The following is a 258,485-nucleotide window of genomic DNA, read 5'->3' as shown; positions in this document are numbered from 1 at the left end:
TCATCTTCAGCATAATTGAACATAATTTGCTTGGATAAGTGTGTCAGTGTGATCCATTTATCTTATTGTTGCTGAAATGGTTTATGCCACTTTAAGTATTCAATAAATAGCAACACTTTTTCAGCTTCATGAGCTCCCAAAGTTTTGTGCAGCATCATTAATTTTAACTATCAGAATGACTTTTGTAAAGGATGTAACAGTGAGCAAAGTACCTGATCTATGATGGCTCAAAACACTCTAAATAAACATCGGGAATGAGGCTCCATCCGGAGACTAATGAGTTGCTGGAAATGTGATGACATACTGTTATTCAAAAGCACTTGCATATCTTGAAACTAAAACATAGAAAGAAACACAATATTGCTATAATATTCCTACTTGTACTTCTGTAAAAACACTTCTGAGGTTTATTGAGATGTGTTGGTTGCAACTAATAAAATGCTTATGATCTTATATAACCTATTAGGCACAGGAAATTATTTAAATTCACAGTTTTTGTACATGGAGGAAGAGTATGTGGCGGAACATTTGCTTGCTCTTTTTAAAAAAAGCTTCAAATATGTGAAATATATGATATTTTTTCCCATTTCCTGCTTTGTTTTTAACTGCAAATGACCTCTGCTGCATTTTATGTGCTGAAGTGCTAATGATGTTCAACTGCCAGGTACCTTGCTACCCCAGGAGAACAAACCAGATTATTTTGAAAATTTTGTGGGTCATTGCGATGAGTAGAGTTTGGGCAAGGATGGGAATCTCAGCACTAACTGTTTTGATAAATAAGCAAACAGCAATACTCCTGAAATGTATATTTGATTTTTTTTTTGTTGGAAGCGGAGTGCAAATGAGTGAGTTCTGTGTCAAGGATAAAAACATATTTCTTCCAAGTAGCAAGCAGCCTAACCAGCTGTCCTTTAAGACTTTTTTTTGGAGGGACCAAGAAAAATATGGCTCCTGAATAAAAAAAATTAGTGTTACACTTAGAATGATTTTCAACTTCCTCATCCACTATGCACAGCCTGTCAGATCGGGTGATGCCCTGCTCCCCTGGGTTGGGGTCTGCAGCAGGAGCCCACAGCTGACCATTGACTTCTTACCTTGGCCTGGGTCTCCAAATGCTTCTGGCATCTTGTGCAACTTCACAGCTGTTTTAGGTGGGAATCCATGATGCCCTCTGTTCTGGTACTTAATCCTTTCTTTTTACAGTGGTTATTTCAACACATGAGAAGTTCCAAATTTAGAATGGTATTCTTTGTTTGATTCATTTCAACCATTGGCCTGGTAACAGATGATACCCCTCTATCTAAAAACTACAGGAATGCTTTGTATAGCTATAGTGCTTAAAACAAAATGTGGTTGAACAAATTATTATAGTTTACTGATTAATTACACCCAGACTATTGTATTTCTTTAAAGCCCGCACTTAAATGTTGATTGTATACTAAAAACCAATACTTACACTGTAAAACTGAGAAATCTCTTGCAAAGCAATTAATGTCATAAAAATGAATTAACAAAAATTTACACAACCCCTGATTTCATAAAATGAAATAACATTAGTCTATAAAAGAGCCTATTATTATACAATGACTTATTATATTTGATTAATTGTAATATGTTACTACTTCAGCCCATCCCGCTTCAGTTTTTTCCTGTATCTTCAGTCTTCACTGGGAATGGATGATTACTTAAATTCACATGGATTTTTTGTCTCAAATAGAACATGGAGTATGTCTGATTTTCAGAAACGGAACATGACCAGATTTATAGACAGAAGATACTTTTGAGACAGAACATAGAACATTACAGCACAGTACAGGCCCTTCAGCCCACAATGTTGTGCCGACATTTTATCCTGCTCTAAGATCTATCTGACCCTTCCTTCCCACATGGCCCCCCCATTTTTCTATCATTCACGTGTCAAGCTTGCAACATTGCACAAAATTCAATTTTTTGAGTGTTACACACTAGGTTGCTATTGGTGAATGTCCCTTTAAGATAGAGCATAGTGATTGTGTGTGTGTGTGTGTGTGTGTGTGTGTGTGTGTGTGTGTGTGTGTGTGTGTGGCGTGGTTACGACGACAGAAGATAAAGGATGTAATGACGTTTTTGAAGCAGACAGTCGAGTCAGTGAGAAGAGAGAGAGAGACAGACACCAGACTGCTAGTTCCTCTATCGATGGATGAGAAACAATAACTGTGTCTCACTACAAGCTACGTATGGATATTTGGAGTAATCTGGTGGAGTCCACTTTGTCGTTAACCTGTAGAAGGAAACAGGTATTTGTGTGGACAGCCATAATTTGAGTGCCTTTCGGGGTGGCAGATGCTTTGGAACAAAGGAATGGAGCATCAGTGATTAAGGTGTCGTAGGAGTTCCATTGTGGAACATTTGGATTTCGTAATTACTCTCTATTTTTTCTCTCCACATTTTCTCTTCAGTCAACGGTGGTTGTTGAAGAAGCCTTTGCTCACATTTCACCTTACGGCTTGCTGAACTGAACTTTGAGAACTGTTCCTGGACTTGGAGTTTGAGAGTTTGCCCCACACACACTACAAGTTTAGTTTTTGGGCTTAATGTTTCAGATTTAACATTTTTATTTCTAACATTCTAACATTTTTACTTTTATTTTTCTTATCATAAGTAGTTATTAATAAAGTAGTTTTTAACACTTATGCATGACTCGGTATGTTTCTTTTGTTGCTGGTTTGTAACAAAATTGGGGGCTCACCCGGAATCTGTCTATCTCTCTTCTCACTGACTCTGACTGTCTGCTTTAAAAACGTCATTATGTCCTTTATCTTCTGTTGTCGTAACCACACCACACACACCAATATGCTCTATCTTAAAGGGACATTCACCAATAGTAACCTAGTCCATAACATGAGCAATAACCACTTTGTACAAATAAGAAAATCCAGATGCCGTGAATCTGAAACAAAAACAAAGGATGTTAGAGATACTCAGGAGAGTTTATTTTTTTCATATTTGATTACTTATATTTGAGTAATTATGTTATCTGATTAATCCAGCCCATTCCCACTTCTCAGCTTTTGCCTGCCTTCCTCAGCATCCATTGAGATTTTCGGGAAGGCCTTTCCCTGAAGAAGTCCTGCGCCTCCCTCTGATGATATTTCAGTCTGCCTCCTTTACCTTGTTCACCCTCGATAGTTACTGTTTCCCTTATTTTTGAAAAGGTGTTGACCCAAGCTTGTCTTTAAAGTGATATCTCTTGCCTGCCTGAATTTTTTTTTTGCTCAGTTTGATCAATTATTTATTCTTCAATGTGAGAACTGAAATATGCACTGGCTTTGAGTAACTGTTATAAAATAGTGAATTCAAGAAATAATCCTCATCAGTGATGGAAACTAACACTATCACATTTACCTTCCCATCCTTACTAAATACCCACTAATCAAAAACATCAGTGTTACACTGCCAAAAAATTAATTTGCTTCTTTGCCCACAATATTGTGAACTTCCTTTTATGAACAGAATAACAGATAAGTTCTCAGCATGTAGCAATAAAGCTTGGTGTTATAACATTAACATTTATAACCATTAACGTCTGTTTTACCATAGAGTCATAGAATCATGTAGCACAGAAATGGATCCCTCATTACCCTTTTCATAATATTTGGCCTTTAACTAGGATAACCCCATATCAGTATCAATTTGTAAGGTGCTAAAGGATAGACAGTAAGTTAAACTAGCAAAGTGTTTTATTAAACAAAGGAACTTGGAGACAATGCACACTTTTTCTGGTGTGTGCTTAACTCCCATACAGGCAACCAGTTCCACTCTGTTCAATACTCTCAATTTTACAGTATATACATGGTGAACAGATGGTCACATGTTACAACTCTTAAAGAGGTGCATATGGAATATTACATGACCATGAGTCGTTCTTGTTACTTTTGTTTAAACAATGAAAAGTGAGAAAAATAAAGTTTAGATGAGTGAGAGGGGACTTGGTTGAAACATTAGATCTTGAGGGATCTTGACAGGGTGGATGTAAAGAGGATGCTTCCTCTTGGGACAATATAGAAGCAGGGGTTTAAAAATGAGAGGTCCCTAATGGTCATTAGTCTTTGCAACTCTCTTGCTCTACAGGCAGTGGAAGAAATTTTTTTTAGGGCAAGGGTAGATAGATGATTGATAAACAAGATGGTCAAAAGTTACCCCAGGTAGATAGATGTCGATTGAGGTTACCATCAGATCAACCATTATTATTAAATGGGTGAGTATGCTTGAGGGGCTAAGGGGTCTACCTCTGCTCCTAATTTGCATGCATCATCCAAAATGACTGTTCAGGCTCTGTGTGGCTTATTTTCACACCAAGTTCTTTGGGTACTTCAGTCAATGTTTCTTCCAGATTTGACCTTGCACCCACTCCTCTGACCTGAGATGCCTTCTTCCATCATAAACTTGTACAATCTGAGGTGTGATATGTGTTGGGTCACCACTACCTCCTTCCCACCTACATACCCTCAGGTGGTAATTAATGCCAATGGGACAGGATGTATCTAGGAATTGTGATGGAGTCTGGTACTTGGACTGAAAGTTATGATTCTATGAGCACAACTATGCTAGGCTGTTGCTTGACTCTGTGGGACAACGCTCCCAATTTGGACATTAGTCCCCAGATGTTTGTGAGGAGTTTGCAAGGTTGACTGGCTGGGAATGATTTTGCTGTATTCGAGCTCATTGGTTAGGTAGATACCAGGTAGTCCATCTGGTTTGATTATTTTGTTGAATTAATATTGTGGTCATAGTGAGTAGGTTACTGGATTGTTTCAGACAGCATTTGAGTTATACATATAGACCAGACCAGGAAGGATGCCAGCTTTCCTCTCCTATGACCAACATGGGTTTAATGACAATCCAGTAGTTTTATGGAACTTATTCTTGCTGACTGTTGTCTTCATTTTAAAATACCAGATTTTTTTTTACTGAATATAAATTTCACAGCTGCCATGATGGGATCTGAACTCACATATTGCAATATCAGTCGGGGTCTCTGGGTTGGTAGTCCAGCAATAACTGCCGCACCTCTACCATACCCCTGCTCATTTCAATCTTGCCTAGCCATATATAATGTATGTGGTGTAATATACAATGCAAATGCTACCTTCTGCCTTCATTCTTTCAAGATGTTACTTGCCTGGATATTCATTGGCTCCAGTGTCTATTTGTTCACAAGCTTTGTATTCTTTTATCACTTCACAATAAATTATGTTACATTAATGCAAATAAATTCTTATTCAGTTATAATTTTTAAAAAAATATTAAGCATCTTAAGACCACAGGCATATCAGAAACTAACAGGCTTAAGATATGACATTGCTGATATAAGTATTTTATTATTACTTGAATGGTGGACTAATCAACACAAGATTGTGTAGCCATCACTTGATTAAATTGTCATTTGTTTTAGTTCAAAAGCAGTAAATTTCAGCAACTCTGCTAAAGTTGTTTTAAAATATCTTTACTGCTCATAATTGCATTTTCTGCCAGATGGTTAGAAGTTGTGGAATTACTAACAATAGATGTTCTATTCCCTTTAAGTGTTTTCTCCAAAACTGATTTAATGATGTTTTCTTTTAATTTGATTGGTTTCTTGAGCCATTATATCTCCAAGGACTGAAAGAAATTGATGTCTCAGGGAAGCAGTCCAATGAGTTTCCATGTGAAGAGGAAACTTGTGCTCAGAAGATTAGATCAGAACTATAATCTGATCTGTCTGAACTACAAAAGTGTATTATAGTTCATAAATAATTATGAAATATGTGGAATATCTTCAGCTAATTATCTTTTAATGTTTTATTTTCATTTCTAAAATATGACCTTATTTCTCCTTGGGTCTATTGGTTGTATAAACTAGGCTACTGCTCCAGTCTCCTCCCATGAGCCTTTAGACATTAAATGTCCACAATACTCAACCACCTTTGTGATTTATTTCCTACAGCACGTTGGCCCAAATCTAAAAGACCATAAGACATAGGAGCAGAATTAGGCCATTTGGCCCAGCGTCTGCCATTCAATCGTGGCTGATTTATTTTTCCCTCTCAACCCCATTCTCCTGCCTTCTTCCCGTGACCTTTGATGCCCTTACTAATCAAGAACCAGGCAACAAATTTTATTTCACCAATAAATTAAGTAACATGCACATTTGAAAAAGTAGAAATTGTGGATTTGAATCATGTTAAATTAAGAAGACTATGTTAGTCTTAAAGGTTTCATTTGGTTTGGCTAAAGTCCAGGAAAATCAATATATAGCTCAGTAATGTTTTCATGATGATGTCATGGTGGTTATAGTGTTTAACTTGCAAACTGCATACTACTTTCTCAATGATAGTTATATCACATCAGCTTATAAAATACATTGTCATTTGGAGTTTGAAATTTAAATACACCCCATTCATTGAAGTTACTCTTTGGAACAATAGTTTGTTTTGCCACCATGTCTAATTTAGTTAAGGCCTTTGATTACACTGACACAATCAATGATTCAATCATTTCTAAAATAGGACTAATAGCACAAGATGACTTTTGGACCTTAGGGACAAAAGGGAGAATTGGGGCCCAAGAGACTGTTTGCTGAGACTGTTTTTCAGCAACAATGAAAAAATTCAGCACACAAGTGACCACAAGGATTTAAACAACACAATACAAAGAAAGTGCACATGTAACAGTAGATCCTAGTCTAATATAATTTAACCAACAATTGGTTATCACTGCTATAATGAAATGGCTTTGTACCTCTCATTCAGATTAAAAAACTGTAGTATCAGAATGCACAGGGGAGCAATACAATGTGGTGATAAAGAAAGTCTGTTGCTTGTTGATTTGAATACAAAGGGAAAAAATCTGCAAAAAATTTAATCATGGTAGCTGATTCAGATGATACATTAACTAATTCTAATAAATGAGACAGGCATATCCTGGGGATGTAACAAAGCAGTGAAGAGGGAAGAAGTAGTGTTGTCCAGATGCCAACATTACTGCCCAATGAAATTTTACATCCTATGCTATCCTTAAGCATGGTCTTTAACTGAACTTCACTTCATACCAGCAAGCTGATGTGATACAACTCAACATCATAAACTGCCAGGTGATTCCCAGCCACCACCTTCAGTCTGCCCGAGGCTCTTTTGATGTGTCTAATCTTGTTTGGTGTGTACAGATAATCTGGGACAGAAGGTCACTGTGGCACTAATGCAGAAGGCATTGTTCCATTGTATCTGGGTCTTGGCATTATTCATGGATTTTCCATTGAATTCACTAGCAGGCAGGGCAGGTTGCATGACTGGGTGAAAGAAATACAAATTTTAACATTGGGATTGGTAATCTGTCAATACAAGGGTGAAGGGTTTAGTGTGTTAGGATGGAGACAGCAGACTTTTTGATGTAGAATGGAATCTAGGAAATTGACCAGTTGTGAATTGAATTAAAGAAGTCTAGAGGTAACAGAAGTATGGTTGCAGATTTCAGCAGCAGAAGAGGAGGAGGCAGGAACAAAGGGCAGCATTATGGAGGTGGTCTTTGAGATATAGTTCATATAGTGTCAGACAGCAAAGTTGTAAACCAAGGTTAGGAACGTAGAAGATAGATGCTTGCTCTGCCATTCGATATAATCCTGACTGATCATCCAAATATAGCATCCTATTCCTGCTTTCTCTCCACACCCCTTGATCTCTTTATCTAACTTCTTTGAATATACATAACAATTTGGTCTCAGCAGCTAGAGAATTTCACAGGCTCACCATTCTTTGGGTAGAGAAATTTCTCCTCATCTCCATCCTAAGTAATTTACAGCAAATCTTTAAGTGGTGAAGCCCAGTTCTGAAGTCCCCCTCCTCACCTCATTGGGAATATCTTTCCTGCATTCGGTCTGCCCAAACCCATCAGGATTTTGTAAGTTTCAGTGATGTTCCCTCTCACTCTCCTCGACTCCAGCAAATATAAACCAATCTAAACCCTGGTGAATATAAACACAGAGTTTGAGAAATTTAATTTAAACTAAAGGAGACATGGAAATTTATAAGGAAATTAAAAGTCTGAAGTTCCCAGTTGACATTATAAATCATAAATCGCACAAACAGGTTTAAAATACTGAATCAGAAAGCAAATTAAAATGGAACTTGCTTTGACCCCAATGGGCAACTGAATCAGATTTTGACAGACAAGCTAATCCTCATCGGGACTGTAATGCAGCTGGGTTAAATTAAGTCTGCATTAAGGAAACATGATTCCATTCTAATCAACTTGTTTTGCGAGTAGGTGTGTATCTTATATTCTAAGGCAAGGTGGGTGAATATGCCACGCTGGATCTAGTTGTACAGAATTACAAAATCATTTCTATTAATTCCAATAGTTGAAAAAGTAATTCCAAATATTTTTGGTGAATTAGCTATATACGTATTTGTTAGAACAACCAATGCTGGATTCCATTTTGAAGCTGGTCACAATTGAGTATTTGGGAATGAGACATTACATCTGAAGGTTTTTGAACTTTTTTTTTGCCTTTTTAACAACATGACTTCACCCTTGACAAGATACTAACAAATCCATGGATACGTCCTTACATAAGGAAGGAACAGATTCAGCCTTTCAACAATATCCAGTGAGTAATCTCTTACACTTCTTCAGAATTGCAGTCAAATGTGTCCTTACAGCTGAGGAAAAATGAATCTACAACAAAATAAATAAAAAGACACTTTCACCTTCCACTGCAGCTGTGGACACAGCTGCATATCATCTACATGACATGTTTTCAACTAACAACAGGATATGGAAAATGGGCTTGTGCCTATGTGTACTGGACAAGACATCATTATACACATTTGCAGCATGATCAGCAATTGATGGGGTGACGGTTTATCCACTTGCACTAAAACTGAAAGTAAAATATTGCTGATGCTGGAAGTCTGAAATAAATCAGAATGCTGGAAGTATCAACCTGAAATGCTAACCCTCTCCACTGATGCTACCTGATGAGTATTTTCAGCATTTTTTTTGTTTTTAATCTGAGTTGATGTTTTAAACTGGATAGTCCATTCATAACCTTAATGTTATCTGATGCTCATTCTATCGGCCTTCCTATCATAAACATAAATGAATTAGAAAACAACAGCATTGGCATTGTCTCACTAGCAATAAGGGTTGTTCACAGTTAGGTATTTAAATCTGATACAAACAATAACATATATTTAAATATATGACAAAAGCAACTAGTTGTTCAGACATTTCCTACACTACAGACCTTCTGCTTTCCAATCAGCTTAGACAAATGGGTTTTTCTTCCAGCTTTAAGAGTTCCTCGTGATTTTTTAAAAATTAATTTCAAATGGGTACCAATGCCCACAAGTTCACTCCATAAATTATCTCTTACCTGACACTGATGGACTGCCTATAGCCATTTTTAAATTGTTGCTGCTATAATATAATTTCCAAGAGATCAATATCCTGGACTTGATGATCTGACTTTGTATTATTAAATCATGTCTCCTAACTCAGTGATCCACATAATACTTTTTGCAGACAACAATCTTGCTACTGCAATAAAGCAGCTGGTTTTAATAGTGTGAACCCGGGAGCTGGCAGTTCTCTAATGCAGAGCAGTGTGAAAAGACCACATTCAGCCCATGCCATATTCAATTAGCTTCACATTTGATTGCAGCTCCAATCCTGTGTACAATGGAGACATTCCCAAGTGGTTCAAATTCCATGGCTCATGAGGATTAGAAAAACTGTTTCCCAATTAGTGCACTTTGGCCAATCCCAAAACAGCATTTTTGCACCAATCAGAAGACTGTTTCTTGCAGCCAGAAATTGGGGAAGCTGTAAGAGTCCAACAGTTGAATTGAAAGTAAATTTAGTATTCTTTGTGATGCCAATAACATAATGTACACAGGAACTGAAACTGTGATGAGTGCAGAAATAACGAAAGTCACTGTAGCAGAAACAACTTAAAGTCACAGGGAGTATCTTCAGTAGACAGGACTTGGCTGCAGGAGGAATCAGGCCAGATGGGCCAAATAGTGCTTTAAGTGTAAGTGATGCTTTTGGGGTTGATACATTAGATCTTTTCTAACTTAGTCACACAGACCCCATGCATTCCTGTAAGTGATCCGTGTTCTTTATGATGAGCAACTTTTTCTGCCCTAATTTAGAAAAACTTTAACAATACCCAGAATTAGTCCCTATTCCGTATGGAAACTCTCAGGACATTTCACATGCTACAACATGATTCTCCCACCAAGAGCAGTCTGCATTATACATTCTACTGAGTTTTTTCAACTAACTTTTGATGCTATTGATATAACACAAATAGTGAGCAAAATGGACATTAAACATTGGAATACAGTAAAATAAATTCTTGCACCCTTGTCACATAAAATAAGTGAGCTACTCACTTTCTCTGCAAGCTTAAATGCATTTATTGTAGAAATGCTTTGTCATCTTCAAGCTTTACTGCTAAAGTTCCCTTTGAATGACAGTGCAACACAGGTGATGATGAATCATCATATCATTTTACATGCCATTGAAGTCAATATAAATACAAATCTGGCAGCATGTTAAAAAAAGGCTTCTCTGGCTCATTTCTGTTCTTAGGCTGGGTCTTATAATCTCCCATTCCAAGGTCCTGCTTTGAATTTTCTGGTGTCCTTGAAGACCAGATGTCCTTCCCATTTATGGCATCCTCAAATAATGCTCAGATTGGGCTGGGTGTTCACTGTCAAGGCAGATAGATAGACAAAATTTACTTACCAATGTACTTTAGCAACACAGTTCTGAAACTCTGAATACATAATACAATTTTATTGTTGCTATGAATTTGAATCCATTTCAGGAGTGCTTAAATTGTAGAGCAATTACACTTGGACCCTCTGTAACCTGTTTTTTTTTTCTTGTTCTGTGAAATAACCATGCTATAAAATGTCACTTACACTTAAAAAGTGCTATTTGACTAATGTAAGTATCACATGATCCACTAATGGTTTCTTGTTCTGAAGTCTGTTAAGATCACATTGCTTTAAATTGAGTGGAAGGATTTTTTTTTATGCATCTTGACCTGGATATTGTTAAGGCTAAATTAAATAAAGGAAGTCCATATCTTCATCCCTCACATCCTGTACCTCAATGGGAGAAACATAAACACACATTCACAAATTCCATCCAAAACAAATTATTTGAAGAAGGTGGAGCAACTCATCATTCTTTGAGAACTAAGTTTTATCTCACAAATTTCACTGATGATGTTGTCCTGTAATTATACTTATTATTGGTCTTGGAGCTTTAATTTACCTGGTTCTTGCATTAATCATTAAATGTTCTCATTACACTCAACAGCAATTAACTTTTATGAATGCTTTTTAATGTGGGACTTTAAAGCCGAAAATTTCAGTCTAAAGTACAGGTAGACAGGAAGGTCAGGAATATAATGAAGACCAATATGAAATACTTTAACTAAATTAAAGCATTTACTTTAATATTTTTGCAATTAAGATCTATTGGCAAGAATGTGTAACTCAGCCTGGATTTTGCTGATGAATTTACTATCTGTGTTTACTCAAACTAAGCTAGACTTTTGCATATTTAAAAAAGTTACAGTAATAACAGGAAAAGGCTTAAATGGGCATCTATATTCTTATTCCTTTCTCAGTAAATGCTTAACTTTAAAAGAAAATAAAACCCTGATGAGTGTTATTCCTTTCTTACATTATTGAACTTCTCATCTTAATCAGTTTATTCTTATTTATCTGGTCAAAACATTCAGTGCTGGCTTTGTTGAATTACCTCTCTTGGCTGAACGTCCTTTTCTCAAGAATAATCACATATCCTTGTTTGTAAAAAGTCACATCCATATAGCCATCATTTAGGTGAAAATTACATTAAAACACAGGAAATGAGATTTAAGCAGGGAATTGTGGGTACAGAATGACAAGGTCTGTCTATAACCTTCAGTGGTGAAAGAAATGTGATAGCAGCTTGAAGAATAACTCTGACTAGGGAAATGAGAGAGAGGTGATTTAGAGTGATTAGATGCAGAGTGCTGCATCGATGTCTCAGTAAACTATTTTTGATATAGACTGATGTTGATCACTAACTTTCTCAGGTTAAAACCTTTAGGAGTGCTCGGCTTCATTATTCAGGTATATTTCCAATTTAACATTTATTATAATAATTTATTAAAAAAAGAACAAATCGTGCTGGAAATCACTTCTCAGCTGTTGGAGCAGAAATTTTAAAAGGTTTCACCCTGTAGACTAGAGATTGGGAAAACCAAACATAATACACATTTGGCTGCGTTCATCCCCCTCCCCCTCCCCCCACACACACACGTGTGGATATTCATAAAATAACTGGTATGATATTAACTAACAGAATTTCTTTTGAAAATAGTTGTAATCCTGACATTTTCAGGATTCATTTAAATAATTGGGTCCTATAGTCAATTATAGCAACTTTCACAAATCAACATGAAACTTCATACAGCACTATTACAATGTACAGACTGTGATTTGAGCTGACATTTCATTTGCATGCCTTTTGTTTAATCTGCTTTAACCTAGTGACATACGATGTATTTGATTCCTGCTAGTGACAAAATGGGACAAAACACTTACAGAAAAACAATTACAGAGTTTCACCAAAGTCAGGGACTAAAATAATTTGAGGTCAAGTGTGCAGATTTCCTTTCTCACCATGTGTTCAAATGTCACCAAGCTTATTCCTTTCAATTTAATCTAAATGAAAAAGGAGGCAATTAGCCCCCAGAAATGAGCATTGGCCCATGCCCATGCAATCTGCAGCAGACCATATATTGAATTGAGCTGCCTGCTTATTATAACAATTTTAGCATCTGACGGGTGCTATGATGCTGTTGCAGTTTATTGCCACAGGAAGGGATCAAATTTCAGGAGAGGTTGACATCATCTGAAGCTGATTGAACTGCATAAATCGAACCAGTGCCTTGAAGGTGGCGGTCTCTTATGGCTGCGTAAGGATGAGGGAAGTAATTGGGGCAGATCTTCTGTTGACCAAGAGGTCTTTGCTGCCTGCCCTAAGCCATGTTCTAGGTTCCAGTGTGGCCCTCATTTCAGTCTTCTGCTGGGAGTTCAGTGTAGCATAAGGCTGTCTTAGCACAGGGAGTCAGTTCGATGAACATTCATATGCTCTACTTGGCATCATTACTGTACACGACAGTAAGACTCAAAATTGAGTTCAACAACTCTTTATGTTTTACCCACTTCTTCCAAGGTCACCTTTGGTTCCTTATAATTCAGCCCTTTCTTATCAGTTCTTGAGATAAATCTTCCTTGCATTTGAGTTTCTTTCTTCCCCATCCACCCTTTCTTTGGCAGATGAATACATTTTTTTCCATCTCTTGAGCTTTTTCAGTTCTGGTGAAAAGTCAACAGCTTGAATTATTAACTCAGTTTCTCTCAGCACGAGCTGCTGAGTATTTCCAGCATCTTCAGATTTAATTTGAGAACTAGTCTGATGGGTATCCAAAATAAAATGCCCGGTGCATTAACAGGGCTGCTGGAAAGCCCGTGAATAAACTCAAGAAAAATAGGGTAGTCTAGCATCAACATTGCATGTGTGCTTTGCATAGGGCTTGGAGACAATTCTTCCCAGCTAGATCCCTCAGGCTTTTGCATGTTCTATTCAAGTCACCTTTCACTCCTTCAGATACAAGTCTAGCCTTTCCAGCCTTTACTTAGATAACACCGGTCCATTACAGGTAACAGTCAAGAAAACTCTGAAGGTTTACATCTTTCTTTCAAGAGGCGTTTCTTCCTTGTGATGGATGCAGCCTCCTGATGTGAAATCATTCATCTCTCTCATTTGTTCTTCCAGCAGTTTTCCCAGTTCTGTCTGCTCTCTGCTCATTCTCCCTGTTATTGCCAGTCTCCATGGCCCACGTATATTAATGCAGTCATATCTGAGCACTGGCAGTAGAGCAAAAACTTTGGAAGTCAAAGGAAACCCCTCTGCTCCCAGAACTCCCTTTAGTCTATGAAACATCTAATGATGCTAAGAAATCTCTGTTCAACTGAAGCAGCAAACTGGTTGTGGTGTAGGGGTAGGGGCTAGGGGTGCAGGATCTTTCTGCTGCCAAATGTATGTTCAGTTGAGATAGAATTTTGAAGAGTGGCATGGCATTGACATTACATGCTAACTGACATTATGATCAGGATATGTATTGTATCTTTCCAGTCGGTGTTGGCATTGCACATTTCCCCATGGCACTGATGATGCTATCAATGTGCACATGTGCAGAGGTTGACATATGGAACCTATTATGCACAAACACCTGTCATTGTAGAGCTGAATATTACTTCAGGAGGATTTCAGCAAAATATTAGATCTAATTAATCCCCATGTTGACAATTACAGAATAAGCAAACCAAGAGTTAGCTCTGTTTTAGGTTTATAACTCCCATTAAATAGGACAAGTTTTAGCAGTTATATTATTTCATTATCAACAATTATTTCATACTGTCTAATAGATCAAATATATAGTAGGAATTTAGCTGAGACATAAGATGTGTGCTTTCCTGCATTAGTCATATGCCAAAAACACAGATATTTTGACAGATGCATTGAGTACTTCGAGTAATTCATTGCCTTTTAATATAAATGAGTATATTGAAAAGATCCTGGGTAGATGTGAAGTATATAAGGGCTTTTAACATTCATTAAAGCTAGACTATATAGGAGTGAATTTTGTTTGTACAAAAGGCAAAAGAAATTTGGAACTCTCCCCACATCCTGTTATTATTTTTACCCTGTACTACTTCAATGCACTGTGTAATGAATTAATCTGTATGAATGGTATGCAAGACAAGTTTTTCACTGTACCTCGGAACAAGTGACAATAATAAACCAATACTAATACCAATTCATTAGGCTGTCATTGAAAGGGTAAATAGAGCTTCTACAAACAAGGCAGATTTTTGTTAAAATAAAGGCATCTGGACATGTGGAGCAAAGGTGGGGAAATGGAACTGAGGTACAGATCAGGCATGATCTTGTAGAATGATAGAAAAGGCCTGAGGAGTTGGTGGGTCTGTTCTTGTCCTTAGCATTCCAGCACAGTCATTTCATTTACAGCTGCAACTTGAAAATCCCCTGCATTTAGAATATTAATACCATTTTATCAATCTGCACATTTGCTGACACTCTGCATGCTGTCAACAAAATTGTTTGTGCAGGTAACCTATTTTGGTCCAAAGCAAAGTAATTGACAGCTTCACTACTTCTGGCAAAAAACACTTTATTGAACTTGATAGCAGTACTGCAAATTCCATTATATCTAAACAGTACTTAAGTGCTATGTATGGTTTGGGATTTGTTAGGCTTAAATCCTTTATGGGCTGTGTTCTAAGTTCTTCAATCACTATTACTTAAGTGGTGGTGTTCTTTATACTGCTGGCTTCCAATAGGTTATCTTCATGGTAATCAGCTTTTCTAAAAGAATCTTCATCCATACTGACTGCATTCTTGCATACCACATATCCATGATTGAATAATTGTGTAAAACCCATCATTATTCTTTTTCCTTTTCTCAAGTTTAAAAGGTGACCTGATCAAATGATTCATTGAATTGAATGTAAACTGGAGGTTAGTCAGATATGTAAAGGTTCTAGCCACAGATCTGCTTCCTATAATATACAAATAGGTTACTCCAGTATCTTTTACTTATGGTTAACTTAAATGACTCCAGACCCACCCAATGTAGTTGACAACATGCTCTCTAACATGGTCTAGCAATCCAATCAGTTGCCAGCACTTCCTCAAGCAACAACTAAGGACAGGCAATAAACACTGGCCTTGCCTGTCATGGATGGATGGAAGAAAGGAAAGAAAGGAAGGATTTTCTTTGCAAGTGACTGAGTAGGCTGATGTAACGTTCATTCATTCCTAACTTAACTGATGGTTAGCAGTGGGAAATGTGAATCAATTACAGAAGCATTTAGGGAACAAAGGCAGACAGTTTAATCTGGAGTCAGAAGTGAAGCAGACACAAGGAGGAGTAAATCATAGCAATATACAGCACCAACTCGGCCCATTGTGTCAACTAATGCAATCAAAAAAAGCCACAGATAGTCTTTAACAATAGAAGAAATTCAATTATAACAAGAACTAGTCATTAGGGTTTTCACTTTAAAAGAGCCATGTCGAATGTCTTGTTAAAAGTTGTTCCATCTATTTACATTGACAATGCAAGTTGGCTGCAAAGTACTCTGGGATGTTTTGAGGTCCTGATAAATGCTCTGAAGATGCAAGTCTTTCTTTCTTACCTCCACTTAAAACATTGTATGAACATGTATCCCTTTAAATATTACAGTGAGTAGCTTACCCTGTCTTGTCCAGTGGGGGGATTTCATGAACGAGGAGTAGCAGCACAGTTGGAGACAAAAAAAAATGCTTTTATGGTCTTAAATGCAATACTTGACACATATTTTCATTTATTTATGAGTGCTGCACCTGTTTTTGACAGGAACTTTGATTTCCTAAATCCAGGTTTGGCTAAAATCACAATGGATGATAACCAGTAGGACACTTCTGTGACATTTTGCCTTCTGATTTTGGACTTGCTCTTATGCCATTTTGAAATCTAAATAAAACAGTAGCAATTCAAACATCACCCCCTCCATCCAGTAATTGTGCCTATTCACTGTTTTTCTTGCTCCATCCACCATCTTTTGATCAGGTACGGAAAATAAAATCTTCATAGCAAAAAAGGTGCTGATAGCAGCAAGATCAGATTAATTCTGATTTATGGATTTATGGATTTGTCTTTATCAAAGGAGAAACTGCCTAGAATTTTAAGTGCAAAATGATATTTTTGTGCGCAATGCAATGGAATTTTATTAAAAGTTATACTTGGTGCCTGGACATTGCATTTCCAGGTTTTTTGGTCCTCCATGAGAAGGGCGTGGATACCCATAAAGGTTGGTGGTCTTTGCAGTGGTATCAACTGCCATTCAACACTTGTAGTGGTGTCCTTTTCATGAAAGTGTACTAACCACATGAAACCTGTCACAATGTCATGAAACATTCCTTTCACAATTAAACTGGCAAATCCACTTTTCTGTAAATATACCAGATTATACAAAATTATATTATGGGCCAATAATTAAGCTTGTGGCATCATGTACAATTAAAGTATAAATAATTAATAATATACGTCTATAGTATGTTTCAAACATGGATGGAATAACCTATCATAAAAATCAACTTCGTCCTCCCCATCTCTGCCCTCACCCTTTCATATCATATCCTCATCCTCTCCCTAATTTATCCTCCTTGTCCTACCTTCCAAGCCCCCACCATTGCTTTGAACCTCCTGTGCTCCAGGGTTTCCATCCTACCCAATTTGCAGAATTGGCAACTTTCTTCATAATACATTTATCACACCATGGTATCCCGGCTGTGTCAATGATGTCAGAGCCAAGGCATGAAAATGGGTGGAGGGAGATAAAATCTCATGGCTCAGTTCAGGCCCCAAACAGCCATTTCTTGGCCCAAGGTAAAAGTAGCCATCTGGTTTCACTTTACTTTTCAGTATTACAGCAACATCATGACTAACGTTATTTAAAACCTCCCTGCTTTGTAATGATTACTGATGTAATCAAAACCAATCATATACCTCAAATTTAACGTCAGCAAATACAAAAATGCAAGGATATATGTCTGTAATTCACAGTCTGCTTGCTTGTTGAAACTTGTTCTCATGACAGGTTCATGCTAAATTGCAAACAATCCCTTTTTGGTAATAGTAAATATAACCTTATACAATTCTTTAATGATTTGCTTTTTCTTGTTTATATAATTTTACAGCAATTTTCAGATGAATGTACATTTTAGTGTTAAATTAAGTCTGATTTTCTACTGTAGGAATTTAAAAAAATGCTGGCGGCACGGTAGCATAGTGGTTAGCGCGACACTATTACAGCGCCAGCAAACGACGTTCAATTTCCGTCGCTGTCTGTAAGGAGTTTGTACGTTCTCCCGTGTCTGCGTGGGTTTCCTCCAGGTGCGCCAGTTTCCTCCCACATTGCAAAAAGACGTACGGGTAGGTTAATTTGGGTTTAAAATGGGTGGCGCAGACTCGTTGGGCCGGAAGGGCCTGTTACCACACTGTAAATAAAATTTTAGATTTTATATTTCTTTATTTTGCTCTTGTTCAAAATGTGTACAAGTTAATGTCATTACAACCAACTGCACTTCAAAAAAACTTCATTGGTTTTTAAGTGCTTTGGGATTTTAAAAATTATCCTATATAAATGTAATTCATACATTCATCATAAAAGGACTTTGGCACAGATGAAATGACTATTTTTTTCTTTACATATGAAAAATAATATATCCAAATGGTGTGTTTTATTTTGCAATCTGTGAACAATAACCTACCTAAGCCAGGGTAACTCATGTTAGAGATTACTTGCCAAACCTAAAACTTGCCTTGGAAATTCCAGTGGAAATCCACATTAACATCCATGATGTTTCCCCAGCATTAGATGAATACCTAATGATGTCAGCCATTATTGCAATGTTTGCTTCTAGTCTGACATAAATTATAGCTCCAAGGTGTAGAATGCTACTGTCTTTTGGTAGTGACAATAAAAAGGAGCAAAACTTGCTGTAATCAACATTCAGACACCATTGAAAGGCCCCACAGTGGAGCAGCGATGTGTTGCACCATTAAAAGGCCCCCCTTGCTGACATCAGGGACTTTACCAGGCAACACCAAAACTTTCTGGAGACTCCTCACACACCTGCCAAAGAGCTCTTTGTACTTAGATAGCTATTTGGAGAATATAGCTACTGATAAAACTATTTCATGGATAACACAGTGGTCTTCTGCTTGCTAAGTTGAAGCTTAAACTAAGCCTAGCAAGGAGGTCTGTGTACAGGAAGGACAGATCCAAAGACTCCAGCCACAGAGAATTTTCAGAGACACAAGATCCAACCTTGATCTCTCCATTGGAGCAACATCTATGCAGGCTTGGATTTTCAAATGCTGCCAGTGCTGAGATATGTATCATTCTGTAGGACAACCCTTAGCCATGCATTCAGATTGGACAACTCTCATTGTATACTTCGAGGTCACGGCCACTCCCAGTTTCCTAGCTTCATTCCAGGCATCCATCCAGACCCATGTCAAATATCACAGTTTGATGTCCACCACAGTGTTGGTGAGGTCACTCAAGCTCTTTGTTCAGGGAGGAGAAACTTTGATTTTAGTGCAGAGTTGTTAGCAGGGATTTACTAACTTTGTGCCCATAAAAGTTACCCTTGCCTCACCCTGCCCCTCATTTCAGCCTTCATAAATAGGAAGGGCTTCTACACACTCAACATCCTATTTATTGTTGAACATAATGAGGAGTTACTCCATGATCAATGCTATGTTTTCTAGAAGCTCACGTGACTCCTTTATTCTTAGAGAATCTAATTTTCCAGACCAAATAGCACTGTACTGAGGGTTGGACCTTGGAAGGCAAGTATAATGGCTTCTGTAGCTATGTGCATTCTGAAGACTTCTTTTGAGTGCTGGTACATTGAGAGCCACGGTGTTAGCAGGACAGAAATAGAAAATACCATAGGTCATTTTGTGAAGAGATTTTACTGTCTTCTGTCAGTCCAGGGGCACACTCCAATCTACACCCAAAAGATGTGGAGACATGCAAGTATTTCCTGCACATTCCAGTATATCACAAACAGGAAGACACAATCCGTGCCTGAGGAAGACCAACCAGGAGATGAGGGGCCAGAGGGCTATGGGTTCCAAGAGCAAGGGTGGCAGGAGTACAGAGACAAGGGAAAGGGAATGCCACAAGGCGAGGTGCCTTGGCAATATCAAATAGTGGACCACATTCTTCAGCACAGGAGGGAGGCAACACTTAATCCCACAGTTCACAGATTTCCTGATCAAGAAACAATTCTTATGAAAGCATAACGATCATTGACTGTCCCCTCACAGGATGTGGTTCCCTTCCACACTTCTTGTCTATTCAACAACAGAGTACAGCAGAAAACACTGGCGTAATCCAGGAAGGGGCATCCTCTTCCATCATGCAGGTCTCAAGAAACTATCAATCAAATGCCTTATGACCAATATTTCACTTGATTTGAAAGAATAGCATATCATATTCTAACTTCCTGAGGATATCTACCCTACTGTTGTTACCACTGGTTAAACACATTACCATCATATCTCATTGACCTACATTGATGACTGACAATTACCACAGGAAACAAAGAAGCTGAGAGTAATGAAAATTACAATACAACCTGCAAAATGGCAGGTAAAGATTTGGGGAGCTGCACTTAAAGGGTTAAGATTGCAAGCCAATGAATTCCCTTCTTAATTACCAATGAAAGAATTCTTGTTGAACTCACTTTGAGTAATGAGTTGCAATTGAAGTCATTGAACTATTGGTCAGTGCAAGAAACCTAATGAGCATCTAATGATAGAGGGCCTTGTCTAGCTTTATCACATTGCACTCCATTCAGGCTAATCAAAAGTGAATGATCACCTGCTGCACTTCTGTTCAAGGAATCAGAATTAACTGAAGCAACTGACTTGGCTATGCAGCTATTACAAGATCACAGAAGTGCAGTGTTCTGGAGGATTAGCAGCATTGAGTTAATGAGACATCTGACTTTGGTATGTTGTTCATATTATGTAGCCTGTCATTGGAGTCCCTCTTTGAGAGAGTGTTATTCAAATCTTTGTGGAGTGTATCAAGCAGTGCAGGAGAGATAAATCAACAGAATTTCTGAGGCCATTACTCATTCATCAGTAGAATTAAATGGCAGGTATGGGAACAGTCTAAGTCATCTCATGCTCACATGCAACAAAGCAGTGAGGCAATCCTTCTTAACTGGGAAGCATCCTTCAGCAACTCTACTCAATCTACTATCATCTAACCACCATTTAACTGAAATCTGCATTACTAGTGGTAGATGAGCTCCAAGAACACATTGACTTAGTTAAACTGCACTGTTATATGAAGCTGATAAGAAAATAAATCTTTCATGTGCTCTAAATATTATTTATTATGCAGAACATTAACAGAAACATTGGATTTTTTTTACTTTCTGCCCTTATGGGGGGGGGGGGGGGGGGTTCTCTGTGTCCTGAACTCACACAACAGTTGACTTCTTAGAGTTGGGTTGATAATAGGGTTTTGGTATAGCATAACCCAGAATACACAGCCATCGTTTTGTCAGCCAGGCCCAAAACTAAGAGTGGCTGACAAAACCCAACTCGTAATGTCTGTTCTGTCCTCTTCTTGGAAACAACTCTGCACAATCAGAGCAGGACTCTGCTCAGAACAGAGAGTCTGGAAGTGGGGCACATTTCTTTGTGTGTATTTTCATTTGCTGAAGCACTAGACCCAAGTAGTCCCTCCCTAGACCTTTCTACCTTCCTCCATTCACTTTCTCCCTCCTTTCTCCTTCAAGACTTCTTAAAAATACACCAAATATTTGAACTCCTCATATTTCTTAATATTGTCTATATCAAACTCATTGGTAATGTCTATGGTTTATTTTATTCTTTTAAAGGTGTGGAATAAATGCAAGCTGTTCTGATTTTAACTGCAGGGTGACTTTTGACAGGTTACTCGGGCACTGTTTGAGAAATAACCCATCTAAGTTCTACTGGGTACAGAAGTATAAAGATTATAGTATTGGGGTTTAGTCAATAAGTCTGGACAAGTGATCCTGAGACGTTCAATTTCCACTAAAGAAGCTGAAAAATTTTATGTAGTTAACTAAATCTGAAATTTAAGTAAAAATTATCAGGAGTGTGCACCATGAATTTGTTCCATCTGGTTCACTTATGAAGTACAGGGAAGGAAGTTGCCATCTTTAATTGGTGAGGCCACTACGTGATTTTAGACTTGCAACAATGTAGCTGAATCTTAATATTGCAACCAAGTGGCTGAAAAAGACATTCATTTGTATCAGAGATGAGGCAAGACTGCCTGCCCTTGATGTTAACCTGCAAGTGTGGCATCAAGGCACTCTGATAAGTCTGAAATCAATAGACATTAAGGCAAATAGATGACAGTGATTAGAGTAGTACTTTGCACAAAGTAAGATGGTTGAGTTTATCAGAGATCCCTCATCCCAGCCCCAGGACATTAATGCAAGATTTTCTCAGGGTAGTGTCCTAGGTCCAAACACCTTCAGCTGACTTTCCTTCCATCACAAGTTCAGAAGTGAGGACGTTTGCTGATTATTACAAACTACTCAATTGAACTTGCAGCTCTTCAGAAAAATGAAGAAAAGCATGATGAAGGCAACATTCAGGCATGGGTTGAAAAATGACAAGAAACATTTGTTCCCAAAAAGTTCTACGTGATGAGCATCTCCAACAGGAGAGAGCTAACCACTTATACTTGACATTCAATGGCATTATCATTGCTAAGTCCCTAACCACTGACTTCCTGGGGCCTACCATTGACCAGAAGCACTTGAATTGCCGAGGCAAAGAAAGCATTACAGCTGGAAAATGAGATGTATATAGATGGTACTTGATGGTTGGCATGGGTGTGCCTCTGAGAAGCACAACTGAAAAAGTTGCATAAATACTGAGACTATAGGAGCAGGTTGGAGCTGGGTGACTCTCCTCCTGATACTCTAAGCCTTTTCATAATTTACAAGGCACAATCAAGAAGGAGCATGATGGAATACTGTCCATTTGTCCACATAACTGCAACTCCAGCACTCGAGAAGCTCAACACCATCCAGGATAAAGCAGCTCACTTAATTGTCACTACCCTAAACATTAATTCCCTCTACCTCCACACAGTGGCTGCACTCAGCCAACCCGGCAGCTCCTTCCCAACCTGCAACCTCGACCATCGAGTAGAACTAAACCAGCAAGTCGGTATACAGATCACCACTTGTATATTCCTTTCAAGGTCGCATATAATCCTGATCTGGAAATATCAGCATTCTGTCTATATCCTCAAACTCCCAACACAACAGTATTATGGTGGTTCAAGAAAGTGGCTCACCACTACTTTCTTGAGTAATTAGTGACATGTAATAAATGCTGCTTTGAACAGGATGCCCAGATCCCAATAAAAGATCAAATAACGATGAGAAACAAAAGTAAGGAAAAAGATGAATGGATCAAAACAAAAATTTCAACCTTCTCAAGTCATCCAAGCTCATGTCTGTGGACTTGAGCCAAAGCTGGAAGAACTGTCAAAGGTAACTGGAAATGTAAGGGTTAATGGCTGGAAATGTAAGGGTTAATGGCATGACTATGGTCCCACCATGGCATGATATTGCCTCAACCATGGTATGACTATAGGTATGACTGTAAAATGTACAGGTGCTGGTGAGAAACAAAAAGGTGCTTAAGACATCTTGTTTTGCTAAAAGCTTGTTGTAAGCAACTACCCTGGCATGTGCAACTTCCCATGGAGGCTTCCCACTGTATAAGTATAAAAGGAGGGACACTAACCTGTAAATCTCTGAGTGGGGATCAGTACAGAGCTCGGGTTACACTGTTTACTCATTCTCTGTATCCCTCACTCCTGCTAGTGTTAAGATAATAAAGCATTAATTATACACTCCTTGGTTCTGCTGTTGTCTGCTTTATTACAGCACGGGTCGACTTTCACAGAACAGTTCCAAAGACTGATCAAGCACTAGCCTGATAATGTTCTACACATAGAAATTCAACCAACATTCCAGACTTTTCACTGCTCTGGATGGAATGGACCTGGGAGTTCTCAGCTATGATTATGAACCACATAGTTGCGAGTTATCAGGTCAAACATAAACAAGGAAACCTCCTGCCTTAAACCCCTGATTAAAATCAGCATTTCTCCATGTTGAATATCACTTGGCTGAACCACTGAGTGTGTCAATGGCACAGAATGTACACGAGATGGGATCAGCAAGATCCATCAACAAGAGTAACTCAGTAGGGCCACTGCTGACCAAACTGACCATCAGCAGCTGGTGGTGAGAGAACAAGGACCGGCGAGAAACCTATTCTCATCAATCTATTGCCAGACAGACACCTGCTCTTGACAGCATCGATACAAGTGACAATAAAAGCAGAAAATGCTGGAAATACACAGGAGGTCAAGCAACATTTCACGTCAACTTAAAGCTAACTTGTTTTCTCTCTTTCCAAGTTCTGGTGAAGAGTCCTTGACCTGAAATAAAAACTCTGTTTCTCTTTCCACTGATGTTGCCTGGCCTGTTGAATGTCTTGAATACTTTCTATTTTTATTTCAGATTTCCAGCACCTGCAGTTTTTTTTTGATTTACATTTACTTAGAGTCATAGAGCAATACAGCATGGATACAGGCCCTTTGGCCCAACTAGTTGGTGCTGACCATAGTGCCCACCCATCCTGCATTCGGCACATATCCCTCTCAGCCCTGCCCCTCCATTGTACCTATCCAAGTGCTTCTTAAAATGATACTATTGTACCTGCCTCAACCACTTCCTCTTGCAGCTCATTCCATGTACTCACCGCCGTCTGGATGAAGAAGTTTCTCCTCGGGTCCCTTTTAAATCTTTCCCCTCTCACCCTAAGCCTATGCCCCCTAGTTTCAGACTCCCCTTCCCTGGGGGAAAGACTGTTACTGTCTACCTTATCTATGCCTCTCATAATTTTAAATATTTCTATGAGTTCACTCCTCATTCTGTGACATTCCAAGGAATAAAGACTTAGCCTGGCCAACCTCTCCCTATAACTCAGGCCCTCTAGTCCTGGCAACATCCTCACAAATCTTTTCTGCACTCTTTCCAGATTAACCATATCTTTCCTACAACAGGGTGACCAAAACTATACATAATGCTCCAAGTGCAGCCTCACCAACAACTTGTACAACTGCAATGTAATGTCCCAACTATACTCAATGCCCTGACTGATGAAAGTCAGTGTAATAAAAGCCTCTTTCACTACCCTGTTTACCTGTGACAGGGCTTTAAGAATGACCAGCACACAATCCTTTGTAGGGTCAAAACCCTGTCATCACACTGATAGTACACTCCATTGTGTTGTGGGCCAGTATTGTTGTATTCAGTACAATAGATTGAAATGAAATCTAGCAACTTCAACAGGGCTACCATGAGACACTGTGGGTTATCTGCAGAATCAGAGAATCAGATTGCACCACAACCTGTCACCTCTTGACCTGGTAGAACCCTCACGATACCATTATCATTGACCTAGGGAATTAAACCTGGTTGAATGGGGAGTGTAGGTGTGGATAATTCTGGCCACATTGCTCAAAGATTTCTGCTGCCACCTTAAAAGGTAGATATTTGTAGCATTGCAGGAGAAAAACAGGTAGGGAACAGGTCCACTCACCATTCATCAAGAGCTTATTGCAGATACCTCAGGGGTGATACGCTAATGCTGATGGGGGAAATGACAGCTGTGGGAAGGAGAGATGTTGAGTGGGAAACCAGCCCGTTCTCTCCCTGAGCCAGGATGACTATGTAACAAGCTAGGTGAGGAACTGCTGGCAGGCACTCCCGCAGGATAGAAGAGTGAGTAGGAGCGGGCTGAGATGCTACTCAGATGCAGCAGTTGCCCAAAGCACCAGATTTTACCACCCCTTTAATTTTCAGTGAAAATCTAACTCATTTATGCTATTTCTGTATAAATATACCCTCAGAAATGATTTGTGACTCTATTGGTCCTTCTCTGTACCTAGAGTAAATAAAAGTTCAATAAACCTTTTTGCAATGAAGCCAATAGTTTAACATGATGCACTTGCAATTTATGTCACGTTGTCTAATTGAACTAATCCCCCTAAGCAGCAACACCTGGCATTGTTGCCTTTTCTGGCTGCTTCACATTGCTGATCTCTAAAGCTAGCAAAGGCTGCATTTGACAGCTTGGCTATTGAATAACTATGGGTATCAAAGGTGATAATGTTCTGTTAACTTATTCTGATTTTGAAAAACTGCATCTTTTTCTGTGCCTGTGAAATGTATTTGTTGCAGTGAGTGACTGAAATAGGAGTTCCTGTCTGAAGACATTTGCAACTTACCCGAGCACCACAACTTCCTGATGAACTGAATTATAATTCGAGGTAAAGCTATGCAGAGACAATGAGGAAAGCAAGTAAGTCAGCTCCTTACTGGGTTTTGTTTTTAAGTTTTAATCTGAGTGGTGCTGATTAACAACATGTTTGACGGTTCATCTTGTTTGTTAAGGGTATGTTTTTGATGGTTTTGAAAAGATAGAAGTTTTGGTTAACAAGAGGAAATGGGGGGAGGGTGGAAGATAAATTGTGCAGTCTAAAGCGCATGGCAGATGTTAGAAACTGATTTCTCTCCGGTCAATGAGACGCAGATGTCAAATGTTATGCAGTAATGTTTGAAGATGTTGAGAATATTGTCCATTTTGTATTAGCTATTTACTTGGTTTTGATTTTTGTAGTTTATAACTGCTGAGTCTTGAGTATATTGCAAAGCTGCAAAATAATCCTAAAAATGCAATAACAGACTGCAGCAGCAAATTCTCTCGTGGTTTATAACATCACTTGATCTCTGACCTGGGATTTTAAGTTTCCTATCTTGTAGCTCTGACTTTATATGTGATAGTTTTCTCTGAGCACTTGCGTGTGAAGTATAATGAAAATAGCACAGCACAGGAACAGGCCCCTCAGCCCATGGTGTTGTGCTGAACTAAATAAGCTAATGATGCCTAATTAAACTAACCCCTTCTTCCTGCATGTGATCCATATCCCTCCATTCTCTGTATATTCAGGTGCCTACTTAAGAGCCTCTTAAATGTCTCTATCATAGCTGTCTCCACCACCACCACCACCCCTGGCAGCTCATTCCAGGCACCCACCATACTCTGTATAATTAAAAACAAACTTCCCCCGTGCAACTCCTTTGAACTTTCTTCCTCTCACCTTAAATGTATGCTCTCCGGTATTAGACATTTCAACCCTGGGAAAAAGATACTGTCTGTCTACCCTATCTATGCCTCTCATAACTTTATAAATTTTTATCACTGGTTTTTACAATATCTGTCATAAGCAATCTTTTTGTTTAATCATCCTCTCTTTTTTTGCCATCAGGGGAGTTCTGGATTTGTTTGTTCTTTCTTTACCCATCATGGAACATGCCTCAACTATACCTGAGCCACCTCATAAAGAAAGCCCATTCAATTTTCCTGTGCCAGATCCACTCCCATACCATTGAAAATGGCTTTCTCTCAACTAATTACTTTTACTTTGGATTGTTCCTTTTTCTACAACTAACCTAAATCTTATGACATCATGATCACTATTTCCTAAATGTTCCCCTACCAAAATTATGTGCACTTAACCCATCTTATTCCTCAGAAAAGATCCAGCAATGGCTCCTTCCTTATTGGCCGGAAATGTAGAAAATTATCATGGACACATTTCTGAAACTTTTACCCCTCTCTACTCTTAAAACTATTACTATTCCAGTTTAGATTGTAATTACTCTATCATTTTTGTACTTCTTTCTAATTTCTTTGTATATTTGCTTCTCTCTATCTCTCTCACTCATTAGTGGTTTATATCTATCTTTAAACAACCTACTTTGCTATCATAACGGCACCAATTTTTATGTCATCTCCAAACTTATTAATCATAACCCCTGCATTCACATCCAAGTCATTTAAATATGATACAAACAAAAGAGGTCCCAACACTGATACCTGTGGTATGCCTCTCTTTATAGCTTTCCAGTCAGATAAACACCAATTCATCATGACCCTCTGCCTCCTATCACCCAGCCAGTTTTGGATCCAGTTCACCAACACACCTTGGATCCCTTGTGCCTTAACCTTCTGGATCGGCCTACCACGTGGTACCTTGTCAAAAGTCTTACTAAAGTCCACACAGACAACCCTAACCCTAACCCTAACCCTAACCCTAACCATGCCTTAGGGTTATTCTCTTTGTCACCTCCTCAGAAAAAACTTAATCAGATTTGTGAGATGTGATCTCATCTCATTAAAACCATGCTGACTCCTCCTAATCAGTCCCTGCCTTTCCAAGTGAACATAACTCCTGTCCGTCAGGATCTTCTCCAACAACTTCCCTACCACTGATGTAAGGCTCACAGGCCTGTTGTTTCCAGGTTTTTTGAACATGGGGACTACGTTTAAATATCCTCCAGTCTTCGGGAGTACTTCACTCTTGGCTAACGAGATGGTGACTCCATTCCTGTTGAGCTGCAACCCGTCTGGTTTGCAGAGGTCCCATCTCCTTCCCTCCAGAAATAGTCCCAATTCCTCAGGAATTTAAAATCTTGCTTTCTGCACCATCTCTCCAGTAACACATTTCATTTGCTTTATGTATCTCTCTCTGTACTCTTTAACACAGGTAATAATCAATGTTTGTTCTGAAATGAAGCAAAGCTGAGAATGAAAGAAATTGATACAAATTAAGAAAATAAACTATTTTAAATGGCTGCAAAACAACAATTCAAACTAACAAGTAAAACCAAAACAAAAACTAATCTCAGACTGAAAATTTTAAACTCTCCATCTTGTGTGGGCATGGTGAAGGGGTTACAACACTTTGAAGGACAATCACAGGATTGATGATGTTTGTATTGTAATCACATTAAACATAATCTGCAACTAGTTACAAGACAAACTTGTTACAGTTTCTATTTACACTCTTTGTAACTTTTTTTCAATCTTTGCTGCTCTGAACTCACAAACACACTATTGAAAAACTTAAAGCATAATGATTATCCCACCTTCTGAAGCATCGATTAGGTTTCATTTGTATTCCATGGGAGGCTTGAAGTTTTGGGAGGTGCTACAAAGTGAAGTGCCCTTCTCATTCAAACCTACCTTGTCAATCTTCACAATTTTCAAGGAATCTGAAAGGGAGAGAAATTTTTTGCTGCTTACCTCCATCAATTTCTGCCTACAAAAGATAGGAGAGAGGGAAAATTAAATTTAATATCACTTTAAAGCTACTATCGGGTAAGTGAGGAATTAAACATGCAAGGGTGATGAGGGAAGCCTGGCCTCAAGCCTGCTCAGAATTTGCCATTTCCATTGAATCAGTGTGCTTTTCTGTGAAGTTGTACTGTTTGCCAACAATTTGTGTTACGTGTTAAATATCAAAAGCTGTGAGATTTATTGCAATTTCATGATATTGTAAAATGGCGAATGATTTGGTCTGGGTATGCAAACTTTTAATAGAATTTGTTAGATTTTTTTTTCTTTGACTTATTCTGGTGTGACTGAGTTTTATAGTCAGTATTTAGTGGACGTAGTCAACGTTTTGTGGAAACAGTAACAAGTTGTTACAATGTACTGTCTGGACCTTTGTTTTACTTTGTTTAACAGCTGATAAAAGACAATAAAGTCAAATTTTCTCATTTGGCACCTATTCTGTAATTTGGCAATATTTTTATGGAATAGTCGGTTGCTATGTTTACCATGATGCTATCTGGATTAGAAGGCATGTTCTACCAAAAGAAGTTGGATAAACTTGTGTTATTTTCTCTGGAGCAGCGGAGGCTGAGGGGAGACCTGTTAGAGGCTTATAAGATTACAAGAGGCATAGATAGAGTAGACAGCCGGTATCTTTTTCCCCAGAGTGGAAATGTCTATTACTAGGGGCACGCATTAAGCTGAGAGGGGGTAAGTTCAAAGGGGATGTGCAGGGCAAGTTCCTTTTTTTTACACAGTGGTGGGTGCCTGGAATGTGCTGCTGGGGTATTGGTTTATTATTGTCACTTGTACCGAGGTACAGTGAAAATCTTGTCTTGCATACCGATCATACTGGTCAATTCATTCAAATGCACACAGTGCAGTTACATTGAGTTAGTACAGAGTGCATTGATGTAGTACAGGTAAAAACAATAACAGTACAGAGTAAAGTGTCACAGCTACAGAGAAAGAGCAGTGCAATAAGGTGCAAGGTCACAACAAGGTAGATCCTGAGGTCAGAGTCCATCTCTTTGTATCATTCAATAGTCTTATCACAGTGGGGTAGAAGCTGTCCTTAAGTCTGGTGGTACGTGCCCTCAGGCTCCTGTATCTCTTACCTGATGGAAGAGAAGTGAAGAGAGGATGACCCAGGTGGGTGGGGTCTTTGATTATGCTGACTGCTTCACCAAGACAGCGAGAGATAAAGATGGAGTCCAAGGAGGGGAGGCTGGTGTCCAGCAAACACGGCAGAAACATTTAAGAGGCTCTTAGAGAGGCACGTGAATGTGCAGAGAATGGAGGGTTATGGACATTGTGTAGGCAGAAGGAATTAGTTTAGTTAGGCATTTAATTAGTAGTTTAATTAGTTTGACAAAACATTGTGGGCTGAAGGGCCTGTTCCTGTGCTGTACTGTTCTTTGTTCTAGGCAGCACTTGTCAGTATTTGTGGATGATTTATGGTAAAATTACAAAGGAACATGACTGCCAATTTTTATTAAATGTCTCTTAAGTTGAATTTCCAGTAAAAGTAAAAGTCTTGAATATAACACTTCAATGATTTTCCATTGGTAACTACAATACTGTCAATCAATTCCAAAATTTGCTTTAAACAAAAACTATAAGCTTATTGAAGGTTAGGTGGAGTAAAAATCAAGGGAGCACTAATGGCGTTGAAATGATATAGAGGGAGGTGAAGTAACATTGAAAGCATGATCTGCAGGAGGTGAAATTGTGCTGTTGGATGAGTGAAATTGAGGAACATGTATTGATACTGGAGCAAGGTGGAATTGAGTATTGTAGAAATTGCAAAATTGCAGCACAAGTGCTGATGTAGCACTAAGTGGGAGGAAAAGAGATGATATGGTGCCTGATGTTTCTAAATTGATAGCACTTGGACCTCTAATTCAGATGTTTCCCACTTAAAATGGATGATTACAAAAATAGTTGGCTGAATCTCCAGTGTAGCAGTGTCATGGTGCTATCTTATGAATGTTTTGTTTAAACAAAGTCTTGTCTGCTCAAGTTGGATGAATGTAGAAGATCCAATTTGAAGAGGAATGCATTGGTCTCTGTTGTTCTAGTCAACATGTATCTTTCAGTCAAAATCATCCAAAAAAAAATGGTTTACTGTGATCGTAGAAACTTGCTGTCCATATATCAGCTGTTGTGTTTCTTGTATTACAACAGTGACTGTCCTTTAAAACCTGTTTCATTAGTCATTAGTGCTGGAGGCATGCAACGCTATTTCTTGCTGAGTGGCAAAGACTCAGCGGCATGACTTGGGCATTTAGTGTTTGAGGTTTCCAACTGAGCCACATTCACCAGGGCAGACACATCAAAGAGTTAGTTATTTGTAAGCTTGGAATGCAACCCCTTACATATACTGAGGTTAAACCAAATAAACAGCAAAATTAGATTTCTTAAAATGTTACAACAGTGGGAAGAAAAAATGTTGTTCAGTGTTAGAATGTGGCATGATGTGTGATATTAAAAGTAAGTATTTTATTGTTTAAATATCATGTCTAATTTCCTACAACTGCAAGACTTTAGACGGGGAGAGAGAGGGACAACACGGTTATCAAGATGTGCTGTATCTGGATGCTGATACTACACTGTTCCAGATCATTCAATGACATTGCTCACACTGGCCTGCTTGACGTTGTGCTGTAGGTGTTTATTGTCAGATAGTGTTCACAGAAACTTGTTTAAAAATAATGACATTCGTCTCAACTCTGCAAAAGCTGGAGTACATAACTATTTCAGAGTTGCTAAAATATGTTTACTCAGAATCAGTCAATTCTATAATTCTGCATATAGCCCTTTTCTTAAAGTGGGTTGTAAACTCAGGGAATTGAAACGAATTTGTGGATGTGGTATTCAGGATACAAATCCGGGAAAGCCTCATTCCAATGTGTTTTCCCCTCATTCATCTAAAAGAGCATTCCATATTTGAGTTATGTATAATTGGATCACTCTGGCTTGGAATATCAATGGTGGGTAATGAGATGAAAGAGTATGGAGAGGTGAATACTCTGTGATATCATCGATTCTTCAATTTGGTGTGAGATTATGATGCGAATGCAAAAAGTACATGTAGGTGCTGGTTGGAAGAAATTGGAACTGATTTAAGAACAGTTTTGAACAATTTTGTCTTCTGGTTGTCCAAAAAGATTATGCCATTTGTCCAGTGAGTGCTAACAAATGCATTAGTCACCCTATATGACAGATCCATTGATTACTTGCTTTGGTCACCTGTACCAGTGAACACATTGACCACCAATACTGATGAGTACAATGATGGTCAACACTAGTGATACTTATATTGCCAGGTAGAGCACATTGGGCATTTGCACTGCAGGCATAGAAGCATGTGTGATCTTGAGGCCTCAAGAAAGCTACAGGTGCTAGATTTTCCAAGAATGTTCACAAGCCCTTGAGGGCTGGCTAAGTCTTTTCAGTCAACTGTACTACTATGGATCTGGGGTCACACATAGACTATCTTTGGCAGGAGCTGTTATGACAATCTTATAGTTTTGTGGTCACCCTTACTAATATTCTTCTAGATTTATTTAATGAACTGAATCCAATTTTTGTAACTGCTCTGATGGAACTTAAACTCAAAATTAGTTCCAGCCTCTGAATTGCATAACCAGAAAGATAACCATAATACCACCATATCCTGTGAAGATTTTATGTCCTATAGTATTAAAGTAAACTACAACTACAAACTGAGAAAGCAATCACAAAAAGTTGTTATTAAAATGTGTAGCACTTGAGTAGAATTTTGTAAGCTGCTAAAAGGGATGGCAAATAAATAAATTGGTTTAAGTATTGTTACACATACCAAGGTATAGTGAAAAACTTGTCTTGCATACTATCCATACAGATTAATTCACTACACAGTGCATTGAGGTAGTACAAGGTAAAACAATAACAAAGTGCAGAATAAACTGTTACAGTTACAGAGAAAGTGCAGTGCAGGTAGACAATAAGGTGCAAGGCCATAACAATGTAAATTGTGAAGGTGAGAGGCTGTCTTATCATACTAGGGGACCATTCAATAGTTTTATAACAGTAGGATAGAAGCTGTCCTTGAGCCTGGTGGTCTGTGCTTTCAGGTTTTTGTATCTTCTGCCTGATGGGAGAGGGAAGAAGAGGGAATGTCCCGGGTGGGTGGGGTCTTTGATTATGCTGGCTGATTTGCTGAGGCAGCAAGAAGTATAGACGAGTCCATGGAGGGGAGGCTGGTTTCTGTGATGTGCTGAGCTGGTCCACAACTTTCTGCAGTTTCTTGCGGTCCCAGGCAGAGCAATTGCCATACCAAGCCATGATGGATTGGATAGGATGCTTTCTATGGTTCATCAGTAAAAATTGGTGAGGGTCAAAGGGGATACACCAAATTTCTTTAGCCTCCTGAGGAAGCAGAGGCTCTGGTGAACTTTCTTGGCTGTGTGGTTGGACCATGACAGGCTATTGATGATGTTCACTCCAAGGAACTTGAAGCTCTCAATCCTCTCGACCTCAGCGCCATTGATGTAGACAAGAGCATGTGCACCATCCCCCTTCCTGAAGTCAATGACCAGCTCTTTTGTTTTGCTGACATTGAGGGAAAGGTTGTTGTCATGACACCATGTCACCAGACTCTCTATCTCCTTCCTGTACTCCAACGTTGTTATTTGAGATAATGCCAACTACAGTGGTATCATCTGCAAACTTGTAGGTGACATTAGAGTAGAATCTGGCCACGCAGTCGTGAGTGTATAGGGAGTAGAGTAGGGGGCTGAGGGCACAGCCTTGTGGGGTACCAGTGTTGAGAATAATCGTGATGGAGGTGTTGCTGCCTATCCTCACTGATTGTGGCCTGTTGGATAGGAAGGCAAGGATCCAGCTGCAAAGGGTAGTGTGGATTCCTAGGTCTTGGAGTTTGGAGATGAGTTTGCTTGGAATTATAGCATTGCAGACGGAGCTGTAGTCAATAAACAATCTAATGTAGGTGTCTTTACCGTCCAGTGTAGGGCCAGGGAGATGGTGACCGTAGACTTGTTTTGGTGGTAGGTGAATTGCAGTGGGTTAAGGTTGTCTGGGAGGCTAATGTGTGCCATGACCAGCCTCTTGAAGCACTTTATAATGATGTATTACATTTATAATTTTAATATATTATCATGAAATAGCTGAGACACTTTTTTGCATTCTTGATCCCTACATTTTGGTGTTGAGGGTATCAAAGGATGGGGAGTTAATGCAGGAAAGAGGTACTGAGGTAAAAGATCAGCCTTGAATTATTGAATGGTGGAGCACAAGGGTCTGAATTAGGTACTCCTAATTTTTTTTTATTTAAGTTTTTCTGGTACATGGCGAGATGGTATTAGAAGGCTATCTTGATGGCCATTTACTGACATAGATATAACTACTATTCTAAATTATTTTCTTTTCCTCTGCTTAGTAATATGCTTAAATTCAGCGGGTTGTCATGTCTGATCCAAGGTAGTACTCCTTAACAATTTCATGCCCTCTTGCACTTTGAATAGAAGTTTATAAAATTTGAGAGGCATAGATAGAGTAGACAGCCAGAATCTTTTTCCCTGGGTCAAAATGTGTAATGCTAGAGGGCATGCATTTGAGGTGAGAGGGAGTAAGTTCAAAGGAGATGTGTGGGGCAAGCTTTTTTACACAGCATGGTGGGTGACTGGAATGAGCTGCCAGGGTGGTGGTGGAGGTAGATACGATAGAGACGTTTAAGAGGCTCTTAGATAGGTACATGAATATGCAGAGAATGGAGGGATATTAACCATGTGCAGGCAGAAGGGATCAGTTTAATTAGGTATCATTAGTTTAATTAATGTGGCATAACATCGTGGGCTGAGGGGTCTTTTCTGTTCTGTACTGTTCTATGTTTTACATTACTACTCAGCATATTCCTGCATTCTCCTTTTTTTATTGTATTGTGCCCTGTGGCAGTTTGCTTTGCAAATTCCCTTGTCTTCATTTGGCTGACTGCTTCCAGCACCAGACGTCACATCCAAAACAGTGAAGGACTTCCATAATTGTTACTTGGCTCTACTTCTGAAGGTATTCTGATGTGTGGGATTACTGCTTAGATCAGAGTACTGCACAAGACAGCATTACATAAACCGTTTGGGTATAAACATTTGTAGCTAGAGAAAAAGCATTCAATAAAATAGTAAAATGCAGATAATCTGCTGTCCTATTGTTCAGAAATCCTGATGGTTTGGTGTTTTGCTTCCCACCTCTGTTTAAACTCACTGAGACCCTGCCCTCTACACTTTTAAACTCTTTTGAGATCCTATTTCCTACACTGCTTTTAAACTCCCTGAGACCCCATTTCTCATGTTCTTTTTAAACTCACTGGGGCCTTATTTCTTGCAATTTGCGTAAGAATCATTCGGGCCCTGTTTCCTATGTTCCCTTTAAATCTGTCCGGATCTTGTTTACAGTGCCCCCTTTAAACTTGGGTGGTTCATTGGAAAATTTGTTGCACAGCAGCACAATATCTTTTTTTTAAAAAGTGAATAAGAAATCTGTTGGTGTACTGAACGGAATAACAAGTAATTGTCCAGAAAATCTGCCAATCTAGCATGAAAGTCCTGAGGGTGTCAGATTATTGGAGTTTTATTGAATATACATCTTCACCCTTCCCTGCGTAAGCACTGTGCTTGGAGACTTGTGGCTGTCTGTGATCTTGATGTTCTTCACTTCTTAGACTGGGTTCACAGATCATTTAAACTGGAGTGGCTAATGTATTTAGCCCAAGTGATCTCGACTCCTAAAGTTTTTCAGGAGTGTTTATTTGAAAACAAGGAGTATTTGGTACTCAAACTAATATTTTGTCTTCCACAAGTCAGGACATACTGTTGCAAATTATGCATTCTAACTTTGTCCCAGGTAAATCATTGCAGACCAGGACTCAAAAATTTACTGTATGGATTATAACCACATGATATACCATGTTTTCCAGGTTCTAGTATTCTTGCATGAATATTTTACAATTGAAAAGTAATGACTTTTAATGGAATAGCTTTGTATATTACATCTGAATTTATTTCCACGGCATGTTACCAATGCTTTTAATTTAAGTAGCTCAGTTGGGCAGCACATATAAAATTTTAGCTTGCAGCTAAAAATGTATCCTAATTGGTAACTTTAGAGACGATGTAGAATTGATCACACATCATCCTCTTTTACTGAAATTTGGGATATTTGTTTAAATGGAACTGAATTATGGAAGTTGAGTACAGCACACAGTTGGTATTGCATTATGCCTTAAGCACTGCTCAGCCAAGACAAACTTCCAGCCTTTTTCTTTCAAAGATATCTAAATAATTCAGTCTTCCTTACCAGGAACAGCAAAGCATGCACGTTGGCTATAGTGTGAATACTGTTGAAAGTGTGACATCAGTTTGGCTGAGTGCTGGCTCTTCTGAGTTAGTTTCCAGCTCCATTCAACACAGCCATACAATCTAGGCACAGTACTGTTAAAATGTTGCTTCATTGGATGTGTTGTTCTGTGAATAAAATATTAAATTGGAGATTTTCCGTGATTCCCAGATGCACATAAGGTATTCCACAACTCTAGAAATCTTACTGTTTGGCTGTGGCTTATACATTTTCGTTTAAGGCAGAATGCCTTGGAAGTCTTTTGTTTTCGAGAAATTATACTAATTTCACAGAGAAATTTTCAAGTTTGATTTAATATTGTTGGCTGATGCAAGCTACAAGTTCCTATAAATTCCTTGGTGCTGGAAAGTTGTGTGGTTCAATAGAGGATTTTCCTTCAAGGGGCTAAGCTTACAAAGTTCTATTGTGCATTCAGCCCAAAGGATCCTGCACAATCTACAAGGGCTTTCACTGTAACACACACTTAAAGATCTTCTCCCTGTTTGCTTTGCCATTGAGCAGCAAGTGCAAGAAAACAGACTGATTGGGGGTGCCATTGTTGTGCCTGGGAGGTGGGACCATGTCCTCGAGGGTAAGGTTAAGGCTTTGGGCTAGGTCCCCGATTGGATTGTGTGGTTGGATGGGGGCCGGTCTGTGAGAGCTCTACTTGTAGATTGTTGTTCATATGGGCCTACCTGAAGTTGGTTTCTGCACTATGTGGGCTGCAACCTGATCTGGGAGATTGCCTTATGATGGAGCAGACTAAATATACTGCATGAGCGGCCTGAATTGCTTGTGAATCATTCATGACTGAATGGTTGTACAAGACATTGGTGAGGTTACATTTGGAATATTGTGTTCAGTTTTGGACATCCTGCTATAAGAAAAATGCCATTAAGCTGGAAAGAGTGCAGAGGAGATTTACGAGGATGTTACTGGTACTCGAGAGACTGAGTTATGGAAAGAGGTTGAGCAGGTTGGGACTTAATTCATTGGACTGTAAGAGAATGAGGGGTGATCTTATAGGGGTGTATAAAATCATGAGGGACATAGATGGGGTCAATGCACACTGTCTTTTTACCAGGGTTGGGGAATCAAGAACAAGAGGGTATAGGTTTAAGGTGAGAGAGGAAAGATTTAATAGGAATCTGAGAGGCAACTTTATCACCCAGAGGGTGGTCAATATAGGGAATAAGCTGCCAGAGGAATTAGTTGAAGCAGGTAAATTAACAATATTTAAAAGATACTTGGTCAGGTACCTGGAGAGGAAAGGTTTAAAAGGATATGGGGCAAACGTGAGCAAGTGGTACTAGCTTAGATGGGAATCTTGGTCAACATGGACCTGTTGGGCCAAAGAGCTATTTCGGTGCTGTATATCATTGGATGCCACTGTGTTTAATCTGGATACCTCCATGCATTTGTATTTCTAATGTACAGAGAACCTGGGAAGTAAATGGGCTTGACAATCCATGAACCAAAACAGCAACTTAAATTAATGAAAAGTTTTTCTTAGAAATTCTGTTAGGTAGCACATATAAACTTTGTGCTACAGCATAGGATTCCTATATCAGTGTTTTGAAACCTATTGAAATACTGTTTCAAGAGCTTTCAGCTTGTAGCATTTATAATTATTTCAGTGAGAAATTATTCACTGTAGAATGCCTATTAGTAATCTAGTTTTTAACCTTTAAAAATGACTCACTTACATAACTGAGAATAGATAAATACTCTGCTCTGGGGATTAAAACAATGCCCTTGGTAAAATGCATCTAAGTAAAACATAATGCTTTGATTCTCTTCAATGCAAGAGGGGAAATAACTTGTCATTAACTTGGGCATCATAATAGATTCATTTTAATGTATGTAATGCATTTATTGAAGGCTAATGTTCTGGCAAAGGACTATTCCTGAGCATCAAGTAGATCACAATAAAGCTGATGAACCAGGTTAGGCTGTATCTGTAAAGAGGTGATCGTAATATTAGAGAATCCAGATGCTGGAATCTAGATGAAAGCCACTATGATGCTGGAGGAACTCAGCAGGCCAGGCAGCATCTGTGGAGAAAAGCAGGCAGTCAACGTTTCAGGTCAGGACCCTTCTTCAGGACTGAAGATAGGAGAAGGAGAAGCCCAGTAGATAGGAGGGAAAAGCAGAGCAGTGATAGGTGGATGAAAGAGGGGAGGTGACATGGGCACAAGGTGGTGATAGGTAGATGCAAGTAAGAGATAGTGATAGACGAGCGCCGGGGGGGGGGGGTGGGGGGGTGGGGAGGAGAGAACAGATCCAATGGGGGATGGGTCAAAGGTAAGGAGGAATAAAGGGAGACTAGAAGAAGGAGAGAGAGGCTAGGAAAGGGAAGAAAAGAAGAAGCATGGTGAGTGTGGGGATTATTTAAAGTGGGAGAATTCAATGTTCATGCCGTTAGGCTGCGAGGTTCCAGGACAGAAAATGAGGTGCTGTTCTTCCAATTTGCGCTTGGAATTCTCCTGGCATTGGTGGAGGCTGAGGACTGACATATCTGTGATGGAGGGGGAATTGAAGTGACTGGCAATGGGGAGATGCAGACTGCGGTTACAGAGTGCAGGTGTTCTGCAAAATGGTCAACTAGTCTACATTTGGTCTTGCCAATATAGAGGCCATCGTAATATTAATATTTTTGTGTTTAGGACTTTGGCAGACCCCAGAAAAAAAGTGTACAACTTCATTAAAGTAGAAAATGCTCTGCAGGTCAGGTAGCATCTGTGGAAAGAAAAACGTTTCAGATCAAAGAACCTTCTTCAGAATTGGAGAAGTGAGAAAACAAGTTAGTTCTGCAGAGACGGTGTATGAGATATGGATAGGACAAAGGGAAAATCTCTGGTAGAGTGAGAATAGTGTTGCCATGGTGCAAAGATGAGGAAGAAGCCATCTGGTTAAGAGGTTAATGAGGATGGTTGGAGAGAGTAAAAACAAAGGGGCATGTAAAAGCTATGAAAAGTAGCGCTGTAGGAAATGTCCAGTAGGTCAGGCTATGCCTGTGGAGAGAGGAAAGACCGTCAATATTACAGATGGAGCTTTCTTATGGTGGGAATTCCTGAAAGAGAGCCTTTTATAACTTAAATCACAGAGCAAAGGAAACTCTTGCAGTTGCAGGAAATCTGATGTAAATGCTGCCAGTTGCTGCTGATTTTAACAGGGGAGGTGATATTTGTAGAGAGAGGAAGGTAGTGTTAACATGTTTGTAAATATATGTTGTTTGTATACAGACGATGTATGGACTGTTATAGTGCAGAGGTCATTTGCTCCATTTTGTCTGTGCCAGCATTTGTAAAGGACTAAAAAACTGTCCATACTCTTCCTTTCCTTATGGCTCTGGATTTTTTTCTTGCCTAGTATATATCCAATACCCTTTTTACAAGATAGTATGGTATTGAATCCTACCACACTTTGAGCAGTGGTCAGAACTCTCAGCACGAAAGCATTTTTCCTTATCTGCCCCTTTATAATTTGTACTCAAACCCCACGAGTTATCTTTATTTTGTTTTCATGTTGGAACTGTGAATAAAAAAAATGCAGTATTGCATATGCATAAAAGACATAAGGGTAGATGGTTGGCCTCTGTTGCATTAAATATGCAATGTGTTATCATTTGTACCTTGAGCTCCTCTTCAGAAATTTGGTTCCTTTAACCTCAATGGAACTGAATCCTGGAATCTCATTTCAACATGCATATGTTGTTACATCTCACATTCAGCATGTATAAAAGAGAATTAACTGTGACTCATTTATTTTGTGACATTTACAAAAAGAACAGTTTGAAAAACAATGAAGCTTAACCATTAGACCAAGCTAAGATACTTGCAAAGAAGATTCTGTTAAATCTCTAATATTGCAAAATAATAAATACAACTTCAGTCTGTAGATAAAACATCAGAGGTGGAGTAAGACTATTAATGTAAAAAAGCAGAACCTCGTTTTCCTTGTATCACATATGGGGTGCATTTCCTGTCGTGGTGTCAGAATGCAGAAGTGACACTGTATGAACTGAGCAACAGGCAAAACTTCTATCACAGGAAGAGCCTTGAGTGAAGGAAGTAGTTAATGATAAAGGTCAAAGGTGCTACATTCCATCTGTAACTGTGCTTCACTTGAGCGAACAGCATGATTTTACAACTGGAAAACAGAACTGGAACAGACCTCCTTAGTTTCATCTCACAGCAGCTGAGAGTGACACCTCATTTTTCACATAGGGTATAAAGATGTCCTACATACCTAGTCTTGCTGGAGTTTGGGCAGAAAAAGAATATAATCCACCTTTGCCAGGGAATTGGTGTTGTTTTTGAGTGGGAAATGTATATAATCCTTGTTATGAAAACACAAACTTGCAGCTTCTTTTATAGTTTAAGATGAGTGAAATATTATTTTTCCCTTTTGGAGGACTGATGCTGTTGTGGAAAAATTTTACCATTTTTTGTGTGTGTGAGAGAAGACCACGTGGAATAATACATTTGAGCTTGGCCTAAATATTCAGCAGCCTCTGAAGGGAAGGACCAATCCTGACTGGTTTGCATGTCCTCAATCCTCACTGAAGCATTTAGCTCCAAGTATTAATTGTTGTTGTGGCAGCCTCCTCTTTGATGTTTATTTTAAAGGCAGCGTTTTCCTTCATTTTGTGAGATTTTCATTCCTGAAATTTAAGTTGCACTACATTTTGAACCGTTCCAAACCCACATGATTCTGATCAGGAAGAATAATTGATTGGGTTGGCAGCAAATTCACTGTGACATTGGTCTTGTCCTGTTTCTGACTTGTTCAGGCCATGGATGGATAGAAACAGGCCCTTCGGCCCAACTTGTCCATGCCGACGAAGTTGCCTGATTTGAATTAGTTCCATTTGGCCCTTATCCTTCTAAACCTTTCCTATCCATGTACCTGTCTGGCAGCTCGTTCCATACATCCGCCATCCTCTGTGGGGAAAAAGTTATCCCTCAGGTCCCTTTTAAATCTTACCTTTCTCACTTTAACCTATGCTCTCTAGTTTTGGACTCCCCTACCCTGGGGGAAGAAGCTACGGCTATTCGCCTTATCAATGCCTTTCATGATGTTATAAACCTCTATGAGGTCATCCCTCAGCCTTCTACGCTGCAGCGAAAAATGTCCCAGCCTATTCTCCTCTCCCCATAGCTGAAACCCTTCAGTCCCAGTAATGACCCTATAAATGTTTTTTGCACCCTTTCCAGTTTAATGACATCCTTCCTATAGCAAGGTGACCAGAACTGTACGCAGCCCTCCAAGTGTGGTCTCACCAACATCTCTTATACTGCTGTAACGTGACTCTTTGTACTCCGAATCCTGACACCTCCATATTTATCTTAACTTGTCAGCAAAGGCTTTTCTTCACTGTTTCATTTGACCAACTGAGATGATCTGTGAACATCATTTAAAATGCATGCAGTTCATTCAATAGAAGTGAAGGTGACTAGTCTGAAAGAGTCTCTGGGTGGCAAAGTTCCCTTCACTGCAAGGAATCATTTATTGAATTCATGATGTCCATAAATAACATGCAATCACAGTCAAAAATATCACTCTGCACATCAATGTCCATTGTGGAAGCAAGCACTCATCTTTGGGCAGAACTCCAAGGTACTTGCATTATTAATGGGGAAAGAAACAGTAGATCAATATCCTTGGAAGAAGAGGGATTTGCATTTGCTCAATGCCCTGGTGTGTTTCCTATCTGCAGAGGAGTAACTTGCACAGAATTCCTTGACCCCTATTTGCTGTTCATTCATCCGCAATAGGAAAAAAAAGTCGTTCAAACCTGTCACAATGAAAGTGTGCACAAAAGATTACATAAAATATTTTGAATGATACCTCACTCTGTATGAGGGGTTTCCAATTGTGCCAAATTTAATGAAGTGTATGCAAAAAATGTGGTGAACACTTTTTGTCTGTAGATTTTGTCTTCAGTTATAACCAAGTAGGATGAAGCTGGATGATGCTACTCACTTACCAATCTCTCTCCATGCAGCTTTTTTTACAGGCTACCTCTCCCATTCAGGGTTGTTCATCTTTAGTGCACTGTAGGATCTCCTACTCTGATCAGTGAGCAGAAATGAAAGAGCAAAATTGCATTTATGTTGTAGTTTTCACATTCAGTATACATTCCAAACCACTTTATGGTAAATAATTACTCTCTGAAGTGCCTTTATGAAGGTAACAGAATTGCTGGTTTGCATATCACAAGGTCCCACTCAGAGAATTGTTACAAATAGTTAATTAGCTTTCCGTGGAGAAATGTTGGCCAGGATGACAGGTCTCCTTTTCTTTGAGTGGTGCGGAGAAATTTTTGTGTCTACCTAAAAGGCAGCAGGGTTGTGGCTTAATGTCTGATGCCAAAGATGGCACCTCTGCTAATAGAGTTCTCCCACAATGAAGTGTTAATGAAATTGGTCATTTTCATTTGTGTTTACTTAATCAGACACGGTTGCAGTGTGAGCTGCTTTGGTTTCTACGCCAGACTTCATTCTCCTCATTCTTTCCTGAAGGCATTGGTCCCTCACTGGAGCAGGGTTTCTGGATCCATTCACCCCATCCGATTATCTATTTGTATAGGGGAAGGGGAAGATTTTTAAAATTTTTAACTCTTTAAATTTTTAAAAATTTTATTTACAACGTGGTAACAGGCCCTTCCGGCCCAATGAGTCCACGCCGCCCATTTTAAACCCCCAAATTAACCTACCTGTACGTCTTTAGAATGTGGGAAGAAAGTGGAGCACCCGGAGGAAACCCACATAGACACGGGAGAACGCACAAACTCCTTACAGACAGCGTTGGGAATCAAACCCCGATCGCTGGCGCTGTAATAGCGTTGCTTTGAGTACATGCACTAAAAATTGTGGGAAGATGGGCTGCAGAAGCATTACAGTCTCACTACTCTTAAGTGGAATTTCCTTTACTTGCATGCCAAGTTGTGTAGAAGTGAGATGACGATCCCTGGAAGGAGGTAATTATTTCTGGCTGTTTCTTCTCTGTTCTTTAGGACTCTGGTTAGGATGTTGGCAATAGACCCCAAATATAACAGTTCAGAGATGACCCCATGGAGGAAGAGGGCCCTGTAGTGATCTCCTTCCGTTTCCAGTAGGCCACAAACCTTGCCTGAAATCATCACTCGGTCACCTCTTGTAATCTTTGAGGTATTTCTGCCCTTTAAGGAGGATTGCTGAATGTTCAGGAATCCTTGCATGAATGGAACCTTTTGGCCTACATTGGCAAGGCGATTTCCCCTTTTAATGGCAGAAATCTGACTGAGAACCCAGCGTGTTCTCCTCCTTGACCTAGGGTCCTGAGGTTTATTGTTGCTCTGCAGAGATCTGCCTATTGGAGCCCAGTGGAGATGGAACAAAGGAGCTTTCTCTCATGAATAAATCTCCTGACTTCGTGGGGTATCTGCTCCGCTATATCATTCACAATAAGAATTGATTTTGGTGCTAGCAGAGAACTAGGGGCTCAAAGTTATTAAAGGAAGCAGCTGTTGGGTTTTAAGCCAGTTCTTTAAGCATTTGTTTACACTGAAGAAACTGTACATAAGGTCATAAGAAAACCCTGCACTTTGAGCAATAGTTTCTGCTGAAGGAAAGGAGCAGCTGAAGGTCTTCTTTTGCAGTTTCCACACTGACACTGAGGAGCAAATGGTTGTAATTCTATATTGTGAAATGATGAGATAGACGCAAGTAGGTCATCTGTTTAGATTCTGCTTGTGTAATTTACTGGCTGTGAATCATTTAGTAAATGCACTTTGGTGTCCTCAATTCAACATTCAATGATAGTAGGTTGAAAACTAGATCTAAACTTACAAAAACATTGCAATTGGCACTTTAGGCCTTCGCCAAAAAATACAAGTCCAGGGCAAGCATTCTGATTGCCTTGCTTTATCTTATTGATTTTAGGGAAATTAGTTTCAAACAATCTTTCATGCATATTAAGAATTGCAGCAAGCATTAGATTTTAACTGTGGGGGCTTTTAGATGCTGTGCTTTTTCATAAATAGAATATATTCTAAAAGTAAAGATCGTAAAAAAAATAATTAAAAATAAAACATTGGTGAAGTTTGGTGGTGATCTGTTGAGCAATAAAATTATGCCTTTGTTTTAGCCAGTCTTCTGAATTTTGGGTTGGCTGGAGATGTCCCCAGAATTTTTGAGTAGGGAAATGACATTGAAAACTACTGTGTGCAGCCCAGGCTATATTACAATGTTTAGGCTTTTAGTGAAAATAACTATGGAACACTGTGAATGGAAGGGTGAATCTGCAGATAGTGAAGATCCAAATTAAAGTCAGCATAGATCATGGATGCAGATTTCCTTCTTATAACTTGGCACCAGTACCGAATTGAGTCTACTGTTATGTTGGCTGCATTAAATTAGCTTAGTAAGAGAACATTGACTAATGATAAACCTTCTAAACTCAATGCTTAAACCCTCAACTATCCTTGCCTAACTGCACTGACCTTTGTCCAAGGGAAGTCAAAGACAGCATAAAAGCAAAAGAGGGCAGACAAAATTGCAAAAATAATCAGGAAGCTGTTAAAAAAAAACAATAGAAGGCAACTAAAATAGCAATAAGGGGAGAAAGGATGAAATATGAAGTTAAGCTAGCCAATAATATAAAAGGCATACCAAAAATTTTTTCAGATATATATAAAGAGTAAAAGATAGGCAAAAGTGGACATTGGACCATTGGAAAATGACGCTGGAGAAGTAGTAATGGGGAACGAAGAAGTGGAGGACGAACTGAATAAGCATTTTGCATCAGTCTTCGTTGTGGAAGATACCAGCAATGTGCCAGAAATTCGAGAGAGTCAGGGCAGAAGTGAGTGTAGTCGCTATTGCTAAGGAGAAGGTGCTTGGGAAGCTGAAAGGTCTGAAGGTGGATAAGTCACCTGGACTGGATGGACTACACCTCAGGGTTCTGAAAGAGGTAGCTGAAGAGATTGTGGAGGCATTAGTTGTGATCTTTCAAGAATCACTAGAGTCAGGAATTCTTCCAGAGGACTGGAAAATCGCAAATATCTTTCCTTTCTTTAGGGGGGGAGGGAGGCAAAAGACAAGAAATTATAGGCTTGTCAGCCTGAATTCAGTGGTTGGTAAGACGTTAGAGTCTGTTATTAAGGATGAGGTTTCAGGGTACTTGGAAAAACATGATAAAATAAGTTAGCGTGGTTTCCTTAAGGGGAAATCTTGCCTGACAAATCTGTTGGAATTCTTTGAAGAAGTAACAAGCAGGATGGATAAAGGAGTATCAGTGGATGTTGCTTACTTGGATTTTCAGAAGGCCTTTGACAAGGTGCTGCCCATGGGGCTGCTGAACAAGATAAGAGCCCATGGAATTGTGGGAAAGGTACTAGCATGGATAGAAGATTGGCTGACTGGCAAAAGGCAAAGAGTGGGAATAAAGGGGACCTTTTCTGTTTGGCTGCTGGTGACTAGTGGTGTTCCTTAGGTCTTTGTTGGGTCTGCTACTTTTCACATTGTACATTGATGATCTGGATGATGGAATTGCTGGCTTTGTGGCCAAGTTTGCAGATGATAGAAAGGTAGGTGGAGGGACAGGTAGTGTTGAGGAAGCAGGGAGAATACAGAAGGACTTGGACAGGTCAGGAGAATGGACAAAGTGGCAGATGGAATACAGCGTAGGGTCATGCACTTTGGTAGAAGGAATAAAGGCGTAGACTATTTTCTAAATGAGGAGAGAATTTCAAAACCAGGAGTGCAAAGGGACTTGGCAGTCCTAGTGCAGGATTCCCCAAAGGTTAACTTGCAGGTTGAGTCGGTAATAAGGAAGGCAAATGCAATGTTAGCATTCATTTTGAGAGGACTGGAATATAAAAGCAAATACGTAATGCTGAGGCTTTATAAGGCATTGGTCAGACCACATTTGGAATATTGTGAGCAGTTTTGGGCCCCATATCTAAGGAAGGATGTGCTGGCATCGGAGATGGTCCAGAGGAGGTTTATGAAAATGATCCTGGGGATGAAAAGGTTAACGTATGAGGAATGTTTGGCTCAGGCCTGTACTTACTGGAATTTAGAAGGATAAGGGGGAATCTTATTGAAAGGCCTGGATAGAGTGAATGTGGAGAGGATGTTTCCAGTAGCGGGAGAGTCTAGCACCAGAGGGCACAGCCTCAGAATAGAAAGACATCCCTTTAGAACAGAGGAGGAGAAATTTCTTTGGCCAGAGGGTGGTGAATCTGTGGAATACGTTGCCACAGACGGCTGTGGAGGCCAAGTCATTGGGTATATTTAAAGTGGAGGTTGATAGGTTCTAGATTAGTAAGGGCGTCAAAGGTTATGGGGAGAAGGCCGAAGAATGGAGTTGAGAGGGAAAAATAAATCAGCCATGATTGAGTGGTGGAGCAGACTTGATGGGCTGAATGGCCTAATTCTGTTCCTATGTCTTATGGTCAAATTCAATAAAATCCAAGCTTATTTTGAGGAAAATGATTTCTGACTAACCTAATGATTTCTGTAACAAATCAGGATCTCATCTGGCTTTGAGTTCCTCAAAGTAGCTATTATTTGAATCATTTTGTGTTTGTGTCAGTCAGAAACTATTTCAGCGCTTGCTTGAAGTCCCAAATGTAGCCTTTCAATATCTTGTATAAATGTGTCAATACTTCCTTGCATTAATGTACCATTCTGAGGTTTATGTAGTTTTATTTGCCCACAATTGTACTTCAATAAAGAAAAATACTAAAGAAAAAATCAATGCTAGAAATACTTTTCAGTATGTTTCCGGTGATCTGTGTTCCTGTACTAAAACTTCACTGCTGAGCAAATGTCTCCAAATCCTCTCTTTCTCTATAAAAACTGTTGTTTCACACTAATTAATATTGAACCAAATGAAAATCAAAATATAAAGCTGCAGATGCTGGAAATCTAAAACAAAAACAGAAAATACTCAGTGGGTCAGGCTGCATCTATGGGAAGAGAAACAGAGTTAACATTTCAGGTCAGAGACTTTTCATCAGAACTGAAAAGGAGACACAAGAAGCCTGTAAGGTTGCAGGGAGAATGGGAGAGGGCGATGTCTCTGATAGAGTAAAACCAGGGTGACCATGGGGATAAGCTGCAAACAAAGTATTGAACTATGTTGTTTGACCACTGATTGATTGTCCTCTGAAATCTCATGTATTCTTCTTCATAGTGCCAGCCAAATTGGTATAGAACAGTACAGCACAGGAACAGGCCCTTTTGGCTCATGATGTTGCACTGAACTAATTAATCTGCTGACAAAAATCTATCTAAATTAATCCCTTCTGCTACACAATGCCCATATCCCTCCATACACTGCACATTCATGTGCCAATCTAAGAGCATCTATCGTCCTGCCTCCATTACCACCCTGGCAGTGCATTCTGGCACCCACCTCTTTTTTTAAAAAAAAATAAACTTGCCCAGCACATCTGCTTTTGAACTTGCTCCCTCTCACCTTAAGTGCATGCTGTCTAGTATTGGACATTTTGACCCTGGGAAAAAGATACTGGCTGTCTACACTAACTATGCTTCTCATAGAAAATAGAACTTGGTACAGCACTGGTAGTGTCCAGAAAAGTTGGTATGAACCCCTGCTGGTATCTATATAACTTCTGTGTATGGAGGTATAGATGTTCCAACATAAGCCCTGGGAACATCATCAATTACAATTCATAACTCCTGCTGCTTTCAATGTTGTATGTTTTAACTGTTCCTCCCTTTGCACCAGTAGACCACCAGATTATCTTTAAAACCTGCAGGTAGAACTCTGTCCTTCATCATTTGTGTTTATTATGCAATATAATCATGGCTGTGCATTTTATTCTGCTCCTGAAATACAGTTCTAAACTGAATTTTAGAAATGCAATACGATGAACAGCTGCTGTTACATTGCACCTTTAATGAAGATGACTGAGGATAAAATTCTACCCACTTGTCTTAAACTGCACGACGTGTTTCTTGCATGTCACTTATCAAACACTTCTTAAAGACTAAATATGCCACTTTTATTGCAATCCTTATTACATGTATGTGACTGGCAATCTACTAGAATAACTCAATTAGAGAAGACCTTTACAAGTCACTATCCCTCATTAGCCCATACCCTTCTTCATTAATCAGTTTCTTTGATTCATCAATTTGACACTAATGGATTTATAATTAGATGGGTAAACCATTACCCCTATTTTTTTTCAGTCCTTTGACATAATTTCCTTTACTGAAAAATGTTGCCTTTTCTTCAATCTCATTACTACTTTTTCATTCGGAAATCTAAGAGCATTCTCAGCAAAATTGTGCATTTATTTAACTCCTTCTCCTACCTCGCAATGCCAGAATGTTTGCAAGCAGGGAATTGCTATGTAAGAATGACATTCTGGTACTACACAAATACATGTAACTACCTAATAGCGACTAGATAATCTAGTGATGTTATTTGAGGAATAACCTGTCCATGGCTCTGGGATAACTTTCCTCCTTTTCAAAAATTGTGCTTTGAGATCTTTTCCATCCAACTGGCAGAATCTACAGAGTTTAATAATCCATCTGATGGACAAAGTCCTTGAAAGTCAAACATTCCTTCAGATCTGTTCTGGAGTTTCAACCGAAAATTTTATTTTCAAATTTCTGGAGTGGGACTTGAACTCGCAACTCTATACTTGGATGTAAACATTCTACCAATTGTGTCATAGCTGGTCTATCAGTATCCTCTTCTTGATTTGTGTTGTTTTGTCTTTTATTAAGTTCTCCAAATGAATTTGAGAGCATATCTAATGTTACTTGTACATTTTGTAAGGTCCTTTTGGGAGAGGTGCATCTAGGTCTCTTGGCTTCTCTGTGTTCACACTCAATCATTTTGGGTCAGCATCTCAAAGCAACTTATTCATTCCTGATCAGTTTGTCTTGGGACAAGTGAGACCCTGCATATTGGTGTTCAATTCACTGCTTTTCCTGCTCAGTGGATGGACTGCTGTTCAGAAAGTTAAGTTTAGCATGAGTATTTCTAGAATTGGTTCCAGGGAAGAGGATATGAGCTTTAAGGAGAGGTTTGAACAAATGGGTTGTATTCTCTGGAGCATCGGAGATTGAGGGGAGACCTGATAAAAGTTTATAAAATCATTAGAGGCACAGATTGGGTAAACAGTCAGAATCTTTTTCCCAGGGTAGCGATGTCAAGTACCAGAGGATGTGCATTTAAGGTGGGAGGGGGAAGTTTAAAGGACACGTGTAGGGCAATTTTTTTTTATCTTCAGAGTGATAGGTGGCTGGAATGGGCTACTAGGGGGAGTAATGGAAGCAGATATGATAGTGGTATTTAAGAGGCTGATAGAGACATGAATATGCAGGGAATGGAGGGATATGGATTATGTACAGGCTGGAAAGATTTAGTTTAATTCAGCATTGTGTTTGGCGTAGATATAGTGGGCTGAAGGCTTGTTCCTGTGTCTGTTTTATGTTCAGGGTACTTATTTCTTCAGTTCTGGGGATAATTTATGACTGATGTATGTTTTGCATATACTTAACGTAAACTTGGGCCACTTTTTCCAGATACCTCCCAGGTCTTTTTAACTGCCCCCAATGACCAACCTCCATTACCTTCTCCAACTCTGCAAACCTCTGAGAATTCTGATCTCCCCTACTTCTCTTCTGGACCATTTTTTTTCTTGTTATTTTCACTCCCCATTGCTGACTGTGTCTTACTTTTCTTGCTGAATAAGAGGACCTGAGCTCTGGAATTCCTTCCCTAAGCCTTGCTTTCTCTTCACTTTCCTACCATAATTTTTATAGGTCTCTTTGGCTGTGCTCTTAAAGTTCTTATCATCTTCCTTAATATATTCTTTCATGACAAATTTTGTATGAAAATACCCCCACAAAGTGCCTTCTGATGTCAAAGCTGCTATAGAAATACAAGTTGTATTTGTTCTGGAGAACTTGACCTTGAGGAAAGGATTATACATACCTACTTGTATTAGAAGTTTCCTGCATTCTGGTGGGCAATCCCAGCCACCAATGAGCCTGGTTCTCTGTCTCCTGTACTGCTATCCAGAATTGTTGAATGTGAGAGGTTATGTTTCATATTTAATTATTTGTTACTGGTTGTCTGCTGTTTTACCTGCTAGGTTTTCCAGTTACTTTTCATTCCTCTAATGTTTTAGTAGCACACTTCACTTCTCTTTATCTTATTCAAGCAATTAACCTAATTACAGGCCTTCATCCCAGATAAAGGGAAATAAATCGATGGCAAAAGAAAACTAAAATGAAATGTGGTATAGAATTCTCTTGCCTCAAGCTTGCTTCAGTAACAATTATTAACGGAGGATATGATCCAAGAGCACTATAGGCAAAACTGAATAAAATTAATAAATAATGGATCATGTGAAAACCACCAACTGATAGGCAAATTAAAAAGTTAATTTCAAAATGTCCAAAGCAAATTGTTATATGTGCATTTTTTTAAAGTAATTTGAAAAATAAACTGCAATACTATACCCAAAACCCAATACTCTGACTATTGGAAATATAATGCTATATTTCTTTACAAAAAATTTGGTCAGTTCTGCAGCAGATAAAATGGAGCATTCATCTGAGTAATTCACATAAACTGGAGCCATATGGCAAATTATAATAGTTCTAAGGGAGCTTGGTAATGTGTGCACTTTCCACTGGAGCTCAGGGTGATATCAACTGACTGAGGAAAAATTAACATGATGTATTGTGGAGCAGATGCATGACAACAAGCACTGCCTAGGGGTGGACCTTAGGACACAGAGGAACGTAATGAAGAAACAATCCCCACTAGAAGCCACGTACTGCATTTAATCAACTGCATTTAAATACTAGCAGTGCAACAAGGCCTAGACTGTAAAACTGGAAACCATGTGGGGGGGTGGGGGAGAGAGAGAAACACTTCTATATCTTTTTCCCCTCTCTGTGCTCTTGGCAGCCTGTGAAGGTTTACGGGCTAAGCTAATAAGTGGCAGACCAGAGATTTGTGGGAGGAGATTCAGCTCTATTGAATTTGTCAGTGAGCACAGTGCAGCTCAGAGTGAGATCACATCCTCGCAGTACAGGCTGTCTATATCAGTGTATCGCAGCAGCTCGGGGGCTGCATGATATCCTCGGGATTACAGCAGCAGGAAACCAAAAAAAATCGTTTTACTTCACCCTCAGGATCGCGTCTGTGGTCAGCTCAACAAAATGGGCCTCAAGTAGGATACTTTTCTAAAGAAGTATTAAGGAACTGGATCTGGTACTTTTATGGTCAATTCTGGATTACTTTTGGTCTCATACTTAACACTTCGCTATGTGGGGCAGAGTAATTTCAGACCACAAGAATGGTTTTATGATCTGCAGCAGACAAACAGGTAAAAAAGCATGCAGAAAGAGATCCCGATTCAGTAAACGGATTTATTTTTTTGCTGAATAAGAAAGGAGCAGCTGGAGTAGGATGTCCCTACCAGCAGCATGGCTAATCGATGTATGATTCAAGATTAGCTATAGTGCTCAAAGTAGTGAGAGACGTTTAAGCTTTTGGAGTGTTTGAATTGACAAGAAAGAGAAAACCAAAACTGGTGACACATTCTGAGCTCGTCAGAAGTGGTGGAAAAAAAACTGTGCTTGATGAGGCTGATTAGTAAATAGATGTTCTGTTCCAGAAGGTGCAGATGTGCATTTGTTATATTGAATTTCAGCATATTTTAATGAAATCTAAGATGTACTCTTGTTCTTCACTTTTAATGATTTTAGCAGAGGTTCAGTTATGGTGTTTTTGCAAATTTTCATGAGAGACAATGACTATTAATGCTTTTACTTTGCAAAAAGCTGATATTAGTTTAAAGAGATTTTACCATGTACCTTTTAAATCTAATTTAAACCTGCTTTTGAGAAAGTTTATATGTTGAAAAACTGAGTTAAAATTTATGTAGTTTACTGAGTAACTGCAAAATTGTTAATATGTCCAAATAGAGCAGTTATAAATTCACAGGTTAACAGTGGTCAAGAGAGCTTGCTGAACATGTCAGTTTGCTGAACATGTTGGCCTAGAAATTTGTGGCCCATTTGTAATGCTTAATGAGCTATTTGGTTGTAAAGTCAATGGAAGTGAATGTTGTACTTGGAGTACAACATACATTGCTGCTACTGACTGTGGATAAACTTCCACATGAATGTGTTCAGTCTTAATTTCTTTTTGTATAAGACCCACTCCAATTTGACTGTGAATAGTAAGTTAGAATACAGCTCCAGGTAGTGGTGTACCAACTGGTGTTTCAAAGCAATGGTAGAAATGGTAAAACAGTGGTAGAAAGCTGCTTTAAGAAAATGTTTTGGTCAATTGACCAAAGCAAAACCATATAGCCTAAGATAGTCCATGTACTATGTAAAAATCACTGGATTGTGTAAATAGCTTAGTACTACATACTGTATATCTTTCACTCCATCTCTCCCAGGTTTCTTTGCTACTTTCATATAGAAGCTAGTTAAGGCTGGGAAGAAAAGGCTGCTCTTTATCTATGAAGTTAGATGCCTACTGTCAACAAGGTAGACACTGCTGATCCTGATACTGTTCTCATCTGCTGCCCACATTTTCTGGGAGGGGAGAATCAATAGGAGTTGACTGCAAGGTGCCTTGGCTATTTTTATCCACAACCTACACAGGATATTGAAACTGATTAGTGCTATTATCATCAGCTTGGATTATCTCAGTAAATTCAATACAGACTAAGGATTATACATCACACGCTCAGGAATGCTATTCGGCAAAACTATTCCTTTGGCATAAAGTCCTGATACTGAGGTTTCAAAGCGAAACAAATTTATTGACTAACTACTGCAGGTAGATTCTGATAAAGTCTTCCATAAGTCAACACAAGTTGGCAGACTTGAGGCTGGTTGATGCACAAGGAAGTTGTAAAGTTCACACGTAATATAAATGAGGATTTTTTTCCGAGGAAAGAGAGCAAATATATTTTTGCTGAACCCCTCAATAGATATAGCACCTGATGGACATGTTGGCAAACCCTGTATTCTAGCCATGCATTGTATTCATTAAAGGAAGAGTGGCAGTTCCTGGCCACGGAAGAGTGGCAGTTCCTGGCCACGGAAGAGAGACTTCCCCAATTTCTGCTCTTAAATGGTATCCAGTGACCTTTCATTGACATAAGACACTGAACAGTGATGGCCACTGTCATTAAAAAGTTGAGTTAATGAGGAGTAGTGTCACAATTGAACCATTTCCCAAAATGAATGACAGTCTTCACCAGTGAGAGGAGTTCATTGTCAGTATTTTGTAGATAGAACTATAATCTGCTCCTAGCTGCCCAGCAATTGAATCAAAAGTAGTGATGTTGAAAGTGGTGTGAAAAGTGAAAGTTACTGTTACCTCAAACAATCATGCACCTCATTGGGATTAGTATTCCAGAGACATTCCCCTTGTTTCTTTCCTCTTCTTTGCAGTTTAAAGCACACTTTTTTCCCCTCACTTTTCCAGTTCTAATGAAGAGTCAATGACCTGAAGCAATAACACTTTTTTTTCTTTTGCTACATTCACAGCCTGATGTGTTGAGTGTTTGAGTTTTTTTTTGCTTTTTATTTTAAATTGGACATATAGACAATAATCCAGAGACACAAGTTTAAATTCCACCATGACAGCTGTGGATTTTAAATCCAGTAAATCAGAATTGATATTAATAATGACCAAACAACTGATTGTTGTTTTATTTTTAAAAAAGCAACCTCTGGTTCACTAATATTCTTCAGGGGAGAAATTTGCCCACCTTGCTCAATCTGGATTATATGTGATTCCAGAGCCCCCAAAATGGTTGACTATTAAATGTCTTCTGAGACTGCCTCACAAGCCAGTTAGTTATATCATAAATGCTGAATTGGAATCGAAGCCTCATTGTTGATTCCTGACCCCTTGAGGTCTCATAGCATCAGGCCAAACTTGCGTAAGGAGACCTCCTAATTACAGTGCTATTGAACAATGCTTTGAAGAAGCACTAAAAGTAGCGGGATCATGGAAAGTTCTCTGGTTGGGAGATTTTAATGTCTATCATTGAGAGTGGCACGATAGCGCTGTCATTGATCGAATCCTGAAGGACATAGCTGCCAGATTGGGTCTGCAGCATGTAGTGAGCAAACCAGTTTGCGGGATGAATCTACTTGACTTCATCCTCGGCAATCTACCTGTGGCAGGAGCATCTGGCTATGATGGTGTAGGCAGTACTGACCATCACAGTGCTTGTGGAGACAAAGTTCTTTCTTCACATCGATGAGTCCCTTCTTTTGTATTGTGTGTGCTAAGTGGGATAAACTTGGAAATGATCTGGCAGCTAAGTGGGCATCACTAGGCACTGTGGACCATGAACAACAGCAGTAATGTAAACCACCACAATCTGTAACCTCATGGCCCAGCACACCCGTCGTTTCATTATCAGACCTGTGGGTCAATGAGCAGTGCAGAAGGGCATGCTGGGAGCAGCACCAGGCAAATTTTAAAATGAACTGACGAAATTGCAACACAGGGCTACAAGGGAGCCAAACAGTATGCAATAAACAGAAATAACTGATTTTGCAACCAACAGATCAGATCACTCTGCAGTCCTATCACATCCAGTCAATTATGCCAGTGGAAAATTTAAAAAGTCAATGAAAGGAGATGACTCCAAGAACACCTCAATCCTCAACAATGATAGATCACAGAGGAAAGGCTGAAGCATTCACAACCACATTCAGCCAGAAGTACCAAGTGGATGATCAATCTCGGCTTTCTTCTGAGATCCCACTAGCATGGAAGCCAGTTTTCAATCAATTTAATGTACTCCACATGATATCAAGAAATACCTGAGAGAACTGAATACAACAAAGGCCGAGCAACATCCCTGTTGCAGAACTGAAGACTTGTGCTCCAGAACCACCTGCATCTCTAGCCAAGATGTCCCTGTACAACATTGGTATCTACCTGTCAATGCTGAATGTATATTAACAAAAAGCAGAGCAAATTCAATCTAATTACCACCCAACCAGTCTCCTCACAAACACTGGGAAATTGATGGAAGGTGTCAAGCGGACTTACTGAACAATAATCTGGTCACTAATGCCCAGTTTTGGTTTGAACAGGACCACTCATCTCCATACCTCATCACAGTCTTGGTCTAAATATGTCCCAAAGAAGTGAATTCCAGAGATGAAGTGAGAATAACTGAACTTGACATCAAACAGCATTTGTGTATATTGCATGCTGTTTACTATGCTTATAACCCTGTGCGCCCTGGTAAAATTGGAATTGATGGGTATCAAAGGGGAAAAGACTCGAGTGGAAATCATACCTCACACAAAGACTGGTGGTAATGGTTGCTGGAGTTCAATCGCTTTAGCCTCAGGCCATTGCTACAAGAGTTCCTCAAGGCAATGTCCTAGACCCAACAATGTTCAGCTGCTTCACCAATGACCTTCTGTCTATTACTAGATTAGAAGTGGGGAAGTTTGCTACTGTTTGCACAATGTTCAGTTCCTTTCGCAATTACCCAGCAAAATAAAGCAGCATGCATGACTGTGTAGCAAGACCTGGACAAAAAAGCATTGGCTGATGGGTGGCAAGTAACATCTACCCCACACAAATGCCAATCAATGACCATCCCCAACAAGAGACAGTAAACTACTTACCATTAGCGACAATCGTGCCAATGAATGTCAAGACCCCATTTTCAATATCCTCGGGAGCCAGAGCCGGACCATCTAAGAGCAGGTCAGAGGGTAGGGAATTATGTGGTGAGTGACTCACCTGGCATCCAAAAGTCATTCCACCGTCACCAAGGTGTATGTCAGGAATGTGATGGAATCCCTTCCTCTTGGCTGGATGAATGCAGTTCCAATATCACTCAAGAAACTAGATGTAATCTAAGGCAATGCAGCCAGCCTGAATAACACCCCATTGATCACTCTAAAATTCATCCTCTCCATCAACCGTTCATAGTGGCTTCAATTGTACCATCAACAAAATCCACTGCCATTGCTCTCCTTGGTGGTTCCAACAAAATCTCCCAAACCTGCAACATTGTGCTTCCAAGTAGGAGCAGGATAACAAGCTGGTACAAACACCACCACCTACAGGTTTCCCTCCATGTCAAACATCATTCTGCCTTGGAAAAGGATAACTCTTCCTTCATTTCCACTGGATCTAAATCCTGAACCACCATCCCTGACATCATAAGGACCGCAGATGGTGGCTGACCACTACCTTCTTGGGCAGCATTGGTAAGATGCTGTAAAATGAATTTTTAAATAAAATCTAGTACTATGAAGGTATTTAGAAACTTAATGGCAATATAATTGCAGGCAAGGTATGACTGTGAATACACTTGCTTGGATGAATCCAACTCCAACAACACGAGAAGCCTTTCGGAATTGAGGAGTAAGCAGTCGGTGTAGAAAAGTGGACTTGAAGCAAATGATAAGCCATGATCTTGTTCCTTGTGTTCATTTTTTGGCACACAGATGCAATATTGGGACTAGAGCCAGTGTAGGTTTAATTTCAGGTAGTTTTCTCCCTCATGAGGAGCATTTGGATAGAGTTGTCACTGCTGGAGACGGTTAGTGTGTAACTGCTTTGTACCCATTGCACTTTTCTCCAGTTTCTATTCCAAAACGTGACATGCCATAATTGTATTACCACTCTTATGCTCTTGGGTACAGCATTGGTTTCACTCTTGTGTATAGTTTGACAATGTTTTGAGTGTGTCTGTACTTCCAATATCTCTTTTCTATGGTAAAGAATTCCAAGGATATTACAATGGTCTACAGCACTGTATGATGTCAGATGTTGTGGGCAAGCATTTCTTTTTCATGAATCAGCCTTCCAGGTACAAATTACATTCAAGATTGCACAAAATTATCAAAACAATATTTTTCCTTTTGACTCTTGCATCTGTTTAAACTTGTTTGTAAATTGCTGAATGTAAAATTTGCCAAAAGCTAGTACAATTAGGCAATGTTTGTGAAACTCTCTTAATTCTTGTGTTTGGGGAAAATTATTGAAGAGTTTTAATGTGCTCAGATGTAGTCAGCTTCATCACTAAAAAAGCACCTTTGGTCACAATGCCTGGTCTATCACTAGTAACTCCATTTCAGATAATTGACAATGACTAACAGAAGCAAAACTGTACACAACCATTTACTAGTTTCTTTAGTGTAAGCATTTCTCCAATAAATGAAAATAAGCCTTTTAAGGCATGCCAATAGGACTGTTGTGGCTTTTTTTAAAATCTAATTTTATGAGCCATTTCCAAGGCTGACAGATCAGAGCCATATTCACAAATTTGCACTTGAGTATGGCTAGTTTTGTAGTTGGGATCCACTTCCAGTGTAATTTCTTTTAAACTAGGGAAAAATATTGCCGAACTTCTATTTTTGCTGGATTCAAAATGTTCAGTCTTTTGGTTTGGCTAATGCCAACATAATCTGCTGGAAATTCCAGGCCTGCACTGTATAAATTTTTTCTGGGTTCCCTATGCTAAATGCATAATATAGTACCAAGTATCAATTAGTCTTGGCATCCAAAGCTTTTGGGCACTGGGTTCCCTGAAAGAAATCTGGTTGTACCAAGTGGTATGCCAATCTAATAAGTGAAACCCATAGCCACCTGCCCCCACTGCCCCTCATTTCCCCAAACAAAGTGGAATGGGATAATCAGTTTAGTTAATACACCAACTGGAAAAATTTCAAGGACACTGCCCCTCCCTTATCAAAGGCAAATTAAAGAGAAAATGGACAATTAGATTTTTGAATAGAGGTGGCACTGAAAGCAAAAATGTAAACAACAGACTTTTAGTTAGTAGCTTGAAAGAAAGGCATTGCAAAAAACTTGGAAATGGGGAACCTTGAAAGGCACGTGTGGTTTATTATTTCTTTACTAACATTCGACAAGAGAAGTGATGTATGCAGTCTCAGAGCTCAATGTCACCTGCCTTCAGCAGTGAGACTTTATGATCAAGAAGTGAACACCCACATAGCCTTTATTATTTGCATGTTTCGTGCTACTCACTGAGGCTGACTTTCCACTCCTGCCTTTTACACCCATGTGTAGCTTCAGCTATTTAGAATGCGCTTAGGGAAAACAAACATGATAGGATGAGGTCAAGAACTTATCATTAAACTAGTTTATTCCGCAAATGGTAGATGATCATTCAGTGTAATAATCAAAGTAAATTCCACATCCTTACAGAGAATCTACAGCACAGAAGCAGGCCATTCATCTCCCACTGGTTTAAGATGCTATTTATATTCCTCCCACTCTAATTACTACTTCCCACTCTGCCTTTAATTCCTTCTTCCTGGTGAATACAATCTTATTGGTCTATTTCCCAAGGAATGGGAACTAAAAACTAAATGGCATAGGTTTAAGGTGAGAGGTGAAAGATTTAAAAGGGACTTGAAAGGAAACTACTTCTTGCAGAGGGTGGTGCATTATATGGAATGACCTGCCAGAGAAAGTGGTTGAGTCAGGTACAATAACAGCATTCAAAAGACATTTAGATAAGTACATGGGTAGGAGGGGTTTAGAAGGATGTGGGCTAAATGCAGGCAAATGGGACTAGGACTAGCTTGGTGGGCACCATGATCGGCATGGATAAGTTGGGCCGAAGGGCCTATTTCTATGCTGTATTATTCTATGACTTTAAATGAAGTGACACCAAGCAATGGAGTTGTGAATTTCACTTCCCTCATTTAAAAACATGGAAAGAAATGATACAAGTGCCAAATATTGTGGATGATGGAAATGCTCACCAGGTTAGGAAGCATCAGGAGAGAGAGAGAGATGCTGAGATAATGTTTCAGGGTGATGACCTTCAGTAACAGTAAACCGTGAGCCATTTCACATTTGTGGATTACACTTGTTTTTGGTGCGACTGCTGAGAAATTCTAGTGCACCTTAAAAGGTGTACTGGATGGGCACAAGAGCAATGACTACTTGGTGCTCGGCCTTTGGTTGATAACTACAGTCTTGCTCAAGGCTACTGGCCAGGACTTGTATGTTTATTGCTACTCTTTCGAGGCCAAGTTCAGGATGATGATAGGAGTGGGGTGAGGTGCTGGGGTTAGGGGTGGTGCATTACAATCCTACAGTTTAATGGAAGTGGTGGGGAAAAGACAATAATGCTATAACCATTGACAAGTGGATTGGGACCAGATAACCATTGCTACAAGAGCAGTGAATTCGGATTACAATTAGTACGTTTGCTAATTTATGGTTATTTGAATGGTGGTTATTTGGATGGAAATTATTACAAAAACCATCAATACTAATTATTGTTAGCTAAAGGTGAAACAACCAGGTTATCATTACAATGGCCATTTATTCAAATTACAGTTATTCCATTAGGAGCCAATCCAGACTAGGGTTAGTACAATGGTCATCAATCCAGATTGCAGTTATTAAGAGATGAATTGGGTTGCAATTGCTATAGTAGCTGTCAAACCAGATTATGCTATCTTTAATGGCCATCAAACCAAATTGCTGTAAACATAATGACCGCCAATGCACGTAATCCTACATTGGTTGCTGATAAAGATTGATGTAATGTCATTGGTCACTGATCTTGATAGCTGTTTCTTCAGCAACCATTGACCAGGTTGCTGTTACCTAGCAGCCACTAATAGGTCCTCCCCAGGTTACCACTGCCCAAATTTGTAACAGCTTTTATATATGAACAAGCGTTTAGGAGACCAGTGGGATGGATTTGCTGGGTGCTGTAGGGCTGCAAGCATCCCCTGCTGAGTGGAGATGGAATGGGGCATTCCCAGGTGCTGCCGCCTTCCCCCACCACTGCCCCACCACTCCCCCCCACCACCTGAGCTGCAACATTCAATGGCTGGGTCAAGCCGAGCAGAGCTGGGAGCACTGAGCAGACGCTCTCACCCACGGAGTCCGTGAGACAGGCTGATGGCTGGATGGCTGCTCTTCCCATGCCTGCTCACTCTCTTGTCACAGCTACTTCTGTGATCCTCTCCTGTTTTCATTCATTTCTGACTTGCAAACTGGGTTATGAACAATTCTCGGGAATGGAACCCTGTCATAACCTGGAGAGGACTTGTATCTAGATTCTTTTCAGGCAATGGATCTGAAATTTCTTCTTATTGTCTCTCTTATTTTTTCTTTTAAAATAGTAATTCATCCTGGTACTAAAGGAACACAATTATCAAACACAAGTGGGGCAGGAAATAATTAAATAGCCCCTTCAGTAAAATGGGAGAAGTGGAGTGCATTAATTTTTGTATTTTGCAGCTTCAGAATTAAAACAGTGGTATCGTGCCTTTTCATTTATGCCTGAAATAAATACTCTTTCACACAAGATGATGACTACAGTTATTTTAATTTTATCAGATGTGAGAGTTACTGGGAAACTGTACAGAATTTATTTCCTTGTGCCACATTCATGTTTTTGTGGTGTGTGTATGCCTTTAATAACTAGTCCAATATGGTACGACTTTGGATACATAAAGCTATAAATGTTGCTGTTAGTTAGGCTTTGTTAGACATCTGTAAAGTTGCTTGGTTACTTGCCTTGCTAACCAGCAACGTAGGGAAAATTTATGGATGCTGCATTAGTGATAAGTTTCGGATGTTGCTGCTGAGGAAGTGACAAGACCATTAGTGAAAGAGAGAAAAACATGGCTTTTCTTGATAGAGCTGTAGTGACGACAGGTGGTTTGGGTATTAATGAGCTGATAAAGTATGAGGGGTTTCTGTCCTTTGCTTTGTATATGGAATGCATGGAGGTATTCCCAAGACCAAGTATGTGCTTGAGGACAGAGAAGAGAGCAACGTGACTACAGCTGAAAAATAAAAAGATAATGCCACAACTATTGATGTGATTGGACGTACAAAACATGAGTAAGTTTATTAGAACTGGACTAGGATATCTTAATTGTGATCAGGTAGAGCAAATTGCATGGGTATTAAGGTCCCTCAAGAAGGTGCTTGCCAGTAAAGATACTGGTCCTTGCCAGCCTTGAGTGCAAGGGAGAAAAGTTGTATAACGGTCCTGATGGAAAATCAACCACGTGCTAGAATCAGAGAGCAAAGAAGTCAAGTTGGGTGTGTTAAATGGAATTTACTGTACACCTGCAATACTGAACAATGCATCAATTGAAAACATCACAATCAGCATGTGCTTTGACGATGCTGCAAACCAATCAGTTATTGGACAAAATATGCACTGTGAATAAGTGAATGCCAAGTAAACTGGTGTTAAGCACCTTTTCAGGAGGGACTCTGTAGAACTTAGTGAAGATGAAACCATGTACCTACATCTATGGGCATCAATTGGATCAAGATGCGAGTAATGCAGAAGTGAAAATAAGTGTATGCCTAGCTAAATTTTATAATTGTTGGCTGTTACGTACTTTGTTTATATTTATTTGTATAATATTGGTAATTGGTGCATGTTAATAGGCAATTAAAATTTTACATATATAGATATGTATTGTTGTCATGGGTGTGTTACTTCTTGGGGCAGGCACTGCAGTGTATAAAGAATGTGTATCTTTTAAGACTGATATGTGGTATGACTACGGATATATTGTTGTTTCAATCATTTGCTGTTGAGTACTTTTGTCCATTATTAAATGATGTTTGGCTCGAAGCTCTGTCCTGTGACCTACTAAAGAGCAATGTAGAGAAGGATCTACAGATGTTACAACCAGCAAAATATTTTTATTAAGTAATGTGCTGTTTTGAAAGTCGTTTGTTTATTCATCATAAGATCATTTTTTTCCTAAAACCTTGTTTCATGTATGCTGCAAAGTATTTTGAAATGATACACCAGAGTGCAAAATAAATCAGTACTCTAATGCACAGTTGGGCTAATGAAGATGTGGGAGATTTCCATCATGTGATGACTCATTCTCTGCTGATCCCTTCGCACTGTCAGTTCCAGTCATGGAGTTCTGTGAAGATTGCTGAGCTGTGCTATATAGATCAACTGGGAAAGTGCACAAGGGAATGGCAGATGGAATTTATCTTGGAAGGGGATGTAGTGATGATTTTTTGGAAGTTAAACCAAGGCGCTGGGAGCATTGTTGAACAATGAAACCTTGGGATATAAGTACATAATTCCTTGAAAATGGGAACACAGGGTGGTGAGGAGGGCATATAGCCAGCTTGCCTTCATCAGACAAGTCATTGAATACAAGTTGCGAAGTCATGTTACAGTTGTACAAAACATTGGTTAGGTCACAGTTGGAATATTGCATGCAGTTCTTGTCACCACACTATAGGGAGGGCATGATTAAACTAGAGAGGATGTAAAAAAAAGATTCACAATGATATTATCTGGATTGGAGGGCTTGAGTCATCAGGAGAGACTGGATGGGCTGGGACAGTTTTCCCTGGAGTGAAAGAGGCTGAGAGGTGACATGATAGAGGTATATAAAATTTATGAGAGGCATAAGGTTGATAACCAGTGTCTGTTTCCCATGTAGGGGTGTCTAAAATTTGAGGGCGTTAGTTTAAGATGGGAGGGAAGAGATTTAAAGGAGATCTGAGAAGTTTATTTTTCACTCAAATAGTAGTTGGTATCTGGAATGTGCTGCCAGAGATTATGGAGGCAGGAACAGTAACAACATTTAAGCATCTGGGTAGGTACTTGAATGAGCAGGGCATTGAGGAATATGGAATTAATGTAGGCAAGTGTGTTATAAATAGGCATGATGGTTGGCATAGATGCGGTGAGCTGAAGGGCCTGTTTCTCTGCTGTACAGCGCAATAACTCTATAACAACAGAGCTCGCAAACAGACCTCATGGCTCCATTTTTCCCATTTGTTGTAGCAAAGCGTTCAACAGCTTCTCTCCTTACACCAACATTAATTATGCAACTTCTAACTTTTGCTCATATATGGCACAATTCCTTGCTCTATTATTCAGCTCTTTCGCTGAGGCAAATGTAGGTCAAATATTTTGGGTTTTAAGTACATCTCTGAAGGAAATAATAAATATTTGAAGTAAAAGGGGAGGAAGATGGAGGTTTCCATTTGAATCTACTCCATTTTTTTGATGAAGAACTTCATTCATGTTATTTACTGGACTGTTGACAATGGAGTATCTCTTATCAGGATACTCACTTCTCTGGGCTACAGGTGAGTGGCCATCAAACAGCCTGAGCCCCTGAAGATCCACCCAAAATACATCTATGTTTTAATCTATGTATTAATTAATATTCTTCAAAGCTTATGCTGTGAACTGCCCCAGTTTCTCCTGTATTTAATGAATTAAAAGCCAACCTTAGAATTTGACCTTCAGTCAAAGGAACAATTAAAATTTACCTTGTGCAAGCAAACCATTCAACACATATCAGGATAGTGTGTTTCAGTTTCCTAATTTTTTCTTGTCCTATATCACTCTTCACTTCAGATATTCATGGATATTTTCCTTTGAAAACTTTCATTTGAACTTTGTTGCACCTGTTGGTTTCTCATCTGGAGTAGATAATGGTCTGGAAAAAATCTCTAGAACAATTGAATCCTTTTCTGTTGCCAGTGGTATCTTGTTCTAAGTCTTCAAAGTGCAATCTCCTTTGATTTAGAAATTCATACTTGATTCAGTGCAGATGGCTCCATTAACTTCCAGGATAAGAGGAAGAAACAAAGGACTGCAGATGCTGGAATCCAGATGAAAAACATGATGATGCTGGAGGAACTCAGCAGGCCAGGCAGCATCCGTGGAGAAAAGCAGGTGTTCGATGTTTCGGGCCAGGACCCTTCTTCAGGAAGTTGACCGCCTGCTTTTCTCCACGGATGCTGTCTGGCCTGCTGAGTTCCTCCAGCATCGTGTTTTTCAAATTCCAGGATAACTTTGGCATTCTGTCCTTGTCTTTCATTGTAGCAGGATGTCATCGATATCACAGGATGTACATAGGATTATAGCATTGTAGCCAGTACGGAAACATTAAGGGAAGGGCAGGACTGATAACTTCACTTTCCAGGGTATAGATGTTTTGGACATGACAGAGTAGGATTCAAAAGAGGTGGAGGAGTTGCACTATTGATAAGAGAGAATGTCATGGCTGTGCTAAGAGAGAACATTTTAGAGAGCTCATCCAACAAGGCCATATGGGTGGAGCTCAGGAAGAAAAAGGGTGCAATCAATTTGATAACATTGTACTACAGGCTTCCCTATAGCCAGCAGGAGTTAGAGGAACAGGTATGCTGGCAGGCCGTGGAAAGATGTAAAAACAACGGGGCTATTTGTAGCAGGCAATTTTAACTTCCACCCCAATAGTGCCAGGGGCTTAGATGTGGCAAAATTTGTTAGGTGCATGCAGGAGGGTTTCTTCAAACAATATGTAGATTGTCCAACTTGGGATGGGTAATACTAAATGTTATATTGGAGAATGAACCTGGCTAGGTGATCAAATTTTCAGTGGGGAACAGTTACTGTAATTTCATAAGTTTTAAGATGGCTAAGGATAAGACTAGTTTTTGGGTGAAAGTACTGAATTGGGGGAAAGCTAATTACACCAGTATTAGACGGTAACTGGAAAAAGTAGATTGGGAGTGGCTCTGAGGCTAAAACTACATCTGTCATGTGGAAGTCTTTTAAAGCTAGTTGATTGGAGTTCAGGACCAGCATGTTCCTGTGAGGATGAAAGACTAGGATGGCAAGGTTTGGGAACCTTGAATGGCGAGAGCTATTGTAAGTTTAGTCAAAAAAAGAGAAAGGAAGCATATGCAAGGTTTAGGAAGCTGAAATTGGACAAGGACCTTGAGGAATATAAAAGAAGCAGGAAAGAACATGTACAAGAAATTAGAAGGACTGAAAGGGGCCATAAAATGTCCCTGGTAAGTACGATTAAGGAGAATCCCAAGAAATTTTAAACATGTATTAGGAGCAAGAGGGTAGTAAGGTAAAGGGTAGGTCCACTTCAGGACAAAGGAGGCAATTTATGTGTAAGCCAGAGGAAGTGGGTGAGGTCCTTAATGAATACTTTGCACCTGCATTCACTCAGGAGAAGGACATGATGTTAAGATTAGGGAGGGGTATGTTGTACTTTTAACCCTGAAACTATTTCACTTCTGGAGATGACCATTGCCTGATACTTCTGTGCCTTGAATATTACTTACCACTTAGCAGCCCCCATCTGAATATTGTCTAGCTCCTGCTGCATAGAAAGGTGGACTGCTTCATTTTCTGAGAGCTGCAAATGGGTTTGAACAATGTGCCATCATCAGTGAGTATACTCACTTCTGATCTATTGAGTGGAAAGTCATTGATGAAGCAGCTGAAGATGGTTGGGCCAAGATATTGCTCTGAGAAACTCCTGCAATGATGTCCTGCTGCTTGGATGGTTGACTTCCAACAGCCATAACCATCTTCCTTTCACGTATTATAATACAAGTTTTTGCCCTTGATGTCCACTGACTAGTTTTACCAAGGCTCATTGATACTACACTTGGTCAAATGCTGCCTTGATATCGAGGGCAGTCACTCCCAGCTCACCTCTAGAATTCAGCTCTTGGATCCTTGTTAGTTTAAGGCTGCAATAAGGTCAGCAGCTGAATGGATATCGTTGAGTAGATTATAAATGAGTAAATATTGTTTGATTACACTGTTGATGACACCTACAGCTGATGTATGATAATTAGCCAGACTGGATTTGTCCTGCTTTTCGCAAACAGAGCAATTTTCTACACTGTTGGTTAGATGCTACTGTTGTAGTTATACAGGAACAGCTTGGCTAGAGGCACAGATAGAATTGTAGAGTGTAAGTCTTCAGTACTACCTCTGAGATATTGTCTGGTGTCATGGTCTTTGCTGCATCCAGTGCTCTCAGCAGTTTTTTGATATCACATAGAGAGAATTGAGCTTGTTGAAGACTGGCTTCTATGATGGTGGGGATCTCAGGAGGAAGCTGAGATGAATCATCCATTTTGTAGTTCTGATTAAACGTACTTTGACCTTGTCTTTGGCACTCACATGCTGGGCCAGCCTGTACCCTATCTTTTGGCTGTTTAACTGTCTACCTCCATTAATGACAAGATATAGGAGAACTCAAAACTTTGACCTGATTAATGGCTGTGGGATATTATAGATATTATATTGCATTCTGTTTTTGACAGTGTGCATTCCCTTGTTACAGATTCACCAGAATCTATGCTTGGGTTCCCCCACCTCTCCCACCTCCCTCTGCATTGAACCAGAGTTGGTACCTTGCCTTACAATGGCGGAGTAAGAGATTTGTTGGGCCGTAAGTCTGGTTGTGGTGGACATCTGAGAGGTCCACAGCACCTCACAGATGTCCAGATTTGATTTGCTGAATCTCTTCTGAGTTTGTCTCATTTAGAATGACTTCCTGTGGGGCTGGAACTGTGCAGTGGTTACTTCTATCCATGTTATCATGGACAGGTGCATCTTCTACAAGTAGCTTGGTGGGGACAAGGTTTAAACCTCTTGTTGGATTGATCATTACTTAACACACTTCCAATCTGCTAACTATGTCCTTTAGGACACAAACAACTGGATCAGTGGTGTTGCTACCAAGCCACACTTGGTGATGGACATTTTGAAATTTTCTACACATAGTATGTTTGTGGTCTTGCTATTCTTGGTGTTTCCTCCCAGTGCTGTTCAACATGAGCATTGAGGGAGGACAGTAGGTAGTAAGCTGGAGGGGTTTTCTTGATCACATTTGACCTGATACCATAAGACTTTATGGAGTCTGAGTTAATGATGAGCACTTCCAGGGCCACACACTCCCATCTGGTTGCCACTGTATGACCACCTCTGGTAAAATCTATCCTTCCAGAGGAACAAGAATGGTTTTGTGAAACTGGCTATGACTTGTGTTGGCTCTTTTAATTTAGAAATAAAATCAGAAAATGCCGAAGATACTCAGCAGGTCAGGCAGTATTGATAGAGGGAGAAACAGAAGTAATGTTTCGGGTTGATGACATTTCATAAGAATGGGAAACGTGAATAAATAAGCATGTTTTCAGCTGCAGACAGAGTGGGGGGAGTGGAGAAGACAAAGGGTATGTTTGTGATAGGGTGGAGACAAATACTATTGATGTTGCCCAAGAGAATGATAAATGCTTGTTAATCATAGCTGATCTGTTTTCTATTTTCTGCACTTATTTCAGTTATCCAGAAACTGCTTCTCTCAATTCCAGTGTTCTTTTCGTCTACTCTACCCTCATTCGTCTCCCTCTGTTTAAACTTTTCCATACAGATCTGCTATAATCAATGAATATTCATCACCCTGTCTTAGCTTCAGCTCTTTCTCTCTGTAGCTTTAAATACACTTGTTTCCCTTACTTATTTTAGTTTTCATCGACTGTCTCTGTGTCTCTGTAAATACTGCCTGACCTGTTGAGAACCTTCAGCATTTTCTGTTTTTGTTATTTTGGGTTTTCACCATCTGCAGATTTTTTAGATGCTATCTAAGGTAGACTGGGAGTGACATTGCTGCCTACACATGCACTAAATAGCAAAAACAACAGACAGAACTGCCCAATCTCTCAACCTTTGGATTGGATCAAAGCTCAGCAGTCCTGTTACATCTGAATAGTGGTGGACAGTTAAACAGCAAATTGGAGGAGGTGGCTGCAAGAATACAGCAATTCTGCCAGTGTAAAGGAGTGGTTATTTTTGGTTCTGGGCATACTTCCTATGTTAAAATTTTGACAATGAAGTACATTGTCTATGGCTGTAAAACAGTGAGGCAGGTCTGCCTTCTGACCACGTGCTTCACAAATGTATTTGAAACTGAAGCAAAGTCATGGAGTGAGTTGCGTGAAATTAAATACAAACTTTCAAAACAGAGAATTGCAGGGTTGCCTTCAGGTTTTTGTTTTCTCTTGTAATATTCTTGTAGTATTAACCCTGTTTACAGACAAAAATCTATCAGTTTTTCTAATCCATGCTTCAATCTATCATTGCCCAGGTCCTGATGTTCCACATACAGGATGGGTTCCAGGTTATGAGGCAGTGTGGCCAGCCCCCACACTTTTGACCAGTGGTCGGAACAACACCAGCAGAAGATTCAGCGCTACCTCCGATAGTGGAGACACTGGAATAGGCACTTCAAGTTCAGATAGCATTGAAGGTTGGTGAGATTTTGAACTAGCTGTGTGTGTAAAAAAAAATATTTACTTTAAGGTATGAGAGTGTTTATAGTTATGGGTGAAAGTAGATCTCTTGTGTTAGAAGCAGCTGATGCTTAAAGCAATAACCATGGGTGTAGTAATCTGCTAAACATGAACATGCTTCATTTTAAAATGTTGAGAGTTTTATTTGTAGTAATGGATATGGCTAGGTCATCAAAAGTGTTTAGTGTTTTTGTTTCAAATTCAAGCAATGTTGTTAAGTTTGATTATAATTATCTGGTTGTAATTATCTAGTTTAGTTACATCACTCTAAAGAGACTCTCAAGAAACAAGTAACAAAAATGTGGTAAAATAGTTCATTTGAACAATGCATAAAACTAAATCCAAAGAGAAACTCTGGGTCAACATTTGCTCTGTTCTGAAGTGTCTCTGCCATCCAATTGCAACTAGAAATGAAGGTGTTGAATTTTCTGTGGGTATGCAGTGATGAATAGGTGATCAACTATGCGCAGTGGTAGTACTTCTGCTTGTGTTCATCTTCTATTGGACCACATGATAATCTAGAAACTTTTTTTGGACATAAAATCTGGTACACATATCATCTCTGTTTCAATTGTGTATCATATAATAGTTGTACACCATTTGAGGATACAGCTAATTGAGGCTGATTTGGCAAGTGGAACATCTAATATAATGTATTGAGGCTCTCTAATATTAACAGATTATCCTTTCTTATATTATTTCTCTATTATGATGGGCATAAATAACCAGTTTCAAGGACACATACAAGGGCTGACACTGAAACATAGAGAAGCTATGTGATAATATGCAGGAAAAAAAAAGATTGTCTTTATATTACATCTCATCAAATCTCTGGAATGTCTCAATATTTCACACATAATGGATTTTCTTGAAAGATTATTGTTATTATGTAGGCAGACATGGCAGTAGCAGTTTTGCAATAATAAAAATAAATTAGTTTTTTGTACGATCAACAATACTGTATTTGGTGTAGATGGCTCTAATTATTAAGTATCTATCTTAACACATCTGTATTTATTACATGGATATAAATATTTTTAATATTCTTAAACTACAGTATTCTTGCCTATAAATAATGGATTAGTTGTTTACAGTATTACGGACAATTTAGAACCTAAACCAAGTAGCTGACATGATCATCTTTATGCACTCTTCCTCCATGTTTTACTTGGCTATTATTTTAGATTTAACTACTTCCCTGTGATAATTGGAGAAGAATATGGCACAGAAATTGCTGTGTAAATTCAGATCAGATGAAAAGTAACTCATTGAATTTGAACTGACTCAATTTTGAATTAAATAAAGACCTTGGGTAATTTCTGTCTGGTGTGGCAAGGGATTAACTGTACTATGGAGATGTATGTGATTCTGCAGATGCTGGAATCTGGACCAGCACACACAAAACACTGGAGGAACTCAGCAGGTCAGGCAGCATCTATGGCGGAAAATAAAGAGTCAACATTTTGGGTTGAGACCCTTCATCAGGACTGGAAAAGAAGAGGGTAGAAGTCAGAATAAGGTCAGGGGATGGGGAGGTGCACAGGACTAACTGCACTATTAACTGTATAACAGTCTCATATGACCCTAAAGTTCAATCAGACCGGAGAACAATCCATTGAATGTGTCTTATTGCTATGGCACTGTAGAGATCCTTTGTGCATTACAAAGGACCTAGTCAGCACAGCAGACCATTGTAATCGAACAAGTATTGTAATATTTCTTAATTTTCTTTAAACTATCTTTTCTTTTGCCTCTTTTCACTTGCACACTCTCCCTCTTTATTTCTCTCCCCCCTCCCCCTCTCACCTCTCCCTCCCCCACCATTATAATCGAACAAGTATTGTAATATGTCTTCATTTTCTTTAAACTATCTTTCTTTGCCTCTTTTACTTGCACACTCTCTCCCCCTCCCCCTCCCCTCCCCCTCCCCCCTCCCCCACCATTATAATCGAACAAGTATTGTAATATGTCTTCATTTTCTTTAAACTATCTTTCTTTTGCCTCTTTTTACTTGCACACTCTCTCCCCCTCCCCCTCCCCCCTCCCCCTCCCCCCTCCCCCCTCCCCCCCTCTCGCCCCCATTATAATTGAACGTATTGTAATATTTCTTAATTTTCTTTAAACTATCTTTCTTTTGCTTTTTTTACTTGCACACTCTCCCTTTCTCTCCGCCTCTCCCCCTCCCCCCTCCCCCCCACCATTATAATCGAACAAGTATTGTAATAGTTCTTAATTTTCTTTAAACTATCTTTCTTTTGCCTCTTTTACTTGCACACTCTCCCCCTTTCTCTCCCCCCCCTTCTCTCCCCCCTTCTCTCCCCCCCCTTCTCTCCCCCCCTTCTCTCCCCCCCTTCTCTCCCCCCCTTCTCTCCCCCCTTCTCTCCCCCCCTTCTCTCCCCCCCTTCTCTCCCCCCCTTCTCTCCCCCCCTTCTCTCCCCCCCTTCTCTCCCCCCCTTCTCTCCCCCCCTTCTCTCCCCCCTTCTCTCCCCCTTCTCTCCCCCCTTCTCTCCCCCCCTTCTCTCCCCCCCTTCTCTCCCCCCTTCTCTCCCCCCCCTTCTCTCCCCCCCCTTCTCTCCCCCCCCTTCTCTCCCCCCCCTTTCTCTCCCCCCCCTTTCTCTCCCCCCCCTTTCTCTCCCCCCCCTTTCTCTCCCCCCCCTTTCTCTCCCCCCCTTTCTCTCCCCCCCTTTCTCTCCCCCCCCTTTCTCTCCCCCCCCTTTCTCTCCCCCCCCTTTCTCTCCCCCCCCTTTCTCTCCCCCCCCTTTCTCTCCCCCCCCTTTCTCTCCCCCCCCTTTCTCTCCCCCCCCCCTTTCTCTCCCCCCCCCTTTCTCTCCCCCCCCTTTCTCTCCCCCCCTTTCTCTCCCCCCCTTTCTCTCCCCCCCCTTTCTCTCCCCCCCCTTTCTCTCCCCCCCCTTTCTCTCACCCCCCCTTTCTCTCCCCCCCTTTCTCTCCCCCCCCTTTCTCTCCCCCCCCCTTTTCTCTCCCCCCCCTTTTCTCTCCCCCCCTTTTCTCTCCCCCCCCTTTTCTCTCCCCCCCCTTTTCTCTCCCCCCCCTTTTCTCTCCCCCCCCTTTTCTCTCCCCCCCCTTTTCTCTCCCCCCTTTTCTCTCCCCCCCTTTTCTCTCCCCCCCCCTTTTCCTCTCCCCCCCCTTTTCTCTCCCCCCCCTTTTCTCTCCCCCCCCTTTTCTCTCCCCCCCCCTTTTCTCTCCCCCCCCCTTTCTCTCCCCCCCCCCTTTCTCTCCCCCCCCCTTTTCTCTCCCCCCCCCTTTTCTCTCCCCCCCCCTTTTCTCTCCCCCCCCCCTTTTCTCTCCCCCCCCCTTTTCTCTCCCCCCCCCTTTTCTCTCCCCCCCCCCTTTCTCTCCCCCCCCCCTTTCTCTCCCCCCCCTTTCTCTCACCCCCCCTTTCTCTCCCCCCCCCCTTTTCTCTCCCCCCCCCCTTTTCTCTCCCCCCCCCCTTTTCTCTCCCCCCCCCCTTTTCTCTCCCCCCCCCCCTTTTCTCTCCCCCCCCCCTTTTCTCTCCCCTTTTCTCTCCCCCCCCCCTTTCTCTCCCCCCCCCTTTTCTCTCCCCCCCCCTTTTCTCCTCCCCCCCCCCTTTTCTCCTCCCCCCCCCCTTTTCTCTCCCCCCCCCTTTTCTCTCCCCCCCCCCTTTTCTCTCCCCCCCCCCCTTTCTGCATTCATTCCATCTGTATCGCTCTTTGTACCTAATGTGGGGTTGAATTCACCTATTCTAATTCCTAGTTTTCAGCAAGGTCCCAACTGTCCTCTTATCCTTAACAGATTATTATCAGCATCTTCAAGGTACACTTTCACTTTGGTATCAGAAAGGTCATAAACTCAAGTTTAATACAGGATTAAGCAGGAATCTAGTTTGGCTGTTCACTGATGGAATCCTTGCGTATCCACTGCCTTCCAATTGAGCCATTAACTGAAACATTTTTGAACTTTAAAAGAGCACGAGAGTCCAACCAAAAGAGCATGGCACAAAATGCTCCTTTCCAGCAGTGGCCATGGGTCATGAACTGCACATTTTCTTGACAAGGCAGAAATTGCAGCTCTATAACTGTGGTTACTGGTGCTCAACAAAACCAGGAACACGTTAGTCAGGGTTTGGGAATGAATCAGCATCTAAAGGGTCAGCATAGTCACATTAATATCTCACTCACTATCTCCCAGCCTCACTTTTCAACAGTGAGCATAATGTTAAGTAATTCATTGGGGCTCCCTTCACTGATTATAAAAGCAAAATTGTTTCTGTCATATGATCTGTCTGCAGTGATCAGCCCACACCTCACAGTGGCTTGGGGCCTCTCATGGCATGGGAGGCAATCAAGCCTGCTCCTCAGGTGGGTGGTGCCAGCCATAGCAAAGCATGCATTGTCCTCTCTCCTCTGCCTTCCATCACCTCATTGACAATGTTTTTCTGCTGCCATACTGTGAGAGTTTTTCAGTACTTGGTGCTCAGCATGGCAGCTGCCAGCTCTGCATTGGGATCTGCACAGGAAAAGCAGAGATCCCATTTTAGCGCACTAATTCATGTGCTACTTCTCATCTATTTTGCAATTCACTATTTTTCTGATTTTTTTCAGGAAATGGGATGGGTGTTCGCATTATAGGCAGCACATGTTTAATGTACCAAAAGAAAGTGAACTCCAATTTCTTGACAACTCTGCCTATTTATGAGCATCAGTTTAGGCTTTCATTTTCTGGTATGACCTAATATGTATTCAGTATCCCTGAGAAGTAGATTTTAAAACATCTTTTTTAAAAGAATCTTTTTTTTCTTTGCAGCCCCAGTCAGTTGTGTGGTACAGTTGTATCAGAGAGACACTGATCAAATGGAAAAATGGTACAGGCAGACAAATGGAGATGTGAGAGATAGTCCCTTATTGGCATAATAGATCCATCTTAATGTTGTTTGTGCATTTTTATTTTTTTATTCTTGAAAGGCAAATACAATGAAGTTTTTATAAGAAGTCCAAAGAAGACAGAATTGATGAGTTCCGATTGATTTTGTACTTTGCGTTAGTTTGTATTACCTTATGTGCTTGCACTATTCGGGGTAGGGACTGCAAAGGTTTTAGCTGTAAGGCTGCAGAGCCAAGGTTATTCAGAGGATGCAAACACAAGATAATATTTCACTAAAAGGTTACATGCTAACTTGAGTAGTGTAGTCAACATGATGGCACCAGGGCTGCTAAAGTAAGACACAGGTTTACTTTAGGTTCAACATTCTTCAGGTATTATTACCTTTTAGGATGGCAAGAAAAAGAATCACAAAGACAGTGTTTCAGGAATGGATAATCTCAGCTACCTCTTATCCTTGCTGTCTTAAGAGAATTTTTTCAGTTACCTAATTGCAAGATAATTAAGCTTAACTAGGAATCTGATGGCATTGTGAGCTTTTGAAGAAGTAACATTTCTGTAGTATGTAATATCAGTTGGAAGCTATCGTAGCTATGTTAAGGCTATACCACTTTAAGAATAATGTGACTAACTGATTGGCTGTTGCAATGTTGTTTTGTGTGTGAAGTTGCTGAGACTATTTCTGCCTGTGGTGGAGAAAGCCATTGAAAGAATACTTCCTAACATTTTTTATTTTAGTTACTAATTTTCTCAGTATTTTGAGAGAGATGATGGTACTAAAGACTTAATTATGCTTCCTCAATTATGAATCCGCTGTTGGTTAGCTATGGTGTGCTAAGTTATCAATTGAACTTGAGGACACAAAACAAAACACAATACTTTGTCCTTATAAACCTGCCAAGAACCCTTGTCCGACTCAGCAGCTTTCAATCAGTCTCTGAGGTGGTATTATGGTCCTTTTTGGTCCTTTCTGCAGGTGTGTTGTAAGTGGTTCTGCTTGCTGCATTGGTCTGTAGGTAAGGCATATTTCACTTGAAGCAGTCCGTACTGGCTGATGTCTTGGTTCATTCTTGGCCAGTACATCACTTCACATGCTCTACGTTTACATTTTTCCTCCCCAAGATGCCCTTCGTGTATCTTCTGGAGCATCTCCTTGCGTAGTGACACTGGAATCAGAAACCTGTTCCCTTTGAAAACCATATCTTTCACTACTGACAGTTCAGCTCTGCATGCCCAATAATCCCGAATACACATTGGACAGTATTTGCTGCTGGCCATCCTTTCCGTATTGTATCCTTGAGTACTTTCATTGTTTCATCTGCCTCTGCTGCTTTCCTAATCTGCTCTGTTCTACCGGAGATACTGGAAGAGAGGTGACAATCACGTCAACATGGGCCTGTATATCTGCATTAACCTGTTGGTCTCTCTTTTCTGTCTTGTCGACTGCTTGAGACAGAGCATCAGCAGCAAACATATATTTTCCCGGTGTGTAGATCATCTTCACATCATATTTCTGCAGCCTTAGCAACATGCGCTGTATCCTCATGGGACAGTCATTCAGTGGTTTGGACGTAATTGAGACCAATGGTTTATGGTCTGTCTCCACTTCAATAGCTTGCCCATAGATGTACTGATGGAACCTTTCACATGCATATGTAGTGGCGAGAAGCTCTTTCTCTATTTGTGCATAATTGGCTTACACACTTGATAAAGCCCTTGATGCATAGGCCACAGGTTGCCATTTGCCAACATGCTGCTGCAGTAGTACTGATCCAAGGTCGTGCTGGGACGCATCAGCTGATATCCTGATACACCTTTCCGGATCATAAAAACTTCAGCACGGGCTCTTCAGTTAGGACCCTTTTCAATGTCTGGAAACACTCTTCTTGCTCATGGGACCAAATCCATTCATATTTGTTGCTCAAGGAGTGACCTAAGTGGTGCTGACACTGTTGACAGTCGTGGGATGAACTTAGCCAGGTAAGTCACCATCCCTAAGAAATGTCTCACCTCCTCTGTTTTGAGGCCTCTCCATGTTTTTAATGGCTGACATCTTCTTGGTCAGGCTTCACTCCCTCTTAAGATATGACCTCTCCTATGAAGATCAGTGTCTTAACACCAAACTCACATTTCCTCTTTATTTAATTTCAATTGACATTCCTTGTCACGTCAAGCACTTGTCTCAGTCGAGTATCGTGTTCCTCCTTGGTGGACCCCCAGACAATGATGTCATCCATCATAGTCTCAACACCAGGTATGCCCTCAAATCATGTAGATGGTTTTATGGTAGACTTCTGGTGCGGACAGGATCCCATATGGCAGCCGAAGATAGCGATATCTTCCCCGTGGTGTGTTAACAGTGCACAGTCTCGAACTTGCCTCATCAAGCTTCATCTGCCAAAACCCAGACGGTGCGTCGAGCTTGCTAAACCATTTGGCACCTGAAAACCGGGACATGATCTCCTCCTGTGTTGGCAATTTAAAATGCTCTCTCTTGATGGCTTTATTGAGATCTCTTGGGTCTAGACATATCCGCAATGCTCCATTTTTTCTTTTGCACAATGACGAGTGAACTCACCCCATCTGTTGGTTCTTCAATTTTCTGTATGACATCCATCTGTTCCATGCGTGCTAGTTCTTGTTTAAGTTTATCTCTAAGTTGAAACGGAACTTTTCTGCATGCATGGACAACAGGAGCCACTGCCTCATCTATGTGAATTTTGTGTACACCAGGTAAGCATCCAAACTCCTCAAAGACATCTGCACACTCTTCCATGAGTGTTGTGTGGTCATCTTTGGTATGTGAAGCTACTATGAAAACTCTTTTCACGAGGTTGAGCTTTTCACATGCACTCAGATCTAATACTGGCTGTACTCTCTTTTCTACAATCAGTAGCTGTGATTTTAAGTGCTGCCCCTTGTGCTTAAAGGTTACCATACAGCCCCCTTTTACTGGAATTTTCTCTCCAGTGTAGCCTGTCACTTTTAACTTCACAGGGTAAATCTTACTCTTTACTGTGAGAGTCTTATAATCATTCATGGATAACAGATTCCCCTGAGCTCCGGTGTCAAGCTTGAATGGAATTACTGTCATATTCACAGTTACTGGAACAATCCATTCTGTTTTACCAGCAGCCAAAGTCTGTACAGAATCCACAAAGAATTCCTCCATTTTCTCATCAACTGTGTGCACCTTTCTCTTGTTAGCCCCAGCTTTGCAGCACCTTGCAAAGTGATTCTTCTTCCCACAGCTATTGCAGGACTTCCCATAAGCAGGGCACATCTTTGGTATGTATCTACCTCCACATCTGCTGCATTTGCTGTTTGAGCCTTCCTCTTTGATTTGCTGTTGCTTTCAGAAATGCCTTGGGAGCTGCTTCTCTGTTTTCACAGCATGCACTGTTGTGTCTGCTCTGTACAGCTCCTTAGCTTGTGCTCATGTGGTTTCTGCTGACCTAAACATATTCACCACCTTTTCCAGGGTCACATCTTTTTCACGCAACAGTCTTTCTCTGAGTCCATTATCTGGAATTCGACAAACTATTCTGTCTTTAACTAGTGAATTTCTCAAATCTCCAAATTCACAAGACTTACTCAGTGTGTGAAGCTCAGCTAAGTATTGGTCGAAGCTAACACCTTGTTTCTGGTCACAGGAAAAAAAATTTATATCTCTCAAATGTGATGTTTTTACTTGGGATAAAATACTCCTCAAATTTTTCCATCAAGGTGCCCAACTCAAAAGCTGTCTCATCAATTTGAAAGCTGTTACAGATGTCCAAAGCATCTTCGCCAATCACGTGCAGAAAAATAGATGCTTTCAATTTTTCATCATTCCTTCCCACTCCACTGGCATCTAAATATATGTTGAATCGCTGTTTGAAGCGGTTCCAATTATCGGCTAAATTGCCAGTAAACGGCATAGGCTTGGGAGGACTTAGCTTATCCATAACGGGAACTCTTGGCCTCTCACCTGACTCTCTCTCGGCAAATCCAGTGACTGCTGAACTTCAGGAACAATGTGTTCCTTCGCCACGCCAGCCGGCTTTTTCTCCATCTTTTTACAGCTTTTCTTTCGTACTCACTGATTGTCTTTCTCAATTGCACACAGTATTCATTTACTTTTTGTTCAGACCTCACACCAACTTCTGACACCATGTTATGTTCGTTCTTCATCAGGAGACATACTTGGCGTGGGTTTAACATCTGAACATTTATTAAAACAACAACAGGCTGCAGCAGATAGGCTGGCTGTTTTTCCCGCTCCTTCCAGCCACTTCCTCTTCCCCCATGTGACCCCTTGCATTGCCTGCTGGGAACTGTAGTTCTTTATTATAACTACATAACAACATACACCCACCTCCCCTCTTTTGTCTACCTGTCACGAGTCTGCTTTTCCCTCCTATATATTGGGTTTCCCCTTTTCCTATCTTAGTCCTGAAGAAGGGTCCTGACCTGAAACGTTGACTGCCTGCTTTTCTCCACAGATGCTGCCTGGCCTGCTGAGTTCCTCCAGTATCTTCATGTTTTTCATCAAGAGAAGGTAGCACTTGGATTCCTTACCTTAGATGCAGAAGCTTATTTTATGATGATAATCGATGTCACCAAGAGCAAACAGATAGGCTAGGAGGTCAATCCAGGGAAAGAATATTGGGAAAATGTGCATGTGATTGGTGAACAATTTCCTGGATGTTTTGTGGATTTCATTACTTTGATGATGATGGGAAGGTGCAAGGACAGGATCCTGAAGCTGAATAAGGGATGGGTACAGAGAAGAGGATCTTATGATTTAAAAATGTCGAATCTCCAAATCAATATTAATGTTACCATTTAAATTGTGACCAATTTCCAGTGAGGTTAGTGAATGTTTGCCCAGTTGCCAGTGATTCAGCCTGCTTATTTAAAAAAAAAATTACAGCAACATTGACTAAATATCGAACAGGATAGCAGAAGTGGGTAATAGAACATATCAGGCTGGTCTGAGGCACATTGACATGGTTGAATATTATACACCATCCTTTGCCAAGAGTGAAATGTGCCTACACTTTGATAGAGGCATCACTTGTAGAGAACACACACAGGAAATGTGTTGGGCAGCCTGGCTTATTAATATTGAATGCTGGAGAAATGCAAATCTGCTTGTCTTATTTAAAACAGACTGCTGGAAATACTTAGCATCTGTGGAGAAAAAAAAGAGTCAATGTTTCAGTTGTTGCCCTTCCATCAGAACTGTCTGATTTAGTTGGTTACCTGGTGTTCGGCCATCTTCTCTGCACATTGTCCTGGAACCTCGTTGGTCACAACTTCCCCTTCACAAAGGCAGATATTAACCATGTTGTAGGCAGTGATTAAGTGGTTTAGCTTTATCTCTTGTTAGGTTTCACCAGGATTCTCATGAGAAGAATGTTGAACATGAATGAGTGGGTCAGTAAAATCCTTTTGACCACAGCATCAGTGTCTATTCCACCTCTAGGGTTTAAAAATAATGCAATGAGGCACTGAGTACCAAACAGCTTGTTGCCACACAGCATGATGTGAGGTAGAAAACCCTCTAAATGCTTAATAGATACCTTCATATCAGATCAAAAAAGAAAGTTAACATTAACTAGGGACAGCTAATAGAGCTGCTGCTTCACAGTTCCAGAAACACAGAATTCTTGTGCTGTTTGTGTGGAGTTTGCACATTCTCTCTGTGACTGCAAGGGTTTCCTCTGGGCGCTCCGATTTCCTCCCACATCCCAAATACATGCAGGTTGGTAGGTTGATTGGCCACTGCAAAATGGCCCCTAGTGTGTAGGTGAGTGGTAGAATCTGAGGGGATTTCAAGGGGATTGGGGGAGAATAAAATGAGATTAGTGTTGGATTTGTGTTAAATTCATGCTTGATTTGCATGGATTCAGTTGGCAATAGAGGCTATTTCTGGGCTGTATGACTCCCACCTATTTGAAATATCTCCTGATATAATCCGATGTCTACATTATTTTGTTGCTGAAGTTTGCAGCCACAAGAAGCTGTAACCCTGAGTCCTTGAAACGGATGTGATCATGTGCAGCATATTAACGGGTCTGTGAAAAGGAAGCCACTACTTTCAATGAAAACAGTGTAGAGCGAATATCAAAGCTCTGATTGTAGTGTGGTAACAGAAAGTGAAATGTTCACAGGGCTTGTAACATTAATAGCTACAATGTTTTTCAAAAAGAATCGATCAGATACACTGGGCTATGTATTAATACATTTTCTGGATGATTACAACTTGGCCTAATAGCAGATGACAGTATTATAAGTGAGACAATGTTTTGCAATGCTACATTTTTGATCCAGCTCAAATTTTGGGAGTAATTATAGTGACATAAATAGAGTTACTTCAATGATTCCTCTGGTGCAGAGCAGATTTACTAGAATGGATCCACAGATGTGGAATTTCAGCTAAAGGGTTAGACTGGAGAAGCTAGGTTATTCTTTTTGGAATCAGTGAGTCGAGATTTGATTATGCTGTCCAAGATTGTGGTTGATTTTAAAAAAGGATAAAGAGGGAAGTTATTTCTATCAACTGGTGGTTCAAGGACCAGGATGTACAGATCTCAGATCTTGGGCAGAAGATAAAGGTGGATGTGAGTAAAAATATTTTTTTTAATTTACTGTCTGTAAGGGTAATTGTGGGGCACTTAAAAGAGAATTACTTTGCAGGGCTATGTGAGGGGGAAAAAAAGATGAGGGAATTCGGCTGGCATGGGCTCTTTGGGCCAAATGGCCTGATTCCATGCTGTAATAATTCAAAGACAGAATAGCAGGAAAGAACTGCACATAAATCAACACTGTAACCACAATCGCAGTGAGTTTCAGATCTTATTATGTTAGCTGCATACTGGAAAGTAATGGAGGGAAACACTTGGCAAGGTTGTTTAAACTCTCTGTTGCTCAAAGATCTGCTTCCGGTCACTAAATGAGTCCTAGTTTCACCGAGCAGTCAATTGGTTTACTCAGAGGGAACAGAGTCTAGGTTATTTCACCTACTGAAGATAAATACAACCAAAGTGGAAAATCAGGGCAGAACATGTTAGCCATAAACACAAAGTATCCATGGGCTACGAAATTACAGTTTATTTCAACTATATGCAAGTAGTTTTCACCTGATTGGTGGCTATAGGAGATGAGAACATTTGCAGCCTTTATCATTGAGTCATTGGGTCTTATCATGTTAGACTGGGCCTGCCCTCTAGAATCTCCACTGAGGCCCTGCACACCCTTGCTTCCCTGGGTTGGATGTGGAAGGCCCATCTCACCAATGCAGACTGGCCATGACCAGCTTTGACAGAAGGCAAAGCTGAGGTCAGAGATGTGCCTTCCGTCAAAGCTGTTATATAATTTTTTTTAATATCTTTGTTCAGAAATATTTGTAAAACTATTCTGTTGATGTAAATATTAACAAAATAAAAACTAATGCATTTTTAAAAAAGTAAAGGGAATCAAGAGTACATAGAATATGTAGAAATGATTGCAAACATTTAACTGAAGCAAAATAATCTCAAAATTACATGCTTTGCCTTGCCTGTGCTTCCTAACTTGCAGCTCTAAGATCTCCATTGAAATCAATGGTTTCAGATCTTGGAGCAGTTCTGACCATGCAGGATCTAAGAGAGGAAAGTCTAGCAGCTGAGTGTAGCAACAACTCAGGGCCCCTTCATCCCCTCCCCCCACCCCACTGCCTGAATCTGTCAGTAAGTCCTGGGCTCACAGTGCATGCATTCAAGTCCAATTTGGATTGAATGGTTGAATTCTGGCAAATTGTTTTATTATTATCACATGTACCAAGGTACAGTGAAAAACTTTGTTTTCTATGCCATCCATACAGCTCATTGCATTACAACGGTGCATTGAGGTAGTGCAAGGGAAAACAATAACAGAATGCAGAACAACAATGTTACAGTTACAGAGAGATCAGAACTGTTGGCCACAGGCCTGATATTTGGTCCAATAATGTGGTGATGTTTTAGTCACATGTCTGCATACACAGCTATGTGGACAAGGATGAGGATGCTCAATCTGCTTCTGATGCAAATAAACTCCCTTACATCCACATAACACCTTAAAGCACTCGCAAAATGGATTCTGTTGCTCTAATTTTTACTGCAGCAATCACTAAAACCTGAATGGTCACAAAAGTCAAATCATTGGAAATCCAGGTGTCACAGAAGCATAGTTAAAGACCATCTTTGGGTATAATCTAATCAAAAGCTTCGACCAGTCTGCAACCGGTCAATTGCTATGATGCCTATTGACTATTTGAACAGGTGGTCTGGAAGTGCAATACTTTACCTTTGCTTAACTTGGGGGATTGAACTTGTCCTTATGTATTCCTTTTACATTGATTCCAATGTTGAAACTAAACTCGCAGTTTCCAATACATTGCTACTTCTGTCCACATCATAAGAGAAATCAATAGCATGGCGGACCACAAAATCTACCCACCCTAGCAGCGCGGGGTAAATAATAAGCTGCACTAGTGTTATATGGTGGAAACAACACAGAATATTTTCATATAAAGAATGAAATGACTTCAACTCTTGTACCAAAATGTAAAATCTAATTGTCCTATCAGGTAGAAAGTAGCATAAATTCTGAACACAAAATACTTCTCATCATAAACACAATAGTTATCCTTGAGAAAGGGATGTTGCCATTTCACTGGGATATTTCCAGTCATGTCAATTCCTGGAACAATCTGTTCTAAAAATTCCATTGCCGTCATGAAGTCCCCTAGGGGTAGTTATAGCAGATGCTAAAACCACTGCACCATGCATTTTACATCCTCCTTTTAACTGTGCACTTGCTGTTGTGAGAACCTGCAGCCCCTTTTGTTTTCATCCATGCAATTCCATCTTTTCCTTGCAATGCATCTCTAAATCCTCAAGTCTTTTTTGGTCTTGTGGAGCAGTGCACAGACAAAATCAACTGGATGCTTTCTGCTTGTTTCCTCCTTAGAGTAATGGTACTGTGCTTGGGTATTTCATTGCTACTGTACTCAATACAATTTATTCAAACGGTTGGAAAGCAATTTTTGCAAATTTGAGCCAGTGTTTTGCATATTTGTCAACTGAATATGTCCATTCTAATTCTACACACAAATGAATTAACCTTGATTGCAAATCATTTTTTAGTATTGAGTTGCAGGAAGAATTAAGTGGAGTTATAGAGCACAGAAATGGGCCCTTCGGCCCAACTGGTCCTTGCTGACCAAGATTGCCATCTAAGCTACTTCCATTTGTCCATGTTTGGCCCATATCCCTCTAAACCTTTCCCATCCATTAGAACCAATTTCTGACCTTTATTTTTCTGAAAGGACTGAAGTCCACAACAAGTGCATTCAAATGAAATTTGGAATCTGCCCTGAACTAAAAATAGAGAGAAGAACATTTTAAAGAGAGATTAGAATTACCCATTGAAAATGCAAGAAATTCCTTGATCATGGCTGAAGGATGTTGATTGTGAGGGTAATGAATATACTGTAATAGATAATGGATCTATTACTCCACTAATTTTTCTACTTTAATTGGCTTTGAATAGAAGAAGTCTGTGATATCAGAATAATCACCAATAGTAACAAAGAAAGTTTTTGCCTTATTAGTCACTCACTTGGATCAATTACATCTACAATCCACGTGGCATTTGCTTTTGCTAACTATTTAGTGTTGATGTAAAGGCATCAGGAATACATGCAACATATTTCCAATTACATGTGCAAATAAAAGAGAAAGAGCCTGATTGTTTAATCATGGGGTGCTTCGAGAGGCTGGTCATGGCATGCATTAACTCCAGCCTCCCAGAAAACCTCAACCCACTGCAATTTGCCTACCTTCAAAACAGGTCTATGGTGGATGCCATCTCCCTGGCCCTACAGTTATTTCTGTGCCATCTAGACAGTAAAGACACCTATGTTAGACTTATGTTTATTGACTACAGCTCTGCCTACAATACTATAATTCTAAGCAAACTCATCACCAAACTCTGAGACCTGGTAGGCTATATCTCAAATAACAATGAGTCAGAGTACAGGAAAGAGATAGAGCTTAGTGACATGGTGTCATGACAACAACCTTTCCCTCAATGTCATCAGAACAAAACAGCTGGTCATTGACTTCAGGAAGGGGGGGGCATGATGCACATGTACCTGTCTACACCAATGATGCTGAGGTCGGGAGGGCTGAGAATTTCAAGTTCATTGGAGTGAACATCACCAATAGACTGTCCTGGTCCAACCACGTAGACCCCAAGAAAGCTCACCAGCATCTCTACTTCCTCAGGAGGCTAAAGAAATTTGGCATGTCCCCTTTGACACTTATCAACTTTTATCAATGCACCATAGAAAGCATTCTATCTGGATGCATCACAGCTTGGTATGGCATCTGTTCTGCCCGGGACTGCAAGAAACTGCAGAGAGTTGTGGACACAGCTCAGCACATCATGGAAACCAGCCTCCCCTCCATGGATTCTGTCTATACTTCTCGCTGCCTCAGTAAAGCAACCAGCATAATCAAAGACCCCACCCACCTGGGACATTCTCTCTCCTCCCTCTCCATCAAGCAGATGATACAAAAGCCTGAAACCACACACCACCAGGCTCAAGGACAGCTTCTATCCTGCTGTCATAAGACTATTCAACAGTTCCCTAGTACAATAAGATGGACTCTTGACTTCACAATCTACCTCATTATGACCTTGCACCTTATTGTCCTCCTGCACTGAACTTTCTCTGTGACACTTTACTCTGCATTCTGTCTTGTTTTTACCTTGTACTACCTCAATGCACTGTGTAATAAATTGATCTGTATGAATGATATGCAAGACAAGTTTTCACTGTACCTCAGTACAAGTGACAATAATAAACCAATTCCAATGTCCATGTACCGTATATATTTTTGAGAGGCAGGTGCATACAATTGTAGGTTATCTGGCTTACTTTTGTGCTCAAGTCTCATTAGTATCATTTTTTTTCCAGTGTATTATTGCTTGAAGATTTAACTATGAAATATTCTAAAAATATTCTGAAAGTTTCATCAGTCACCTTGCACAGTTCTACTGTAACTCTATGAAGCACATAGAAGACTGGAACCTGACACAGCAAGTATACCAGACTGCCAAAAAGTGGTTTTGGAGTCATAATCCAGAACTGGGCCCCCAAATATTCTGCACTATTATTCTCCCTTTTTGAGAGTACTGTTCCATATACCACAGAAGTTTTGTGCAGGCCTGCTTTGGAGGAGATTATTCCTTCTAGAACTGAATAGTTTTATTGCATGATACAGCAAGTTCTCCTGCCACAGTTATTTGGGTATATTTCCCTGACTTCACACTATTTCAGGAAGGTCAGATTGGACACATTCCTAAACTCATTTTTTGAATGTGGCTGGTGTAGGTCTTTTGCTCTTCCTGCAATCAAAGACGTTGAATACTATTTTTATGCTGCATATTAGAAGTGTGAACAAATCTCTTAATACACAATGCTATAATTTTAAGGATAAAATTTTGCCAAGAAATGTTTGCTGAACTGAGCACTGTAGAACAGAGAATATGTACAGTAAACTGCTGTAGCAAAAATGATCTAAAAATGGAGCTTTGGCGTTATTAGCACACCTTTTTCAACTTAGCTTGTATGAAGAAGAATATCTTGTGGCTTATTCCTGACAAATGTATCTGAGATTAATGATTGTGCTTTGTTCAATTCATTTACGTGCTGAAATAACTTGCAAGGGATGTCATCCTCCTAATGTTTTTATGAAAAATATTAACCATTTTGGAAATTAATTTTATATTTAAGTCATTAAGGGTTGTGATTTTGATCGTTGAACTAATCCATGTCTGCAGCAAGACCTAGATAACATTCAGGTATGGGCTGATAAGTGGCAAATAACATTTGTTCTATAAATATGCCAAACAATTGCCCTTTCCAAAAAGGGAGAGCCTAAACACGTATCCTTTATATTCAATGACAGTACTATTGCTAAGTTGTTCAAAATCTATATCCTGGGGAATCACAGATGATAGAAAATCATCTGGACCAGCCAGATAGCTACAGTGATTATGAGCAGATTAGGGTCTGGGTTTTATGCAGCAAGTGACTCGCCTCTTACCGGCCCAAGTTCTTCTGCCATCTACAAGGCATGTCAGTTGTGTGATGGAATATTCTTAATTGTCTGGAATAGTGCAGCTCTAACACTATCTAGGACAAAGCAGCCTGATTGATTAGAACCTCATCCACCTTCCTGAACAGTCATTCTCCCCAATCGCTCTCCCCAATCGCCAGTACACCTAGGCAGCAGTATGTACCATCTCAACATAATTTGAAATTTGTCCAGGCTACCGTCTGCAGGCTATTCTGTCAGTATCTCCCAAACCCCAACTTCTATCGCTAAGAAGGGCCAAGGGCAGCAGGCATATGGAAATGCCACCACCTGCAGTTTCCCCTCTAAGACTCCCGCTCTGACTTGGAAATATAATGCTATTCATTCATGCATCATTGCTGGATCTGGATCTTGAAATATCCTGACTAACAGTACTGCAGGGATACTTTCACCAAAAGCACTGCGGCAATCTAAGAAGGTAGTTCACCACCGACTTTTCAAGGGCTATTAGTGATGCCTTGCCAGTGACGCAGTGAATGTTTTTTTTGAAAGACTGGGAATTGTTTGAATGCTAATTTGACACAATTGCTGATTTAGTCCGGTCTCTATTGTTACTGTGCCACAGCATTCCACTGTAAATGTCATATTTTGAATTAAACAGAAGCAAAACAATATTTGAATTATTCTGCCATTTTGTCCCCTCTAATTTCTCTCAGGCAATCATATTACACTATATACATTGATATAGATGAAGTTTCATAGTACTGAGGTAGACCACAGCATTGATTTACATCCTGAATGAGAATGCAGTAATAAAAATTTCAGTGTACTGGGGAAATCCACATCCGACATTCGTCTTCCATTTCAGAATTATTGAATGGTTAAGTGCATGTTCTCTGAACATTGAGTTTGCTTTTGGGATTTGCTGCAGCTATTGAGTTTCAAAAGCAATCAGCTTGCAGCCAAGCTGGTGCAATTTTGACCTCTGCAAGAACAGTGTGTTGATTCCATATTTCATAGTGAAGGAATATTGCCTTTTGCAGTATCACCTTGCTCTTATTAAAATCTCCCTAATTCCTGGGGTAAACATCCTGAACCATTTATAATGAAAGGTATCTCAGGAGCCTGCTTGGTGTTCTGCTGTGCTACTTTCTGGTGCTTTGCAGATTTGTTGGATTATTGAAATTTCTGTTAACAATTAAAGAGCATTTATCAGAGGGGTGTTTGGATTGTTGATGACACGAGGGAAGATAAATAGGCTCTGTGATTAGAACTCTGTAATTATTCCACATTTTCCCTCCTTTATTTTCCAACAACTTTTTTTTTCTTAACAGCCAACACGACTCTCAACAATGCTTATGTTTATACCACCATCAAAATAGGAAAATTTCCCAGGATTCTATTGAGAAGAGCTGATGCCCAATGAAATATTTAGGCAGGTGACCAAAAGCCTGGTCAAAAAGATCCATTTCAAGAGAATTAAACATGAAAAAAGAGGGAGATGAACAAGTAAAGTAAATGCATTATTTGTCCATTTGACAACATATCTGGCTTGGTGTTGATGTTATTTGCAAAGTCCTCTTTTATTTGCCTGTTCTATGCTTACATATGCTTTAAAAACTTATGACAATTATCTTCACCCCAGGATATTGTTTTACATATTCCTTAGGACTCTGTCCTAGGGCCAAACATGTTGAGCTTCTTGGGGTCATAATAGCAGAAGTGTGGATATTTGTTGATGAACTTACAACATTCAAATCCATTCCCAACTCCTCAGCAAATGAAGCAGTCTGTGTCTGCATGCTAAAAGCCAAGGGCAACAAGGCAAGGACTAATTAAGGGTGCATCAGCATGGCTTTTGTGTATGGGAAATCGTGTCTCACAGATCTGAGTTTTTTGAAGTGGCGACCAAGAGGATTGATGAGGGCAGGATGGTAGACATTGTCTACATGGACTTTAGCGAAGCTTTTGACAAGGTCTGTATGGTAGGTTAGCCTGGAAGATTAGATCACATGGGATCCAAGGTGAGCAAGCCAGTTGGATACAAAATTGGTTTGGTGGAAATGGATAGAGGGTAGTACTGAAGAGTTGTTTTTCCAGATTGGAGGCCTGTGACCAGTGTACTGGATAGGCTGGGATCAGTGCTGGGACCTCCATTGTTTGTCATACATATTAATGATTTGGATGAGATTGGAGGTGGCATGATTAGTAAGTTTGCAGATGGCACCAAAATTGGTGGTATGGTGGACAATGAAGAAGGTTGTCTAAGGTTACAACAGGAAAGTGGGAACAGGAATGGCAGATGCGGTTTAATTTAAACGAGTATGAAGTGCTGCATTTTTGGAAGTTAAACCAGGGCAGGACATACATAGTGAATGACAGCGCTCTAAGGAGTGTTGGAGAACAGAGACCTAAGGGTACAAGTACATAGTTCCTTTAGTGGCGACACAGATAGACAGGCTGGTCAAGAAGGTGTATGGCATGCTTTCCTTCATTAGATGGGGCATTGAGCACAAGAGTTGGGATGTCATCTTACGATTGTACATGACATTAGTGAGACTGCACCTTAAATATTGTGTTCAGTGCTGGTCTCCATACTATAGGAAGGCTGTGATTAAGCTAGGGAGGGTGCAGAAAAAAATCATAAGGATGTTGTCATGACTGCAGGCCTTGCATTATAAGGAGAGACTGGATAGGCTGGGACTGTTTTCCCTGGAGTGAAGGAAGCTGAGGGATGACCTTACAGAGGCTTATAAAATCATAATGGGCATAGATAATATGGATTGTCAGTCTTTTTCCCACAGTAGGGGAGTCTAAGGTATAAAGTGAGAGGGCAAGGATTTGAAGGGGACCTGATGGGCAAGTTTTTCACAACGAGAGTGGTGAGTGTGTGGAATGAGCTGCCAGAGGAACCTGTAGATATTGGGAATTACAATGTTTAAAAGACATTTAGACAGGTACATAGTTAGGAAAGGTTTAGAGAGATATGGGTCAAATGTAGGCAAATGGGACTAGGTCAGGAAGACAACTAGGTTGGCATGGACAAGTTGGACTGAAGTGTCTGTTTCTGTGCTGTATAACTTTGACTATAACATTTGGGCTTGGGCTGGTAAGTGGCAGGTAACAATTGTGCTGCAAAAGTGCCAGACGATGACCGTATCCAACAAGAAAATTTCTAGCCACATCCCTTTTGACATTGTCAGCGAACTTCCCCAACATATAAACACCCTTGGGTGACTTTTGACACAAAACTTAACTGGACCACTTGCATATTTTCCTGGATAACTGCAACTACAATATTCAAAATATTCAAAACTACTCTGGGCAAATAGTCCACTTTTTGGCGGCCCATTCACTCCCTCCACTTATCAGTGCACTGTGGACTGCAGTGGGTTCTATTACATGATGCACTGGAGCAACTCAACACAACTTCTTTGACAGCACTTCATGCACCGTGACCTCTACCCTCTAGAAGGGTGAGTGGCAGGTGCATGGGAAAATGACTCTTGCATTTTGCCCCTCCAAGTTGGGCACAGTTGGAAATACATTAACATCATTATTGAGGCAAGGTCCAGGAACACCATACTTAATAGCATTGTGGAAGAACCTTCACAAGTACTGCATTGGTTCAAGTAGAAGGCTCACCACAATCTAAAGGATAATTAGGGACAAATGTTAGCCTTGCTACAACAGTCACACCCTATGAATGAATATAATTGCACAGGGAATACAGGTGAAATTAACTTCAACCATACAAGGTATCCAGTCATCACAACGAAGTGGGTGACAGGTGACTGCAGGTAACAGGACACAACATTTCCTGGGGAAATTTACACTCTTGAGGGTTTGGTTGTGGTCTTCAAAACATTTTTTTGAAGTAAGTTCCAGTTTTCAGTTTGAGATCTTGTTTATATAAAAAAAAGTGTACTGCTGGTGTTACAAGCAGGTTAACAGCACAAGAAGGCACCAGCTATGAAGAGGAAGTTTAGAGAAAATATCTCTTCATTGTAAAGGATGATTAGAAACTGCTGCAGTTGGCAGGAAGGGTAACTGGAGCCAGAATAGTGCTTCATTTAAAGGTATATCTCCCAGTTGCAACAAGAATTGGAGGCATGAATGGGGCAACTGGGCTGAGAGAACCCTTGTCTTAGAATCTGGAAGTTCATCATAACATTTAGCTGCAGGCAGCTTTCTCCTATCTCCCATTGATGCAAACATTTTAAAGGTATAGCAGGTTAGTTCCTAATTTTAATGGTTTTGGTAAAAATTTATTTCAATTTATTTGTTTATTATTGTCACATTTACTTAGATGCATTGAAAAGTTTTTGTTTTGTGTGTCATCAGGAGAGATCATACCATACATAATTACATTGAGACAGTAAAAGAAAAAAAATACGGAATATAGTTTTGCAGTTACAAAGAAAGTGCAGGTAGACAAATAAAATGCAAGGACCACTATGAGGTAGATTAGGAGATCATGAGTTCATCTTTTAGCATATGAGATGTCTGTTCAAGAGTCTGATAACAGCAGGATAGAAATTGTCCTTGAGTCTGGTTGTACATGCTCTCAAGCTTTTGTATCTTCTGCCCAATGGGAGAGGGGAGAAGAGAGAATGATTAGGGTGGGAGGGGTCCTTGAACAGCTAACATAAATGTTTTGTGGGTGGTATTTATTGTAATATTCGTAAGCAAACTTTCCTTCTGCCTCTGATACAGTAATTTGTGTAAAACTTCACTAATCATGGCAGTCTCTTAGTTTTGTTCACCACAGTGTTAAACAACTAAAACAACTTGTGTATTTTGGGTTTTGTTGACAAATAGTTGCTCAGGCTTTTACCACCCAAAAATCAAAAACTTTGCAGTCCTTAGTTTCTAATCCAATGTTCCTTGAAGCTAGAAGTTAAAGTTGCACCAAAAGCAAGTCTTTTTTTTTTGAGTTGATGATTATCAAAGGGACTTGCATTCAATATACAGTAAAACTCTAATAATCTGCTATGCAATAGCTCAGAAATCCCGGTTATTCGGTATCTTATTCACTGTCCTCCGTATCCACACCAACCCCCTCCCCCCAGCTTCCTGCAGTCCCTTTAAAGTCATTTAGTTTAGTTTCCAGCACTCTTTAAGTTTTCTGGTTTCACTACAAAATATTTATTTTCCTACTGTGTAACATCTAGAAGAATGTGAATTAGAAGTGTGTTGGGGTCTTAATAGGTGTAATATCCAATAGTCCAGAAAATCTACCAGCCCATCACCCAACGGTACTGGATTATTGGTGTTTTACTGTAAATGGAGTAAAATATTTTTTAAATATTGATTTCTTTGAAAGCAAAGTAGCTCTTTAAATATATTCATTACACTTAATGGCATAGGTCCCTTCCATCTTACGAATTCCCAACTTGCATACAGCCTGTGCATATGAACAAGCATTTGGGAGTTTGACGGAATGGATTTGCCAGCGGCTGCAGGTATCTTGTGCCAAGTGGAAACTCTGTTTGCGGCCACATTTCTGACTTGCAAATTGTTCTGGTTATGAGCAGTTCATAGGAACAGAACCCTACCATGTCCTGGGGAGGACCTGTACATATACTTTACATTGAAAATAATCGTAATTAGAAGCCTTAGATTTTTTTTATTGCAGTGCTCCGATTTGCCACGTGAAATTGATCCTCAAAGGCAATGATGGAGCACAGTACTCTGTTAGTTCTACAGTTTCTCATTACTGTGAAGCCTCTGCATTTCACATAGTTTGAGGTGGAGTTGTCTGAATAGATAGCATTGTTTATTTATTGTTCTGATCCAGCAATGGCAGTTTTGTTGGGCTTAGGTCTTTACAATTGAGACATTAAGTCATATGACCTGAAGATTTTTCTTTAAAAAACATTAGCAGTCTAAACAAACTTTGGCAATATTTCAGTAATCCATGTGATTATTCCAACAAGTTGTTGAGAATATTTTATTCTCTTAACCTAAAGGACCACATGTTTGCTCATATGCATTTGTGTTAAATAGGTGGTGGGGGTTCAATGGAAATAAGATTCCAATTTATTGTCTACTTTGAGCATTTTTTATGGCTTTAAGAGTAAATAAAAGATTGAATCCCAAAACGAATGGAACAAACAATATGCTTGGTTTTAAGGTACAGAATATTTTTTAAACAGATCCAGAGGCATTGCTGCTACATTTTTCAACCAGTCATAGATTACAACCATGCTCAACTATTTGTTTTAAAAAAATTAAATATGTTTTTTAGTAATATTATTTGCAGACTATTAGAACAGGTTCAAAACTGGATTTCTCAAACATGATTCTTGATGTGGTGTGTAGTGCAAAAGAACTTTGAACCAATTTCCTACTAACGTTTCACAGCATGAGAGTGTATCATATCCATAACAATTATATTGAATGGTGGCTTGTGTTCTTGCTTTGTGCTTATCTATGCAGAAAATAAAGTATCATTGTCTCATAATGGAACGCGGAATGCAGGAATCAGCAGGATATCATTACTCATTTAATTCCACAGATTTTTAAATATGAATTTTCATTTTTTTATTGCAGTTTTACAGACCAGCTTTATATTACTCATGACTACAGATGTTTAAGTTCTGCTTCCTCTGAGAAGATCTCATCCAAATCCATCATCATTGGACAGATGAAAATATACATTTACTAAAGTAGCTGGTTGTATATTGCCTATAATAGACCAGGTGGTGCTGGGCCTCTCCCACTGTCTGGAATCATTGTTTGCATCTCCCAAAAAAAACCTGGACTGGATGCAGAGGGCCAACCTTGCTGGCCCTCCACATGCTCAAGGGGTGCTAAGAGTGTAAGTGAGCCTCAGCTAGTGAGGTACAGAGATCCTACCCTGATATACTTTGACTGCTGACGGGGTTTGGAGCAGGACTTTCTTTTGTCAAAGCTGTCGAGGATTTTTAAGAGTGTTTAAACGGGTCTAACATTCAGAGACTGTTTAAAAATATTAAAATTTAATAAATAGTCAAAATTATTTAATTAAAACACAACAGCTAAAAATAATTTGTAATATTAAATAAAATAATTAAAAATACATCTCCTCTTTCACTTTGTCTCCTAATCTGTTGACCTAGAATCCCTACTGTGGTCTCCAGGCTGTTCCAGGGCTGACCTGGTGTTGGATTGAAGAACTAATTTTTTCCCAATGGAATCTCAGGAAAAAGGACTCATTTTGGATTCCCAATGGAGTCGAGGAAAGGAGCACTGTGACAGATGCAGTGCCATCTGTCATTCATTAATTCTCCGACTAATGTGTTCTGTAGTGCGTGTGTAGAAACTCCAAGCTTTACTGTATTTTAATGGCTGAGTGCCACTAGTTCTCATCGGAACCACCAACTCCAACTAACAATATTAGTTTGAATTATGTTTTGTAAATCCAGAGGAACAAATGAATGAGGAAATCCACTGTACAAGTAATTTATACATGGATCTGATTTATAGTTTAGATTCTGTAATATTTTCTTTCAGCATCAGCTTAAAGCTCTATGGCCTTTCCTTGCTGAATGTTTTACTTTGGGTTTTTGGAGCTGGAAGTGTTGAGTTTTAAATGCACAAATTTGTAAGGTCTTGTTCTCACTTGACATTCCCTATTTATACCAAACGTTGATTGGTCAACAGTCTCATTCAAATTTTCTGCTCATTTCAATTACTGTTTTCAGACGTGAAACTGAAAGCTTTTGAGGGCCGAGTGATTTTTAAAAATTAACTGAGGCATGGAATTTCTGGAATATAGATTGGGGAAAATCACTTGAATTTTAGTTCATCATTTAATGGGGCTCATAAGTGTAGATAGAAGCTGAACTCAGTGACTGCTCTTGGGTATTGGATGTGGGTACAGATGTCTTTTGCTCACTTCTACATCAGACTAGATTCATCCTGTCCATTATCTACTTGGATGCAAAAGAACATGAGAAATGGAAGTAATTTCGGCCATTTAGCCCCTTATGGCTGATCATTTACCTCAGTGCCATTTACTTGAACTAACTCTATATCCCTTGATTCCCTTGATACAAGCAGCCCCAGGTTATAAGAGGTTCTGGTTCTTAACCCGAACTGTTTCTAAGTCAGAAATGAACAAAATCAGTGTATGAGAGAGGATCACAGAAACAGCTGTGATGGGAGAGCGAGCAGGCACGGGAAGAGAAGCCGCCACCTGGCCTCACTGACTTAGTGAGTGAGCAAGTGAGTCTGCTGCAGGTTCCCAGCTCTGCACGGATCAGTTCGGCCCCACTCAGCCCCCAATTGTTACAGGTGGATGAGGAAGAGGAGAGCAGGCATGCGGAAATGCCCCATTCCCACCCGGCAGAAAATGCCTGCAGCAGCTGGAAAATCCATCCTGTTGGTCTCCCAAAGGCTTGTTTGTACGTACGAGCTGTCCATAAGTTGGACATTTGTAACCTGGGGTGAGCCTGTATATAAATAATGCTGTCTTGAATGTACTTGGAGTAAATGCCCAGAGATGTCTTTAGTAGAGAATTCCAAAGATTCACTATCCTCTGGATGAAGACATTTCTTCTCATCTCTGTCCTAAATCGTAAACCCCTTATGTCTAAAACTGTGATCCTGTGTTCCAGACAGCTGTTAAACCTAATGAGAATGCTGTATCTCTCAATGACATCACCCTTTTTACTAAACTCAAGAGTGTCTGCTTAATCTTTCCCCATGTAACATTTCTGCCATTGCAGGAATTAATCTGGCCATCTTTCACTGCACTCCCTCAATGATTAGTATATTTCCTCCCTGGGTAGTGAGACCCAATATTCTAGACACTACATGGTCCAATGTAATTGGAGCAAGGTGTCTATCCTTTGTATGCAAGTCCACTTGCCACCTTAATTACTTGCTGAACCTGGAGGTTAACTTTCACTGATTCTGTACAAGGATACCCGGGTGCCTCTGAACACCAGCACCTTTCAACTTTGCACCATTTAACAATTACTCCACCTTTCTATTCTTTCAACCATAGGGGATGACCTCATATTTTTCAACATTATATTCCATCTGCCATGTCCTTGTCCATTTACTTAATCTGCCTGTGTCCCCTGACACCCCCCTATAGCCTCATAACTCGCATGGCATCCTGCTTTTTATCATTAGCAAACTTGGATATATTGTACTTAATCTGTATCAGTGATGTGGATGAGGAGATTATAACCAGATGTGGTCCCAACACAGATCCCAGGGGTATCCTACTGGTGACAGTACACTGTTACCATTTCTTTAACAATAGAATCAAGGAATTCTCCCAGAATTTAATCACAGGGGAAAATGCTGATATTCCCAAAGGTAATGTCCAAAAATAAACCAGGGAATAAACTTGCCTTTCATCACTTGAGTGGTGATCTGCTATCTTTTGTGGAACTCAACATTGCACTGAAGTGAATGGAATGAAAATCAGACTGAGTTTTCCAGTAGGCCAGACATTAATTCTGCCAGCTCACCACACAGGTAATGAAAACACAAATCTAGTCCATGATGAGGTGAGACCAAACATGAATCTTTAATTCCACAACAAGTGAACATGGAAAGCAGCAATTCTGATTAATCAGTGCAAATTAAAATATGAGTTAATATAAAGTATTGAACACACTTAAACAACGCAATGAGAAGCATTAGATACTATAGAAAAGTGGAATGGTTGTCCCAACCATACAAGTGAATATCCTGCTATTACGAGGCATGTGCAATTTGATGGTGGTTCTGCCAATAGACTGAAACTGCTTGTGCTCCATTTCTTTTCAAAATATGCATAAACATGATTCTTTAAGCTTCAGCATTACACAGAACTATGATGCAATTAGACTTCTTTAATCCCAGACACTTGATTTATTTTTCTTGTTTTGCTTTTAAACTCATTATGCAATGTCTTTCCCTTCCAAAATATACACATATTGGCCAAGAAATTTTCTGACAATAGAATGTTAACAGATAAGCTAAATATAATTGTGACACTACTTTAAGATAGCCTTTTGAAGAATTTTTTGTTTTCATAATAATTAAGCATCTATTTTTATAACTGTCTATTTACAAAATTGCTCCTATGTTATTGACATATTCTCGGAGGCCATTTAGGAAATAATCACAGGATGCCCAGCCTTTTCCTAGCTCTGTGCTCCTAGATTGTAAACAGTTTCCTCCCTCTATCCCTGGTCAATGGGTAGGGGCCAGTGAGCCAAACAACCAGGAATAGCTTTTTGTGGAAAGGTTTAGTAATCATAACATAAATGCATCTAGACTGCAAACTGTTCATTAGTATTTAGATATTATTCTGGTGTAGTTCCCTACAGATTGTTCAGGAAACATGAAAACAAAATAATAAGCCTGGATTTGCTGGGAAATAGTGTGTGGCATTATTGGTGAATAAATAAGTCAGTAGTTTGTGGTCGGAGATGGATACACCACTTGTTGTGATATGCCATAAATTGTTAGATAAATCCTGATGTTACAAGATATGCCTTTTGAAAATGAACACTTGCTGCCAACCTTCCTTGAGAATCTAAAGGACACTACCTTTGTGCATTAGTAATCAATTAAACTTGCTGCTGAAAGTTAGGGATATTATTCACAGTATAAGTACCTTCGTAAAACTGAGATTTATATACCTGCATTGTCTAATAACTCACAAGACCCAGTAAGGAATTTGAATTGATGATCCTCATTTCTGCAAATGATAAATTTTCTTCAAGATTAGTACTTTTTATAAAAAAAACTATGCTTACTTTTCCTTTTTGTTTCTTTTCTCCATCCAAACTTTCTTCCCCTCCACTTATTTCTCTCTTTGTACAGGTTTTGACTCCCTATATCCTTCTCTATTCTCCCTGTGAAGCAACTCTGTAGATAGATGGCAGGAAGGTCGTGGAGAGCTGATAGCCATGTGAGAGAGAATAGATGGCAGGGAAAGGATGTAAGGGAATGCAGTTGATGGGTATGCTCTGAGAACAGGCATAGACTCAGTGGGCTGAATGTCCTCCTTCTCTGTTGTGAGAAAATATGAGAACTCTTCTTTTTCTTGAATCTAACTGCTGGGAGGATATTTGATTGGGCCTCGTTCTCCATTGACCTGGTCATGCTGTTATAAGCTCTTCTGGCAATTTACAGGGCAAAACATTTTTAAGCCGGAGGGTGAAAAAAAAACTCATCTCACTATGTCATGAGGTGCCCAGTCCAGCAAAACCTTGAACAAGAAGATAAATTGTTCTTTTAAATTCAACCTTAGCAGGTTTTAAATGAATTTTCTAACAAAGTGTTTGTTATTGTTATTCCTGATCAACTTTTTGAGAAATGAAACAAAATATTGGAAATAGTGAAGGTGGCTGTGTATGTGGATAAAGTGGTGAAGAAGGGATATGGGATGCTTATTTCCATTCTAAGAGCAGTGGTGTCATGCTACAACTTTATTAAGCATCGCCTTGGCCACAGAAAGAATATTACATGCCATTTTGCTTGCTGCACTATAGGGAGAATGTAATTGCATTGGAAAGGTTACAGAGGACACTCACCAGAATGATTGACTGAGATGGAATGCTTCATTTATGAGGAGAGACCGAATAGACTGGAGTCAATTCCTCTCCCCCTCAGATGCTGCTCAACTCACTGAGTTCCTTCAGCATATTGTTTGTTGCTCTGGATTTGTTTTCCTTCAATCAGAGGAAGCAGAGTGATAGAGGTGTACAAAATTGAGGGGCATACAGAGCCATCTCTGTATGAGATATATGTATGCCATCTTTTATAGGGAAAAGTGAGAAATTTTTCCCTATAAAAGAAACATCCAAACCAAAGGGCATAGGTTCAAGGTGAGCAGTAAGAGGTTTAGAGGGTTTCAGAGGAAGAATTTTTTTCCCTTGGAGGGTGGTTGGAATCTGGATCACACTGCTTGAGAAGGTGGTGGAGGCAGGTGCCCTCACAACATTTTAAGAAGCATCTGGATGAGCACTTACATTGCTGAGGCATGGTCAGCTGTGGACCAAGTGTTGGTAAATGGGATTAGTATAGATAGGTATTTGCTGGTGAGTATGAGGATGGTGGGCTATTTCTGTCCTGTTTGATTCTATTATTCCATGAACTATGACTCTAAGTGAAAATCAAAGAGTTCTGACAAAAGATCATTGACCTGAAACATTGGCTGCTTCTCTTTTCACAGATTCTGTGTGACCTGCTGAGTATTTTCAGAATTCTCCATTTTATTTGTAATAAATACTGAATAGAAAAACTAACAACTATCTGAAGCCCATTCACTGATTTTGTTTTTTTTAAAGTGTAGCTGTTTATCAGACTGTGAATGAAAGTTAGTCATAGTGGGTAAGAACTATCATTGTTCTTGGCTCTGCAAATATCAGAAGTACTCAGCTAATGAATTTATGAATATTATAAATGAAATGCTATGTTAAATCTCATAAAAGAGTTGAAGATCATGACAGCAGTAAGTCTGATTATGCCTAGTTTATAGGTTTACATGCCTCTTGTTCTGGCCATATCTGACACCTCTTCTGTCATTCCATCATTCCCCACTTTGGCTGTCTTGTTTACTTTTGCATAACTTGGCTACATGCAATAACCATTTTAGCAAAGTATTATCAGACTGTTAAAACTGATAAATGGTAAAGTAATGCACTAACCTGCCAGCAGCTGGTAGTGAAGAAGAGATTTGCTCCGAATTATGAATTGCAACCTGTAGTTGGTTCATTTGCAGTGTGGTGCTAGGTTAATAAAAACAGAAACTGGAGTCTTTTTTTTTTGTGTGAAGTTCCTACATTTGCGCATTAATTGGCCATTAGATTCAACACAGGAAATCAGATCTTGTAACTAATAACGTACAAGCCTTATTGACAATATAATAACTGAAAATAACTATCTATCAAACTTACATGCCTGGAATGTCAACAATTGTTATATAGCATCTCCTTCCTTTGGGTTATGCCTGCAAAAAAAGGTCAATTTTTGGTGATTTTCATTCTGAATCCATAACTCCCTTCTCAGTGTTTTCTCTGTTTATTTCTCAGTCCTTAAAGCTCATTGTTTAACAAGAGGAAATATTTTTAAAGTTTAAATGTGCAAAAATATCTCTATCAGCATGCAAATTCTTATCAGAATTAGATTTATCATCACTGACTGTTATTGGTGTGTCAATTCCCAGCATCAATTATCTTAAAAATTGATCTCTTTCATTCATAGCAGAATTTTTTGCTTCACTTTTACTCCATTTTATCATGTTTTCATTTTTACTTCTCTTTTACTCTCATCTTTCTCCAATCGTTTCATGCTCAATGTCAGCGCCTTTGTACCTTATTGTGCTGTTAGGCTTACTTATTTTGAATCCTCAGAAAAAGAAGAGGCAGATGTCCCATCTCGATTAGATCTTTATGACCTTGTTGTGATCTGGTTAGTGTTCCTATGGCAACAATTGTGGGCAATGCCACAATTTTTTTTCAATGAAGATGTAAGCATTTCCAGAATTGTTATTTGACCTAATTTATTTCTGGAAATTGCCCTATCAGTCATGCTAACTGAGACATCTGGGGCACGTGGTTCTTTTTAACTGACCTGAGGCTTAGCCTGAAGCTTTCTGCTCTCTCAGGTTACCATGTGAGCCAGACTGTCTATAATTTCTCCAAGGGCACCCTCAGCCCTTATTTTCTGTTCATTCTACAGAGGCTAGAAACTTTCTCTTGAGATTGCATTGCCCATTCATTACTTAATATCAAAATATTGAGACAATTTTAAATTGAATTTGTCATTATTCACAGTCCCTCTCTTCATTTCCCCATTTTTTTCCTCTCAGCTAGTTACAGTATCCAGAAATCTGATGTAATCTGTAACTATAATGCCAGTGTGGGAAAGAAAGGGCTGAGAGAAATAATTCTTGGCAAGCTGTATCTAAGTGATACAGTTTTTAGAAAATTTGGCAAATATTCCCAGAGTACAAATATTTTGATGTAAAATCACAAGCTGCAGTACCAGAAATTCACATGAAATACTTATGGAAAAAGTGGCCTACCTTCCATTTTGATTGAAGCACTAATTTATTACCTGTTACTAATGAGTAGACGAAGGAAGCGGCACACAATATATTAATTAAATGATGCTGTATGTGGCAATTTCCCTGATGAATATTTTTAGAGTCCTGCAGTGTTGCTCATCTAATGTTTCTGCCTGTCTGAGAACTTCCACTCAAAACACGATCAGCCATCCAACTCCACCCCTGCTGTTACCGCCATGAGACCTCAGCCACTGTGTGTGATGGTTGTCAACAACAGACGGCTGCTGAGCTGCAGTTGTGGAAATGAAGGACGTTGGCTGGTTCACAAGCTGAGCTGCATGTTCAGGCTTGAGAGGTGTGACCACAGGGATGATTTCTGCCCATTCATATCTGAAAAAAAGCACAGTCCATTAATTAGCATCCACTCTATTTAATGGGAAATGGCTTCTAATCTATTAAAAGCTCATCTGAAAATTCATCCACCAGCCTCATGCCATTAATGAGGTACCCTGGTGCTCCCCCATGCTCTTTGGCACACTGCCAGTTTCTCATCTGAATAGCATGCTGCTGAAAGCTCCATTGCCCATGAATCACCCTCCCATACAAGTATATGTTCTCTTCAGAGTTGCTGCTTTGCTTACCTTCACTTCTCTCTCCAGCAATCTGTCTGTGTTGACAATGTTTACTTTTCATCCAGACAACTTGCTTAACTTACTACCTACAATCATTCAGTCTGCGTTACAAGGCCTATGACCATCCCCTCTCTCCCTCTTTCTCCTTGTCTCACTCCCTCTCACTCCTGTTCCCATCTGTGTCTCCAGCTCAATCCTTTCAGCTCTCTACCTGGTTCCCTTTCTCTTTGCCTCTCTCTTTCCCTTTCTCTTTGCCTCTCTCTTTCCCTTTCTCTTTGCCTCTCTCTTTCCCTTTCCCTTTGCCTCTCTCTTTCCCTTTCTCTTTGCCTCTCTCTTTCCCTTTCCCTTTGCCTCTCTCTTTCCCTTTCCCTTTGCCTCTCTCTTTCCCTTTCCCTTTGCCTCTCTCTTTCCCTTTCCCTTTGCCTCTCTCTTTCCCTTTCCTTTGCCTCTCTCTTTCCCTTTCCTTTGCCTCTCTCTTTCCCTTTCCCTTTCCTCTCTCTTTCCCTTTCTTTCCTCTCTCTTTCCCTTTCCCTCTCTCTCTTTCCCTTCTCTTTCCCTCTCTCTTTCCCTCTCTCTTCTCTCTTTCCCTTTCCCTTTGCCTCTCTCTTTCCCTTTCCCTTTCTCTTTCCCTCTCTCTTTCCCTCTCTCTTTCCCTCTCTCTTTCCCTCTCTCTTTCCCTCTCTCTTTCCCTCTCTCTTTCCCTCTCTCTTTCCCTCTCTCTTTCCCTCTCTCTTTCCCTCTCTCTTTCCCTCTCTCTTTCCCTCTCTCTTTCCCTCTCTCTTTCCCTCTCTCTTTCCCTCTCTCTTTCCCTCTCTCTTTCCCTCTCTCTTTCCCTCTCTCTTTCCCTCTCTCTTTCCCTCTCTCTTTCCCTCTCTCTTTCCCTCTCTCTTTCCCTCTCTCTTTCCCTCTCTCTTTCCCTCTCTCTTTCCCTCTCTCTTTCCCTCTCTCTTTGCCTCTCTCTTTGCCTCTCTCTTTGCCTCTCTCTGCCTCTCTTTGCCTCTCTCTTTGCCTCTCCTTTGCCTCTCCTTTGCCTCTCTCTTTGCTCTCTCTTTGCCTCTCTTTGCCTCTCTTTGCCTCTCTCTTTGCCTCTCCTTTGCCTCTCTCTTTGCCTCTCTCTTTCCCTCTCTCTTTCCTCTCTCTTTGCCTCTCCTTTGCCTCTCTCTTTGCCTCTCTCTTTCTCCCCCCCTACACTCAATCAGCCTTTGTTCCTGCAGTCTCTCTCTTCCTTAGTCTCTCACTGTTTGACTTCTCTTTCTTCGTTCCCATAATTGCTATTTTTTTTCTAATCCTGGTTAAATGTATCCCTGAAGATTTCAGCATATGACCTCACCCCCCCTCTCCATCCTCCACCCCCCCTCTCCATCCTCCACCCCCCCTCTCCATCCTCCACCCCCAACACCCTTATCCCAATCTACAATATTTTTAAAATGCATTAAAAGCAAATTGTTCACAAATGTTTAGATCACATGCACAGATCTTTAATGGGCCTGTTTTTTTTCTTCTGAGTCGATTGCAGTTGTGCCAGGAGATTGATCTTTAATTCATGGGGATGATAGAACGTTTGTGGAGAATGACCCAGCCGTTATCTAGCCCCAATATGTTTGCTGCTTTGTGATCTAAACCCAAACTGTCCTCCTTTCTCTTGCGCAAGCTCTCTCTTGCTGTCTCTCGTGTGTTTTCTCTTGCTCCCTCTCATTCTTTGAAGCCTGCAACCTTCTTCCTAAGTTCCAGACTTCTCAGGTGCTTTGGTGTCCAGTGGAGAGTGAAGTGGTGCAGCATACTAGTACATCACTCCCTCATTGAAAGGCTCAGCTTTTTTTGTGTGGGGTCGCCTGAATCTCTCTGTGGATTCTGTCTATCTGGAGGCATCGTGGATAGGATCTTTACCATGCAACAAATTAAAACAAAATATTGCAGGGAGCAACACCGGCCATCATACACATTTTAGCCTTACCAATATCTTTGATTCCATCAATTGGGAAGGAATGTCGAACAACCCTCTTAGTTAGTTCAGTTAGATAGTTTTGTTTATTGTCATACACACCAGGGTGTGATGAAATTACTTGCTTGCATAAAACTCACACATTGTGACGAGCGCAACACAGCAGAATGGTGCAAGGACTGTAATGCAGTCTGAAGTAATGCAAAAAGAGATGCTGAAGTGACAATAATGGAATAACTGAGGAAGGGAGAATTAAGAGACTGAGAATGTAGCAACGCCACCAGGAAGGGGATGTGAAAGGCCCAAAAATTTCATTCCCATCTGGGGCTTGCTCCACATCAGTTTGCAAGCTGTGATATTAACCTATGTACCTACGTAAGGAATAAGAGGATAACGAGGGAAAGGGTAGGACCACTTAAGAATAAAGAAGGGAATCTATGTTTAGATGCAGAGGATGTGGGCGAGGTTCTGAATGAGTATTTCTCTTCAGTATTTACCCAGGGAAGGGAAATGCAGGACACAGAAATTGGAACTGAGTGCGTAAACATGTTAGGGCATTTAGAAGTCAAGGAGCAGGGAGTGTTAGGTCTCCTAAACAGTATTAAGGTGGATAAGTCCCCGGGGCCCGATGGGGCATACCCCAGGATACTGAGGGAGGCAAGAGAGGACATTTCTGGGGCCTTGACCAGTATCTTTGTTTCTTCTTTGACCACGGGTGAGATCCCAGAGGACTGGCAAGTGGTTAATGTCATTCCTCTATTTAAGAAAGGTACAAGGGCAAATCCGGGGAACTATAGACTGGTGAGTCTCACATCAGTTGTAGGGAAATTGCTGGAGAAAATTCTTTGAGATGGGATATATGAACATCTGGAATCCAATGGCTTGATTAGGGAAAGCCAGCATGGGGCAAGTTGTGCCTTACTAACCTGGTTGACTTTTTTGACTAGGTGACAAGAGAGACTGATGAAGGTAGACCTGTGGATGTCATCTATATGGACTTCTGTAAGGCATTTGACAAGGTGCCACATCATCAATTAATCAAGAAAGTTCAGATACATGGGGTCAGTGAAGAATTGGCTGTGTGGATCCAGAACTGGCTTGCCTGTAGAAGACGGTGGTGATTGAAGGGACTTATTCGGGCTGGAGGCCTGTGAGTAGTGGTTTTCCACAAGGATCTGTGCTGGGACCTCTGCTGTTTGTGATGTACACAAATGACCTGGATGAGTATGTTGATGGGTTAGTAAGTTTGCAGGCAATACCAAGATTGGTGGAGTTATGAATAGTGCAGAAGACTGGTGATGGATACAGTGTGATATAGATCAGCTGCAGATGTGGGCAGAGAAATGGCAGATGGAGTTTAACCCAGATAAGTGTGAGGTGTTGCACCTTGGTGGGACTAATGTCAAGAGGCAGTACACTCTAAAGGACAAGATCCTTAACAGTGTTGAAGAACAGAGAGACCTTGGGGTGCAAATTCATGGCTCACTGAAAGTGGCTACACAGGTAGATAGGGTGGTAAAGAAGGCTTATGGAATGCTTGCTTTCATTAATTGAGGTACTGAGTACAGGAATCAAGAAGTTATGATTCATCTCTATAGAACTCTGGTTCGGCCGCATTTAGAGTATTGTGTACAATTCTGGTCACCTCACTGTAGGAAGGATGTTGAGGCTTTAGAGAGGGTGCAGAGGAGGTTTACTCGGATACTGCCTGGATTAGAGGGCATGTTCTATCAGGAGAGGCTGGACAAACTTGGGCTTTTTTCTCTGAAGCGGTGGAGGTTGAGGGGTGATCTGTTGGAAGTGTATAAAATTATGAGGAGCATAGATAGGGTAGACAAGCAATACCTTTTTCCATTATTGAGCCATCCAATACCAGAGGGATCCATTTAATGAGAGGAGGTAGGATCAAAACAGACGTCAGGGGTACATTGTTTACTGAGAGGGTGGTGGATGCCTGGAATGAGTTGCCTGATAAGGTGGTGGAGGCAAACTCATTGGGTGCTTTTAAGAGGGGCTTGGATGGGCACATGAATGAGAGGAAAATGGAGGGATATGGGCATTCTGTAGGTAGAAAGGATTGGCTATGTCGGCACAACATTGTGGGCTGAAGGGCCTGTTCTGTGCTGTACTGTTTATATAAAAAAGAATAACTATTGGGTATACAACAGAACTAATTTCAGTGTGAAGCAAGGCTGCATCATTGCACCAACTCTTCACTGAAACTTTCATGTTGCAATGTTTCATATCACCTCCAACAAACTGCCTGTGGGGAAAGTAGCTAATCTTCAGAACTAATGGAAAGCTGTCAAACCTGCAGTGATTACACCTTCAAACCAAAGTTACTCGAACCTCAGTGTTCAAGCTGCAGTGTGCAGATGACACCTGTGTTTGTGCATGCTTTGATGCTGAGCTCCGTCAGCATTGATGCTTTCACTGAAGCAAGCGAGAGGATGGGCTCTACCCTCAACACTTGCAATATATAGTCACCCACCAACCTACTGCTGCTCTACCACATTGCCTGAGACAATAAAGGTTCACAGTGAGACTCTGCAAAATGTGGACCACTTTCCATATCTTGGGAATCACCTCTTGGCAAAGGCAAACATCAACAATGAAATTCACTACCATGTTCAATGTACCAGCACAGCTTTTGGTCGATTAAGGAAAAAAGTATTTGACCTCAGACCTGGCACAAACCTTATGATCCCCTGGGCAGCAGTATGCTTTGCTCTCTATACTTCTGACACCTGGACTACCTACTGTAGGCATCTCAAGGCACTGGAAAATACCACCAATGCCGTCTCTGCAAAATCCTCCAAATTGACTGGAAGGAGAAGTGAACCAACGTCAGCTTCCTCTCCAAGCATTGAGGACATAGTTACATTCATTTGGCTGTGTTGGGGTTAATCAGACCTTGCTTCCATTTTACTTGCTGAGGGCAGCAAGTTGGAACCTAAAACCCAATTCCAAAATTCTTCTGTGTTTCAGTGTCAGGGAGGGTAGTGTGGTGGTATGTGGGTGTGCAGGCTGTCTGATACCAGGACTCTTGAAGCAGACACTCTATTTCCAGTCTCTGTCATGAGAAGAGATTATCAAGTGGACACGGGAAAACATTTAGGGATATGCTTCCTTGATGTAAATGGGGATGGTGAACTAATTCATTTTGAAGTGGTGAGGTTTTCATTCCGTGATCCACATACAGTTTGTCCCTGCTAGTTGGGTTCAGTACACAGGGAAGGTTAGCTGTAATGCAGCAGTGATAGCGAGGGAGTGACAGAGTTTAGAGAGTAGGATCCACAAAGCTGGATTTCTTGAGAAGGGCCACCAAAGGTGCTCCAAGCCATGCATTTTTGCAGCTTGGGTGTGGGTCTCAGGGAAAGGATTCCCTGTCCATTTTTTTTATATGCCTTCTGCTTTTCCTCAATGAACTGCCAGACTTTGCAATGTTAGCAAAGGACTGCAGAGAGTTCTGTATTTCACCTTGCAAAAAAGGTACTTTATTTGTGAATGTGCAAAGTTTCATTACTGTATCATCAGAATGTTCCTGTTTACAGCTTGGATACAGATGGTGGCACTGTAGGATGACACATTGCACCATGTGTAGATTGCATTTACATTACATTAAACATGCATGATGCATGGAGCTTTAGCAATCTCTGATTTCCAACCTCCACAGGGTGTAGTTGCAGGAAAGCTCTACTGACCCTCCACAGTACTGCTTTACTGTGCCCTTCGGCTCTCACTCTCAGAACTGGGCATATGCCAGCCATCGATATGAGTGATGAACATCTCCTTGTACAAGACGATTAGAGAGTCCCTTTCACTTATCAGATGGTCTTCCAGCCGCAGTTAAGTGAAAAGGAATAGACCAGAGAGCACAGAGTCTTTGGTGATGGAATTGTTCAAGAACAGTCCCACTGTCTCTCCTTCCAGACCTTCGTTACAATTGCAGATTCCAGGACGAAGTGGGTGGGGTTTCCTCCTCACTTCAGCAACCCTGATGATATCACTAAAATTTTGGATGTGCATGAAAGTTCTGATGAGGAGGGACTTTATTTCTGTCAGCCAAGTTATGTCTTGGTACTTTCTTGGAAATTCTGGGATGAGGAGTGCTGGTGAGCAACTGACTGCTCACTCATGAAATAATAGTGATTTCCAGCAGTTTTTTTCTGTGAAGCCTTGTGGTCACCGTGTGCAGCCACTGCCTGATTGGACTTGTGTCAAAAGTGTTTCTCTGCACAATTATTTCCACACATGACAGGTGATGTGGAATAATCCAACAATTTAGAAACTGCAGCATCTTGAGAACCATCATTTGCAATGGCTCAGACTGATGGCACTTGATGTTTGCAAACCGGGAATTGATACACACGTTGATGCAGCTGCACACAATGGTAGTGTAAGGATGGGAGTGATGTTGTTTACATTTTTTCCCTTTTACCTAGAGATTTGCGTATTATTTTTCCTGCAAGGATGGTCCTTTTTAACCATTGGATAATGTGAAGGATGGTTTGTCTGGATGAAGGAGCTGGATATGGGTCACTTTGTTTCATAAATTGCTGGAAACTTGGGGTCTAACCTGGAGAGTTCTCATGGTCAGTGCATTCAGTATCAGACATGTTGGATTTTACTTCCTCCAAAATACATTTTATTCCAAAAATGTATTTGTACCATATCAAAATCTCACTGGTCATGGAGTGAAAAGCAGATTATTCTGGTTAATTCACACACACAGCACCCAAGGGTGTCTCACTCCAATTATAGATGAGATTGAATTTACTGTGATAAAATATGAAGAGAATTTCCAATTTCAATTTCTAGTGCAAACAGCCCTAGTGCGTTATTTATGAGTTCCAGCCCTTCAGTTTGCAAATGTGGAAGGATCTTAAAATGTGACCTTTCCCCATGTAGAGTCACCAGATGGCCAGTGTGAGGAAATGTGTGGCAATTCTCAACATATGTCAATTCCCTGTTTTGTTCCTTGATATTGCTGGGACATACTTATCTTGGAAATTGGTCATAAATAGCACCATCTACAGTCATAACTAGACAACTGCAGGTACACATTGGCACTGCCACAATGATTTTTTAATAAACAAAGCATGGAATTTTAAACACAATTTGAACTGACATGTCACAACTCATTCTACATCTTAATACACGATGAAAGATATAATTGTTGTGCATAAATTTGCAGATGACATGAAAATTAGTGGTGCTGTGGATAACGAAGGTCTAAGGCTACAGCAGGATATATGTCAGATGGAAAGTTAGGTGGAGCGTTATCAGATGAAATTTAATCCCAAGTGCAAGGTGATGTATTTTGGGAAATCAACTAGTGGTAGCATGTATACAGTAAATGGTAGGACACAGAGGAGTGTTGATGGACAAAGAGACCTTGGGGTCCAGGTTCATAGTTCCATGAAAGTGACAACACAGATTGATAGGATGGTGAAGAAGGTTTATGGCATGCTTGCCTTCATAGGTTGGGGAAGAACATAAGAATGGGGATGCAATGTTTCAACTTTACAGAATGCTGGTTATGCCACACTTGGAGTATTGTGTGCAGTTCCAGTCGTTGCCCTACAGAAAGGATGCGATTGTGCTGGAGATGGTGCAATTCACCAGGATTTTCTCTGGATTGGAGGACTTTAGTTATTAGAAGAGATTGGATAGGCTCGGCTTGTTTCCCTGGAGCAAAGGTGGCTGAGGGCTGCCCTGCTAGAAGTATGTAAGGTTATGACAGGTATAGATTGGGTAGGTTATTGAAATATTTTTCTCCATGGTGGTGGTATCAAAAACAAGAAGGCAGAGGTTTGAGGTGAGAGGAAGGAGATTTAAAGGGGATCTGAGAGGTAAGTGTTTTACACAGAGAGTGATTGTTATCTGGAATGGGCTGCCAGAGGAGCTGGTGGAGTCAAGTTCAATTACTATGTTTAAGAGGCATATCGATAGACACTTAAATAGTCAAGTCATTGAAGGATGCAATCCTAATGTGGGCAAATGGGACTAGTGTAGATGGGCAAAAAGGTCGGTATGGACATGGTGGGCTGAGGGGCCTGTTTCTACTATATCAACCTATGATTCAATGATAACCATCAAAATAGAATACAATTAAGTACAAACTGTCAAGAAGAAAGTTCTCAAGTAAAATGTGCATTGCTTGAGGATAGTTAGCAGTGATGCCTCCTTTGCTTCACTTAAAATAAATTTTTAATTTACAGATTAATAAATTTATTTTACAATGAATGAATTGCTTTACTTCAAAACCTCATCAGCAAACAGACTTCCATTGAAAGATATGGGAATGAATAGCTCCGGGCTAAGTGAGACAGCAGAAAACTGTCAGTCCAAGAGTCAGACCCAAGAGAGAGCAATAGAAATGGGATCTGAGATGCTTTTGATGATGTACTAATGTACTAATGGATCCAATTTCTAGGCTTAGCTTCCTTAACAATTATGATGGAGACAGTAAAATTTGATAGCACTACCTATAATTATAACTGTTTGTCTCATAACTCTGAGGTATAAATGATGGCCTAATTTTGGACTCTAAAGTAATGTAATTTGAAGAAGTGCTTTCCAGTGGATCAATTTATATCTGCCTTCTTCCTTAGCAACTATGTTTTGGCTGAACTTGCAGGCTTATTTATTGGCTGGTTCTTTTGTTGACCAATAAAGTCAGTGGAATGTAAATCAAAGAAGCTGTCGGAGCAATCAGTTTAGAAAGAGCAGTGAATAAGATGGATCTGTCTTAGAGACATTCTGAGCTGCACTGAGTAATTTCCAAGCTAAGTGATTGCAAATGTCATTACCCTCCAAAACTAAATCATCAGTTGTAATCAGTAAAATTAGAATAAGGGGAAGTCTTAATGTATCAATTAAAGAGAAAAGATCATTAACCAAGTATGAACTAATCACGTATCAACACACTTTGCCATCAATTTGAAATGGAACCAAGCATACAGTAAAGTCTACATGTTTCTCCTTGATCTCTAAGTCCTCTAAGGAAATGTGTGATTTATGTACTTGAGTAATTGTGCAGCTGTGGGCTTATTGAATGTATATAAAGTAGAAGTGTTTTTCTCTTATGGTAATAAGCATTGGGAGAAGTACACTCATTAGTGCGTGTGCCAGTGTTGCTAATGAGTCCATGGTAATTTCCTCTAATCAATATGTCTGACAGTTTTGTATACAGTAGACATTTGACCAGGAAGATCAATTAGAAAACAAATCTACACTAAAGGGGAAGGGCAGAAATCCACCAGAATGATGTTCACAAAATAAATTATGAGGAAAAAGGTTTGGAATTGTTTTTTTTTTATTTAGCAACATTAATTGGTATCCAATAATTTTTTTTGGAAATTGTGGAATATGCTCAGAAGATACATTTCTTGACAAATACCATTCTTGGAGGATTCAGAAGGATCAAAGAGGAAATTAAATGCTGGTCAATGTGATGTTTCGAACAAGAGGCTATTAAGGCAGGAGCTATAACATTATTTAACAAAGAATTAACTAAGTACTTTGAAAGAAACCCCACTGGAAAAAAAAACAGAGCAGACTAATTGCATAACTTCAGTTAAGGAGCTTTAGCATAGCATGGTGAATCAAATGGCCTTTCTTTGTGCCATATCTCTATGCTTGCCTGGTTATTTGAGACCACCCTGGGCTTGTCTCATCTACTGGAGAAGTTCATTAATAAATACACCACAAAATAATCATCCTCAGAATGCTCACTGATCTAAGATGAGATTGCCCTATTGTGCAACAGTTGTTCTTATCTTCAAATAAAAATGAGTTATGAATAACATAAGAATTGTTGGAGAAAAATACTGCGGAGTAACCTATTTTGTAAGAATCTAAGTAGAATAAATCTATTAATCTTTAATAAGCGTTGATCTGGGCTGAGATCCACAATGTGTCTGACAGCGTTATTTCATCAAACCGCAAACCATGTTCCAAATCTCATAAATGTCAATAAGTGAATTACTGCTGTTTACAATGTTAATGTTGGAGTGATCGATAAGAAATATAAGCACCAATACTGAACAACAAACTGTATTATAATTGACAGCTCATTTGTGGGTAGTAAGGAAAAAAAACATGACAATTTACAGTATACCTATAACCACCTCAGGTGCTATAGTTCAGGAAGCTAACCTCCTGCTATTATAATCAGACTAAAGACAAACTATGGAGATGATAGATGTGTCATGCTGTAATCAATAAGTGCCAATCCACTGAGATCGAATCTGAAGACTTTGAGAGTTCAGAGACTTTTTAGTTTGGTTTTCATTGAGGAAATGCATTTTCGAATTGCAGATGAGGCCTCAGATAACTTTGTTCTATGTATCATTGATCTGTAGAGAACACCTAAGCAATTTGCCAACAGCAGAGCCATGAAGGAGAAGTATTCGTTTTAAATGCTCTGTAAATCTTGGTCTGCGACATGTACCCTATTTTTTTTCACTATGTGGAATAAAAGAAATGGGGTGATTGGAAGAGTATCAGAGCTAGATATTTTAAACTGTGATCTTAACTGGGGCTGCAGCATCTGAAGGGTTAGCATCCTCATGTACCCCTGTCCCACTGCCATGCCTGCAGTGGAACTAATGAGCCTTGCCAACATACTCTGATGATGCTTGGCCAGAGCTATTAAGAGTTACGTTACAGCTAGTGATTGGGTACGGAAGTATCAGCAGGGCAAGCCTCTGCCAGGAATCTGTAGGAAAGGCCATTGGTAAGGTCAGTGGGCAAGGTGGGAGCAAAGGTGAGGGAGTGGTACAAATCAGAGAGCACTTCCCAATACAATCAGACCGTATCTGTTCAATTACTCAGTGCACTTCTTGGAAGACAAAGCCTTGCATCAGATTGTATATGGTTTTATTTGATATTTATATATTTTTTTATTGAATAGAACTGCTCATTGCTTTTCCTTTTTCTGTATTGAACTTGTTGGTTTCCTGCCTGGAAGATTGTGAGAAAATAAATAGAAATCTAATACAATTAAGTAAAATACCAATATCTAAAGTACAAGCAAGATCAAAATTGATGCTGATAATTATTACAGTTTCCATTATTGGTGACCCCCAATTGGGGTCAGAGATACAGTGGAAGGTTGACAGCTAGTGTACCTTGTGTGCAGGATTTATTTCCTCAGGTGCACTCAAGTCGTGCTTCACCTGCAAGTTTTGAATTCTGACTCATCGGTGCATTTTTTCATCACTTTGGTCTTTGATTATATATGACTATGTATGACTTTGATTATATATGACTCTATATTTGATTATGTATGATTATATGTGTGGTTAGACCACACTTAGAGTATTGTGTTCCGTTCTGGTCACCTCATTATAGGATGGATATGGAAGCTTTAGAGAGGGTACAGAGGAGATTTACCAGGATGTTGCCTGGATTGGAGAACATGTCTTATGAGGATAGTTGAGTGAGTTAAGGCTTTTCTCTTCAGAGAGAAGGAGGATGAGAGGTGACTTGACAGAGGTGTAAAAGATGATAAGAAGCATAGATTGAGTGGAAGTCAGAGACTTTTTCCCAGGGCGACAATGGCTAACACGAGGGGACATAATTTTAAGGAGATTGGAGGAAGGCATAAGGGGGATGATAGAGGTAAGTTTTATACAGAGAGTGGTGGGTGTGTGGAACGCACTGCTGGCAGAGGTTGTGGGGGCAGGTACATTAGGGGCATTTAAAAGACCCTTAGATAGTCACATGAATGATAGAGAAATGGTAGAGGGAAGGGTTAACATTTGGGAGGGATGGGTTAGATAGATATTAGAGCAGGATAAAATGTCAGCACAACATTGTGGGCTGAAAGGCCTGAACTGTGCTGTAGTGTTCTATGACATTGTTTTGTTTGTGTTTAGCATATCACAGGACCAAATATACCATTTACTGAACAGAATACAGCCATAACAGTGAATTACATATTTTGTAGCCATCTATTATTAATCTCCTGATCCACATCCATCCTTCAACCAACATCAGGGAAAACGGGTTAATTTTATTACTGCCCTTGCAGCTTTGTAATTATAGGCACTTAAAGTGATTTGCTGTGTGTGAGGTACTTAAAGGTGCCTCTGAGAGATTGATGAGGTTTTGTATAAATCCAAGTCTCACACCAGAAAGCAGAAATTTCTTTGCATTGTGCCTGTTCTCCTGTTGTAAAGCTGGCATAAAACACAGTGGGCTAATCTGTAAGCAGTGTTGGTCACATTGCTGGATTTGTGGGGGCCCATTTAATGAGAGCCTCTAGAATACATTAGTAGGGACCTAATGAGTCACTGATGGTGGAGCAGACATTGTACCTGTCCCCCTTATGATTCTTTGGCAATCAACAAAAGGAATTCTTCCGAATTATTGTTAGGAATATTTTCTTTTGGGTCAGGGAATCCCTTAACTCCACAAGCATCACAATTTGTCTGTCACTCCTCCCTTACCTTACTGCAGCCCTTCCTCCTGGGACTTACCCGGGTGGTGCTTTCAGCAAGGCAGGTAGTCCAACATTGATACTTTTCCTAGCTTAAGTTGGCTATGGAGGTGTGGGAATAGCAGGCACAGTTTACACTTCTTGTGCTGATGTGGCCTGGAAATCAATTTCCACTGAAACCTGGCTTCTTTGCTAAGGCATGCACTTCCATCAGGACACTGGGCCAAATGTAGTCCCGGGCAGACTCTTTCCTTGCATGTATGAATGAGAGTGAAATATTATTCTTTATTGTGTCACCTCTCACTTATGGAACCTGGGTTTAAATTGTTGGCAGGTTCAGAGGAGCAATATTTCTCCAGTCTGCTAACAGATATCTACTAAAGTAAGCTCAGGAAATCTCAGACTAGCTCCTTGCCAAAGAATAGGTGGCAGCACAGAATTGTTCAGTTGTGAACCTCGGAGCGATGTAAAGATGACCAAGCTCCTCCTATTGCACTAAGAGATCAAAGTCAAGCTACACTTGGTAGCTGGCTGTACTGCAGCTGCTCCAGAATCCCTTAATGCTGACTGGACAGAGAAAGTCAGAAGGTGTTCTGATATCATGTACAGAGTTACTCTGTCTTCACAAGGGCTAGACAAATGCCACACCTCATAAAAACAAAAGTAAAAACGAGACCTTTTGTTTATCTTGCAATAGTGTGCTTCAACACTGAAAATCTCCCTGTGCAATCATGGCCCTATTTGAATGCATTATACTTGGGATAATTTGCTCTCAGTGGTAGTTGGAGCAGATACTAATTCAGTAAAACTTTTAATTTTGAGTTGTCTAGTCCAACAGAATGTGGACGATGGTAGGACTGGTACAGGATTAATGTTTTTATTGTCAACATTTATAAGTAAAATCTTCTTTTGATTCCTCAAAAATAAATATTACCCAAAAAAGAAAGCTCTGTTACAAGCTTCCAGAACATAAGGACTCATAATCCATCTGTTGTGAGACATCCTGGTATAAGTGCAAACATGTTACTACTGGAGACTGTTGGCACTGTTTCTGATGGATTCAGTGAGGTGACACACTGCTGGAGATACATGTCAGACATGCCTCAACATGATGAAGACCATGGCAGTTAAGGCCCCTAATCCTGCCCTTCACTAAAAAGAACATGGAGAAATGGCATAGTGGCGCAGCTAATGGAGCTGCTGCCTCTTAGCTACAGTGACCCAGGCTTAATCCCGACCTTCAGTGCTGTCTGTGTGGAGTTTGCACATTCTTCCTGTGACTGCGTGCATTTCCTTCAAGTTCTCTGGTTTCCTCTCTCATCCCAAAGATGCATGGTTTGATTGGCCATTGTAAATTGCCCCCCTGGTGTAGGTGGATGATAGATTGTAGGAGAGTTGACAGGAGAGTGGGATTGGTTTGTGAGCCAGAATAGACTCGATGGGCCAAATGGCCTGTGTTTTGTTAGGGAAGTCTGGAGATGTCCAACTGGCTGATGGAGACACAAGAGACGGCAAATGCTGGAATGTGGAGCAACAAACGATCTGTTGGAGGAACTCAGCTGTTGAGCAGCATCTGTGGAGGGGGGGAAAGGAATTGTCGAGGTTTTGGGTCAAAACCCTACATCAGGACTGAGTGTGGAGAGGGGAGATGGCCAGTAAAAAGAGGAGAGGGGGAGTGTTGAGACAGGAGTCCAAGGTGATTGGTGGACTGAGGAGAGGTGAAAGACGATGGGCAGGTTGCCCCAGGTAGGGGAGGGGAGCAGGTGTGGAGTTGGGAGACAGTCGCAGGTGGGTGATTGATGGAGATGGACAGAGAGGAAAAAATGAGAGGCAGATGGAGTGAGGTGGGTGAAGGGAAGGGTGAAGGTTTGAGCAGGTTGATAATTCTTCCCCCCACCTGCACCACCCCCCACCCCCCGATCCACAGATGCTGGTTGACTTGCTGAGTTCCTCCAGAAGATTGTTGCTCCAACTGGCTCATGTTATAAATTTGACCTCTTGGAGGGTCTCTTGTTATCATCTGGTTGATGCCTCTGGAGTGAGTGAACCAGCTGCTGGGCATATGATAACTCCTAGCAATGCGAGACCCCAGCACTGCCCTGCTTAAACAGTTGATCTTGTATAAGATGAGCAGAGGCCATGTCAAGTTCAAAGTGCATGATGACTCCAGGAAAAGCCTGGTTACTGGGGAAACTGAGATTCTGACTGTTGTGAATTAATGGACGCAAGTCCTCTGAAAGGATCAAGAATTTTTTTGCCTCTTCAGCTGCTGTGTATTCTGTATTTAATCTTCAATGGTGACCAATAATCTTCTTAACTGTTATGGAAACACCATCAGAATAAGTTCTGCAAAGGTCAAGGTTCACCACAATTGGATAACTAGATATAGGTCATGTATATGGTCTTGACAATGTCATCCCAATCTGATTAAAAGAAACATACTATCCCAGAAGTACATTCTCATTGGTTTTATCATTAACTGGACTGTGTTTATCTGAATTTTGGTTTTGAAAGGCGCTGAATGAATTTTAATTTAATTAAACTATATTTGCATGTTGGCACTTTTTCATGAAATCTGTTATCATAAGCAAAATTTTGATCTCATCAATATTAAAAATGATTAATTACTAAGGCTGTGCCTTATCTGTCATAATTATAATATGGTAATGAGTAACAGTAGTCACTAATTATACTGTACCAATTGCAGGGCTATCACAATGCTTCTAAAGTTTGCCTTTCACTATTCAAGATTCTGTGCCTTAATCCCGTGAGTAAGAGCAAATCTCCTTGTGATTCAGAAACACAGTGCCCTATTTTAAATGAAAATAAATTCAGGATGGGGATGGGGATGGGGAGGGTGTGGTCATGAAGGTCAGGGTAAGTGCCAGGTGGTCACTGGTCTATAACTTAGCTGTTGACAGGAAGTTAAGTCACAAGGGTGGAATTTTAGACAAAGATATATCTATTACTTTAAGCCAGAGTTAAAATTGCAGTCTGTATTGGAATGAAGCATTAGCCATCAGTGTCTAATGTTAAATTTTGCTGCTTGGAGATTCTCACTAGGTGCATAGAGATAAAAGTATTGCAAAAACCTTCATGGAGCAAATCTACAAATGATTATTGATGACCCATGGAAACTTTTTATTAACTGACTGAATATATTTGGAGCAGGAAGTGATTTCCTTAAAATGTTTCAGCTGGGGTGCTCTGGTGACCTTGACATAACTTTTATTTATCACCTGATTTTGCATTAAGGGGCCTGATATTTTGCAGTAATGTCAGGACTGGAGATTTTCCTAGATGTACAGGTTAAGTGGCTGAATGTTCTTTCTTTAGAACCATAGAAAAATACAGCACAATACAGGCCCTTCAGCCCACCATATTGTGCTGACCTTCTAACCACACCTAAGACTATCTAACCCCTTCCTCCCACATATCCCTCTATTTTAAATTCCTCCATATGCTTATCGATCAATCTGTTGAACTTGACCAACGTATCAGCCTCCACCACCACCCCTGGCAGTGCATTCCATGCACCAACCACTCTCTGGGTGAAAAACCTCCCTCTGACATCTCCCTTGAACTTCCCACCCATTACCTTAAAGCTATGCCCTCTTGTATTGAGCATTGGTGCCCTGGGAAAGAGGCGCTGGCTGTCCACTCTATCTATTCCTCTTAATATTTTGTATACCTCTGTCATGTCTCCTCTCATCCTCCTCCTCTCCAATGAGTAAAGCCCTAGCTCCTTTAGTCTCTCCTCTCTAATCCAGGCAGCATCCTGGTAAATCTCCTCTGCACCCTCTCCAATGCCTCCACATCCTTCCTATAATGAGGTGACCAGAATTGGAGATAGTACTCTAAGTGTGGTCTAACCAGAGTTTTGTAAAGCTGCATCATTACTTCGTGGCTCTTAAATTTGATCCCATGACTTATGAAAGCTAACATCCCATAAGCTTTCTTAACTACCCTATCCACCTGTGAGGCAACTTTCAGTGATCTGTGGATATGAACCCCCAGATCCCTCTGCTCCTCCACACTGCCCCAAATCCTGCCATTTACCTTGTATTCTGTCTTGGAGTTTGTCCTTCCAAAGTGTACCACCTCACACTTCTCCGGATTGAATTCCATCTGCCACTTGTCAGCCCAGCTCTGCATCCTATCAATATACCTCTGTAAGCTTTGACAGCTCTCCACACTATCCACAACACCACTGATCTTTGTGTCATCTGCAAACTTGCTAACCCACCTCTTTCACCCCCTATTAAGTCATTAATAAATATCATAAAAAGCAAAGGTCCCAGAACTGTTCCCTGTGGGACACCACTAGTCACAGGCCACCAATCTGAATGCAGTCCCTCCACTACAGCCCTCTGCTTTCTACAGGCAAGCCAATTCTGAATCCACACTGCCAAGCCCCCCTGGATCCCTTGGCCTCTGACCTCCTTGAAGAAGCTTACCATGTAGAACCTTGTCAAACTCCCTACTAAAATCCATGTAGACCACATCTACTGCACTACCCTCTTCAATCTTCCTGGTTACCTCCTCAAAGAACCCTGCCAGGCTTGTGAGGAAAGATCTTCCCTTCACAAAGCCATGCTAGCTGTCCCTTATTAGTCCATGTTTCTCTAAATGCTCATAGGTCCTATCTCTTGGAATCCTTTCTAACAGCTTACCCACCACAGATGAAAGGCTCACTGTTCTGTAATTCCCTGGACTATCCCTACTACCTTTTTTGAATAAGGGGACAACATTTGCCACCCTCCAATCCTCCTGTACCATGCCCGTGGACAACGAGGACTCAAAGATCCTAGCCAATGGTTCAGCAATCTCCTCCCTCCCCTAACGCAGCAGCCTGGGGAATATTCCGTCAGGCCCCGGGGACTTATCTGTCCTAATATTTTCTAACAGCTCCAACACATCCTCTCTCTTGATACTTACATACTCTAGAACAATACCCTTACCAACACTGTCCTCAGCATCATCAAGACCCCTCTCCTTGGTGAATACTGAAAAGCAGTATTCATTGAGAACCTCACCCACTTCCACAGCTCCAGGGACATCTTCCCACCTTTGTCTTTAATCAGACCTACCTTTACTCTCGCCATCCTTCCGCTCTTCATGTATAAGAAAAAAGCCTTTGGATTCTTCTTAACCCTACTCGCCAAAGCCTTTTCATGTCCCCTTCTTGCTGTCCTCAGCCCCTTCTTAAGTTCCTTCCTTGCTACTCTATATTCCTCACGAGCTCTGTCCAATCCTTGCTGCTTACACCCTATGTATGCTGCCGCCTTCTTCCTAACTAGTTGTTCCACCTCCCTTGTCACCCATGGTTCCTTCACCCTGCCATTCCTTCTCTGCCTCACCAGGACAAATTTATCCCTAACATCCTGCAAGAGATCCCTGAACGTCGACCACATCTTCATAGTATATTTCCCTTCAAAAATGTCATCCCAATTTACACTCTCAAGTTCTCGCCTCATAGCCTCATAATTTGCCTTTCCCCAATTAAATATCTTCCCATCATCTCTGCTCCTATCCCTGTCCATGACAATGCTAATGGTTATGGAGCAGTGGTCGCTGTCTCCCAAATGCTCACCCACCGATAGATCTGTCACTTGACCCGGTTCATTACCTAAAACTAGATCTAATATGGCATTTCATCTGGTCGGCATGTCAACATACTGTGACAGGAATCCGTCCTGGACACACTTAACAAACTCTGCCTCATCCAAACCTTTGGCACTAAGCAGATGCCAATCAATATTTGGGAAGTTGAAGTCTCCCATGATAACAATCCTGTTATTTTTGCATCTTTCCAAAATCTAGCTCCCAATCTGCTCCTCAGCATCCCTGCTGCTACTGGGGGGCCTATAGAATACTCCCAGTAGAGTAGCTACTCCTTTCTTGTTCCTAACTTCCACCCATATTGATTCTAGAGAGGATTCTTCTACATTATCCACCCTTTCTGCAGCTGTAATAGTGTCCCTGACCAGTATCGCCACCCCTCCTCCTCATCTGCCCCCCTCCCTATCCCTTTTAAAACACTGGAAACCAGGAATATTCAATATCTATTCCTGCCCTGGTGTCAGCCATGTCTCTGTAATAGCCACAATATCGTAGTCCCACATACTTATCCAAACTCTCAGTTCATCAACCTTATTCCTGATACTACTTGCATTTAAGTAAATGCACTTTAGCCCATCCACCTTTCTACTTTATACCCTGTACTCTGCTTCTCCTTCCTCAAAGCCTCTCTACCTATTAGATCTGACTTTTCCTCATCCTCTTCTTCCTCTGACCGACCCCTATTCATCACTATTTATTTTGCAGTTTTTTATTTAGCTTACTTAGCTTAATTAATTTAATGGCCCATTAATATTGCTCATTTGTTGCTAATGACGCACTTGAAATTGACAGCACACATGCAATATAAATACTAGTTTTGCAATGGGTGTTTCTTTCTACCCTGAATTGGCACTCACTGAACCATAAATCAAACACCAAACTATATGTAACTGATGACTTTAGTCAAAACTCCAAATTCCCAATGGATCCACACAGCTGAATCTTGCTTGTCAATTGTTCAATTGTCTACACATCTTTCTAACACATAATCTGGTAATGTGATTAATCATTTCCACATGTCTTTACATAAACATGTTTGTTAGGTAACTTTCTTAATCCTTTCAATTTTTTTGTTGAATTGTGGAACCACTTTAATTTTATTTTCAGCCTGAATGTAAATATGTGTTTGACTGTCTTAAGCCATGTCTGCAGGGAAGTGATCCTCCCATATTTGGAAAGGCACAAACACCCTGAGAAAAGGGATAGACTAAATCCATTACTGCCACTCCTAAACTGGGCACCAATGAGGTAATGTGGGCCATTGATGACAGTAGGATAAACCACCATAACTTGTTAGCCCTGATCTGCCACATCCCTCACTATTTCACCGTAAAGCCTGAAGAAAAAATTTGGCTTGATGGAGAGTGTGGAAGGAGCCATTTAGTGTGACGGGGTATCAAACAAGAAGTTACTGCACAGGACAATGAGAATGATAAGTACCAAGGGCAGCAGGATGTAGGCAGAATTCTGCCAACTTAAATGTTAGAGCGGTACTCTACAGTCCTATTCCAACCAAGTGTTAGAAACAAACAGGGAGGCTCCCAGAACATGCTCACTTTCTATCCTTGTGCAGCCCAGTGCATAATTGCAGAAAAGAAGCAGCTGAATTATTTGTAACCACATCAAAATCCAAGTCAATAATTATATTTGACTTTTCCCGATGACCAAATCATCATCAATACCAATGTCTGGCCAACTCTTTTCATCCACATGAAATTGAAAAGTGGTTGAGTTTACTCAAGAAGGAAATGGCTGCAGCCTTGACAACATCTGGCTATTGTGCCAATGACTTGCATATCAGAAAAAGCTTATCTACCTGTGACTGATTCCAACGTACCTATGTCACAAGCATAATGACTTTGCAGAGGATTGTATACCAGTCTCAAGAAGCAGGATGAAGTTGTCAACAATAGTGCCATCGTGTGACATTATTGCTCAGGAAATGCTGTTATTGAAAGTCATTGAGATGCCTAGACTAATATTTAAGAGATTTTTTTGATCAAGTTGCATCATGGAGATTTGAGAATTATATTTCAGTTTTAAAAACATACTTTGGGCATTTTAAGAACCTTACCATGTTTTTTTTAAAATGTGATAATAAAACAACCTTCCTATGAACCAAAATGATTTGCTGGTATCTTTGGGATAAAAAAGAATGGCCATCCTTACAAATTCTGGCATTTTTATGCAACTGCAGCACCACAAAAGCATGAGTGACTCTAAATTCTCCTCTGAAGAGGCCTAGAAAGTTTGATACCATTCCCCTCCTCATACCATATGGCACAACTACAATTTGCAACCTACTTATTTGGATGGATGAAGCTGTAATGGCAGGTGGAGAAGTTTGATATCATCCCAATAGTACAGTTTACTTGACTAGTTCTCAGGCTACTGAATTCTCTGTCCATCACTTCTATTACCACAGTGTGCAATGATGCTGGGGAACATATGGTGTGCAGGATGCACAAGACTTCTCTTCTGTAAAACCTCTTCTGCAGAAATGCAACAGCAATATTATAGGGTGCTACCACCTCCCTCCAAATCATACCCTTCCTTTGACATAGAATCACTCCATCATTGCAGGATTAACATCCTTCCATTCTCTCCCCAAAACTATTGTGTTGTGACAAGAACTGTTGTGCTGGGAGGTGAAGCACTTTTTATCTCTTCATCAGGGCAATTACAGATGAACATTCACCATAGGTCTGATGTGCAGGCAGCGATCTAAAGCAAAATAAGCAGATGCCCTCCTGGTCTAAGTGATTGGGCTTGTTTAATTATCATTCTGCATCGGAGCTTTTTATTCTGCAAATTCAATGTGATAATCATAGAACATAGAACAGTACAGTACAATACAGGCCCTTTGGCCCACGATGTTGTGCTGACCTTTAAACCTCGCCTAAGACTGTCTAACCCCTTCCTCCCACATATCCCTCCATTTTAAATTCCTCCATATGCCCATCTAGCAATCTCTTGAATTTGACCAATGTACCTGCCTCCACCACAGCCCCAGGCAGCTCATTCCACGCCCCAGCCACTCTCTGGGTAAAAAAAAACCTCCCCCCGATATCTCCTTCGAACCTCTCACCCATTACCTTAAAGCTATGTCCTCCTGTATTGAGCATTGGTGCCCTGGAAAAGAGGGGCCGGCTGTCCACACCATCCATTCCCCCTAACATCTTATACACCTCCACCATGTTCCCCGCCCCCCATCCTCCCTCTCTCCAAAGAGCAAAGCCCTAGCTCCCCTAGTCTCTCCTCATAATGCATATTCTCCAAACTAGGCAGCATCCTGGCAAATCTCCTCCACACCCCCTCCAATGCCTCCACATCCCTCCTACAACAAGGTGCCCAGAAATGGTAACTGCGGGGTGTTGGTATTTTTATTTCTGAACAAAGATTGCAACATTCTTCACAACTGATATTTGAATTGCTGCTGTAAAATACTCAGGCCGCAGGTGCAAAATTGAAACAGTGAAATCCCACAGTGCTATGTATTTATAATGAAACTGGTCTCTATTGGAAATGTGGCAAGCATTTAGACTGAGACATTCCTACAATGGAAAACTTTTCCTACCCACTCAAATACATAATGTGCCATTCTGCTGCTACGCTATACCTTATCTGAAACAAAGGAAACATGCTGCCCTAATGTACCCATAAATCACAAAGGAATGAGTACTACATGAATGTAGTGGATCACGTTCATCAGGTCTGCCGTTTCTGTTTTTTTTTATTGATTTCATCATTAGGGACCCATTATGACACTTAACCAATTGACCAATGTCATAATAGGAAATTAATTGTTGTAATTTCTTACATTATAACATTAATTGCACTTCAAAAGTAATTTGTTGGCCTTGAGGAGCATGAGGACTTGCCAAGGAGGTGAATGCTGCTACACAAATGCAAGATCTCTTATTCCAGTTGAAGTATCCAGATGGTGTGTCAAAGAAACAAGTCAAAATGAGCTTGAGGTATGTCTGGAACTGGGACTGTGGTCAGAGCTTTGATAGGTAACCATAATAACTAATACCTCTTTGCTACGTGCTAGGGACATGAATAAATTGAAATGTTCAGAAGGTTAGGTTTTGGACTATTATTTCTTCTGGTGATGCAGTTTGCAATGCAGTCACTAATGACTATGAAAACTACATATTGATGTTGTTGTGAAAATGTCAGATTGGGCACTCCCAGAAGTTAAAAAACCTGACATTTAAGTTTTCATTGCAGATGGAAACCTTGGCACTGTCAGGATTTGTAAAAAACCAGAGAAAGTGAGTCATAGATTGCTTTACATCTCTCCTACTGATTTTGCTGGAAATAAAAATGGGGAGAAATGTTGATTGGCTCCAAACTCACGGTTATCTGTTCAGTACCATCAAGATCTACCTCATAGACAGAAGACAAAACCCAATAAACAGCAAGGCCTAGTTACCTGGATGCATGACATATCAAGAGCAGCTTGCAATGGGAATCAAGGCCTTGGTGCACAACTAAATGTCCAAGCAATGATCCTGTGTCTGAAATAATCATTAGCATGTTGCACAAGGACCTGCCAGCACATGTTTAACAGTGAAGATCAATTTCTCTATCTGGGTCTGCGCAGCCAGCTCATACCTGAGAATGTGACACTTAAATATGTTTGCCACAGTATAGAAAGAAATAAAATGCTGTCAAATTTTTTTGTGTTTTTAAATAGATGGCCACTTAGTTGTCTTTAAATGGGAACTTTCATGCAACTGAGGAAAAAAATGATTATACTGATACTTCTTGTATATAAATCGATTTTTAAAAAAATATAGTCAACATTACTTTGCTTCACAGGATTCAAAAATGCCAGTTTATGCGATTATACAGAAGATTGGTGAAATAACTGATAGAAATGGAGCCAGAGACCACACTTATGATGATGTTCCGATGCCTGAATAAGCAGCAGCTTCTAGTTTAAACACACGAGGGCAGTATTAAACAAGTGTGCTTTTGGTCTTTGCTCAGGATTAATGTGCTTGGAATAATCAGTAACTCCTATCCTGCTCTGAGAGCAAAAGGTCCATTACATTGCCTACATGTCTTAAAAGGTCACAACAAATAACTTTTTAACTAGCTTTAAGTTTGCATTCATTTAGTCCCTTCCTTTCCTCCCTTGCTCACCGTACTCTATTCCTTTTCATCTTCACAGAAGTTGACATATAATGCTGGTCTGCGAATCAGGTTCGCTAATTATTTTTTCTTCCCTTCACTCTTGAAGAATGCTGCGGCCGAATTTACCACTTTAGTCAGAGGACCAACAGCTGTGGAACTCAAAGCCCCTTAAATCATATGTACCATTCATCACTGATCAGCATCCTGATTCTGTACGCTTGTTCGTAGCCTATATCTCTTTTACCCTTAGCTGCCAAAAATCTATTAATCTCAGAGTTAAGATTAACAAAGTCAACAACTCGTGTAATCTGCTCTTTGCAGAAAAGTATTATAAACTTCGACCACTCTTTGTGTGTAATATTTCCTAACTTTTCTCCTCAAAGACCATATCACTTCTCTTCGGTCTCGAGCAGAATCTTTTTTCTCTGTAACTATCCTCTTCTCTAATCACCTTGAAAATTTTGACTAAACCACTCTGTAACCTTCCAAGTTCCTGGTAACACACGAAAATTATGAATCATATGAAAATTATAATCATACTTTAATCCTTGAAGTCTAGAAATTGCTCCATGTCATTATTTTATTTGATGTTAAAATAGCGCTGTGTGTCACCCTGATGTTGTTTGTGAAATTCAAACTAGAAGTGAGAACTTCATGGAACAGCAATATTGGGCTTCCTGTGTAACACTATGCTGAAGCTGGAATTGTAGGGTTTATTGTGAGGTTGCCTAGTGATGTGTGGCGAGTGCTTGCCATTGTTACAGTGTGTCACAACAGGTGTCAGGGAAACTGACAAGAAATGTACTTTCACTGACTTCTTGGCTGCAATATGTTAACTCAAAGTTAAACAAATATTGGAACGAAGACCTTCCTGCTCTCAGTTGCTTGGTTTAATGGCATTCCCTCATATCACAGAGTTTTTTTATGAAGCATTTTAAAGTAGAGTTATTGGGTGTGCAAATTATTGATGTTAATGGAATAATGAAAATCACTGCATCTTTAAATATTTGGGCAAAGTTCACAGCCCACCCTTGCAAGTTATGCATGCAATGGATGAGTGCCAATACCTCTGCAAACTAATCCCAAATTCCTGTCTGCTTCAAGCGACTGGAAACCCAGTGTTTGCAGTGGATCTGAAGGGGGGAGATGAGCTGCTAAAAGCAAGATGAGGGAGCTGCTATTTAATTCTCCTGAGAAGTTTAGTCCTGAAACTTGGCTGAAGTACCAAGTGGTTTTCGCTTTTGCTGTCTGATGCCCATTATTCCTATCTTTACTGGCCTCCTGTTATTAACTGAAGTCATGGGATCTCTGGATTAGGAAGTTCGTATCCTGCTCATTCAGACATTGCTGGCTTTGAAGATGCACTGACAGGTTCTTGTAGGCAAGAATCCTAGACAAGTCTGTGACATTTCAATTGCTCTCCAAGCATCTACATTATTAATTATTACAATTCAGTAATACATATTCCTATTTCAAATAATAATTGCTGAATTCCTGGAAATGTTCTGATGCATTCAATCAAAAAGCAAAAGAAAACTGCAGGTACCGGAAGTTGGAAATAAAAACAGAAAATGCTGGAAATACTCAGCAGATAAGGCAGCAACTGAGGAGAGAGAAAAACAGTAAATGTTTCAGGTCACTGACTTTTCATCAAAACTGTTAAAGTGAGCAAACAAGTGGATGTTCAGTTGGAGACAAAGGGGAAGGCTGGAGAGAATAGATAGAAGGTCTGCAATTGGGTGGTAACCAGGAGAATCCAGGTGACTGACATACGCTTTGTGTTGTTTAAGGGAGGGTGGTGAACACTCGTTAGTTGTAACTGTCTGTCAGGAGGTGGTGTAAACAGGGAGGCGAATGAGGGAATAAAGAGAGAAAAACAAGAAGGCGGTTCTGGAACAGTGAGATGCAGACAACTATTACTGGAAATCTGATATTGAAGGGAATCTTGGAAATACCCAACAGGCCATGTAGCACCTGTGTAGAGAGAATATCTGAGTTAAGATTATGGCTGGATGACCTCATGCTGGGCCTGGCCAGTTCTGACACAAAAAGGAAAGACTTCAGTTAATACTTCACCTGGAAGGAATAGAACATAGCACATAGAACAATTACAGCACAATTCAGGCCCTTCGGCCCACAAAGCTGTGGGTAATGTTTGGGTCATAGAGTTGATTAGCATGGCAATGGGTTCTTTGGCCCACCACATACCTGCCAGCCATTTTACTCATCTACACTACTCCCATTTGCTTGAATTATTGCAGGGTTTCGACCCAAAACATCAACAATTCCTCCCCCCCCCCCCCACATGGATGTTGCTCGACTTATTAGGTTCCTTCAGCACTTTGTTGCACCAGATTCCAGCATCTGCCCTCTCTTGTGTCTCCTTAGGTCCTTCTATGCCTTGTCTATTCAAGTACCTGAAGTGGGAAAGTTTTCATCATCAGAACGGTCATGACAGAGTTAGAGAAACAGGGAGACTGGAACGGAGTCCTTACAGGAATGTGGGTGGGAAGAGATGTAGTCAGGATAGCTGTGGGAGCTTGTGGATATTGTTCACTAACCGATGTCCTGAGGTGGAGATGTGGAAGTCAACAAAGGGAAGGGCAGGGTCAGGCACCAAGTGAAAGCAGGATGAAAACTAGCAGCAAAGGTAATGAAATTTTTGAGTTTAAGTGTAGGAAGCAACACCAATACAATCACCAGTATACCAGAAAAGAGGCGCAGAAAGTAGGACTGAAAGAAAAACTGTTCCATGGATCCCAAAAAGAAGACAGACATGGGCTGGACCAGGCATGTTCGCAATGACACACTTCAGATTTGGAAAATAAGAGTGCAATTAAAGGAGAAGTTGTTGAATGTAAGCAGGAGTTCAATCAGCTATGTTTATTACGTAAAGGTCCTTTCCGAAGTTGATCAGTGTGTCTTGCTTTCAGCAGGTGGTGATTCCCTACTGTTTCAGTTAATTGTTTCTTTTTTTCCTTTCCAGAGCACTCAAGTGGAATCTCATCCTTCAAACCAATCCGATCACACGTTGCCATCCCTACGGCCCATGTCATGCCTTCTACCTCTAATCCCTCGTTAACCAGACCCAGGGAACAGGATGGAGCTACCTGTACTAAAGGAAATCTTTCCCAAGTGTTGCCTGGCAAGCCTAAAAATGTTTTTACACTGAACCCTTCCTTAGACATGAAGGACCCCCGACCCATCAGGAAATGGTCATCCCTCTCCAAACTCAGTGGAATAGGGAAAGTAAGTCCTGACTGCGAGGTTACTGGCAATGGGAAATCTGTAAGCAATGTGGCTGCCATGTCAAATTGCAATGTAAAGCCCTGTACATATGAGGAAACTGAACTGGACAACTTTACATATCGCAACACAGAATGTTTGAAAACTCAAGAAACAAAGAGTTGGAATACATCTACCAAAGAGTCCCCCAGGAACCAGCGTTCAATTTCTGATGGGCAGTACAAATTTGAGAGTTTTTATAATGCTGCAGGTGACTCCTCTTTGTCATCATCCACACCCAGCAAAAAACTCTCAGATTTAGCATTCAGTGCCTTGTCTGCAGCCAAAGCAACCCCAGATGACATGGAGACTTATGGACAAAGACATGGTTTTATGTCTTTGGAACACCAGCCTGTTTGTGGGACAATGACAACTCCTTCTCTGAGGACTCAGCTGTGGCTTAGTGACCAGATGCAGGCCACTACTCTTGGCCTTAGCCCCACAGAAGGATCTTGTGCATTTCCTGGTTGGCAGCACAAACAGCAGCAGGGGCAGCTGAGGCAAGAAGCTGATCAGATGCAGGTAAGCATTTAAAAAAGTTTAATGTCTGTTTCTCTGCATAATGCATTTGGGTTGCACTGAACTTAATGCTTGAGGATCAACAACAGGAATACATTTGTTGGAGGGAATTTCTATACTAGCTTGTTAGATAAAAAGAAGAATCAGAATGCAATGGTCTGCTTCTTCAAGGTATGAGAAGCAGCCTGTAAAAGTCCTTCTCCTTGCTGACACTCTTACCTTTACTGAGCTTATTCACAACAACCTTAGCAATGGAATGTTTTTCATAAGGTTCCATCAATTACACTGTTCAAAACAGATCTTATTGTTAACTTTGGGCTAGGGTTTGGGCTAATAATCACTATCTTATTGTTAGGTAGGCTATTCCAAGGGCAGAGAGAACTTTAATTCAATGTATTTTGTTAATTCGATTACACAGATGAATTGTCAACTTTAAAACTATACTGCAAGGCATCCTGCAAAGTTAATGACTACCAGCAAAGCAATGATGTCATTGCAGTACCACTGGGGGCTAAAAATGTTCCCCATTTTCTCTCTCCTTTTCTAGTTGTTTTGTGCTGATGTGTAATTCCATTAGCATTCAGCCAGCTTTCCAGTTCTTACCCAAATGAGTTCCTTCATGTTAGAGGTTGGTACAAAGTTCATTATCTACATTTGTGAAGGGAATTACAGGAAAGCATGTTTCACTTGATCTTGGCTTTGAACATGTCATTCGGGAGTAGGAATCCTGTCTGAAGTGCTTCCATAGATTTTAGGCCTCTGAAAGCAATTGTATTGTCCTTGCTATTGCCTTTGAAGAACTCATTGAACTGAGGAAAATCTAGGCATCAAACCCAAATCTTTCAAGGTTTCGCAAGAGTGATGAACTTAGACACTTTGAGGAGCAAAATTTAAATAAACTATAATTTTCAGGACAGCTGATGACGCATTCTTGTAGCCGGGTCTTCTTGACTTTGCCTGCCTGATTTTAAGTACAGCGTCTTGATCTTCAATAAGTGAAAGATATTGATGTATTATTTTGAAGACAAATATGCACATTACAGTCAAAACCAGTCAGAATGGTTATTTTTCAGACAAGAGGAAGGGATGCAGTGGCATTCTCCAGAGGTTGGTACTAAGACCATGCTTTGATAGCTATTAATAATTTGGACCTCAGATGTATTGGGCACTATTTAAAAATATGAAGGTGACACAGAAATTGAAAGTGTGGTAATCAACAAGAAAGATATTGACAGATGTCACAAGGATAAAGGTAGGCTAGTGGGTTGGTAGATACCTGGCAGATTACATAAAAACAGAAAATACTCGATAGATAATACAGAAAATACAGCAGGACTGGCAGCATGTGTGGAAAGAGAAACAGTTAATGTTTCAGATTTGGGATGCTTCAGCAGAATTTATGGAAGATCCTATAAGAGCATGTGAGCTAATCTGGCAGAGAGAATTTAAAATAATGATATTAGGAAGAGAAAGGAAAGACAATATAATCTAAAAAGGACTATAGTAAAGGGGCAAGGAGATAGATATCTAAGTGCAGAAAGCTTTTAAGGTTGCAGTATGTGGTGAGAAAGATTAAAAATGCAAATGGGATCATCGGGTGTATGAGAGGAGGCACTGAAGGTCAAAGCAAGAAGGTTACTATGAACCTCAATAAGATAATAGTTTATCTGCTACTAGAATATTGCATCTATTTCTGGTTGCTGTCTCTTGGAAGAGTGTGAAGACCTGAGAGACTGGGTAGGAAATTTTTAGTTGAATGGTTCCATGGATGAGGAATTTCTATTTTGTAGATGGATTTGAAAAGTTGGGAATATCTTCCTTTGATTCAATCCTCACTTTTTCAAAAGGAGCTGATAGGTGTGTGGAGACAAATTGCAGCACTACTGGGAAAGAGCTGGAGAATGTGACTGACAAAATTGCTGTTGCAAGAGCCAGTATGAGTTTGATGGGCCAAATAAGTTCCTACCAAGCTGTAACAACTCCATGATTCTATTACTACAGTGTCTAAACTTCAAATGTTCGACATCATTTGTGGTGTGCTTTAGAATGTACAGCATATTTGAAAAGTGCTATATTACAGTAAATGTAATTCATTTATAAGTCGATGAATGGTCACAAAGGTGCAGATAGAGAAGAAAGACTCAACGATGGCCACAGGGTTATAGATTTAGAGAAATTTGACAAATCACAAAGTACTTAAGGAACAATGTGCCCTGTCTCATTTACATTGCAATTTAGTGCAGTAGGTGCTAACTTTATTTTCCTTCTTCAAATGATAGATAATGAAGCTGTAAACCTGTATAACTGAGAACTTCACTGCTGCTGTGCATTTATCCATTTATTGGCTAATAACTTATTTGATCATTTATAGCTTAAGCAAAATGATTTTTCTCCCACCATCTTGAGTTTGAGAAAGATCCTGTAAGAGAATGTGATCTAATCAGGAAATGACAATCCAGTAATAGCCAGTTTCTGTTCAGTCCCTGGAACAGCTACAATTATATTTATCTGGTAGCTGTTGGTGCTTTCTTGGCCAAGGAACTCACCTGCTGAAACACTGAATCTGAGAGAAATGATCAGGTGTTAAATCTCATAAAATATAAATGATATCCCACAAGTACATGAAATAAAAAAACCATAGGCAACAAAGGAATTATTGTCAGCACTAGCAGTGGAAGGTCGATCAAGTATTAAAGCTCTGCATCGTCCTTGTTGATAATATCACCTATGTAAACGACAATTAGATAACTGTTTAAAATTAGAAAGATGAATGATGTAAAATTTGATGTTGAAGCAGAAGGAGACTGCTAGACAATTTCTGGAGTGAATCAAGTGACATCAAAGTGAAACCTTTTTTTCACATTGCCATCTGTTTTTAATTGTGCCATTATTTACGTGAAATGTGAAAAATCTTCAGAGGTGTTGCATAGTAACTGTCAGAAAAACCACAGGAATCATTTAAAAGCCAAGAAGTAGAACTTAAAAGGTGGACGTTGTCCTAAAATGTACATTACTCCCATTCAGCCTTATGAAATAAATTTCAATTTCTTGCAGGAAATAACTGTAATAATGAGAGAAGAGCAAGATATAAATTATCTGTTGGACTGCATGATATCCTAGGTTGCTTCTCTAGTTTAGTGTTTTCTTAATTCGCATATTCATGTAAATGGGAAAAAGTGTTAAAGTGAGTCAATACAGGATAGAAAGCATCCTGTTCATTGCATTTATCTTGGTCCAAGCAGTCCAACAGGTGATTTTGCACCTGAAATAGATGGTGTGAGGTGGTGACGGTAGGGAGAGGGGGAAAGACGGGGAAGATAACAGTGCGTGAATCCAACAGAGACTACTGGCACTACCTGCATGTACCAAACGTCAGGAGGCGAACTGTTATAGAGACTAACAAGTCCTTCTTAATCTTCTATTTGTAACTAGTTGTAGAAGTGTAATTGTAAGGCATCATGGCTAAGTAGATTAAGCCCTAATGAATTGTGTAGCTAATATGTAAACCATGCATGTAGTGATTTTTCTATTATCAGCAATAAGGATCTTTGGTTTTGTAATTAACTGAAACAAGGTATAAATGCCTCCTTATTGAAGTGACCTTCCTTTGTAAGTGACTATTAGTGCAGTTAGTTGTGTGCTTATTATATGAAAAGATAGTGAATAAAGATGAACCAGACCAAACCAGTATGGTTATTAAGTTGATGCAGACAAGGGGATACACAAAGTTGTTCATGAGATTGGACTACTGCAGGAAGAATAGGATAGGAATGGATGTGAATGATGTGTGCGAGGGAGATAATTGTAAGCAAAGGCTGAGCTACCAGGTAGTGCTGACTTAGTTGGAGTCCAAAAGGTCCCCTGGTCTTCAGTGGCTGTGCCATGTTTGACCACTGGAGCCAATTAAATCAAGTAGACTCTGTTAAACACCATATATGAATATTGATTGAGCATCCTTTGTCTGAGGATAGAGGCATAAATCTAAGCATGTGGAGCAAATGCTTATTGACTGCATTGGAAGGCAGATAAGAGGGTGGTAGACTGAAGAGAATGTCACGTGTATCTGAAGGTTCCAGAGTCTGAGGGCTGTGACCTACCTGCCAACTGCGACTTGCTGCTGAGTGTAGAATTATATAATCAATAGGTTCTTGACCTTTTGCACAATCCACCCATTGTTGCTCATTTTGTCTGGTCCAAAAACTGTTACAATCTTACAGTTAGGACCCCAGACGGGACAGTGATACGGAAATAAATTGATTGACCAAACAGGCTTGCAGCTTCACCAAAGTGAGGCTCTTGACCATTCATTTGACAAATAGGATTTTTTCGGTCTAAGTGGAGAAACTCAGACTTGTGGGGATGATGACCCAAGGATATTTTCCTTTGGTAAAATCTGAACAATATCATCAATAGAGGGAAGATGGCAGAGAAATATTTCCAGTTGTGTAAACAGAAGGTCGAGAAAACATGGAAGGATAAAATAGAGATTAAGTGTGAAAAATTAGCATCATATGAGGGTATGTTCATTGGAGAAGGTGACAACTTTAATTGAAAACAGAGAAAATGGTATAAATTATCAATGAAACAAGCTCTCGAATTAGTGACTATGCCTCCTTGTACTGCGCATAATAATGCATGATGCCTAAAAGGAAAGGAAGCAGCTTTGTGAGGGAAGAAAATTTAAAATTCAAAGACCAGCAGGCTCTGAGGTCAGCTGTAGAGGAGCAACAACCTGAATGCTGTATAGGCAGAGGGTTTGGGGGGGGGGGGGGGGGGGGGGGAATGGTGGGGGATGCTTGGTTGTTGGGAGACTGTCAAGCAGCTCTGCATATTGAATAGTTCAAGAGAAGTACTGAGCCGACCCCACTGGCAAGTGGATCGCAGTCAGCACCAGCTGTGAATATTGGAACTCAAAGGGAAGTTGAAGAGGCAGGGAGCAGTGATGTGTACTATGATAGCTGGGCTGCAGCCAAATTAAGACTCTTTGTGTGACTCAGTTGACTGCTGGGGTGGTGAAGAACTGGTAAAAGAGCCAGGTCCATTAAAGCCTTTGGTCTCACACTGGACGGCACATCTTACCCGCTTGTGGTGGTAGCCACCACTGTTAATCAGAATGCCCAGAGAGCCATATTAAGGTTCTTGACTCATGGATCAACATGGCCTCAGACCTGTGATAATTAGTTGGTCCCATTATTGGTATTGGTTTATTATTGTCACTTGTACCAAGGTACAGTGAAAAACTTGTCTTGCATACCGTTCGTACAGATCAATTCATTACACAGTGCAGTGTAATTAATGTTAAAGGTATGACACTGGCTGTGCCAGGTTTGAGCAATTTCATTAGGAGCTGTAAGACATAGACAAGCTCCATGAATTAGCCCTCAGACAGGACATTAGCCAAAATTGTAATTCTCTCCACTGGGATTATACTGGCCCAGTTGAAATATTACATCCAATTGGCTTTGGAAACACAAATGGACGTGGCCATTATGTTTGCCCAGTGGAAACACAGACTAATGAAAGCACCCACTCAACTCATGGGTCAGTTGTACAGTCCTTATTGCTTTACCCAGTGGACCCCTAATGCAAATAGAGCAGCTGGTATGGATGAAGGTTTCATTTAGGAACAGTTTTCGAATAACTTGCTAGACATGTTTCAGGAAGCTTTAGGTCATGCTGTCAATTCACACTGCAGTGGACAGCCATATTTCAAGCTTCCTAACAAGCCTGGCATTTTGCCTGTGGAGCCACCTGTATCCCCTTAATCCACTCTGAAGGGAGAGTCCTGCTCTCATTGACGGGCTGACTTGCCCTTGAATCAGGATTGCAAATCTGGTTTCCTAAGGCATCCAAGCAAGTTGTGGGACACATAATAGACTCTCAGTGTGTTCACCAGATCAGAATCAATTACAGGCTCTGGCCTGCCTGGTGTGTGAAATGAATCAAAACATTGTTTGCAAATTTTGGTCACTACCTTGTCTGCTCCACCTGTGAGTCAGGCTACTGCATCGGTTGGCATAGGAGGTCATAACAGGCTTGGACATCATGGTTCGAAACAGGATCTAACTGTGACTACCGTGTAAGATGTGTGAGCACTGCCATATTGCCTGGAGACTGACAATAGATGATGTTACTGGAACTTCTATTTACCATACCCCACACCTTGATCACCATCTTGTGTAAGGAAAGTATTGCTTAGCTGTTACAGGGGGTCACCAGGATGAGGGCTGAGATTTGTCCAGGAACAAACACTGATCTTTCCATTCAACATCATGGGGTACAGGTGACTGAGACCCTGTGACTATGGCAGATAAGAGGAATACTGGGATAATGAGAGAAGAACTGATTATTAATTTTCAGAGGGTCAGTGGGTTGCCCTTATTTTCCTGCTTTCTCTGATGTAAAGGTTGGAGGGCACTCCAGGGCATGTCCCTGGTTCTGTCTTCAGCAGGTTGGTGCACTGCTGCCAGGCTCAGTGAGGAGTGCAAGGTCAGATGTGTCTCTATATGACCTCCAGCTGGAATTGGACTTTTGCCTTTCACCATGCCTGAGCTGGTATGAAATATGAGTCACAGGGGCTGAGAGTGTGTGGTTCCCTTTAGAACTGTCGCCCATCAGTCAACTCTAGTCAGTCCATTACCTTTCCACATACTCTCTTGTGTGATTTTCAGTCAGAGAAATAGGACACATTAACAAGTATACATAGAAACTTCTATTGTTTTATTTGATGCTAATTTACAAAGAGCAGCCACACTTTTGTAATGTGCAATAACTCATACGATAGACACAAATCTTTGTTGTTACTAATTGACCAGGGGGTATTCTTGCATGTTTATTTGAACATGGTGAACTTAATCTCTACCAATGTTGACCTGTTTTATGAGGAAAATGTTGCTGAGGAAAAATTAACATGCTCTATCTGCTATTGTTTGAACTGTCTGAACAAAGTTTTAAATATGCTAATTTCTTTTAAAATGCAAAACAATACTTCTGTGACATATCCAGCCAGAGTTGTCAAATGTTGAGAAGTTTTATTGACACAGCAGGAAAATTCTTCCTTGCAAGTGGAGAAATAACTTGCATTCCTCGGGCATGTATGATTGCTGTGTTGGAAAATGATGGGCCTTGACATTCTGATGTTTGCTTGCAGCACATGAGGTACTCTGCCACAGGTAAAGAATTAAATATCTACTTTAGCCTAACAACATGTAGCTTCAACCTTTAGTTTCGGACATCTTGTTAAGTTGCCATCTAGATTCTAATGGCCCTTTTTGCTGCTGCCGTACATTTGATAGTGGAGCTATAAAGCCAATGAGACATCAGAAGTAAATGAAATACCTGAAGACCACTGTGTCCAGAGAGAATGGCAACTAGTGGCAAATATAAGTGCTGTTTCCATCAAAGGCTGACATCGAGGTTTTCCCATATCTAGTGACTAGGAATGATACTGCAAAATGCAATTTGCAGAGGAGTTCACGGAAGTGTAATTGACTGTGGTCGTTCAGAATTTATCCCACAATGGAGTGATTTCACAGTACCAGAATCTCCCAGCATCTTATACATTCTGCTTTTATAGAAATTCTGTCATATAGAGCATGAGGTTTCATTTCTAAAGGGGCTTCTGAAAGCAACATCAATTACGTTACTCAAATGCATTAAAAAAAGCCTTATAGCATTGAACTGGGAGTTTCTCTAAGGAGTTCATGGGTTAAGTTCTTTAATTCACTTTTGAACTTAAAAAGTTTCCTCATTAGGTTATAATGTGCTGCACATGTTATGAGACTTATTCAGGATATGGAAACAAAGTGCATTAAATGTGAAGCTGACACAAAGCCTGAATTCTCCTGAGTGTGCATGTGTCCTTTGTTGAAATGAGCAGAGCTGAGACACTCAGCTCAGACTCTATTTTGTGCTTGGTATACGTCTGAAGTTTGTCTTTGATCACTGATCCTGAATGGGCCATATGGTGTTTGCCGACCATTTAATGTCATCTGATATCATACCACGGCTTTAGTGCTAATGACCAAACATGAATCTCTGCCCAAAACTGCCTTGTACTTATTTCCTTGGGGAGCATTGACTTCATATGCACAACATGAATGTAAAATAAATGATATTATTCTATATTCATCTTATTGTACAGAAGCACAAAGTATTGTTAAATGTAATTTAGTTTAACTTTTAGCTAGCACTAGATTGAATCCAGGGCTCCAGGCACCAGCTGTATGGTAAATGTTACTCAAAATTGACATTGGTATGATATCTACTCTGGAATAAATCTACCTTTACTCATTGGGATATGGGCTTTGCTGGCAAGACCATCATTTACTCCTTGTCCCTTGTTTCCCTGCAGGAGTCTGAGGTGGTGAATGATTAATGCATTTAGGCATTTATTGCCTATCCTTAATTGCCTCTGTCACATTGAAACAGGGATTAAATACTGCTTTGCCTCAAGGTTCACAAATTAAGAAAAACAGGGTAGAGAAGTGGAAATCAGATATTGTGGGCAGAAATTAAGAGAGGGCTTTTGAATCAATTTAGAAACTCATTAACACAGTGTTGATTTTCTTCCACCTTGATTGCTTGAATATTAGATTCCTGAAATAAGGAGCACAGATATCTTGATAGAGTTCAATATCAAATAGTGTTTACAATCATTCCTCACCAAAGTCATTTTTATATAATTCAATGGTATATCTGGACAGAAGTGCATGTCTGGTCACACATTAACCTATCGATTATCAATCAGCTAACATCCCTAAATTCTGATTAGATACTGTACATATTTGATGGTTTAAGAAAGAAAATAATTTCATATGGCTTTGGAATTTATTGAGGATGTTCCTTGGAAGAGATAATGCATTTTTAATAACTTCAGTATTTCTTAGTTGATGTTTTTTCCAGGCAAAGGTTTGTACATTTAAAAACAGCAGTCATTGCAAGGGTCTTTGTAGAATGTGAGTGCTTTTCTCAAACATGGAGCTCAATTGATTTAGATTAATGATTTGATCGAGATCGAGTCTTTCTTCCTATTTCTGAAAGCTGCAATCGCCACAGTGAATTTTCTTCAGTGAATGACAAGAAAATGCAAACTTTGGCGGAAAAAAGAATCACATGAGTTTAACAATAATAAACATTAATAACAACACAATGACAATGAGAAGAAAATTCAGAAGCAGGCTGAAACCTCTGTTGTTTGCCAGGTAATCCATTTTGTCTATTGATTTGCACCAGTGCAACCACAACCTTGATAGAATGTGGGGAATTAAGTTGTATCTCCTGTTGTAGAAACGATTGGTGTCTCCTAATTTTAGTCGTTCAAAGCATTCATGTCGTCATTCCAATTTGTTGTCACCTTTTCTTTATCCGTTTACTCTCCTCATTCCTCCCTGTCGTAAAGTAAAATATTTTGAGAAAGTTGCTGTATGGACATAGTTATAAAATGTAATTGTCAGTCAATAGAGAGAACCAAATTAAAATCATTAATACCTCCAAATGTAACTTTTATTGGTTACTCTAGTTATATTGGTTACTCTAGTCGTCTTCTTCTCCATAATTATCTTTAAACTAATTCCAAAAGGATAGGAAGGGACAAAATTGGTCCTCTTGAAGATCAGCATGGTCACCTATGAGTGGAGCCGAAAGAGATGGAGGAGGTCTTAAATGGATTTTTTGCCTATGTATTTACTCAAGGTACAGGCACAGAGTCTATAGAACTGAGGAAAAAGAGTAGTGAGGTCATGGACTATATCTGGATTACAAAAGAGGAGGTGCTTGCTGTCTTGAGGCAAATTAGGGTGGATAAATCCCCAGGGCCTGACGAAGCAAATTAGGGTGGATAAATCCCCAGGGCCTGACGAAGCATCCCCTCGGACCATGTGGGAGGCTGGTGCAGAAATTGTAGGGGCCCTGGCAGAGATATTTAGAATGTGGCCTTGGGTGAGGTGTCCGAGGACTGGAGGATAGCTAATGTTGTTCCGTTGTTTAAGAAAGGCTCTAAGAATAACCCAGGAAATTATAGGCCAGTGAGCCTGATGACAGTCATGGGTAAATTATTGGAAGGTATTCTGAGGGACAGGATATATAAGTATTTGAATAGACAGGGCCTGATTAGGGATAATCAACATGGCTTTGTGAGTGTTAAGTTATGTCTAACCAATTGTTATGAACTAGGTTACTATTAGTGAATGTCTCTTTAAGATAGAGCATTTTGTGTGTGTGTGTGTGTGTGTGTGGGGCGTGCTGACGACAACAGAAGATAAAGGACATAATGACGTTTTTGAGGCAGTCAGTTGGAGTCAGTGGAAGAGAGAGAGAGACAGCAGCATGCTAGTCTCTATCGATGGATGAAAAACAGTAACTGTGCCTGTCACTACAATTCACGTTTGGATTATTGGAGTAATCCGGTGGAGTCCACTTTGTCGTTAACCTGTAGAGGGAAACAGGTATTTGTGTGGACAGCCACATCTCGGATGCTTTTCAGGTTGGCAGATACTTCGGAACAAAGCAGTGGAGTTCACTTTGTTGCTGACCTGTAGAAGGAAGTAGGTATTTGTGTGGACGGCCATGATTCAAGTGCCTTTCGGGGTGAGGCAGATGCGGTGGAGTGGTCACTGCTGAGTAGACACTGAGGTGTCATTTGGGTTCCAAAGTGGAACATTTGGATTTTGTAATTACTCTCTATTCTCTCTCTACATCTACACCTTATCTTCAGTCAACAGTGGTTGTTGAAGAAGGCTTTGCTCATGTTTCACCTTATGGCTTGCTGAACTGAACTTTGAGAATTATTCCTGGACTTGGAGTTTGGGAATTTGCCACACACACACTATGAGTTCAGTCTTGGGATTAATGTTTAAGATTTAACATTTTTGCTTCTAACATTCTAACATTTTTACTTTTATTTTTCTTCTTATTATAAGTGGTTATTAATAATGTAGATTTTTAACACTGATACATGACTCGGCGTATTTCTCTTGTTGCTGGTTCGTAACACAATCTTATAGCGTTTTTCGAGCAGGTTACTAGGAAGGTTGATCAGGGGAAGCCAGTGGACGTTGTCTACCTGGACCTTAGCAAGGCCTTTGACAAGGTCCTGCACGGGAGGCTGGTCCAGAAGTTTAAGGCATTCAGGATGAAGTAGTCAATTGGATTCAATGTTGGCTTAGTGGGAGAAGCCAGAAGGTGGTAGTAGATGGTTCTCTCTCTGATTGGAGGCCTGTAACTAGTGGTGTGCTGCAGGGATCGGTGCTGGATCAGTTGTTGTTTATCATTTATGTCAATGATTTAGATGATAATGTGGTAAACTGGATAAGCAAATTTGCAGATGACACCAAGATTGGGGGCGTAGTGGACAGTGAGGAAGGCTATCAAAGTTTGCAAAGTGATCTGGATCAGCTGGGAAAATGGGCTGAAAAATGGCAGATGGAATTTAATGCAGACAAGTGTGAGGTGTTGCACTTTGGGAGGACAAACCAGGGTAATACTTACACAGTGAATGGTAGGGCATTGAGGTGTGTGGTAGAACAAAGGGACCTGGGAATACAGATTCATAATTCCTTGAAAGTGGCATCACAGACAGATAGGGTCGTAAGGAGAGATTTTGGCACATTAGCCTTCATATATCAGGGCATTGAGTACAGGAATTGGGATGTTATGTTGAAGTTGTACAAGACATTGGTGAGGCCGAATTTAGAGTATTGTGTGCAGTTCTGGTCACCTACCTACAGGAAAGATATCAATAAGCTTGAAAGAGTGCAGAGAAAATTTACAAGCATGTTGCTGGGAATTGAGGACTTGAGTTACAGGGAAAGGCTGAATAGGTTAGGACTTTATTCCCTGGAGCACAGGAGAATGAGGGGAGATCTTGTAGAAATATACAAAATTATGAGGAGTATAGATAGGGTGAATGTATGCAGGCTTTTTCCCCTCAAGTTGGGTGAGATTAGAACTAGAGGTCATAGGTTTCGGGTGAAATATTTAAGGGGAATCTGAGGGGGAACTACTTCACTCAGAGGGTGGTACAAGTGTGGAATGAACTGCCAACGGAAGTAGAGGATGTGGGTTTAATTGTAACATTCAAGAGAAGTTTGGATAAGTGCATGGATAAGAGAGGTTTGGAGGCCTATGTTCCAGGTGCAGGTAGAGGGGACCAGGCAGAAAACCACGCTGGTATGGACTAGATGGGCCAAAGGGCTTGTTTCTGTGCTGTTGTGCTCTATGACTCTATATTGTATTAAGTATTTATTAATACCATCCATGTCACTGGGCTTCCTTCACTTGAGAATTTGAAGCCCGATGTTGGCTAAGTAATCTTTTAGAAGGAATTACTTTCTTTGCTTACTCTCCATACATGCAGTCCACATCAATCGCCCCTTCCTAATACCTCACCCAACAACATAATTACATGAATAAAAGTTAACCATTTCTGGACTAAGTCTCACATTTTGTTACTTTCTTGTTATTAGAAAATGTTGCTGAGGGAGAGGGCTTAATGTTTTCCAGACACTGTTTCAGTTGCTACCATATAAAGTAATTTTAAGTGGGCTCAAGCTTAAAGTAGAGGTACTTTTTTAACTCTTCCTAGTCAGCCATGCAAAGAGTAGTTTTGTATTTTATTTTTAAATGTGCATGGATGAAGATTGTGGCCATTTAAGGTAAAGTGGAAAGCTCTGTTGTAGCTGAACAAATAGGAAACATGCCATAATATGTAAAACATTCATTGTGTGCCTGTACTCCAATGATAATACATCATAACATTAAGTCTGTATGCAAAAATGGTGTTGTGTATGATTTAACTCCCCATCTCCCTGAGACAATAAATGAACTGGTTGTTGTGATTCTGAATTATTCAGAGGTCCATATACAAGTCTGCAATGTTTTTTTATTCACTGTTCTAAGATAATGATACACATGCAATAACATTCTAATTATGCTATCATATTTTGGGTGCACTGTCACATTAACTTCTCACATTTTCATGGACCATATTAGATGTAGATTAACTCTGGTAATTTGTAGAAAGAAATCAAAGCTTCATTTATTTTTTAGATCAAATCTACTTGTTACAAAAATCTTCAATTGGAGGGCACTTGGTTTAAGCAGAAAGAAAGATTTTCTAACCCAAAGGGTTAGCTCAATTCATGTATGATCATTTAGAGTGATTACTATTTGCTGTTCTATTTATATATTGCACATAACATTCACATTTTAGAGTCACCTGCAAGCACAGCAATCTTATGAAATATAAGTAATAAACCTGTCTTTAGTTTGTATTTTCTGAAATGGAACCTGCAGTGAAGATTTTTTAAAAATTATTCAATTTTCCTCCTTCGTCCCACTGGTTTAGTAATTCTGCTTGTGGGGGGGTTTTTAGGTGTTCCACCCACTAAATTTTATCAGAAAACTGGTTGTTTCACTAATTGGGTACTTACTGGTGTGAAGATTACTAAATGCTTCCTGGTCCACATTGTGCATGGGTGTCTATAATGTACGCCTAGTCAGCAGTTCCACAAAATATTCATTACTTATAATATTCTTATTTTCTTATAACGTAGAAGGAAGCCATTCACTCCAGTGAGCCTATACTGGCTGTCAGCACATTACCATCAATTCCATTCCTACACTCATAACCTATTCTCTCTCTCATACTTACAATTCCACCCAATTCTCCCACACTACAGGAAATTTACAGCAGCCAATTAACCTACTAGCACAACTTTGGGACTGATGTAAGAGGAAACCATATGTCATCACAGAGAGAGTGTGGGAACTACACACAAGCAGCAGTGGCTCTCCCTGCTCCCCCCTCGTTCACCTGGACTCTCTCTACCTTATCCAGAATTCCTCCATTCTGCTATGGAAAGGCTCTTGTGTGCATAAATATGGCAAACTCATTATATTGTGGATGATCCCTTGTGTGCAATTGAATTTTTCTGTAGGAGGCTCTCTCAGAAAGCATGCTGGCTCATCACGCAGTCACTTTAGTGTCCCAGTACTGCTTCTGAACCAGTCTTTCTAGGAAACGGGTTATGGGTACAAATAACTGTGCACCACCTATTTTCATCTGGAAAAATAATGTCCATTGGCACTAGGGCTATTACAGTTCATTTTCTCCCCTATTTTGGCACATATTCTTTTTCTACAAGACCAGAAGGGAATATCTGAGTAAGACTAATGACTTGAGTTTAATTTCTGATTGTTTATAAAGGCAAATGATGGGTATAAGGAGAAAGCAGGTGTTGGGGCCAAGCCATCATTTTATTGGATGTCAGAGCAGGTTCAAGGGGGTGATTTGGCTCACTGCTGCTCCTTTTTCTTTAGTTCTTACTCCAACCTAAAAGTACGTCTTTGTAGTCCAGTCTGTGAGTTCCTTGGAATGATTCTTGATTCCTCTTAGGGAGCCTCCTTTAGCACTTTGGAATAAATTTTGTTGCCAAATTTTGTTTTGGATGAATTTTAATCTACAAAGACATCCTTCTCATTTGAAAATGTTCTGTGATATCATTTGCATTCTTATTTCATTCTTTGTTTCTATTCTGTGTTTACCAAGAACAACTGGGTAGAAACTATCAAGGATCAATGAGAGAGAAGATTCTTCAATATATATTCTCTCCAGAGATGCTCAATTGCTGGATAAGTTAAGGACCATTGTGTCTGCATCCAGCATATCCAAATATGTTGGCATCGATCATGTCAGTCACAAATTCACCAGCTGCAATGACAAGGGCATATGGTGAAAGAGACAGTGTGGGTACATTGGCTGCTTGGAAATCTCAGTACAGTTGAAAGAGCGCACAAATGTCAGAGAGTCATACATTGATTCCCATTCTTCATTTTATTTTCTGCAATTAATATTAAGAATGTCTATTTTTGGAAACTGGATTTGTTTATTTTTGAATAGATTTTTCCTGTTTTTTTTTGGAGTTGTCAAAGCAGCACCTAGTGTTGGTAGGCAGATCCACAGTTATTACCATCAATGATGCAATTGTCAATTTTAATTGCAAGAATTTTTCTATCTTGATTTTTAAAAATGTTACACTGGTTATTTAAGACAGTATGAAGCAGGCATTTTCTACTGTGTGGAATGGCAATGAAAATGATTTAGCTGCTGAGCATGCTTCTCTGTTGAGGCTCATGTTTGTCTTGGGTGAATACTTGATCCTGATGGCGTACCTGGGTTATTATCACATTGCTTTGTATGGGAGCTTGCTGTATGCAGATCAAATGTGCATTTCATACAATAGATTTGGATTTATTATCATTGACTTATATGATGTGAAATACAACTTTAAATATATTGCAAAAGTACTTCATCTGCTGGAAAGTACTTTGGAATGATCTGATACCTTGCGAGGTGCTGTGTAAATGAAACATTTATTTCGTTTTTTTTTCTCCCAAATCCTCCTCTCTTTCATTTGTTCTTTTATGGTTTGTTTGCAAGTATTTCCTCCAGCCGTCAGAGGAGAGCCTGAGTGCTCCAGGAGACAGGATCTTGCAGTGACTTATGTCTGTTTGAGAGTTCAAGGATCTTATGCAAAATGAATAAGTAATTCCAGTATAATTTTCCCATGTTTCTAAAAACGTACTGGAATCATTTTCCTGTCATAACCCTCCAGGAAGAGGATCAAATATTGCACAGTTAGTCCTAGAAATATGATCATGTGATGCTGTTGACTTCATTGCTATGTGCATAAAAAGAACGTTTCCAGGGGTGGAAAACAATTATAATTTCTTTTGTTATTTATCTACACCACTCCAGAAGTTTGATCAGGTACTTCTGTCCTTGTATGGATCAATTGTTTTTCATGCTCAGTGAACAAATCCTGTGGAACATTGGTTTGAGGAGCGGTGGGGGAAAATTAGTCCATGTGGTTCAATCTGTCAAGACAGAGATTGATAGACTTGGAAATTAAGGCAATCATGGAATATTGGGTTAGAGTGGGAAAGTGACACTGAGGCAGAAGATCAGCCATCACCTTATTGATTGGTGGAATAGACACTAGAGGCTGAATAGCTTACTCCTGCTTCAGTTTCTTAACTTATTAAGCACTTTGGGGTTGAGCATCAGTCCAAGCAAAACTTAATAACATTGCTTAATCTGCAGAGCAGGATTTAAAAGGGTCCTTCCTGAGCAGATATAAGCCTGGTCTGGGGGATCCTGACGGATAGGTCTCCTTCAACTATTTACTTAACTGCATGCTTTTGGGCTCTTGCTTGATTTCTTGTCCTCCGTACGGACTGCTAAGCTCATGACGCCATCCTCACCATTCACTGATTTTCTGACCACTGACCCGCTACCCCCTCACTTGAACCAAACCGCTGTGGCCACGGATAATAGGGATTCCAACTCACCACTCTACCTCCTCCCTTAAGTGACTGAGGCCGCACCCCCCCCCCCCAGCTCATCTGTTGTCTCATCTTCCTACCACCCCCCCACCCTACATAACCGCTGGCGAAACTACCACTGCTCACCAGAAGACAATTGTCAATTTGATGCTCCACCACCTTCTGATCTACACCTCTCCTGTTTGTCCCTGGCCTCTTTTCTCTATGATCCCTTCGAGACCCAGGCCTGTCATCAGATTTAACCCACTTTCCTTTGCACACTCTGTACTGGCAAGTGTTTATAAGAAAGGTCTTAATGTCATGTAAGGCTGGTTCAGTAGTGCTGGATACTTTGAACCTTGGCTGTTACTAAATGTTCCAGTTGCAGTTGTCAGCAACAATTGGTTATCATGCCACTGTGGGTATTTTGGGACTTTTAGGCTGTGGTGCATGTTGTTAGTAAAAATATCTGCCAGCCAGTTAAGTTGCCCAAAGTACAACATTGAAAGCATTAGTTAGGATTTTGTCTTCTGTTGAAGTCTGCAGGACACCTAATTGGAATATTTGTGAATTGATTTGAGAGAAGCCACAAGAGAATGATTCAGAACTCATTAAGAGGGCAATGGAGTGTACGTTGGTAATATACGGACAACATTTCCAATTGTGGACTGCTCAGCCTGCATTACAATTATGTTACTGTGGTCCTTGAAGTTGGATGTCATGTCACAGCTGACCCAACCATGTGGAATTGTTAATTTGATCCCACTGAAGAAATGCAGTTCTTCTGATTTTTTTTAATGTAGGTTTGTATTATGTCACAAATGATGGTAGATATTTTACAGAATTGTGAAACTAAATCCATATTTGGAAATACTGAGTCACTGTAAAATGTTCAAGGAACACTTCAGTACAATGTTATAATATGGTAATGCACATTTTTGTTTGCTTAATACTAAGCACAAGCAGAATAAACTGTACAGATCAGGTCTATGTTTAATCCTTGGTGTGTGCCCAATTTACTGATTTTATGGAGCATCGGGTAAGGCTATGCTTAATTTAACTGTATTGTTCCCTTTTGGCAGGGGGCAAAGATTGGCCTCAGGATTAGTCCTATCTTTCAGAAAGGCAATGGAAAAAACTGTAAAGGTTCAATAATTTGTTTTGCAGCTACAAAATTCTTCTCCTGTAATTGACTGTATACATCCTTTGGTATCATAGAATCAAAGGGCAGATGGAAACCATTTGGCCCATTGCTCCTGTGCCAGCTCTTTGAAATGTGAGGAAAATAAAATTGCATTCCTTTGCAGAGCCGGTGCCAAGATTGCATCATTGCGTAAAGAAAAGAACAAGTTTACGTACTGCATTTTAATGTGTACATAGAACAAAGACTTGTTCAATCACATCTGCTCTTGTGATCTGAATATTACAAATTGTCAGTAAAAATATGAGAAGGTTCATTCAGTGAGGATTAGCAACTAACGGTGATTCATTCCAGATTCTTTCCCCCTAATGCAATTAAATTAGTAGATGCTTTTTACCTATTGTGGATAAAAAGTCCACGTAAATATTGCAGCAATTTTCCATGTAATTGTGCTGCAACTCATTTCCAGTTCCACAAATGAAGCTTTATTGAAATCTACCTCTTGATCAAGAATATATCAATGTTATTCACCTTCAGATTTCTCCTAACTTGTGCAAGAAATCCATTGGAACATGAGTAGCCACTTCCCATCCAACAACCCTCCTGAATCGAATGACCCAGAGTGGTATTTTGGTTTGCGGCTTTGCAATGGAACAGAATCATTAGTAGTTGTTGAATAAGGAGCAAAGTGCATCTTTTTGCTTTAATGTTTTCTTTTTCATTGTGGTTGGGCCACTTTTACCCATCCACATCTTTACTGGGATCTTGTGCAATTTTTGTCCTGCAGGGGCTTTTGTTTGCTATTGAGATGAGAAGGAATAATTTTAAACAGCAAAAATGTGTGCATTTGTGTTGATTGGAAGACTAAACCCACTCTAATTTTACACCACTCTACTTTTGGTTTTAATGGAGGTGGGAGAGGGAATAGGCAGCCAACCTCCTTGCAGGAGACAAGACCATCATTTAAATGATAAATTTCCAGTTTTAACCCAGGCTAAAAGCATAGAATGCTGGAAGTATACTGAATGTGGCATAGAATAAAGTGGAACTACGGACTACTATAGCTTTAATATAGAGTAAGTGGTGTTGCGGAGAGAGATCACAAGTATGGATATGTTGATACATGGCCTAAAGCATGGTTGTCAGATTATGTTGAAAACACTGCCTTGAGAATTACTAGATAATTTGAACATACCTGTGATCCTGGGTGTGTCCAAATTGTGAAGGGTAGAATTTGAGTAAAAATCTATGTGGGATGAGTTGGAGCCAGAGACATTTGCTGAGGGAAGAGATGTTGCTGTAGAAGTAATCTTTCATCAACACCTCACCAATGAAGGGGAAGAGAAACCACTGAGGGTGAACAAGGCAAAAGGGAAGAGACAGAAGTCACACCAGAGAACAGGTGAACTCCTACAGGGTTGACATTCCTGGAAGAGAAGGAACAATGAATTCAACAATTTCAATTCCATTCAGATTAATTGAAAGAGGAGTCCTTTTAAACACAGCAGGTAATATTTTTGGGGAAAAAAAGCATGTGTGGAGTCTCAAAAAGTAGAAGAATTTGTACAGCATCTATCATTCTTTTCAGTGTGCATTAATGGAAACATAAGAGTAAGGGATGGGGTAGTACCAGTAAAAGAATTGAGAAAATATCTAGCACTGGAAGAGCTTGGACAATCTGACTGAGTTCAAAAATTTAACTGATCAGGCAAGTGTGAATCTGGGATCACTGCTTATTATAGAAAGTAGTTAGATAGTTTCAGAAAAATAAATTGAGCAATGGTTTCATAAGATGCTTCCACTCCAGTCCTGAGGGCTGGAGGTTGGCTAATGAGGCCAATGTGGGACCCACAGTGCCACAGGTGGGGTTGGACGTACTCAGCAGGAGGAGACAGTGCACTTTCCTTCTGCATTTACACTGGCTCTGCGAGCTCCTGACATATGGACTCAAGGTTCTCAGTGCTATCCAGAATGCTCCCTCTCTTCTTTTAGAGGTCATGGACTAGGAACTCCTGGGAGTCAATGAGAATGTGAGACTTCTTCCAGGAGGCCGTGTAAACATTATTGAATCTTTTGTCTACAGGTTAATCTCTTGACATGACAGAGCTTGGAGTATTGAGATTTTTTTGGGGTAGAATCACATGTGTCAGGCATGTAATTGAAGTGTCTTACCCAAGTGAGCTGAGTGAGTATGTTTAGGGCCTTAGGACTGGGAATGGTAGCCTGGAAAAGGACACTGATGTTGGTGTGCTTATCTTGCCAATGGATTTGTAGGATTCTTACTGTGTGAACTCCACTTCTGTGATGTGGCTGGAGAGTACAGGAGGGCAGGGATTCCTGGTGTATTGCTCATTATTCCTCTTTTGCATGATTTATGCATTTTTGTAACGTATAGTAATTTTATGTCTTGCACTGTACTGCTGCTGCAAAGTAACAAATTTCATGACGTATGTTAATGATAATAAAACTGATTCTAATCCTAAGACACACTTCGGAGACACAAGAAATTCTGCAGATGCTGGAATCTGGAGCAATACACAAAAAGTGCTGGAGGAACTCAGCAGGTCAGGCAGCATCCATGGAGGGAAATAAACAGTCGACATTTTGGGCCGAGACCTTTCATCAGAACTGGAAAGGAAGAGGGCAGAAGCCAGAATAAGAAGGTGGGGGGAGGGGGAGGAGCACACACAGGCAGGTGATAGGTGAGTTCAGGTGACAGGCGAGTCCAGGTAAGGGGGGGGGGGAATGGGAGGTGGGAGGGGGAGAAGATGTAATAAGATGAGAGGTGATAAGTAGAAAAGGCAAAGGGCTGAAGAAGAAGGAATCCCGTAGGAGAGGACAGTGGACCATGGAATAAAGGATGAAGGAGGGGAGGAGAGGAGATGGGTAGGTCATCAAGGCGGGAGAAGTCAGCCACAGGAACAAGGGAAGACAAAGGAGTGAGGGGGAAGAAAAAGAAGGTGTGGGCTTACCAGAAGTTTGAGAAATTGATGTTCAGGCCGTCAGTTTGGAGATTCCCAAGGCGGAATATGAGGTGTCGTTCCTCCAACTTGCGTCTGGCCTCAACGTGGCGGTAGAGGAGGACATGGATAGACAGGTCAGTATGGGAGTGGGATGTGGATTTGAACTGGGTCTAGGACTGATGTCCTAGAATGGAGAGCCTCATCATGGGAACAGATTTGGTGGAGGAACTGGGAGAAGGGGATGGCATCCTTACAAGTGACAGGGTGGGAAGAGGTGTAGTCAAGGTAACTGTGGGAGTCAGTGAGCTTGCAGGAGATGTCTGTGGTTAATCCTTCTCCGGAGATGGAGACTGAGAAATCCAGAAAGTGGAGAGAGGTGTCGGAGATGGACCAAGTGAACCTGAGGGCCAGGTGGAAGTTCGAAGCAAAGTTGATGAAATTGACGAGCTCGGCACGGGTGCAGGAAGCAGCCCCAATGCAGTCGTCAATGTAGTGGAGAAAGAGTTGGGGGCATTACCGGTGTAGGCTTGGAACATGGACTGTTCCACGTGGGCAACAAAGAGGCAGGCATAGCTGGGGCCCATGCGAGTGCCCATGGCTACACCTTCAGTTTGGAGAAAGTGGGAGGAGCCAAAAGAGGAGTTGTTAAGGTTGAGTACCAGTTCCACCAGATGGAGGAGGAGGGGAACTGGTTGGGTCTGTTATTGAGAAAGAAAAAGAGAGCCTTAAGGACTTCCTGATGGGGAATGGAAGTGCACAGAGACTCGACGTCCATGGTGAAAATGAGGCAGTCAGGGCCGGGGAACTGGAAGTTTTTGAAGTGATGGAGAGCATGTGAAGTGTCACAGACAGAGGTAGGAAGGGGCTAAACCAAGGGGGACAAAATGGAGTCAAGATATGAGGACACAAGTTCAGTGGAGCAGGAACAGGTAGAAACAAATGAGTCTACAGGGCAGTTGGGTTTGTGAATCTGGGGTAGGAGGTAGAAACAGGCAGTGAGGGATGGGGGAACTGTGAGGTTGGAGGCTGTAGAGGGGAGGTCTCTGGAGGTGGTGAGGTTAGTGAATAGTGCAGGAGACAATGGCCTGATTCTCTTTGGTGGGGTTCAGGTTGAGGGATAAGTAAGAGGAGGTGTCCGAGAGTTGATGTCTGGCCTCGGCAATGTAAAGGTCAGTCCACCAGATTACAACAGCACTGCCCTTGTCTGCAGGTTTGATAGTGAGATTAGGTTTGGTGTGGAGGGCAGTGAGTTCAAGAGGGGGTGAGGTTGGAATAGGTGAGGGGAGTAGTGAAGTTGAGACGGTTAATGTTCTGTCAGCAGTTAGAGATGAAGAGATCCAGAGCGCAGAAGGCCAGGACGAGATGTCCAAGAGGAGGAAGCAGGCTTAAGGTGGGAGAAGGGGTCATCAGTGGGGGATGGGAAATCCTTGCCAAAGAAGTAGGCCCAGAGACGGAGGCAGCGGAAGAAGAGCCCGATGTCATGGGGGTGTGGAACTCTTTGAGGTGCAGGCACGGGGACAAAGGTAAGGCCCCTGCTAAGGACAAAACATTCAGACTCAGAGAGGGGAAGGTTGGAGGGGACACGCTTCCACTTTTTCCGTTCTTCATTATTCTTACCCAAAACTTGTATCCAATGAATCTCCAATAAATGTTGGTTTATTATGAAGAATGTAAAGGAGTAAGAAAAGTAAGTGCTTGTTTGGTATTTTATTGCAATTTTTTTTTACACAATAGCATTTCAAGTGCATGTAACAGGAAAAATACTGAGCTCCTGATGCTTCTACTCTGAATGAGGACTTAAAGAAAGATGCCAACAAATATTTCTCAAGCAATTCACAACTGGAACATGTTATCAGAATGGATTGTGGAGACCAAGGATACTGGGCTCCAATTAAGAAACAGCCCATTGTTGTATTATGTTGGTATCAATGAATGAAATCAAAAGGGCCCTTTTCATTTGAACCCATATTACAGTAACTCTAAATATTCATATACCCACACAATTGTTCAACAAAGTGAAAATATATACACAACAGCAAGCTATGTTCAGCATAAAATATTTAATTGGATGTTAAACACTTCAGGACGTTCTGAAAAGGACATGAAAAGCACTTTTTAGGTGCAAGTCTCTATTAAATGAGATGGTTCCTGAAGTGCAAAGAATTAACTTGCTGACTCAGTGATAGCAAACAATCCCATGACAGGAGTTAACATGTTTTTATAACATAAAACAGGAACACTAAACTATTTTACAAACATATTGTATGTAATGCTCATATAGCCTCCAGTGATTGTCTGAGTCTGTTAAAACTTTGTTGATAGATGTGCTCTTTAGCTTTACTTCAATATATTTTCTATCCATACACCTTGCATCCAAATGAAATGTTTGTAACAATCTAAACACATCACCTGGAGCATATTTTCTGATGACCTTTTACTTAGTTCAAAGGGGGGGAACTTTCTTCAAGGTATCAGCTTAAACAAATAGGAGCTTGTAGCATTTTATATTTGGTAAAGTGCATATTATGCTACAGGCCAAGACTGCCTCAAAGAACAAAACTGTAACATGCATTCATTCTTTGTGCATTTTAGATGATCTAAACTGGAGTTTGGGAAGATTTAAAGTTTGAAATAATTATGTTGAAACAAAACCCAGAATATTCAGTTAACTATATTTTTGATAAGGTATAATCTCATGAGTATTCTTAACAAAAAAAAGGATATACACAATATCATGTCACAGTTTAGAAGAAATGCAGCAGTCTGTTAATCAAGAGTCCATGCCTCAGTCTTAATACATCAGCAGCTTTATGATGTACATAAGAAGGAGACAAATAAGAATCAGAGTAAAATTGATAAAGATTCCTTGTACGTTGTGGTGGGCTTGCGGATTCACTTCAATTGCAGAGGCTCTTCGCATGGCAGAGCGGGTTATCTGCTGAACCTTATCCATGGTGATTCAGGCACAGGTTATGAGAGCTTTGCGGACAAGCGTGAAAGTTGTAGAAAGTGCAGAAGCTGCTTTTATTCTAGGAGATCTAATGAGGTAGGCAGAGGAAAGGTGCAAAAGTGAACAAGGAAATCTAATAAGTGAAGTGCTCAAGTACATCGAAGATTGTTATTAGTACTTTTGGGATACACAGTAATGCATAGAAAATTAACTATTTATTTAAACAAACAGATTGAGCAATATTTACATTTTGTGAACTAAATATGTTAGTTTAGCTTGGACAACTTGTGCCTTTTTGTGAATAACAATCCTCTCTGGAGAGCTCTTGTATTAATGGTACAATAACTGTTGCTACATTATTTAGGTGATTTTATGAGAGCAGTATTCACAAGCACGGTACTTGTGATTGATCTCCTAGTAATCAGGAGAGTTCCCCTGTATCTCCCATCTCCTTCCTGGAAAAGTCAAATGCTTCTTCGATGTTAAAACTCACATTTGGGATATTACCGTTACATTACAAACTATTAGCAGGTAATTTAATGTGATACAAGACCACCTTATTATTGATAGTGTGCTTTCCAGTCGGTGAACTGGAAAGAAATTCCCTGTGCTAAGTATGATATGCATTAACCACTAAAATCTAATCCTGAATGAAATTTCAGAAGCAGAATATAACATTCTGCCACAATTATATTGTTCATTTAAAACCAGGGACTGAGTATGAACCTCCACCTCCACATATTCAAAAGTTAATACTTTTACACTGTGACATAATCACACACATAACATTTATTCATTTGAATGCTTGCATCAGAATTCCTGATTAACTTGCACCCATTTGACCCATTATGGCCAGTGCAGGAAATTGAAGGCACTTACTTATTGTTACTTCAGTGACCAGCCAGCACTAACCACTCTATCTTGCCAGTGCATTGCCATAGTGTATAATCTTACATGCAGTTCTGGTTCACTTGTGCTGATTAAAACCAACCTGAATCTTTTAAAGAGGAGGCACATTGTGCATGCAACAAGTGGTGGAATCCTTTGAAAGGCAGAAGCCACCCAGTGTTGCCATGCAAGCTCTGACTGCTGTTATCATGATCCGGATTGCAGTACTCAAAGTGGCTTTGATGGCACCCCAGCCATCTGCTCAACAGATTACTGGGACTGCCAAAATGCAAGCTTGGGGAAGTGGCAGTAATCCCACGAACGTGAATGATATTAATTTTATCTGGATCTATGCATTGTTAGGAAGACAAGTGTCCACGATCCCACTCCAGCTACTTCATCATTGTCCAACAGAGTCTGTTGGTCAGCCATACTGCAGCCATCAGGGAAACATGGCTTAGAAACAGCAGGACAAGTAAAGGCTCGAGGAATATTGGCATAAAGGAGATTAATCAAGTTAATTAGCTGGTTTCTCCGTGTTTTAAGTCCTGCTTGTGTATTTAAATGTGGTCTTGAATGTTGTGTTTGCTTTTATTGAGTCATTGTGGTGAAGTGGACATTGTATGATGTTCAAAACTAGTGGGATGGTGAAATGGGAACACTGGTGGAAAGGGGGAATTGGGATTGTTATTGTTAAAAGCTCAGTCTGATTAGTTATTATTTGTCAACATCTGTCTTGTCTCCTTTCTTTTTTTCCTCCTCCTCCTCCATCACATACTACTTGACAGCTGTTGGTAAGAGCTAAACCCACATGATGGCAAAGTTGAGCAGACGATGTCAAACTTGCAGACCTCTGCAGAACTTGTTGAGTTGTGCAAGCCTCCTCTCCTCCTGAGTGGAGCAGGCAACAGGACTAACAAACAGGATGCTGGAGGAACTCAGCAGGTCAAGCAGCATCTGTGGGGGGAAATGGACAGTCGATGTTTCGGGACGAGATCCTGAACGATGGAGGGGAGATAGCCAGCATAAAGAGGTAAAGGGAAGGGGCGGAGCAAGTGCTGGCAAGTGATAGGTGGATTGAGGTGAGGAGGGGTGATAGGCAGATGGAGAAGCAAGACTGGAAATAATGACAGGGGCTGGGAGGTGATAGATGGAGGCGACAAAGGGCTGCAGATGATGGAATCTGATAGGAGGGGAAGGTGGAGCATGGAATCAAAGCTAGTGGGATGGTGAAATGTGAACATTGGTGGAAGGGAAGTGGGGTGGGCAGATGGGAACAGTGGTGGGGGGGCACGGGAAACCCAGTGGAAGGAGGGTGTGGGCGATGGGCAGATGGAGTGGGTGGAGGAGGGGAAAAGAAATAGAGTGCTGGAGGGGCTGGGGTAGGTGTAGGAAGAACTGGGTAGATAAGGAGGAGAGAGAAAAGGGACTTGGGGGGGTGGGGGCAGCAGTTTACCTGAAGTTGGAGGTTATTCATGCCACCGGGTTGTAGAGTACCTCAGCGGAATATGAGGTGCTCTTCCTCTAGTTTGCACTTAGCCTCGCCCTGGCAGTGGAGGAGGCTGAGGACAGACATGTTTCTGTGGGAATGGGACTGTTGTTTCAGGGTGGTCTTTAACTGATGTTGTTGTAAGTGGCAGCATTAAATGCACCTTCAGCTCTTGTATGTGGGTTTTTACTGTGGGGTCAAGAGCCAGGTGGTGAGATGAAAGGTCTTTGAATGACCAATGCCCAAGCATTGAGGGCACAGCAGATGCTACAAAAGTTGAACTTGATGGGCTGAAGGGCCTGTTTCCCTGCTGATTCTCTCTATGTCTATGACTAAGCTAACTAACATTCTGTCCATCAATCAGCAACAAACCTGTAAGTGATCAACAATCACTTTAAAAAGCACAGATTGGGGGAATGGGTGTCCTTTCTTTTGCTAAACAATGAATCTTCTGATTGTGTTTAATGCATAAAATTAGCCTTTTTTGAGATCAAATCAGTACAGATATGAGGATTGTGTTTACAGTTTACTTGAACTGCATAGTTCTGGCATGTAAACCAGTTGCAAGTTATTATGCCCTTTTTAATATGGCACAGGATGTGTTATGTTTGTATGCATCTGTCACTATTTTGGAACGATTTTGGCATCTGTAATGCCAGTCAAAATTTGCAGCTCCTGATCAGCAATGTTGAATGAAGATGAAATGGAAAAGTGGCAGCTCCTGAGGAGAAGATCAGACTGTAGTCAATTGAACCTGGATCAGGTTGCAAGTGAAGATTTACAACAGGGTTATTTACAGATAGGGAGAAATGTGTCTCCATACAGAAGTGAAGGACACACGTGCTCAGTTCTAAAATAGGCTGCACGGTAGAAGGACAGAATCCCAGTTCACCACCTCAGTAAGCTGGACATATAAACTAAAGGTCTAGCCCTGAACCAGATAATAACTTATTTCCTTCATCCGTGCATGTATTTGGCTCACTTTTCCTCAAATTTCCTGTTATCCTTCTCAGTTTTATGGCAAAGTGGGTCATCTCAAATTTCCTTGAGTGAACTTTTGGTTATGTTCATTGGTTGATTTGATATTGTATACTTTATTAACATAGAAATGAAATCACATATTTTGGTTTTAAGTTCCATAACCTATAAAATTAACTTCTCTTTTCTAACTGGTTCTGCCCTGAAATATAAATGAGTAATTAGTTCTCTTAATGTCTTCACTTCTTCACTTGCTTAAAAGTCATTTTTCTTTTGATCATGAGTGTCAGTGAAAGGCAACATCAAATGCCTCATGAGTTCTTTCATTTACTCTGAGACTGGCAAGAATTCATTCTGAAAATCTGTTATAATTAGAATATATTGCAAAAGCATAACTAACTTTTAAAGGCGTGATAAAACACACCATGCAGTCAGAGAGTCAATAGCGAATGGGTCACTTGCCCTGGAGATACTGGGAGCTGAACATTTCCAATTATACATGCTCAACTGAGCAGACAGCAATGAAGCCAACCCCCCACATAGAGAGCTTAAACTACTCCTTTCCGGGTTGCATAGTCTTTGCAGGGAAACTCTAGGAACAAATCCCTTCCACCCCCACCCACCCCTTACTTTGCCTCCTTGGTTCCAGGCCATGCACTCTTCTGCTATTTTCCTCTAATTTTGCAGCTGTACTGAGTAGGACATTGGCTTGGGGCTTTAAATGAGGTGTAGGAGCTAAATTATTCCAAACCTCACATTTGGAGTAGATGAGTTTCTATGTCAAATCACCGCTCACTCACCAAAAATCCATTGAATTAAACTTCAAACCTAAATACATGCTTTAAATTAAAAATAAGTAGTGTTTTTTAAAAATGAATACTTGCCCTTTCACTTAGAAAGTCTATGTTGAAATCTAGACATGACTAATGGGATTTTTTTTTCTTCCTTTGGTGGTTGCATGCATCCTAAATGGTATGAGTGTGATCCATTTTTCTAGCAAGTCACAACATAAAATGTCTCTAAAAGCAATTGCATAGGTTTTACGGTCCATGGTGAAAGAACAATGTTCACTTTGCTGACAGTTGTTGCAAAGATCTTCATAGAATTTAGAGGTGCAGACGTGCTGAAATTTGGAGCAAAAAACAAACTGCTGGAGTCTGCTGAGTTCTTCCAACAAGTTTTTTTGCTGTGATCTGAAGTTCAGTGAAGCACCTTCTACTGATTCTAAACTTAGTTTAATCACAAATATCAATGATAAACATACAAATTCAAGCTAAGAGTTTCTGAACTTTGCCATGGCTGTATCAAAAATAGTTCTGAAGGGTAATGGATGATTGTTAAAAATTCCGCAGTAGGAAGTTGAAAGTTAGTTAATTTAAAATTATCTTGCACTGCCAAAGTTTCAGGACTGTATTTGAAATAAAAAGTTATTAAACCTAATCTAACATGAAAGAATTCATAGATGGAACATATACAAAGAGCACATGCAATTCAGATGTAAAAGTTAGTCTTGTTAATAGCAGACTAAAAGTTTATTCCAAAATATATGTGCTACATATGAACATCTTATCACGTGTGACCTTGCTTTTTCCTTTTTCAGTGTAGTATATGATTCTGCAGAATCACTGAAATGATGTGTTTTTTATATGACTGGTGAGCAGACAAGTCTTTAGCACAGATAATAATTGTATATTATAGTTCAAGTCAATAGGACTGCAGATGTACTTTTGTCAACTGCAGCCTCAATGTTACAAATGACTAAGTTAGAAGACTAATATGGATGAGATTGCCAAGAACGTGCACCTCATAACTGCTCAGCAGGCCACTTTTTATTTGCTTGTATCGAAGGCCAGGTTTTTATTCTTTTGAGAAAACCATTCCCTGTGATTCATTTTTAATTAGTATTTGTTTCATCTCTACACAAAGCCTTCCATCTTTGACATTCCATGTCAAGGTCAGACAAAGTCACATCTCTGGAATTTCTATTTGTCCAAATGCTAAATGTAGCTTGGACTTAAAAACAACTTCCTTTAATTTTCTGGAAAAAAAGCTAAGAGTAGCCTGCAGCTGGGAAACACACATATGAAGGACAATCAGTGTGACATTGGATTCACTTAGTGACATACGATTCACTTTGTGACATACATTTGTAGGTTGATTAGCAGCAGTCAGACGTTATCTGTCATTTTTCTGTTATATGATAGAAGCTATAATTAGATATGACATTAGAATGGATATGCCAAATATTTTTTTAAAGTAAGCCGATAAATGCTGTTAAGACTTAATAAATGCATTTATATACTTAACATATCTCAAACTATACCCATTTTTTTTTCAAAAGAATATTGATAAAACTGTCATTTATCAGTGGTTCAGTGGCACGTTGTAGCTGTACTTAAAATAAGACTGCCTTGTACAATATACAGTATCTCATACTACTTTTTCCCCAAATCAAATCACATCGTTGATCAACTGAGCTATAATCCATTGACGTTGCTAGAATCCACATACAAACTGGTGTAGATGCACATAAATATTAAGACCAACAAGTTGGAGGTAAACATTTCCCATCATTTGAGCCTTTCTGGTTTCCACACTTGGACACTCAAAGTGAAGATAAGTCAGTAGGTCGGGTATAATCTTACTGAATAGCTAAGTATGCTCATGGGACTGTCGTGAGTGTTCTGCTCCTATTTTCTTTTGCATTCTTACTATATTAACTCAGCGCAGTTCCACATCTGTATTGGCACAATGTCCATGAAAACTACAAAATGTATTTAAATTCAATTATATGTAATTATATTGAACTTTACAAAGATGGAAATGGAGAACTTGCAAAACGTGTTAATAAAATAGAAATTATAGCTGCATGATTATTATAGGAAAGTTTATAACTGTTTTAATAGGATCATAAAATCATTCAATCGGTGTAAAATTGATTCTAATTATTGAATCTAGATCATTTTTTTTTACACTGCTTTAGGCTGCAATTGATTCTACCAGGGAAGAAATGACTTATCATGGAGCTTGCATGTTAAGAAAAGAACTAATTAATTTTTGAGGTTTGAATCATTTGAGTTGTGTTGGATCTAGCCTGCTGTCTGGAGTTGATGTCCATTGGTCCAACAAAGCCCTTGCTTATCTGGGCTGGATACTGAGGTTGTATCCTGCCAGCCCTCCATACTCAGGAGTTCTGCAATTGGTCCAGGAGGTGCAGTGAAGAGGCCCCACTCCTGAAATGCCTGTCAGATGTCTTTTGACAGCAGCAGAGCTGGTTGGGGGGAGGGTGTAGTATCAGAAGGGTGGGTGGAGGGGTGCTTCATCTGTGAAAGCTGTCACTATTTAAAAAAAAATTTCTCCTGACACATCAAAAAATTATTGCAATTGAAGAGAATAATTTAAAAAATAATTTAAACTTTAAAAAAACAAAGTTAACTAATAAGACAAAAACAAAGTTAACTAATAAGACAAAAACACATACATAAATAAAATCATTTAACTAAAGCAAAATAAATAAAAAGAAAATAACGTTGTCCTGCTTGCCTCCTAAATCCTTGTCAACAACCACTATTGAAATCAATAGGCTCTGGGATCCTGCTGAAGATTAAATGTAGAACAGCACTAATGCTGGGGAATCAGGCTAGACTGGTTTCCACTGCTGGACTTCACTGGGACTCTATGCATAAATGGAACAATGTGGCCTTCAAGTCTGTTAGTATATCCTGGATTTCTGTATTTCATATTGAAGAAATCTGCAATTTAGGGGTCTTGATCTAACCCTATAGATTTTCTGCTTTGCTGCTGTCACTTAGGGACGTCATTTGTTTAAAATAGCACAAAGTATGTTTTAATCATCTTTATTTGGACTGAAGCAGATAGAAACATTTTCATAATCTGGGAGGTTTGGGAATCAGAGTAGATTTGTTGGACGTCAGAGTACTTTATATTTCAAAACTATAAACACAATTCGAGAAGTTGAAGAGGAACTCAGAATTAGTTTTAAGATTATAATCATTTGAAAGAAGAGCCTTATATAGAAGAATCACTTGTAAACTAGTTAAGACTTTGGATAGGTTTGTTCTTAGAAAACTTAGCCAGTCTTTTTCATTTTATATTTTGATAATGGAGAGAGATTTGCACATTTACCAAAATTCTAAGATTGTAATATTTGGTAGTGCACTTTCAGTTGCCTGACGGACCTGTTGATTAACTGATCAACCTGTTGATCAACTTGACTGGCCAAGCTGATTAACCTAATGGCAATCAAAACATCTTTTTTTAACAGCACTTTTTTATGTGGCTGATGAACATTGAACAGTTGAATAAAATAGCAATATAATTAATAAATCATTTCCAGAGACTTATTAGCACTCTATGAATATACTTGCCATCTAGCAAAATATTTATATCTGTTTCTCAAATATTAATGTGCTACACTGGATATTCATTTTTAAGCTTATTTTAAATAAAATGCTAATACAATGTGCTTTTCCAGAACAGATGAAACAGGCAGTCTTTCCTTTTTGCAATGATCCTCCTTGGCCTTTTCCCACTATCTGCACATCTGAGCCAATTGTTTCAATTTCCAGTGACCATACTTAATAACATGAACCTGCATCTGCCCACCTCAGGCCAGCTACTGAATCTTTATCCATGTGTTGGACACTTCTAAACTTACATGTTGCATTGCTCACCTAGCAGGCTCATAGGAGCAGTGTCACTTTCAGCTTCCTCACCAAATTTCACATCAGACTGACTTGGAATTGCGGAGTCATACAGCACCGGAACAGACCCTTCAGCCCACCCTGTCCATGCCCACATCCCGTACCCATTGCTATTAATTCCAGTTACCAACACTTGGTCCATAGTTTTCTTTGCCTTGGTGATTCAAATGCTCAACTGGATACTTCTTAAATGTTGTGAGACTTTCTGACTGCCCCACTCACTCAGACAGCGCATTCCAAATGCCAATCACACTCTGGGTGAAAAAAAATCTTCCTTTTCTCCCCTCTTACTAATAAACCTATGCCTTCTGGATGTAGATGGATTTGTCATGGGGAAAAGTTTCTCACTATCCATTCTATCTATCCCCTACATAGTTTGGTGCACCTCTGTCCAGACACCCCTCAGCCTCCTCTGCTCTGAGGTCAACAAACTCAGGCTACACAGTTTCTCCTCATATCTGAGACAATCCATTCCAGGCATGTTATATTATGAATTCTGCAGTTTCTTCATTATGGTTGAATATAAAACTTCACCAGGCCTGCAGTGATTCAAGAAGACAGTGCAATGCTACCAATTAGTGATGAGCATCAAGTGCTGACTGTGTTACTGATGCCTGCATCCCAAGAATGAATTACAAAAGAAAATCCAAGTAAACAAACAAAGCTCTGCTCTAATAAGATCCATTCCCAGCCTCTTGCCTTTGCAGGTCTAATTGTCATTCTTTACTTTGCAATCCCAGCATAACCTCATTTATGATAATCTGATGATTCATTGACCTGAAATGTGATCTCTGTATCTCCGTCCACAGGTGGTGGCTGGCCGGCTGAGTATTTCAAGTTTATTCTGTTTTTTTTTGGATTTCTGACACCAGAATCCCAGAATCAGAATCAGGTTTATTATCACTGACGTATGTCATGAAATTCGTTGTTTTGTGGCAGCAGTACAGTGCAAGACGTAAAAATTACTATAAGTTACAAAAATAAATATATATTGCAAAAGAGGAATAACAGGGTGGTGTTCATGACTTCACGGACCATTCAGAAAACTGATGGCAGAGGGGAAGAAGCTATTTCTGAAACATTGAGTGTGTGTCTTCAGGCTCCTGTACCTCCTCCCCGATGGTAGTAACGTGAAGAGGGCATGTCCTGGATTGTAAGTGTCCTTAATGATGGATGCTGCCTTCTTGAGGCACCGCCTCTTGAAGATGCAGGTTTTTGCTTTCCGCTCACTTATCCTCACTCCGTAACTTCCTCCACCCTACAACTTTGTGAGGTTATGAGACATTAATTTCAACTTCAATTTTGCATGGAGTCCTGCTCAACCCTAAACAATGATTGGAGAAGAGCTGCAGTCAGTTTAGTTAAAAGGGAGCTGAACTTAGAGGTGGCTGGATGTAGTGACGGAGGCAGGATACGTTTACAGAGTTGAACTACATAAAGTTGTGACTCAAATCAAGGTGGGATATTGGGCTCATTCAGGACAGAAGCACTGAAGGGTTGAACCAAAGGTAGTGGTGAACCTTTAGGAGCAGCTGTCGAGACCAAACAGGCACATTCTTTTATTGATAGATTAATGCAGCAAGCTGCCTTCTCACCATTTCCTTCAAAATTAGGTTCGCTTTCAAAATCTACAGCCTGGAACTCTACTTGTTTTCCAGTTTATAGTCCTTTCCCACCAATCTATTCCATAAGATTACATTAACCTTTGACTGGAAGATACTAAATGGCCTCTTGCCCACAACATCTTGTATCCTCTGGGGTGGGGAAGGGGCTAGATGGAGGAATTTTTTTTCATATTGGTGTGTAAGGTGTGTTGCTTGTGCAGCATGTGACCAGACTGAAAAAAATCAGTTTGCTTTTTATACTGCGTGTTATCACTGCCATGGGGTCTGAGAAAAACAGTTGAAGTAAATGTAGAGACTTGCAAATGTTAACAGCTGGCTACATTTAGAGTCTTATGATCTACATCACTGTTCCACTATGGCTGGAATGCAGATACTACTCGGCTGATAATTCTGTCACACGATCTTTGTGGAGCTTGTTTACTTCCTAAGGTACCATTGTGGAATATGACCTAACAATGAAATTATTCAGGATATTCAGCAAACCAATGCTTTTCCTTATTATTGCTCAGGAATTGCATAAGGTTATCATTGTTGAGGTCTCACTATTGAGTATAGTAAAATGGAGTTTTAATTTTGAATCAAAACACTGACCAATTTATTTAATCAGATAAAAATAGACCAGTGCAAAGAGGCCAGGGATTATTTTCCATTGTGGTAGTAAAAAGCATGTGTTGAAACATAGTTTTGTAAGCTGATCCTTTTGCTGCTTCCAAGGCTCTGTACCATAGTATGATCAAGATGCTGCATTTATTAAGAACTTCTGGAAATTTTATTTTATTTGAACATATTGCTAAATTTGTTTCTTAAACCTTTATTTGCCTAATTAAATTTACTAGAACCATATTTCATTGAATAGCAGGTACCAACAATAAAATACTATAATTGTTATTTTTCAAAGGGATATTGTTAAAGGCTAATTAGCCTCATGCCTCACTTAATTAGATTCCTTGTTTGGCTTCACATATTTAATATAATACAATTAAAACCATCTTTACCTCTAATATTCCACTTCCAATTTCAAAGGATCCCATTCATTTGAATTGTTCAGGTCAGAGATTTACTTTAATGGGAATTGATCAAAAAGTATTCTGAACAAACTCACACGGCGTGAGCCATAAATGCGTCTACGTTATTGTTGAGACTTTTCATTTGTGCAATAATTCCTATAACCATTCCAAGATGCATTTTGTAAGCATTTTAGCAGGTTTTTTTTTACAGTGGAATTTTATAGTGTTACATTTTAAACCAAAATGGGCTTATTTAGGAAGCCCCATATTCTGACCAAATTTGGACAAGACGTGACTCGTACCTTTTCAAACATTGGGCATTATCCATGTGCAGTAAAACATTTTCACAATGCTAATAACCTTGTTTCCTGCAAAGCTGGCACTAACATTTCAAATATATATACCGTATATATGACTTACTGTGTGATGCTTGTGGTGATGAAGATTTGAAAGACCTTGTGGTGTTTATTGTTATATTACCTAATCTGTCTGATTTCACTGGTGGTTAAATGCCAACTTGTTGATGCTGTCTATTGTTTAAGTGATGCTTGAGGGAAGGTCTCTGTTTGAGGTGCTTGCTTCACTCTGTTTACCTATGTGGCCATTCTCACTGACTGAGGAACAAAACTGCAAAGTAACTTTGCATTTGTATTTAACATTAAGATGTGAGCAATCTAAACATTGTTGGCATCTCAATTCATACAAATGATTATCTCAATTATGTGCAAAAAAAAAGCAGTTTATGGAAAATATACCAGAGACTCTTTGACCAAAACATGAACTCTGTTTCTCTTTCCGCAGATACTGCATGACTTGCCGAGTGTTCATAGTATTTTCTGTTTTCATTTCAGATTTTCAGCATCTGCATTCTTTTTATATTCTTAGCATTGACAAAAACATCTTAGCAAGTTTGACTGTTAGTAATCAAAAAAATCTGTTTAAAAATATAAACCAGTCCACCATCAAGTTTTTGTAGTGTCTTTCAGAGCAGCTGTTATCCCCCAGATCTGGAGATATTATATGATATTCAGCAAAGAGATTGATAGATTTTTAGATCGTAGGAGAATCAGAGAATAAGGGGTTAGGTCAGAAAAGTTAAACTGAGGTTAAAGAAAAATTAGCCGTCTTATTGATGGGGTAAAAACAAACTACTGGAGCAACTCAACAGGTTGAGCAGCATCTGTTGGGGGAGGAGGAAGTCAATATTTTGGGACAAGACCCTGCAGCATTAAATGATGGAATGGGCATGCGGGGCCAAATGGCCCATTCCTAGTCCTATTTTATTTCTTATGCTGCTATGTATATTAGTGACTAAACATAGCAGTAAGCAACATTCCTAATCAGGAAATAAATATATAACTAATAAAAGAACTAGACTTTTTTTGTTGAATTTGAGGAGAATTATGGTAAGAAAACTTTCAGAAGAATGCCAATACATCAGTACCAGAAGAATTCTAATAGCCTTTCATACCATGTGAACTTGTATAACTGCGGTAAGAACTCCTTTGGATTTTGCTGAATATTGTACTCAGAATGCCTGGTTGTGCATTCACATGGAGACAATGGGCTCAGTCTGATCTCATGAAATTTCTCAAATAATTGTCTAGCTTGAAGTTTACTCAAAGTGCCCAAATTGTTAGGGAAAAGTAATGAGATTTTGTGTAAAAACTAATCAATTTAAAAATATGGGGCTTAACCTGTAATTGATTTCTCTATCATAACTATATTTTTGTACACATTTGAAACCGCATTGGAATGAGAAATTGCTCATTAAGCATGCTGGTTGTTGTTTTCCTCCTCATTGAGTTCCATAAATTTGATACTGAGGTCAAAGCTCATTTAACCCTAACAACTGAAGATAAACTATTTGGTGAGTTTTAAACATTCATCATTATTTTCTAAGACTTTAGAGACCAATGGGGGGCTCAATCAAGGGTTTATTATGAATGATCTGACTTAAAAACTGTGCACGCACCTTTGATACATAATGATGATGAAAGGTTGAGGTTCTTCATTCTGATCATTAAACAGTGAGTCCCCCTATAAAATGCAGATGTATGGACTTCAGGTGAGGACAATGTATCCCACTCCTACCTCTCAGTGGTTTGGGTGGCAGGTTTATTCTGGCATTCAAAATGCTAAGCAATAGGAGAACCAGAATGGATGAAATTCCTGGAGTGAGCAAACTGGAATCTGGCCTCTTCCAAGAATCTGAGCAGATCCTTTCCCTTAAAATCCATCATCAGTTTCCAAATATTTTAAACTCCTTACTGTGCGGAGTCACACATTAGTGACAGGGTAAAAAGCACCTGATTTCAAAGGATGCGTACAAACATCAGCAAGAGCCAGGTGGAGATAAAACTAGAGAGGTGAAAAAGTAATCTGAAAAATTCTCCGGCGTGTGCTAACTTTTCATGAGATAAACTGCTTAATTTTTTTGTTTGCGGTGGTTTTAGTCCATACAGGTAAATCTTTATCCTGATTCATTATTAGTGCTGATCTCAAGGGATGTGGCTGAAAATAATGAATGGTACCTTTCATACTAATTGTAGTGTTTGCACCTGTGGGGAGTGGTTCAACAGAGTTATGAAGGCTTCAAGTACTGACACAGAACATCACTGTTCATTCAGGTGTTCTCTGCAATGTAGATAAAGGGCCACCTACAGGAGGTGTAGTATGATACATTCTCACACTAGTTGTGACATCAGTGATGACACACCATCAACTCATTAGCATACTCAATTCCCCACACTTCTTTCCTTTCTTTAAAAGAGAGGAGAAGGTCACAATGGCAAGCAATTCAATGCCTTTGAATTTGTAAATCCAACAGCATTATTGCCTTTTTAATAGGTCACACTGATGAAAGTTTGATTTCAGTAACTTAATGCAGATTTATCAAGATTTAATTGTAGTCAATCAAATATTCACATTCTAGTAGTATTTTCTGGTACTGCATTAACTTGTGTAGTGAACTATTCTTAACTGCAACAAAATTAAGGTTTTAATCAAGAATTTCCCAGTGGAAGGAAAGAAGAAGAAAGAGGGAAATTGGGGATTGGAAAAGGACAGGTGAATGGGACCAGGGCTCCCAATGGAACAGAAGTGAACACTAATGAGTTTAAGTTGCAGTGAATGGCCCATTTCTGTATTGTCATTTCTTTATGATTCAATATAACTTGCAGTTTGATGTAACATGATGGTTTGTTATTTTCTTAACCATTGTTCATGTTGAAAGTTACACATGGGACTGGCTTTTGGTTCACCTAACAAATAATGCCAAGAAAGTACAATCTAGATTTATTACTACTATTAAAAATCTGTTATAATCCACCCTGGAATAAAGATTTTGACTAATTATTTGAGACCACAGCACTTTCAAGACAGCAATGTGATTATTGTGCTTTAACAGCACATGGCTCATTAATTCCTGCCATCTAGTGCCTCTGTTGGCCTCAGGGTTAATGGTTTGATAAAATGGCTGTAAATCTGTCTAGGACTACTGATTCCTGACACAATGGCAAATTTGAAACCTGAAGTTAAAAATATCTGCGACCTACAGCTGACATCCCAGCCATGCTGTGATTGTGCTGGAAGCAAACTTCACTTCCACCAGCTACTTCAAATTCAACTTCCACTCACTGCTCACTTCAGCAAATCCCCATGGGTGCCTATCGCTTAGGAACCAGGTCTGTGATTATCCAGAAACCCCATGTACGAAAATATATTTATCTTGGCTTCACAGAGCAACTGCTGGATTTTTCACCTACCCTTACCTAACCCACCAACCAGCACACCAAAACCATGACCCAACAATGAAACTCTTTCAACCTTCCTCTGGTACCGTAGAGTGAGTGGTGCAATTATTTTGAATGTTGTTGAACCCTGAAGTTTGTTTCACTATCATGGTTCTTAAGAGTATAAAGGGCTGTTGTATTACACTGTATAGAAACTGGTGCTGATGAAATAAAGATGTAGATTCAAGTAAGAAGAAGAGCAAATTGGCAAAGAAATTTTTTTAAAAATCAACAATAGATTGCACAGGTTGTTGTAAAAATGGTTCTACCCGATGTTGGATAGGATATGTTGCAGCCATCCTAGGGCTGTAGGATATTGGTTTCTAGAAATGGCATTTACACGTGTTAAACAGATACAGTGATGTGCAAATCTACTTCCTAGTTTTTCATTTATAATCAAGAGTTTGATCATTTGAGCTACATGACTATTTCCTGACTGATGTATTTAATGTATAAATTCTACTTCTGTATTCACTGGTTTATTCATTTTAATTTAGAGGAAGTAACAAGCTGGATAGAACAATTATTGTATAGCATTGCTGCTGTGGATTTCAATGGACTGGAATAAAGGTTTTTTTTAATAGTTTAATTTTCTGGGTGTACCATTTTTGTGAAGGACAAATAACAATCAAAAGGCAGCAGGTCAGCAGTACATAATGACCTGCTATCGACTGGAGTCTTTGTAAAGGTACCCAAGCTGAAAAATATTACACTGCTTTCATTAGTAGAATTTCTTAGTTAATAAATACAAGTAAAATTTCACACATATGGAATCAAAAGAGCAGTCAAAGTATGGAAACACACGAAATTCAGATTTTAAAAGTAAATTCTTAATGGTAAAATTGCACCAGTAACAACAATTGAAGCTCTGGTCTGAACTTGATTGGGATTTTGTCATGTTTAGAATTGCAAGTAAATGTTCCATCATTACCCAGATATAGGAATAAATTGGGTGAAATTCTTCTCCCAGTGTGGAACTTTACCAGAATACCAAACCAGAAAGTGTGACGTGGAAATCTGTGTAGCAAATATATTAATGATAATCTTCAGATGATTCAGACATATGGATCTCCTGTCTAATTCTTCAAACTACGTGCAACCTCTCATAATATACAATAATTTTTGTTGAATGTCTTCAAATATTCAACGTTATTTAAAATAGTGCAATTCAAATGGAGACTTTTGAATTGCACCGTTGAACAACGACAAAACTGAGCTTTGAGTTTGCAAGTTCAGTATCCCACTGATTTTCTTTTACATTTACCTATATTTTGAATATTTATGTCCAGCACAGACCAAATACTTGAACCACATTCTGCCCAAACATTTCATTTGACAAACATCTTTAAAAATAGAGAATCTTGATTTTAAGCCAGTTAAAAATTGAATGGGATTACTTTAATCATATCAACACATTGAATCAGCATGTTATTATATTGGCTTTGGTTTTGTTGTATCTCCTCTCTTTTCCCAGTGATAAAGATAGTGAAATTCCTTTAAATATTCATAAAGCGAAAGAGGTTTATGCTTTTATTCAGTCTTCCTTGCAGTGGTTAATTATTGTAATATAAAATATTCTAAATGGTATTTCATAAGTTTGCTATTCTTTTCAATTATTAATCCTCTGCTCCAAGTGTTGGATTATTTTGATTTGTACAGAAGGACTGAATGAATTCCTTCCAGTTACCAAAGGCAAGCAAATAATGTGCTTAAAAAATAAAAAAAGCTTCATTATGTTTGCTTTAAATCATTCATTTTAAATCCACAGTTGTTAAATTTAAATAAAAGCATTCTCTTACCTCTGTGGGGGCTCAGTGGGTTAGGGATGTGAGTTGCAGGATGGCTGTGATCAAGGAGTGCCGGAGTGCTGTACGCTCTTCATCTGAATAGCTCAAAGTTTATTGCAGTAAACCAAGTGGGTGGGGACAAGACAAACTTTAAGGGGTGTGGTTTATATTGTCATAGGCTGATTTATTGGTCCTTACTGGATAAAATTCAGAAGTCTACTCTCAGCTGTGTTTAGCCACCAAAAATATCAAACAACTGTCATAATGAACTCGTGTACCAACTTCTTCCAGCTCCTGAAATAATCTGCTTTGACTATAGGTACTTCAGCTTAAATACATCTTTCTTTTGTAGTTTAAAAATTCACAAGGGTAGATTTTAAAAAAGCACTAAAAAATATTGTCTTTTTTAACTGTAATCAACGTTACAGGAGAGGCTGCATCCCACACACTGCTTTCTGTCTCTGATTTGAAGGTTCACTGTTTTTGTGATGTTTATACAATTCCAGCTTTTGAAATCCCAAGTTGATTTACTTTAACTTTATTGACACCTTGTGATAAGTTAAACAAAAGCCTTACCTCCTGCTGTATTTCCCCACGTATATTTGATTCAAACATTTTCAACAAAGTTTGAGATGTGTCGGATGGGAAAGGACAATGTTAGCTTGAAGAACAAACCTCTTCTGATATCCTCGATCAGTCTTCATCTAGAATTAAATCTGAATTTCTGAAAACTAATGATATGGTTGCATTCCATAAGTCAGCAGGATTAGTTCACAAAAGGTCATTGTGAATGTATTTCACTCCTTTATTTCTCCCTATTTCTCGGGAAACCTCTCTGTTCCTGGTAACTCACTAGCAATTTGTCAAATAGCCTGTTCATGTGTGAGATCAGGTCACGATTGGCAACAGGACAAAGCTCAATCCCATCTTCACTGATTCACCATATAGTAGGGAGCCCTAGAAAATAATCTGGATCATTAACCCTAGATAATTTGTGAACTGTTACTTTTTAGGAAATCAATAGAACAGCAAATGATCAGCTCAGGATTAAAATCGATATCATTTTGGCCAGATCAACATGATTGTCGTTCCCACCCCAGAATGAGAGTTAAGAGAATGTATTGAGGTTCAGGATGCCAATTTATAGTAAACCCATTACATTATTTATCACATTTAGGGCTACTGTTGATTTACAAATGACCTTGGCTCATCACAATATCATCAATAGGGATTCTGGCTGTGGAAACCCCCACTTCGCTGTGTGTCCAACAGCTTGGCAGTTTTGATAATCTTGTCATTAAATGTATATGCAATCAAGTTGTATAGTTCTAAAAGGATAAATTAAAGCACCATTCAAAATAAGTCAAGGTGGAAATATGTAGATTTAATATTAGTCAATAAGACAGAATTTTTGATCTACTGTTCTATTCCTGCACAAACTATAATGCTGTCCACTATTTTTATATAGATTTTACCTATTAATTTTAAGTAGATTAATGCTGACATGAAAATAGTGCTCATGAAATATGGTATAAACCAGTTAGGTAGTCATACATCAATATTTATGACAGGAACTTCTAAACTACTGATGTCATCTGAGCACCTGTCTCCATAGTGATCCCATTCATTTTACCTTCATGATCTATATCCTTGCTCATCACTACCATAATTAGAGTAATCATGAAATCTTTCTCCTTCCCCTGCCCTTTCCAAACAACACTGCAATCAGCTGCCTGCTAGCCTGCCAAGAACTATTAACAGTGTTATCACAGTGTCAACCTATTTCTTTCCTGCATTTCACAAGGGCCATAATTCAAGCTAAAAGAGAATTAACATTCACAAGGTCTTATTTTTAGAATCATAGATGGAAACTCTCAACCAGAGAAGCAACAAACAACAGAACATTTTTGGGGTGGTGGGCAACTAGGCAAAAAGGGAGTCTGCTCAGTCATCCAAGTGAACCTGAAGGAAGTCCTGTTTATGGGCAAGTAGCCTCCCTGTCTGAAACAGTTGGGAGGTGTTTTTACATACAAATGAGGATTCCAGGGAAGTTTTAAAGCCATGATTGCAATTTTCAAGTTCATGTGGCTGATGAATATTTTGCCCTACCAATTTGTACTTGGCATTGAACAGCCAAATCAACAGTTTTGTGGTCATATCTAAGTTACAATTAATTTATGGTACTTCTCCAATTTTGCTGCAATTAAGGCAAGAATGCAATGAATGGAAGGCATTTAATTATTGACGTGTTGTTAGGAGAAATTTCAACTGCAGAACAATAACACCAACCTACAGGTTTCCCTCCAAGTTGCACATCATCTTGATTTGCAAATTTGTTGCCTTTCCTTGATTATCGTTGGGTCTAAATCCTGGAACCCCTTACCTAAAAACACCAGAAAGGCAGCTGTGTTTCAAGAAGCTCACTGCCATCTTCTCGAGGGCATTGTCTCTATTAATATGCCACCAAAAAGTGATTTTGATTTTTCCCAGCTGTAAAAGAGTCTTTACCTAGATTGTAAAGTCCCACTTGAAGGTATGACATGACTTGTGGAGTTTTTTAGCAACATAGTATTGATTATAATATTGGTGTTATATTCAATTCTAAGCTTTAATGGAATCAAATATGCATCCATTCATTGTTGGGATAATTGTACGATCCAAGAAAAGTAATGTAGACTAATCTTCAATAGTTGGCCTGAGGTGAAAGTTGAGGTCTACTAATTGATCCATGTTGTTAAGCTGTATTGAAGGGTTATTAATTACCATTTTAGCACCAAGTCTCTTGCTGCAGAATTCAGCAGCCACTGAAGCTTCTGCAGTGCACAAAGAAAATCTGACATGTTCAGGACTGAGGCCAGTGTGGGGTTCCGGCAGTGTTGGAGGGTTTAAAGCTGGAAAGAAGCCAATGGTCTGAAACCTGATCAGGTCTGGTTGAGGAGAGCATGCTGGACATGGAGCCCGGGTGGGGGAGAGTGACTGACAAATTAGAGACTGCCTGGTCAGATTGGGGCTATGTGGAAGGATGGGGTGGGGGAGAAGGTGGAAAGGTGTTTGGGGGGGATGTGGATGGTACATTGGACGTGGGTTGATGCTGAGATGTTGTTTCCTCTTGGTGAAAAGGGAAGGGTATAAGTCATCTATAAGATGAGGATAAGAAAAGAATAAGGGTAACTCAGGATAAGAGGCCAAAAATTTTGGACTGAAATATCTTTAGACAGTGTGTTTTCTTTTTGTCATTCTCTATCCCTGCAGATCCTCTGTCATGAGAATCCGAGGCTGATCTCAATAGAATATTAGACACTGAGGGAGTCGTGTGATGTAAAAATTGGCTAGGAATGTGGGCTTCAGATAAAAAATCAGACCACAGAATTAAAGTCATTCATCAGACCTGATTTACTTATGACCTGATGCAAAATGGAAAATTCATACTGTAAAACCATAAGTCTAGCGTACTTATACTCACCAAAATACAGTCAACCATGTTGGAGAAATGAGTACATACTTCTGTTGTTCACTAATTCTTCTATTTGCATCATTCAGCCTCTGACATTAAAATTACCTCGCAATTGCATATAACCAAGTCTGTATAACTTTAGAATTTTGGATTCCATCTATTATTGCAAGTAATTGATGTCTAATGTTTCAACTCCACAATATTACAATCAAGGCAATAGAGACAATCAATTTTGCTCTATCCGCTATTTAATTCCTTTTTGCTTCCACTTACAGAATATAATGTGAAAGGACTAATGTGCAAGAGTATTGTTCATAATTAGTCAGTAAGTTCTGTGTCACCACCAATACACCAGATGTTTGGAGAAACATTGTTACCTTTAGTTTTAGAACCATCAGAAACAAATAATTTGTTAGTAAATTCAATAGCCTAGAAATCTTAGTGCAGCCGAATCCCAATGGCTGCACCAGAATGGCATAAATTCTGTGGTTCAATACAATTCTAGTTGTTATCTAAACACATCAAAATTCAGTTGCAAGTGTGTGCCTGCATACATGTTTAGATGTGTGCTTATGCTTACATGTGTGTAACCATCCCACAGTTGGTTCTACCAATAGTTGTTAAAAGGATACCTTTATTATGAAGTTTATGCTTGGGAGCATTTTAGATTGGCATGGGGAACATCAGCAAAATAAACCAACTTTATGAGCATAGATGTATTGATGCCTTGTGTTTTTTAAGTGGATTAGTTTCTCTCCTTCATTTTATACACCTGCCAGGGCTCATGCAAGATTCCAGTTACAGGACTAGTAATCCAGAAGACTGGATTAATAATCCATAGGATTTTAATTCCAGTCTCACCACTGGAATTTGAGAATTTGAAATCAGCTGTTGGATTTGTCATATCAAAAACAAGTGCTCCAAAAATATCCTATTAATGTCCTGTAGACATGAAAAGCTGCCATCCTTAATCTGACCTGTATAAGATAATTCAATTTAAACATGGTTGGTTCTTTACCTGGTAAACCACCCAGTTATATCAAATTGCTATGTTTGCAACAGTTCACAAAGGTGACCTTCTCAAGGATTTGAAATGAACTCTGACCATCTAAATGCCTTCAAATTCCAAGAAGTAATGTCTCAAAGGAAATTGACAAACCACTATAACCAGTCTCCCTTCCAAGTGTATTGGCTTACAACTACTTGAAGGCTTACGTGCTGATCAGTGCACAGTCAGAGAATCTGAAATACCAGATCTGCATCCATCTGGTAAATTCCTTGACCTTAGTAATCAACTTTTCCAACTTCCTTACTGATTGAATACAAGGTCAGGTCAACTGACTAAATTGTTATTGTACTATTGTGTGACAGCTACACAGCTTGAATTCTGTTAAAACTGAGATCATTAATAAACAAATAGCTTTAAACATTAATTGTAAACTTTACTCCAACAAGTTCCATACATAAAATGTTCAGAATTCAAGTGGAAAATTATTGTTAACTGCAGCTTTATTTTTGTTGCTTAATGAGGGTAAAATTATACCAATTAAAACAGATTTTAATTGAATATTTGATAAACTTCTGTTTGTAATATGATTGTTAAGTATTATTTGACATTCCTCCTGGTATGTTATAAGTCTATATGTTGTAGAAATGATATACTGTAAGACAAGTGCCGTAAGCCAGAATTTATCTCCTCACTGTAGTATTTTTGCTCCGGAAATTGCAGGAATTTGGTAAAGGCCACGTGAGATAAAAAGGCATCTGGGATCTCAAACCATCTGGCCAGAAGAAATTTAATATATAGAGAGAAACAAGAATCAAAAGGGAAAGTAAATAATATGAACTCAATACAAAGAAAATGAAGAGTAGGAAAAAGAAAAAACGGAATCAGTGATAGGGAAAAAAAGGAACAGGACAAATGAGAAAAAATGTAATTAAGTTGTAGTAAAAGCATTGAAGAACAAATTACTACTGCAGAATTGAAGCTCTAGTGTTTCATTGTTTCTGCTCTGACCTCCCAAGTTTGAAAGTCATGTAAAGAATATAAATCACATCACTAACAGAGTCCTTGGGGTGTGAACTGACAGCCTTAAGAGCCTGCACCATGATTCACTCGTACTGTTGGTGTAAATCCACCTGTTTGATGTTACACAATGGGGAATCTCATGGAGATGGTTGTTTTCTGTTTTGGTGGGCTAGAGGCAGTTTGACATAAATCATCCACCAGTTTGTGGTGAACTGCAACTCATTGTCTACCTTCTCCTCAATATAAGTTGCTGGCTTCTTACATAACAGTGAGCATCACATAATTGCCAGTCTTCTTCTTCCCCAAAGTGTTTCTGGACCTTATCATGATTGGCCTTTTACAAATTAAAAGATTTAAATTTTGCAAGTGCAATAAATTCTTGCAAAGCAAATGTGTCGTGAGTATATTTTTCCATGTTACTATTGTAAAGATACATTGAAGATGCTTTGCTAGTAGGATTTGGCTCTAACACTGTTTTATTGATTAGTTATAACAAAATTTATGCATGTATAAACCTCCACTGAGGGCCTTCTAAAGTCCCTTGCCTTATCCAACACAAAGCTGTTTTGGTCTCAAAATGAAGTATTTTCTTTCTCTTGGGCGCGTAACAATGATACCTTTGGCTCTGGCCTTCCCTTCCTTTGCTCTTTCAATGGACAGAAGAGCACAACAATTTTCTTGACAGCTTGTTGGACCAGTTGCTTCTGCACACTTGCAGGCAATGGGCAGTACATCCAAAGTATTCAAATCATCTCATCTCTGAGATTCAGCTAGTTTTCATCATTAATTTTTGGAATTAATTTTAGTACTAATTTATTTCTAACGTCACATATTATATGCCATATTTAATTCCTTGAAGAAAGGTTCTTGTTAGAGTTTGTTGAGTTGAAGTCTGGGCCATCTATATGCCCAATTGTCTTGGTATTTAATGTCCACAATTGCGACCTCTGTAGTTTCTACTACATGCGGACTGTAGTGTTTGATGGAATATTTAATCACTTTTGTCTTCAGATTCATTTATATCCAGAAACCCATCTTGCTCTGCCTAAAGGAATTAACTATTTATTATATCACGTGAATGAAAAAGACTTAAGTTTACTTATTCATGACTGTACCACTCTGAACTACCACAGATTGAGCTACAATAATGCACTGTAAAGATATACTACTCTGAAAATAATGAAACTGATTCCTTTCTGCTTGATGGTAGCAATTATAATTCACTTTTGACTTCTTTATAACCTATTAACTCATTCCAGTTCATTAAACATGCTCAACATTTCGTAACTTCTCTGCTCTTGGCTAACCAGATAATACCTTGAAATTCAGGGCTAGAATTTGAACTTGTAGCACATTTGCAGAGCACATCAGAGTAATGATTATTTGAGTAATGATTATAAAGAATGTAAAGTTTAACAGTGCACATTACATAGTTCCGACTGTATATTATTCAAAGTATGTTCAAGCGTATCTTAAAATATAACCAAATATTCATGTAACAGATACATAGCTCATTTTGGTGTTACTAGCACCTTGCAATCTTGCAAATACTCATGACACAAAGTCACACCGTCATTTACCTACATATGTTTATAATTAGTCAAATGTTATGCATGTGTTCATTTCCTATTTGTCACAATTCAGTCATCTCGATCCACCATTCTGTCAGGTGAAGGGAATTGCCAACTGCTACTGTGCCTGCAGTTTCAAAGCCTGGTTATATATAATGCAGAGACTCTCTCAACCTGCATTGTTATGATTTTTCCAATACAACTGGAAGCAGGTATTTGCTTTCGGCAGAAACAATTTTTGTTTGCTTGGTTTTCCAAATGATATGAAAAAAGCTGGATTTTTACCTCTGAAAGAAAGAATGACTTCTTCTAGAGAAAAAGAGGGATTGTTTCAACATGCTGGTGTAACTTTCAGTTTGACTTTAAATGAGCTTGGTATCTCCAGTCATGAGTCACCCATTGCCATGCCTTTCTAGTGAAAAGAGGCCTGAGCTTTATTCATCAGGGCTCATCTGATTACCGGCAACTGAGCAGTTCACTGTAGCTCACAAGTAATGGGATGGTAGATCAGACCTCACAAAAGCTGCTGGAGGAAGTGGACTTAAATAGACAATTAAGGGTCAGAAAGTTCCTGTGGACCCAAGAAGTACATTAGAGTGGGAGTGGGCCCTTGGGGTGGGGGGGGGGGGCAGTGGGAGCGGGTCTCCTGGGTGAGCTAATTTCAGTTGCAGCTTTATCATCCACCAATGACACTAATTATTCATGAGATAGCCAGCCTTTATGAGATGGTTGAGGGACCATCTCCACCTATGTTGAGACTGGTGCATAGATCCTTGTACAGGTGGACCCACTATGGGTTTGCCATTCACCCCTTATTCTCACCTCACCAGCAATTGTTGTGCATCTCAGGCTTCCAAACAACACAGCCTGACCTAACATCCTGCTTGTTGCTGTTCACGTCCCCTCGCCACCCCATCAGCAGTGATTGTGATCTTGCCCCCACCCCTCCCATTTCTCCCCAGCCAAGGTGACCTGATCCTTGGGGTTCCCACTTCTTTTGATTGTAGTTCTGACTCTCTCAGGCCTCCCTTAACTACTCCTCCACTGTAACCTGTAGTCCACAATTTACCCACTGAATGAGTGAAGTTAGCAGAAAAATACTAACATGCACATTTAGCTATGCTGGGCTGCTTGGGCTATATGTGCGCTGGTGTAGTACTGTGAGGATATCAGATATTTAGTGTACCTTTACAGGCAGAGAGAAATTTTTGGCCAAAGTACTATGTTTTGTTTATACCAAGAGTTTGGAAGCAGTTATTATCTGCGATACAGTTCAGATAATAACTGAAACACAGTTTTTCAGGAGCAAATCAAAAAAAATTCATTACTGTTTAAGGCCAGAGCTCCCAGGCAGCTTTTTTCCTACATTCTTTAACTGGAAATATGCAACATTCTCCCACCTCCATACCCCTGACATCAGTGCAATGTCTGAATCACTTGCAACTACAATCATAAATTTGCTGGCAACACTAAAAATGTGTAAAATGCATATTTGCCTTCCACTACATCACACAACTTTAACAACCTCGAGCATTGCATCTAATTATAGAAAGTTCTTGGGCTCAAATTTGGTTGACGTGTAATGGGCAATTTCTGAAATATTTGGCCCAAACTTAATTTTGATGATTCATGTTTTTCTCTCTATCATTGCCATGTTTGCACAAATGAAAATTGAAAAATGATAATATAAACATGTGAACATTCTTTGTCTAGTTGGAAGTATGTTCAGCTTGTACCTCAACACGCAACTTCTGTAAACAACCAATTGCTTGCGTATGTTTCCAAAGCCACCATATGTTTCAGGTGCAAATGTTTTCAGGAGCTCTGTGACGAGATGAAATCAGATCTTGTTTTAAAAGTATGAGCACATTGCCAACCAGCTTGAGAAAAGTATGGTGTGTGCTGTAATTTTGTATTTTTCGACAGGGTGGCATAGTGGCACAGCTAAGTAGAGTTCCTGCCTCATAGTACCACAGACCTGGATTTGATCCTGACTTCAGATGCTGTCTGTGTGGAGTTTGCATGTTCACCTTATGACTGAGTGTTTTTTTTTCCCAGGTGCTCCAGTTTCCTCCCAAAAATGTGCAGCTTAGTAGGATAACTGGCTGTTGTAAATTGCCCCTAGTGCATAGGTGAGTGGTAGAATCTAGGGGCAGGAGCAATTGATGAATTAATGTGGGATTGGGGCAAATGAATGGTTGATGGTCGGCATGGACTCAGTGAGCAGAGGAGCCTATTTCTGTGCTGTATGTCTATTACTCGATGATTCTCTTTAAGTCTGAAATTATGCTGCATAATGCATATATGGCATGAGATTGGAGATTGATCTGTACTATTCTGGATGTTCCAGGGGATAGAAATTCAGGGCAGAAAGTCCTTTGACTTTTCCTGTTAAATTCTGCCACACCATTTCCTCAACCCATGTAAACATGCTTATTTTTCTGCCACTATATCCCTTGCCCATGCATCAAACCCCAATCCAGTGCTGCTGAAACAGCCTTCTCCTCCTCAGGCTTCCAAATACAGAATATTATCTTCCTTCCATCCTAAGTTTTCCACCCGCAGTTCTGTCTGGTCTGGGAATTACAGTGGATCAACCATGCAATCTTTCCTCATTCTTGCAACTAAAGCTCAGTAATAACCTAATCTGCGATTGTGTAGTTTCCACAGGAAAGTCCTCAGAATCATACGCCTTGATCCACAAAGCATGGCTGAAAATATCAGACTACTTTGTATGAAATATAGAGTTTGGCAATAGAATATTGGCTGACTAGCAGAAGGCAGAGAGTGGGAATAAAGGGGGCCTTTTCTGGTTGGCTGCTGGTGACCAGTGGTGTCCCTCAGGGGTCAGTGTTGTGTCTGCTACTTTTCATGTTATATGTTAATGATCTGGATGGCTGAATTGATGGCTTTGTAGCCAAGTTTGTGAATGATACAAAGATAGGTGGAGGGGCAGGTAGTATTGAGAAAACAGGAAGTCTGCAGAAGGACTTGGACAGGTTGGGAGAATGGGTAAAGAAGTGGCAGACGGAATACAACGTAGGGAAGTGTGTGATCATGCACTTTGGTAGAAGGAATAAAGGCATGGACTATTTTCTAAACAGGGAGACAATTCAGAAATTGGAGGTGCAAAGGGACTTGGGAATCCAAATGCAGGATTCCCTAAAGGTTAACCTGCAGGTTGAGTCAGTAGTAAGGAAGGCAAATGCAATGTTGGCATTCATTTTGAGAGGACTAGAATATAAAAGCAAGGACATGCTGCTGAGGCTTTATAAGGCATTGGTCAGACCGCATTTGGAGTAATGTGAGCAGTTTTGGGCCCCATATCTAAGGAAGGATGTGCTGGCATTGGAGACGGTCCAGACGAGGTTTACGAGAATGATCCTGGGGATGACAGGGTTAACGTATGAAGAGCATTTGAAGGCTCTGGGCCTGTATTCGCTGGAGTTTAGAAGAATGGGGGATCTCATTGAAACCTACCGAATATTGAAAGGACTGGATAGAGTGGACGTGGAAAGGATGTTTCCTGTAGTGGGAGAGTCTAGGACCAGAGGGCACAGCCTCAGAATAAAAGGACATCCCTTTAGAATAGAGATAAGGAGGAATTTCTTTAGCCAGAGGGTGGTGAATCTGTGGAATTCATTGCCACAGATGGCTGTGGAGGCCAAGTCATTGGGTATATTTGAAGCAGAGGCTGATGTGTTCTTGTTTAGTAAGGATGTCAAAGGTTATGGGGAGGAGGCAGGAGAATGGGGTTGAGAGGGAAAAATAAATCAGCCATGATTGAATGGTGTAGCAGACACAATGGGCCAAATGGCTTAATTCTGCTCCTATGTCTTATGGTTTTTTCAGTCATTTTAAATGCAAGAACCTGTTAATAAGCCATGGGGCATTCATTGGAAACAATGTTGCTCTGTTCCACAGTAAGATTTCCTGCAATTTCCCATGACAAATAATATGAAATGTTCTTCAGGATTTATAATTACTTCATTCCACTTTCAGTGTTTTGCTTCAAAGCAGTCAAGGTATTTTTGAATCAGCCATTTAATTTTGGTTTCTTCTGACCTGGATACTGATATTGAAAATGATGTCCCAAACTGGAAACTTAACTAGTCCCGAGCAAATAACCTTGAACTGAACCCTATTATCCTGCATTGGCAACAGTTCAGTTCTTTGGTGTTACAGAGATAAGCCAGGCTAAGTGCAGCTGTGTTCTGCCATCAGGATTAGACAATGTAATTTGTATTGTAGATTGTTCCTATTGTAAAACAGTGTTTCATCTGGCTTGCCATAGATGTTTCCATATTATATTCAAGACCATCTAACATCAGAACAAATTCAATTTTCCAAGACTCCTGTAATAAAACAAAGTTCTAGGATACTCAGGTTAGCATATGTGGAGAGAGAGAAACAGTTAATATTGTGCGTGGTTCATGAATATTGACTGTGCTGTGGACACTAAGTTAACTTGAATCCTTTGAATGTTTTGTTGTGGAATGGATGGCTCATAATATGGGAACAAACACTTAGAAATTGGGCAAGAAGCATTTTTGGTTCACTAAAGCCAAATCAGAAGTCACAAAAATATCGTGCTGTTATTTGCTCGAATAAGTCATTATTGTGGTTTGTTCTCCTTTAAAAGTGACAAAACAAGTCTGCACATTTTAAGGGGTAGAGGCTGCTTATTTGACAGGCAGCTGCTGCGCCATTAACATGCTGACCCATGGGAAGTGGATTGGTGTTCTTAAAGAGCTCTCTACATGGCAGGCTTGGAGAATGAATGTGGAATGGTGGGAGGCCTGCCACTCCTTGGAGCGGGTGTGATTGTGCCTGGTGATTGGAGATTGCCCCCAACCCTAGTGATCATCAGCAGCCAATTGTTGCACTGATCAGGGGTCTGTGAATACAATTACCGGTTTGTATAAGCCTCCATCTTTACAGGTTCTTTTTCTACTAAAAATTTTTGCAGAAGGATTCTTTTTAACATCAAAGCAATTTCCTGGGAGGATGGGATGGGGGAAAAAGGACTTCAAATTCCGTATAGTCCATTCTTTCCAGCGTTAAGTACTCCTTGTTTTATTGTGATTTAGTTACAAGATTATGACCTTTTGATCCAAATTCTGTCTTTACGTGAAGGTGACTTGAACACATTGGTGATGTTTTATATATGGAAAATGCAACAGGGAGATGGATGCTGTGGTGAGGTGAATAATGCATAGAAGCACCTGTCCAATTTCCTGATGGGCAGATTTATGCTGGAAATGGGCACAAACACTTCACAAGTTTGCTTTATGTTTCTGGTTCCAACAGAAGAAACTGATATCTGTGGAACAAATTTCTTGGCAATAGTCTTTAAATCCTTGGAGTTTACACATTTTGCAACAAAGTGGTTACCTAGCAACATAAAGGCCAAGAAGATACACAGCCAAAAAAATTCAACACTGAGGAGATGAGTTTGAAGACGCAACATCTTCAGAAATTTTATTGTACCTAAATGGAGTGTTCAAATGGCCCTTTGCAGGGGGCATGAAGCAATATTGTGCATGGCTCTGGGCTGGGAAATTGTATTGTTAGAGGCCCAAATTGTCACAATGTGTATGCAGAGAGGTATTTTATCCTCTTCAGCTAGTGGTAGTGGTATAGAGAGCATCAAAGGTATTGTGAGCACGGAGGACCAGGGCAGACCAGGGAGGAATGAGGAAATGGAGAGTGGAACTTAGGACATAGAACACTACAGCACAGTGCAAGCCCTTCAGCCCACAATGTTGTGCTGACATTTTATCCTGCTCTGAGATCTATCGAATCCTTCCCTCCCACATAGCCCCCCATTTTTCTATCATTCATGTGTCTATCTAAGAGTCTCTTAAATGTCCCTAATGTATCTGCCCCCACAACCTCTGCCAGCAGTGCGTTCCACGCACTCACCACTCTCTGTGTAAAAAAAAAACTTACCCCTGACATCCCCCTTATATCTTCCTCCAATCACCTTAAAATTATATCCCCTCGTGTTAGCCATTGTTGCATTGGGAAAAAGTATCTGACTGCCCACTTGATCTATGTCTCTTATCATCTTGTACACCTCTATCAAGTCCCCTCTCATCCTCTTCCTCTAAGCCCTCGCTCACTCAACCTATCCTCATAAAACATGCTCTCCAATCCAGGCAACATCCTGGTAAATCTCCTCTGCACCCTCTTTAGATCTTCCACATCCTTCCTATAATGAGGTGACCAAATGTAGATCTAGTCATTCAGAGAGTTGTCTGGGCATCTGGGTCAACCAGGGAATGGGTCAGAGGTCAGACAGTGATTGGAGGGGGTCAGGCTTGCTCAGACAGTAGGTTGGGGTCAAGGTTGATCAGTGTTTTGGGTCGGTCAAAGGGGGATCGTGGATTGGGTTTACTCAGTGACTAAATCAGATGTCAGGGTGATTTAGGGAGGGAATCAGGTGTCAGGGCTAGGGATGGAGTGAAGAGGCAATTGGGTCAGATGATGAGGCAATTGGTGGCACTGTGGACATTGACAATGATTGGGAAGACAGTGAGTGAAACACTTGGAAAACTAAGGAAGGATCTACATTATAGACATGGACACTATGATTATGTGGGAGTGGACCAGGTTATGGTTGAGCACCTTAAAATAACACGGATTCCAGATTTTGTGCATATGTGTACCATATAGGTGGATCTGGACCAAATTTCCAGCTATGTGTTACTACTGCACTTCACGTGTAATCAAGCTTTTAATAAAATTCAATTATGCAAAATAACCCTTGTGCTTGAGGATAGGATTTCTGGGCCCCTGAGTTTTCAAACATGCACATTTGATAATAGAATTCCAAATTATGTGACATCATAAACTTTAACACTCTGGTGGATGGTAAAGCACATTACTGGAATAGAACCAGACTAGAAGATGAAGTATCAGATATATACAGAAATTAACACTAATATTCCTGATCACCACATGATGAGGAGATCGGAGAACTCTCTAATCAGTTTGACACTGGGAAAATTATTTCCAATCAAAAATAACTTGGATTGATGACATGAGTCAGCTTTGATTGAACGTTTTGCAGCTAACAGATATGTTAGCAGAGGGTGCTTTGGTTATAGTCACTTGCAATGGCTTGGGTTATTTATAAAAAGGCACATCTTCAGCTATTTAGACAAGGTTTGCTAAACACTGGCTGCTATCTGACATCATTTCAAAAGTGTCACTGGAGACCTTAGAGGAGAGATTTTACTTGGTAACTAGCATTAAATGCACATTATAGCAGTGGTTATGCATTATATTCTGCTTCTGAGATTTGGTTCAGAATTTTGGGAGCAGAGTATAGAGCATGGAGTCATGAGAATATTATGTCTTCAATGTTACTGTCCAGGGACAAATGTTTTGATGATTATTTATTGTTTGAAATTTTTGTCTCATGTCAGTCTGAGTTATTTGCTAATGTAATCACTGAAAAATTGAATGGATCTCAATATGAATAGTAGAGTCTTTGGGGGCATTGAGGAACAGAGGGACCTTTCAGTACAGATCCATAGATCCTTGAAGGTGGCAATGCAGTTGGATAATATGGTTAGGAAGGCTATATGAGATACTGGTATTCATTAGTCAGGGCATTGAATACAGAATAGGGAGGTTATGCTCCAACTTTATAAAATATTGGTCAGACCTCAGCTGGAGTAATCATACAGTTCTGGTCACTAAGGTATAGGAGGGACGTGATGGTGCTGGAGAGGGTGCATAGGAGATTTGTCAGGTTATCGGCTGGGATGGAGCTGTTCCGTTATGAGGAGAGACTGGAGAAACTAGATCCCTTCTCCCTGGAGCGGAGGAGGTTAAGCGAGGGCATGATTGAGATCTATAAAATTAGGGGGAGTATAGATAGGGTAGACCGAGGTAGATAGAACTAGAGGACATAGATTTTGGGTAAGCAGGAAGAGATTTAGAGAGGATATTTAGAGAGCACCCAGAGAGTGCTGAGTACTTGGAATGCACTTCCTGAGAGAGTGATTGAAGCTGGGTCACTGACAGCATTTAAGAAGTGTTTAGATGAGCACCTGAATCACTTAGGTACAGAAGGACACGGATGGAGTGCAATGGGATTAATGCTGGAGAGTGTCCACTGATTGACATAGATGAGTTGGGCTGAATGGCCTGTTTCCAAGCTGCACGATTCTATGATGCATTGTGGGGTGCACAGATAGAAGAGCTGCTGCCTCACAGCTCCAGTGATCCAGGTTCATTTCTGTACCTTCAGTGCTGTTTGTGTGGAGCTCTCATGTTTTCCCTGTGACCAAATGGGTTTTCCCCGGGTGCTCCGGTTTACTTCCATATCCCAAAGACATGCAGGTTGGTGGGTTTATTGGCCACTGTAAAGCACCCCTTGGGTGTAGGTGAGAGGTAAAATCTGGGGAGAGTTTCTGGGGAGGGTAAAACGCGATGAGTGTAAATGGTGCTTGATGGTCAGAATGGACTTGATGGGCTGAGGGGCCTTTTTCCCTGCTGTATGTAGCTATGACACTATCTATCAAGTATGTGACGTTTTAGATTCATTCTCTGATCAACATTTATTATTTCAAAACTCACCCCTATAAAGGTGAAAGGTCATAAAACATGCTTTGGGCTAAATAACGATCTATGACACATTGCTTGTTAGCATCATGCTTATATATCAGGGCAATCAGCTGAAAGTAGATAAAAATTACTTCATCAATCAAACACACATTTCAGCTGCTTGTCCATCAATTGGTGTAAATGCACAATTAGTGCTTTAGTTTTGGCTTGCAATTATAATTAGTGTGCACAGATCATCTAAAATGTGTAGAATGGACAATTCTACTTCTGGGTATCATAATCACTCAGTTGATTTCCCTTGTTGATTCTGGGTTTGTTTTTTCATGAGGTTTCAAAAGGCTGGAACTGCCTGTCCACCGTCAAGACTGCAGAAGGGATTAAACTAGAAGAGGATAAACCACAATGTCTTGATTAATTATAAAGTCCATTTAACAATGGTATCTGGCTGATGTAAAAAAAAGAGGACTAGTTATACACAAGATAATAGAGTTACCTTATTCAAAAGCTGGTTAAATCATTTCAGATGAGAATATAAGGCTGGAAATTATTCTTGGCCAAATTAAAATAAGAGAAAGCTAGTGGCCCTCAGTGGAGTGGAGGGAAGAATGTTGTATACAGTATGTAATTGATCATTTGTCCACTAACATTATTTTCTATTTTTTTAATGTGCAATGGACATTGGCATTTCTTTCTAAACAATTTGTTGTGTAACTTTCCAAATCCAGTCATTTGTTAGGCTTATCTGATTTGGTAGTTCAGCACTGGTTTCCAACACTTAACATAAAGAATCTAAACAATGACTTTATTTAAAAATTAAGATGAAAAATAATACCTACAAATCACTTCCCGTCTCTGAGAAGTTGATTGATGATTACAAATATTGGATATCCAGGATGGAATAATTATAGAAACCCCAAAGTTCCCTGCCAAATCCTTAGGACTATCTTGCGCATCTAACTTTGTTGCTGCAATAGATAATCTAATATCCAGAACAATGTAAGTGAATGAAATTTTTTTGTAAGCTGTAAAGGAATATTAAGATAGAGACATTAAGAAGGAACAATTGACTTAGCTTGGAGCAACAGATTAAATGGCTTTCGCCCTTGTTTATAAATAAGACTTTGACATTAGTCTTTTATATTGTAATGGTAGCTAATATATAGTCAGTTAATAAGCCCCAAGGTCTTTCATTTCCACAGGCTGTGTCATAAATATTAATCACTTTTTGTTTTAGATGTTATAGCAAAAGTTGTCATTACAGCTGTTGATAGTATCATTCTTTTACCACAACCAGTAGAAATGTTAAATTGTCAATGCCATCACCTGCAAAATCACAATCTATAAAAACATCCATGCTAGCAACTGCTAACAATACATCACTATACCACCACTTACAGTTTCTGCATTTCCTATCAATCATATACGTTCAACAAGAGCACAGAAATAAATAGTGTCACCTGTGCTATTTGGAAGTAAACAATGGAAATTAGAAATGGATTATCTTTACCATCAGCAAGCTTTCTATGATTTTGATATTTTAGTGGCAGGAACAAGAGATGTTCTAAATTAAGTAAGGAGCTTGTATGTGTTGAAAGAAATGACCTCTGAGGCTATCAATATCAAACACAGTTTAAAGCCCAACAAGTTCTGGGTGCTGAATGGCTTCTCCTGCAATGTTTTACATTGTCTCTGCACAAGTCAGTCCAGTCAAATATGGATCACAATTCAGTCATCTCAACCATCTGACTCGCTATGATAATGTTCTGTTTAATTTCGTTTACTCTTTATTTACTTGGACACTAGATAGACAGCAATAGATAACATTGTCATCATACCTCACTGCTGAAAGCAAGACATCATCTTTCTTTGGTGAACAAAATTACTCAGACTTCTAACAAATGTTTCTGTAACAATGGACAGCAACATTATTCTGACTCATGCATTATAATTCAAGATGGTGACTTTTTTTCTTAAGAGGAAAATGCTGACAAAAGCTAGAACTTTGCGTTTATTGTAGGTATACACACAACAAGCAAGTAAACAAGCAAGAGTCATGTATGGAATTGCCCAACATTTCCCAGCTGGAAAGCATGGCTTCCAAGCTCTGCTTGAGCCTGTGATGAAAATCAAAAATAAAATGCAGATGCTAGAAATCCTGAAATTAAAAAAAAGGAAATGCTGATCAATTCAACATTGGCGATTTTTTTTCAAATGTTTAATTTTTTTAAACGCAGAATTGGTGTTAGATTTTTCTATGTTCCTTGGTACCGCACACAGGCTTTCTGGCAGGCAAATCAAAGCACCACACATTGCATTGCACAAACCTACCTGTCTCCTAGTGTAGGCATCCCTATCAAAATGTTCATCTGAATCTTCTGTCTGACTGCCACACCCTTTGCTCCCACAGCCTTTGAAAATTTATTCTCTTAGATCCCCTAGATGCATGTGGATAGATCATACCTTTTCTCTTCACCTCTGAACTTTCAATGCAGTGTCAGAAAACGTTAGAATCCTGCTTTCTTTCATGGTCCTAGTTATGGACCCCTACTGGGGCATGCAGTCAATGATCAGCATAGATAGTGTTGGTATTATTTGTTTATTCATTTTTCAGGATATGGGTACTGCAAGCAAAGCTAATATTCATTTGCCACCCCCAACTGCCCTGTAGAAAGTGGTGAAGAATCATTCCAATCTTTCAGGGAAAGATATATCCATAATGCTATTGGGGAGTGAGTTCAGGGATTTAGACACAACAAAGATGAAGAACTGCAGGCAGCACAAAACATGCACTACTCTCTGTAGTGGATATAACATGTACTGTTTAATTCTTAGCACAAGGATTCCTCTGCTCCTTCAATGAAACTAGCAGAGTCGATGCTAAAATTTAAGGGGAATTGTCTTCGTGACAAAGCATGTGAGTTTTTATTAGTTTGGTGCCCAAAACTAAACAACTGAATTATAGACCAATTCTATTATCATGATATTATGTGCTGAAAAATATAGTGGTGTGTGTTGATACGACTTTTGCCACATTGTGCTTTTTTACTTTTGTACAGATGCAAATTAAAAGGATCTAATACATTCCTCATAAAGGCACCTCTTTAATTTAATTCATTTCATAATTTGTGAAGTAATAACTCTAAATTAATTCCTCCAAAACTGGCACAAGCAACTCCCATTTAAATAGATATATTCTAAAAGTTAAAATTCATGAGGGAAAATAATTCATAAATTATTTTCAATAATGGTTTTGAGATGGAAGATACAATATCAAATAAAATATGCTTAACATTTGTCAATCTTTTCATCTTTTGTTGTTATATTAGTATGTTGTAGACATTTAGTCTGCTTAATATGAAACACAGAATCTATATGTTCAGTACAGGCCATTAAGAAATTAATTTTCATTCATTTAATCAAAGGGTAATTGTTAGTCTTCTGACAGATCAAGCACTAAACCAGGCAACAATAGTACAAATATGCACCTGTTGACATTTGCCCAGTCGTCCTTCATGTTTTTGCTGCATGTCCAATCCAGAATTATGTTGTATAATTGTGTACAAGGACAAATTTCTGCAACTGTGAGAAGCACTGAATGCTTTACAGAAATGTAAAGTGACTTTAAAGCCTTTCAGAGATAAGTCTTGTGGAAAGAAGATTTAGCTTATAGTCTGATACACAAAGAGTGATGAATGAGCTGAATGGCAGGGCCAAGTAATGGAAGGATAAGACAGTCGAAGATATGTTACTGCCAAAATCCAGCGGCTGGATTTGGAGACTTTACAAAGCATCCAAACTGTTGATTGAATTACTTATTGCCGATCTAATCCATCTGACCAGCTCTGGTGGTGTTTGGACAGTTGGTGCCTCATCTGTTTATAATGTAAAATAAAGTGATCTTTAACAAATCAAGAAAACCAAACTGTTATTTTTCAAGGTTTACTGAAACAGTTTGTTCTTGTTAGCCTACTTAGGATTTGTGTCAAAAATGTTTAGACATGATGTACTATGAGAACCCAAATCTATAATTATGCTAGTGCTTCATTAAGTGCCCAAAGGCTAGAGAATACTGTCATTCTTCCATTGATTAATATTGATCACTATTTAACAAAAAAATATGATCCATAGCACAGTCTTACTTGAGACTAGTTCATAAAATCAGTTGTAAAGTGGACTTTTTCTGTGTTCTGTTGTGATTTATTTTACAGCTGAGAATTCAATGTCTCTGAGAGGCTCCAAATTGGTGTAACTTGTTCAAGAAACAGTTCTGTTGAGCAAAAGATACAACGTTGATGTAAGACTCATGTGCTGTAAGGGTGGTGGAAACAACACTTTCAAGGGGGAAGTGGATAGGTTCTAGAGAGGAAATTATTTGCAGGGTAATAGAGGAAGATGAGAGGAATGATACAGAGGAATTGTGTTTCCAGAAGCCAGCACAGACTGAATGGCTGCTGGTAGCACAATCTGTCTCATAATATGATTCAATGATGTGCAAAAATCTACACCAGCTTGCTCCAAGTCAAAAACAAATCCACTTAGAGCCTTTCCATCAGGACTCGGTACATCATAACATGTAACACTTTAAAGGCTGCAGGGGTAGAAAGTAAACAGCAAAAACGAGTTCTATTCTTGTTCTTAATATAAAAGCATTACTTAGGAGCTGAAATCTGCATTATACAAAATAACCAATTTAATTGTGGTATCTGGGAAAGAGATGTCTTGTTTGAATGAGATAAGTGGCCTGCCTGCCATATATTCCAATATTAAAAGAAGTACCTAGCTTAACTTACAATAGTTAAGAAAACAGAGGAGTAGTTAAAGACTAAATTTTTAAAAGTTTAATCTCAGTGGAGAGTTTTCAGGTTCAGATTCTAATAAAATTAATGACTATCCCATGTCCCCTGCTGCCATACTGCCAGGTTTGAATGTTGTTGTCTTTATTGTTTGAGAATGAATGCAGAACTGACTGATGAGATGACACTGTGGTATCAATATGATAATGGCCCGTCCTATGTAAGTAGGCAAGGCCCACAATGCAAAATCGTAGGTACTGGATAAGTAAGTGTGTACATGTACATAAATCTTTGAAAGTGGTAGGGTAAGTTGAAGGAGTGATTCATTAAACATATATAAATAAATAGAAGGAAAGCAGAGAAGTTTTGCTCAAAATACATGATACTGGTCAGGCTAATTGTATCCAATTCCATCTGGTCACGTTGTTGTAGGAAGATGTGAAGATCTTGGAAAGGGTGTAAAAAAGAGTTATTGGAATAGTTCTGGGGATCTGGGCTACAAGGTTAGATTAGAGAAGCTGGGCCTGTTCTCTTTAGAGCAAAGAGAATTGCAAGGAGGTTTGATGGAAACGTACTGGATTATAACCAGTTTAGATGGGTAAATGGAAGAAAGTTGTTTCTGTCAGTAGATGGTTCAAGGACCAACATGCAGATTTAAAATTTAAATATGTACCGGGGGAATGTGAGGATATATGTTATGCAGAAAGTAGTGACTGCCTGTGAGGGTAGTGGAAACAGAATCAATTTGGGCTTTCAAAAAGGTAATTGGATGGGCACTTGAGAAAAAATAATTTGCAGAGCATTGAAAATGAGTGAGGATCTGATGGAATTGCTGCCATTGCAGTTCTATGATTCTATAAAATGCTGCCTTCATGGCATCTCACCCATGGGAATTATCTTCTGTGTAAAGAGGGAGCTCAGGTTTTATTCTTGAGGTTGTGGCAGGGGGTGGTATGGAGGGGTGGAAACAGGCATTTCTATTAGAGATAATTTCATGTAAGTGTTCATCCCACACAGCAAGTTGCCTGTCAGGGGCATGTGCATGGAATTCGGATGGCCTTGAAAGAATGTCTATCCACTCTAATGCCTAAAATAAAGATAGCCATTGCCAATTTGCCGCCTCCATTCATTCATTTACTGTGACTGACCAGCAGCTGATTTAAGAAAGCTGATGGAAAAATATGCTTACGTTAGCTTCTATCTTTCTGGGTTGCTCAGTCCACAGCCCTGTGCAGTCTGAGTGACCCAGAAATATAGGAGACGTGGGCAAGGTTAGTTTAGTTGATGCCTTCTAACGTATTCCTGGGATGTTTAGGAATGCATGCAACACTGCTTCCATTGTTTGCTGCAATATATTCAACTGCAGGTTGGATTATACTAATTGTATAAAATGTAAATAAAGAAGAGAATAGATAGTCTTTTCGCCAGGGCAGGAGAGTCTAGAACGAGAGGGCACAGAGCTAACATGAGAGAGGAGAATTTTAAAGATCTGAGCGGTAAGTTTCTCAAACAGTGGGCGGTGGTTATCTGGAGCGAGCTGCCAGAGGAGGCAGCTGCAATTAACACATTTAAAAGGCACTTGGACAGGTACTTGGATAGGAGAGGAGTAGCAGGATACAGGTCCAATGCAGGCAAATGGGATTAGCATTGACGGGCATCACGGTTGACATTGACGAGATGAGCCAAAAGGGCACTTTTTGAGCTCTGTGATTCAAAGAAAATAAAAATAAAGTTCTGTAACATGATGGAAGGCAGAAGAGAAGAAGGGAATAATATACAATCTATTTGGATCACTGTCTTCTGAATCTTTGGGAATGTGATAGTGATGATCATTCACTTCATAAGAACATAATGTGTGATTTCTAAATGATTTCATGGGGAAAAATAGACTTCAAATATTTCAGAACACTTTAATTCTCTTTTGGACCAACCTTGTAAGCGAAGTGTGTCTGCTGAAAGGATGTCTGTGGTGGGCTTACATACACACACTAAGCTGTTTTTCTAGATTCCTGCATGGTGCTTCCACAGTTAGAACTTGTGTGAAGAATGTTGAGAAATAACACCAGTGGGTGTTATGCTACAGCTCCCTTTCGAAGTGCTGCTGCTTTGCAGACGGTGTATTCATTTTGTAGATTCTTTGAAAACGGCAGGCAGAGAAACATTGACCAGAAACATCTAGTTAAAACAAGATCAGCTCTTTCATATATTAAATGTAAGAAAATGAAGTGATGAAAAAAAATCATCAATTGAATGTCCACAAAATCCAAATAATTTACAGTAAATCTCTATTAATCTGGCACATTCAGGATTTCGGTTGTGCTGAAGTAGCAGATTTTCTGGACTCTTCGCTGTTATTCGCAGTAATGCTGCAACACATTTTAGTTTTTTTTAAGATGTTACACAGCAGAATAATACATTTTCTAGTGAACCCAGTAGGTTTCAAGGCAGTGCAGGTTACAGAAATAGGTGAGTTTCAAAGGAATGTGGGAACCAGAGCCCTGATGAGTTTAAAGGGAGAAAAGGAATCTGGGCCGCAGTGCTTGAAAGGGAATATGGAAAACAGCACCCAGTGATACAGATGGCAAACCATTGGGATTTCAGAATAGTCAGACTATCAGAGTTTTACTGTAAATGGATGCAGTGGAAGCCTATAAGTTAGACATTGCTCAAATGGAATAGCCATCCTTGATCTTCCTACTTATCATGCTACATAAAATCCCACCAGCCTGAGCATCCTAGACTCTGGTGGCATGGCCTAATTGACAGCAAAGCTTGCAGTAGGGCAGTGACGAGCACTGGTCCTAGGAGCACCTTCAAAAAGCTGTATATAATATTAATATTGAGAAATTTACGACTATTACAAATTAAATAAATGAGTTAATTAGATGACACAAGTAAAATCACATGAATAATGAGCTGGAACATGTTGGGGCACTCTCCACATTTGCCCTCTACATTATTCCCACAACTGCACCTGCAATTTGCAGGCACAAGAGTCTAATTGTTCTTGAGGTCCCATTAGTTGCCCTATGGGATGAAGTGGACCACGAGAGGTGGTCTAAAAGGTATTGATCTAAAAGAGATTCCTCGAGCAACTCGATTTGAATATTTTTAGGAGGTAAGAAAATGTGTTGATGTCGTCTACATGGACTTTAACAAGATCTTTGACAAGGTCCCACGTGGAAGATTGGACCAAAAGGTTAGGGTCCATGGGATGCAAGGCAAGTTGGTAAATTGATAGAGGGATGTTTTTGTAATTGGAAGCCTTTAACCAAAGGTGTACTACAGATCGGTGCTGGGACCCTTACAGTTTATCATATATATTATCGATTTGGATATGAAAGTAGGAGAATGATTAGTAAGTTTGCAGATAACATGAAAAATGGTGGTGGTGTTGATAAGTAAAGAGAATAGTCTTAGGTTACAAGAAGATAGTGAGCAGTTGGTAAAATGGACAGAGCATTGGCAGATGGAAGTTAATCCTATTAAAAGTTTGGTGATGAACCTTGGAAGGACTAATGAGGGTTGGAATCACACAATAAATGATAGGGTCCTAAGGAATACTGAGGAACAGAGGGACCTTAGTCTACAAGTCCAAGGATTCCTGAAGGTAGCGGAACAGGTTGATAATGTGGTGAAGGAGGCACAGAGGACTTTCACCTTTAGCTGAGTTATAGAATATAAGAGCAGGGAGGTTACAATGGAAGTTTATAAAATCTTGGTTAAACCACAGTTGGAGTTTTGTGTGCAGATCTGGTTGCTATAGGAAAGATGTAATTGCATTGGAGACCGTGTAGAGGAGATTCACTAGAATGATGCCTGGGATGAAATGCTTCAGTTATGAGGAGAGACTGGATAAGAGAGATTTGTTTTCCTTGGAGCGGAGAAGGCTGAGAGGGGTATATAAAATTGAGGTGTATTGAGTGGGTGGGTAGTAAGAAATTTATTTGAAGCCACCATAACAGCAGTGTCAAAAACTAGAAGGGAGGCTTAGGGTAAAGGATAAAGGGTTTACTGGGAATCTGAGGAAGTATTTTTCACCCTGAGGGTGGTGGTGTGCCTGAATGGGTTGTGGAAGCAGATACCCTCACAACATTTCAGAAGGATCTATTCAAACTCTTGAATTCCCAAGGCATAGAAGGCTAAGCCTCAAGTGCTATAAATATAGGTGGGTAACTGATGGCTAGTATGGATATGGTGGGCCAAAGGGCCTGTTTCATGCTGTACAACTCTGTGACTGCCATGCTACAATGTACACGCATGGAAATCCAAGATGAGCTAACCTGCAATAAAAAGGTAAGTAAAAATATTTGGGGCAAATTAAATTAAAGTGAACTAATTAGAAAAAAGTAATTTTTCCTACTCTGTCACCCGATCCACAGTCCTGCAATCACAACTGAAGTTATTGGGTTAGGGATTCTGCACCAGGTCCAATTTGTCACAGGATCTGAGTGGCGATTCCCCAGCAGAAAGCGGACAAATGCCAGCAAGTTTCAGATCTATTGCTGGTCTTTGCAGTGGAACAAATGGACAGCTTCAGCCTTCTATTTGGAACTCGAGATACGGCCCATTGTATGTATCACCAAGAGTCCATAAAAGCATGTCCCCTTCCCTCTATCTCCTATTTTGTTGCCAGAAATTGCACAAGTATGTACCCTGAGACAATTGGAATCCATTTTTCACTCACCAGTGAGCGTCATGGAAATACAGATGCCTGCCAAATAATATGGGGTGTCCCAAAGGACGTGACTTGTGCTGGCATTTCTGCATCTGGTTACTAGGTTACCATTGAATCATGGAGACTGAATAAATTCTCAAGAAAGGGACAGAAAAATGGAACCACGGATACTCTGCCCAATTATTCACTATTGACTTTTACATATAAAACAAAAGATGTGCCTTGTGTTGCTGACGGTACAAATGCACCAGGTGATGGGCAGGAAACACAGGCTGTATGCTTGAGAAGGTCAAATATGGAACTGAAATTGTTCCAGTCCCTACCTGTCATTGGTATAAAGATGGATCATGTATATAATATAGGCCTTTATGTAAGAAAAGACAACGCGTTAAATATTAAATGTCTGAATTCATCCTTAACCTGATACATACTTTATAATATAAACAGAAATTGCTAAAGATCGAGTAGTATTTGTGGAGCGAGATGGTTCTGATAAAATACAAACTAGAGAATGGTTATCCTTGTTTGATCTAAAATAAGATGTTTAATTTGAGCCTTGAGTTCCATCTTTTAGGTCAGAATGTGAATTAGGTGAATAATAAAAGAGTTTGGTATACTACAGCTATTCAGTCATACCAGAACATCAAAAATAATGTGCATTGTTACCCAAGTATAAACGAGTAAAATATAAAAGAACTTACTGAGAAATCCAAATACATTTCTTTCTTTCAAGTGAAGATTAACTTTTTTTCCTGCAGTGAAATGTGATAATGACCTTTTCCAGGTCCCTCTGAGGCACTCAGAACTTTGATCATGCATGTGCGAATCTGAGTAATCTTAGGGGAATCCTAACAGGATTTCTGCAATAGGTGAACTGGATGTCACTTCCCTGTGCAGTACTGCTGCACTTGGACCATGTTGTCCTGGGGTTACTCATTGATGAGTAACCTCAGGGCAACCTGGTCTTCCCAGTGCAATAAAAGATTAGGAATTATTTTGGGTAAGTTGATAGCTTACCTTGGGTAACCCTGCCACCTCACTCTTGTACTGAACCAACCTCTCCCATAACCCACCTCCGAAACTCAATCTGCTACCTTCCTCATCCTGCAACCATCCAGACCCAACATCCCAGCTTACCCAGTCTCCAGAATCATTCAGCCCCATATCTGCTACCATGCTGCCGCTCCCCAGTCATCACTGCTAGTAATCAAACCCAACCTTACTGTTCACCGGTATTTATATATCTCCTACCTTACACCCCACAACCAACAGTCAATGCCAGGCTTCAATCCTTGGGGCCTTGAATGCAATTGGAGACTCCAGTGGAAGGTCAACAAACTAAATAGTCCTTGTGGCCTGCTGCTACACCTTTGTAGCACATTTGTGTGAGTGCATGAGAATTTTCAGGCCATTTCCTTTCTGGCAGATTCATGTACAGAATTTCTTGTTACTTATGTTGATCCCTGTTATCTGTGACATCCAACAAGGTTAGCAAGTGGGGAAAATGAAGACATGCTACCAGCTATTAAAAGCAGTGGTGGAGAGTAGTTATAGAAAGAGTGTTCAGAATAGCAAAAATGTGATTTGTGATTTAATTCCTCTGAATAAATTGGAAAATTAAAGTTAATTTTAAATGAAATGATCCATGTAATGGAAAGTAACTCATGATGATGTGTTCCAAAGTATTTTGCATCTAATTGACTTTTTTAGGGTAATTCCTGTTATTATGGATATACAGGATTTTGTATGCACTAAATAGCAGCTATGACTGCAAATGAGTTAGTCTGAACACAAGAAAATAGGTGGTAGAGCAGGCACCTTAGCCCACCAACCTGTCCCTCCATTCAATACAATCATCGCTGATCTATTCTGGGCCTCAACTCCAATTGATGCTGTTGTTTGAGAGAAGAATATTAAGCCGGACACCAGTAGAACCCCGTTGCTTTTCGACAGTGTCTGATGCCTTTACATCCACCTGCGTGTGACAGATGGGACCTGTTTAATATCTTGTTCAGAAATTGGCATCACCAAGAGTGCAGAATTCCTTTGGGGCGGCACTAAATTGACAGTCTAGGCTACATCACCAAATCCTGAATTAAAGGGCAATTGCCTTCATATAATATAGTCAGAAAAGCTATTTTTTTTTCTGGGAAGGGAACCAAAGTAAGGAAGCATCTCACCATTTTCATGTGCATATATTAATTATAACGTGATACAATTTGCATAATTGGAATTGTGTATTAAGAAACAAACAATTTAAAATTGTTCAGAGAAATTCATGATAATATTGCTCTGCTGAGGTTTGAGAAAATAATTTACTGCAGATCTCCTCAGGTTAGCAATCATTTGCTTAATGAATTTTTGTTACAACAAAGGGTTCTATTTAGCCTGATTCTTCGCTTAACAAAAGTTTTTCTCAATTCAAATGGTGAGCATCACATTTCACTTCTTGCGCCATAACATATTGAGGCTCAGGTCAGGAAAGAGAAACAGGCATAAGTATGGTATAGGTAGCTGGGATCCAGCAAATCCCTTGAGAAGTATAAGGGATGTAGAAGTAAATGTTGATTAGGGATAGTCAGCATGGATTTGTGCATGGGAAATTGTGTTTCACAAATTTGAATGAGTTTTTTTTTGAAGAGGTGACCAAGAAGATTGACATGGGCAGGGTGGTAGCCATCTCTGTGGACTTTAGCAAGCCTTTTGATCAGGTCCTGTATGGTTGACTGGTCCGGAAGGTGAGATCACAGGGGATCCAGGGTGAGCTCTTCAATTGGACACAAAATTGGCTTGGTGCAAGGAGTCAGAGGGTGGGGTGTTGGAGGGTTGCCTCTCAGAATAGAGGCCTGTGACCAGTGGTGTGCCATAGGGATTGGTGCTGGGTCCCATGTTGTTTGTCAAATCTATTAACGACTTGGATGGAAATGTAGGTGCCATGATCGGTAACTTTTACACTCTGTGCTCATCAAACCTCTTGGTTGCCTCTTCAACAAACTCAGTCAAATTCGTAAAACATGATTTCCCATGCACAAAACCATGCTGACTATCCCTGATCAGTTCTTGCCTTTCCAAATGCAATGGTGAACAATGAAGAAGGTTGTCTAAGGTTACAGCAGGATCTAGATCAACTGTGAAAGTGGGCAAAGGAATAGCAGATGCCATTTAACTCAGATAACTGTGAAGTTAAACCAGGGCAGGATCTACACAGTAAATGGCATGGCCTTGTAGAGTGTTGTAGAAAAGAGAGGCCAAGAAGTACAAGTACATAGTTCCCTGAAAGGGGTGACACATGTAAGCGTGGTGGAGAAGGCTTATGGCACACATACCTTCATGGGACAGAGCACTGAGTACAAGAGTTTGGGACATCATGTTACAGCTGTACAAGACATTGGTGAGATGGCACCTGGGATACTGTGTGCATTTCTGGTCGTTATTTTATAGGAATGATGCCATTAAGCTGGAAAGGGTGCAGAAGAGATTCACAAGGATGTTGCTGGGACTGGAGGCCTTGAGTTACAAGCATAGGCTTGGATTTTTTTTTGTGGAGGGAAGGAGGCTGAGGGGTGATCCTATAGAGGTTTATAAAATCATGAGAGGGATAGATAACATGGATAGTTACAGTCTTCTTCCCAGGATTAGGGAGTCTAAAATTAGAACACATAGGTTTATGGTGAGATGGGAAAGATTTAAATGGGATCTGAGGGGTAGGTTTTTATTACAGAGGGTGGTGTGTATATGGAACAATGTTAGCGGAACTGGTAGAGGTGGGTACAATTAGACTTGTTCATGGACAGGAATGGTTTGGAGAGATATGGGCCAAGTGCAGACAAATGGGACTAGTTCAGGAGGTCAGCATGGGCGAATGGGGCCGAAGGGCCTATTTCTGTGCTCCATAACTCTATGACTCTAACTGGACCTATGTAAACTCATCACTCACTGCTCCCCCACCAGGCAACAAGCTGTTATCTTGAGAACAATCAGCACAAGAGCAATGACATCTGGCAGTGAGCTGCCTACTTGGGAAATGGTGTTTGTGCAATCTCATCACCACGCAGGAAGCAGATTCAGCTGGGAGGGCAGTGAGTTCCCACTCTAACAAACTGGTAGAACAGGACTGACTAGCAATTGCATGTCAATGATCTGCTTCAACAGTGTGCATGGCTCAGTGAGCCACCTCTGTCTCCTCCTCTTCCTCCACCTCAGCATTCTGTACCAAACTGATGTTTTTTTTTCTGTAGGAAATTACGGAAAGCTCTCTTCTGTTTAATGAATTTTCACTTAACAAAAGGTTCTTTAGGAACCTAACCCCTTTGTTAACCAGGCATTATTACAATTAAAACATATTAATATAAAATTAACTGATCCCAGCTCCCAATATTACAAAAGAGCAAGTTGGAGAATCTACTCTTCATGTTTTAGCCCTATCTGTCACCTACAATGACTTAAAATGCAGCTTCCATCCAGGAGTGTGGGATAAGTGGATTGTTTCTGAGAGTGGTAGTACAATACACAAGGCTTAGAAAAGGTAGCAACCAGACCTTGGCATCATTTTCTGACTGCAAGCTCACCCTGTGCCATCCCAATCTAGTTTCCATTATGATAAGAGAACATTGCCCTGAATGTTTTGCACAGAGACAAGCCAAACCTCTCTCTGGGTCTTGGACACACAACGTGTTGAAATACAGAAGGCTGCAACAGTTTCCATTTAGATGGAGTACATTAACATTGAAGACAGAATGGCACCAACACTTTCCCTTTTCCTGGCTTTATATCAACTGGCATTTGTAAATCAAACCCTGATAATAAATTCTTCCCTGTCCTTGTTCTTCAACCCTTAAATGCTTCTCAAGTTGTATTGCTATTTTCAGCCACTCCTTAACCAGAAGTTGTCCAAAGTTTCCAATTTGACAGTGATACTGTGCACAAGCAGTTAAAAAAAAACAGGCAATAAAGCAAAATCTCTGGATGTGATCATTTTTAAACTCAGTACTGCCAGGCAACCACTGTGTTGCAGTTGTGTTTATATGCTCTACTCATTTGTTACATTGGCCAGAGATTGTGCTGAATTAAACAAATAACATGATGTTTATCTGATCATTTTCTTTGTGGAAAGAAAATGGACTAAAGCTGGAATTGTCCATAGTGACAAACTGTGGTTCTGTTTTCAGATAGCTTCTGTACACTAAGTAGGAATATGTGAACAAACTCATCTCATCAAGCCTTGTTTGGCATTGAATTAGTTCATGCTTGGTCCACACTTCAACCCTTTTACCCTGCTTAGGTCTATCTCTCTTGGTACTTCTACAGAACAAAAATCAATGTGGTTAGCTCTCCTTAGTTATAGGCAAAATCAGTGACAAAATGACTATGGTGACATTGAACTTGGTGCTTTTCAACTAACTCCATAAAGGTGAGTTATTGTTCGAATATCAATTGGCAAAATGTGAATACCTTTTGCCTCAAAATTCATCTCCAGTTAGTAATGTAAATATTTTATATGATAGTGGCAGAGTATTGCTCTCTTGCTCTGAAATCAATTTCAAAGATAGAATACAATGAACAGCCATATGAACATAACAAGTGGGAGTAGGCCTTCTGGCCATTCAAGCCTACTCTGCCATTCATTAATGGTTGATATTCTACCTCAGTGCCATTTCCCAGGACAATACTCGTAGTCCTTGATTCCTTAATGCCCGTAAATTTATCCATTGGTGTTTTAAATGAGTGCTGTGAATGAGCCTCCAAACTCCTCATGGCTAGAGAATTTCAAAGGTTCACCATCCTCTGAGTGAACAAGTTTCTCTTCCTCTCAGTCATAAATATTCTACCCTTTATTTTGAAATTGTGTCCCCTGGACACCTCAGCCAGGAGAAACATCATTCCTGCATCTATCTGTCAAGACCTTTTAGAATTTTGTAAGTTTCTGCGAGATTTCCTCTCATTCTTCTAAATTCTAGACCTCCCATCCTTGTAACCAGTCTATGAATCATTGCTGTACTCCCCTTTAGGCAAGTACAGGTGACCCCCCATAGTACAGAGGAAAACAGTCCACGTTGTGCAACCCTATTTCCCATTGACTCCCATGTTATCAGTGGACATACATTCATGCAGGATTTTTTTTCTCTCAGCAGTATTGATGAGTACCACAAGTGTAAGTTCATGGTGAGGGGGTGGAGGTGGTGACAGTTAAGAGATTGCCTTGTCAGTTTCCAAAGCAAATCTCTGAAGTGGCCAACAGATGTGTTTGGAGATGCAAGTGACTATAGATACTCATCACCTTCCAGCCTTTGGTTTGAATGGAGGTATATACTTTTAAACACATATCAAATGTAGGTAAGGTAGTTTAATGATATACCTCATAACAAATAGCAGTGATTGTTTAGGCTTACAACTTGCATTTAAACTTGCGGGCCCTGATTCAGGCATCTTGAGGGTAAATAATATGGGAAAACTCTTTGGGGGGGGGGGGGAATCTGCTAGACAGTGAAATCAACCCCCCATGCTAACAAATCTGCAACATTATTTGCATGGGTCAAGGAATGTGAGTTGGGGAAAAAAAACCAAAACTAAACAAAATTTGTCATTTCTTTCTCATTTTGCGTTTTTGTTTAATCCATTCCTGCACATAAACTCCATGAGAGTGAATTTGATTCAGTATCTCAGATTTTTGGGTGGTGATTTGTGAACTCCATTTGGGTGAACTTCCATAACCCGAATGGCTATAGCAATGGGGTTGCCTGTATACAGTATCTTTTCTTAGGTAGGCAGACCAAAACTCCAGGTGTGTTTTCACTGAGGCTCTATAGAATTGTAATAGGGCTTCCTTACTCCCATTTTCAAATCCTCTTGTAAAAAAGAAATAAAGACTAACATTCCATAGGAACACGTAATTATTTACTACACCTGCATGTAGGACTTCAGCGACCTGTGAACGAGCATATCACGATCATTTTGAGCATCATTAACCAACTCTCACCACATAACAAATGCTTCATTTTTCTGTTATTTGCACAGAAGTTGGAAACCTCAGGTTTTTCCACATTGTATACCATCTGCCATGTTCTCATTCACTCATCCAGTCCATCCAGGTTCCCTTGAAGCCTCTTTATATTCTCCTCCATATTCTCAATCCCACCTAGCACACAGTATTGTTAGCAAACTTGGAATTTGGTTCCTCTCAGCCAAATCATCGATATGTATTGTGAAAAGCTGGGGCCCAAGAACTGATCACTGTGGCACCCTTCTCATCAATATCTGCCACTCTGAGAATGATCAGTTTCTTCCCAATCCTGGCTTACTGTCTAATTACCAATTCTCAGTCCATGTTGGTATATCATTCCCAATTCTAGAGGGATGATTGACATTTTGGGTCAGGACCCTGCATCAGGACTTAATACTCCCAAGTGTTGTCTGCTGAGTAGAGGTTTAGTTTTATGGCATCTGTGGGCACATTGCCCTAATCTAGTAATGGATAGGAGATGAACTCATTTATCAATTTTAGAATTTTTGATGGATCAGTGTTGTATGTTCATCATCTAATGAGGTATTCCTCTTGAGAGATACAAGGGGAAAGGATAACGATGTGTAAGCTTGCAACTGAGACTTGCTCATTTCCTCTGTAAATTTCCAAAGATGTGTTAGTGGCTTCACTGCCACTGATTTTCTCAGAAATCATGATGAATTTAGCCATGAACTAATTCTGACAGCAGAAGTGGTTGGCAAATCTTCTTTTCCTTCTTCATAGGCAGTTCCTTAGGATCAAGGATGACTTGCTTCCATTCCATTTTTATGGGTTCCGAGTTGCCTGATGAGACCAGTGTGGAAACCCCATATTCTTCCACAGATGGGGCAAGAGGTGCCTGAGAAGCTGTGTGCATGCACCTTTAGCCATTTATGCAGACTTTCTGTGTGGTCCCGATCCATGAATTTGGCAAGAGGCCTTGTGCACATACATTAAAATGTTCTTGGAATCCCAGTTCATACACTCAGGGTAAGACATTCTATAGGAAGGTGACCCTCAAACATTGAATCTTCACAAGATCACAAGACAAGGGAGCAGAAGCAGGCCATTCGGCCCATCGAGTCTGCTCCAAGGAAAAGGGAAAAAGAAATGGGGTGGGAAAAAAAGAAAAAAGAAAAGAGAAAAAAAACTATTCTAATCCCATTTTCCAGCCTTATCCCCATATCCCTTGATACCCTGACTATTTAGATATCTGTCTATCTCCTCCTTGAACACCCCCACTGATCTGGCCTCCACTGCTGTGCGTGGCAAGGAGTTCCACAATTTCACCACCCTCTGGGTAAAGAAATTTCTCCTCATCTCTGTCTTGAAACTGTACCCTCTAATTCTAAGATTGTGCCCTCTGGTTCTGGACTCGCCCACCAAGGGAAACAGCCTAGCCACATCTACTCTATCCTTACCTGTCAACATTTTAAATGTCGCTACGAGGTCCCCTCTCATCCTTCTGTACTCCAGTGAGTACAGTGCAAGAGCCGACAAACGCTCATCATACTTAAGCCCTTTCATTCCCGGAATCATTCTCGTAAATCTCCTCTGAACCCTCTCCAACGTCAGCACATCCTTCCTAAGATGTGGGGCCCAAAACTGCTCACAGTATTCCAAATGAGGCCTCACTAGTGCCCCGTAGAGCCTCATCAACACTTCCTTACTTTTATACACTATACCTCTCGAGATGAATGCCAACATAGCATTCGCTTTCTTAACCACCGATCCAACCTGGTGGTTAACTTTTAAGGTATCTTGTACGAGTACCCCCAAGTCCCTTTGTACTACCGTACTATCAATCTTCTCTCCTTCTAGATAATAATCTACCCGCTTATTTCTGCTTCCAAAGTGTACAACTGCACATTTCTCAACATTGAATCTCATCTGCCATTTCCTTGCCCATTCTCCTAAACTGTCTAGGTCCCTCTGCATCCTTTCTATTTCCTCTATTCTCCCTACTCCTCCACTTATCTTGGTGTCATCCGCAAACTTAGCCACACAACCATTTATTCCATCATCCAAATCATTGATGTACAAGGTAAAAAGGAGCGGCCCCAACACCGACCCCTGCGGCACACCACTAGTAACCGGTAACCAACCAGAACGAGATCCTTTTATTTCCACCCTTTGCTTCCTGCCAACCAGCCAATGCTCTACCCATTTTGGTGGTATACAGTAACTGCTTATGGCCAGAAAAGATTTTCCATGAAGTATGGCTCATTTTAAGTAGAGCTTTAAGATATGACTCCAATCCAAGTAATTCATAGAAACTCCATGTGTCTACAAATTTGAATTGATTGCACAACTCCCAACATTCCAAAAGATGGTTACACCAATAACCTTTATGCAATTATAGTCGTGCTTTTATGAATACTTGTTTCTCTATTACCTTGGTTCTTCCTGATACAGGTTATGTTGTATTTAGAGCCATGAGCTAGGCTGCCTCGGATTTCAATAAGTGGTATAATTTGAAAGTACTAACTACTGGGCTGCCGTGTGCCCAATTCCCTTCAGTGGAGTTATCGAGTCTTCACTAACTTGTAAAAAGCCTACCTCCACAAATGCTGTGGTCACATTAGTATGATTTCATTGAAATCATAATAAGTATATTATCCTTGCCAAAGACTTTGATTTGTCAAGCATGATGGTAAATTGCACATTTGGATTGTAAATTCCCAATGTAGGCCATGATTGCCAATAGCATTTTTAGAAATTCTGTCATTTGCTGCTCTAACCCTGTGAGCATTGTGAAAAATCAACACTACCACATTTCTGACAACTTTATAGAATTCTAGAGGGGGAAGAAACAAATATGGTCTTAAATATTTCATTCATTTTTGTTGAATAAGTCATAAAGCCATTTCCTATGACACATGTAAATTTTATAAACTTCCTCAAATATTTTGTATCAAGTTTTCTCAAAGGAAATTTAAATTTACCTTATGATTTTAACAACCTTGTCACACATCATTGAAGTCCTGATTTTAAGGCACTAGACTGATTTTAAATGCCCTCTGATCTAATTTCTGCCACATACACAAGGTTGTCATTGGCCTCTGTGTTTCTTGAAGCTATTAGCATAATGATTATGTGAATGAAATACTAAATTAAATGGCTAATTTTATCTGGAAATACATTTTGCATGGTCCACAGCTTTGTATTTGGGGTTTAACAAAGGATGACAGGAGTCTGGAGTGTGTGTGCCCACATATTACAATGTCATTTTTGTATGACAGCCAGAATATCAGAAACCTTGTGCTTTTATTTTCTCCAGAGGCTGGTAACCTTTACTACATCCTGGAGGAATGCCATATTCCAAAAGTCAAAAATAGAGCTGGGTATAAAATGTACTTGGTATATTAGATCTGTAATTCAGAGTTTAATGGACAGCAAAACTGGTCAGATGACAGCAGCAAATGTTTCCAATCATTTCTGAAATTATTTGACCCATTGCACTTCTGTGGTTAGTTTGTCAAAAATGAATTTTTTAAATCATTAAAGAACAAAGTTCCAAAATAGCCTGTGTGATGTAATTCCACAGTGTGGGAAACAAAAGCTTTCACTAGTGTATTGAAAGTTGTGTGGCTTCTATCATGAAAACAATGTACAACTTAGAAACACTTGGTTGTGTATTTTAGATTTTGTTTGTTCAGAGGATGTAGATGTTCCTGACAATGCCAGCATTTATTTTTCATTCCTAATTGTCCCTGAACTGAGGAAGCAGTTAAAAGGCAACCTCATGGGTCTAGAGTCACATGTTATTCAGAGGGATAGTGGTAGCCAATTTTCTTCCCTGAAGGACATTAGTGAACCAGATGGGTTTTACAACAATCCAGTACTTTGATGGTTATTGTCACTGAGATTAGCTTTTTTTTTAAGAAACAAGATTTAATTAATGACTTGAATTTAAAATTCCCAGCTGCCACAGTGGAATTCAAATGTTTCTCTGCTCCAGAACTCTGGCTGCTTGTCAAGTAACTTAACCACTGCATCGGCATACCCCTTACATCAAGTATGTTTGACAAGTACAATGTTTATTATTTTATAAGCTTCCAAAATAAAAACAACAGTAAAGAAAACTGATGTTTCAGCTTTTATTATCCATTTTTTGGTTACCTACATTGCCTTCTCTGCCCACAGTGTTTCTGATTTCTGTCAGAGTAATAAAGTCTTGGCTATGTGTTTTATCAACAGCTGCAGTGAAGTTGGATTTAGTTTACCAATGTCTTGAGTTACAAATGTGTAACTTTATTTTTATGGTGTAATGCAACTGTTATTCATTTTTTCCATGACTGAAACACAATAACCCCCATTTCTAGCTCATTTTCCATCACTCAGAAAATTTCACCAGGCTTCTCCTGTTGTGAATCACCTTTGCAACCATTTAAAGCATTGCAGGAGAACATAGTCCATGTTCCTGAAGGCACCAGTCTTTCAGCCAGAATTAAAAGTTAAAAAAAAAATTTACTTTAAAAAAAATTTATTTATACAGCATGGTAGCAGGTCCTGCTGGCCCAACAAGCCCGCACCACCCAATTACACCCAAGTGAATCCATCACTGAATGGATAATCCATCTTGGCCTCTTCCTGAGGTCCTCACTATCACTGAGCCAGTTTTCAGCCTAATTGATTCAGTTCTAATAAAAATGACTGAGTGAACAAACCGGTTACAGCAAAGGGCCTCAACAACATCTCGATTCTAGTGTTAAAGCTTGGTACTCTAGGACAAACCACGCTTTAAGCCAGGGTGTTCCAGTACAACTACAACACTGCCATCTATCCAACAAAGTACAAAATTACCAGGCTACATCCAGTCACAATACAGCAGGACATTTGCTTTATGTGGCAACTTCCAACCCTTTGTATTTCCCATTTACAACACAGCTCCCAAGCTGCGACCTTTCCTTTATCAATATATTCCAGATGCTAAATGAAGCAATTAACTGTGGGAAGCAATGGTACAAATTGAGCAAGAAGGGAGAGGGAAATAGGGGCAAGGGGAAAAGATGGAGTAGTGTGGAGAAGTTAGGGTACAGAGAGGAGATGGGAAAGAATGGGATGTGGGGAGACAAAACGTGAAAAGGTGGTCAAAAAATTGGATTAAAGAAAAACATTAAGCATACAAATTGAGTGACAGTATAGTGGCTGTTTTTATTTCAGGATATCTGAAATATTACTTTCAGATGTAGCAATCAATCTCAGAGTTTAATTGATACTGTAAGCTTATTCCTTTCAAGGAGCTCTCTGGTGTTCAGCTAGCAATATGCAATTACAATATAGCACAAAACATTAAGATTTGCAATTATAAATTCACAAGTGCTTATGCATCAGCACTATTAATTAAACCTAGAAATGACATTTAGCCAAGAGAATTAATTAAAGATGAGTGCTTCACCTGAGATAACTAATCAGGGGTTTTCAAAGCTTGTAGGTGAAGACAGCAATATTATAGTGGCAATATTTCTTGCTGCATATTAATGTACTCCAGGAATATTGGGGATCAGACTGGTAGGGAGCCAAAGGAACAGGCATGGCTGAGTATTGTAGGGCCACCAATGTGTGGGGTACTCACAAAGACCACATTAGGTAAACTTCAGGAAGGTTAGAAAATGGACGAACAGTGATGTCAGTGTTCAGGAACCAGACTCATGTGACCCTGTAACAATAGGATGTGAGGATGGATTTCCCCCCTACCCTGACATGGAAACAAATGGTTTGCCTTCCAGACCGGCTTCTTATGGTGTAGGAAGCTGAGGGATGACCTTGTAGAGATTTATAAAATCATGAGGGGCATAGTTAAGGTAAATGGTCTTTAAGGTAAACAGTCTTTTTCCCAGGGTAGGGAAGTCTAAAACAGGGTATAGCTTTAGAGTGAGAGGGAAAGATTTAAAAGGGATCTGAGGGGTAACATTTTCCACACAAAGGGTGGTGAGTATATGGAACCAACTACTAGAGAAATGGGTGGTGCAGTGGAGTATAATTACAATGTTTAAAGGGCAGTTGGACAGTTACATGGATAAGAATGGCTTAGAGGGATGAGGGCCAAACACAAGCAAATGGGACTAACTCAGTTCGGCAATTTAGTAAGCATGGGTGAGTTGTGCCAAAGGGCCTGATTCCATGCTGTATACTTCTATGACTCCATGACTCATCCTCAATGATACATCAGCTTGAGCTCCTCCAAAACTTTTCAACTTAAATTACCCCTTGCTGACTGACCTGCAATGGCTGCTAGTCAGACAATTTTAAAGTTGTTTTAAGTAAAAATATAAAATGTTGGAAATACTCTGCAAGTCAGGTCACATCTGTGGGAAGAGAAACAGAGTTAACATTCCAGGTCCCAGACTCTTTGTCAGTACAGCCTTCGTTCAGCTTGAAATATTAACTCTTTTTTTCATAGAGATCATATGAACAGCATTTTCAGTTTGTATTTTAGACTTCCTGCACCTGCAGTTTTTTTTATATTTTCGCTTGAAATTGTCTTCATTGTTTTAATTTCACTCTGTGGTTGCATCCCTCCATTTTTCTGTAACCTTCTTGAGCCTACAACCATCTGAGATCACTGCCTTCAATTTGGCAGAATGCACAACTATGGAATCTCCCCAAACCTCACTCCCTCTCTCTCATTTTAGAGTGTTCTTTAAACCCTGCTGCACTTCTGTCAACATTATTTTGTGTCTCTGCATCAAATTTAGCAATGCTCCAAAGTGAAGCACTCCGTTGTTTCACAGAGCAATCCATCACCTTTAAACCTTGTTACAGCACTCCCTTGTGATCAGTGGCAAGTACTGAAGGCTTGAAATATTGAAGGCTTGAATTTGGTGGATTGGTGGTAACAATGTGATAGATGCCAAAAAAAATTGCCTTTGAAATGCCACCTTGAGGTGCAATGCCAGCAGAATGATGAGATTGCTCACTATTTTTGATTTAGTAAAAAAATAAGGGGCTATGGTATATCTTTCTGTTCCTTATTATGCAATCTGAACTACTATTGTGATAGTGTTCTATATAATAATACAAAGTTGTTTTTTTTTTCTAAGATTATTATTCTATTAACTTATTCTGGAAAAAAAACACAGACACAAATTCTTTCAAATGGCAATCTTTTTTTGCATGGATTAAATTAAAATTCACTGCCAAATGATTGGGTTCTTTGTATCGGGGTCAAAATTTGCATCCAATTTTCAAATTTTGTAGCAGTTCTCCATGTGAATTTTGCAGTGAGATCATATGGTGCACACATGTGTTTTGATGTCAGTTATAGCAAATTTGGTTGTGCATCTGAGGCCTGCAAAAGGCATAGCCACTCACACAGGCATTAGTTCTGGGAAGATACTTCAGGCCTGCTGCTGCATTGGTTTCAGAGGACCATCCAATTGGCTCCATTATCAAGAATCCTGAGGCACCCAACTTCACTCAGTTAATTCCAGACTACTATCTCTTCCCCCAATGTCCCAATCTTGATGCCCCCTCCTTAATGTCTCAGATCTCAACCCGTCAGCTTTCCACCCACCCTTGATTCCAGCCCTGACCTTCCAAACACTCACATCTGCCCCATCTCCTCAATGCATGTGCTATCTCAACTCCTTCCCCTATTCTGTCATTTCCGCAATCCATGTTGTGCTCTATTTTCTATGCTGTTTCGTTGATGGAGGACCTAACAGAATAAGAGCCTTGGTGTGTGGTTTTCCATGCAAGACCTTTTTACAGTGCGTGATGCCATGAGTCTTGTGTGCAATGGGATATTGTTGTTGTATCCCATGTGGTATGGGTCTCCCACTCAGCAATTATTTAATATATGTTTTTAAGTACAAAGTAATTTTTAAACCTCTGTACTTTACCACTATATCAATGAAAATATTATTATTAACCTTGCACATACCTTGCATTAATCCATGTTTTATCATTATGGTTTCTTGCATCACAGGATTACCTTTTCGAGATTGTCTAGACAAAATCCCACATGATTACTCTTCTGTTTTTTTTACACTAATATCAGAATCAGACTTATATGACGTGAAATTTGTTGTTTTGAGGCAGCAGTATAGTGCAAAGACATAGAATTACTATAAATTACAAAATAAATAAATGGTGCGAAGAAAAGGAATAATGAGGTAGTGTCCGTGGGTTCATGCACCGTTCAGAAATCTGATGGCAGAGGGGAAGAAGCTGTTCCGAAATCATTGAGTGTGGGTCTTCAGGCTCCAGTACCTTCTCCCTGATGGTAGTAATGAGAAGAGGGCATGTCCTGGATGGTGAGGGTCATTAGTGATGGATGCAGCCTCCTTAAGGATTGAAGATATCCTGGATCGTGGGGAGGGTTGTGTCCGTGATGGAGCTGGTTGAGTCTATAACTCTCTGCAGTCTCTTACAATCCTGTGCATTGGAGCATCCATACAAGGCTGTGAAGAAACCAGTCAGAATGCTCTCCACTGTACATCTATAGAAATTTGCAAGGGTCTTTGGTGACATACCAAATCTCCTCAAACTCCAAATGAAGTAAAGCCACTGGTGTGCCTTCTTCATGACTGCATCAATGTGATCATCAACACTTACATATTTGCCACTCAGTTTCCTTTAGATTAATCTGTAGATTGCCATTGATGGTATAGTCTATTCTTCAAGCTAATTCTGAAGAGCATTTACCACTATGGCCATATATTTTATTCTGGAGACTGGAATAAAGAACATACCAATAATCTAAGGTTATTGATTTGTGGTTCCTGCATATCACTTTTACTGATTTCAGATCCATCCCCTCCATTTCATCTCCACAGTCTGGTAGCTTGCAACACACAGAGCAAATTTTAATTATTTTCCTTTTTTATTTTGGTTCTATTCATTATCTATATATATGTTGGAGCATTGGCATTTTCCACATTTTGATAAATGTTCACAGATGTTTAAATACAAGGTTACATAAAAATACGGATGCTGCAAAACATTAAGTCCTGCTTAAACGTATGTGCATTATAGTAACAGTTCTCCTTTCCCCTTGTTTACTGTCAAAGTCAAGTTTATTGTTATATGCATATGTATGCACAGATGCAATGAAAAACTTACTTGCAGCAGCATCATAGGCACATAGCATCAAATAAGCAGTATTCACAAGAAAAGCATGAGTTAAAAACAATTTTAACAAGAAAGAACACCGTTAGAACAAAAATAAAAAAGTCTATTTTAGTGCAAAGTGATCAAAGTGGTCATAGTGTTGCTAAACTCTGGTGATTAGGGTTGTGCCGGTTGGTTCACGGACTGAATGGTTGAAGGGAAGTAGCTGTACCTCCTCCTTGATGGTACCTGTGAGAAAATGGCATGGCCCGGATGGTGGGGTTCTTTGATGATGGATATTGCCTTCTTGAGGCAGCGCCTCCTGTAGATACTACCAATGGTGGGGAGGGATGTGTCCGTGATGTGTTGGGCAGAGTCCACAACTCTCTGCAGCTTCTTGCATTGCTGCGCAGTTGAATTGCCATACTAGACCATGATGCAACCAGTCGGGACACTTTCAATAGTACATCTGTAGAAGTTTGTTAGCATGTTCAGTGACAAACTAAACCTCCTAAGAAAGTAAAAACCCTGGTGTGCTTTCCTTGTGATTGATTCTATGTGCAGGGCCCAGGACCAGTGCCCAGGAATTTAAAGCTGCTGACTCTCTCCACCGACCAATCCCCCAATGTAGACTGGTGACCGTTCGCCCTCCTTCCCCTTCCTGAAATCAACAATCAGCTCTTTAGTTTTACTGACATTGAGTGAGAGGTACAATTTGCTGTCTATGATAAAATAATTATTTTCATCTTTGTTACCTCTTACAGTTGCTTTAGCACCAATTTGAACATGTGTTTTCAGACTGATTCATGGAATTTGTAGTTTTACTCCATCTTATGAAAATAGCTTCTTAGGTAGTCTATTGGAGTCAGGGATTTGTTGCCTACACTCCAGTTTTGTGTGTCCTGAATTAACTGATGAGTACATTATGAGGACTACAGTCTCCTCCACAGATGGAGAGGAGGTGCCTGATAGGGCGAGTGGATCGGTAGTTTTAGAAACGGTGCACCCCTTCTCCTTCCACTGGGGCTTCTGTGTGTTTCTGATGCATGAACTCAATCCTGAAAGCTCCTCTCTGCTTTGCATGATCATGGGCCAAAGGTTCCATTTGTTTCATTTTCCAAGGATGATTTGTGCACATCCTTGATTCTTACTGTCTGTCCACTTGGTAATCCTTTCTGCTTAGAATAGAGTGCTTGTTTGGGGAGACTGGTGTCAGACGTATGAATGATATGGCTTGCCCAATAGAGCTGACTGATGATGGGGAAGTTGGCTTGGGTAAGGACAAAGATGTTGGTTCGGGGAAGGACAGTGGATCTGGAGGATATTACAGAGACATTTTTGGTGGAAATCAATTAAATTGAGTCTGCTGTAACAGGGGAATTGCAGAAGGTTGAATAAATAATTATGGCATTTGAAAACTGTTATTTTGGAATATAAGCAGATGATCTAACTTGAAAGATTCATTTTATAAGCTTTAAAACTCAACAAAGTGATGGACATCAAGTTTACTAAAATGTGTCTGAGATTCATGGATTACTAAAACCTCAATACAGGCCTTAATTTGTTACATTTAACATGAACTGTAAAATGATCTAAGTTTTATGATAAGTAAAATTGTGAACCAAACTGAAGCAAACTCTTAAAAGGTCAGAGGAGCAGAGTAACAAGTGTATCTTCAAAGCCAGGAAGTTAACTTGAAAAATCTAAATGGTGGCAAACTTTATTATGGATTTTCTTTATATATGACAGGGATTGCAAAGGAAAGCAAAATGATGATGGTAAGTCAATGCAGAAAAGTAATGATTATCTAAGTTAATTTCATCTTGATCCAACATTTTGTTTAATAGAAAAAATACTTTATATATTATCAATTATTCTCCATTTGATTATATTTTGATTCTATTCAAGATCAACTGAACATAGTCAATGAATACATACGTTTATTAAATTTGCCTTTCTCATTTTCTTCTTCAGATACACAATAAGTCACCATTGCAGGTTTCAATGGTCTACCCCACCCAGTTAAACCAGGACCCATGTCAAAAGGATGCACAGTTAAAGATAAAGGAGAGTTTACTCAGAAAAAAGGACATAATTATTGAACGGTAAAGGACTGGAAATTTTCTGTGATTTTTTTTGTTTTCTTGTTTTATGAGCAACATGAAAATCTCTTTCATTTTACTAACTGATCAGCCAATGGAAGATTGAAAAAGTTAATCCTGCTAAAAATATTACTAAAGTATTCAGATGAAACAGTCAGGCTGGCTTAATGATTTTGTTTTTACATTACAGTTCTGTACGCTACATAGTTGGATTCATAAACATGATAAGTAGTGACAAAATTACTTCTGAAACCTTGTTTTATTAACTATCATGAGTTGACTTTAAAATTACCAATATGACTGGACTGCTTGATGTTAAATAGCCATCTAGATTTTTGAACTTTGAAATGATGCATCATTGAATCTCACAAGGAAATAGAAACAATGCATAGCTTTGAATTTTCAAGATTCTGACTAGCCAATTGGGGGGCGGGGGGTGTTCCTCTACCATCATCATAAATGCAAGGGTAGAAATTAGATTAGTAAAAAATGTTATGCACTGGTTTGATAAGAGAAAGGATATTATAATTCAAAGGAAAAAAAGTTTCAGAACTAGGAAAAAAGCAATTTGTCCTGCTGCAGAGTTCAAAAACAAAATACATCATTTTCTGTTATTCTTCCTCAGTTCAATTTCTCACCCAATTTCTGCCTCAGTAACCTGTCTGGCAGTCAAATCCAAAGTTTTGCCATCCTCAGCTTGAAATAATTGTAGCTAATCCATCCTTTCAACTTCCTCTTCACCACTTCGTCCCATACCTCATTTCACTCACAATAAATTGTTTCTTTTGGTTTGGAATAATCTTATTAAAATTGGGTGCTTTTTTTTTAAATAACAGATAGCCAGAGTGTATGTTAATTTTAAAGCCAGTTGGCAAGTTGAAAATCTACCCTGGTGTGTTTCCAATTTAGCTAACATTAACATGAAACCAATGTGAAGCTTTCTGTGAGATTATCTATAATCTATCTGCTTCCCTGATGCACACATACATCACTTGCTTCTGTTATGACTGAATTTATTTCAGAACATATCAGCTTCATAATAGGATAATGAAAACATGTGGAATCACTGATAATAATGATGGCACACTGGGAGCAGAAAATTATGTGAGCAAAGTTCTGCACTAACGAGGTAGCAAAAATAGAGGAGACAGAAAATTACTTGAATTATTGTAATCTCCTTAGTTCCTTAGTTCCTATTGACAAAAAAAACACTAAAAGCATCAAGAAATGCAACAATGAAAAAGAAATGCGTCCATTCATACAGCAATTTCCTACATCTCTCAGTCTCTCTCTTAAAGACTTCTAAATGTTTCGTGTGTCATTAATTATCTTTAAATACAGTGACTTCCATTATTATAACACATAATACAGTATACTATACACAGCAAGAACTCATATTGAGCTTTTGGTTATAGCCCCAAATGGCTGAGCTTACACAAAAATGGGATGTAAACTGAGCTAAATAGTGCTGTGCTTCGAAAGAGCTGAGAACACTATGCCAGCAGGGAGTTGGGATGTCATTTGTGATGGGAGGTGTGATGTTTCTGTAGTGCATGGAGAATAAAGTCCCCAGTAAGAAAATGTCAGACTGATGCATGGAAAACAACAAAGATTTAAATAAGGGTGGCTCAAAACAAGGAAGATGGCTAAGATGAAGCAAAGGTTTAAACTTTTGAAATGGATCTCTTCTTCAGTGGCCATTACAAATGAAGATGAAAAACATGATGATGCTGGAAGAACTCAGCAGGCCAGGCAGCATCCGTGGAGAAAAGCAGGCGGTCAACGTTTTACATCAGGACCCTTCTTCAGGACTGAAGATAGGAAAAGGGAAAGCCCAATATATAGGAGGGAAAAGCAGAGCGGTGATAGGTGGACAGAAGATGGGAGGTAGAGTGGGCACAAGGTGGTGATAGGTAGATGCAGGTAAGAGATGGTGATAGGCAGGTGTAGGGAACGAGGGGAGAGCAGATCCACTGGGCGATGGGTCAAAAGAGAGAAAGGAACAAAAAAGGTTTATAAAAAGAGAGAGGCTAGGAAAGGGAAGAAGAGAAGAAACATGGGGGGGGGGAGGGTGGTGGGGATCACTTAAAGTGAAGAATTCAATGTTCATGCCGTTAGATTGCAAGGTTCCGAGATGGAAAATGAGGTGCTGTGTCTCCAGTTTGCCCTTGGAATTCTCCTGGTTGTGGAAGATGCCGAGGACAGACATGCCTGTGATGGAGTGGGACGGGGAGTTGAAGTGACAGGCAATGAGGAGATGCAGATCACAGTTACAGACAGAGTGCAGGTGCTCTGCGAAATGGTCACCTAGTCTGTGTTTGGTCTCACCAATGTAGAGGAGGCCACACTTGGAGCACTGAATACAGTAGATGATCTTAAGGGAGGTGCAGATGAATCTCTGTCTCACCTGAAAGGACTGTTTGGGTCCCTGGATGGAGTTGATGGGGCAGGTGTTGCACCTATGGCGGGGGCAGTGGAAAGTTCCTGGAGTGGGAGCAGGATGGGTGAGGGTGGAGGAGTGAACTAGGGAGTTGTGGAGAGAGCGGTACCTGCAGAAGGCAGAACTGGGTGCGGAAGGGAAGATGTGCTTGATAGTGGGGTCCCGTTGGAGATAGCGGAAGTGGAGGAGAAATGATGTGTTGGATACGTAGGCTGGTAGGATTAAATGTGAGGACAAGGGCGACCCTATCCCTGTTGGGTTTGGGAGGGGTGGGGGTGAGAGCAGAGGTGCAGGAAATGGCAGAGATACAGGAGCAAGCTCTCTCGACCACAGTCGGGGGAAAGCCCTGGTTAGAAAAGAAGTTGGACATCTTGGATATCCTTGAGTGGAAAGCCTCATCATGGGAGCAGATGTGGCGGAGGTGGAGAAATTGAGAAAGAGGGATTGCATTCTTCCTTACAAATGAAGATTCTGACTGGAATTTGACTGAATGTAAAGCAAGTCCACAGAGCACTTCATAGATAGGCTTCTCCATAGGCTTGGTTATAGACTTGAAATGTTTGACACTGAATCACAGAATCTACACATTTCCTTTTGGATAGGATTTTCATTTTCACAATTCCCCCACTGCCTTTGTGTTAAATATAAACTGTTTGCAGGTGCCATATTAGCAATCTAAAGAACACCATCACATTCCCAAGAAGACAGGTGCATCAAAAGGCTTTTTTTGCAATGTGTCACAATGCCTTGGCTCCATTTAAACCCTTTACTACAACATGCTGGGTACTCTCCAATACACTTGTTACTTGGCTTTGCTTGAATTAGCATTTTCAAATGAGCACAAAACTTATTAAGTTGATGATACCATATATCATACTTTGGACATGAAAGAGTGACAACATTTCATTGTGAAATACATTTAAATATAAGTTAAAGTGTATCGGTCTTAAAAATGCACCACTGATGTAAAAAGTACTTTGCCCTTTTTAAGTGTCAAAATCCATTCAGTTTTATTCTTCAGCCTAATTTGCTTGTCATTATGAAATGGATTTTCAGCATTAATCGTGACTGCAGCTTTCAAATTGCAGACAAATTGTCCATTATATAAGATCTGTACAACTTATTTTCTGTTTTTAATGCTGTAGCTTACATAAGTAAATTACAGCTTAGCACCCTTTTTAGCATGTTCTTCTTTATGCTATTTCATGTAATGATTGATCCATTGGTGTTATGGGCAGATTTAAGTGGAAATAGAGATGTCACAGGTTTTAAGCATGTGCTGGCTTTAGCAAGAAAAAGTTAAATGATCAAAAGGGTGATGGCACAGAAGAAAATAAGGTAGTAATGTGACAAGGAAAGAAACAAAGGATAGGTCTGGAGGAGGTGTAATTAACACTCTCAAAGCTGATACCAACAGTGTTGTCAGGAAAAAAAGGTGGGTTGAATGCTTATTATTCAAGAATAGAAATATAGAATAGAGGAGGTGGTGTTGGTCATTTATAACTTAATCTCCTGTCAAAGCTTGAAGTTTTTATTGTCTCTGTGTAACATTGCCATTAACCATTTAACAAAAAGATAAAATGTCTTAAAAATAAGATCATAAACATACTAAGCTCCAAAGAAAATATTAAAAGCACTAAAATAAAGTTTAAAAAAATCCCTTTACCGATCAGGAATAAAAGAGGAAACATGTGCCTGGAGTTGGAAGAGGTAGGAAATGGTCCTTAATGAATAAGTTGCTTCAGTATTCACCAGTGAGAGAGACCTTGACGTTTGTGAGGATGGCGTACAACAGGCTGATACGCTAGGGCATGTCAACGTGAGGAAAGGGGATGCGCTGGAACTTATGAAAATCATTAGGATAGATAAGTCACTGGGGCTGGACGGGAAATATCCAAGGTTATTACGGGAAGTGAGGGAAGAGATTGCTGCACCTTTGGCGATGATCTTTGCATCCTCACTGGCCACAGGAGTAGTGCCAGCTGGTTGGAGGGTGGCAAATGTTGGTCCTTTGTTTAAGAAAGGTAGGGATAACCTTGGGAATTATAGACCAGAGAGTCTTACTTCAGTGGTGGGCAAATTATTGGAGAAGATTCTTAGAAACAGCATAGTCTGATTAGGGACAGTCAGCATGGCTTTGTGAGGGGCAGGTGTGCCTCACGAGCCTGATTGAATTCTTTGAGGATGTGACAAAGCACATTGTGAAGGTACATGGATTTTAGTAAGGCGTTTGATAAGGTTCCTCATGGAAGGCTCATTCAGAAAGTCAGGAGGCATGGGATCCAGAGAAACTTGGCTGTGTGGATTCAAAATTGGCTCACCCATAGAAGACAGAGGATGGTGGTAGACGGAGCGTATTCTGCCTAGAGGTCAGTGACCAGTGGTGTTCTGCAGGGATCTGTTCTCGGACCCCTGCTCTTTGTGATTTTTATAACTGACTTGAATGAGAATGTAGAAGGGTGGGTTAGTAAGTTTGCTGATGATACAAAGATTGGTGGTGTAGTGGATTGCTGTAGATTACAACAGGACATTGATAGGATGCAGAGCTGGGCTGAAAAATGGCAGATGGAGTTCAACCCAGGACAGTGTGAAGTGATACACTTTGGAAGATTGAATTCGAAGGCAGAATACAAGGTTAATGGCAGGACTCTTAGCAGTGTGGAGGAACAGAAGGATCTTGGGGTCCACGTCCATAGATCCCTCAAGGTTGCCATGCTCCCTCAAGGGAGAGATTGCATACCAGAGGCAGTGGCAGGCTTGGGCAATGTTACAGAGATGGAAATAATTCATAAATGAGCAGATGTGTAACTTGGACCAAAAAGGCACTGGGGTAATGAACTCTCTGGTTCAGCCTCAGACAGTGGCAGAAAGCAGAATAGCGTTGACAGCTAGGGAGTGGAGTTGGTAGCAGGGACCAAAAACAATCCATTTTCACAGGAATGGCAAATTTACACTGTGATTCTGAATTCTGGTCATTTCTGTGAAATTGAAGCAATATTGATCTGAGCTCTGAGGCACCCCACTCAACATCATATCACTATTACACTGGAGTGTCAGACTAGAATTTGTGCTCAACTTTCTGCAATGGGATTATAAATCCAAGCTTTTTTGAAATAAGAATACTGGTCTTTAGCCACAACTGACACATGGATGGTTCAATAAAATTAAAACCAGGCAGCTTTTAGAATTTAGTGTTATTCATTTAGTCCAGATGCAATATTTTATGAGCAGACTTTGAAAAATATTAAAATAACACCTGAGAAAGATGAAGTGATACTAAAGAACTCCTTTATTATTAGATATTATATTTATTTTAAAGTGTACTGCTGACGAGAGTTCCACTTTATCTGCAACTGTATGAATAAATGACTCTTGTGATTTTTTTTTTCCCCCCAGTGTAAGCCAGGTCATTGGAGCATTGCTTCAAAATTTTAAATGTGAATATAGAGACTGCGTTTTCAGTTTGGTTGAATTTATTATATTCCATTTTTTTGAAATAAGTTATCTTTCAATGGATTATGATGGACTTTAAACTAGGTTCACTTCAGAATAAGGAAGCGAATTCTTCATGAATAGCACTATAACCTAAACAGTGCAGCCAATTCTCTCATTCCAAACATTTCCCAATACAAAACTGTTTAGCCTTTCAAGCTTTGCCTTTGTGCCTTATTATTACAATTACATTATCAAATAGTTATAATTTAACTAAAACATGTGTTTTGAAAGTAGGGTTGATCTGACTGTAATATTTTTTTACTCCTGCCAGTGAACAGAGGCAGCCTGCTCACAGGAATATAAAGCTGAAAAATTTTAATACCTCAGAAGTACATTTTAGATGTTCTCCCATACTTGGAAATAGAATTGGTTTGCAAATGATTCAATAAGTAGTACATACATTTCATGTAAATGATCATCACTTGCTGGGCTTGCTTTGCTTTCTTGGGTCTGCCAGAGTGAAAATTTAAAAAAAAACTGCAACCATGGGGAAAGCTTCAGGGCAGGAGAAGGCTGAGAAAGCTTGGTTCTGCCTGACCCATGCAATTATGCTATCCAGAGGCCATTACAAGGCATTGACCAAAGTCCTGGAAGTGGGTCAATGGATATATTGTATGCAGCTGGATGTAGCTATGCATGTTTGGGCTCCTCCTTGCATTAGCATCAGACATATAGAGGACCTAGGACAGAATATGCTGGACTTTGTTGAACGTGCAGTCAGTCCACAATTTTCTTTTGTAAATGAATTTCCACTGAAATTGAAACACTATTCAAACAAAATTTTGTTGCTATGCAATCCAATTTGTAAACAGATGCCATTTAAACACCACCAAATTTTACTGCAACGATGCAAATCCATAAATCACACCTGGCTGACAGTTTTTCTTTCCATTAAATTATCCATTCTGTTTAGATATAAGTCACTGGTCTACATTTATTTCATATGAGCAATCCATTTTGCGCTGCTGTGTTGTTATGAAATCAAAACCTCATATTGAAAATACTGACAACTGGATGATTGACATGAAACATATACTCAAAGAACATAATGGGTAAATATTGAACTTGGCCTGTTGACTGAGAATATGACTGCTCACAACTGAAATTAAAAGTTGCTCATTGTTTTGATCCTTGATTTGCTTTGTGCCCAACACATCTCCATTAAAGTTCTTTGTGGAGTTGAACTACTGGTATGTTTTTCATGAAGCTTAGTATCATCTGGATTTTTTCTTTTCCATTTTGTCTTCATTTCTCTTGGCCACTAACCCTTTCTCACCTACTTGAAGCACTGTTTGTCCATATCTGCAGCAGAGGTTGTTAATGATAGGTTATGTCTTCTCAGTGTTTAACTGAAGGAAAATGTGTCTCATCCAGGATTTGAAAGATAATTCAGAGAAAGTAGCAATATCAATGTTGGTCAGGTAAAGATTGCTGTTGTACACCTAGAGCAGTAAGAAGTCCTTTCCAGCTAACTTATGGCAACTGGCACAATATATCGAATTATCAGGCCTCTTTTTCTCCAAAGGGCTAGTGGTTTTTGACATGTAATTACTCATGATTAGCATGATCATTATATTATCTGTGACTATATGTCCTGGTTTCTGAAAATCATGTTTGACTTTTCTAAATACTTAAAATATATATTAAAGCAACTGTAAGGTTATGGAGCTCGGATCCTCAGCAAGTAACTGACAACCCAGGGTGACTGTGTCTTCTGGTGCAGAGGACCTTATCTTGCATTTAAACTGGAAAATAAATTTAATGGTGTCAAATTTAGTCTGGTAAGAGTTAAAATTCATGTTGAACAGTAACTTATTCAATTAATTGAAGCTCTGGAGCAAGAAATATGATTATTTTGTCACAAATTAAGGGATAAATATTCAAAATAATGCAATTACATGCTGTCAACAGATAATCAAATGAATTACTCCAAAAATTAACCAAATCTTTCCAAGGGCTGTGCTGACTACAGTAATTTTGATGTCAGACTGAGCCTTTTATCTATCAACAGTTGATTGTTAAACAAAAACCAGTGACAGTTTTTGTTTTTCAAAAGAAATGGTAGAAGTTCAATCAAGTGCCAGAAAATCTTAAGTATGTTTGAAAATAATGGGATTTTTAGAAATGGTCAGTGACATACTGACTTTGTGTTAGAGTTACTTGGGCTGCTCCTGGTAAACCCTTAATTTCCCAGCCATAGTCATCGTGGAGGCACCTATTTGAGTAATATGTGCAGCCAGTTACATAAGAGATTCAAACCATTTATCATAGTTATAGGTATGTATGTTAGAGCAACTTGGAAGTATCAAAGTTGAGTTTATTGTCATATGCAGAAGTACATGTATGCAAAAGTGCAATGAAAAACTTACTTGCAGCAGCATCACAGGCACATAGCATCATATGAGCAGCATTCACAAGAAAAACATAAACACAATTTTTACAAGAAAGAACAAAATTAGAACAACAAGTCCATTTTAGAGCAACATGATCAAAGTGGTCATAATGTTGCTAAATTCAAAAGCTGGGGGTCATTACTGGGACAGAGATGTAATTCTTGAAGTACCATTGAGTTTTTTTAAATTCTCCAGGCCCGACCAGTCTTTTCAGCTGCAACGTTTAGACGTTTTTCTGAGACTACTGAGAATAGTGGAATAAGTTGAAGCAGAGTAAATTATCTGCAAGGGACTTCTTCCTGTCATTGCAGGTCTTTTTCATCCTGAACCTCACAATCATATTCACTGCACCTGCCACCCCCCAGTGTTATTGTCCTGATGCTTTGTACATTTGCAGCATTTTCTGGTTTTGCTCCAAACATATGAGGCTAGAATTACCTGGAATGCTTTGGCACGACATTTGTATAAGAATGGAATGGTTTGGCTTTCCTTTCCCCTTCCACCTTGCTTTTTATGCCAGCTGTATAAAATAAAGTATGATTCCTGAGGTTCTTTGAGCATTGCATAATTTTCAAGTTACTTCTTTGAAATCTGCACTCGGTTCATTTATATAACTCCCCAAATGACTAGAGAACGTAAGGTTCCCACATCGTGCTTGCTTGAAACAGTTGCTTTCATGATTATAATTTTTTTAAAGCTTGTTACATTTATTTTACATGAATGCTTTTTTCTGAATTCAGGCATTAATTTCATAATTTCAGTGTGAGAAAGAAGCACTGAAAGAAGGAAGCAGCATATATTTCTTCAGCCTTTCCTCTGTTTGGAATTGTTTATATTGATTTCCACATATTTTACACCAGTTTTTATATCCTTGTAAATATTACTGCAACTGTCAGAAAACATGGATATAAGATCCCGCTGGCAAGATTTGACCAGAAATAGGCATAAAAAAGGGCTTCATTTATGAGCAAGGGTGATCTGGGATATTGCAGGTCAATGTGTATAGCTTTAGATTGTTTTTTTATTATCTAAATATTCCTTTAATTTATCTGAAATTCCTCTGAGGTTTCTGGATTTTTTTATAATCTCCAGGAAGCGAGAGCAAGGAGTTATATTAAAAAAGTAGCTTTGTTTTTTTGCAGCCGTAAAACAATTCAATAGATTGATAAAACTGTTTATTTTGTACACCTGCTATCAAATCAAGGGCACAGTGTAGTAGCTCCATATTGCTTTGGATTCTGATAAAGTGTTTCTTGCTTTATTTTTTGCCTTCATTGTAGTTCCAGTAGAGATACTAGAATTAGTTTTGCCTGTTATTAGAAACTGAGATTACATGGCTGAGCTTTATGCTGTTTGTATTGGTTGCCTTGCCTATAAATACACTGGATATATGAAGCAGAAGAAGATCCAAAGGAATTAATATACTTGAGAAAAATGATGACAGAAACAATATGGTTTGTCTGGAGGCCCTTGTGTGAACTTAATGTTAAAACAACTTGTTTGATTCCTTATTTTTTAGCCAGGAGCAGCAAATCTTCCAACTTCAACGAAAAATACAAGAAAATGAATTACGAGCACAAAAAGCACTTTTGGAGCAGGTCGACCCTGTACTCATGCTGAAAACACAGGTAGCTCTGAACCCTATGACACTAATACAATGTAATGTATAGGGCTGAGTATCTACAGCTGTTTATATCCATTTTTACATAACTCTGGGGAGAAATTGGAACAAGTCATTGGATGCATGAAGGACACAGAATGAAACTGGATTTTTAGTAGTTATGTTGTGTTTTGATTCCATTCAGAAGTAGGATATTAAATGCAACCATTACTATTATGTACAATTAGTGCATGCATCCAAACTGAAGATTCTGCACCTGAGTGCAAAATGATATAATGCAGTTACTTTGTGCTGATAATAGCTCACACATGTAGTCTGAGCTGAATATTTCTGTCTTTGTTTTATGATACTCTTGAGTTGCTACCTTGCCCTTACAAACCAACTTATAATATGTAGGATGGCCCAGAGGGTCCTAGAGACAGGAATTCCCTTGTCCCTGGTTCTTTACAATGCTGTTAAAAATAATCTTTGTCAGTGATCTCCAATCAGGCATCTAAACCCACTGATGTTACTTATATAATAAGCCACTAAAGATTAACTAAACTTTTAATCAGTGAAAATTCAGATCACCACATTTGCCCATGAAATTATTTTCCATCAAAATGCTTTATTTTCTTGAGTACCAATTCATTTGTTATCAGCAATTCAGTTTTTTCAGCCTTGCCTCAGCAGTAGCAAGCTTTCCTCTCAGAAAGTAGAATGTTGATTCAAACTCTATTCCAGAGGCTTGAGTGCATAATCACAGTTGAAACTGCAGTGAAGAGATGAGTGTGGGGAAGTATCTTTTTATGGAGATATTATAGGATCCCATGGTGTTGTTTTGAAAAAAAATCACAACAAAACAAGACATTAGTTTCATTGGTGACACCTTGCTGTGCACTAATCTTCAGCCATGTCCATGTATTATAATTATGGCTGCATTTTAAAAGCACCTCAGTGGCCATGAAGTGGATCATCTCAAGGCACTGATGTTATTATGAGAATGAAAGTTGCTTCTACCTTCTATTATTTATCCTTCCATAGTGTCAGCTTGATTTGCTGGGGCCTCTCAATATCATGAGTTTGAAGAGCTCATCAAGGGAACATCCAAAAGGTTGACAGCAAAGTTTGGCTGAAGCTGAGCTTTGGTATACGTCTGAGTGAATGTCTCCAGAAAAATACACACAAGTTATTCCATGTTGAAATTGTATCCCTTTTTCTATTGTAATTAAACATCCAAGGTATTCAGACTTGTATCTTCAACAAACAAAATGGGAATGTAATGAAAAAAAAATTGAGATACCGGAATCTATATCTCTTGTAAACACTGGAATATTTTTCTTCAGCAGCATCAGTCTCCTTGTGAGAACGTGAGACACAAGCAATTTACAGAAATGTCCAAAGTGGTTGACTGTGGAAAAAAAGATCTACAGCAAAGATTGTCAGCAGCTGAGCTTGAAATTGTACGTCTCAAAGAAAGTCTCAAGAAAAACGCACAAAAGTACATGGAAGATACAAAGAAAATTGAAGAGAAGGTAAAGAGTCTACCAATGATTTATAGAACCAATAACACTGAAACAAGAGCAGTAGAAAGTGCAAATGAGCTTTTTATATTCTCCTGAGGTTTTACTAAAATCAAAATCTGTCCCAAATGTATTAATTTATGATTTCAGGATTCCACCCCCCACCCCCCAAAAAAAATCTAACTGTATTCTTAATGTTTATTAACATCGAGATGTCTTGTGACTGGATTTGAGAATAAATAATTGAAGCTCCAGGTTGTTGACATTGTAAAATTGTGTATTTTACGCCAATCATTGGAATCAATGTTTTTAGAGCAATATTTTCACCCACTGGAATACATAGGAGTGAGGTGAAGATTGTCAAATGAATTGGAGAGAGACAGAGATAGAGGAGGAACATTTCTAACATTGACTGGAGGTAGTAGAGTGTGATTATGGACTGGCCATGGAGAGAAATTACAGCAGTGTGAATGTGAAGGCATACATGATGCTTGTGGCCATAATTTTCCATGGAATTGCTCCTGCTTCGTCACCTCAATTTCTTTGGAAGTGCAAACAGGGCAGCACAGTAGTACAATTGGGTGGCACAGCAAGCAGAGCTGCTGCCTCACAACTCCAACAACTGTAGTTCAATCCTGACCTCTGGTGCTTTCTGTGTATAATTTACATCTTCTCCTTGTGACTGTGTGGGTTTTCTCCAGGTGTTCTGGTTTCTTCCCACATCCTAAAGAAGTGTGATTTGATAAGTTAATTGGCCATTGTAAATTGCCCTTAGTGTGTAGATGGGAGTGGGAGAAGAATAAAAGTGAGATTATTGTATGATTAGTGTGATTGTTTGAAGGTAGAAGTGGGCTCAGTGGGGTGAAGGGCTTGTTTCCGTGTTGTATGACTCCATGATTTCTGCAGCAGTTCCACTAAGGCATTAGCATTGTCATGTCCCTGAGGTAATTTTTCATCAGTCTCTCTCAATAGTTGAAAGGAAATTTAGTAATTAAATTTAATGCAGTCTGTATTTACCTAGCAAGCAAAGGAAAAACCCCACATTTTTGCTGCAATCTTATCAAAATCAGAATCAATTTTTTATCACTTCCTTAAATGACGTGAAATTTGTTGTTTTCCCAGCAGCAGTGCAGTGCAGTGCAAAGACACAAAATTACTATAAATTAAAAAAAAACAAATAGTGCAAAAAGAAAGGAATAATGAGGTAGGGTTCATAGACCATTCATAAATCTGATGGCGGAGGGGAAGAAGCTGTCTCTGAATTATTGAGTGTGGGTCTTCAGGTTTCTGTACCTCCTCCCTGACGGTAGTAAAGAGAAGAGGGCATGTCCCAGATGGTGAGGGTCCTTATTGATGGATGCCACCTTCTTGAGGCACTGCCTCTTGAAGATGACCTTGATGTTGGGGAGGCTACTTAGGTGATGAATTTTTGGCTATTTTAGAGGTTAAAGTTCGGATATACCCATGCCACATTGCGCTTTCAATATTATTAAGTATATCAGGTTCACGAGTTGTCAGCTTTTTGGATAATGCGTCAGCTTATTTGATATTCAATGATCATAAAACCACTAGTTCATTGAAAAACTCCATTGGGTCCTATGTCAAACAAAGTAATTCTGTTCTCATTAGTTGGAAATTCCAGACAAGTTAACTCTGTAGTATGCTTTGAATGACCTATCAAGTCTCACGGCTGCATTAAATCAACACAAAAGCATATAGACCATCTGACATTGAGCCTCATCATTTGCAATCATCTTCAGGCAGAACTGCCAAGTGAGTGATCTACAGATAGTACTTCTCAGCCTCTTCACGAGCTCCCTAGAGTCATTGAAATGAGCAAATTCAATTCAGTCCACATAATACAAAGAATCAGCTTAGAGGACTGGATACAGGAAAAGTTGTATATTCCAGCAATAACTTGGGTGTAGTGCTGAAGACATGCTCCAGAATTTTATGCACTTCTACCCAGACTGTTCCAGTACAACTCAAACACTAGCATCTACCTGAAAAGTGGAAAATTGTCCACATCCATCCTGTGTATAAATCACAAGTTCAATTCATCTATTTACTACCTCCTCAATCTACTTCAAACATCAATGAAATGCTTGAATGTGGGATTGACCGTGCTATTAAGTGTCACTGGTTGGTTCACCAATGATTAGTCTGAGTGTGGCATCAAGGAGGAATCAAAGGAAGATTTTCCACTCACTTGAGCAATGTCTAGTAGAAAGGAGGAATGCTTATGCTTGTTGGAAATTAAACATCTGCCCCCCCCAACCCCATGGAACTGCTAAAGGAACTTCTCAAACAATTGTTGTAAGCCTAATATACAGCCATTTCATCAATGATCTTCCTTCCATCATAAGAACTGGTGGTAAACAATGATATTGTTTAGCAGGTGTACTAACAATTGCTTAAGATGAAGCAGACTTCATCAGGACTGAGGCAACATTCAGATTTGCTGGAAAGTAACATCACAGACAAGGATATCTAACCATCTCTTTCTGGTTGACATTCAACAAATCCTCCACCAATAATATCTTGGAATTCACCATTAACCAGAAAGTTAACAGACTTGTAAATAATGCGGGCATGTCACCTTCTGCCTCTCTAACACCTGCAAGGAACATGGCAGGAATGTGATGGAATAGTACTTGCCTGGACGAATGTGGATCCAAAAATGCTTAATGATTGAAACCACCAAGCAACCTGGTTTTTGACATCTTATCTGTGTTAGCTGGGCAGGCATAGTAGTGTAGCAGTTAGCGTAATGCTTTACAGCACCAGTGACCCGGGTACAATTCCGGCCACTGTCTGTAAGGAGTTTGTATGTTCTCCCCGTGTCTGTGTGGGTTTCCTCCAGGTGCTCTGGTTTCCTCCCACGTTCCAAAGATGTACAGGTTAGGAAGTTATGGGCATGCTATGTTGGCGCCAGAAGCGTGGCGACACTTGTGGGCTGCCCCCAGAACACTACACAAAAGATGCATTTCACTGTGTGTTTCGATGTACCTGTGACTAAAAAAGGTATCTTATCTTAAAAGATTCACTCAGGAGACACAAGAGACTGCAGATGCTGGAATCTGAAGCAACAAACAATCTGCTGGAGGAGCTCAATGGGTTGAGCAGCATCTGTGGGAGGAAAGGAATTGTCGATTTTTCAGGTTGACAATTCCTTTCAGGTTGACACGTCCTGATGCAGGGTTTCGACCTGAAACACCATCAATTCCTTTGCTCCCACAGATGCTGTTCGAACCGTTGAGTTCCTCCAGCAGATTTTTGGTTGCAAGAAATTCACTCCCTATAGCATTGATAAAATGTACCATCTGCTGCAGCAATTCCATAAGACTCTGTGAGATCACCTCCCAAACGTCCAGTCTGTACCACCTAGAAGAGTAAGAGCAGCTGACACTGTGAGGACACTATCATCTCCAAGTATTTCAACAAGTAGTACACCATTCTGACTTTGAAATATTATCATTATTGCTGGGTCAAGATCATGGAATGTCCTGACTCTCAGCACTTTGGGAGTACATTCACATGGATTATCTGAATGGTTCAGAAAAGCAATAGGGGCAACTAGGGAAGGGTAATAAAGGCTGGCCTGGCTGAAACCTGTGAATGAATAAAGAAAAATACTCTCGCTACTTTGGCATGTATGTACTGTAATGACTGAAAAAGAACTCATGAAATCATCAACACTTTTTGAGTGCTGTAAAACAGCATTGGAATTTGGAGAATAATACATATGCATGATTTTTTTTTGTTATTCACAGCAACATGAACAGGTATTGAAATTAAGTCTCTTCTTCATTTCCATCTGAATGTGCAATAAATATTCCCAATCCTGATGTAATGTTAGAGAACTGCACATCACATTTACAAATGCTTGCAGTCCAGTTAGGCATGCATTGATCAAATATGTGAATACTCAAAAAGAAAGTAAAATGTGAAAGAAAAGTAAAAAGTAAAATCTAAAATGTACGCAAAAGTAAAAACAAAAGTCATAAGAACCAGCAAGAATGCCTTTCAAGTCTCCTAAATGCTTCTAATGTACTTGATTCCCTATATCTCCATGAATCTCCAGGAAAGCTAAATTGAAATGCAGTTGAATAAAGCAGCCATTAGTTTAAATGTATGAATTTCCATAAACTATGAGGTGAAACTAGCAACAGTGATTAACATCATGACATTCTGATCATTAAAGCTCATTTATTCTCCTCCCTTTCACTCTCTGGGTTGTGCATATCAATGACTAGAGTAGCTGAAGGCTGTTGCCACCAATCTATGTATTACTGAAAAGTCTGGTTTCTCATAAATCATTATTTACAACGTTTCAGATGAAAGCACGAGAGAAATATATCAACACTCTGAAAAAGAAGCTGCAAAAGGAATCCGAGCAAAGTCATGAGCGGCAACAGAGAATTGAAACCCTGGAGAAATATCTTGCAGACCTGCCCACCCTGGATGACTTTCAGAGCCAGAGCCAGCAGGTAATAAAACTTTGAACTCATTGTTGGCAGACTTTCAGATTTGGTCAAACAATTTTTAAACATAAATGAACATACAATTGCTAATAGCAAATATAATATTAAACAGTTTCCTGGATGTGGAATATTACTTTCCAAAGGGGAAAAGCTGTGAGCATGTTTTCTGTGGGAGAATCTTGCACTAGAGGGTAGAGTTTCAATAAATCATATAAGATAGATGAATTTCTACCTCAAGAGATTTACTTCAGAGGGCTGTGGAGACTGAATACATTGGGAGAATCCAGGATTATGAGATACAGGTAGGAAAGAGCTTAAGATCGGGAATAGTGGGGGCAGGACTGTGCAGGTGTGTGACGTCAGCAGGTAAAGCGCGGGCAGTTTAAAAAGCGGGTAAAAAAATCTTCAGAGGTTTCATGGGTTTTGCTTCGGCAGGTGTCGGGACCGGAGCAGATAAGTTTTTCTCTTTTTTTTCTTTTTTCTCATATAAGATTTTGATTATAAGGTTTTGTTTGTAAGGTTCTTTTTTATAAGCATTTTATATAAGTTCCCATCGGGAATAATGGGGGCAGGACAGCGCAGGTGCGTGACATCAGCAGGTAAAGCGCGGGCAGTTTAAAAAGCAAACCTCCATATCCAATGGGCAACGTCAGAGCGGGCAGCAGAGTGAAAGGAAGCAGATTGATTTTGGCTTTGGCTCAAGGGGTTTTGGCTTAAAGGGGTGAGGCAAGTGAGTAGCTGGTAAGTAAAGATAAGTTTTCCCTGTTATCTGTTAGAAATATTTAAGTAGGAAAAAGCTAGGTAGGGGGGAAAAAAGAATTAGTTCAGATGGAGGACATGGTGGTGTGCTGCAGCTGCTTGACGTGGGAGATCGTGGACCTTGCTGTGGTCCATGATGGCCACATCTGTAGTAAGTTCTTGAGGCTGGAGGAACTTTGGCTCAAAATTGATGAGCTGTAGTTGCAGCTTCAAACACTGTGGAGCATCAGGGAGGGAGACAGTTATGTAGATACTGTACATCAGGAGACAGACACCCCCCCCCCCCCCCCCCCCTTAGAGCAGGTACTTCTGGAGTCCAGGAAGTAGATAGAAGAGTGACTGTCGGGGAGGGAAAAGGAAAAAGAAAATGAACAGGCGGATAGTGGAGAGGACCCTGGAGGCTGTTCCCCTCAATAAGTTTTCCACTTTGGAAGCTGTTGAGGGAGATGACCTGCAGGGGCCTAGCAGCAGTAGCCAGGTCTCTGGCACTGGGACCGGTCCTGCTGCTCAGAAGGGAAGGGAGAAGAAGAGGAAGGCAGTAATGATAGGGGACTCAATAGTCAGGGAAACAGACAGGAGGTTCTGTGGCAGTGAGCATGAATCCCGGATGGTATGTTGCCTCCTAGGTGCCGGGGTCCGGGATGTCTCCGATCGGGTCCACAGGATTCTTGAGCGGGAGGGAGAACAGCCAGAAGTTGTGGTTCATGTTGGTACCAACGACATTAGGAAGAGGGATGAGGTCCTGAAAAGTGAGTTTAGGGAGCTAGGCAGAAGGCTGAAGAACAGGACCTCAAGGGTAGCAATCTCAAGATTGCTGCCAGTGCCACGCGATAGTGAAGGTAGGAATAAGAGGAGATGGCAAATAAATGTGTGGCTGAGAAGTTGGTGCAGGAGGGAGGGTTTTAGATTTTTGGATCATTGGGATCTCTTCAGGGGAAGGTGGGACCTGTACGGAAAGGACGGGTTACACATGAACCTGAGGGGGAGCCAACATCCTTGCAGCCAGGTTTGCTAGGGTGGCTTGGGAGGGTTTAAACTAGTTTGCGAGGGGGATGGGAACCAGAGGAGCAGGTCAGAGGAAGAAGGGGATGGGGAAAAGTCAGATCTAACAGGTAGAGAAGGAGTACAGACTATAAAAGTAGTAAGGCAGATGGGCTAAAATGCATTTACTTAAATGCAAGAAGCACCCGGAATAAGGGAGATGAACTGAGAGCTTGGATAAGTACATGGGACTACGATATTGTGGCTATTACAGAGACATGGCTGACATCAGGGCAGGAATGGATATTGAATATTCCTGGTTTTCAGTGTTTTAAAAGGGATGGGAGGGGGTGGAGAAGTGGAGGCGGGGTGGCAATAGTGGTCAGGGACACTATTACAGCGGCAGAAAGGGTGGATAATGTAGAAGGATCCTCTCTAGAGTCGATATGGGTGGAAGTTAGGAACAAGAAAGGAGTAGTTACTCTACTGGGAGTATTCTATAGGCCCCCTGGTAGCATTAGGGATACTGAGGAGCTGATTGGGAGGCAGATTTTGGAAAGATGCGAAAGTAACAGGGTTATTATAGTGGGAGACTGCAACTTCCCAAATATTGATTGGCACCTGCTTAGTGCCAAAGGTTTAGTTGGGGCGGAGTTTGTTAAGTGTGTCCAGGATGGATTCCTGTCACAGTATGTTGACAGGCCGACTGGAGGGCATGCCATATTAGCTCTAGTTTTAGGCAATGAACCGGGTCAGGTGACAGATCTATTGGTGGGTGAGCATTTGGGGAACAGCAACCACAACCTTTAGAATTGTCGTGGACAGGGATAGGAGCAAAGAGGACGGGAAGATATTTAATTGGGGAAAGGTGAATTATGGGGCTATAAGGCGAGAACTAGAGAGTGTAAATTGGGTGACATTTTTGAGGGGAAATGTACTATAGAGATGTGGTCGATGTTCAGGGATCTCTTGCAGGATGTTAGGGATAAATTTGTCCCTGTGAGGCAGAGAAGGTATGGCAGGGTGAAGGAACCATGGGTGACAAGGGAGGTGGAACAACTAGTTAGGAAGAAGAAGGCAGCATACGTAAGATGTAAGCAGAAAGGATCAGATAGGGCTTGTGAGGAATATAGAGTAGCAAGGAGGGAACTTAAGAAGGGGCTGAGGAGAGCGAGAAGGGGACATGAAAAGGCTTTGGCGAGTAGGGTTAAGGAGAATCCCAAGGCCTTTTACTCGTGCGTGAAGGGCAGAAGGATGGCTCGAGTAAAGGTAGGTCCGATTAAAGACAAAGGTGGGAGAATGTGCCTGGCAGCTGTGGAAGTGGGTGAGGTTCTCAATGAATACTTCTCTTCAGTATTCACCAAGGAGAGGGATCTTAATGATGCTGAGGACAGTGTTGGTAAGGGTAATGTTCTAGAGTATGTAGATATCAAGAGAGAGGATGTGTTGGAGCTATTAGAAAATATTAGGACAGGTAAGTCCCCGGGGCCTGACAGAATATTCCCTGGGCTGCTTCGTGAGGCAAGGGAGGAGATTGTTGAACCGTTGGTTAGGATCTCTGAGTCCTCGTTGTCCATGGGGATGGTACCGGAGGATTGGAGGATGGCGAATGTTGTCCCCTTGTTCAAAAAAGGTAGTAGGGATAGTCTAGGGAATTACAGACCAGTGAGCCTTACGCCTGTGGTGGGCAAGCTGTTGGAAAGGATTCTTAGAGATTGGATCTATAATCATGCAGAGAATCATGGACTGATTAGGGACAGCCAGCATGGATTTGTGAAGGGAAGGTCTTGCCTCACTAGCCTGATAGAGTTCTTTGAGGAGGTGATCAGGAAGATTGATGAGGGTAGTGCCGTAGATGTGATCTACGTGGATTTTAGTAAGGCGTTTGACAAGGATCCACATGGTAGGCTTCTTCAGAAGGTCAGAGGCCAAGGCATCCAGGGAGGCTTGGCTATGTGGATTCAGAATTGGCTTGCCTGTAGAAAGCAGAGGGTTGTGGTGGAGGGAGTGCATTCAGATTGGAGGGCTGTGACTAGCGGTGTCCTACAGGGATCGGTTCTGGGAGCTCTACTTTTTGTGATATTTATTAATGACTTGGATGAGGGGGTGGAAGGGTGGGTTAGCAAGTTTGCAGATGACACAAAGATTGGTGGTGCTGTGGATAGTGTGGAGGCCTGTCGAAGCTGACAGAGGGATATTGATAGGATGCAGAGCTGGGCTGACAAGTGGCAGATGGAGTTCAATCCGGAGAAGTGTGAGGTAGTACACTTTGGAAGGACAAACTCCAAGACAGAATACAAGGTAAATGGCAGGATTCTGGGCAGCGTAGAGGAGCAGAGGGATCTGGGGGTTCATATCCACAGATTCCTGAAAGTTGCTACACAGGTGGATAGGGTAGTTAAGAAGGCTTATGGGATGTTAGCTTTCATAAGTCGTGGGATCAAGTTTAAGAGCCGCAAAGTAATGATGCAGCTTTACAAAACTCTGGTTAGAGCACAATTAGATTACTGTGTCCAGTTCTGGTCGCCTCATTATAGGAAGGATGTGGAGGCGTTGGAAAGGGTGCAGAGGAGATTTACCAGGATGCTGCCTGGATTAGAGTATGGATTATGACGAGAAACTAAGAGAGCTAGGGCTTTACTCATTGGAGAGAAGGAGGATGAGGGGAGACATGATAGAGGTAATCAAAATATTCAGAGGAATAGATAGAGTGGACAGCCAGCGCCTCCTTCCAAGGGCACAAATGCTCAATACAAGAGGGCATGGCTTTAAGGTAATGGGTGGGAAGTTCAAGGGAGATATCAGAGGGAGGTTTTTCACCCAGAGAGTGGTTGGTGTATGGAATGTGTTGCCGGGGGTGGTGGTGGAGGCTGATACGTTCGCCAAGTTCAAGAGATTGTTAGATAAGCGTATGGAGGAATTTAAGATAGAGGGATATATGGGAGGAAGGGGCTAGATAGTCTTAGGAGTGGTTTGAAGGTCGGCACAACACGGTGGGCCGAAGGTCCTGTATTGTGTTGTATTGTTCTATGGTTCTAAGATCACTTTGTTGTCTGACTGAATGGCTGGACAATATGGTCTGCTCCTGTTTTTATTTCTAACAATTTTATTTACTTTCTAGTGACTGGAAATCTGAAATATGAATAGCAACTGCTGAAAACAGTTAGGAGACCAGTCAGCATCTATGGAGAAAGACATGGCAAATGAATAACCTATTGTTAGAACAGTTCTGATTGCAGGCCATCTACCTGAAATTTTAGTTCTCATGCTCAGGCGGCTTTGGTTTGCCTGTGGTTAAAATTTAAAGTAATCTCCAAGCCAATCCCGATGCACTTCCAAGAAGCCCATTTCTCGTGGAGTTATAGAGTCATACAATAGGGAAACAGGCCATTGGGCCCACCATGTCCATGCCAGCCAGTGTGCACCCATCCATATTAATCCCATCTTCTAGCATGTGGCCTGCAGCCTTCTATGCCTAAGCAATTTAAGTGCTCATCTGGATAGAATCATACAATGTGGAAACAGGTCCTTTTGCCTACTGAGTTTGCACCAACCAATAAGCAATTAATTACAATAATCCTACACCAATCCTATTTTCAGTCTTCCCACGTTACCATCAACTCTTCCACCACCAGACCCCACCCCTGCTCTTCCATTCACCTACACAACAGTGACAATTTACAGTGGCCAATTCGCCTACCGACACGCACATCTTTGGCATGTGGGAGGAAACCAGAGCACCTGGAGGAGATCCATGCAGTCACAGGGAGAACATGCAAATTCAATATAGACAACACAGAATTGAGCCCAGGCCATTGGTGCTGTAAGGCAGCGGCTCCACTAGCTGCACCATTATCTGTGCTGCCTATTTTCATTTAATGAGGGTGGGGCAAGAGGATACCTACCAACAAGATCCCAAGTGTGAACACTTTAATGAGACTGAAGGAGTTTGCAGCAAAAAGGAGGTAAAGACACATGCCTTCTCAAAACTGGTCAAGACGGGGTGAAGAAGGAGTGCTTTCCTCTGTCTGTCCTATACTGATCTGCTTACAAATTTGATTTCCCCCATCACAGGATCTGTCCTTTGAAGCTCCCCAAGCACCTTCCCAGGTTTGTTGACATGTCACACCCCTGAAAACCCCAGGACCTACTCTCTGCTTCTTCCAGGATGAATGCTTTCCCACCAAAATCTTCTCCAGACCCATGACCAGCAGCCCATACCACTATCCTACTCACCACCTCACTCTTTGATTGGGAGCCTGCTGGAAAAGACAGCTAAAACTACCCTAAAGTATCTCTTGCCCTCTCCCACTGCCATTCCCACCATAGAAAATCTGCCCTAGCTACAACTGAGAATGTTAACTTGTTTTTGTCTCCGCAGAAGTTGTCTGAATGATTCAGTGTTTACAGAACTTCATGTTTTCACTATTATTGTATATTATTTTTATGATTTTGTAACATATTGAATCTGAAATGTTTAAAATGTACTGTCAACAAACAGAGATCTTAGAGAAAAATGAATATTTGGGTGAATGATTCAGATGAACTATATCATTTACAGTATTTGTTACTGAAACATTTAAAACCTATTGAACTGAATAACTCCCTTCCTGTCAAAGTAGTTATAACAGTTGGAATTTTGGCCTTTTTTCAATTTTTGTTTTGACCCTTAAGGGCTTAACAATTAACCAAGTTTTTATATTATAGATCTAGGTATACAGAAAGATATGCTGCAAGTACATAAATAATTTTGTTTTATCATGTAGAAGAATATTCTTAGTTACATTTTGCATATGATTTGATGCCATTGAATTGCAAAGCTCCTTCAGCTGTTCATTGACACTTGACAACCACAAGAGTCATAAATACCTTCCTAATGGTGCTTTATAACAGAGGTCAATTTTTGTCCTCACTGTTTGGGCAGTAATCTGACAGACCACATTGCTGCATGTTACAGAATTATAAAATTATTTTCGGCAGAATGAAATGCAGGTGGTTGAAGTCCTCTGCCAGATTATGAACCTATGCATGGATGTACTAATTAGGAGCACAAGTTGTCCACTCTGCCCCTCAAGCCTGCTCCACCATTTGATATATCACGGACAATCTGATTGTAACCTCGGCTTTGCATTCCACTGTCTTTCTTTGCAAGTATTTATATACCTCTGCCTTAAACATATTCAAAGAGTCTGCTTCCACTGCCTTTTGAGGAAGAGAATTCCAAAGGGAGAAAATGTTTGTCTCAGCTATTTTAAATAGGCTAGCCCTCATTTCTAAACAGTGAACACTGGTTGTATATTCACCAACAAGAGGAAAATTCCTTTCCACATGCACCCTATTCAAGACCTTTCAGGATCTTGTATGTTTCAATCAAGTCACTTCTCACTCATCTAACTTCAGTGGATACAAATCTGGCCTCTCCAATCTCTCATCGTAGGACAACCCGCTCATTCCAGGAATTAGTTTAATATGCATTCTCTGAATTGCTAGTGTATTAACATCCTTCTCTAAATAAGGAGAACAGTACTCCAGATTGGTTTCACAGTACAGTGCAGGAACAGGCCCTTCAGCTCACCATGTCTGCGTCAAACATGATGCCAATCTAAACAAATCCCAAATACCGGCGCGTGGTCTGTATTCTCTATTCTCTACCTGCTGATGCTTCTCTGTAAATGCCTCTGAAGTATCACTATTGTGTCTGCTTCTACGATCTCCTCTGGCAATGCTTTCCAGGCACCTGCCACTCTCTGTGTATTTAAAAAAAAACTTGTCTTGCACGTCTCCTTTAAGCACTCCTTCTTTCACCTTAAACCTATGCCCTCTAGCATTTGACGATTCTGCGCTGGGGTAAAAGACTCTGACTCCCTACCCTATCTATGCCTCTCATAATTTTATATATTTCAATCAAGTCGCCTCTCAGCCTCCGACGCTCCAGCGAAAACAATTCAAGTTTGCCAATCCCTCCTAATAGCTAATAAATTCCAATCCAGGTGACATCCTGGTAAACCTCTTCTGTATCTTCTCCAAAACTTCATGTTCTTCTTATAATGTGGTGCTCACAATACTCCAAACGTGGCCAAACTAAAGCTGCAACACGACTTCCCGATTGTTATACTTAATGCTCTAACTGATGCAGGCAAGCATGCCGTAGGTCTTCTTTACCACTCTATCCACTTGTGTTGCCACCTACAGGGAGCTATGGTCTGACCCCACAAGGTCCCTCTGCACATCAGTGCTCCTAAGGGTCCTGCCATTTACTACATTGCATTTGACTGTTGCATTTGACCTCCCAAAATGAAACACCTCACATTTGTTCAGATTAAGCTCCGTCTGCCATTTCTCCGCTCAAATTTCCAACTGATCTATATGCTGCTGTATCATTTCACAACCTTCCTCACTAGCCACAACGCCACCAATTTTTTTGTCATATGCAAACTTACTAATCATTTTCATCCACATAATTTACCAATATCACAAACAACAGAGGTCCAAGTTCTGATCTCCGCAGAACACCAGTGGTCACAGGCCTTCATTCAAAATAACACCCCTCCAACGCTACCCTCTATCTTCTATAACCTCTATGATTTTGTATCTAATTTAGCAACTCACTGTGGATCCCACTTGACTTAATCTTCTGGACCAGCTTACCCGTTGTCAAATGCTTTACAAAAGTTCATGTAGACAACATCCATTGCCCTACCTTCATCAATCATCTTTGTTACTTCCTCAAAAAATTCAGTCAAATTTGTGAGACACTACGCCTCCAGCACAAAGCTATCCTAATTTTCCTGGACAAGTTCATGCTTTTCCAAATGCATGTAAATCCTGTCCCTAAGACTATGCTCCAGTAATTTTCCTATCACAGATGTAATGCTCACCAGCCTATAATTTCCTGTTTTTTGTTCTGTTGTGGTTTTAAACAAAAGGACAACATTGGCTATTCTTCAGTCTTCTGGGACCTCAACTATGGCTAAAGAGGACATAAAGGTCTCTGTCAAGGCCCCAGTAATCTACTCCCTTGCCTCCCTTAGTATCTGGGATAGATTCCATCAGGCCCAGGGGACTTATCTACCTAAATGTTTCTCTATACACACAACACCTCCTCTTCCTTAATAGGCCTATTACATCCAGCTCTTTTGTCAGTTCCAAAACGTGTTTTAATAAACTTATCCAGAAAATATCCCATGAACTCCTCATCCGGGTTAGCTTTACTGATGTGTTTTTTTTTCAGTCTATGTATCTTAAAATCCTCCATGAAAGTCAAAGAAAAATACGGATGCTATAAATCAAAGCTGGAAACATTCAGCAGACCAGGCAGCATCTACAGAAAGAGAAAGGGTTAACATTTCAGGTCAAGGACTCTTTCCAGCATTTTCTGTTTTTATTTCAAATCTCCATGAGTGTAAATTCCCAGTAACTTTTTTCTTTGCCCTACCACATGGTTACTGTTTGGGGGCCTTCACAAGTGACTTCTTATTTTCATTATTTTTCATCTCCACCCAAAGTGCTTCTATATCCTCGCTTCCTGCACTTGGGTCATTCCACACTGTTGTGCTAGACCATCATTAATTGACAGACCCTCTCCTCCATCTTTTCCTGATCTAAATGTCATGGGCCCTTCAATATTCAGATGTGATCTGTGTCCACCTGCAGTCATATCTACGCTTATACTCATTAATTACCATTTGTACTCTGTTTATCTGTTTTGTTTTAAACGCTCTGTGCATTTGGGCACAGTGCTTTGTCCTTCCATTATTTGTGTAGCCTTACCTACTGATTTACTCTTAGATTGCCAGAATTGGCTCCCATTTTTGGCATATTGCCAAGTCGAACTGAATTTTAGGGAGCATTTTTAATTACTTAAAATTGAAAATTAAGAGTAGTTGGACAGGAAAGAATTGCTCCGATTTTTATTAAATGAAACTGAATGTCATTTGTGATTTTGCAGCTTCTGTTATTTCCATCATACTCGTACAAATAACATTTGCAATTATGTGTTCCCAGCCCTCAGAGGAATTGGTCTTTTGAAACTAAAGCTATTGCAAAATACATTAAGTACAAATTGAACCACTCTGATGTGAAATAAGATCTTTATTATCAATTATTACATTTTTATTTTTCACACGCATACACATAGTTCAACAAGTATTTATGCAAAAAAAAGTAAAGCAATTATTCTTACATTTATGGATTGGGTGCAAGAAGACATTAGATGCTAAAGGAGTGAATACGCTGGGACTTGGTGCAATGTGCTATTCAAATTCAATGAGATGCAAGTCATTTATTTATGTCTTACCCTGTGAGGCAGAAGTAATGAAATTAAGTTTTCAGCATGGGCAGCTATCAATGGATGCTAATTAGTTTTTAGATGCAAATTATTCCAAAGAACTATTTGTGTCATGCTTTATTACTGTAGTTATACACTCTTTTACACCTCCACCTTAAGTCTGTAGAGTTATGCAAATTAACTACAAGTACAAGCATCTCCACAGACTCTCTTGCAATTCTAATTTGGTCCCTTTTTGGGCAAGTTAAACATTAGTATAATATTACTTAAAAGTAGTTGAAATTAAGCATATTTTAATGTGTTTCTTCTGCATAAAGATTAAGCAGCCAAGTTGCTTGGTCTTTTGTTTTCAAAATCTCCTATGTTAGGCAAAATTGAAATAGGTGAACAACTATTAGTAAAAATTCCAAACTTCTGAACCACTGTAAAGGGTAATTGATATAAATCACCAGCTTCCATAGCAGTTGTAGGTTTACTCATTAAGTGAAATAAAAATTTAAACACTTTTATTCCTATGACAGCACTAATAAGAGGAAATGTTATTTTTAATTGAAATAAATTATGATAAGATTCTATCCCTATATTCTATCTGTTTAACAAAGGATAGGCAAACTGCTGGGAGGCTGGATTTTGAAATAGAATCTGAACCCATTTGGATTCCACCCATTGTATAAACCTCACATGATTTGAACCAAGATGGAGAGTAGATGAGGCTGCTGGAATTAGGTGATCTCTGCCTCAGCCGTGTGCTGAGGATGGCCAATCCTAGTCACTACCGTCAAAAACATCTCCCACTGATGTAGGCCTCATAGCAACTTAATTTAGGCTGAGTGCCCCACTAGTTGTCCTAAATGAAAACCACTTAACATTAAAGATGTGAGCAAATCTGGAATGTGCTGTATTGTCTCATACCCAATGTGGTCTTTGAGAATTCAAACCTCTCAAGTGATATAATTATGACTTCAGTGCACTAAGGTCATTTGTGGCTTGCATTAGAGCCCTTTTTAATACAGGGGGAATATCTTGTAGGAGAAATTAAAACACAGTTGCAGAAGAGTCTAGCTGCATTTGGAAGGGAATGCAAATTCACTAATGTTATAGAGAAGGTGGATGCAAGATATACAAACAATTGAGAATGCAAATTGCACTGATCCCCAGGAACTAATATTCTTTTGCATGTGCATAGCTGAGGGACAAACAGGATTGATTCAGGATAGAATACAGGTATAAAATTCTGGATAAGCTTAGGTTCACAGAGGGTAGAACGTGGGAAGCTATTCAGGAAAGCATTGGAAGAGTCAAGACTGAAGGTGACAAAGGCAGTGGTAGGGATGGAGACAATTTGCAGAGGCAGGTAGTGTAGGTTTGGATTTATTAAGGAAGGTGTGATGATTATCAATTTGAAATGAGAGAGAGAGATACAGTGTCAGACAGCATAGGGATCAGGATTTGTGAATATATCAAGGGAGCAATAGGTGGGCATCATGGATGCTGTGAGTTCAGACAGGGCTTCAGACAGGATGAGGGTTAAACTAGAGATGGGTAGGGTGGTGGTGACTCTGGAATAACTTGATTAAGGGGAAGTGGGAAAGCAACAGAGACTGTTGCATGGTCAGTCTTAATCCAGGTGACAAAGAAGGTTTTTGGTGTAAGAGGTGATACCCCATAACATGACTTAATGCCATGCTATACAATATTTGAATATTTCTGTCTGTAATAAAAGAAACATTACTGATTGAAACTCTCCTTTTGTTGACACCCCAGCTTACAATCCTGGAAGAGAAAAATGAACAATTTCAGAGCGCCTTCAAAGATTTTGAGAAAAAGCTGGGAGAAAATAGAGTCCTTTGCAGAGAGAAGGAAGTACTTCTGGAAAATCTAAAAAAAAGAGAGAAGGAGTTGGTCACTACTGTGCAAAGGTAATAATTCATCAGGTATCAATTTTATGCCATTATGTGTATTAACTTGTCCTTGAATTTTAGAGACATGAACACAAAAATCTAGGTAGATATTCCAGTGAAATACTGAGGGAGTGCTACATGGTTGGAGGTGCCATCTTTCAAATGAACTGTTAAATTGAGGCATTGTTCTTGTAAATGGATGCTAGACATTATTTTTGAAGAGCATGGGAGTTATCCTGGTATCACAGCCAATATTTTCCCAATCAACATTTCTTTAAAAGAGGAATCTTTGGTTGCTATGACATTGGATTTTGTGAAGGCTTATGCCAACCTGTTTACTGCATTGCTACATTACAACAGTACTTCACTCAATTGCTTTGTGGATTTTGCCCTTCTCATCAGTTGCTGTTAAGGATTAGTTCTGAGCATCTCTGGTGTATAACAGCTGGGATATCATCAAGTTCATTGACCAGCAATCAGACTGAAGAATTCTCACTAAAAGCAAACTAAGTAGTAAAGAACACATTTTATTCACTTTTAAACATTTGAGAGCATGAAATAAATATTGCAACAAATGCCTGAGAAATGGTGGAAGCTGAAATGTTAAACATTTACTTGTTATTTTAAAAGAAAATTATCTGAGTGATTAATAACCCACACATGTTGATAAGCATTAGTTTTGGTACAGTATACCAATAAAACCTCCTTGCACTTCAGACATCACTGCATCACATTTTTCAGTGTGTTTTGCAGCAAAAACAGTTTATAAGATATTGAAGTTCTCACAAATTCACTGCTTGCTGAAGATTAACCTGGGAAAGATCACAAAAGAGTGCACCTTGTTGGGGAGAAGGAATCACTGACAGTATCAACTTCTCTAGGCCCAGATCTCGCAGGCTATAGGAACCATATGTTCAGCCATTTAAACAGCAGTTGATCCCAGAGTTCCATACATACAGAAGTCCAGGATTTACTAAAAGGTTTGGAGAGAAGTATCTGTTAGTTTGCTTCACTTCTGGACTCCTCATGGGGTCAATCTCCTCAGCATTATGCCTTGGAGACCCCATTGATTTAATTGGGGGTTGTAAAACAAAGGTATGGGAGGTAGTCCTTTTAAAAAAAACAATTAGATTTACTTTAATGTTTTTATTTTAATTGTTTAAAACTTAATGTTTTAAATTTTTCACGATTTTAAAAACTGCCAAGAGGCTCTCAGAAGAGTTTTGGGTGGGTAGGGATGTGTTCCTCAATGCAACAAGGTAGGCCAAGCTATAAGGCTGGCATCTGGGATGCAGAGGGTCAGCAAGATTGGTCTTTTGCATCTGAACAAAATAAGTGCCAGAGTGGTGACATCACAACTTGCGATTCCTGGCAGGGTAATGGTCCATGAAGACCTGTTCCTAAATTTCAGGGTATAAATATGCAAGTCTGTTCTCCAAAGTTGCAGTCTGTTTCTAATAGCTGAAAATGCTAATTATTTTGCTATCCTTGCAGCTCCAGCATCTGGGCCAATAATATTATGTTGTATTAAAACATCAGCAACATAGGCTTCAACATTATTTCTCGCTCTGAGCATTATACGTACAAATATGGGGGGTGGGGGGGGGAGGAGGATATCAATGATTTGATTCAGCTCAAGTGATTTCGTTTGCAGCACTGTTGATTTATTCCACTGCCTACAATAGTCATTTGAGTTTACCCTCTATTTCCAAAATTAAATCTTGTGCAGTTACTCAGGCCAGCAGAAAGACGTGCACTGAGACAAAGCAGCTTTTGATGAGCTGAAGTTAATTTGTGATCGTCTTCCTACTGTGCTTCTTTTAAAAAAATTCTCGTCCTTGGCTTTGCTCCCTGGATGTTGCTTTTTTTATATAAAAGAGTTGCGTGTAGCAATCCTGTTGAGGGTCACTGGTTCCATTGCTCTCTTGTCAATTTCAATTGTATAATGTCCTAACAATATTACAAACAGCACTATTTTAATTTTTTAATAAGTCTTCTGCAGGTATAGAGTGGAAGGCTGGCTACCCATTTGATCCCACTCATAAAAGGACAATATTTTAGGGTGGAAATTTCTCTTTTTTATTGTTGGAATTACACACTATGTTTTTATGTAAGAATATTGAATTCAATGGTATGAATTTCAGAAAAGTTCTATATACAAAAATTCCTTCATTTCTTTCTAAGTTTATTTGTGAAGGCAGGATATAGTGTCTAATCCTGATTGCCTTCGAGAACCTTGTGACTATTGAAACCTTGACCTCTGAACTGCTGATGTCCATGTAGTAAAGATACACTTACAGTTGTGTTACATAATGAGTTCCAGGACTTTGATCTTGTTGTTAAAAGAAATGAATACAATACAACCAATAGTGCTTTTGGATATTGGAAGAGAAAACTGGAGGAAAAATTTAAAATGTGTGTAGTTAAAAAGCGAAAGATGTTCAGGAAACCCATAACTACTTCTATTTCCCTGCTACCAATAAGGCAGCACAGTGAATGTTAAGGACAATATTTTAGGTTACTGATTCACGTTGGTTTATAGAAAAGGAAATATGGGAAATACTCAGCAGGTCAAATAGGATTCTTGGGGAAAAGAAACAAGAGTAACATCTCAAGTCAATGCCTCTGAACCAAACAAGAAACATTATTTTTGTTTGCTTCCTCCACTGAATCTGCTTGACCTATTGAGCATGGATTTATAGCACTTTAGGTGTGTTTTTATGGTTCATTTCTGATGTGCAACATCCACAGTATTTTCCTTTTGCTGCCTTTATATCTAGCCTACAGCAGAAGGTAGAGAAGTGCCTAGAAGATGGAGTTCGGCTTCCCATGCTGGACATGAAGCAGCTCCAGACTGAGAATGAGTACCTCAGGGAAAAGTGTGAACATGCCAGCAAGGTTAGTTTTGTCCTGTTTTCTTCCCCTGTGATACCTTTGTTCATGGAAACACTGACTGCTCTGACTTAAAACAAGCCATTTGGCTACCTTGTCCAGTTATGTTGGTGCAATCTCCTGGTGCTGTGAAACATTGAGAAAAATAATTCAGTTCAAAAGCCCAAAAATTGTTTATGACCCCTGCCAAATATTCTACCCTTGACTATTTTAATACAGCTTTTGAGGAGAGAGAGTTCCAGGTTTTCACATGCCGTCTGAAACATACTTCCTGATGGTTGATTTGGGAGCACCAAGCGGTAATTTTCAGATTATGCCTATTGTTCTCCACTGCAGAAACTTGCATGTTAGTGTGGGACCCTGTGTACCTTGTTCTGGCCTTGTATTCTGTTGCTTGATAAACGTTCTTCTCCTTCATACAGTCTCTCCTGCATCTAGTGCTCATCTATTTGCATCCTTTGCTTCATTGATGGGGACATGTCTGGCCTTGGTACTTATGGGGAGGAGAGTGGGGAAGTGTAGGGGCCATGATCTCCAAGTGCAATATTTAGCCCCATATCCCAAGTGGCACCTAGTTGGTTTTAAAAGGGTGATCATTTGACAAGAAGGGCTGCAGCTGCAAGCCATAGCTGTAAATCAGACAGAGGGAGAGCTCAAGAGGGTAGCATAGTTCTTGGGTATAACAGGAGAATAGCAGTGAATAGACTGGAAGATCCAATGAATGTCCATTTAGAGGAAAGGTGTTTCAGGAAGGGTCAGTTCATAGAGACCTTTGCCTAATGGCTATATTCCAGTACTCCTAGCCATTTCTTAATATTACAGAGTGAACCAAATTGGTTGAAGATGAGTTTCTGTAATTGTGAGGATGTTATAAGGAAGCCTGATGTAGCACCTACTCTGTATTTCTGGCTGAGTATGGTTGTGATTGCTTCAAGCTTTTTCCCTAGCAGTCGCATGCTGGGGCCTGGCAGTATTGAGAATATGGATGTTCTTGGAATCTCTTCCCCCTGTTCAATTATTCAACACTATAGACAAATGATTGTGGCAAAATTCTGAAGAAGTTCATTGGTGTTGGATCGCTTCTTTCGATCTATTGCATGCTGTTCTATTTGGCTGCTTGGCACACATATAATGCGCCATCTTCAGGTTGGTGCAGCACAGGATTTAATGTGTGTTGAGCAGCAAAATGAGCATCATTTTAGGTCTACCCGTCTCTGCTATCACCTTGCCCTTCCGTATTCATTCAACAGGGGTGATACCCCAGCTTGATCGTAATGAATGAGGGATGTGTTGGGCTGAAAGGTTGCAGATGGTGGTCTACATCTCTGCTGCTGATGATGCACAGCATCTCATGGATGTCAATGTTAAGCAACCAGATCTGCTTTGATTCTATCCCATCCAGCCTGATTGTAATGTCAATGACACAATGCAGGGCTTCTTCAGTGTAAAGATGGGATTTTGTTTCCATTAGTATTGTGCAGTTGTCAATACCATCAATGCTGCCATTGACAAATGCATTTGCGACAAATAGATTGGCAAGGATGAGTCCAAGTGGGTTCCCTGACAGCCAAGTCTTTCAAGTCACTGAGTGATAATTCTGTAAAGACACTGAAGTTTCAAACCCAGGGTATCAGCTGAGCCCTTGCTAACCTTCTTCCAAGTGGTATTTAACATGGAGGAGGACTGATTCATCAGCTGAGTGGTAGGTGAGAATCAGGAGGAAGTTTTCTTGTCCATATTTGACCTGATGTATGAGGACTGCCAGGACCATTTACTCTCATCTCTTGCTGGTGTGTCTGTCCTGCTAGCGGCACAGAACATATCCAGAGCTTGTGATGGAGTCTGTCTACAATCAATAATATTGTGAGTATGAGAAGACTTCTGTTTGACTAATCAATGGGCTAGTTCTCCTAATTTAGGCACCAGTGTCCAGCTTGTAAGGAAGATTTTTATTAGTGACTTGGATGAGGGGATAGAAGGGTGGGTTGGCAAGTTTGCAGATGACACAAAGGTTAGTGGTGTTGTGGATAGTGTGGAGGACTGTCAAAGATTGCAGAGGGGCATTGATAGGATGCAGAGCTGGGCTGAGAAGTGGCAGATGGAGTTTAATCTGGAGAAGTGTGAGGTGGTACACTTTGGAAGGACAAACTCCAAGGCGGAGTACAATGTTAATGGTAGGATTCTGGGTAGTGTGGAGGAGCAGAGGGATCTGGGGTTCATATCCACAGTTCCCTGAAAGTTTCCTCACAGGTGGATAGGGTATTTAAGAAAGCTTATGGGATGTTAGCATTCATTAGTCGTGGGATCGAGTTTAAGAGCCAGGAGGTAATGATGCAGCTCTACAAAACTCTGGTTAGACCACACTTAGAGTACTGTGTCCAGTTCTGGTCGCCTCATTATAGGAAGGATGTGGAGGTGTTGGAAAGGGTGCAGAGGAGATTTACCAGGATGCTGCCTGGTTTAGAAAGTATGCATCATGAGAAGAGACTAAGGGAGCTAGGGCTTTACTCTTTGGAGAGAAGGAGGATGAGAGGAGATGTGATAGAGATATACAAAATATTAAGAAGAAGAGAGAGAGTGGACAGCCAGTGCCTTTTTCCCAGGGCACCAATGCTTAATACAAGAGGACATGGCTTTAAAATAATGTGGGGGGCGGGGGGGGGGGCGGGAGTAGTTCAAGGGAGGTACCAGAGAGAGTTTTTTTACCCAGAGAGTGGTTGGGGCATGGAATGCGCTGCCTGGGGCGATGGTGGAGGCAGGTACATTGGTCAAATTCAAGAGATTGCTAGATAAGCATATGGAGGAATTTAAAATAGAGGGACATGTGGGAGGAAGGGATTAGATAGTCTTAGATGAGGTTTAAAGATTGGCACAACATTGTGGGCTGAAGGGCCTGTATTATGCTGTACTGTTCTATGATTCTATGACTTGGCTGGGACCAACTTTGCCTAGGCTGATGCTGGATCATCCATCTGCTATTATCCTTTTTTCTATTGTAATGTAACAGTTTAATACAACCAAATGGCTTGCTACGAATCAATTTTCAAAATCTTGTGTTAATTTTTATACGTCCCTCCTTGACATCTCCATCAGCAGAGAAATATTTTTACTCTATAGTTCAATTACTAATTTTAATTTTTAGTTCCTCCTGATGTCTTGAAGATCAAATCACCCTCAAATTTCTAAATTCCAGTTTATCCAATGCTTGCTTCAGTAATCTCTCCTCATAATTTATCCTTGGAGTCTAATAATGATTCTGGTATGTCCACCCCACTCTGTTCTAGGTTGATGTTTCCTTTTGAAGGCCTGGTGATCAGAATCTCCCTCAGTACTGTAGAGGGCAGTCTAACCATGGTTTTGTATAGATATAGCACAACCTCTATTGCCTTCCACTCCAATCCTTTTAAAGACTAGCATTTTACTTTGTATACTATTTTAATTGTATACAACGATTGCCTGCTAACCTTTGTCATCATTAAATTTAGTTTTGCAACTTTCTGCACCATCTAAACCATTTATAAATGGAATATGTAGTTGAGATCCCATAGGTTTTAAGGATCTCACTGTGCCATATGAATATTTAGAGCACTTAGTCTCTGGTCCTTGTTACGTGGGCAGAAAATTTGCCTTTGATTCCAAGATCTTTCACTAATGGTCTCCTGAGTGGGATTTTATCAAATACCTTTAGTAAATATGTCTGGTCCTTTGACAGATATTTGTAAAACAAGGCTGAAGGCAAACAACAAAATTTTGCTAATGGTGAAAATGCCAGGCTGGTAGCAGTGTTATGATAATCATCACAGAATGACCAAGTCTTTAATGACAGCCTTGAGTCAGTGCACTGTTGCAAAACTTCTCTTGGATTTATTTTCTTTGTTTGCAGGTGATTGACAATCAAGAACAGCAAATAGAAAAGTGTAACCTGGAAAAAAAGGTAATTATGCATTCTGGAAAGGGAGTGGGACTCTGTTAGGGAGCTAACAGTAATTAACAATAATGACAATTGGGGATTAAGGCTATGACCTCCATGTGAACACCATATACACCAAGGTGTTGGTACAGTTAATCTATCTGTGTACTCACATGGAGTCCTGACTGACAGCTGAAGTACAATCCTCTTTTCGCCAGTGGAGTTGTAAAAAGTGTGTTTGGGGAATTGACAATATTCATAAACAGAAGTCATGTTGCAGCTCTATAAAGCTTTGGTTCGGCCACATTTGGAGTACTGTGTGCAGTTCTGGTCACTACATTACAGGAAGGATGTGGAGGCTTTGGAGATGGTCCAGATAATGTTCAGCAGGATGTTGCCTGGATTAAAGAGCATTAGCTGTAAGGAAAGTTTGGATAAACTTGGATCATTTTCTCTGAAGCATCAGAGGCTGAGGGGTGTTTATAAAATTATGAGAGTTAATCAATTGGGTCGATAGTCAGAGTCTTTTACCCCAGAGTGAAAATACTAGAGGACATAGCTTTAAGGTGAGAGGGAAGAGTTTAAATGAGATTTACAAGGCAATTTTTTTTTACATGGATTGATTGGTGCCTGGAACAGGCTGCTAGGGAGTGGTGGAAGCAGATATGAAAGGCACATGGACCATGTGCAGGCAGATGGGATTAGTTTAAACTGACATTGTGGTCAGCACAGACATTGTTGGCCAACAGGCCTGATCCTGTGCTGCACTGTTCTGTGTTCTTCAATTATACCCTTTTTCTTTCTCATTCTTTAAATTGAGAAAGTTTTAATTTGTGTGGATTGAGGGGAAAATAGGGGTCCAAACTTACAAGTGCTCTTTCACAAAGTCAACTTCATAAAAACTACAATATTTTCATCTTAGATATTGGGGGAAGTCAAGCATTAATACACAAGGCACATGAAGAATACTGTGTACAGTCTTGGGTTCCCAATGTGGAAGGGACATTTATACCAAAAAAATACAGCAAATTTTATTAGAATTTATAAAAGTAAAGAATTTATAGTAAAAGCACAGCCAAAATTTAAGATCATGGGACTCAGAGTGAAAATAATGAAGAAATATTTACATATGAATATTTTTCATTGTATTCATTAAGGTGAGCAAAATCCTCCATTGAATTAATAAAACTGATACTTAATTTATGGCTTCTTATAAATACACTGGAGTAGGTGGCGATTAGTTGCTTAATCAGAGAGTGGACTGGCCAGTGTCGATGGTGGTTGTTTGGGGAGGGGAGGGGAGGGGAAGGGAGGGAAATGGAGTGATAAAAATCAAGGAATCCAGCCACAGTCAAACGAAGAGGACGGCTGCAGGATGGAGCTAAAGATTAGGAAAAGGTCTTAAGAGAACTGTCCACCAGGTGTATCCATGAGCTGGTCACCAGGGCCAATGGACCAGGTCAGGTTAATCCATTTTAATCAGTGTAGAAGAGGCGTCTCCTGTCCCAAGGAAACCTCCGGCATGAGCAATCAGCATCACCCATGGACCTTGTATAAACAAATGTGTTTCTTGCAAGTGATGTCAAAACATATATTATGTTCCATTTAATGTGACTGAGCACTTTCAGACAGTTAGGACATCAATAAATATGGAACACCCAGAAAATTTTTGATTAACGTGACTTGTGCGGTAAATACAGATTAGATTTAGCAATCGTTAGTGATTAAATTATTCAACATGGTGCAGAAAAACTGCACCATGTGAATAAAATTTGAGACAACAAAAATGCTTCAAAGTGCCTGTGGAAGAAGTTTAGTTTGTTGTGGTAATGCTAATTTGCCAGATGTTCACCAAATGCTGTAATACATTTTGAAGGCTTTAGAGGAAAGGTTGACACAAGAAAAGTTTGCCTCACAGATGTTCCGGAAGGAGCTTGGAGAGACACAGAGGAATCTGCAGCTGTTGAAGGAACTCATGGAAGATGTGAGTGAATCTATTGCATTATCTGTGAGGTTGATATTGGATGTAATTGTAAATCTCAGTCAAAGACAAATGCAATTATAATAAAACTTGTTTTTTGATCTTAAGATAAAGCTGATTCTTGTAGCGAATATAAATGTTCATGGTCCTTTATTTCCAAGGGGTGGTTGGGCCCATCCTGATAAATAAGACACTTAAATTGGGTAGCTACATGGAGCTATTTCACTGAAGCAATCAACAAACCTAGAGCAGCCATTTTTGATATTTTTAAGCTGTACTTCTAGGGAAACAATCCCCTAAACAATTACAAAATATAATTTGATTTCCACATTATTCAATGGTTTGCAGTGTTAGAACAGACTGGAACAAGAATAATTTAGTTTAACGATTTGAGAATGGTTAGTACATTAACAGCACACAGTTATTTCTACAGATATAGAATTTTAGAATCACAGATTGACTCAAATCAGAGGAAGGCCATTCTTCCCATTATCCTTGTCCCAGCCCAGTTATCTACTCCCCTAATTGTCCTCATTTTCCTTTCAAATCTTTATTCAAGAGACCAGTCCAATCTATTATCTTTTCAGCCAGTCCATTTCAGGTTACAACAACTGGCTACGTAAAAACAAAGGTCTAAATCTATTCCAGTTAAGTTAAATCTGTGTACTTAGGCTATTGACCTTTAAGTTTTTATACTATTTTAGACACTTATCAAGGCTTAATCTTCTCTGACCAGATATCATATTGTTACATGGGGAAGCATTACAATGAAATGGATAGCTGGATATAGGAGGAAGTACACAGAAAGAGGCTTGGGGCTGTACTGTAAGGTGTGCAGAATGATGTGCTGGAATTAACTTAGGAAGAAAGGTTGAGGAAATCAAACTTGTATATCAGAATATAACTGAATGTAGTACAGATATCACCTTCCTGATTAGGTGAAGTCATGAACCTGCTTGAGTTCTCTATCCAGGATTGTGGGCCCACGTTCCCCTTCTCACTGAATGTGCCATCATCTTTTTGCCTAAACTTCTGAGCATCACCAGCAATGATGATGTCCCTGTAGGGCCTTTCAGCTACCACCATGACATCAGCAGAACCCCACTGAGTATCGGGTCAGGCTTCGTACATTTTCTGTCAATTTTTCTGCTTCCCTTGCAGCTCCAGAATCTCTTCAATTGTCATAGCAGCAATATAGGTTCATATAATGGAAATGAAATTGAACAATGCTCTCTCGGTCGGGAGAACGGGAAATAATTTAAAGAGCTAGATTGCATTTCTCAACTGTGCATGCAGAAATCTGAAACACACAGGCAGCCAGATGCAAGTGCATCCACCAGACTACAGTATTCTCTAGCATCATGGGCTGAGGTGCCAGAAACACTTTGCATCTGGCCTCTCAGCTTTACACCTGACAAAACTGGCCCATCCCCAGTTGTTAGAAATGACATCACTGAAATTAAGTACAAGAGAAAAAATTATTATAAACACTGAAAAGTGTTTAAGTTAAAGTAAATATGCTTAATTATTTTAATAATTTAATTGAATTTTTATTTAACTATTCCCCAATTTTACCAGAACATCAAGCATAAGGGTCCAGTGAAATCTGGCCCAAATTTTTTGTGGCTAGTTAAAAGGAACTCTGATAAATGCAAAGCGAAGTTTGCAGGCTGTACATTCCTACTGTTAATGTGTTCAGATATTAGAAGTTAGCCAGTGACTTACAAAACTATAATGTGACCATTTCTGGGACCCCATTTAGGAATCCATTCAAATACAATGGACTGAAGATCAATTTCCTTAAAAAGAAAAGGATACAACAGCAGAGTGTAGATGTAAAATTCAATGCACAAATATTTCCAAATCACAGGAGATGGATGGGGCCTTAAAAAATTAGACCACTAACATTAGGACTCAAGGCCTCAATGATATGTATTCTAAGAGGCAATTACTATTAATATTCCTGGCATGATTTTTCTTTGCTTCAGCAGTAAATAGATAATAATGGTCTTTATTGTGAAAGAATCCTGGCTACTGATAAATTACTCATTGTAAACAGAGCAGTGAACCAGCTGTGATTTTATAATCCTATCTTCATAATTATTGGAAAAATAGATTTATCTATTCTGCTGCTTCCTTTTTAATATAATGCCACAAACAACAATTCTGTTTGATTGAGACAGCATACAGCAAAGTTGACGAATCTAGGTTCACAGCTCAGTGAAACATGAACAAAGGGCTGGAGACTATTTATCATCCAAAAAGTCATGTTAAATCGGCAAAGCGTAAGAAAGCCCCTTGATAGTTTTGTGCATGTCTCCTGCCAGCAATACTCTTGTTATGCCAAGGAAACCTGCATACAATGCCCTTCTTTCCATTATTACAGGGGTGACAGAGGAGTACAGGTTGGTTCTTGATCATGGGGGGGGGTGGGGAGGCTTGAATTCAGGAGCAGTGTAGAGCATTTGTTGTAGAAGTGGTTTGAGGAGCTGGGCAGTTATGGAAAGAAACTGAGACATTAGGTTGGGAACAATTCTTAAAGATAACCCACCTGGTAGTGGAGTAGGCAAGTAGTGTGTTTCAGTGCAAGCGGCTGCACCATTTGTGGGCTTGAATGTGCAAGTGATATCATTTGATATGCTATATATCAAGAAAAGACTTCACATAGTACATTTATAAAAAAAAATTGCACTAAGCAAAAGAATTTACAGCCTAAAATATATAGATTTATTTTTGCAGACAGCAGCGACATACAAGACCATAAGATATAGGAACAGAATTAGGCCATTTGGCCGATAGAGTCTGCTCCACCATGGCTGATTTTTTTCAACCCCATTCTCCTGCCTTCTCCCTGTAACCCCCCCATTCCCTTATTAATCAAGAACCAATTAATCTCTTCCTTAAATGCACCCAATGACTTGGCCTTCCCAGCTCTCTGTGGCAACGAATTCCACAGATTCGCAATCCTCTGGTTGAAGAAATTCCTCCTCATTCTCATTTCTAAAGGGATGTCCATCTATTCTGAGGCTGAGCCCTCGGATCATAGGCTCTCCTACTAATGGAAACATCTTCTCCAAAACCACTCTATCCAGGTCTTTAAGTATTCGGAAGTTTTCAACGGGATCCCTGCCTCATCCTTCCAAACTCCGTCAAGTACAGGACCAGAGCCATCAAATGCTCCTCATACATTAAGCCTTTCATTCCTGCAATCATTCTTATGAACCTCCTCTGGACCCTCTCCTGCCTTAGATACGGGACCCAAAATTCCAAGTGCAGTTTGACAAATGCCTTGCAAAGCCTCAGCAGTACATCCTTGCAATGCAAGGCAAATGCAATGGCAGTATTCATTTCAAGAGGACTAGAACATATATTCTAGTCCTCTCAAAATGAATGCTACCATTGCACTTGCCTTCCTTACTACCGACTCAACCTGCAAGTTAACCTTAAGAGAATCCTGAAATAGGACTCCCAAGTCCCTTTGCACCTCTGATTTCTGAATTCTCTCCCCATTTAGGAAAGTCTACACCTTTATTCTTCCTACCAAAGTGCATAACTCCTCAATTCCCTACGCTGTATTCCATCTACTACTACTTTGCCCATACTCCCTGCCTCTGTAACACTACTTGTCCCTCCACCCATCTTTGTATCGTCTGTGAACTTGGCCACAATGCCATCCGTTCCTTCATCGAGATCATGAATGTATAATATGAAAAACTGCGGTCCCAACACTGACCCCTGCAGAACTCCACCAATCACCAGCAGCCACCCATCTTTCCGAGCTAGGTCAAGTCCATTTCATCAAATGTAAATATTCACCAGGCATCACATGAGAAGTCACCCATCAACCCAAAACATATCAATTGAAACTGACAAAAATAATCTGCTTTAAGACTAATTCTTGTCAGGGCCGTGCTGTTGAACTTTATATAGAATACATTCTTAACAGTGAGAAACCAGAACTGGTAGGAAGCAAGGGAGGTTTGGGTGCACATGTTAAATAAATCACTAAATTGAAGTACACAAAAGGCTAATGACATTTGGGCTTTATTACAAAGGTCCCGAACTGTATAGGGAAGAGGAAGTTATGCTTCAATTGTACTGATCCTCCATCTGGAATATTGAGTTCAGTATTACTTGTCACACTTTATGTATGGCCAACCATAGCCAAGCTTTAGTACTGTACCCCATATCTGAATCAGGCACACTCCAGAAATTAGGCTATTATTCTGGTGCAGTGCAGAGAAGTGCTACTCAGATGGAAACACCATCTTTTGAATGAAACATTAAACCAAAACTCTTCATGCCCTCTTGGATGGATGCAAAATGGTATCAATGCACCTCTGATAAGTTGGAAATGAACTAAAATATCTACTTTGCTATAATTCTATGATATGCTAATTATATCTATTTTCTTCCCTTTAAAGTTTTCATCAAAGAACCAAAGAATTGCAGAAGAAAATGCAAATTTAGAGGAACGATCACAGGAAACTGAGAAGCCCAAGCACTCCTCAGCTGAAGAGGCAACAGACATCCAAAAGCTGCTGAAAGAAATGTCCAATTGCCTGCGTGATCTGCGTGCACTGTGCAATATTCTTACTCAGAGAGCACAGGGCAAAGAGCCAAACCTCTCGCTGTTACTTGGGATACAATGCAAGTATTCATTGAACATATTATTGATTTTCTATAGCTTTGTAGATAGGGAAAGCAGAAGAGAATTAGACAGGGATATATTGACATAATGGATGCATCATTTCTATTTATTTTTTGATTACCATAGCTTTTAGTTACCTACCTCTGCTCCCATGCATGTCCATTACAAAAAACACAAAACTTCAGGAATCCATTCCCTATGAATGTTAATGTATGAATCCTTATTTTTAATCACAACTGAAAAATGTCTGGGTGACCTTTTACCCTCAGGACCACTTTCCTGTGCGAGCTCCATATCCCTTGATTCTATGAACATCTGAAAAATTCAGCAATCCGTTTCTTAGATGTATTTAGTGAGTAAACAAGTTAAAAGGAGGATGGAGAGAAGCACCAGGGGTATATAGGCAGGTTAAGTGAGTGGGCAAGGATATGGGAAATGGAATACAAATAGAAAAATGTGAGGCCATCTATACACTTTGACAGAAAAAAAAATTGAAAGGCAGAGGATTTTGTTTTTAAGTTGCGATAGATTGAAAGGTGTTGGCATTAAAATAATCCTAGATGTCCTTGTACATGAATCACTGAAAGTTAATAAGCAACTTGGAAGCCAAATTCTATATTGCAAGAGGATGTATGTAAGAACGAAGACCTCTTGCCCTAATGTATAGACCCTTGGTTCAACTACACCTGAAACATTGTGCATAGTTCTAGTTTCCCTACCCAAGGATGTATATCCTCGAGATAGAGGGAACGCAGTGAAGAATCATAACTCAACACCATCATTATAAAGATACTCATTAAGGAATACAATAGGGAAGTCAGAAGGTGAGAACACAGAACTTGCCACCACAGTGGGTAGTTACAGCAAATAGTACAGTTCCATTTAAGCGGAGGCTGGACAATTGTAAGGGAGAAGGGAATAGAGGCTTAAGCTAATAGATTGATCCAAGGAAAGATGGGAGGAGCCTTAAGTGGAACATAAACACTAGCATGGATTAGTTGGGCTGAATAAGCTATTTCTGTGACGTATGTTATGAATCTGCTTCCACTCTGTCAAGCAGTGCTCTCTATAAAAAATTTCCTTTCTATTTTTCACCCATAGTTGCATTGCCAACTTACTGAGATCTATGTCCTCTGGAGAACGATCTTTCTACCAAAAATAGTTTCATATTATGTTGACTGATATGCATAAATGATCATTTCTTGGCCCTGAACAGGTGAATTTCAATTTTACATGCCAAGGTTAATCTAAAACATACAGGGAAATACAAAATTGTCCTTTCTAATAGGAGGTTGAGTCTATTATAAACCTTCTGGATTCTAAACACAATAGAAGTTGAAGCAACAGAGCATTATCATGAAGGGAATCATTTAAAAAAAATACATAAAGTGTCAATTTGAAAATCGGACCAAACCTGTTTGAATAGTTTAACAAATTAAACATTAAAAATTCAATTTGGTCACTATTCAGCAAATGAGTAGGAATATAATATGGGAAATTACTAAGATAGCACAAATAAAAAGAACTCCTCTCTTTGTGACAAGTTTTTGTAGTAATTAATGTTTCCTGTGCTTCTTTAACAGCTTTGCAATCTTCAGGTGACGAAGTTGAGAATTACCAGAGTGACGAATTTCTTTCAAAGAAGCTAACCGAGGTCTATCGATTACGGAAAGATATTGATGAATTACGGACCATAATATCTGACCGATATGCTCAGGATATGGGTGACAATTGTATTACTCAGTGACAATGTGTTTATCTTACAGCACTTTTATCCTGTGCACTTCCATTAAAGAGCCATAAAGCAACGTTGCAACTAACTTCTGAAAGAATGAGCCAAGAATGAAGCTTTGTTGAAAGATGCTGTTATGAAATGTATGAATATTTACTCCCAGTTCTGAACCCCACACCCCAACTTAAAACTACTGAAGGTGAAAATCAGATTCCAACAAATTTGATTTAAATTAAAGCTATTTTATTTGATTAAGAGACTATTTGAATTTAGTGATACAACTCAATGTATTTGAGTTGGTTATGTGGCATTGTTATGATTGGCAAATTTTACTCTGGATTTAAATTTCAGAGAGATTGAACTTTCAAGGGCTTTAGATGCCAAGCAGGCACAGAACACAACTGATCAGAAAGCTGTGACTTAATCCCCATTTGTACTGAATTAACCAGTAGAAGACAGAAGCTTTACAATTTACTAAGATAATGAGAATTGAATAGAGCTTATGCGCAGCTTTTAGACTTGGTTATGATGTTCGATTTTGCTTCACCATGGGTGATTAGCTGTTAATATTCAATGTCTACCTTGTACATTGAAAAGTACCCAGTTAGAGAGGTACCAGAGATGTGCAGGTGCTTCAGTACTGTCCTGTAAAATAAGACATCCTTCTTGCAAGGAGGGGTGAAACACTGGAAAATTGTTTTGTTTGGAGTGTGAAAGATATCTATTTGAATGATTCTTAAATTGTACAGTTAATGTGAAGACAGACTGTGAATATAGTCTGTTTATTGCTGGGAAAAAAAATCTTCCAAACCACAGCTAAACCTAGGTTTTAATGGATAATGCTCAAGTATAAGTACATCTCCAAACTCTGCTTACGTTTACCAGCATGAACATTAGCCTTGGAAGATCACTCACTTTTTCATAAATCCCTCACTGTCAGAACTGAATAATTGATGTGTTCTGAAGTCTGAACGTACTGAGCTGGTATGGTCAGCTCAGAGAAGGAAAATATATATTAAAAATATCAGAAACAATTCACAGTTCATTGTGACCTACTATATATGGCTGTTTGTATTCTGTCTGCAATTGCTACAGCTAATAATCGACTGAAAAAAATTGTTGGGAGTAATGAAGATTAATCTATACCTAACAAAGGTTCTAAACACAAATGGACACAATGATTAGTTTAGGATTAGAATTAACATAACCAATTAAAATTGCATCAGGCCTAGAGCAAAGATAGTTACTCCATAGCATCCTCTAACTAGAAGAAGAAGAAAAAAAAAACTTTTGAATAGATTAGATTCCTAGTGAGAAAATTCAAAGTTTTATTTTCTTGTCCCATAATTGTTAAATTCTAAACAGTATAGATCTGCATTTGATGTCACGTGGGAAGTTAATTCTAACTCAGTTACATTAATTGGGTTTTGCTGACAAATTTAATGTTGATGTAGAGACAGATATATTATAAAAATCAGTTCTAGGTAGGTAAGCGTATTGATTCAAAATTTCAAACCACTACAGTGCATTACAAAACTAACACTGGAACAGTCATTCTGTATTTTATAAAATGTGAAAAGCAGGAAAATATTTGCAAAATCTCTATACTACTTCATGGGCTATACAATGAGAAGGCAGAGTGTTAGTTATCAATGCTTACTGTAGAAAGTACTTGAAAGCAGCCCAGGGATACGATCTGATTTTCTAATCTTTTAATGGAAAGGCACAGGCATCCAGTAAGTTTCTCCCACAGCATCATTGAAGAGGAAAGGGAGATCAGCATATTGGAAAAAATTATGGTATAGTTTTTGGCACATCAATAATCTGCAGCACTGTGTGCCATTGCAAATGGAAATTGATTATGCCTATGGCTACGGAGTAAATAATTAATTGGTTCTTCCCAAATCGCTACTGCAAAGCTTTTTTATTTAGTATAGAAAATTGGATTTTTAGATTTTTTTCTTTTTAAAACAATAACCACACATGAAAATCATTCCAGAATGCGATGACTTGCACAGTAAAGTAAGCTGAGTGATGGAGATAAATATAATTATTATGAAAAAAATCTACCAAAGGTTTTCTGGAATACAAGTCATATAAAAGCTTTGGGTGTTTTAATTTTACAGTGTTGATTACATTTGGTAGGAAGCCATTGACATTTGCTGCATTGGAATTCATACAGTATATTGTGGTAAACTAAATGTATGTGAAATAACTGAAAAATACTGTTCCTGTGTAATGGTAGTGTATTATTTCTGATACCTGAATAATGCCTTTCCACTCATCTCCCCACATAGTACATGCTGGCACTTGATTACGAACTGAGATAGAAAATTTACATATTTAAGGGGGAAAAAAAGTCTTATTTTGACCCGGGGGTTGATTCCAATCGTCACAATATGTAGTTCAGTTCTACAGTGGTCTCTTTCCCCCTCCGGTAACGTAAACTCCAGAAGCCATCCTTCTGTGTCTATTCTGCTTCCCAATGTATTCTTTCTGATTACCCTTCCCAGAATTTCCACTGTACACCTGCACTCTTCTCAATGCTACAGCATTATCATTCAGGCCTTTTTCATCACTTTTCATTATTATATATTTTTGTTCTATTCTTGGAGGCTGTCAACAAGCCTACGATTATACAATATGAGAAAGCTGTCTTTCATAAACAGGTTTCTCATTTTGTAACACTTAATATTAAAGAAATCTGAACTACACAATTTCCAATAGACCATTTTAACTCCATGTAGAAATACTATTACTTATCCTATTGCTGCTTTCCTGAAAATGTAAAGCAATTGTTTTTCCAAACTGCACATTTTAAAAACAGAAAAGATGAAATAGCTAATGCAATCCTTTACTCTTCACAACATAATCATTGGCTGAGCCCCTCCACTGCCCTGATATGGTATTTTCTCAGTTTTCTCACTATTCTTGGAGTACAATGATTCACACTGGATACCAGCAGTTTCTTGCTGCTGAACTCATGTTACCTCACGTTGAGAAATTTCCCCACACCACCCCCTCAACCTCATCCTCTTCACTGCCTCCTGCAGGGATGTTAAATGAAGTGATAAGGGTTTAGGCTTGATTTCTCTCTTCCTGGCCTAACCATCTCAAAGGCCAATGGCAGGGATTCTCTTTTGCCCTGAATGTTAACTATAGCTCAGGTAAGGGATAATCCATAAACATTCTTTATATACAATACTACACCAAGCAGTCTATTCACCCACAAGAGCCAAAGGATGGCCTGGTATACAAGTTTTTAAGCACTTGTGTTAGTCAATAGGATTTTAGGACATAGCAATTCATTGATATTTTTATAGTCAAAATCTTTTGCATGCTCTAATTAGCTGGTGTTAAACCCTGGCACCCTACTCATATTCCCCCACAACTGCACCATTGGCCAAGTTTATCATTGTTGACAGAGAGGAGAAAATTAATTGGGGTGGGGTGGGGGGCGGGGGGGAAGATGAAAGATTTGCAACACACACGAGAGTAGATTGAGCTAACTTTACCTCAGATTGTAACAGTCTCTCACCCATTTCCTTTGTGCATTATACCCAGCCTACCTTCTAAATTTGGATTTCCTTCACTATGTTCCTCGCCTTCTGGCTCAGACCCATTCCCCATGATTTGAGCAACCCAACCTCATCTGTCACTACCAGCCCTTGTCTCCTTGAGCCTGATCATCTGTCCATAAGCAATCTACTGATGGATGCACCAAGTGTCCATTATAAGCAGATCAAGAGCCTAGTGTGTTGTATGTACTATTGTGTAACCGGTTACGCTTTCCAAACTCAAAATCCAATTCTAACCATAAACTATGCACCTCATCACATGCGAGCTGTGGTGACTGACTGAAATAGGTATCATGATTTTCCACTTGCTTTTAATTTATAAGAAAAGGGAAGAATTTCAGTCATAGGGCCTTATACAAAGATATGGTATGATAACAGAAAATTGCTAACTAGCACTTTGAAAAAAGGATATATTTTGCTGTTTCTACTGTTTTTAAAACATGTTTACAGCTGGGTATTTTAATGCCAAAGTTCTATTTATATTACACTTTGTAAATATTATAACAGCTATTTTTTCACTGTTTTTATATGTACAGAAATGCAATAAAGTTTTTATATAATGAAATTAAAGTTAGTGCTCAAAATGGATGTTGCTGTAATTTCATAAAATTTTAATGGACTAGATCCAACTTTGTTATAGATTTGCATGTTAACAGTAAGTGGAAGGGGTTGGACATCACCAATACATCATGTCTAAGGCCTAGCCTCATGCAAACTCATCTACTTCAATTATATTCATTTAACCCAGTTTTTCAATTATTTATCTACATTACTTCTACATCCTAGTTAGGATGCATCAGAATATTAACTGAATCAGTCACAATATACACTGTCTACAAGAGCAGGTCAAAGTCTGTTGAAATTGCAGCCCAGTGCATAATTTTACATTATTAATTGATGGCTTCTGTGACTTTATTACACTAAACTGCTTCCCCTGTAAATAAAAGGCATTACCTGTATCTTTATGAACTCTGAAATATCAACAGTATTTGTTACCATGATGTGATATGACATTTGATACATGTAGTACTGTTGTTTCAGAATTTACCGCCTTTGGTAATGGTGTTCTTCACCTTTGTGCGTGACAACACTAAAGAGCCTGCAGGTACCACAGGTCCAATATCTCGTTATAAGATTATAGGAGCAGAATTAGGCCATTCAGCCCATCGAGTCTGCTCTGCCATTCAATCATGGCTGATTTTATTTTCAACCCGATTCTCCTGCCTTCTCTCCTTAAACCTTAATCCCCTTACCAAGCAAGAACCTGTCAATCTCTTCCACAAATACACACAATGACTTGACCTCCACAACCCTCTGTGGCAATGAATTCCATAGATTCACCATCCTCTGGCTGAAGAAATTCCTCCTCATCTCTGTTCTAAAGGGACATCCCTGATCCAAGACTTTCCAGTCGTGGAAACACTTACCCTGTCCAGGCCTTTCAGTATTCAGTAGGTTTCAATGAGATCCACTCAAAACTCCATAAGAGTACAGGCCCAGAGCCATCAAACACTCAGACGTTAAGCCTTTCATTCCAAGGATCATTCTTCTGAAACTCCTCTGAACCTCTCCAGGGCCAGCACATCTTTCCTTAGATACAGGGCCCAAAATTGTTGACAATATTCCAAATGAGGTCTGACCAATGCCTTATAAAGCCTCAGTAGTACATCCTTGCTTTTATATTCTAGTCTTCTCGAAATGAATGCTGACATCACATTTGTTTTCTTTACTATCGACTCAACCTGCAAGTTAACCTTGAGGGAATCCTGAATGAGGACTCCCAAATCCCTTTGCACCTCCAATTGTGGTGTTGCAATCTCTACATAACCAATGCAAAAGAAGAACAGGTAGGTTTTAAAACCAGTACTA

General features: G+C 39.8%; 2 protein-coding genes across 4 annotated transcripts; one reads left to right on the top strand and one right to left on the bottom strand.

The window, feature by feature from the left end:
- The first annotated feature begins 26,047 nt into the window (after positions 1–26,047).
- On the top strand, positions 26,048–257,146 carry cep85l (centrosomal protein 85, like). 3 transcript variants are annotated; one of them, XM_052025282.1, is made up of 13 exons: positions 26,048–26,134; positions 68,299–68,460; positions 126,259–127,079; positions 209,882–210,012; positions 219,857–219,965; positions 221,284–221,472; positions 225,798–225,950; positions 237,736–237,890; positions 240,653–240,770; positions 244,648–244,698; positions 246,551–246,658; positions 251,080–251,305; positions 252,890–257,146. In XM_052025282.1, exons 1-13 carry the CDS (start codon positions 26,122–26,124, stop codon positions 253,051–253,053), a joined length of 2,400 nt encoding a protein of 799 aa, XP_051881242.1. In that variant the 5' UTR covers positions 26,048–26,121; the 3' UTR covers positions 253,054–257,146. The 3 variants fall into 3 exon arrangements, with proteins under 3 accessions (XP_051881242.1, XP_051881241.1, XP_051881240.1); XM_052025281.1 differs by lacking the exon at positions 26,048–26,134 and adding an exon at positions 51,501–51,725 and having other exon boundaries at positions 221,287–221,472; XM_052025280.1 differs by lacking the exon at positions 26,048–26,134 and adding an exon at positions 51,501–51,725.
- Positions 150,295–150,456, bottom strand: pln (phospholamban). The gene has a single exon (XM_052024827.1). The coding sequence runs from the start codon at positions 150,454–150,456 to the stop codon at positions 150,295–150,297; it is 162 nt and encodes a 53-aa protein (XP_051880787.1).
- Positions 257,147–258,485: the final 1,339 nt, after the last annotated feature.

The sequence above is a fragment of the Pristis pectinata genome, chromosome 10 (assembly GCF_009764475.1).
Source record: "Pristis pectinata isolate sPriPec2 chromosome 10, sPriPec2.1.pri, whole genome shotgun sequence".
In the NCBI taxonomy this organism is placed as follows: Eukaryota; Metazoa; Chordata; class Chondrichthyes; order Rhinopristiformes; family Pristidae; genus Pristis; species Pristis pectinata.
Note: the sequence above shows the minus strand (reverse complement) of the source record. Positions and strands in the feature narration are given on the sequence as shown.

Bases quoted from the DNA above. Each gene is read 5' to 3' on its own strand.
- cep85l (XM_052025280.1), top strand. From the start codon at position 51,665: ATGTGGGGCAGAGTAATTTCAGACCACAAGAATGGTTTTATGATCTGC. The intron at 240,771-244,647 runs GTTAGTTTTGTC...CTTTGTTTGCAG, and splicing joins AGTGTGAACATGCCAGCAAG to GTGATTGACAATCAAGAACA. The intron at 244,699-246,550 runs GTAATTATGCAT...TACATTTTGAAG, and splicing joins AGTGTAACCTGGAAAAAAAG to GCTTTAGAGGAAAGGTTGAC.
- pln (XM_052024827.1), bottom strand. From the start codon at position 150,456: ATGGATAAGGTTCAGCAGATAACCCGCTCTGCCATGCGAAGAGCCTCT.